At 48.5% G+C, this 288,358-nt stretch overlaps 8 protein-coding genes across 10 annotated transcripts; 5 read left to right on the top strand and 3 right to left on the bottom strand.

The window, feature by feature from the left end:
- Window positions 1–2,099: 2,099 nt before the first annotated feature.
- LOC122924084 (keratin-associated protein 16-1-like) lies at window positions 2,100–4,289 on the bottom strand. The gene is made up of 2 exons (XM_044275004.1): window positions 4,204–4,289; window positions 2,100–3,861 (listed from the first exon to the last, which is right to left on the bottom strand). The coding sequence occupies exons 1-2, from the start codon at window positions 4,287–4,289 to the stop codon at window positions 2,100–2,102; spliced, it is 1,848 nt and encodes a 615-aa protein (XP_044130939.1).
- A 39,489-nt stretch (window positions 4,290–43,778) lies between these two features.
- On the top strand, window positions 43,779–77,643 carry LOC122924085 (F-actin-capping protein subunit beta). 2 transcript variants are annotated; one of them, XM_044275005.1, is made up of 10 exons: window positions 43,779–43,934; window positions 62,733–62,822; window positions 66,820–66,941; window positions 68,375–68,488; window positions 72,672–72,813; window positions 72,902–73,018; window positions 74,141–74,206; window positions 74,566–74,642; window positions 75,510–75,617; window positions 76,953–77,643. In XM_044275005.1, exons 1-9 carry the CDS (start codon window positions 43,932–43,934, stop codon window positions 75,610–75,612), a joined length of 834 nt encoding a protein of 277 aa, XP_044130940.1. In that variant the 5' UTR covers window positions 43,779–43,931; the 3' UTR covers window positions 75,613–75,617; window positions 76,953–77,643. The 2 variants fall into 2 exon arrangements, with proteins under 2 accessions (XP_044130940.1, XP_044130941.1); XM_044275006.1 differs by lacking the exon at window positions 75,510–75,617.
- Window positions 77,644–95,503: 17,860 nt separating this feature from the next.
- LOC122924090 (lysosomal amino acid transporter 1 homolog) lies at window positions 95,504–104,314 on the bottom strand. Its single transcript, XM_044275013.1, has 8 exons — window positions 104,181–104,314; window positions 102,248–102,441; window positions 101,681–101,810; window positions 101,511–101,598; window positions 101,216–101,361; window positions 98,599–98,691; window positions 97,564–97,749; window positions 95,504–96,026 (listed from the first exon to the last, which is right to left on the bottom strand). Exons 2-8 carry the CDS (start codon window positions 102,430–102,432, stop codon window positions 95,922–95,924), a joined length of 933 nt encoding a protein of 310 aa, XP_044130948.1. The 5' UTR covers window positions 102,433–102,441; window positions 104,181–104,314; the 3' UTR covers window positions 95,504–95,921.
- Window positions 104,315–121,320: 17,006 nt separating this feature from the next.
- Window positions 121,321–133,236, top strand: LOC122924086 (aflatoxin B1 aldehyde reductase member 2-like). Its single transcript, XM_044275007.1, has 7 exons — window positions 121,321–121,667; window positions 129,823–130,010; window positions 130,360–130,464; window positions 131,877–131,973; window positions 132,229–132,328; window positions 132,427–132,556; window positions 132,915–133,236. The coding sequence occupies exons 1-7, from the start codon at window positions 121,373–121,375 to the stop codon at window positions 133,074–133,076; spliced, it is 1,077 nt and encodes a 358-aa protein (XP_044130942.1). The 5' UTR covers window positions 121,321–121,372; the 3' UTR covers window positions 133,077–133,236.
- Window positions 133,237–138,968: 5,732 nt separating this feature from the next.
- LOC122924089 (aflatoxin B1 aldehyde reductase member 4-like) lies at window positions 138,969–148,925 on the top strand. Its single transcript, XM_044275012.1, has 7 exons — window positions 138,969–139,238; window positions 145,136–145,326; window positions 145,720–145,824; window positions 146,202–146,298; window positions 146,443–146,542; window positions 146,668–146,797; window positions 148,639–148,925. The coding sequence occupies exons 1-7, from the start codon at window positions 138,971–138,973 to the stop codon at window positions 148,798–148,800; spliced, it is 1,053 nt and encodes a 350-aa protein (XP_044130947.1). The 5' UTR covers window positions 138,969–138,970; the 3' UTR covers window positions 148,801–148,925.
- A 12,475-nt stretch (window positions 148,926–161,400) lies between these two features.
- LOC122924087 (mRNA turnover protein 4 homolog) lies at window positions 161,401–171,590 on the bottom strand. Its single transcript, XM_044275008.1, has 8 exons — window positions 171,341–171,590; window positions 171,181–171,239; window positions 167,863–167,966; window positions 165,569–165,650; window positions 165,415–165,482; window positions 164,418–164,569; window positions 162,440–162,516; window positions 161,401–162,359 (listed from the first exon to the last, which is right to left on the bottom strand). The coding sequence occupies exons 1-8, from the start codon at window positions 171,366–171,368 to the stop codon at window positions 162,240–162,242; spliced, it is 690 nt and encodes a 229-aa protein (XP_044130943.1). The 5' UTR covers window positions 171,369–171,590; the 3' UTR covers window positions 161,401–162,239.
- Window positions 171,591–171,713: 123 nt separating this feature from the next.
- Window positions 171,714–210,380, top strand: LOC122924088 (ER membrane protein complex subunit 1-like). 2 transcript variants are annotated; one of them, XM_044275011.1, is made up of 23 exons: window positions 171,714–171,863; window positions 174,070–174,194; window positions 174,403–174,468; window positions 174,934–175,024; window positions 175,208–175,336; window positions 180,280–180,406; window positions 180,485–180,634; window positions 180,874–181,044; window positions 181,550–181,621; window positions 183,555–183,599; window positions 183,681–183,803; window positions 183,904–184,000; window positions 185,073–185,189; window positions 187,734–187,933; window positions 189,778–189,927; window positions 193,039–193,200; window positions 193,680–193,799; window positions 193,880–194,017; window positions 194,114–194,287; window positions 194,376–194,586; window positions 197,159–197,243; window positions 207,591–207,720; window positions 207,811–210,380. In XM_044275011.1, the coding sequence occupies exons 1-23, from the start codon at window positions 171,769–171,771 to the stop codon at window positions 207,988–207,990; spliced, it is 2,958 nt and encodes a 985-aa protein (XP_044130946.1). In that variant the 5' UTR covers window positions 171,714–171,768; the 3' UTR covers window positions 207,991–210,380. The 2 variants fall into 2 exon arrangements, with proteins under 2 accessions (XP_044130946.1, XP_044130945.1); XM_044275010.1 differs by having other exon boundaries at window positions 183,552–183,599.
- An 8,280-nt stretch (window positions 210,381–218,660) lies between these two features.
- Window positions 218,661–288,337, top strand: LOC122924091 (E3 ubiquitin-protein ligase UBR4-like; the record flags this gene model as incomplete). The annotated part of the gene is made up of 53 exons (XM_044275014.1): window positions 218,661–218,802; window positions 229,941–230,038; window positions 230,160–230,263; window positions 230,648–230,777; window positions 237,673–237,806; window positions 237,935–238,031; window positions 238,132–238,273; window positions 238,776–238,900; window positions 238,982–239,106; window positions 239,183–239,242; window positions 240,969–241,156; window positions 243,958–244,057; window positions 246,790–246,930; window positions 247,096–247,213; window positions 247,388–247,572; window positions 247,697–247,856; window positions 247,941–248,026; window positions 248,218–248,387; window positions 250,103–250,385; window positions 250,525–250,651; window positions 251,583–251,662; window positions 251,748–251,876; window positions 251,958–252,140; window positions 252,227–252,349; window positions 252,448–252,787; window positions 253,749–253,846; window positions 253,957–254,114; window positions 254,206–254,418; window positions 254,777–254,878; window positions 254,972–255,072; window positions 255,578–255,776; window positions 255,863–256,051; window positions 258,037–258,100; window positions 258,199–258,390; window positions 259,122–259,192; window positions 259,589–259,736; window positions 260,776–261,000; window positions 261,113–261,283; window positions 261,373–261,555; window positions 262,993–263,151; window positions 263,242–263,394; window positions 269,395–269,622; window positions 269,717–269,874; window positions 270,524–270,695; window positions 277,905–278,106; window positions 278,193–278,356; window positions 278,447–278,663; window positions 279,560–279,776; window positions 280,361–280,393; window positions 280,934–280,997; window positions 281,077–281,211; window positions 282,139–282,313; window positions 288,197–288,337. Coding segments are annotated over exons 1-53 (7,885 nt in total), but the record flags the coding sequence as incomplete, so codon positions are not given.
- Window positions 288,338–288,358: the final 21 nt, after the last annotated feature.

Below are 288,358 nucleotides of genomic sequence, written 5' to 3'. Positions count from 1 at the left end.
CCTAGGTGTAACGGTAACGCCCCCGTTGCTCTTAGTGATTAATTTGCATATGTTAAAACATCATTTTCTCAGCAATGCGGGCACATATGAACATGGGACCAACACAGATGCCTTCAGCTGCCAAGCGCACATGTAACAGGTCAGCCAGTGTCATAGGTACAAATATGCTGACAGATGCCAATTAATGGCACAACCCCTTTTATACAGAACCAGGAAGATCTGCCATTCAGAAGCCTGGGAAAGCTGGGTGGCAGCTTCTCTTACAGAAAATAATTTTTAAGAACCTGATGGAGGAGGGCGACTCAAGACGGGGCGGATGTTTGGGACCGTTCCAGCACTGGATTAAGCCTTGGCGCCTCCACTCCGGGACACCAGAGATCGCCTTGATTTTCGTGGTCAGAGGAGCACCCCACAGCCGGGGCGTGGAGCGAGGCAGGGAATGTGGATGTATCAGGCCCGGATTAACACCTCACTATCAGTGAATACAGCCTGCCAGGAAAAGGCCTGGGCGAGGCGAGGAAGGATTTATCCGATTTTATTTCTCATTATCAGGAAAATATTTTCTTGGAAATCCTCCACGGATCTCTCTGCCCGGACATGATCGTTAAGAGAGTTATGATAAACGCTGGGGGGGGGGGGGGGGGACGACATGTCCAATCACTCGTACTGCAGCGTCCTGACAATCATCCCCAAGGAACTGCCTGGATATTGAGGAAAATTAGCTTTGTAGCCCATAAGAAAAAAAGGTGCAGAACTCATGCAGATATATCTTGATAGGTATTGTGTCACGGCTGAGGATGGGGAAAACCCTCAGCCAGGCGATGACAGAAGATGGATGGTCGCTGCTAGGCCAGGACAGGAATCAGGTCACCTCCTATCACATCCCTAATTCTAACCCTGACTCCTAGCTGTATGAGCCAACCCTGATGGTAGGAGGGCTCATACTCCGGAACCTAGGGTCCCTACTAGCCCTCAGGGTAGCCCTGGACTAGGAGCAGAGTAAGACGACCTGTTCCTCCTAGACACGGACGAACAGGAGTCTCACTGGCCAAGGAGCAAGGAAAGGGGAACATATACAGCATATGGCAATGGCAGGTAAGTGAAACAAGTACCACACCTACCTGCCAAACAGCCTGGAACCCATGTACAAGTGCTGCTGTCCACAACAACACAAACAGACACAGCACACAGTACACCATACATCACACAGGAAACCATAGCTGCAATAAACACAAAGAGACCATAGAAACATCTTCATAATCATCATACATAAACTTATGACCACAAGGGTGGCCCTCACTGGATAGATGGTATATGACCAGGAGGATGACTCCAGCATAACACATGGCTGGAGTACCCCTCAGATACAGGCATCCAGCGGAAGCTAAATAGCCCAAGTAGCCACACACAGACACACCCAGTGCTCACACACTAGGAAGGAAGATAACCCTTCCAACACCAGGCAAGAGTAGAAAGCCACTTAAAGGGGAAGTGTACAAACAACATCACACTGCACCTGTTAGCGCCGGCAACCATGTCCTGGGAGCCAGCCAGAAGGCCGAGACACTGCCACCACATGTACCACACGTTGCCACGGGCAAGCACAAGTGAAGAAAAGTGTCACAATGCACACCATAGGCCGTGACATATTGCAGCGATGTTTTTCTGATACAGAGAGCCCAACTAGCTGCTGACAGCGATAGTTAGGTGATAACATTCTGGCTACCTGCAGCCACCACTAGGGGGAGCTCAATGCATGGATTTACTTAGAGTTTCAAAGAGAGCTGGATGAATCTGTGTGCAGTGAGCTCCCCCTGGTGGCGAGCGCCTGGGTGAACTGGAGCAGAAAAATGGAGGAAAGATATATTCTGAAATTATGAAGCCGTCATAATACACAGAGGCTGAAACCCATGAAGCTGGGTGCGCAGGACTAGGTCAGGACAGGTTTTAACTTCCTGCACATTTCCATTCACTGACATCAGGGCCTGGTCGAGCCCTTAGTCCTGCAAGCAGCCATCCTTTAGTCATATATGAATTGCACTACTTCTCCGCACTCACTAAGATTATACAGGTGAAACCCAAATATGAGAAACTCTGCTTTATGTGACTGATCCAGAGTCGCCACCTGTCCTCCGGTCACATCCAGACACCGTCCTCCGGTCACATCCAAAGTCGCCACCCGTCCTCCGGTCACATCCAGAGTCGCACACCGTCCCCCGGTCACATCCAGAGTCGCACACCGTCCCCCGGTCACATCCAGAGTCGCCACCCGTCCCCCGGTCACATCCAGAGTCGCACACCGTCCCCCGGTCACATCCAGAGTCGCACACCGTCCCCCGGTCACATCCAGAGTCGCCACCCGTCCCCCGGTCACATCCAGAGTCGCACACCGTCCCCCGGTCACATGCAGAGTCGCACACCGTCCCCCGGTCACATGCAGAGTCGCACACCGTCCCCCGGTCACATGCAGAGTCGCACACCGTCCCCCGGTCACATGCAGAGTCGCACACCGTCCCCCGGTCACATGCAGAGTCGCACACCGTCCCCCGGTCACATGCAGAGTCGCACACCGTCCCCCGGTCACATGCAGAGTCGCACACCGTCCCCCGGTCACATGCAGAGTCGCACACCGTCCCCCGGTCACATCCAGAGTCGCACACCGTCCCCCGGTCACATCCAGAGTCGCACAGCGTCCCCCGGTCACATCCAGAGTCGCACAGCGTCCCCCGGTCACATCCAGAGTCGCACAGCGTCCCCCGGTCACATCCAGAGTCGCACAGCGTCCCCCGGTCACATCCAGAGTCGCACAGCGTCCCCCGGTCACATCCAGAGTCGCACAGCGTCCCCCGGTCACATCCAGAGTCGCACAGCGTCCCCCGGTCACATCCAGAGTCGCACAGCGTCCCCCGGTCACATCCAGAGTCGCACAGCGTCCCCCGGTCACATCCAGAGTCGCACAGCGTCCCCCGGTCACATCCAGAGTCGCACAGCGTCCCCCGGTCACATCCAGAGTCGCACAGCGTCCCCCGGTCACATCCAGAGTCGCACAGCGTCCCCCGGTCACATCCAGAGTCGCACAGCGTCCCCCGGTCACATCCAGAGTCGCACAGCGTCCCCCGGTCACATCCAGAGTCGCACAGCGTCCCCCGGTCACATCCAGAGTCGCACAGCGTCCCCCGGTCACATCCAGAGTCGCACAGCGTCCCCCGGTCACATCCAGAGTCGCACAGCGTCCCCCGGTCACATCCAGAGTCGCACAGCGTCCCCCGGTCACATCCAGAGTCGCACAGCGTCCCCCGGTCACATCCAGAGTCGCACAGCGTCCCCCGGTCACATCCAGAGTCGCACAGCGTCCCCCGGTCACATCCAGAGTCGCACAGCGTCCCCCGGTCACATCCAGAGTCGCACACCGTCCCCCGGTCACATCCAGAGTCGCACACCGTCCCCCGGTCACATCCAGAGTCGCACACCGTCCCCCGGTCACATCCAGAGTCGCACACCGTCCCCCGGTCACATCCAGAGTCGCACACCGTCCCCCGGTCACATCCAGAGCCGCACAGCGTCCCCCGGTCACATCCAGAGTCGCACAGGGTCCGCCGGTCACATCCAGAGTCGCACAGGGTCCCCCGGTCACATCCAGAGTCGCACACCGTCCCCCGGTCACATCCAGAGTCGCACAGCGTCCCCCGGTCACATCCAGAGTCCCACACCGTCCCCCGGTCACATCCAGAGTCGCACAGCGTCCCCCGGTCACATCCAGAGTCGCACACCGTCCCCCGGTCACATCCAGAGTCGCACACAGGCCCCCGGTCACATCCAGTGTCGCACACCGTCCCCCGGTCATATCCAGAGTCACAACCGCTAAAAAGAGTTTGCTGTAAACACTACATCTCCCACAATGCAATGCAGCACAGCTACTCTGCACAGACTGCAAACCAGTAGAGGGAAGCAACGAGTTGTGAGGTATTTGTGAATGCAGCTCTGGAGGTGAGTGGAGTATAAGGTTTGATTTAATAAGATCCGTTCTTAAACCAAGGCATTCAGTCTGGCACAATGGAAATGGGGGGGGGAAGAAATGTCCAAAGTGGGTGATTTCGGGACGGTGGTCTGCAAGGTAGCATGCATCTGCACTTTGAGTGGGTAGATAATCAAAATACCTTCAGGATTTTAGCTTTTCACACCCACCAGAGCCTGAAATCGCACCCCCCTCCTTGGCAGATGCTGAGCTTGGCAGAACGGGGGCAAGGAGAGGGGGTCCGCTGAGCTGCTGTCCGCTCGTTGCGAGCCATTTAATAGGGCAAGAATAAAAAGCGAAATAAAATGGCTTTTAGTGTTCTAGGAAATGGAAAAAATCTGGTTGCGCCTCACAGTACAATACTCCAGCACATTGGCATGCAGGCACAAAACTGCCCGCTCGGTGCCAAGCTCTATTTTTCCATTTAATAAGTTTCATCTCACCTCCGAGTGCTTCCTGTGGAAGGGAAGTGTGCCGGGCCGGCTGGCGGGGCTCTGTTAACTGTTTTGCAGCGCACCAGAGAGGAACGTTCTCCATTTGGCGAAGGGGGGAGTTTGGGTATGTGTGTGGGCGCCACCACCTATGTAGTACCTGGTAATGGAGCAGGAGGTGGGGGGCAGTTCACTGCAGGTTTCAGGGTGCCTGTCTTTTTTTTATGTAAAAAAATGCCATTAAAAAAGCACTTCTTTTTAACAAGTGATTTTTTTCAGGGTGGCGTTCTTTAGTTATGCAAGGTTTTTTTCAGACATTATTTCCTATAGAAAAGTCTATGGGAAAACGCCTGCAAATAAAAAAACTGATGTACCCAGAGCTGGAAAAAAAAAAAAAATAGAACAAAAAAAACTAAAAAAACTTAGGAAACCATCTTAAAGGGCGCCTGTCAGCAGTTTGGGACCTATGACACTGGCTGACCTGTTACATGTGCACTTGGCAGCTGAAGGCATCTGTGTTGGTTCCATGTTCAGATGTGCCCGCATTGCTCAGAAAAAGGATGTTTTACTATATGCAAATGAGCCTCTAGGAGCAACGGGGGCGTTAGGCTGGTTTCACGCGGGCGTTGCGGATTGGGGCCGGATGCGTTCAGAGTGCGTTCAGTGAAACTCGCACTATTTTGCAAGCAAGTTCAGTCAGTTTTGTCTGCGATTGCGTTCAGTTGTTCAGCAATGCATTTTGATGCGTTTTTCACGCACGTGATAAAAAACTGAATGTTTACAAACAACATCTCTTAGCAACCATCAGTGAAAAATGCATCGGCACCCGCACTTGCTTGCGGATGCAATGCGTTTTTCACGCAGCCCCATTCACTTCTATGGGGCCAGGGCTGCACGAAAAACGCAGAATATAGAACATGCTGCGATTTTCACGCAACGTAGAACTGATGCGTGAAAAACAACGCTCATGTACACAGACCTATTGAAATGAATGTGTCAGGATTCAGTGCGGGTGCTATGCGTTCACGTCACGCATTTCACCTGCGCGGAAAACTCGCTCGTGTGAAAGGGACCTTACCGTTACACCTAGAGATGCTGTTCTCCATGGAGCTGCTGCACGCTCTCTTCTTTGATTGACTTTAGGAGAATGATAACTCTTCAATGTGCAGAGGGCTTAGCGTTTGCAGAGAGAGCAGAGCCTCTAGGTGTAATGGCAACGCCCCGGTTGCTCCTAGAGCCTCATTTGCATATATAAAAACATCATTCTTCTCAGCAATGCGGGCAGATAGGAACATGGGACCAACACAGATGCCTTCAGCTGCCAAGCGCACATGTAACAGGTCAGCCAGTGTCATAGGTACAAAACTGCTGACAGATGCCCTTTAAGATAGTGTATAGTCTTGCCATTTTATAAATTCCTATTCAGAAGAATATAACCTCTTGGATAAAAGAAAAAAATATAAAAATTACCACCTTTATTCCTTCTTTACAAACCACTATTACAGTTGCAAGAAAAAGTATGTGAACCCCTTGGCATGATATGGATTTCTGCACAAATTGGTCATAAAATGTGATCTGATCTTCATCTAAGTCACAACATTAGACAATCACAGTCTGCTTAACCTAATAACACACAAAGAATTAAATGTTACCATGTTTCTATTGAACACACCATGTAAACATTCACAGTGCAGGTGGGAAAAGTATGTGAACCCTTGGATTCAATAACTGGTTGAACCTCCTTTGGCAGCAATAACTTCAACCAAACGTTTCCTGTAGTTGCAGATCAGACGTGCACAACAGTCAGGAGTAATTCTTGACCTTTCCTCTTTACAGAACTGTTTCAGTTCAGCAATACTCTTGGGATGTCTGGTGTGAATCGCTTTCTTGAGGTCATGCCACAGCATCTATCGGGTTCAGGACAGGACTCTGACTGGGCCACTCCAGAAGGCGTATTTTCTTCTGTTTAAGCCATTCTGTTCATGATTTACTTCTATGCTTTGGGTCGTTGTCCTGTTGCAACACCCATCTTCTGTTGAGCTTCAGCTGGTGGACAGATGGCCTTAAGTTCTCCTGCAAAATGTATTTATAAACTTGGGAATTCATTTTTCCTTCGATGATAGCAATCCGTCCAGGCCCTGACGCAGCAAAGCAGCCCCAAACCATGATGCCCGCACCACCACACTTCACAGTTGGGATGAGGTTTTGATGTTGGTGTGCTGTGCCTCTTTTTCTCCACACATAGTGTTCTGTGTTTCTTCCAAACAACTCAACTTTGGTTTCATCTGTCCACAGAATATTTTGCCAGTACTGCTGTGGAACATCCAGGTGCTCTTGTGCAAACTGTAAACGTGCAGCAATGTTTTTTTGGACAGCAGTGGCTTCCTCTGTAGTATGCTCCCATGAAATCCATTCTTGTTTAGTGTTTTAATTATCGTAAATTCGCTAACAGGGATGCTAGTATATGCCAGAGACTTTTGTAAGTCTTTAGCTGACACTCTAGGATTCTTCTTCACCTCATTGAGCAGTCTGCGCTGTGCTCTTGCAGTCATCTTTACAGGACGGCCACTCCTAGGGAGAGTAGCAGCAGTGCTGAACTTTCTCCATTTATAGACAATTTGTCTTACCGTGGACTGATGAACAGCAAGGCTTTTGGAGATACTTTTATAACCCTTTCCAGGTTTATGCAAGTCAACAATTCTTAATCGTAGGTCTTCTGAGAGCTCTTTTGTGCGAGGCATCATTCACATCAGGCAATGCTTCTTGTGAAAAGCAAACCCAGAACTGGTGTGTTTTCTATAGGGCAGGGCAGCTGTAACCAACACCTCCAATCTCATCTCATTGATTGGACTCCAGTTGGCTGACACCTCACTCCAATTAGCTCTTGGAGACGTCATTAGTCTAGGGGTTCACATACTTTTTCCACCTGCACTGTGAATGTTTACATGGTGTGTTCAATACAAACATGGTAACATTTAATTCTTTGTGTGTTATTAGTTAAGCAGACTGTGATTGTCTATTGTTGTGATTTAGATGAAGATCAGATCACATTTTATGACCAATTTGTGCAGAAATCAATATCATTCCAAAAGGGTTCACATACTTGTTCTTGCAACTGTATATACATCAAAATATCATTCATTGGACATTAGCGATAGGCTTGAGCGAATCGAACTTTAGATCAGAGATCCGAAGTTGATTCGTTCGAACAGTTCGGTTTTAGTGCTGTCGCCGTACAGCCTTAAAGTGTATTGGCTTAGTGTAGGCAAGACACGTTTCGGAGTCTTTAAAAACATTTGAAAATTAAGAATCCGAAGTCGGGTTTGGTGACGAGCTGAATGCAGAAATGAATACCGAATTCATTCACCTTAGGCCTCATGCACACGACAGTTTTTTTTCACGGTCCGCAAAAACGGGGTCCGTGATCCGTGACCGTTTTTTCGTCCGTGGGTCTTCCTTGATTTTTGGAGGATCCACGGACATGAAAAAAAAGTCGTTTTGGTGTCCGCCTGGCCGTGCGGAGCCAAACGGATCCGTCCTGAATTACAATGCAAGTCAATGGGGACGGATCCGTTTGATGTTGACACAATATGGTGCCATTTCAAACGGATCCGTCCCCATTGACTTTCAATGTAAAGTCTGGAGTTCTTTTATACCATCGGATTGGAGTTTTCTCCAATCCGATGGTATATTTTAACTTGAAGCGTCCCCATCACCATGGGAACGCCTCTATGTTAGAATATACTGTCGGATATGAGCTACTTCGTGAACCTCAGATCCGACAGTATATTCTAACACAGAGGCGTTCCCATGGTGATGGGGACGCTTCTAGTTAGAATACACTACAAACTTTGTACAAGACTGCCCCCTGCTGCCTGGCAGCACCCGATCTCTTACAGGGGGATATGATAGCACAATTAACCCCTTCAGGTGCGGCACCTAAAGGGGTTAATTGTACTATCATATTCCCCTGTAAGAGATCAGGGCTGCCAGGCAGCAGGGGGCAGCCCCCCCCCCTCCTCAGTTTGAATATCGTTGGTGGCACAGTGTGCGCCCACCATCACCCCCCCTCCCTCTATTGTAATAAATCGTTGGTGGCACAGTGTGCGCCCACCATCGCCCCCCCCCTCCCTCCCTCTATTGTATTAAATCGTTGGTGGCACAGTGTGCCAACCACCATCGCCCCCCCCCCTCTATAGCAGTAACATTGGTGGCAGTGTGCGGTCTCCCATTCCCCCCCCCCCCATCATTGGTGGCAGCGGAGTTCCGATCGGAGTCCCAGTTTAATCGCTGGGGCTCCGATCGGTAACCATGGCAACCAGGACGCTACTGCAGCCCTGGTTGCCATGGTTACTTAGCAATAGTACAACAGTAGAAGATTCATACTTACCTGCTTGCTGCTGCGATGTCTGTGTCCGGCCGGGAGCTCCACCTACTGGTAAGTGACAGTTCTGTGCGGCGCATTGCTAAAGAACTGTCACTTACCAGTAGGAGGAGCTCCCGGCCGGTCACAGACATCGCAGCAGCAAGCAGGTAAGTATGAATCTTCTACTGTTGTACTATTGCTAAGTAACCATGGCAACCAGGGCTGCAGTAGCTTCCTGGTTGCCATGGTTACCGATCGGAGCCCCAGTGATTAAACTGGGACTCCGATCGGAACTCCGCTGCCACCAATGATGGGAGGGAGGGGGGGGGGGCGATGGTGGGGGCACACTGTGCCACCAACGATTTAATACAATAGAGAGAGGGAGGGGGGGCGATGGTGGGGGCACACTGTGCCACCAACGATTTATTACAATAGAGGGAGGGAGGGGGGGGGCGATGGTGGGCGCACACTGTGCCACCAACGATATTCAAACTGGGGAGGGGGGGGGGGGGTCTGCCCCCTGCTGCCTGGCAGCCCTGATCTCTTACAGGGGAATGATAGTACAATTAACCCCTTTAGGTGCCGCACCTGAAGGGGTTAATTGTGCTATCATATCCCCCTGTAAGAGATCGGGTGCTGCCAGGCAGCAGGGGGCAGTCTTGTACAAAGTTTGCAGTGTATTCTAACTAGAAGCGTCCCCATCACCATGGGAACGCTTCTGTGTTAGAATATACTGTCGGAAATGAGTTTTCACGAAGTGAAAACTTAGATCAGAAAAAGCTTTTATGCAGACGGATCTTCGGATCCGTCTGTATGAAAGCAACCTACGGCCACGGATCACGGACACGGATGCCAATCTTGTGTGCATCAGTGTTCTTTCACGGACCCATTGACTTGAATGGGTCCGTGAACCGTTGTCCGTCAAAAAAATAGGACAGGTCATATTTTTTTGACGGACAGGATACACGGATCACGGCCTCGGCTGCAAAACGGTGCATTTTCCGATTTTTCCACGGACCCATTGAAAGTCAATGGGTCAGCGAAAAAAAACGGAAAACGGCACAACGGCCACGGATGCACACAACGGTCGTGTGCATGAGGCCTTAGTCTCACGCGACTTCGGGTGGAACAAAGTTTTTAGCTTCACGGAGACAATACATTTTAATGCTGTACGGAGAAAGCATTAAAATCAAAGTATTTGACCGAATCGATGATCTGAAGCTCGAATCACTCAACACTAAACTACGGTTCAGCCTGGCGGTGTCTGTGGAATAGGAATGGCACACGGACCAAACACAGATCGAACCGCTGACCATCTCGTCCAGAACGTGTGAATGAGGCCGCCGCCCCCCCCCCCCCCAAACAAGAGGAGCTCATGGTCCCGCCAATAAATGCGCCCCCATAGAAGTTAAAGTAGATTGCTGACTTGCCTGAAACGCGTTGACCCCCAGCTTAAATTACTGACTCCTGCCAGGAGTATACTTTATTCCATCACATGATCATCTTTTTGGGGATAGGGCCGGCGGAGAACGTACTGGGGTAACGCCGGTGCACGGGCTAAATCTCATTACAATACCCTGGGGTCACAGATGCAGCAATGAATCCCCCGGGGTTGACCCATCACATCCAGAAAAGTATGTACAAACTGGGGCACAGCGGGACGCGAAAATTACACGCGTACCAGCGAACCACAGGCCATAAAACTGGAAGATTGAGGGGGAAATAATTCCGACTCACGAGAAACAATAAACGCAATGGAAGCAATAGATGACAGTAAACAAGGACGGCTCCATGTGGTTTGTGGGATCCGCTGACCTGCAAACACAATCATAATTAAGTTGTTTATGGTGGGGGGGAGGGGAGACAGCCCGGAGCCATGTGAACTGCATGTTGTGCTGCCCCCTACAGAGGATTACTGAGCGGTGCCATCTCCAGCATAATGCAGTGTCCAATCAGTGGCTTTTAAAGAGCCAAGAACCTGATAAAAGGGACTGATGTTCATTTTTTCCCCAAAGCACTGCGATCTCCTGTGACGTCTTATCAGTTCCTGAGAAAGCTGGATATTATAGTCCATCTGTCAGCCGTTTTGTATCTATGAACCTGGCCTGTTACATGGGCGCCTGGCAGCTGAGGTCATCTGTGTTGGTCCCATGTTCATATGTGCCCACATTTCTGAGAAAAACGATGCTTTAATATATGCAAATGAGCCTCTAGGAGCAACGGGGGCGTTACCATTACACCTAGAGGCTCTGCTCTCTCTGCAACTGCTGCACCCTCTCCAGGGCCAGGCAGTGAAAATTTCATCCTGTCAATCAAAGTACAGAAGGAGCGGTAGTTGCAGAGAGAGCAGAGCCTGTAGGTGTAATGGTAACGCCCCCGTTGCTCCTAGAGGCTCATTTGCATATATTAAAACATCATTTTTCTCAGCAATGCGGGCACATAGGAACATGGGACCAACACAGATGTCTTTAGCTGCCAAGTGCACATGGAACAGGTCAGCCAGGTGCAAATCTGCGGCCAGATGCCCTTTAACCAATATGGCCGCCATCAGTGCGCACACACAAGGGTACTGTGATACCATCTATACTGCGGCATATAATTTCCATGTCAAAAAGAGACCTGTCCCCGTCTTCATGGGGTTTCTGTGCACACCCTGGCGAAAACCATGAGACTGCTCACCTAAACAAAAGGGGACAAAGCCACAGGCGCGCGAGCCAAATTCAAAAAGGCGGATGCTGCAGACTGAAAAACCGCTGCGTGTGGGTCGGATTCCTGAAATTGTATTCACTTTGCTACAGATTTTCCGCTGAGAATCCGCATTATTTACGCCACGTGCAGACGCACCTCTATGGCGACCGTACTGTCAAATACAGTGGAAGGGCAGGAGAAACAAATTTAGTAACCGGACGATAGGAAAAAAACAAGTGCGGTCAATGTGCCAGGAAGCTCATTTATTTCGTTTTATAAGGTGTCAGGAGCGGAGACCTTTGAAAGCCTCCACAAGCTCCGGGTACACAGGTTGAAAAGTTTTCTCAGCTATTAAACTGCCAATTCTGTCAAATTCCATGCAGCTGTTTTTCCGGAATCAACGCACAAAGAAAGGTCTTAATTCTGGCAAAACTCTCCGAGCTTCATGACCATTTATTTCCAAAAATAGTGAAGCAGATTTAATGAAACTTTGGAAAATAAATTAGACCTGGAAACACTACAAAGTCTCCTGGTCTTATCCGGATCTGAGCTCTTCCCTGTAAAGTTACAAGACACCGAGAAAAAAGAAAGAAAGAAAACACTGAACTGCGCTGAGCCGATCGCTTCCAGGAATCCGAAATAAGACAAAGGCAATAAACTGAGGAAGAGCAGAGGTAGATCACCTGCACGGAGGGGTCTGCCCAATAGTGAGAGAAGAGAACCAGAAGTAATCATCCGAAAGCACATGAAAAACAGACATATCATTTTGCACAAATGTGCAAGTGTTTAACTACTACAATACTGCCTCCTATGTACAGGAATATTACTACTATAATACTGCTCCTATGTACATGAATATAACTACTATAATACTGCTCCTATGTACAGGAATATAACTACTATAATACTGTTCCTATGTACAAGAATATAACTACTATAATACTGCTCCTATGTACAGGAATATAACTACTATAATACTGCTCCTATGTACAGGAATATAACTACTATAATACTGCCTCCTATGTACAAGAATATAACTACTATAATACTGCCTCCTATGTACAAGAATATAACTACTATAATACTGCCTCCTATGTACAAGAATATAACTACTATAATACTGCTCCTAAGTACAAGAATATCACTACTATAATACTGCTCCTATGTACAAGAATATAACTACTATAATACTGCTCCTATGTACAGGAATATAACTACTATAATACTGCTCCTATGTACAAGAATATAACTACTATAATACTGCTCCTATGTACAGGAATATAACTACTATAATACTGCTCCTATGTACAAGAATATAACTACTATAATACTGCTCCTATGTACAGGAATATAACTACTATAATACTGCCCCTATGTACAAGAATATAACTACTATAATACTGCCTCCTATGTACAAGAATATAACTACTAGAATACTGCTCCTAAGTACAAGAATATAACTGCTATAATACTGCTCCTATGTACAAGAATATAACTACTATAATACTGCTCCTATGTACAGGAATATAACTACTATAATACTGCTCCTATGTACAAGAATATAACTACTATAATACTGCTCCTATGTACAGGAATATAACTACTATAATACTGCTCCTATGTACAGGAATATAACTACTATAATACTGCTCCTATGTACAAGAATATAACTACTATAATACTGCTCCTATGTACAGGAATATAACTACTATAATACTGCCCCTATGTACAAGAATATAACTACTATAATACTGCCTCCTATGTACAAGAATATAACTACTAGAATACTGCTCCTAAGTACAAGAATATAACTGCTATAATACTGCTCCTATGTACAAGAATATAACTACTATAATACTGCTCCTATGTACAGGAATATAACTACTATAATACTGCTCCTATGTACAAGAATATAACTACTATAATACTGCTCCTATGTACAGGAATATAACTACTACAATACTGCCCCTATGTACAAGAATATAACTACTATAATACTGCCTCCTATGTACAAGAATATAAACTACTAGAATACTGCTCCTATGTACAAGAATATAACTACTATTATACTGCCTCCTATGTACAAGAATATAACTACTATAATACTGCTCCTATGTACAAGAATATAAACTACTAGAATACTGCCACCTGTTCAAGTATTATATGCAATTTTGATACCAAAATCAGAAGTGGAATAAAAAAAAAAGAGACATGTGGCAGAACCCTGACCATTTGAGGGTCCTGGAAGATGAGCTGCAGATACGCGGGGTTGATGGCCTTTATCCCAGCCGGCGTGGTTAGAGCCTTTATAGACCGCTCCTCACATCCCTGCCAGCAGAGGTAACGGGACACACAAGGTGGCTTCAATCCCTTCCCAAAACTAAATCATCTCAGGGAAGGAATCTCAATCCTTCCGGAGCAATAAAGAAGATACCTTGGCTGCGGTGCCAGAGTCCTCCCATCTGGGATGAAGAGGAGAGCGGCGCTCGAGGTTATATCACTGTCAGCCTGGAGGAAATTACAGCAAAAGTCTCCCCAGTAAATCCATTCGTGTAATTTACCAAAATCCCCGGCAGTATCCGGTGGCAGCGTCTTCTGCCGCAGACCAGTAGTAAGGATCTTATTTATGCTGAGAACGATGCAGATAGTCTGCAATAGTCTTTAAGACGACCCGCCGAGGTGCAAGAGTTCAGCTGGAAGTGCAGAGTGGGTCGCATCGCTACATCTGGTAGACGGGGGGCGCCGTATTGAATCGATATATCCGTAGTATGCATGAACTCGAGTCATCTGACCTGCTGGTGTACAGACGCCATGAATACAGAGCAGGTGAAAATGAGGTTGTTTTAGGCCTCTTAGTCAAAAAATATGGATGACGTCCGTGTGCATTACGTTGTTTGCGGCACAGCTGGCCCCTGATAGAACAGTACTGTCCTTGTCCATTATGCAGACAATAATCTTTTAACGGAACGAAATACGGAAACGGAAGGCATACGGAGTACCTTCTGTTTTGCGGATCCATTAAAATGAATGGTTCCGTAAAAAGAAATGCAAACGGGAAAAAAAAAAAACGTATACACCTATACACTGACGAGCAAAAGGGTAACAAAGTTTGGAACTTTTGGCTTTCAGGCTCCATATCTCACCATCCACTACAGCTTCCAACATGATTTTATAGACCAGGGGTAGGCAACCTGCGGCACTCTAGCTATTGTGAAACTACAACTCCCAGCATGCATAATTGCTCTGCTCTTCTCAGAACTCCCATGCAAATGAATGGAGCTGGTGTGTCGCAGGCTGCTGACCCCTGTGATAGACCATCTTCTTGGCTACCTCATACATACAGTCATGTGAAAAAATTAGGACACCCTTTGAAAGCATGTGGTTTTTTGTAACATTTTTAATAAAAGGTTATTTCCTCTCCGTTTCAACAATACAGAGAGATTAAAGTAATCCGACTAAACAAAGAAAACTGAAGAAAAGTCTTTTCAAGATCTTCTGTAAATGTCATTCTACAAAAATGCCTATTCTAACTGAGGAAAAAGATAGGACACCCTCACATGTATTCCCTCTTAAATTGGCTCAGATCTCACACAGGTATATCACACCAGGTGCACATAATTAGTAGATCGTTACTCTGCATGTTGAATGAGGCTTGCCCTATTTAAACCTCAGACATTTAGTTTGGTGTGCTCCTGACTGTTGAAGTGAGAGTGAGCACCATGGTGAGAGCAAAAGAGCCGTCAGAGGACTTCAGAAAAAAGATTGTAGCAGCCTATGAGTCTGGGAAGGGATTTAAAAAGATCTCAAAAGATTTTGAAATCAGCCATTCCACTGTCCGGAAGATAGTCTACAAGTGGAGGGCTTTCAAAACAACTGCCAACATGCCCAGGACTGGTCGCCCCAGCAAGTTCACCCCAAGAGCAGACCGCAAGATGCTAAAAGAGGTCTCCAAAAACCCTAAAGTGTCATCTCGAGAACTACAGCAGGCTCTGGCTACTGTTGATGTAGAAGTACATGCCTCTACAATCAGAAAGAGACTGTACAAGTTTAACTTGCATGGGAGGTGTGCAAGGAGGAAACCTTTGCTTTCCAAGAGAAACATCGAGGCCAGACTGACATTTGCCCGAGATAAAGTTGACAAAGACCAGGACTTCTGGAATAATGTTCTTTGGACAGATGAGTCCAAAATTGAATTATTTGGACACAACAGCAGAGGACATGTTTGGCGTAAACCAAACACAGCATTCCAAGAAAAGAACCTCATACCAACTGTGAAGCATGGAGGTGGAAGTGTCATGGTTTGGGGCTGCTTTGCTGCAGCAGGACCTGGTCAGCTCACCATCATAGAATCCACGATGAATTCTACTGTGTATCAGAAGGTGCTTGAAGAACATGTGAGACCATCAGTTAGAAAATTAAAGCTGAAGCGGAACTGGACCATGCAACATGACAATGACCCAAAACATACTAGTAAATCAACCAAAGATTGGCTGAAAAAGAAGAAATGGAGAGTCCTGGAATGGCCAAGTCAAAGTCCAGATTTGAATCCCATTGAGATGCTGTGGGGTGACTTGAAAAGGGCTGTACGTGCAAGAAACCCCTCAAACATCTCACAGCTGAAAAAGTTCTGCATTGAGGAGTGGGGTAAAATTTCCTCAGACCGATGTCGAAGACTGGTAGATGGCTACAAGAACCGTCTCACTGCAGTTATTTCAGCCAAAGGAGGAAACACTCGCTATTAGGGGCAAGGGTGTCCTATCTTTTTCCTCAGTTAGAATAGGCATTTTTGTAGAATGACATTTACAGAAGATCTTGAAAAGACTTTTCTTCAGTTTTCTTTGTTTAGTCGGATTACTTTAATCTCTCTGTATTGTTGAAACGGAGATGAAATAACCTTTTATTAAAAATGTTACAAAAAACCACATGCTTTCAAAGGGTGTCCTAATTTTTTCACATGACTGTACATTGGACTTGCAGCTGTTTGGCGTATGATTAGTTCTGCAGACTCTTCGCAGGTAACTGCATTGTTACTGTTACTCTTTTTTCTTCTTGTATTATACGAATTACAACCTGTCCTCACATCCCCTAATAGCTCAGGGTCTTATTAGGTTGATTCCCAAACAAAAGGTCACTGGTTCGAATCCAGGAGCCGCCATGAAGAAGATTTCCCAAGAAAAGAGATCATCATCCAGCTCATCGATAGCGGTATCTCCGACAGGAAAATTGCCAAACTGCATCATGTGATCGCCACGACAGTCAGAAGAATACGGAATGAAGTCCGTCCGTCCGTCCATTCCAAAGCCAAGAGGTGGGCAAAGTATCAGAGTCAACAAGTTGGCTCATCACAAGGTCTATCAGTTCTGGTGCGACAAACACGGCAGAGGAGGCGGCTTCATAATAGTGAGATCACAGACGTCTATGCAAGCACCGTGCAACGCACATTACACAAGTCTGGAATGGTGGCCTGAACAAAGGTGAATATATAGTCATAAGAAGTGTCAGCTCGAGTTTGAAAAAAAGTACAAACAGTAGAAAGTTGGAAACGGCTGATTTGGAGCGATGAGACGAAAGTCAATAGACTGGGCTCTGATGGGTGTAAATGGGTCTGGAAAGGAAAAGGGGGCTAACGGATCGAGAAATTGAAGGAACTGTCAAGTTTGGTGGAGGAAGCCTGATAATATTGGGTAACAGGCAAAGGCATTGGATATGTGACCAGGATCGATGGTGGTCTCAATGCTGAGCTATATGCGAGTATGAGTTACGTCGTAGTCCAGGGCTGTGGAGTCGCTAGATAAATGCTCCGACGCCTCCGTTTTTGGTACTTCCGACTGCTCTGGGCAGAAGCTGCTGTCGTCTCCTTTGTGTGCTGATCTTCTGCTGAAGATAGGGCAGTGGGGGGATCCAGGAAGGGGCATTTATGGTAAAAAATGATTTCCCTAGTAGAATCCCATAGTCATGTTTAAAGTTTAAGCTAACAATCTGAGTTTACAAGTTTTTATAGCCTTAGCTGAATGACAGCAGTTTTTCAAATGGTTTACAGCTTCAGTCTTGAGCTATTGACCATCCATTCCCGTCACTTATACAAGTGCCTCTACTTAATCAGTTATCAGTGAGAGGCTAGGAGGTTAACCATGGGCGTTGCGTTCCCTGTAACAGCGGAACACAACACAATGGAAAGTATAAGTATTGCCGCTCCTTAACTGTGCGTTGCGTGCCATATAGTGAAGCATATGAAAAGCATGCTTCTTCACGGTCAATTAACGTGTTCGTTTTGCGGTAACGTGACGCACTGCATGCATTGGCCTTTATTCTTACAGTAGAGACGAAATTAATTATAACTTTTTGTGAATTGGGACAATTAAACTTTATTTTTTAATTTTTTATTCCAATTTAAATTTAGTAGGAGTCGGAGTCAGTTCAATTTTGCCGACTCCGAGTACCCAAAATTGCCTCCGACTCCGACGCCACAGCCCTGCTTCATACACTGGAGTACTATGGGTATGAACAGGACAACATAGTGTTGCAGGAGGACAACGAGCCGAAGCTTCAGTGACAATGAAGGAGAGGTGCCGGATTGGCCCCACAGTCCCCAGACGTCAACCCAATCGAACACTTGTGGGTAAAGGGAGTCGACCACTAGGCACCAACATTGGGAACGTGTAGAAGACATGCTTGAATCCGATGGAGAGCGCGCCCAGAAGGAGTCAGGCAGTGCTGAAAGCCAAAAGGTGGATTTACAAAATACAAATTTAGAATTTTAGGAGCAAAACAGTAACAATGCAGTCACATGAGAAGAATCTGCATAACTAATCATATGCTAAATAGTTGCAAATCCAAATTATGTACGAGATAGCCACGATTAGGGCTGCAGTAAACGATTATTTTAGAAATCGATTATTCTATCGATTATTTTTTTACGATTAATCGAGTGATTTAATAAGAAAAAACTAATTAATAGAACGTTTTCCTTTATAAAAACTCATCAGACCCTTCGTTCCCCCCTGTGCGATCAGCTCTACTATCCCCCAGTGCCACCAGCTTGGCCCCCACCCAGTGCCACCAGCTTGGCCCCCACCCAGTGCCACCAGCTTGGCCCCCACCCAGTGCCACCATCTCCCTCTTCTAACCATGTCCCCACCGACAGTACTTACCTTTCCTGTAGGGGTGCAGCTCCACCTGACGTCACACTAACGTGCACTATGTCCTGACGATGCGTTAGGGCTGAAAGTGCGGTGCGGGCCGGCGGGTGACCACGGAGCGGTGAGTAATACCAAGCGCTTCACTCCCGCTCTGTGGTCACATGACACAAGAATTTGCATCGAGGATTTGTTTGTGTCGCATTACTCTATTCAATCAAGTAATCGTTTCAGCCCTAGCCAAGATGATGGTCTATAAAAGGACGGGAGTCTCACGTAGCTGTAGTGGACGGTGAGATATGGAGCCTGAAAGTCAAAAGTTCAAAACATTGCTACCCTTTTGCTCGTCAGTGTAGAGCTTCACTCACAGATATAAGCACGCATCTGCAATAAACCGCCCCAGCTAGGCCATACCGAAAAGAATGGGGAAGAGCGGGAGACGTGTACTCAGAACCAAAAACCCAGAAGAATTGTGAATGCAGCTCTGGGTGTCACTGGAGTATATATTTTATCCATTGAAACCTTATAATTTTTCACAGCCAAGACTGCATAGCAAATTCCTGGTTTCTTCGAAAAAAAAAAAGAAAATGGCTCGCCAGGAAGACGTTCCTTCCAAGAAGCGGTGAATCTGATCCATGTGCAACAAAAAGTCATCTGACGTTGGGCCGCTGTGTATTAGACGGGGCCATTAATCAATCAATGTGGAAATTGTGAGGCCTGCGGTGCTCTGGAGTTGCTATGGCCTCTATTTGCACAGCAGTGAGTGGACAGTTGGATGACCTCACTCCCTCCTCCACATTTCGAGGGGCGGTTAACTCTTAGGTATATACCCAAATCATCCGGACATGACTCACTTCATTTATTACAGGGCTGTCTACAGAACTGCACTTTGTACTCTGTCCAGTACCTGCGTTTATCCACCAAACCCCGCTGACATTTATTTTAAAGTTCCTTCCCGCTTTACATCGTTTTCACACCTGAAAAAATACCGGCGGCGACGCTGCATTACACCATGCTTTAGACTGCAGCGCCATCCAGAGCTGCATTCACAATTCTGCTGGCTGCCACTTGGAATCTGTCGACAGTCACACCTAATATACCTTCAGTCTGCGTACACATGCGCGCTCAGTTCAGCCAAGCATGCAAGTGTTTTTAGAGAGAAGAAAGCCCCTGCCAGAAAAAAAGGTTCAGGCATTGAAATGCAACATGCCCAAACCTTCCTTAAAGGGGTCGTCTCACTTCAGTAAGTGGCATTTAAAATGTAGAGAAAGTCAATACAAGGCATTTACTACATATTGCCTCCTTTGTTAGCTTTATTTCATTTTTCCATCACATTGTACGCTCGTTTCTATGGTTACGACCACCCTGCAAGCCATCAGGGGTGGTCACACTTGTACACTATAGGAAAAAGTGCCAGCCTCTCTGGTGGCTGGGACCGTGGCCGCTCACATAGGCTACTGCTTTTTCACTATAGTGTGCAAGCACGACCACAGCTTCTGAAATGCAGGGTGGTCGTAACCATGGAAATGAGCAGTGCATAATGTGATGGAAAGGAAGCAATATGGACAATCACAATACATTAGTAAGTGCCTTGTATTCACTTTCTCTACATAATAAATGCCATTTGCTGAAGTGAGAGGACCCCTTTAACTGGCAGCATTTGTTCAGGGGGGAGTGCAGAGACCCCCATACACATTAGATTATTGTTAAGCCCCACCGAAATCCGCTAATCTAATGTAATGTCTATGGGTCCGTCACCGGAGTGAATATAATCCACCAGATTCTGTAGCACAGCATTCAGGGGGGGAGCTCTGCCCGCGTCGGCCTTCCTTGGGTGCGTCTTATGTGCAGGTACATCCCTTGTAACATACCACAGCAGGTCATCCTTTGCACGGACACTACACTAGCAGGTAAGTTGCTGGTCGGACCTACAGTAGCTTCCTGTAGAAGAACAGACAGGACAGATTAAAATCTCGCCTTCATTTGCGCAGTTTTGATGGAACGCCTTCCAAATCATGAAGTAAGGGCTTGGTTCAAATCTCCGTTCGGAGATCCGGCGGTCTGTTCCAGCTCAGAGCGGCCTGCCGGATCCTCTACCTCACCGATGGATCCCCAGAATGCGGGAACATTTTTGTCCGGTACGGAAATCCTCTGCTGGATCTCAATACCGGAAAACAAACCCAAGTGTGAACGAAGCCTTACAAAGTATGAACGCTTTACCAGACTGCAGGGATGTCTGCCCCGCACCAAGCATGATGTAGAACAATCGCCTGGATCCACAGCAAAACACGGATCTCTGAAGTGTAATAACTCTGCAGTGACTCATCCCCCAGAAATAGCAAACATCTCACTTTAATCAGCAGAGGGAACAGTACAACCTGGCCACTTGGCCAAAATTAATTGAAATTGCCCTTTAATTTCTTTCAACGTTCTGCTGCAGATTATCGTTGGGAACAAAATGAGGGAGGGGGGAGGGGGGATGATTTAGATTAAAAACAAACTTGTGTTGTTTCCCTCAGAATGAATCATCCAAACAAATGCAGAAAATCTAAGTGCAATCCACATCGGTCCAGGGAGGCAGGACCCCGAAATAACACACAGAACATGGCCTGGAAAGTGACGTCAATTCAGAATCAAAACCAGGGATTAGTTCTCTGTAGCACAAAATATAGCAGGTTTAATTTTTCTACCAGGAACGATGTGCTGTACACCCTGTATACCTGACTGGACGCCTCACCAATCACAACTGTACAGCACTAGGCTATCAAGATGCCAAGAATGTAAAGGAATATCTTCCTATAACAATCTGTCAACCTATAATACCGCCTTGCCATGAACAAGAATATAACTGCTATAATACCGCCTCCTATGTACAAGAATATAACTACTATAATACTGCTCCTATGTACAAGAATATAACTGCTATAATACTGCGTCCTGTGTACAAGAATATAACTACTATAATACTGCCTCCTATGTACAAGAATATAACTACTATAATACCGCCTCCTATGTACAAGAATATAACTGCTTTAATACCGCTTCCTATGTACAAGAATATAACTACTATAATACTGCTCCTATGTACAAGAATATAACTACTATAATACTGCTCCTATGTACAAGAATATAACTACTATAATACTGCTCCTATGTACAAGAATATAACTACTATAATACTGCTCCTATGTACAAGAATATAACTGCTATAATACTGCCTCCTATTTACAAGAATATAACTACTATAATACTGCCTCCTATGTACAAGAATATAACTACTATAATACTGCTCCAATGTGCAAGAATATAACTACTATAATACTGACTCCTATGTACAAGAATATAATTACTATAATACTGCTCCTATGTACAGGAATATAACTACCGTACTATAATACTACTCCTATGTACAAGAATATAACTACTATAATACTGCCCCTATGTACAATAATATACCTACTATAATACTGCCTCCTATATACAAGAATATAACTACTATAATACTGCTCCTATGTACAAGAATATAACTACTATAATACTGCCTCCTATGTACAAGAATATAACTACTATAATACTGCTTCTATGTACAAGAATATAACTACTATAATACTGCTCCTATATACAAGAATATAACTACTATAATACTGCTCCTATGTACAAGAATATAACTACTATAATACTGCCTCCTATGTACAATAATATAACTACTATAATACTGCCTCCTATGTACAAGAATATAACTACTATAATACTGCCTCCTATGTACAAGAATATAACTACTATAATACTGCTCCTATGTACAAGAATATAACTACTATAATACTGCTCCTATGTACAAGAATATAACTACTATAATACTGCCCCTATGTACAAGAATATACCTACTATAATACTGCTCCTATTTACAGAATATAACTACTATAATACTGCCTCCTATGTACAAGAATATAACTACTATAATACTGCTCCTATGTACAAGAATATAACTACTATAATACTGCTCCTATCTACAAGAATATAACTACTATACTACTGCTCCTTATAACTACTATACTACTGCTCCTATTACCGTAGATGGGGAGCAGGGGAGCAGAGAAGCAGCTGCCGTCCAGGTGACCAGTCATTCCCAGGTCCGGCAGACATTTGTTATAATGAAGCAGGAATTGTTAGTCACTTGTCGGCACTCTGCAGCTGTTTGGCAGTGTACGGAGGAGCAGTTATATTTGGATTATTCTACACAAAAATAACTGAGGAATGAGAGCGCTCATTTACCCTTACATGGCCTGGCTGAAGGAAACCACACACCAGTAAATCAGCTGTACTGAAGAGACTGCGCCCCAAGGGGTTAACAAACATAAGTTGTGCGGAAAAGAGCAAATCTAAGAGAAGAACTGACCCACGGACACAAACACGCAGCAGTGCAGGCTCCATGGCTGTCACATAAAAGAGGGACTCTGCTTAAATGAAGGAAAGGGAAGAATTTCTTAAAAAGATACATTGATTGCAATGTCGGAGATAAAACACCTGCACATCTGGTGACCTGGAGCAAGGCCTCAGCTCTCCACGCAAAAACTAAAAATGATCAAAAACCAGAAAAAATGAATAAAAAAAAAAAAAAAAGGAATGTCACCTCAACTGTGCCAGATACACGGTGGGGGTCCTACTGCTGCGACCCCCTCCGATTACGAGAACGGGGACCACATACCCCATGGACACTTCCTGAAATGGATGGAGCGGCTGGTTGGATATATACACCCGCAATGATCTGGCAGTGTAATACCGCCGCCGATTACCAGATGAAAGAGCATTCACCAGGCAATCGGAATCTTTCAACAGGCTTTAAAATGATCGCTTGCCGGTGGCAGATCGTGCTGTGTAATCGCGATCTGCTGCCAGCAAGCAGTGATCAGTGTGGGGATGAGGGATGGCATAACGATCGCTCCTCCTCATACTGTGGAGGAGATCGCCGCATGTAATAGCAGCGGTCTCCTCCACTGACGATTGCCAGGAACGAGCGCTTCCCTCCCTACAATCGCCTGGCTGATCGGCTAGTGTAAGGCCCCTTTCACACGAGCAAGTTTTCCATGCGAGTGCGATGCGTGACGTGAACGCATTGCACCCGCACTGAATCCTGACCCATTCATTTCATTCATTTTTTTTTTCACTCATCAGTTCTGCGTTGCGTGAAAATCGCAGCATGTTCTATATTCAGCTTTTTTTACGCAGCCCTGGCCCCATAGAAGAGAATGGGGCTTCAGTGAAAAACGCACTGCATCCGCAAGCAACTGCAGGTGCAATGCGTTTTTCACTGACGGCTGCTAAGAGATGTTGTTCGTAAACCTTCCGTTTTTTTATCATCTGTGGCGGTGACCTCACCGGGCTCAGTACTTACCATGGTGAGGCGGAAATTGGCACCCAATGTCCTGATTTCTACCGCGCTTTACATTCACTATATTTGGCCCCTGCTGACTTCTCGGCGGTGTACGGAGTCCTTGCACTGCAGCAATGGGGCCTGCGGTGTATGGGCAGGAGCACACATCGCTGCGCCCGCCCCGCTCTGCAAACCCCGGCATAGCACATCATTACAGGATAACCATGGGCTATGCCAGAATTTAGCCAAGCTGAGGGCGCACAGGCAGTAGCAGTGATGTGTGCTCCTCCCCGTACACCGCAGGCCCCATTGCTACAGTGCAAGGACTCCGTACACCGCCGAGAAGTCAGCAGTGGGGGAATATAGCGCCAGGACTTTGGGAGTCAATTTCTTTAGTAAAAAGGCAAAATCTGTTAATAAAGCATATTAGACAAATTATTTTAGGGCATTTGGGACATAAAAAAAAAAATATATGGTAAATTAAAGTTTAGTTACTCTTTAAATCAATAAATTTCACATTTTACTGAATCTTCTCCCTTAGGCCTCTTTCACACTACCGTTTTTTTTTTCCGTTTTGCGGTCCGTTTTTTGCGTTCCGTATACGGTCCGTATACGGAACCATTCATTTCAATGGTTCCGCAAAAAAACGGAATGTGTTCCGTATGCATTCCGTATTTCCGTTCGGTTGAAAAGATAGAACATGTCCTATATTTGGCCGCAAATCACGGTCCATGGCTCCATTCAAGTCAATGGGTCCGCAAAAAAAATGGAACACATACAGAAATGCATCCGTATGTCTTCCGTATCCGTTCCGTTTTTTGCGGAACCATCTATTGAAAATGTTATGCCCAGCCCAATTTTTTCTATGTAATTACTGTATACTGTATATGCCATACGGAAAAACGGAACGGAACAACGGAACGGAAACGGAACCACAACGGAAGCAAAAAACGGAACAACGGATCCGTGAAAAACAGAACGCAAAACACTGAATTCAACATACTGTAGTGTGAAAGAGGCCTTAAAGGGGTTTTTCTGGATTTTAATATTGGCGATTTATCCTCAGGACAGTTCATCAATATCAGATGGGTAGGGATCCGCCAATCAGCTGGTTGAGGAGAAGGCGCGCGCCGTGCCAGCACTGCCCTCCCTCGTTGTTTACCTGTGAGGTCACAGTAGTGATCAGGTGTAAATAGAAGGAGTGTAAACTACAGACCTGTCCCATAGGGGGGGTGGGGGGGGGTGCCGGCCGATGCCGAGGATAGGGCATCAATAGTAAAATCCAGGAAAACCCCTTTAAAACTATGATCCAATCTTCCGTGTTTTTGACTTAGGATCGCTGTGGGCCAGGCCTGGGACCTGGATCCTGCCAAATTTACTAACATTTATGCCCGTTTCTACTCGAGGAGTGGTTTTGGTCTCCAGGCTCACACCTCATCATAAAATTAGTCGAATCTAGCGGCAGCGCAGGGGGAATCTAAAAACAGCGTAAAAAGCCTCTCTTAGCAAATGACCCCCCACAGTTTGAAATTTGTGGGAGACCCCCTTTAATAGACTCCGAGGGGTTTCCTGAAATAAAAAAAAATTAACACAGACAACCCTTCTATTGGGGACGACCGACATCAATAAAAAAAAATGAGCGGCTGGATAACAACACCGCTCACCTTTTGAGAGCCCCTACGTTCCGGCGCCCATTCCTTCCGGTCCAGAAGTGATGACGTTCCACATCTAGTCACACGACCCCTTCGAACAACCAGCAGCCTCAGCGGCGCCAGGTGCACGGGCGTCACGTGGACTACGAGCCACTGTGGCCACGTGCTGTTTGTGTCCTGTAGGACCTGAGCCGCCATTTTTTTTCCAAACATCAAGAGGCTACAAACTTGTGCAGCCCTAATACTTCTCACAGCTGAGGGTCTGGCACAGTAGCATCCAGCCTAAAGATTTGTGCAAATGTGGTTTTCTCATGGAGGATGTACTAGATTGGATGCATGGCCTAATACTTCTCACAGCTGAGGGTCTGGCACAGTAGCATCCAGCCTAAAGATTTGTGCAAATGTGGTTCTCTCATGGAGGATGTACTGTATTGGATGCATGGCCTAATACTTCTCACAGCTGAGGGTCTGGCACAGTAGCATCCAGCCTAAAGATTTGTGCAAATGTGGTTCTCTCATGGAGGATCTACTGATCTTCTAGCGTGCAATCTGCAGCATTCAATGCAGACACTGCACATCTGTGGGTGGACTATCTGCCCGGCCCTACGGACATTAGATTGTCATGGGATTCACTGTGAGATTACCAGTGACCAGCGCCACACGTCACATTCAGCACAGAGGCCCCTCGCCGCCGCCGCCTCTTCTCCCGCACGCCGGGCACCCTGCGCCCTCTGGTTACAGGGCTGTGAGTTATCACCTAGTCCTCTCTATTCCAGCAGCGGGGAGTCCGGGAAATACAACGTATGGAAACGATGACGACTTATCTCAATAGGAATGTGCCCAGATCAGAACAGGCATCAGCGCGGAGCAATGTGCTGCAGCAATTACGGCCGGCACGCAACCTCGACAGGGTTTACTGTCCCCGGGGGTTTCGCAACGCTTACTCCATCACCTATAACATACGCTCCCTCTGGTTCCTATTTCAGGACATAATACTTAAAGGGAAAGTACATGATTAAAGACAACATAAGAGCAGCCCTTAGGTCATCCTGTTCCGTCAAGTTCTACACAATCAGTTCATATTCACTGGGAAAGCTCAAGGACTACTCACATGGGCACGGCTACGGCCTTCTAAGGGGTGGTCATCAGGGGCGGATTGGCCATAGACCTCACAGGGAAATTTCCTGGTGGGCCGATGCCCAGGGGGCCTCCCCCAATAAGCTCTCATCTAATTGTAGACGCTGGGGGCAGCCAATACAGCCGGTCCTACCCTCAACAGAGGCGGACAGCCAACTTTTCCAAAATCCGTCTAGTTAAAAAGGTTGTCTCACTTCAGCAAATGGTATTTATCCCAATTACTAATGCATTGTGATTGTCCATATTGCCTCCTTTGCTGGTTTGGTTTGATTCGATTCCTTTTTCCGTCACATTATTCACTGCTTGTATTAAGGGGTTACGACCACCCAGCAATCCAGCAGCGGTGGTCGTGCTTGCACACTATAGGAAAAAGGGCTGATCTATCTGGTGTCCAGGATCCTGGGTGCGCACACAGGCACGGATAACCAGCGGCTCCCGTCCCATGGATACGAGCCATGTATAATGTGATGGAGGCAATATGGATCACAATCACAATACATTAGTAAGAGCCTTGTAGTAACTTTCTCTACATGATAAATGCCTTTTCCGGAAGTGAGACAACCCCTCTAAATAGCAAAGTATGAATGAAATGACTTAAAGGGGTTGTCTCATCTCAGACAATGTGGAGCCCTGCAAAGTGGTGGCTGGAGGACTCCTTAGAAGTGCATGACCGGCCACGGCTCCAATTCACTTCTATGGGCCAGACGGATATAGCACGCCACTCTCAGGATTCCGTTCTTGATATAGGTGCGGGTCCCAGTGGTGGGACCGCACCCATCAGACATTGGGTGCATACATATCCTAGCGATATGCCCTTATTGTCTTAGATGAGACAACCCCTTTAAGAATAAACTAGTTGACAACCCTATGTAAGAGTTATAAATAAAAGAAGTAAAGAAACGTAATATACAGATTCCAGTAGGAGCGCTGGACTTCCTATGCCCAGGACCCGCACAGCAGGACTGCTGGACCGGGCCCTTTTGACGGTCGTCCGCCGGTCATGCCCTTAGACGATGACAATCTTCCCATGGTTAAATGCAAACACATGGAGGATCTGCTCGGCTGCACATAAATAACCGCAGCATCACATTACAGCGATGGAAGAAGTGGCCGACATCACGTGGCCAACAGACAGTGAGAGGTATGGCAGCTCTAGAACATATGGGGGATGCACCCTTAAAGGGGGTCTCTGGGATTGTTTTTCTTTGCAAATCCATGTCCCAGCCTGCAGGTCCCGTGACGATAAACATACCCTCTCCCCGCCACTTGCTCCCAGCGCCCGCATGGTCATGTGCGCCGCTGCAGTCAATGACTGGCCTCACCACTGACATGATGAGTCTCTGGCGACATGTCACCCATGAGGCCAACCACTGGCTGCGTATGTGACCCTAACGGTGCGGATGCTGACAGATGGAAACGGCGGGGAGCAGGTAAGGATGGTTCTCTTTTCCACAACCTTACACTTCAAATTGACACAAAACTGGGCCATTTTGCAAATGATTTACTACTTTTTACTTAAAGGGGCTTTCCAGGAATTTTATACTGGTGACCTATCCCCTAGAAAAGTCATCAGTATCTGATCGGTGGGGGACTGACACCAGGGACCCCCCAGATCAGCTGTTTGAGAAGGCATCGTCGCTCTGGTGAGAGCTGCGGCCTTATCCAGCTTTCCCTAGGCCAGGGTTGGGCAATCTTGCGGCACTCCAGGTTTTGAGAAACTACAATTCCCAGCATGTTCCATTTACTTCTATGAAAGCTATGAGAAGAGCAGAGCAAGTATGCATGCTGGGAGTTGTAGTTTTACAACGGCTGGAGTGCTCCAGGTTGCCCACCCCTACGCCTAGGCCATGTGATGTCATATTTCTTAGTCATGTGGCCTAGAAGCACTCAATTTAAGTACTGTATCTGAGTTATCTGTACTGATACTGAGTTACATCCTGTGTTATACTCCAGAGCTGCACTCACTATTCTGCTGGTGCAGTTACTGTGTACATACATTACATTACTTATCCTGTACTGATCCTGCGTTACATCCTGTATTATACCCCAGAGCTGCACTCACTATTCTGCTGGTGCAGTCACTGTGTACATACATTACATTACTTATCCTGTACTGATCCTGAGTTACATCCTGTATTATATTCCAGAGCTGCACTCACTATTCTGCTGGTGCAGTCACTGTGTACATACATTACTTATCCTGTACTGATCCTGAGTTACATCCTGTATTATACTCCAGAGCTGCACTCACTATTCTGCTGGTGCAGTCACTGTGTACATACATTACTTATCCTGTACTGATCCTGAGTTACATCCTGTATTTTACTCCAGAGCTGCACTCACTATTCTGCTGGTGCAGTTACTATGTACATACATTACTTATCCTGTACTGATCCTGCGTTACATCCTGTATTATACCCCAGAGCTGCACTCACTATTCTGCTGGTGCAGTCTCTGTGTACCTACATTACATTACTTATCCTGTACTGATCCTTAGTTACATCCTGTATTATACTCCGGAGCTGCACTCACTATTCTGCTGGTGCAGTCACTGTGTACATACATTACTTATCCTGTACTGATCCTGAGTTACATCCTGTATTTTACTCCAGAGCTGCACTCACTATTCTGCTGGTGCAGTTACTATGTACATACATTACTTATCCTGTACTGATCCTGGGTTACATCCTGTATTATACTCCAGAGCTGCACTCACTATTCTGCTGGTGCAGTCACTGTGTACATCCATTACTTATCCTGTATCATACCCCAGAGCTGCACTCACTATTCTGCTAGTGGAGTCACTGTGTACATACATTACATTACTTAACCTGTACTGATCATGAGTTACATCCTGTACTATACTCCAGAGCTGCACTCAGTATTCTGCTGGTGGAGTCACTGAGTACTAGGGCTGCAGTAAACAAATATTTTTGTAATCGAGTATTCTATCGATTATATTTCTCGATTCATCGAGTAATCTAATAAGAAAAAGCTACTTAAAATAACGTACGTAATTAGGCATGTATAAAGTTATTGGTTTGAAGGGGTTAATAACTTTATACATGCCTAATGCCAAGGTGCTTCCATTAACCCTCCAAACCCAATGGGCAAGTATAAAGTTATTGGTTTGAAGAGGTTAATGAAAGCACCTTGGAGGTGCCTTCATTAACCCCTCTAAACCAATAACTTTATACATGCCAAGGTGGTGCCTGCTTCCTCCATTAACCACTCTCTCTCCATCTGCCTTTCATTTCAATATCAATTTACAGTGACTCAGTGCCCCAGATTCCCCCCTGGTGTGCCTTAAGTGCTGTTAACTTAAATTACCTAATGGCACTGGCACTAGTGAGGAGGGCGCAGCCACAGACACATGGAGTCCGAGACCGTCTTCATCCCAGCATGCACTGGGACTAGGGGTGGGTGATATGGCCTAAAATCTATATTGCGATATAATTTTAAGCATGTGCGATATGCGATATATATTGCGATATGTTGTTTTCTATATTGGGGGGGGGGGGGTTAAACTTTTTTTTTTTTTTTTTTTTTTACTTTTTATTTATTAACTATTGGCCTCCTTAAGGGCTAGAACTCTTGTCATATTCACCCTAATAGAGCTCTATTAGGGTGAATAGGACTTTACACGCTCCCTGCTGCCCTGTGCTTTGGGCACACAACAGCAGGGAGCTGACCATGGCGCCAGCCTCTCCTGTGCCCTCCCAGCCTCTGATCTGCCTCCCCCCCAGCCTCTGATCTGCCTCCCCCCCCCCCAGCCTCTGATCTGCCTCCCCCCCCCCAGCCTCTGATCTGCCTCCCCCCCCCAGCCTCTGATCTGCCTCCCCCCCCCAGCCTCTGATCTGCCTCCCCCCCCCCCAGCCTCTGATCTGCCTCCCCCCCCCCCAGCCTCTGATCTGCCTCCCCCCCCCCAGCCTCTGATCTGCCTCCCCCCCCCAGCCTCTGATCTGCCTCCCCCCCCAGCCTCTGATCTGCCTCCCCCCCCCAGCCTCTGATCTGCCTCCCCCCCCCCCAGCCTCTGATCTGCCTCCCCCCCCCCCAGCCTCTGATCTGCCTCCCCCCCCCCAGCCTCTGATCTGCCTCCCCCCCCCCAGCCTCTGATCTGCCTCCCCCCCCCAGCCTCTGATCTGCCTACCCCCCCCCAGCCTCTGATCTGCCTACCCCCCCCAGCCTCTGATCTGCCTACCCCCCCCAGCCTCTGATCTGCCTACCCCCCCAGCCTCTGATCTGCCTACCCCCCCAGGTAACGCAAACCCCCCCCAGTATTAATCATTGGTGGCAGTGGCCACAGGGTCCCCCTCCACCCCCCCATCATTGGTGGCAGTTTGCAGTTCCGATCGGAGCCCCAGCAGTGTAATGCTGGGGCTCCGATCGGTTACCATGGCAGCCAGGAGTCACGCTACTGAAGTCCTGGCTGCCATGGTATGTTAGTGAGCAGAGAGCAGCGCATTATACTCACGTGCGCTGTGGCCGCCGGTCGCTCCTTCTCATAGGTCTGTGCGGCGCATTGCTAATGCTGTAAGCTGAGTTACATCCTGTATTATACTCCAGAGCTGCATTCACTATTCTGCTGGTGCAGTCACTGTGTACATACATTACTTATCCTGTACTAATCCTGGGTTACATCCTGCATTATACTCCAGAGCTGCACTCACTATTCTGCTGGTGCAGTCACTGTGTACATACATTACTTATCCTGCACTGATCCTGAGTTACATCCTGTATTATACTCCAGAGCTGCACTCACTATTCTGCTGGTGCAGTCACTGTGTACATACATTACTTATCCTGTACTGATCCTGAGTTACATCCTGTATTATACTCCAGAGCTGCACTCACTATTCTGCTGGTGCAGTCACTATGTACATACATTACTTATCCTGTACTGATCCTGGGTTACATCCTGTATTATACTCCAGAGCTGCACTCACTATTCTGCTGGTGGTGTCACTGTGTACATACATTACTTATCCTGTACTGATCCTGAGTTACATCCTGTATTATACTTCAGAGCTGCACTCACTATTCTGCTGGTGGAGTCACTGTGTACATACATTACATTACTTATCCTGTACTGATCCTGAGTTACATCCTGTATTATACTCCAGAGCTGCACTCACTATTCTGCTGGTGCAGTCACTGTGTACATACATTACTTATCCTGTACTGACCCTGGGTTACATCCTGTATTATACTCCAGAGCTGCACTCACTATTCTGCTGGTGCAGTCACTATGTACATACATTACTTATCCTGTACTGATCCTGAGTTACATCCTGTATTATACTCCAGAGCTGCACTCACTATTCTGCTGGTGCAGTCACTGTGTACATACATTACTTATCCTGTACTGATCCTGAGTTACGTCCTGTATTATACTCCAGAGCTGCACTCACTATTCTGCTGGTGCAGTCACTGTGTACACACATTACTTATCCTGTACTGATCCTGAGTTACGTCCTGTATTATACTCCAGAGCTGCACTCACTATTCTGCTGGTGCAGTCACTGTGTACATACATTACTTATCCTGTACTGATCCTGAGTTACGTCCTGTATTATACTCCAGAGCTGCACTCACTATTCTGCTGGTGCAGTCACTGTGTACACACATTATTTATCCTGTACTGATCCTGAGTTACATCCTGTATTATACTCCAGAGCTGCACTCACTATTCTGCTGGTGCAGTCACTGTGTACATACATTACTTATCCTGTACTGATCCTGAGTTACGTCCTGTATTATACTCCAGAGCTGCACTCACTATTCTGCTGGTGCAGTCACTGTGTACACACATTACTTATCCTGTACTGATCCTGAGTTACATCCTGTATTATACTCCAGAGCTGCACTCACTATTCTGCTGGTGCAGTCACTGTGTACATACATTACTTATCCTGTACTGATCCTGAGTTACGTCCTGTATTATACTCCAGAGCTGCACTCACTATTCTGCTGGTGCAGTCACTGTGTACACACATTATTTATCCTGTACTGATCCTGAGTTACATCCTGTATTATACTCCAGAGCTGCACTCACTATTCTGCTGGTGCAGTCACTGTGTACATACATTACTTATCCTGTACTGATCCTGAGTTACGTCCTGTATTATACTCCAGAGCTGCACTCACTATTCTGCTGGTGCAGTCACTGTGTACACACATTACTTATCCTGTACTGATCCTGAGTTACATCCTGTATTATACTCCAGAGCTGCACTCCCTATTCTGCTGGTGCAGTCACTGTGTACACACATTACTTATCCTGTATTATACCCCAGAGCTGCACTCACTGTTCTGCTGGTGCAGTCACTGTGTACACACTGATCCTGAGTACACTACAGGAGCTAACCCTCCGTGGGTGTCTACCTGCTTGCTGACGGTTTCCCACAGCCACCAGCTCAACTGTGAATGTCATGCATTTACTTCCTGTGTGGAATTATAATAAACCTACGTCACATGTATGTTACTGTGCTCCCTGCACATGTATGACGGCTGCGGCTGCCCCTACACATATGATAGGCTGGTCACTGACTACATGGAGGTGACAGGGACACACAAGGGTCAGCCATGCCGGAGCCGCCTCATGTTTATAACAGTCATGTCCACAGCCTCCTGCTGAACGTTACCGAATTTGACGGCCGCATCCGCCAGACACCGGTCCCACTTTCTTCCGAGCTCAGACTCCGACATCTTGACCTACGGGAGAGTGCAGCGAGGAGTCACAAATCTCGCGAGAACCTGAGACAGTCGCTGTAGTAAACGACGTGAGATCTCGCGAGAATAAACCCAGGACTGGCGCTTCCTCCCGTAGTCAAGGTTACCCGCTGTCAGACTCTCCACGTGGTCTTCTTGACCTTGGAAGTTTGAATAACTTTATTGAAGAACGACAAAGTGTAACACTCTCTATCCAGCAGTCTCACCCTGTGACGGCCATTGTACCTCATAAATGGTCTTATAATAGATTTATTATTTCAAAGTAATACAGTAATACATAAGTAATAAATAAAGCTCTCCATGCATTGTAGGCTGGGTTCACATTGACATTTTGTTCCCATAGTTTACCTCGCTATTTTTCAGCAAAAAAAAAAAAAAAAGAAATTAAAGGGGTTCTCTGAGATTTTGATTAGAGATGAGCTAAGAATTCATAAATGTAATTCGGCTGCTTCGCCCATTTAAAAAAAAAAAAAAATCACTTCATAACGAATAAGGGCTCTTTCACACCTGCGTTCTTTTCTTCCGGCATAGAGTTCCGTCGTCGGGGCTCTATGCCGGAAGAATCCTGATCAGTTTTATCCTAATGCATTCTGAATGGAGTGAAATCCGTTCAGGATGCATCAGGATGTCTTCAGTTCAGGACCGGAACATTTTTTGGCCGGAGAAAATACTGCAGCATGCTGCGCTTTTTGCTCCGGCCAAAAATCCTGAAGACTTGCCGCAAGGCCGGATCCGGAATTAATGCCCATTGAAAGGCATTGATCCGGATCCGGCCTTAAGCTAAGCGTTGTTTCGGCGCATTACCGGATCCGACGTTTAGCTTTTTCTGAATGGTTACCATGGCTGCCGGGACGCTAAAGTCCTGGCAGCCATGGTAAAGTGTAGCGTGGAGCGGGGGAGCAGTATACTTACCGTCCGTGCGGCTCCCGGGGCGCTCCAGAGTGACGTCAGGGCGCCCCACGCGCATGGATCACATGATCGCATGGCACGTCATCCATGCGCATGGGGCACTCTGACGTCACTCTGGAGCGCCCCGGGAGCCGCACGGACTGTAAGTATACTGCTCCCCCGCTCCCCACTACTACTATGGCAACCAGGACTTTATTAGCGTCCTGGCTGCCATAGTAACACTGAACGCATTTTGAAGACTGATCCGTCTTCAAATGCTTTCAGTTCACTTGCGTTTTTCCGGATCTGGCGTGTAATTCCGGCAAATGGAGTACACGACGGATCCGGACAACGCAAGTGTGAAAGAGGCCTTACATCGTCACAAAGCGTATTTCTTTGTAAGTAGTGGGTGCAATGACAGGAAATGGCGATTACGCCCCAGTCATTGTACCCCTCAGATGCCACGTTTATACATGATCGCGTCATCTGATAGCAATAATCGGGTGTAAAATAATTTTTTTTTATCATACTTACCTCATCCATTTGCTCGTGACAAATGGCCGCCGCCCTCTTGATTGAAGATCTAGCTCGAAGTCTCGCACAGCCAGTGATGACATCATCACGTCAGCCGGCATGGGATTTCATGCAATTTCATGTTGATATTTTTTAATTTTTTTTTTACACTATTTCAGGGAAAATCGACCCCCCACCGATCTATCCTGAGGATAGGCCATCAATATGAAAATCCTGAAAAAAATCCTTTTACCTAGGGTGAACATCCATCCTCTTTTTCCAGTACATGTCCTCTTTTTGGGACTTTGTCCAGACAGAATTTTTATTAAAAATGGCTGGGGTTCTTAAAGGGGTTGTTTCACTTCAACAAATGGTATTTATCATGTTGAGAAAGTTAATACAGGGCACTTACTAATGTATTGCGATTGTCCATATTGCCTCCTTTGCTGGCTGGATTCATGTTTCCATTACATTACACACTGCTTGTTTCCATGGTTACAACCACTCTGCAATCCAGCATTGGTGGTCGTGCTTGCACTATATAGGAAAAGGCACCGGTCTCTCTGCTGGCTGGGACCAAGGGAGCTCACAATTCATCACTTTTTCCTATTATGTGCAAACACAACCACCGCTGCTGGATTGCTGGGTGGTCGTAACCATGGAAAGGAGCAGTGTATAAGGTGATGGAAAAATGAATCCAGACAGCAAAGGAGGCAATATGGACAATCACAACACATTAGTAAGTGGCTTGTATTAACTTTCTCTACGTGATTAATGCCATTAAAGGGGCTGTCTCACCTCAGACATCGGGGGCATTTCGTTAGGATATATCTGATAGGGACCCACACTTATCTCTGGGATCAGCACCTATCTTTACAACAGAGTCCGCAAAGTGAAGGAGGGTGCACCACCTCACAGTACCTATGCCCAGATATGTGCCCCCTTACAGTAGTTATGGCCAGATATGTGCCCCCTTACAGTAGTTATGGCCAGATATGTGCCCCCTCACAGTAGTTATGCCCATATATGTTCCCCCTCACAGTAGTTATGCCCAGATATGTTCCCCCTCACAGTAGTTATGCCCAGATATCTTCCCCCCTCACAGTAGTTATGCCCAGATATGTTCCCCCTCACAGTAGTTATGCCCAGATATGTGCTCCCTCACAGTAGTTATGCCCAGATATGTGCCCCCTCACAGTAGTTATGCCCAGATATGTGCCCCCTCACAGTAGTTATGGCCAGATATGTGCCCCCTCACAGTAGTTATGCCCAGATATGTGCCCCCTCACAGTAGTTATGCCCAGATATGTGCCCCCTCACAGTAGTTATGCCCAGATATGTGCCCCCTCACAGTAGTTATGGCCAGATATGTGCCCCCTCACAGTAGTTATGCCCAGATATCTTCCCCCCTCACAGTAGTTATGCCCAGATATGTGCCCCCTCACAGTAGTTATGCCCAGATATGTTCCCCCTCACAGTAGTTATGCCCAGATATGTGCTCCCTCACAGTAGTTATGCCCAGATATGTGCCCCCTCACAGTAGTTATGCCCAGATATGTGCCCCCTCACAGTAGTTATGGCCAGATATGTGCCCCCCTCACAGTAGTTATGCCCAGATATGTGCCCCCTCACAGTAGTTATGCCCAGATTAGTGCCCCCTCACAGTAGTTATGCCCAGATTAGTGCCCCCTCACAGTAGTTATGCCCAGATTAGTGCCCCCTCACAGTAGTTATGCCCAGATATGTGCCCCCTCACAGTAGTTATGCCCAGTAAAGTGCTCCCTGACAGTAATATGCCCAGTAAAGTACCCCCTGACAGCAGGGGAGTAGCTATAGGGGAAGCAGCTGCTTTGGGCCCCAAACTCAGAAGGGAACCACCCAGGCAGAGGACTGAAAGATTTTATTGTCAGGGCCCCCTCCACAGTATTATAAAATGAAACTATATTCAGAGACACTGTAGGAAATGGACAGAGCGGCTGACGGGCCTGGTCTGAGAGAGTGATCTTGACTAGCTACAGGAGTGGGGGTTGCAAATAATTTTCTGGGGTGGGGGGGAGCCCCATTCAAGACTTTGCTGTGGGGCCCAGTCATTTCTAGTTACGCCACTGCCTGATAGTAATTTGCCCAGTAAAGTGCCCCCTGATAGTAATATGCCCAGTAAAGTGCCCCCTTCACAGGCAGTAAAAAAAAGTTAAAAATAAACTCCACATACTCACCTTGTTTCCCAACAACAGCAGCAGGATACATGGCGCTCCCGTCTGGCCCCACCCCTGCCACGCCCCTAGCCCCACCCCCTACTCAGACCTGCAGTGTGTAGGGCCGGCGGGGGGAGGAATGATGAAGCAGAGAGCCGACGGACGTCTCTTGCTTCATCATTACAGGCAGCTGCCTCTGCTTCCTATGAAAGATAGCTGCCAGAGAGCGGGACATACCTCCCCGTACCGGGACCGCGGGACAGCCACTGAAATCCGGGACGGTTGGAAGGTATGATATTGGGTATCCACATGGCCAGAATAACCCGAATGATGCATTTATAAGGGTCCATTCACACGTCCGTGAATGTGTCGGCTCCCGTTCATTCATTCTCCATGGGGTAGGAATGGATGCGGACAGCACACAGTGTGCTGTCCGCATCCGCATTTCCGGAGAGCGACCCCGATCTTACGGTCTGTGTCTCCGGAAAAAAATAGAACATGTCCTAATCTTGTCCGCAATTGCGGACAAGAATAAGCATTTCTATGGCGGTGCCGGCCGAGTGTATTGCGGATCCGCAATACACTACGGACGTGTGAATAGACCCTAACAGTTAATTTAGAGTCCAATATCACTATAAAAAATGTAAAAAATAATGGCAAAACATCTTTTTTCTCTACCAGTGGCACAAAGAAAATAAACGTAATCCCCCCCTGTAAAAAACAGGAATTACAATTTCTCCCACATAAAACACATCCACATCAATTAAATTATAAAAAATAAAAAAATATGGCTGCTGAATCGCTAACGTTTACATTTAGTGGGTCATTAGGGCAGGACGGATCATTAACGGGTAAAGGGGTATTCTGGTTGTAGCAAGTTATCTCTTAGGGCTCATACACACGGCCGTTTCCCCACCGCGCCTGTATTGCGGCGCGCACTTGAATGGGTCTGCAATGCGAAAGATCGGTGCGGAACGGAGGCACGGAACCCTAAGGACGCACCATGGAGCGCTTCAGTGGGGTTTGTCTCCGTGCCTCCGCACCGTAAAAAATTCTATTTTTTTGAAATGCGGACGGATCACGGAACCATTCAAGTTGAATGGGTCTGGATCCGTCGCGGCAGCTGCATGGATGTTGCCCGTGCATTGGGGACCGCAAATTGCGGCCTCCAATGCACGGAACGGCCGTGTGAATGAGCCCTAATCCACAGGACAGGAGATAACTTTTAGGGCTCATGCACACAAACTTATTTTTGGTCCATCATTTTTTGCGGATTGAATACGGACCCATTTCATTTAATGGTGCCCATGGGTGATAGCCCACTGTGTGCTGTCCGCATCCGTATGTCCGTTCTGTGGCCCCACAAAAATATGTCCTATTCTTGTCCGCATTACGGACTGTTCTATTATGGGCCAGCCATTCCATTCCGCAAATTGCGGAACGCATGGGGCCAGTATCCGTGTTTTGCGGACCACAAAAACGCCAAAAGCCGTGTGCATGAGCCCTTAGATTGTCGGGAGTCCTCCACTGATCACCAGAATGAGGAGCGTGTAACCTGCAGGGTTGAGCATGCTCACTGCCGCTCCGTTCTTCTGTATGGGGGCACTGGAAATAGCCGAGCACTGTAACCTGCCATTTCGGAGGCCCCAGAAGGTACAAGGTTTCCCATGATCGGTGGCGGTCTGAGCAGTAGAATCCACGCTGATTCTGTGGATAGGAGATAACTTGATACAACCAAAATATCCCTTTAAGGCCTCAGGCACATGACCGCGTATTTGGTCCTCATCCGATCAGATGTGGACCCATTCATTTCAATGGGGCCACAAAAATCTCAGGCAGCACACCGCGGGCCGTCCGCATCAGTATGTCTGTATCACAAAAAAAGATAGCGCATGTCCTAGTCTTCTCCATTTTGCGGACATGCGGAACGAGAATGTGTGGGATGCACGTCTGGCGTTCGTGCTTTGCAGATCTGCGGTGTCTCTGACCCCTGTAGATCCGCTGCCAACTACACCGGGACTATTCCAGGAGGAGCAAAGTCCATACCCCAGTATTAAAGGTTAGGGCTCACGCACACGACTGTATGTATTTTGCAGTCCGCATAAAACGGATCCGCAAAAAATACGGACATCATCTGTGTGCATTCCGTATTTTGCGGAACGGAGCAGCTGGCCCATAATAGAACAGTCCTATCCTTGTCCATAATGCGGACAATAATAGGACATGTTCTATCTTTTTGCGGAACGGAAATACGGACATACGAAAAAGCAACGCACAAGGAGTAACTTCAATTTTTTTGAGGATCTATTGAAATGAATGGTTCCGCATACAGTCCACAAAAAAAAAAATGGAATGGACACGGAAAGAAAATACGTTCGTGTGCATGAGCCCTTGAAGGGTGAAGACCGGGGGACTGCCGGGATAACGCCCTTAGGTCTAGCCCAAAGTCAAACAGGTTAGTTTACACACCGGGTCCATGCCCACTGCCCGGTACAGCTGGGTGACAATCCATATGACCGCCAATGGGGGCATATAGCTAGGATATGTGTCTCCATTGTCTAAGGCCCCCTGCACACGAACGTGTGTGATCCATGGCTGTATTGCGGCCCGCAAATTGCGGGCTGCAATACACGGCCACAGTTCCGTGTGCATTCCACATCACGGATGCAGACCCATTCACTTCAATGGGTCCGCAAATCCGGAATCGCGGAACGGCCGCACGGGACGGGACCCCTCGGAAGCACTACGGAGTGCTTCCGTGGGGTTACTTCCCGTACCTCTGTTCCGCAAAAAGATAGAACATGTCCTATCTTTTAGCGGAACGGGCGGATTGCGGACCCATTAAAGTGAATGGGTTTGCGATCCGATGCGGCTGACCTACAGCCGGCGATCGTGCTTTGCGGCCCGCAGCACGAGCATGGGTCAAACACGTTCGTGTGAACTTGGCCTAAAAGCCTCACGTTCGTGTGAACTAGGCCTAAGGCTACTTTCACACTAGCGGCACGGACCTCCGTTGGGTGAACAGCCTGTTGGATCCGTCCTGCCGCTAGTGACCGTGTGCTCCCGGACTGCAGCTCCGTCCCCATTGAGGGGGCGGAGTTCCCGGTGAGGCACTGCGAGAGGCTGCCGGAATAAAACTATGACATGTCCAACATTTATTCCGGCAGCCTCTCGCCGTGCGCTGCCGGGAACTCTGCCCCCATTATAGTCAATGGGGACGGAGCGGCAGTCCGGGGGCACGCGGTCACTAGCGGCAGGACGGATCCTGCTGGAGGTCCTTGCCGCTAGTGTGAAAGTAGCCTAATAAGTACCGGTGCCACCGCTGGGAGCCGCACCTATCTCCTAAATGGAGCCTGAAAGTGGTGGAGGGCGAACTGTGCACGCGCACCCGCCCTCCATTCATTTTCTATGGGACCGTCGAAAATAGCCGAGCCGTCACCTAAGGGTACTTTCAAACTTGCGTTATTCTTTTCCGGCACTGAGTTCCGTCACAGGAGCTCAATACCGGAAAAGAACTGATCAGGCATATCCCCCTGCATTCTGAATGGAGAGCAATCCGTTCAGGATGCATCAGGACGTCTTCAGTTCAGTCATTTTTACTGTTCAGGACGGAGATAATACCGCAGCAGGCTACGGTTTTATCTCCGGGCAAAAAAACTGAACACTTGCCTGAATGCCGGACCGGCATTTTTTCCCATAGGAATGTATTAGCGCCGGATCCGGCATTCAGAATACCGGAATGCCGGATCCGTCGTTCCGGCATGCGCATGCGCAGATCGGTAACAATGTGAAAAAATGTGCAAGACGGATCCGTCTCACAAATGCTTTCAGTCAGCGGCAGATCGGCGGATCCGGTGAGCAGTTCTGACGACGGAACTGCCCGCCGGATCACACTGCCGCAAGTGTGAAAGTATTTTCACACAAGCAGCTGAGCACCAGCAATATATCATATGACTGACCTAGGCCTACCCCACCCCGCCCCTCCCCCGGGCAGTACTCTGAGATAAGTGTGAACGCAGTGCGTCATACTTCCTCTTGTCTGCCGCCAGCACTATGACTGAGCACCGCTTACTACAGCGCCGCACTGTCACATCGCTCTATTTACAGGGGCCGCAAATAAAAAATAAAGTTGATTGGCGCTCATTTGCATCAGCCAATGTAAAGCGACTGGGGAGCAATGATCGCTATCACAGTCATTCAGGTACATTGATTAGGCTAGATGCACGCGGCCGGATATGTTTTGAGCTCCGTCAAAAAAAGGATGACGTCCGTATGGCATCCGTTTTTTTTTTTTTTTTTGCGGATCCATTGTAACAATGCCTATCCTTGTCCTCAAAACGGACAAGAATAGGACATGTTCTATTTTTTGGGGCTGGCCTACGGAACGGAGCAACGGATGCGGACACGGAGTGCTGTCTGCATCTTTTGCGGCACCATTGAAGTGAATGGGTCCGCATCCGATCCGCAAAAACTGCGGCTCGGATGCGCAACCAAACCACGTTCGTGTGCATGAGGCCTTATTGGTAGCACATCCCTGATTATACAGACAGATGTGCGGCACGATTATACCGCCAGTTATCAGGAGTGAGCGTCCCTCTGAAGACGTGTTCCCAGTAACTGACCTGAATACCTTGCAGTGTCATAAGTGCGGACTGGGAGCGTGAAGGGATCTGCGAAGCTTACTAGTGGCTTGAGGCTGGGTTCAGACCTGAGCGTTTTACAGCGTGATTGCAAACACCCGTACAATCGCGCATACAGAGCATACGTTCAAGTACGCTCAGGTCTGAACCCAGCGTTATAGGTAAGCAGTTTTTCCTATAAATGCCTCTACCCTGTGCCAGTTACTGCACCAATGCCTCCACCCTGTGCCAGTTACTGCACCAATGCCTCCACCCTGTGCCCGTTACTTCACCAATGCCTCCACCCTGTGCCCGTCACTGCACCAATGCCTCCACCCTGTATCAGTTACTTCCTCCACCCTGTGCCAGTTACTGCACCAATGCCTCCACCCTGTGCCCGTTACTTCACCAATGCCTCCACCCTGTGCCCGTCACTGCACCAATGCCTCCACCCTGTGCCAGTCACTGCACCAATGCCTCCACCCTGTATCAGTTACTTCCTCTACCCTGTGCCAGTTACTTCACCAATGCCTCTACCCTGTGCCAGTTACTTCACCAATGCTTCCACCCTGTGCCAGTCACTGCACCAAGGCTTCTACCCTGTGCCAGTCACTACACCAAAGCTTCTACCCACTGTAGTGCTTCCGGTGTTCCATTCCGTGACTCCGTTACACATCTCCGGAATTGCAGACCCATTCAAGTGAATCCGTGATGCGGGGTGCACGCGGCCATCTTGGATGGAATTTTTTGCGACTGTCTTGTCGCATTTGCAGCATGTCACATATCGCAGTGCGACACCATAGCCTATCATTATAACAATTGTTGAGACTAAATTTTGCGCGACACATGTTGTCATGTAGCCCTATCATTCAAGAGGCAGGGCACTGTGGAGGCCACTGTTAAAGGGACGGGCCCTGTGGAGGCCACAGTTAAAGGGACGAGCACTGTGGAGGCCACTGCTAAAGGGACGAGCACTGTGGAGGTCACTGTTAAAGGGACGGGCACTGTGGAGGTCACTGTTAAAGGGACGGGCACTGTGGAGGTCACTGTTAAAAAGACGGGCACTGTGGAGGTCACTGTCAAAGGGACGGGCACTGTGGAGGTCACTGTTAAAGGGATGGGCACTGTGGAGGTCACTGTTAAAGGGATGGACACTGTGGAGGCCACTGTTAAAGGGATGGACACTGTGGAGGCCACTGTTAAAGGGATGGACACTGTGGAGGCCACTGTTAAAGGGATGGACACTGTGGAGGCCACTGTTAAAGAGGCGTTCACTGTGGATGTTACTGTTAAGGGGGCGGGCCGCTGTGGAGGTCACTGTTAAAGGGGCAACTTCTGTTGAGGTCACTGTTAAGAGGGCCGTGGGCGGGCCCCTGAGGAGAACACTGTCAAGGGATTGGGCTGCTGTGAAACTCACTGTTAAAGGGGCGGGCCGCTATGAAGGTCAAAGTTAATTGGATAGGCTGCTTTCGAGGTCCAATTTTAAAGTGGCGGGCACTGAGGGGGGTCAGTGTTAGAGGGTGGGGTGCTGTAGAGGTCGCTGTTATGGGGGATACTGTCGATATCTTTTAACGACACACAGAAACATGAAAGGAAATAGATGAAATATACCCGTGCGAAGCGGGTCCTTCTGCTAGTTACATTATAATTATAGCCTCATCACTACACTGATCATTACCATGATTATTATTATTCTTTGCTCTTCCGCTCCTGTCAGCACTGATCACTCTCACTATACTATGTTGCTTTTCCGCTCCTGTCAGCACTGATCACTCTCACTATACTATGTTGCTTTTCCGCTCCTGTCAGCACTGATCACTCTCACTACTATACTATGTTGCTTTTCCGCTCCTGTCAGCACTGATCACTCTCACTATACTATGTTGCTTTTTCGCTCCTGTCACTCTCACCCTCTCTCATTACTATTAATATACTTGGCCCCGCCCCTCAGCCGCAGGCCCCGCCTGTCTGTCAGTTACGTCACGTACTCCATACTTGGTGATGACTGGGAGGAGAAGCTCTGATTGGCTGAAGGGGCAGTGCGGCGGGCGTGTCCGGAGCTCGCGAGCAACTGACCCGGATGTTCACTCCTAGGTCCTAAGGAAGTAGAGGCGCCGCCGGGCCTACGGGGCACAGCGATACCGAACCGTAAGAGCACCGGAGAGCCCGGCCCTCACCCACCGCAGCCATGGTAACTACAGGGGACGCCCGCCGGTAGAGGGGGAATGGCGGGGGGACGCCCGCGGGTGATAGGCCGTAATCTGTCAGTTAAACAGCGCCCGTGACGTCATTCTGCTTGCACCATGACGACACAGGGAGTGTAGGGCGGGTTATGGAGGCAATTGAGTCTGCAGACCCCGAAGATAAAATCCGAGTGTAGTAGTGTGGTCATATCCCTGTGCAACGCCCAGCCGGCCCCTATATACAGACCAGCACCTCTGTATAACACCCTGTACACCAGACTGCCCCTATATACAGACCAGCACCTCTGTATAACGCCCTGTACACCAGGCTGCCCCTATATACAGACCAGCACCTCTGTATAACGCCCTGTACACCAGACTGCCCCTATATACAGACCAGCACCTCTGTATAACGCCCTGTACACCAGACTGCCCCTATATACAGACCAGCACCTCTGTATAACGCCCTGTACACCAGACTGCCCCTATATACAGACCAGCACCTCTGTATAACGCCCTGTACACCAGACTGCCCCTATATACAGACCAGCACCTCTGTATAACGCCCTGTACACCAGACTGCCCCTATATACAGACCAGCACCTCTGTATAACGCCCTGTACACCAGACTGCCCCTATATACAGACCAGCACCTCTGTATAACGCCCTGTACACCAGACTGCCCCTATATACAGACCAGCACCTCTGTATAACGCCCTGTACACCAGACTGCCCCTATATACAGACCAGCACCTCTGTATAACGCCCTGTACACCAGACTGCCCCTATATACAGACCAGCACCTCTGTATAACGCCCTGTACACCAGACTGCCCCTATATACAGACCAGCACCTCTGTGTAACGCCCTGTACACCAGACTGCCCCTATATACAGACCAGCACCTCTGTGTAACGCCCTGTACACCAGACTGCCCCTATATACAGACCAGCACCTCTGTGTAACGCCCTGTACACCAGACTGCCCCTATATACAGACCAGCACCTCTGTGTAACGCCCTGTACACCAGACTGCCCCTATATACAGACCAGCACCTCTGTGTAACGCCCTGTACACCAGACTGCCCCTATATACAGACCAGCACCTCTGTGTAACGCCCTGTACACCAGACTGCCCCTATATACAGACCAGCACCTCTGTGTAACGCCCTGTACACCAGACTGCCCCTATATACAGACCAGCACCTCTGTGTAACGCCCTGTACACCAGACTGCCCCTATATACAGACCAGCACCTCTGTGTAACGCCCTGTACACCAGACTGCCCCTATATACAGACCAGCACCTCTGTGTAACGCCCTGTACACCAGACTGCCCCTATATACAGACCAGCACCTCTGTGTAACGCCCTGTACACCAGACTGCCCCAATATACAGACCAGGACCTCTGTGTAACGCCCTGTACACCAGACTGCCCCTATATACAGACCAGCACCTCTGTGTAACGCCCTGTACACCAGGCTGCCCCTATATACAGACCAGCACCTCTGTGTAACGCCCTGTACACCAGGCTGCCCCAATATACAGACCAGGACCTCTGTGTAACGCCCTGTACACCAGGCTGCCCCAATATACAGACCAGGACCTCTGTGTAACGCCCTGTACACCAGGCTGCCCCTATATACAGACCAGCACCTCTGTGTAACCCCCTGTACACCAGGCTGCCCCAATATACAGACCAGGACCTCTGTGTAACGCCCTGTACACCAGACTGCCCCTATATACAGACCAGCACCTCTGTGTAACGCCCTGTACACCAGACTGCCCCTATATACAGACCAGCACCTCTGTGTAACGCCCTGTACACCAGACTGCCCCTATATACAGACCAGCACCTCTGTGTAACGCCCTGTACACCAGGCTGCCCCTATATACAGACCAGCACCTCTGTGTAACGCCCTGTACACCAGGCTGCCCCTATATACAGACCAGCACCTCTGTGTAACGCCCTGTACACCAGGCTGCCCCTATATACAGACCAGCACCTCTGTGTAACGCCCTGTACACCAGGCTGCCCCTATATACAGACCAGCACCTCTGTGTAACGCCCTGTACACCAGGCTGCCCCTATATACAGACCAGCACCTCTGTGTAACGCCCTGTACACCAGGCTGCCCCTATATACAGACCAGCACCTCTGTATAACGCCCTGTACACCAGGCTGCCCCTATATACAGACCAGCACCTCTGTATAACGCCCTGTACACCAGGCTGCCCCTATATACAGACCAGCACCTCTGTATAACGCCCTGTACACCAGGCTGCCCCTATATACAGACCAGCACCTCTGTATAACGCCCTGTACACCAGGCTGCCCCTATATACAGACCAGCACCTCTGTATAACGCCCTGTACACCAGGCTGCCCCTATATACAGACCAGCACCTCTGTATAACGCCCTGTACACCAGGCTGCCCCTATATACAGACCAGCACCTCTGTATAACGCCCTGTACACCAGGCTGCCCCTATATACAGACCAGCACCTCTGTATAACGCCCTGTACACCAGGCTGCCCCTATATACAGACCAGCACCTCTGTATAACGCCCTGTACACCAGGCTGCCCCTATATACAGACCAGCACCTCTGTATAACGCCCTGTACACCAGGCTGCCCCTATATACAGACCAGCACCTCTGTATAACGCCCTGTACACCAGGCTGCCCCTATATACAGACCAGCACCTCTGTATAACGCCCTGTACACCAGGCTGCCCCTATATACAGACCAGCACCTCTGTATAACGCCCTGTACACCAGGCTGCCCCTATATACAGACCAGCACCTCTGTATAACGCCCTGTACACCAGGCTGCCCCTATATACAGACCAGCACCTCTGTATAACGCCCTGTACACCAGGCTGCCCCTATATACAGACCAGCACCTCTGTATAACGCCCTGTACACCAGGCTGCCCCTATATACAGACCAGCACCTCTGTATAACGCCCTGTACACCAGGCTGCCCCTATATACAGACCAGCACCTCTGTATAACGCCCTGTACACCAGGCTGCCCCTATATACAGACCAGCACCTCTGTATAACGCCCTGTACACCAGGCTGCCCCTATATACAGACCAGCACCTCTGTATAACGCCCTGTACACCAGGCTGCCCCTATATACAGACCAGCACCTCTGTATAACGCCCTGTACACCAGGCTGCCCCTATATACAGACCAGCACCTCTGTATAACGCCCTGTACACCAGGCTGCCCCTATATACAGACCAGCACCTCTGTATAACGCCCTGTACACCAGGCTGCCCCTATATACAGACCAGCACCTCTGTATAACGCCCTGTACACCAGGCTGCCCCTATATACAGACCAGCACCTCTGTATAACGCCCTGTACACCAGGCTGCCCCTATATACAGACCAGCACCTCTGTATAACGCCCTGTACACCAGGCTGCCCCTATATACAGACCAGCACCTCTGTATAACGCCCTGTACACCAGGCTGCCCCTATATACAGACCAGCACCTCTGTATAACGCCCTGTACACCAGGCTGCCCCTATATACAGACCAGCACCTCTGTATAACGCCCTGTACACCAGGCTGCCCCTATATACAGACCAGCACCTCTGTATAACGCCCTGTACACCAGGCTGCCCCTATATACAGACCAGCACCTCTGTATAACGCCCTGTACACCAGGCTGCCCCTATATACAGACCAGCACCTCTGTATAACGCCCTGTACACCAGGCTGCCCCTATATACAGACCAGCACCTCTGTATAACGCCCTGTACACCAGGCTGCCCCTATATACAGACCAGCACCTCTGTATAACGCCCTGTACACCAGGCTGCCCCTATATACAGACCAGCACCTCTGTATAACGCCCTGTACACCAGGCTGCCCCTATATACAGACCAGCACCTCTGTATAACGCCCTGTACACCAGGCTGCCCCTATATACAGACCAGCACCTCTGTATAACGCCCTGTACACCAGGCTGCCCCTATATACAGACCAGCACCTCTGTATAACGCCCTGTACACCAGGCTGCCCCTATATACAGACCAGCACCTCTGTATAACGCCCTGTACACCAGGCTGCCCCTATATACAGACCAGCACCTCTGTATAACGCCCTGTACACCAGGCTGCCCCTATATACAGACCAGCACCTCTGTATAACGCCCTGTACACCAGGCTGCCCCTATATACAGACCAGCACCTCTGTATAACGCCCTGTACACCAGGCTGCCCCTATATACAGACCAGCACCTCTGTATAACGCCCTGTACACCAGGCTGCCCCTATATACAGACCAGCACCTCTGTATAACGCCCTGTACACCAGGCTGCCCCTATATACAGACCAGCACCTCTGTATAACGCCCTGTACTATATGTAGGGCAGGGGGTTGTAATATACCTGCTGTGCCTCACGTGTCGCCTGTCACAATGGGCAGGTGAGCTGACGCTCATCTGCTGTGGTGTCTGGCCTTATTGCCTGCGCTCTCCTGCTTGTATTGTCTATAATAGTTATGTTGTCTGCTTTTTGTTACAGTGTATCAGTGCAGGCTTCGCTCTATGCGCTGAGCACAGCAGCACAAATCTGTGTTGTGCTCTGAGCTGATACATTGTCACAAACCCTCAGCTGTTAGAATCACCTGGGGCTTTCAGTCTCTAGCTACATACAACCAATCGGTCTCTTTTGCCCATTGCAACCAATCACAGCGCGGCTTCCGTTTTCAGCGCAGACTATGAGGTGAAAACCGCGCTGCGCTTTTCTTTCTGACTGCTTCTTAAATCTTCTCCAGTGACTGTTCACTGTCAACAAGCAGATGTACTGATAGTGGATTTGAAGAGGAAGAACAAACTTTTAAAGGGGTACTCCCATCTGAGGTGTATCCACAGCGGAGTTTGCGGAGTCTGTGCGCCCTCTACTGTTTCCTCTGCTCCGTGTCCACCATTGATTCGGACCATGCATGTGCTGTTAGGACAGGGGCCCTATCGTTCCTGGGCTCCGTGGGGGCCCCGCTGCAGGGCCCCCCTGTAATGTAAGAGTCTCCACACCTGATAACAGTGCAGATGTCTTCCTGTACTGGATTTGCCGGCATGCTGTTGTCCTATGTTATCAGCCAGTACATTGCAGGCTGTTCCGTAACAGTGTGTCAGGAATTTCTCCATCACTCTGCCACTTCCTCATTTTTGGTCATTCCTGAACGCCGCCGGGCGGTCATTCTGCTTAAAGGGGTGTCGTGGGTTTTGTCCGAGCTTTGAAATGTATCCCCCTCCCTCTATGCCCGGGCCCCTCACACACAATGAACTTGCCCCTGCTCCTCGGCACTCGAGTCGCTTCTGACGGCCGCCGCTGTTTCTTCCCCGTCGCGCAGATGAAAACATCCGGGTTTGGGGGCAGCCAATAGCAGGCAGTGGCGGGGAGCGAGGTAAGTACTTTGTGTGTGGGGGGCATTTCAGGGGTCGGATAACGACCTTATGTGTTTTGCTGTCTGCAAACGTGGATCCGCATACTGGACACGTGCATCCCGCTAACATGAATAGGACATGTTCCCTAAATTGCTGCACGGCCACGCGGATGCAGACAGCACGCGGATGACATCTGCATTTTTTGCGTCCACATGTGATCCGATGTGGATCACAAATACAAGGCCTAACGGTGTGCGCAACCTTTTGTAAAATCCTAATTGACTCCATTTTCCCTCAGTTTCCTTTTTCCATGCTTGCTGTCAATGAATGGAAACATGCTTGTCTATATGCAGATGCTGGAAACTGCTCAGGCCTTGAGAGCCTCTCATGCTGTATCCAGTCTGGACAGCACCTCTCCCTGTCCTGATGGTTTGTTACAGTGTATCCGTCTCCTCAAAACATATGTGCAGACCTAGTGCTTTTTCACAGCTGAGGGTTTGTTACAAGTGCATCTAGTTTAGGCAATCCTTAGCAGCACAAACCTTTTTCCCGTTCTGATTGTACGTTACAGTGTACCAGTGCTTGGAAAAAAAGGCATGTACAGGCCTAGCGCTTTTAGCTGCTGAGGGTTTGTAACAATTGCATCCAGTGTAGTCAACTCCCAGCAGTATAAACCTCTCCCTGTCCTGATTGTTTGCTACAGTGTGTCAGTGACCTGGAAACGTATGTATAGGCCTAGTGCTTCTCACAGCTGAGGGTTTGCTGCAATTGTAACCAGTCTGGGCAACAATCATCAGTGAACTGAACAGTCAGGGGTGGGCAACCGGCGTTACTCCAGCTTAGGGCTGCAGTAAACGATTATTTCAGTAATCGAGTATTCTAATAAGAAAAAATGAATTAATAGACGGTTTTCCTTTATAAAAACTCATCAGACCCCCTTCAATTCCCCCAGTGCCATCCATTGCCATGTCCCCCCCCCCCCCAGTAGTCGCTGCACAGGGGCCACTACCCCGCTGCTCCCCAGTAGTCGCTGCACAGGGGCCACTACCCCGCTGCTCCCCAGTAGTCGCTGCACAGGGGCCACTACCCCGCTGCTCCCCAGTAGTCGCTGCACAGGGGCCACTACCCCGCTGCTCCCCAGTAGTCGCTGCACAGGGGCCACCACCCCGCTGCTCCCCAGTAGTCGCTGCACAGGGGCCACCACCCCGCTGCTCCCCAGTAGTCGCTGCACAGGGGCCACCACCCCGCTGCTCCCCAGTAGTCTCTGCACAGGGGCCACCACCCCGCTGCTCCCCAGTAGTCTCTGCACAGGGGCCACCACCCCGCTGCTCCCCAGTAGTCTCTGCACAGGGGCCACCACCCCGCTGCTCCCCAGTAGTCGCTGCACAGGGGCCACCACCCCGCTGCTCCCCAGTAGTCGCTGCACAGGGGCCACCACCCCGCTGCTCCCCAGTAGTCGCTGCACAGGGGCCACCACCCCGCTGCTCCCCAGTAGTCGCTGCACAGGGGCCACCACCCCGCTGCTCCCCAGTAGTCGCTGCACAGGGGCCACCACCCCGCTGCTCCCCAGTAGTCGCTGCACAGGGGCCACCACCCCGCTGCTCCCCAGTAGTCGCTGCACAGGGGCCACCACCCCGCTGCTCCCCAGTAGTCGCTGCACAGGGCCCCACCCCGCTGCTCCCCAGTAGTCGCTGCACAGGGGCCACCACCCCGCTGCTCCCCAGTAGTCGCTGCACAGGGGCCACCACCCCGCTGCTCCCCAGTAGTCGCTGCATTCCTGCTCCGTGGTCACGTGATGTAAACGAATCCTCGATGCAGGGAAATTGCATCGAAGAATTTTTTGAATCGATTACATTGAGTAATTGTTGCAGCCCTACTCCATCTGTTGTGAAACTATAACTCCCAGCATGCATACTTGCTCTTCTCAGAACTCTCATAGAACTAAATGGAGCATGCTGGGAATTGTAGTTTCACAACAGCTAGAGTGCCACAGGTTGCCCACTGCGCAGAAACATTGTAACAGACCATCAGGGCAGGAGGGAGATTTGGCTGCTGTTTTGTTTAGCTGACAGAGAATTGTCTAGACTGGATACACTTGTAACAAACCCCCAGCTGGGAGAAGTACTAGGTCTGTCCAAATTCTCCGCTCTGGATGTAAACCAAAGTGTTTCTGTTCACTGACAGCCAGCAGGGATTTTGAGACCGGTGAAACTGTAATATCTGCTGATGCAGAGGGGACTGGTTAGTGACTCGGCCCCTCTGATGTATAGACGGTTTTGGAGTCCAGGACTCTTTAGGTTCTGCCCAGGGCTGGTCTCACTGAGAACGCGGGTGCAGTGTATGGTAACTTCCTGCCGAGTAGGATGTGGGCAGCAGCGGGCACAGTGCTTCCTCCTAGAAGAAGCTGGGGGCATGCGTCCTGCTGCATGTCTGGTCCTGTCTGCAGTCCCCGGCTCCATGCGGGACATTCCTGCTTCGTGGCGCTCACTTCCTCCTCCCGGGGTCTGTGCGTGCGATTGCATCGCCTTCACATTGCGACCACTAGAGCTCGTTAACGTATTGCGCCACTTCTTTTTACCCCTAATTTCTAGCCAAGATAGTTTTATTTTATTTTTTTCAAAAAAGTTAAGGCATGGAATACAGTCGCCATATAGCAGTACGTGCACCGTCACATGGCAGGCGAATGTACTGCTGCAGATGGCATGTGTCCTGATCCGTTAAATTCCCCGTCACTGTGTCGGACTGGCAGAAACATACCCCTTTATTACCGGTGTACCCTTATGGTAAGCAAGACAGAGTCGCCAGGGTCACGCGGGCAGCGTAGGGCCGTAGACACAAGCCCATGTTTGTTTAGGAAAACACAAAGTGCAATTCCGCTCTTTGTAAGGAAGCTGATTGCGGAATTGTGTAGGCATCGTACGTTGCGGACGCAGGCGTCGCTTAACCCGACTGTCGTGCAATTCGACATGCACAACTTTCCCTGCGTGTGGTGAGTCGCTCGACCGCCTCGGACCCATTGACGCATTCACTGTCGTTGGAGCGAGAAGGTTTCAAGTTAAGCAAATACTCGGCGCGTTTTGTGTGACACTTGGGCCACGGCTATGGGGGGGGGGATGTGGGGGTCATTAGCTATAACCGCCTTGCTGACAAGATACATGATAGCTTACACATGTAAACCTATGGAGGCTTCATCCTGGTGCCGCTGTGGATAAGGGTGCATTCACACGGCCGTAAGTGTTTTGTGGTCCGCAAAACACGGATACCGGTTTTGCGGACCGCACTTGGCTAGCGCTATATAGAGAATGCCTGTTCTTGGACAAGAATAGGACATGCTCCATATTTTTTTTAAATTAATGGGTCCGCACCCGTTCCGCAAAATTGCGGAACGGATGCGGATCCATTTTTGTGAATGCAAACTTATCTTGAGATAACAGTTCGGTGCCCTTCTAACGGGCAGCGGTGCCATCCTTGCGGCTTCAGGCTCTGCATTCCGTCACATTAGTGCTTTCACATCTGCTGTAACCCTATACCCGCCAGTCTCCGCTCTGCAGCTTCCTGACGCTTTCCATAATGAGCCGCCAAAAATAGAGACTGTGCCCGAATGGCAGCTCGCACGTCGGGAAGGTGGAGAACAGGCGGGCGCAGGGATACTGATTACTATGGCAGGAGGAGAGTGAGGTCTGAGCCCTGCCATGCCTCATTGGCCCTTCTGTGCCAGTTTATCCCGGGGCTGAAGGCTGTTTGCTAAGGAATGTGAACTTTATTGGGAATTAATGTTTCCCTAGCAACCAGACTGTCAGACAGGACCCGGCTGCTTGGCTTAGGCCTCATTCAGCACCATTACAGTCTATAGGGCTGTTCACATGGCCAGTGAGTAATGGATGTCCAAAAATAAGACCTATTCTTTGCCGTTTTGTCGGCCAAACGGATCCCATTGAAATCAGCGGGACCATGTTAAACGGCCGTTTAGACAGAATTGCACCTGTATAATGCCCATTAAAAACAGTTACGCTATATTAAAAAAAAAACAAAAAAAAACACCCTTCCACAGGAACGCCTTTCTCAGCACTGAAGGCAGCAGGACCTGACGTCACATGATCAGGCTGGGAGCATCAGGTCCTGCTGCCTCCAGTGCGGAGCAAGTGTTTCCGGCTGCGCCTGTGGTGGTGGGGGGTGGTGTATTGTTTTTTTATTTTGGATTTGTTAGTACTACAATGGGTGGGGGGCATTTATATATGACATTTGACGTTCATCCGTTTTTAGCGGGTCTTAGAAACAGATGCAAAATGGTTGAGAAACAGACACTAAAAACGGATAGGCGGCCAGGAAATTGATGCAAAAAGGCCACGACAGTGTATCCGTATTTTTTTTTTTTTTTTTTTACGCGGTAGGTATCTGCAGTATAGACTGACGCAAAGCAGATTTCAAAACTGCGGCGTTTAAAAAAATAAATAAATTTCAAGCAGCATGGAGGAGATTTGTAAAACTTCATCCACTTTGTTGCGGCGGATCATCCACCCACAATTCCGTGGTGGCAGATCTGCAGCGTTTCTTCCCATCAGGGTACGTATTCACACGGTGCATTAGTCGCGCAGATTTTCGGGAGGATCTACCAGCAAAGTGTATGAAATAAGACCAATCTCATGTACACTTTGGGGGTCATTTATGATTAGACCTACGCCGCTCACGCCAGTGCCGAAAAAGGGGGTCTCATATATCCTTTTCTACGCTTTTTGGGAGCTGGCGTCGATTTGAGAGTGGTGTACGCCAGCGGATCATGCGCCAAAGTTATGTAGATGCCGACACTTCTATATAACTTCGGCGCATCCACCGCCAGCACTGGGGTACTAAGACTGGCGTCTAAATCTCCAGTCTTAATAAATGACCCCATTTGTTTTTTAACTCCATGTGGACACTGTGCTGCTGTGTGGATTTGGGTATCTGCAGTGTCCGTTTTGTGCGATTTTATTTTTAATTTTGGGATTTCGCCCTTTTCAAAACTGCATCAACTCTGCAAATCCGGAATGCGGGTTTTGAATCCATGTGGAAATTTGTGCAGATTTTCAGTAAGACAGCCCACCCCCATGTGTCTTTTTGATGCGGAGTTTGGTGTATTTTCCACATCAGTACACGCTAAGGATGCGCTCTGCGTTGATTTCGGCAGGAATCCGCGCTCTTACTGCTTACCACGTGTTGTTTTTCATGTGCAAAATTGAAGAAAAAATAATTCTTAAAGCGCCTTCTGCTAGGAAAAGGGGCAGGTTCCATGTGTGGATTTTTCGCCATTGAATGGGGATATTCTGCAGTAGTGCTCGCCGCGGCAGACATGCGAGGGTCTGCTCCGACTTATGCTGCGATTCCGCAGATTTCTGCAATGTAGGAAGATATGAGGCTGTGACGGCGAGGCTCGCAGTATGCCGGATTACAGGGTGACCTCCTGTGCTCAGATTTTGCACCGTTTCTCCTGCTCTAAAGCAGCCTGCAGTACTGGGCGGATTACCAGATGCCGGATTACAGGGTGACCTCCTGTGCTCAGTATCTCCTACTCTAGAGCAGCCTGCAGTACTGGGCCGGATTACCAGATGCCGGATTACAGGGTGACCTCCTGTGCACAGTATCTCCTACTCTAGAGCAGCCTGCAGTACTGGGCCGGATTACCAGATGCCGGATTACAGGGTCACCTCCTGTGCACAGTATCTCCTACTCTAGAGCAGCCTGCAGTACTGGGCGGATTACCAGATGCCGGATTACAGGGTGACCTCCTGTGCACAGTATCTCCTACTCTAGAGCAGCCTGCAGTACTGGGCGGATTACCAGACGCCGGATTACAGGGTGACCTCCTGTGCACAGTATCTCCTACTCTAGAGCAGCCTGCAGTACTGGGCGGATTACCAGATGCCGGATTACAGGGTGACCTCCTGTGCACAGTATCTCCTACTCTAGAGCAGCCTGCAGTACTGGGCGGATTACCAGATGCCGGATTACAGGGTGACCTCCTGTGCACAGTATCTCCTACTCTAGAGCAGCCTGCAGTACTGGGCGGATTACCAGATGCCGGATTACAGGGTGACCTCCTGTGCTCAGATTTTGCACCGTTTCTGCATTTACTGCAGGGCCGTTTCCTCTTCTGCTTTTTCAGTGAATTTGCATCTTTCGTCACTCGGGGGTAACGGGCTCTGGGGAATTTTCCCCGGCAGTTTTCTCAGACACAACTGACACCGCGGCGATGGAGTACTAATGAGGACGCATCAGCTGTGTACTGATCCATTATCTAATCATTTTATTATTTTATCCATATTATACTGGGAGGAGGATCTAGTCACCTCCAAAGCTGCATTCACTATTCTCACAGTTCGAAGTTTCAGGGCTTCACATCTTGAGGCTTATGCAGGGGATTGTGGGAAATGTAAAGACACACAAGGACGTCACCTCTTCTACTCCAGTCACCTCCAAAGCTGCATTCACCATTCTTCTGGTCTCTTATTAGCTCAGAGGTTGCAGGGCTTGACATCTCGAGGCGTTAGTCCTGCAGCGCATCATGATAATTGTAATGACGCTGTTGATTGTTTAAAAAGAAAAAAGTCTTCAGGGACATCACCTCTTCTACTCCAGTCACCTCTAAATCTGTATTTTCTACATTCTTCTACTCTCGTAATAGGTCAGAGGTTGCAAGGGCTTCACGTCTCAAAACTTAGCCCTGCAGCACATTGTGGCAAATGTAACGACGCTGCTTCTTCATCGTCTTCTACTCCAGTCACCTCCAAAGCTGCATTCGTGACTTTTCTGGTTACCTGCTGGCTCCTAGTTTGCAGGGCTTGCCCCTGATGGTTCTGGCTTGTGTCGCAGTACATTATGGCTCGGGGATATCCCTTCCTTGCTGCGTCTGGGTCTGCCACTGTGCATTGTGGGAAGATTTGTCACGCCCAGCACTATACTGTAGTCGGATTTGGAAGGAATATGGCCTCCAATACAATATAAAGCCCCAGATTGCTGCAAAGGGAATAGGTCACCACCATGGTGACTGTGTGACAGCAGAATTTTGGACTGCAGCTCCGGATGTGAATAGAGTAGGAGGCATGTGACTGAGGGTTTTCGGTTAGCGTTCAGTAACGCTGTGTTAGGTTTGACCCGTGTGCAGTCTCCTGGGCGTGTCCGTGTGCAGTCTCCTGGGCGTGTCCGTGTGCAGTCTCCTGGGCGTGTCCGTGTGCAGTCTCCTGGGCGTGTCCGTGTGCAGTCTCCTGGGCGTGTCCGTGTGCAGTCTCCTGGGCGTGTCCGTGTGCAGTCTCCTGGGCGTGTCCGTGTGCAGTCTCCTGGGCGTGTCCGTGTGCAGTCTCCTGGGCGTGTCCGTGTGCAGTCTCCTGGGCGTGTCCGTGTGCAGTCTCCTGGGCGTGTCCGTGTGCAGTCTCCTGGGCGTGTCCGTGTGCAGTCTCCTGGGCGTGTCCGTGTGCAGTCTCCTGGGCGTGTCCGTGTGTCCAGATGGAACAACCCTTTAAGCGAAGAGTACACATTAGACCAGGGATATTGCCTGCTGTGAAACTACAAGTCCCAGCATGCACTCCTTCTTGGCTGTTCTTGTAATTATCACAGAAGTGAAAGGCGGATTCTGGGAGTTGTAGTTTCAGGGCAGCTGGGGTGCCGGAGGTTCTTACATTATACGGTCAGCCGATTTATGCCGTGCTATGGGCTGAGTGGGCGTAGAATGACCCTCGTGAGAAGAGCGGGGTTAATGGGATTACCACCTAAGCCGTCCGCTCTGCTTTTATCATTAGTCGCTGTCCGTTCTGTGTGACCGTGAAATCAGTATCCAGACGGCCTCTTCAGTTAGAATTAGACAGTATGGAGGCACGAGGCACATGGCGCCTCACTGACGCACGGGGAAAAGGAATGGCCGCCTCACTGAGGCATGGAGCAAAGGGATGGCCGCCTCACTGAGGCATGGAGCAAAGGGATGGCCGCCTCACTGAGGCACTGGGCAAATTGTGACCATGGCGGGCACTGTATCTTCTGCCCCCTCAGCCCCGGGGGACAGAGAAGCCACATACCAGGGAGCTGCCACCTCTCAGCTTTCACTGCTGACCAGAGCTGGAGGACAACCTGATACCTGACCGGCTCTGCTATTCTGTGCCTCAGCACATTCCACCATCAGCCATCCCAGGCCGAGTGGGAGGCACCGCGGGGAGCCACGTCTAGTGCCACCCTTAAACACGACTTAAGCCGAAATGTAAAAGGGGTGTGTGTGAGAGTTGCCCCCAGTTCTGCCTGCTGCCTTTGGGGACCCCTTTAATGTGGCTTCACGGTTTATAATGAGATTCCCGATGCATAATGTATGAGCAGAACATCTCGTACGGGCGGACTGCGGCACTTACCCTAGAAAACCCTGGGCCTGAAGCCATGTTACAATGCGGGCTGTCCTATGCAGTCTGGTGTTCTCTGGTATCAGCCATTGTAAACCCAGTAAAGGCTGACCATTGTAACTGGGGACCATTTTAGCCTCCAGTACAGCGTCCTATGCAGAGGTGTCGTCTGTACTGAGGGATGATGGGCGGATTTACTATTCAGGGGCCTGGGAAAGCTGCGAATGATGTGCCCATCATAATGTGTCACCCAGCTTTCCCAGAAACAGATAAAAAATTAAGACCCCACTTTTATACTGAGGTTTATAAAAGTTGCATATAAAGTGCTCTTTAGTTATACTGCACTGATCCGGAGCCATATCATGGTTTATACTCCAGTCACATCCAGAGCTGCATTTACAATTTGATTTCTTTTAACCCATTGAGCAGGGCATTATGCAAGCTGACTGGCAGCGGAGTGGAGCAAATACCACTTTCTGCTTCCATGGGCCTCCCTCAGACATTTGAAAGCGGCTCTGGATGTGACTGGAGAAGAATGAAAGTGCAAAACCCATAGAAGCCTGCATGAAGCGCGGCTGGGGGTTTCTTTACTGCAGCGGGGTTGCAGTTTCTGTGCGTGACAGTCGGGAAAACGGCTGGCGTCACTGCGGTATATGGTTCCCAGCTGCTGACCGCGGAGAGCGCGTCCAGCCAGGATGCAGAAAAGCATCCAAAACGCATATTGCTCGCAGCAAGGCGTCCTGCCCACCCCATCACGGAGGGGATTGGCAGCGGATGAAAGGAAAGTCAAGATTTCCTCGCTGCCTTTAACAAGGGGAGAAAAATGATGTTTTGGAGATATAAACATCCCGTCAGTAAGATAAACACTGGCGGTGCACGTGGAAGATGCAGGGGGCTCCGCTGACCTCCCCCCCCCCCCCCGGTGCTCTGACATAACCTGGGGCTGTCCACAAGCAGCTGTGTCCAGAGCACTGCACCTTGTATCTGCCCCCTGTATACAGCTCTGCTGCTCCGATCCTGGTATCTGCCCCCTGTATACAGCTCTGCTGCTCCGATCCTGGTATCTGGCCCCCGTATACAGCTCTGCTGCTCCGATCCTGGTATCTGCCCCCCGTATACAGCTCTGCTGCTCCGATCCTGGTATCTGCCCCCCGTATACAGCTCTGCTGCTCCGATCCTGGTATCTGCCCCCCGTATACAGCTCTGCTGCTCCGATCCTGGTATCTGCCCCCCGTATACAGCTCTGCTGCTCCGATCCTGGTATCTGCCCCCCGTATACAGCTCTGCTGCTCCGATCCTGGTATCTGCCCCCCGTGAACAGCTCTGCTGCTCCGATCCTGGTATCTGCCCCCCGTATACAGCTCTGCTGCTCCGATCCTGGTATCTGCCCCCCGTATACAGCTCTGCTGCTCCGATCCTGGTATCTGCCCCCCGTATACAGCTCTGCTGCTCCGATCCTGGTATCTGCCCCCCGTATACAGCTCTGCTGCTCCGATCCTGGTATCTGCCCCCCGTATACAGCTCTGCTGCTCCGATCCTGGTATCTGCCCCCCGTATACAGCTCTGCTGCTCCGATCCTGGTATCTGCCCCCCGTATACAGCTCTGCTGCTCCGATCCTGGTATCTGCCCCCCGTATACAGCTCTGCTGCTCCGATCCTGGTATCTGCCCCCCGTATACAGCTCTGTCTATGGGAAATCTCACTCAGAATCCTTGTTAAGTAACGTTAAATGTGAGCGTTCCTGTCCATCACCGCAGTGTATTTACATTCCTGCACTGATACACTGTAACAGCTGCTCTCCCTGATTACTGTACAGATTCAATACTGCTCAGTACACATCTGTCTATAGACTTCTATCCTGTATCCTGGGTATAATCCTCAGTATCTGCTCTTATTCTGTATATATGGACACTGCACAGTACCACTTCTCCTGTCCTGTATACTGGGTGTAATCCTCAGTATCTGCTCTTATCCTGTATATATGGACACTGCACAGTACCACTTCTCCTGTCCTGTATGCTGGGTGTAATCCTCAGTATCTGCCCTTATTCTGTATATATGGACACTGCACAGTACCACTTCTCCTCTCCTGTATACTGGGTGTAATCCTCAGTATCTGCTCTTATTCTGTATATATGGACACTGCACAGTACCGCTTCTCCTGTCCTATATACTGTGTGTAATCCTCAGTATCTGCTCTTATTCTGTATATACAGACACTGCACAGTACCGCTTCTCCTGCCCTGTATACTGGGTGTAATCCTCAGTATCTGCTCTTATTCTGTATATACAGACACTGCACAGTACCGCTTCTCCTGTCCTGTATCCTGGGTGTAATCCTCAGTATCTGCTCTTATCCTGTATATATAGCACTGCACAGAACCACTTCTCCTGTCCTGTATACTGGGTGTAATCCTCAGTATCTGCTCTTATCCTGTGTATATATATACACTGCACAGTACCACTTCTCCTGTCCTGTATACCGGGTGTAATCCTCAGTATCTGCTCTTATTCTGTATATATGGACACTGCGCAGTACCACTTCTCCTGTCCTGTATACTGGGTGTAATCCTCAGTATCTGCTCTTATCCTGTATATATGGACACTGCACAGTACCACTTCTCCTGTCCTGTATACCGGGTGTAATCCTCAGTATCTGCTCTTATTCTGTATATATGGACACTGCCTAGTACCACTTCTCCTGTCCTGTATACCGGGTGTAATCCTCAGTATCTGCTCTTATTCTGTATATATGGACACTGCACAGTACCACTTCTCCTGTCCTGTGTACTGGGTGTAATCCTCAGTATCTGCTCTTATCCTGTATATATGGACACTGCACTGTACCACTTCTCTCCTGTATACCGGGTGTAATCCTCAGTATCTGCTCTTATTCTGTATATATGGACACTGCCTAGTACCACTTCTCCTGTCCTGTATACCGGGTGTAATCCTCAGTATCTGCTCTTATTCTGTATATATGGACACTGCACAGTACCACTTCTCCTGTCCTGTATACTGGGTGTAATCCTCAGTATCTGCTCTTATCCTGTATATATGGACACTGCACAGTACCACTTCTCCTGTCCTGTATACCGGGTGTAATCCTCAGTATCTGCTCTTATTCTGTATATATGGACACTGCACAGTACCACTTCTCCTGTCCTGTATACTGGGTGTAATCCTCAGTATCTGCTCTTATTCTGTATATATGGACACTGCACAGTACCACTTCTCCTGTCCTGTATACTGGGTGTAATCCTCAGTATCTGCTCTTATCCTGTATATATGGACACTGCACAGTACCACTTCTCCTCTCCTGTATACTGGGTGTAATCCTCAGTATCTGCTCTTACTCTGTATATACATACACTGCACAGTACCACTTCTCCTCTCCTGTATACTGGGTGTAATCCTCAGTATCTGCTCTTATCCTGTATATACATACACTGCACAGTACCACTTTTCTTGTCTCTGGGTTTCTTTATTGCCCATGTTCCATTCATTTCTGCTGTGCAGTTCCCCCTTTATTTTTTTTGCAGCTTTGTTATATATTTTCTGAATTTCCTGCTTTCGTTCCTCCCAGTTCGTGACCTTTTGTCCGTTTACTTCCACTTTTGATCGGGTTAAATCTACATGAAATGCTCTCTAACCTGACACGCCTGATTCTCCAGTCACATTCAGAGCGGCAGCCTTTGTTCTGCACTGGCTGTCAGGCTACAGGGCCTCTTATCTCCCAGCATCTGCGCGGTGCATGTTCAGCATCTGCGCGGTGCATGTTCAGCATCTGCGCGGTATTGTAGTGGATTCCTGATGTTGGGTTTAACCTTGGATAGTGTGTGTTATTTGGGTCACTGAATATTGCCAGGATGTGCCTGAAAATGATCCCGACAATGCACGTGAAGGCCAGCAGAATTGCGAATGCAGCTCCGGATGTGACTGCAGAATTAATTTTTTTTTTTTTTTTTTTTTTTTTTTTTTAGGCCTTTGTGCAGAGTACGTGGGAGTGTTACAGTGCTTTGCTGTGTGGGGTGGTATTCCTGGAGTCTCCTTTTTTTTTTTTCTGGCCTCCCCCAGTATTTCAGAGGCTTTCCGGTTTCAGCCATTTCTACCTATGCCCGCCGTCTGGCACTCGCAGGGTACTTTCTGTTTAACTTGTGCCGATGCATAAGTAGCAAAGCAATAGAAGACACATGCACAGTCAGTCACTCTGCCTCCGCAGGGGGTGCACATTTAAAGGATGCACCAGTCTCCCATGCATAGCTTGTGCCATGTGTGAGGTATGGGCACTGGATGGGACTTGGAAATTCCTCAGCACGTGCACAGGGTGCCTGCAGTGCTGTTCTGTGGGGCATAGGCACTGCCCTGCGTGGGCATGCTGACTCTGCATAGGGCATAAATGCTACACTGTATAGGTTGGGATGTGGGCATTGCATTGTGTGGGGGATGGACACAGCACTGTAAGGGGTGGAGGGGAGTGGACATGGCATGGGGCATGGTGAGGTGTCTTGCCAGCTGTGGTTTTAAGTGCTTCCCCAGTCCCTCTGTATAGACCATGACTTTTGACAGCGGAGCAGATCGGCAGCCAAAGATGATCGCTCCATTAGATGAAATAAGGACAGCCGGGCGGCACAGAGTACAGACACTTTGGGGTGTGTTCTTGGCAGGTCAGTGGGTAATCGCTGCCAGGCTCCAGGGTCATCTATACAAATTGCTGATTCCAAACTATCCCAGTTCTTATCTCTGCTGCTTCAATTGGGAGACCAGCGCCACCTGCTGGATAATGCTGCAGTAACCACCCCTTGTCTAAGCTTGTGCTGGAGAGAGGGGTCCTGCAAACACCAAGATCAGAACTTCCTGTGTTAACCAGTGAGGGGAAGGGGCCAGATACTGCTTCCATGATGACCGATGGCCGCCCCTTGTGCATAGAGTGCGCAGGCAGTGACGCTGCTTCTCTTGTTTTGTTGCAGTCAGTGATTTTTGGCTATTTTGTTCTTTACTGGTGCACTTTTCATCATGATGTATTTTATATTTTTTATCTTTCTGTTTCAGAGTGACCAACAGTTGGACTGTGCCTTGGATTTAATGAGGCGTCTCCCTCCCCAACAGATTGAGAAGAACCTCAGTGACCTCATTGACTTGGTAAGAATCATCTTCTTTACCTGAAATGTATAATAAGGCAGCTCTGTTCCACCTGCCCCGGGTCTGGTGGTGGCGGCCTGCCCCGGGTCTGGTGGTGGCGGCCTGCCCCGGGTCTGGTGGTGGCGGCCTGCCCCGGGTCTGGTGGTGGCGGCCTGCCCCGGGTCTGGTGGTGGCGGCCTGCCCCGGGTCTGGTGGTGGCGGCCTGCCCCGGGTCTGGTGGTGGCGGCCTGCCCCGGGTCTGGTGGTGGCGGCCTGCCCCGGGTCTGGTGGTGGCCGCCTGCCCCAATTCTGATTTAAAAGGTAACTTCTAAAAAGAATGAAGTGCTGCTATGAGCGCCTTGCACCTTTTGGCTTTAACTGACTCTTCTTGGCTGTTCGATCGTACAGAGTATGGATCCCAAATACCTCCTGTGTATCTGGACTCCATATGCTTGTACAGTCGAGCAAAGCCAATGAAAGACTAAGTTGCTGGACGTGCAGAGCATAGATTGTCTCTGGAGATTATGCAGTTACCCTTCCATCTCTTTACCGATTCTGCGATCCTGGCTGGGATGATGTGACCGCCTGACTGGCTGTGGGGTCTTCCTCTGATGTCCGAACCAGATGTTCTTCTTTTGCTTCCGGTTCAGCCACTTTATGGCCGGTTGGGGGTGTCAGAGGAAGAGCCCACTGCTAGTCGAGCGGTCATGTGATCCCAGCCAGGATTGTGGCGTCAGCAGAGCAATGGACGGGTGAGTACTGCTCAAAGTGTGTTCTCTCCACAAGTTAGCTGTTTTAGGTACAGGCCCGGTCTCTTCTCCATCTTCCTGGGTCTACTTGAGGCCCCCTGCTGTGTCCGTCCTAGCCTTGGTTAGGGGTTTCTGGCTCACTCTTTCTTTCTAGATTTGGTTGAGGCCTGTGCTCCACTTATCTTGGTAAAACCCTCTACTCATAGGTTTATCAAGCCGTGTAGTGTCATGACTTTGGACAAGGCCCTGGACTTCTGACGCGATACTTTTGTGGTCCTCCATCTTTAGCCGGGCCTCCCTACTTGTTTCAGCTCTTGCAGTCTTATTCACTGTGCTGCTTGGGAGCGTCACCCCAGCTGTAGGCTCCTGCATTATGAGGGTGTGCTCTCTGCTGCCCCCTTCAGGCTGGGCTTTGTAGCTGAAGCATTCAGCAGTAGACAAAAGAACAAGTGGAATCTGGAGCTGCGGCCTCCACGTGGTGTTCCCAGGCGGTTCACCTTCATTAGCGGAGCCTCCTGGGGCGGCCGCCATCACCTTTCCAGTGCTGATAATTAGATCACATTAGCCGTCCTGTCAGTCACACGTCTTGTGAACCACAGGGGCAAGAGCGTGACAGGACCGAGACAGACAGGTTTTCAACCGGAGCGCTTATTCGTGTTTAATGAAGCTGCGGATTGTGGCCTTTATCCCAGGGGAGCAGTCAGGGGGTGCTGTCAAGGCTTTTAGGGTCTCCTAATCATAAACCTTAACAATGGTGATGATATTTAAAGGGATTTTTTGTCTTTTTTTTTTAGGCAAACATCAATGTGCAGCCGTATGCTAGGCCGTCAATGTTATATTATCGGGGAGACGGCCCCTGGAACACCATTTATCTTAAATGGAGGGGTTGAAGCACCCCAGTAAGTGCTATGGCCCCTTCATTGCTTACACAGGCTTATCTGCTCCTGATACTACGGGAGTCATACATTTAGCAGCAGCGCTGGGTGTGCTGAAGTTATGGAAAGGCCAGCGCCTCTGCATAACTCTGGCGGATCCACCGCCAGCGGAGGGGTTTATTAATATCGGCGTCTAAAACGCTGGTTTTAATAAGTGTGCCCCTATGTGTATCCAAGTCTTATCCAAGTAGGGCCATCTCCAGGTGTGTGGGCCCCAATATGCCATACCCAGATCACTGTGTGCCTCCCAGCCCAGGGCTGCCTGCTGCTAATGCCAGCCCTGTATCAGTATGACTATATGTGCTCCATTTAATAACCCAACGTTATCTACTTATACCCACCCGTACCCGGTTAACAGTGGCCATTACTGATCACCTCCTTCACCTGATTATCTTCGGTTGTATATATCCTCTGCCCGTCTACTCAGATACATAGAAGTGTTTACACAATCCCCCATTACCTGGTCATTTCCACCACCTTACCTTGTCATTTTACCCCTTTACTTTGTCATGTCCTCCCACCTTTTAGGCCTCTGTGGTTTTAGCACAAAAGCATGCCCTATTTTTGTCTATGTTTACAGATCCATCACGCCCCTTAGAGTCTATGGGTACGTGAAAAACACAGACACCATCCGTGTTGCATCTATGTTTCATTTTATAGCAGATGCTCTGAAAATTGTCGGCTGTGCAGTCTCTTTGGCACATGGATGACAAACTGAGAGCAGAAAACGGACACACAGACCAAACACGGATTCCTCACAGAACTCTTTATGGATAAATCACTGACCATATTGACCACACTAACATGGACGTTTAAATGGCCCCGGCCGCCCTCCTCCTCGGCCCCGGCCGCCCTCCTCCTCGGCCCCGGCCGCCCTCCTCCTCGGCCCCGGTCCCCTCACTTTACCTATGGCTACCAGCTGTTCCACTGTTGACTGTCCGTTGCTTGCATTTCCTTCTTTTGTCCCCACTCCTAGTAGTCGGGGAGGGGGGTCTTTTGTCCCCAGTCATGTTTCCTTCCGACATCACTACTGTGCTAAATGCTGTAGGAGGAGAGCGATTGTAAGAAACCTCAGGGGCTCCATTGTAAGGAGATCTGTGCAGCCGTGTCTGAGCCTCCTGTCCACTTCCCATCTGTCAGCCATGACCGCTTGGATGCTTTCATTTCCCTCTTGGTCCGTATCCTGGCTCCCCATCTCTGCGGGTATCCGGTTTCTTCCCCGGACAATGGCCGCAGTCTTGTACGGTTTGTTTGCAAGTGGTTAAGTTTAATTAAGTTTTGTTCGGATACCTGGCCGAGTGATGCGGGGAGGGGGCCGCGGCTCCAGGTACGACAAGAGAAATCCTTGTTCCACACTCGGCGATCAGAATCTCATTAACTTCTTTCAATTTGTCTTCTCTTTGTGTTTCACGTCTTTGAATGTCCCCTGAAGACTTTCTGAAGTTTCATTGTTACCCCCCCTCAGCCAAAGATTTCCGTACCCTTTACCACCCATCCTTTCAGCGCTGATAGGCGATCTTTCCACACACAAACTCGTACATGACCCGTACGTGCTCTTTAGCCCACCCAAGTCTGAGACCCCCCTAACCTACAGCCAGGTGCATTACAGGCAGTCCATAGTGAGAGTGGCCATTGTTTTTGGTTTGGCAGTCGCAGTGTACATACCTTACAGTATCCTCATTATACCTGTATTATACTCTAGAGCTGCACTCACTATTCTGCTGGTGCAGTCACTGTGTACATACATTACATTACTTATCCTGTACTGATCCTGAGTTACATCCTGTGTTATACTCCAGAGCTGCACTCACTATTCTGCTGCTGCGGTCACTGTGTACATACATAAATTACTTATCCTTTACTGACTGGTTACATTATTCCTGATATTGGTGGTTATTGAAGGGTTAAGCTCCCTCCCTGTCCCTCCAGGCTGAGCTAATTAGGCATCTGCCAGGGACGGGAGGCAGAACAGAGGAATGTGAGCGGTGGGCTCTGGGCTCACTAATCGCTGAGCATTCCTCTTTTATTGGGAGCTGGAGGAAGCTGGCGGGCAGAGGGCCATCCGCCTTTTGATGTCTCTGCTCACTAAAGTGGAAATAAGACAAGCAGCCGTCACTTTACGGGTGTCCCATGCACCTTTAACAGAGTTTACGCCACCTGGCTCCTCAGGTTTAGTGGTTGTAGCTGTATACATTGCTTAGTCTCACTTTACCGCTTTGCTGCAAATTAGATTCCTTGTGATAATCACAGTTGTTCTAGGTGCGTCCAGATTGTGCTTGTTCTCCTTTTACTGCCTGCTGCAAAGTGTCACTAAGCAGTCTTGTTTTTGCACAGGTACCCAGTCTCTGTGAAGATCTCCTGTCCTCAGTCGACCAGCCCCTGAAGATCGCTCGGGATAAAGTGGTGGGCAAAGACTACCTGCTGTGTGATTACAACAGAGATGGCGACTCCTACAGGCAAGTCTGGATACTGCAGGCCAGTAGGTGTAATGATCTGCTGCATCACCTCACACTCTCCTTAAAGCGGTTGCCTCATCATGGACAATGGGGACATATCACTAGGATATGCCCCCATTGTCTTATAGGTGCTGGTCCCACCGCTGGGACCCGCACCTATATCGAGAACGGAGCCCTGCAAGCTGGTGGTCCGTCCACCACCAAGACAGCTCCCCATAGAAGTGAATGGGAGCTTACCGCCCATGCACGGCCCCCGCTCCCATTCATTTGGGAATGGAGTTGGCTGCGCATGCGCAGTGTGCCCTCCATTTGTTGGGCCCTGTTCTCAATATAGGTGTGGGTCCCTGTGGTGGGACCTGCACCTATAAGACAGTGGGGGCATACCCTAGCAATATGCCCCCATTGTCCATGATGAGACAACCCTTTTAAAGTCCATCAGTCAGCAGATGTGTCCATATGACACTGGCTGACCTGTTAGGCCTCTTTCACACGGGCGTTGCAGGAAAATGTGTGGGTGCGTTGCGGGAACACGCATGATTTTTCTGCGCAAGTGCAAAACATTGTAATGCGTTTTGCACTCGCGTGAGAAAAATCGTGCATGTTTGGTACCCAAACGTGAATTTCTTCACAGAAGTTCGGGCTTGGGATCAGTGTTCTGTAGATTGTATTATTTCCCCTTATAACATGGTTATAAGGGAAAATAATAGCATTCTGAATACAGAATGCATAGTAAATTAGCGCTGGAGGGGTTAAAAAAAATATTATAATAATTTAACTTACCTTAATCCACTTGATCGCGAAGCCGGCATCTCCTTCTGTCTTCATCTTAGCTGTGTGCAGTAACAGGACCTGTGGTGACATCACATGGTCCATCACATGATCTTTTACCATGGTGATGGATCATGTGATGACCGGAGTGACGTCACCACAGGTCCTGTTCCTCCACACAGCACAGAAGATAGGCAGGAGAGATACCGGCTGCGTGATCAAGTGGATTAAGGTGAGTTAAATTATTTTTTATTTTTTTTAACCCCTCCAGCGCTATTGTACTATGCATTCTGTATTCAGAATGCTATTATTTTCCATTATAACCATGTTATAAGGGAAAATAATAATGATTGGGTCTCCATCCCGATTGTCTCCTAGCAACCGTGCGTGAAAATCGCACCGCATCCGCACTTGCTTGCAATTTTCACGCAACCCCATTAATTTCTATGGGGCCTGCGTTACGTGAAAAACGCACAAAATAGAGCATGCTGCGATGTAACGGACTCCCTCCTCTACAATGGTGACGGAGCTGTGTAGTTCACAACGGAGCTACGCCCAAACAGCTGATCGGCGGGGGTGTGGGGTGTCGGACTTCTGGGGATATGCCATCTCTGAGAAAAAACTGGACTTCCCCTTTAACTGCTCCTCCTCTTCCCCACTAACAGGTCACCGTGGAGCAATAAGTACGACCCACCCTTGGAAGATGGAGCCATGCCGTCCGCCCGTCTGCGTAAGCTGGAGGTGGAAGCCAACAACGCCTTTGACCAGTACCGAGACCTGTAGGTTTCTCCCCCCCCTCTTCTCTCTCTGTCGGGGGGTGTGATGGGGAGGGCGGGGGGGGGGGGGTTCTGAGCAGCTGTGGAGCTCGGTGTGTGGGACGATGATTAAATCCAGATTCCTTTGTTTGGGACTCGAGCACCAGGGTAACACAGGAACGATGGGCTCGGACCCAGCGCAGACAGCGTGATGTCATTATGAGGTCATGGCTCTGAACGATGAGGGCGGTCGCCGCATCACACTCCCCCTGAACATCCGACAAGCGTTTCTCCAGCTGCCTGGGCAGAGTGTGAGGCTGAGTGTTGGGCCCCGGGGACAGGGCCGGGGGTTAGGCCACATTTTGGATTCTTCTTCATGTTTCCTGTGGAGATCTAACACAACCTGCAGTCGGGCTCTGGGAATTAATGCAGGGGGATTTGGGGAGCGTGACCTCCCCCCCCCACATGACATATACATGATTCACGCTGCGTCTGCTTTACCTACATGACGCACTTCAGAGCGTGGCTGGAGTCAGCCGTGGGCACTGCTGCACCGTCACCAATTTATATTGCAAAGTTAAGATTTCTGGTAAAAAAATTCTTCTGATGAAAATGTTTTATCTGCTCTCATATTTCTAATGGTTGATACTGGAAACAGTCAGCAAATGTGTGATCTGGCACCCCACCTAACAACTTAGATAGGCTCCATTAGTGCAGGAGGAGAGCAGCTAGCTTTTACATGCCTGACTGACCTCCTCTTGAGGTAAACTGTGTGCAGACGCTGAACAATAAGATTTCAGCTGTGAAACTACAGAATAGTGAGTGCAGCTCTAGAGTATAATACCAGATGTAACTCAGGATCAGTACCGGATAAGTAATGTATGTACAGAGTGACTACACCAGCAGAATAGTGAGTGCAGCTCTGGAGTATAATACAGGAAGTAACTTGCTACAGTTCAGGATAAGTAATGTAATGTACACAGTGACTCCCTGGCAGAATAGTGAGTGCAGCTCTGGAGTATAATACAGGATGTAACTCGGGATCAGTACAGGATAAGTAATGTATGTACACAGTGACTGCACCAGTAGAATAGTGAGTGCAGCTCTGGAGTATAATAGAGGATGTAACTCAGGATCAGTACAGGATAAGTAATGTATGTATGTAGACAGTGACTCCACCAGCAGAATAGTGAGTGCAGCTCTGGAGTATAATACAGGATGTAACTCAGGATCAGTACAGGATAAGTAATGTAATGCATGTACACAGTGACTCCACCAGCAGAATAGTGAGTGCAGCTCTGGAGTATAATACAGGATGTAACTCAGGATCAGTACAGGATAAGTAATGTAATGTATGTACACAGTGACTCCACCAGCAGAATAGTGAGTGCAGCTCTGGAGTATAATACAGGATGTAACTCAGGATCAGTACAGGATAAGTAATGTAATGTATGTACACAGTGACTCCACCAGCAGAATAGTGAGTGCAGCGCTGGAGTATAATACAGGATGTAACTCAGGATCAGTACAGGATAAGTAATGTAATGCATGTACACAGTGACTCCACCAGCAGAATAGTGAGTGCAGCTCCGGAATATAATACAGGATGTAACTCGTGATTGTGCTGTTTGGGGCTAGCTGGATCTCTCCTGCTTTCACAATGCTTCTTATTAGTGTACAGTATAATGACCAGTGGTGTGCACAATAATATAGGTGTGCGTTCACTATATCTTCTGTGGTTGGTTTCATTGGTGGGAGGAGGTCCGGTAGGCTATATCCCTCTTGTGCTGGTGTAGCCTTCGCCTGCACAGTGCTCAGACAGCGGAGGATTCGGCTGGTGTGAGTCGGGGACACGGCATGCTGCTCAGGTTTCAGCCTACCAGTCTTGCTCGGTTGTGCAGATGTTTGCTGGGCTCCAGGCAGCTGGCACGGGCAATGCTCTGACTCCAGGGCCTTGGTGTGTCAGCTGGCGGGTGCCCTGCACCTGTGCAGCATAGATAGAATTTCATTACTAGTACTTGATAGGAGCCCGCTGGCGTCATATTGGGATGCACCAATCATTCCTTGGTTAGTAATAGATGTTCATAGTAGGTGCTGCTAGGAGAGGAAAGACAATAGGTGAGTTATAGCTACGACTTCCAACCAGTTTTGCCACTGTCTCGCTTCTGGGGCGTGTGCTTTTTGGGCATGGGCTGGATAGGACAGGCTGTTGACCACTGGGTAACTGACACTGACACTTGGGGTACAGGATAATGACACTGACACTTGGGGTACAGGATAATGACACTGACACTTGGGGTACAGGATAATGACACTGACACTTGGGGTACAGGATAATGACACTGACACTTGGGGTACAGGATAATGACACTGACACTTGGGGTACAGGATAATGACACTGACACTTGGGGTGCAGGATAATGACGCTGGCACTTGGGGTGCAGGATAATGACGCTGGCACTTGGGGTACAGGATAATGACGCTGGCACTTGGGGTACAGGATAATGATGCTGGCACTTGGGGTACAGGACAATGACACGCTGACACTTGGGGTACAGGACAATGACACGCTGACACTTGGGGTACAGGACAATGACACGCTGGCACTTGGGGTACAGGACAATGACACGCTGGCACTTGGGGTACAGGACAATGACACGCTGGCACTTGGGGTAAAGGACAATGACACGCTGACACTTGGGGTACAGGACAATGACACGCTGACACTTGGGGTACAGGACAATGACACGCTGACACTTGGGGTACAGGACAATGACACGCTGACACTTGGGGTACAGGACAATGACACGCTGGCACTTGGGGTACAGGACAATGACACGCTGGCACTTGGGGTACAGGACAATGACACGCTGGCACTTGGGGTACAGGACAATGACACGCTGGCACTTGGGGTACAGGACAATGACACGCTGGCACTTGGGGTACAGGACAATGACACGCTGGCACTTGGGGTACAGGACAATGACACGCTGGCACTTGGGGTACAGGACAATGACACGCTGGCACTTGGGGTACAGGACAATGACACGCTGGCACTTGGGGTACAGGACAATGACACGCTGGCACTCGGGGTACAGGACAATGACACTGCAGTGGGGCGTACCAGCAGTGAATGGGTTGAGGCTGCGCAGGGTGGGCTCTGCCATGTGGTTGCTGTTAGGTCTGGTCCTGCCTCTCTCCGGGGGCTTTGTGCGGTTTCAAACATCGTTTTAGCACATTCCTCAAATACCCACAAAAGCTGTTATGTAAAAACATCAGCGGCGACCACATCAAACCTGCGCCGCCGTCCCCGCCCCTCCCCCTCACTGCTGCTTTCATGTTGTTCCAAGCGATCAAAAGCTGCTCTTGTAGGTAGGACGAGGTCTGCAGAGGGAGAGGAGGCGCCGCGCCCACACTCCAGGGTTCAGTCATCCCTTTATTACAGCTTTAAAGGTCACTCCACGCAGGGCTGATCTGCAGTAAAGGGGATTCAGGTGCTTAATATAGCAGCTGCGGATACTGGGTGTTATATTCCACCGCAGTCCTGACCATTGGCTGCATCTGCTGCAGGCATGAAGGGTTTGTGCTGTCTATAGGGGCAGTCACCAGGGTTTCACATTAAGGGCATCTGTCAGCAGTTTTGTACTTATGACACTGGCTGACCTATTACATGTGCGCTTGGCAGATGAAGGCATCCGTGTTGGTCCCATGTTCCTATGTGTCCGCATTGCTGAGAAAAATGATGTTTTATTATATGCAAATGAGCCTCTAGGAGCAACGGGGGCGTTACCATTACACCTAGAGGCTCTGCTCTCTGCAACTGCCGTGCCCTCTCCACTTTGACAGGGCCAGGCATAAAGACTTCACTTGCCTGGTCCTCTCAATCAAAGTAGAGAGGGCGCGGCACTTGCAGAGCCTCTAGGTGTAATGGTAACGCCCCCGTTGCTCCTAGAGGCTCATTTGCATAAAATAAAACATCATGTCTCTCAGCAACGCGCGCACATAGGAACATGGGACCAACACAGATGCCTTCAGCTGGCAAGTGCACATGCAACAGGTCAGCCGGTGTCAGAGGTACAAAACTGCTGACAGATGGACTTTAGGTATATACGAAATGAAGACCATACCGTCCTACGTGTCACTCATGTTCTGTATTCTGCTTTTTTTTTTCGTGCGTGTGTTTTGAACCTGTCTGTCGCACCCGCAGGTATTTTGAAGGTGGCGTCTCCTCCGTCTATCTCTGGGATCTGGACCACGGTTTTGCCGGAGTGATCCTTATCAAGAAAGCTGGAGACGGTTCAAAGAAGATCAAAGGATGCTGGGACTCTATCCATGTGGTTGAAGTGCAGGTAACGACCCCCCCTCCCCCCGTGGCCTTGAGGTGACAGTGCAATGTTCCTCGCTGTGTACCCTGATCACCGACGTGTCTTTTTGCAGGAGAAGTCGAGCGGCCGCACTGCTCATTATAAGCTGACCTCTACTGTCATGTTGTGGCTGCAGACGAACAAGAGCGGGTCTGGGACAATGAACCTGGGCGGAAGCCTCACCCGGCAGGTAAGCGGGCGCCGTGATGTGCGGACGGACATGGCCGCATCCAGAAATGACTGCTCCGCCCATCTAACCTGTGGTACACAGCAGTGTGAGGTCTGCAAGTAGCAGCCTTTCTATTAACCCCTTAACGGCCTGTGATGTAACTGCTTATCATTGGTCGCAAGGGGGACCTCAGGAGCTGAACTCGCTCCATACACGGAGTGTGCTAGGTTGGTAAACTGCTGACGCCCATCTACTGTGACCTGGTTTGGAGAGGACTCTGATCCCGGCCTCCCAACTCCTTGAGAAGCTGCGGGCAGACTGAGGGAGGCGTTTCCCTCTATGCCCTTTTTGGACCCCCACAAAACAGTCTTGGGGTGCTGAGCAGTTAGCTGACTAATGCCTTCCCCATTAGTACTTCCAGTACAACCCTGGTAGAGAGTGTTCCAGTCCAGCATAATAATGTTTGTAAGAAAACAAACAAGCAAAAAACCTAAAATGTTAAAAATGGAACCCACTTTTTTTCATTATATATATATATATATATATATATATTTATTATTATTATATTTTTATGTCTAAACTATAAAAAAAATCCAACTTCAGAATTGCTGTTTTTGATCATTTCACTTCCCCAAGAAGAATAGAAAATTATCCAAAAGTCATATGTACCCCAAAAAGGTACACGTAAAAACTACAGCTCTCCTCGCGAGAAAACAAGCTCCGTCAATAGAAAAAATCATTTCTGGGCATCAGAATGTGACTGAGCAATTAGAAAAAAAGTTTTAACATTTTTTATAAGTAGTAAAACGATATGAACTTGGTGTGGCGGTGATCGCACTAACCCGCAGAATGAAGTTATCAGGTCATTCTTATCGCACACTGATCGCTGTGAAAGCAGAACCTAAAAAACAATGGTTTGTGGTGTGTTTTTTTTTTTTTTTTCTTTCTCTTTCTCCATTCTGTCCCCCAAAAAATTACTTTTACAGTTTCTCAGTATATTACAGGGAAAGGGTAGTTTTAGGAATAACTCGTCCTCCACAGGGCTATGGCGACTGAAAAATGGCAAAGTTATAGTTCTCGGAAGGCGCGGAAAGTTATACACATTTTTTGTTTCCCTTTTTCACTGAGATCTGTCTCTTTCAGATGGAGAAGGACGAGACTGTGAGCGACTCCTCTCCGCACATAGCAAATATTGGGCGGCTGGTAGAGGTAAGTGCCCAGAAATGGCCGACTGATTTCTAACCGATGAGGGGGCTCTCCACCATTATCTTTTATGAAGGAGGCACTAGATATGCATTATCTGTTTGAGCCTGTCCTGTCACAGACAACAAGCGTGTTCCCAGTAATTCACAGCAGCCAGAGGAATGCAGAAATACCCTTTTATATCTGTGCAGTCCCCCCGGCCATACTGCTTGTGGCCCCTGTAGTAAGTAATCTACTGAGCCCAGGTCCCTCTGTTACAGCGTCTGGTTTGTTTTGGTGACTCTTGCCCTATCAGACTTCTCGCGGGTTTGGGCTCTGTCTCTCCTCCTTCAGCAATACAGTAATCTTTGTTTTATTCACTTCAGGACATGGAGAACAAAATCAGGAGCACACTCAATGAAATTTACTTCGGGAAAACCAAGGACATAGTCAACGGGCTCAGGTAAGAGATTGTGCTGCTCATGGTCCAGTTGCTCCCCAGCCGCAGGTCAATCTTCATACTTCATCCCTGTACACATTGTCCCTTTCTTCTGCCGCTCGCCGCTCCCCCCCTCGTGCCGCTCGCCGCTCCCCCCCTCGTGCCGCTCGCCGCTCCCCCCCTCGTGCCGCTCGCCGCTCCCCCCCTCGTGCCGCTCGCCGCTCCCCCCCCTCGTGCCGCTCGCCGCTCCCCCCCTCGTGCCGCTCGCCGCTCCCCCCCTCGTGCCGCTCGCCGCTCCCCCCCTTCGTGCCGCTCGCCGTCCCCCCCCCTCGCCGCTCGTCGCCCCCCCCCCTCGTGCCGCTCGCCGCTCCCCCCCCCCTCGTGCCGCTCGCCGCTCCCCCCCCCTCGTGCCGCTCGCCGCTCCCCCCCCCCTCGTGCCGCTCGCCGCTCCCCCCCCCTCGTGCCGCTCGCCGCTCCCCCCCCATCGTGCCGCTCGCCGCTCCCCCCCCCCCTCGTGCCGCTCGCCGCTCCCCCCCCCTCGTGCCGCTCGCCGCTCCCCCCCCCTCGTGCCGCTCGCCGCTCCCCCCCCCCTCGTGCCGCTCGCCGCTCCCCCCCCCTCGTGCCGCTCGCCGCTCCCCCCCCCTCGTGCCGCTCGCCGCTCCCCCCCCCCTCGTGCCGCTCGCCGCTCCCCCCCCCTCGTGCCGCTCGCCGCTCCCCCCCCCCTCGTGCCGCTCGCCGCTCCCCCCCCCCTCGTGCCGCTCGCCGCTCCCCCCCCCCTCGTGCCGCTCGCCGCTCCCCCCCCCCTCGTGCACCTTGTCCTCTTCTCCTCCATGTTTTTCCACAGTCTCATTCCAGCTTCTCGCTTCTTTCTCCTCCTGCTATATTCTGTAGATCAATAGATGCAATACCCGACAACGTTAAATTTAGGCAACTCCAGAGGGAGCTGTCTCAGGTGCTGACACAACGCCAGATCTACCTGCAGCCAGATAACTAGTTCAGGTACCCACTGTCCGTCCTCCGCCATCACTGCTGAAACAGGCCGGTGGTGTCCGCATGGTGTGCCAGGGGAGAATGCCCTCATGAAAGCGCTGCGTACTGCATGGCAGTGGGCAGCTCTTTCAGCACAGACGAGTTGTGCATGTCATGAGATCATACAGCGTGGAGCCGCCGCCACCACCTGACTTCGTGAAGGGATAGCATTAGTTTGCAGCTTCCTGTGCCCGCAACGCTGGCTTCCTGGCAGGCGATGGGCACTGACTGCCCGTTGACAAACGCTACTGCATGGTGTGACTAATCCTGTTGTGGAGTTACTGAGATGCATGTAATCTAACAACCTTAAGTGTGTGGGGTGAGAGCTGCACATGGGGGCAGACATCAACGGGGAAAGGGATAATAGGTCCTGGTTACTGTAGTGAATGATCTCCCAGCGTGATGCTTTATATCGGACACATCAAATAAATTAGGGCGTACAAAGGGTGTTCTAACGTTACATGGAGTCAGCCTTGTATAATGGTAAGTTTCAGCAATTTTCTGTGAACCTTAAACCCACCTGTAAAGAAACCCTTCCATGAATATCTTTGGCCAAGCTCTTGTCTTAGAGCCGCCATAACGGGCGATGGAATGGACCGTGTGCTGCCCTGGTGACACACTGCCCTCTGCTGGCCACCATTATACAGCACAGTCCTGGCACCTGGAGTACAACGGGTAGGGATCATTATCCTCACGCTCACCACCATTTCATAGGCTTCTGGTTTACTGCCCCCTTACTAAACCAGTAACAACGTGACGGCAGCCAGGTGCAGAGACCAATATATACCTGACAGCGCCCCCCAGAGGCTGCAGAGAGTCCCAGAGGATTGTGCGAGAGACCGCTGTAAACCCTCAACAACCAAATATTTTACAGAACGAGATGGTTTCATGTGGTCTCTACCCTGCGGTCATAATGAATGGCACAACGTCAGTCAGCTGCATGTAAAGTCGGCAGAATAACGCCAGGACCGCTGATTATTTTGCGCTTAGTAGAAGCAAAATGACACACATGCTTTGGGTTAACAAGGATTAATAATTTCACATTACCCCTGTTTCTTTCCCACCTACCATGTGACAGGAGGAGCGTTGGCCCTAAATGCCGTAGGGCTAATGATGCCCAGTCATGCCGCTTGGCACAGGGGCACAGTTGCCCTGGGTGGAGGCCTCTCCAGAAAAATAAATCAATGGACATTTCAGGCACCTGCCGTAATCTCTCCACTTGGCCCAAGACTCCCATCATCTGTGGTAGAGCCGATGAGGCTGGTTTTATGGTGTCTCATTCTCTCCCTCTCTCGCCCCCTACAGGTCTGTCCAGACATTTGCAGACAAATCGAAACAGGAGGCTTTGAAGAACGACTTAGTGGAGGCTCTGAAGAGAAAGCAGCAAAGTTAAATGTTATCCCGTCCCCCTCCCTTTTCATTTCTAATAATGTCTCCCCCGGTCCCCATCAGTCAGGAACCCCACCCAAATTCTGTTTTCTTTCTTTTTTGCCCCCTCCCCGTCTGTTTGTCGCCCCGTCTCTGTCTGCATCACTTACATAGCCATTCAGCACAGTCTGCTCCTGTCAAATAAAGCTGTATGAACCCGTCACCGTCTGGGGCTCGTTACTCCAGCCTTCCCTGCCCTCTCCCCCAATTCTGTGCTAACTGCCCAGCCCCCGTGTCACCCGGTTATATACTGCACATCCCGCTGCGCCCTCCGCAGCGCCAGCAATGGTTACCTCCTATCGGAGAATAGATGGATCTGTTCCGGAGGGTGGAAGAAGAGACTTGATGTTTTTTTCATCACGGGATCCCTCGCCCCCTCCCCCCTGACTTCTGCCCCCGATTCTCATTTTTCCTGGTGACTGTCTGGGGAATGCATAGGGTATGTTATTTTTTCTTTTTTTTTCCTTTCTTTTTTTGTTTTGTTATATACGGTATATATTTTTTGTAAAGCTTTAAGTCTTCTATATGAGCCTTCCTGTACTAACAATAAAATGATTCTAAATATCTGGCCCCGTCTGTTGGCTCCGTGTGTGTGTGTGCGCTCTCAGGGGCCCAGAGTCTCATTCAGCTATTAAAACTTTTGGTCGGCAACTTGCAGGCTAAATCTACAGATTCCTCCACTCTAGTCACATCTAGAGCTGCGTTCACAAGTTTGCACGTTTCTTTTTAGCTCTCGGGATGGGGGGGGGGGGGGTGTAATATCTCACTGCTGCCACCTGCTGGTTTTGTGGATGTATGGAGATTGTTTCCCACAATGGCATGGCAATCTGCTGTATGAAGCCTGGTGTTGGTACTACTACTCCCATAATGTAAAGCGTGCAGTGCATTACAGCATCTCAGCTGTTAAGGCTGATGGGGGGCAGACGTTGGGAGGGAAGCGTTCCCCTCTTGGCAATCGCTTGCTAACTAGCGGAGGAGATGGCTGCTATTACATACAGCAATTTCCTCCACAGCATGAGGAGGAGCAATTACTATGCCATCCCTCATCCCCATACTGTCTAGTAGTGTTCCGGCGGCAGATCACTATTAGACAGCACGATCTGCCGCCGGCAAGCACCGATTTTTAAGCATGAGTTTTCTCGCGCGGCGAGCACACTGTGCGCCCCCCTCCCTGCGCGGCGAGCACACTGTGCGCCCCCCTCCCTGCGCGGCGAGCACACTGTGCGCCCCCCTCCCTGCGCGGCGAGCACACTGTGCGCCCCCCTCCCTGCGCGGCGAGCACAGCAGAACTTTTATCCTGGATATTATCTACACTGGTAAGTTTGTAGTTCTGTAGCAGAAAATTGTAGCTCCGATTCCCTATACGGATATTTGATTAAGGGTGGGCTCCCATTATGCAATACAGAAAACAAAGTTCTGTCGACAGGACTTCTTTCTCCGTTCTGCATAACGGGAACGGGACGGATCCGTTATGCTTCCCCATAGACTTTTTATAGGTTTCCATTTTGCATTCCGTCATAATACAAGTCTATAGGCAGCAAAACGGATCCGTCCCGTTTTCGTTATGCAGGACTGGACTCCTGCATAATGGAAAGCAGGACGGATCCGTTCTGCTGCCCATAGACTTGTATTATGGAGGATCAAAACGGAGTGCCTCTTAAAGGCTTCCGTTTTAAATTCCGTCTTATGGATTCCGTTATTTTCAGTTTTATAACGGAATCCAGAACGCAGACGTGAACCCACCCTAAGCCAGAGGACACGCCCCCTGTAGACAATCCGATTAATGTGCGACAGTGTTGCTGCTGCACTGATGTAGAGAGGGGCGGACTGGGAATTTAAAGGGGCCCCCACGTTGTACGCGGGTCCAAATTGACAGAATAAAGGCCAACACAAGTAGGCAATACCATATTGCAGCACAAAATGCTGTCCGAGAAGCTGTCCCTCTGGGATGACAACATTCTGTCCTCTGCCAGTAGTCTCTAACTTCTATATGGAGCAGGGAGCTTGCGGGGTGAGATGTGGGCCACGGCACCAAGCCTGCCTTACCTTCAGCACGGCGCCAGGACTGCCCCTCGTAATGACCCCTATAGTGCCCATTAATATGTTCCAATTCTCTGTATGCAGGGCAGGCCTGGGACACCGGTGTCCTTGCGCCAATTTTAGACTATATAATCGGATGAAACATCAGAAGTCGATTCGCATGAAACGTTGTTTCAATACCAGAAGCCGAAGTTATTACTTTACGAAGTCTCGCAGGACTTTGGGTAATAAATGAATTTCTACAGTAAAAAAAACTTTTACCGAACTTTGGTTCGTTTCCAAGTGGTACCACATCCTCGGTCCTAATGTGTGAGGGAATGTATGGAGCAAGTCCACTCCATACACGGCGGGCGTTGGCGGTATCAAACAACCTGCACCCGCCAGCACTGACAGGCAGCGGCAATTGCGCCGCACCTGTTATTTAACCCCTCGGTGAATGAAGGCAGAGGAATGTGGCTCCCTCTTCCTTCAGATCGGGGCCCCCTGCTGAAGCGATCCAGGCCTGCCATGGCAATCTCCATGATAAGCTATGCACGAGCCACAGCTCAGACTGTAAGAATCCTATTCACCCTAAGGGCTCATGCACACGACCGTATGTATTTTGCAGTCAACAAAAAATACGGATGACGTCCGTGTGTATTCCGTATTTTGTGGAACGGAACAGCCGGACCCTAATAGAACAGTCCTATCCTTGTCCGTAATGCGGACAATAATAGGACATGTTCTATTTTTCTGCGGAACGGACATACGGAAACTGAATGCACACGGAGTACCTTCCGTTTTTTTGCAGACCCATTGAAATGTATGGTTCCGTATACGGTCCACAAAAAAAACCCCGGAATGGACAAAAATAAGTTTGTATGCATGAGCCCTAATAGAGAGGGGATCAAAAGATCTCATGTACTACCACCCTATGGGTGCTAATAGTGGAAAAAAAATTAAAATAAAAGCAATATATTAAAAGTTTAAATCACCCCCTTTCCCACATAAAAAATATATAAACAATGAAAAAAATAAACCTATTGGGTATCATCGCGTGCAAAAATGTCTGAACTATTAAAGTATAAAAAATAATTTCTGTACAGTGAATGCCGTAACTGAAAGGAAAAAAAATGAAATACAAGCAATTCGCCTTTTTTTCCCATCTTATTCCCCCCCCCCCCCAAAAAATTTAATCAATGATCAAAAATACGTACATACCACAAAAATTGTACTAATAAAAAATATTTTTTACGCAAAAAAACAAGCCCTCATACAGCTCTGTAAACCAAAATATAAAAAAGTTATGGATGTCAGAATATGGCAATGCAAAGAAAATAGATTTCTTTATTTCAAATGTTTTAATTTTTTTTAAAGTAGTAAAAAAAATAAAAAAAATAGAAGTTTGGTATCACCGCATTCGCATTGAGCTGCAGAATAAGGACGTGGGGTCATTTTTAGCGCGCAGTGAACGCTGAGATGTCAGAACCCCCAAAATCTTGGCGGAATTCTGTTTTGTTTTTTTTTTATCAATTTTGCCACGCAAATTTTTTTTTTTACCGTTTTCCAATACACGATATGGTAAATTAAATGGTGGCATAAAAAAAAAAAATGCATAGTGTCCTGCAAAATATAAGCCCTCGTATATAGCTATGTGAACGGAAAAATAAAATAAATAAATTATGGTTATTGGAACGTGGGAAGGAAAAATCCAAAATGAAAATAGGCCTCGACCTTAAGGCCCCCTGCACACGAACGTGTGCGCCCCGTGGTTGTGCTGCGGGCCCCAACGCACGAACACAGTCCGTGGGGCAGCCGCAGCGGATCGCACACCCATTCACTTTAATGGGTCGGTGATCCGGGCGTTCCACAAAAAGATAGGACATATTCTATCTTTTTGCAGAACGGAAGTTCACCCTACCCCTTATTTTATCTATGTTCCCATAGTGAAGAATAGGAGCCAGTCAGATACCTACTGTAGGGGTCTCACAGAATCTCCTCTGCCCCCTTGTGGTCAGCTTGAGGAAAAGCAAGTAAAAAAAATGCCAACACCGGAGGAACCAGCTTCTTGCTTACATTTTCTATTACATCTACATAACAGCATAAAATCCATGTAATCCAGCATCACTGGCGCTTCATGGGTGCCAAATTCTTGATGGTCACACAGTCCTACAAAAGTATAGAAAACTATTATAATCTCATAGTAATACGAACTACAACCGTCTTTAATCTGGAATCTCCACTTTGGTTCGCTCTGCTCCTGGCCTTGTGAATGTCTACATCAGGCTTGCTAAACCTGTGGCCCTCCAGCTGTTGTAAAACTACACCTCCCGCCATGTCCTGCTGTAAGCTGCTGGGAGTTGTAGTTTTGCAACAGCTGAAGGACCGCAGGTTGGGCATCCCTGGTCTGCATTATACTGCAGATGCCAAATTAAAAGAATTTCACCGTAAAGCCCTATACTCAGCCCCTTCAGTCTGAGTATTGACATACGGAACCCTATCGGTATCACCAATGGCACGCGCTGAGGTTGCCCTCTTTCGCCGTTGTTATTTGTATTGTGCATGGAGCCATTGGCGGTCCCCCTTAGGGGCAGGTTCAGAGCTAACCGTGAACACACTATCTCCTTATACGCAGATGATGTGATATTGACCCTGTCTGATCCCGAATGTACACTAGCTAATGCCTCTTGCACACGAACGTATTTTCTTTCCACGTCTGTTCTGTGTTTTTTTTTGCGGACTGTATACGGAACCGATCACTTCAATGGGAATTTACTCCGTGTGCATTCCGTTTCTGTATGTGCGTATTTCCGTTCCGCAAAAAAAATAGAACATGTCCTGTTATTGTCTGCATTACGGACAAGGATAGGACTGGTCTATGAAAGGCCAGCTGTTCCGTTACGCAAAATACAGAATGCACACCATCTGTTGGTTTTTTTTTGGCGGACCGCGGTTGTGTGCAAAAGGCCTTAGGCATTGGAATGGATCCGACAATTCGGGCAAATATCTTTATACAAGCTCGACACATCTAAATCACAGGCCATGCCGGCATCCCTCACCTCCTACTCCAAAGATTACTTTTAAAAAAAACGCACTTCCCATTAGACTGGCATACAAAGATAAAGTTGGATACCTTGGCACTAAGATTTCCCCTACATTTGGCCAACTATACAGACATAACTACCTCCCCATGTGATCAGCCATACGAGAAGAAACATCCCGACTATCTAAATTTGAAATATCATGGATCGGTAGAATTGCAGCCTTTAAAATGTTATTACTGCCCAAATTATTAGACTTATTTCGTACGGGTTCCAACCAGATTCTTTGCAGATATCCAACGCTGTATTTCACAATTTATCTGGGCAGGTCGTGAACCAAGAGCAGCATACCGACTACTAACTAAGCATAAACTGTTCGGAGGTATTAGAGTAACGGCATACTACATGGCGATACTAATTGAGATAATATCTAAATGGAAAAGGGGGGATGTTACAAATTGGACTCCTATAGAAAATTGCCTAGTCTTTCCGGCATCTCTCCGGGCTCTCGTCTTTGAACGTACAAAGAAGCCGCCCCAGGTAGGGAATGCTTCTCCATTGACACAAGCCACATTACAGTGTTGGAGAGATTTCAATTTGAAAACCCCAGGGGAGTCCCCTGGAAAACAGTACCCTAGTATCGAGTATCCATATCCAGGATCTAGACATCTTGAGATGCGTTGAGAAAGGCATTACACAGATCTCTCAGTTATAGGGCTCATTCACATGAACGTGTGCCGCCCGTTGCCGCATTTGCGGATCCGCAATACACGGGCATCGGTCCGTGTGCATTCTGCATCACTGATGCGGACTCATTCACTTCAATGGGTCTGCAAATCCGGAACGGAAGCAGTATGGAGTTCTTTCTGGGGTTCCGTTCCTCCGCACCGGAAAAAGATGGAACGTGCTCTATCTTTTTGCAAAACGGATGGTCTGCGATCCCCATGCGGCTGCACCACGGACGGTGCCCGTGCATTGTGGCCCCCAATTTGTGGTCCACGGCACGGGCTTCACACGGTCGTGTGAACAAGCCCATATACTGATGGATCGCTACTTACCTTTGAACAACTGAAAAAAACATACTCCATACCCAACACAGATTTTTTTTTAAATACTTGCGAATAGGGTACTTTTCTCAACAATGAGCACCAGGGAATTAGTGCAGGACACCCAGAAATATTGCCAATCCTCCGAAACCAGATTAAGATTATGAGACGTGTGTATGGCCTAATAGAATCCCACACTTCCGTTTGTAAATCTCGACCATACGTGCGGTGGGAAAGGGAGTTGGGACCTACTATGGAAACTAACAGTGGATGTCTGCGCGACGTGGCCTGTAAATGTAGCGGCAATGAAAACGCTTCTACGGTGGTATAGACGCCACAGGATATATCCTACGACCCCTCCAATGTGCTGGAGACAATGTGGCCAGATAGGAACGCCGATGCATATCCAATGGTCCTGTCCTAAACTGGGGACAGACTGGATTGAAATTTTCCGTATTCTATCCTGGGATTTACATTGCACAAACAGCATTATTATTTGTAGAATTAGACAAAATCCCAAAGAGGGGCATGGCGTTATGTTGCAGGATCTTAGCAATAGCCAAGTTGGTAATTACTAGACACAGCCCGTCAGTAGAAGAGGTACTATCTACCGTCACGACTACACGCCAATATGAAAGAGCACTAACCCCCTCCATTATGTCATTTAACTCTCTACACCAGGCATCCTCAAACTGCGGCCCTCCAGCTGTTGCAAAACTACAACTCCCAGCATGCCCGAACAGCCTACAGCAGGGCATTGTGGGAGTTGTAGTTGTACAACAGCTGGAGAGTACATACGGATCTACGCGAGAGCCCGCTTTCACACAACTGTCCTGGACTTGTTATACTTACTGCTCTATATATCGCTAACACTCACCGTTTAGGTATAAAACATACACAAATCTGGCTTTTTATACCCCGTTTTGTTGTTTTACAGATGTACGCACCATGTGCAGGAATACTTTGTTACAGTGGCGTTGCTAGGGCTGGTGTCACCCGGTGCGGTAGAAAATGGTGTCACCCCCCCTGGGTGACACCTGACAGTGTAGGCTATATGTGTATAACAAACATATTTCATATGAAAACTTACAATTACTTGGCTTGGCCCTTGGGGGTCTCGGACGCCACTTCCACACTTTGGCCGGGGGCTCGGCGGAGCTGATGTGTTTTATCCTAATGAGAAAGATTTCATAATAAGGATTTGGAGAAGGGGCAGAGGGATAGCAGAGCAGGGAGATGCTGGTGCTGCTACTAGGGGGTCATACCATGGGGGAGTAATAACGCCCACCATAATGCCCCCCCAGTAGAAATAATTCTCCTTATAATGTGACAATGCAAAAAATACCCCCCTGTAATGTCCCCAGTTGAGCTAATGTCCCCATAGTGCCTCCATAATGTGCCAGTATAAAATACCCCTATATAGTGACCCCAGTAAATGCCCCCATAGTGCTCCTCTCCCCCCTAGTGCCCCCATAATGTACCAGTATAAAATGCCCGATATATAGTGCACCAGTAGATGCCCTCAGTGTCCCCCATAATTTGTAAGCATAAAATACCCCTTCTCAGTGCCCCGTAGTAGTCCTCTCCCCCCTTCCCCATAGTACCCAACACAATGTGTCCCAGTATAAAATGCCCCTATACAGAGCCCCCATATAAAATAACCGTACTTTGTGGCCTCAGTAGATGCCCCTATAGTGCCACCAATAATGTGCCAGTAAGAAGGGTCCCCCATAGATGTCCCCCAATAATGTGCCAGTGAAATGTGCCCTCATAGATGCCCCTTAATCATGTGCCAGTAGCCTAAGCCCCCCATCAACATGTGCCAGTAGCCATAGGCGCCCCCCATCATGTGCCAGTAGCCATAGGGCCCCTCTATCATGTGCCAGTAGCCATAGGGCCCCCCTATCATGTGCCAGTAGCCATAGGGCCCCCCCTATCATGTGCCAGTAGCCATAGGGCCCCCTATCATGTGCCAGTAGCCATAGGGCCCCCCTATCATGTGCCAGTAGCCATAGGCCCACCTATCATGTGCCAGTAGCCATAGGCGGCCCCCCCTATCATGTGCCACTAGCCATAGGGCCCCCCTATCATGTGCCAGTAGCCATAGGCCCACCTATCATGTGCCAGTAGCCATAGGCGGCCCCCCCTATCATGTGCCACTAGCCATAGGGCCTCTCCTATCATGTGCCACTAGCCATCAGTATTGTACAGAAAAAAAAAAAAAAAAAGGAAAAAAACACTTACCTCCTTGGCAGCGATGCGATGCAGGCCTCTTCTGGCCTGTGTCCCGCGCTGTGTACGGCTCAGGGCTTAGGCGGCGCGATGACGTCATCGCGCCGCCTGCGCCGGCCTCTGATAGCAGGGCTCCAGACTAAAAAAAATACCTAGTAGCCATTGGCTCCTGAACTGAAAAATTTAGGAGCCAAATTACATTTTTAGTCGCCAAATCAAAACCGAATGAAAATTTTGGTATCGTGACAACGCTACGCCGATCAGATCGGCGTAGGGTTGTTTCAATACCAAAATTTTGATTCGCTTTCATCACCATAAAAAAGTATTGCGATACTCGATACCAAGCAAAAAAGCCACGTGCATTTCGCATTTTATGAAACGTTCGGCCCATAATTGAACAGTCCTATCCTATTTTTTGGGGTGACAAGGTGACTAAAAAATGGCGAATGCTCACGGCATAGGAGATATTTTTTAATAATTTAATAGTTTGGACTTTTCGGACGCAGCGCTATGTAATATGTTTATTGTATATATTTTTTATATGTAAAATTGGGAAAGGGGGGATTTAAACTTAATATTTTAGAGTACTTTCACACTTGCGTTTTTCTTTTTCGGCATAGAGTTCCGTCACAGGGGCTCAATACCAGAAAAGAACTGATCAGGCAGATCCCCATGCATTCTGAATGTAGAGTAATCCGTTCAGTTTGCATCAGGATGTCTTCAGTTCAGTCATTTTGACTGATCAGGCAAAAGATAAAACCGCAGCATGCTACGGTTTTATCTCCGGCGAAAAAAACTGAAGACTTGCCTGAATGCCGGATCTGGCATTTTTCCCCATAGGAATGTATTAGTGCCAGATCCGGCATTCAAAATACCGCAATGCCGGATCCGTCCTTCCGGTCTGCGCATGCCGGTAAAAAAGACGGATCCGTCTGTCCGCATCACAAGCGGAGTCATGGATTCATTCTTGCAATGCATTTGTGAGATGGATCCGCATCCGGATGCATCTCATAAATGCTTTCAGTCACATCAAGATCGGCGGATCTGGCAGGAGGTTCCGACGACGGAGCTGCTTGCCGGATCACACTGCCGCAAGTGTGAAAGTAGCCTTAGTGTTTGTCTTTTATTTTCACTTACTATTAGCCCCCTTAGGGGCTGGAACCCTTGTCCTATTCACCCTTAGGCCCCTTTCACATGGGTGAGATTTCTGCGCGGGTGCAATGTGTGAGGTGAACGCATTGCACCCGCACTGAATCCGGACCCATTCACTTCTATGGGGCTGTGCAGATGAGCGGTGATTTTCACGCATCACTTGTGCGCTGCGTGAAAATCGCAACATGCTTTATGTTGTGCGTTTTCATGCAACGCAGGCCCCATAGAAGTTAATGGGGCTGCGTGAAAATCGCATTGTATCCGCAAGCAAGTGCGGATGCGGTGCGATTTTCACGCTTGGTTGCTAAGATGAAAGTCTATTCACTGTGTTATTTTCCCTTATAACATGGTTACAAGGGAAAATAATAGCATTCTTTAATACAGAATGCTAAGTAGAAGGTCAATATAATAAACATTATATACACCCCAGTATAATAAACATTGAGTGCGCCCCCCCAGTATAATAAACATTGAGAGCGCCCCCCCAGTATAATAAACATTGAGAGCGCCCCCCCCAGTATAATAAACATTGAGTGCGCCCCCCCAGTATAATAAACATTGAGAGCGCCCCCCAGTATAATAAACATTGAGAGCGCCCCCCCAGTATAATAAACATTGAGTGCGCCCCCCAGTATAATAAACATTGAGAGCACCCCCCAGTATAATAAACATTGAGAGCGCCCCCCCAGTATAATAAACATTGAGTGCGCCCCCCCAGTATAATAAACATTGAGTGCGCCCCCCCAGTATAATAAACATTGAGTGCGCCCCCCCAGTATAATAAACATTGAGAGCGCCCCCCCCAGTATAATAAACATTGAGAGCGCCCCCCCCAGTATAATAAACATTGAGTGCACCCCCCCAGTATAATAAACATTGAGTGCGCCCCCCCAGTATAATAAACATTGAGTGCGCCCCCCCAGTATAATAAACATTGAGAGCGCCCCCCAGTATAATAAACATTGAGAGCGCCCCCCAGTATAATAAACATTGAGAGCGCCCCCAGTATAATAAACATTGAGAGCGCCCCCCCAGTATAATAAACATTGAGAGCGCCCCCCAGTATAATAAACATTGAGAGCGCCCCCAGTATAATAAACATTGAGAGCGCCCCCCCAGTATAATAAACATTGAGAGCGCCCCCCCAGTATAATAAACATTGAGAGCGCCCCCCAGTATAATAAACATTGAGAGCGCCCCCCAGTATAATAAACATTGAGAGCGCCCCCAGTATAATAAACATTGAGAGCGCCCCCCCAGTATAATAAACATTGAGAGCGCCCCCCCAGTATAATAAACATTGAGTGCGCCCCCCCAGTATAATAAACATTGAGAGCGCCCCCCCAGTATAATAAACATTGAGAGTGCCCCCCAGTATAATAAACATTGAGAGCGCCCCCCAGTATAATAAACATTGAGAGCGCCCCCCCAGTATAATAAACATTGAGAGCGCCCCCCCCCAGTATATCAAACATTGAGAGCGCCCCCCCAGTATAATATACATTGAGAGCGCCCCAGTATATCAAACATTGAGAGCGCCCCCCCCCAGTATAATATACATTGAGAGCGCCCCCCCCCCAGTATAATAAACATTGAGTGCGGCCACCCCCCCAGTATAATATACATTGAGAGCGCCCCCCCCAGTATATCAAACATTGAGAGCGCCCCCCCAGTATAATATACATTGAGAGCGCCCCCCCAGTATAATATACATTGAGAGCGCCCCCCCCCAGTATAATATACATTAAGAGCGCCCCCCCCCAGTATAATAAACATTGAGTGCGGCCACCCCCCCAGTATAATATACATTGAGAGCGCCCCCCCCCCCAGTATAATAAACATTGAGTGCGGCCACCCCCCCAGTATAATATACATTGAGAGCGCCCCCCCCCCCAGTATAATAAACATTGAGTGCGGCCACCCCCCCCCCCAGTATAATATACATTGAGAGCGCCCCCCCCCAGTATAATAAACATTGAGTGCGGCCACCCCCCCCCCCCAGTATAATATACATTGAGTGCGGCCCCCTCCCAGTATAATAAACATTGGTGGTGCAGTGGGAAGTGCCAATGAGGGTTAAAAATATAGGATTACACTTACCGGTAATCATTTTTCCTTGAGCCTATGACAGCACCCGCCTAATTCCCTCCCCTACAAAAAAAAATAAAAAAATAAAAAATATATATAAAAAAAAAAAAAGAGATTTTTAGAGTATATAGAGAGATATATGCGTGTGTCTGCACGCAGAGAGGAGCTTTTTTGTTCTGTTATGATTTTGTGGTGTAGTGTTTTTGTCTCTTTAGTTCTTGGAATAGGACTGGCATGATGGGGGTTGTACCTCCCTTTTTGAAGAGGCTGTGCTTCCTGTTTCCTGTCCTGAGGAAGGGGGCGGATGCTATCCATGGGTGCTGTCATAGGCTCAAGGAAAAATGATTACCGGTAAGTGTAATCCTATATTTCCCCCCTCGCCTATGACAGCACCCATGGATATCTAGGCGAGATCAACCTAGGGTGGGACAACTGCTTGGAGAACTTTACGCCCAAATCCCAAACCCTCCTGTGAAGGAAGTTGCAGCCTATAGTGCTTAAAGAAGGTATGGGCAGAACTCCAAGTAGCTGCTCTGCAAATCTGGTCGATAGAAGCGGAAGCTCTTTCTGCCCAGGATGTAGACACTGCTCTTGTTGAGTGTGCTCCAAACCCGGCAGGAGGAGGAACCCCCTCAGAGGAATAAGCCAGATAGATGGCTTGTTTTATATACCTGGCTATGGACTGAGAGGAAGCAGGGGAGCCCTTCTTCTGTCCCTGAAAGGAAACTACCAGCTTAGAGGACAACCTCCAGCCCTGAGTGGCCAAAAGGTACTGGATTAGACACCTTCTAACATCGAGGCAATGAAATTCCCTTTCCTTCTGATTCTTGGGTGAGGAACAGAAGGAAGGTAAAACTATATCCTGAGACCGATGAAAGGATGATGAGACCTTAGGAAGGAAGGCAGGGTCAGGAGATAAAATAACCCTATCTTCTAAGATATTGAGATATGGTTTTTCGATAGAGAGGGCCGAGATCTCACTCACTCTTCTAGCAGAAGTAATGGCTAGCAAGAAAACTAATTTAAAGGTTAAGATTTTAATAGAGATGTCCTCAATAGGCTCAAAAGGATCTCTGGTTAAAGCAGACAGGACTAGGTTCAAATCCCAGGGGGGAACTCTGGATTTCTGGACGGGAGCGAGTCTAGAAATTGCAACTACAAATCTCTTAATCCAGGGGTGGTCTGCTAACCTATATTCAAAGAGAGCACTTAAGGCAGAGATATGGACCTTTAAAGTACTGGGCCTCAGCTTTTTATTCCAGCCTTCCTGGAGGAAGCTCAGGACTAGAGGTAACTCCGGGGGATCCAAGACATTAACGGGCCTGTTTGCAAATCGAAGGAAGGCCCTCCAAACCTTCAAATAAATCTTTGAGGTAACAGGTTTTCTGCTGGCTAAAAGGGTGTCTATCACCTCCCCGGAAAGACCCTTCATCTCTAGGATCTGCCTCTCAACAGCCAGGCTGTCAAGTGCAGGCTCTCCAACTGTGGATGAAGTAATGGTCCCTGAACTAGTAGTCCCGGGAAGACGGGAAGTACCCAGGGGTCTGCTACCGACATCCTCCTTAGCCAGGAAAACCAGACCCTCCTGGGCCAAAAGGGGGCTATAGTAATTACTAGGGCCTTCTCCTCCCGAATCTTCTTCAGGACTCTCGGGAGTAGCTTTATAGGAGGGAAGGCGTACAGGAGGCCCACTCTCCATGACTGCGCCAAAGCATCCACCGCCGTGGGCCGTTCTAGTGGGGATAGAGAGTAGAACCTCTTCACTCTTCTGTTTCCCCTTGTGGCAAAGAGATCCACCACCGGGAGACCCCAGAGAGCCACGATGTCGTTGAAGACTTGTTGATCTAGGGACCATTCCCCCTGCCGAACACAATGCCTGCTTAGAAAGTCTGCCTTCACATTCTCCTTTCCTTTTAAGTGTACCGCCCTGATCGATGGAAGGAAATCCTCTGCTATCTCGAAAATCTCCCTGGTGAGGGACATTAGATCTAGCGATCTCGTCCCCCCCTGACGATTGATATAGGCTACTGCCGTCATGTTGTCGGAGTAGATTAAGACGTTTCTGCCTTTTAAAAGGTGGAGGCACTTCCTCAAGGCCATGAGGATCGCCAGGAGTTCCTTGAAGTTGTGAGATTTGGGAACTATCTCCTGATCCCACTGTCCCTGCAGAAGTAGAGATTCTGTGTGAGCTCCCCACCCCCAAGGACTTGCGTCTGTAGTCAGAGAGAGAGGATCCTGCCTTGACCAAGGGACCCCTCTCTGAAGGTTGGAAGGCTCTGTCCACCACTCTAAATCTTTTATTGTACGAGTTGACAGGTAGAAGAGGGAATCCAAGGATAGGGGATCTTTGTCCCAAGCTCCCAGGATCTGCAGCTGAAGAGACCTCGAGTGAAAGTGGGCCCATTCCACCCCCGGAATTGCGGCCGTCATTAGGCCCAGAACTGACATGGCGTCTCTTAGAGAGATAGAACGGCGAGTCACAATGTCCTGAACTCTGGAGACTAACAGAGAAACCTTCCGCGTCGGGAGAAAACACCTCTGCTTCTGGGAGTCCAGGAGCAGCCCCAGAAAGGTGCATATCTGACTTGGTACGAGATTGGATTTCTGGAGATTTAACTCCCAACCCAACTTTACCAGCACCTCCCTGACCCAGGCAATCCCCTCGGATAATTGTCCCGGTGTCTGAGAGAGAAGGAGGAAATCGTCTAGATAGGGGATGACAATCAGATCCTTCTCCCTCAGATGAGCCATCATCTCTGCTACAATCTTTGTAAAAAGTCTGGGTGCCTGAGATAACCCAAACGGCAGGGCCCGAAACTGAACGTGCAGGAGTCTGTCCGGGAACTGAACTGCTACTCTCAGATACTTCTGGTGACTGGGATGGATTGGGACGTGGTAATAAGCGTCCCTGAGGTCCAGGGTCGCCATGTAGCAGCCTAGGAATAAATTTGGAATTATGGAACTGATAGTCTCCATACGAAACCTCTCGTACACCAGGTATTTGTTGAGCAGCTTCAGATTTATTATGGTTCGGAAGGTGCCATTCGGTTTCTTTACCAGAAAAAGTGTTGAATAATAGCCCCTCTCCCTCTCTTGAGCTGGAACCTCCTGCAGGACCCTTTTCTCTAGTAAATCTGCCACTTCCAGACGCAATGCTTCTAGCTTCTCTGGGCTGGAGCGATAGTCCGTCAAAACGAACCTTTCTGGAGGAGTTCTCAGGAAGTTCAGGCAATAGCCCTGTGAAATGATTGAGAGGATCCAGGGGCTGTTTGAGATCTTCCGCCACTGATCTGCGAAGAGGGAGAGACGACCTCCAACCGGGCATCTGGCGTCATTGCGGAGGCTTCTTAGAGGCCTCTCCACCTGAAAAAAGAAACCCTTTGCCCCTTCTGGGCGCATTACTAGACTGCCTGGGAGTTTCTCTTCTCTTAAAGTTAAATCTGGCCGACTGAGAACGAAAGGGCTTCTTAGGAGGCTGCTGATGAATAGAAGGGAAACCTTTCTTTCTGTCAGAGGCCTTTTCCAGTAGATCATCCAACGTGGGCCCGAAGAGAAATTCACCCTGACAGGGGATAGCACACAATTTTGCCTTCGACCCCGCATCTCCCTTCCAGTCTTTTAGCCAAATCGCCCGACGGGCGGAATTTGAAAGAGCTGCGGCTCTTGCTGACAGCTTCAGGGAGTCCACTGAGGCATCCGCCAGGAAGTCAATTGCACTGTACAGAGTTGGAAATGACGAGAGGAGCTGTTCCGTGGGCGCCCCTTTCTTCATCTGCTCCTCCATCTCCTTCATCCAGACCTTTAAGGACCTGGCCACAGAAGTGGCGGCTATAGCGGGTCTAAAAGAACCAGCCGTCGCCTCCCAGTTCTTTTTTAAATAGACCTCTGCTCTTCTGTCCATAGCATCTTTAAGAGTTCCGGCATCTTCAAACGGGAGGGCTGCCCTCTTAGAGATCTTTGCTACCGGAGCATCCAACTTTGGGGCTCTATCCCAATCAGCAGAGGCTTTGTCCTCAAAGGGATACTTCCTCTTTAAGGCAGAAGGCACAAAAAATTTTCTGTCCGGCCTGCTCCATTCATTCTTAATAACCGAAGTTACATTCTCGTGTACATCAAAACATTTTAATCTTCTGGGACCTAGGCCTTCGAACATGGAATCCCTCATAGACTGGGGTTCTGCTTGATCATCAAGCCCCATAGTAGCCCTGACAATCCCGACTAGAGCATTAATGTTCTCTGGGAGGAACAAGGGTTTCCCCGCCAGCTGCTCGTCCTGTGAATGATCCGAGGATGGAAGTTCTCCCTCCTCCTCTAACCCGGATAACAGCTCCTGATCGCTTGAAGCGGGAATAGAGACCGCGGCGGAAGTACTAGGGCGATCTTCAAGCAGATTACTCAAGGATTCTTTAACTGTTTCTCTGACTTCATCCTTGATAATCCTCTTTAGGCTTGATAAGAGAGAGGGGGCCTCATCCTCCAATAATTTGCCAACGCAGGCCTGACATGCAGGTTTGCCCCAACCGGACGGTAGCTTCCTCTTGCAAATAGCACAGCCCCGCTCCTTGGATCTTGACCCCCTTTTCTCTTTAGAAGTCTAAACACATAAAGCAAAGACAACCATCAGGTACTGAGATAAATGGAAAATGCAGGGCATTCGCCCCTCTTACCCCCACCGGTACCGAGGATTCGTTGGTGGTTTCAGTGGGTTCTGCGCGCTGTGTGGGCTCCATTTTCTGCCACTGGCTCTCATCTATGGAGTTCACTGCAGGCCAAAACACCAGCCTGCAGTGAGAGCTGGCTGGTTTTTGAACTTGCCGGGCGCGCGCCGGCACCCTCCCCTTCCGGTCCAAGGCCCGCCTCCTCCCACTGCCAAAAACCGGAAGCCCAGATCCGGCGCCCATCGATGACGTCAGCGCCGGGCCGACCTACCCGGAAATAATCGCGTCGCGCGTGCGCGCGAACGCCAGCGGCAGCCGAACATACAGCACGGCCGCAGAGGTTCGCCAGGCCGGGGACACCGAAGCAGCCCCGACGGGGGAGTGACCGGACGAGAGGGAGTTCAAAGAGGCCAGACTTCAGCAGCGGCTTCCGAGGAAGACTTACGCCGCTCGGGTAGGCCCTCCTCCTACGGGTATCAACCAAGGGGCTCCCGCAGCTCTGCTCTTCACTGCTGTGCATCCACCCTGTCCCTTAGGACAGGAAACAGAACTGGCATGATGGGGGTTGTACCTCCCTTTTTGAAGAGGCTGTGCTTCCTGTTTCCTGTCCTGAGGAAGGGGGCGGATGCTATCCATGGGTGCTGTCATAGGCGAGGGGGGAAAAATAAATAAAAATTAACTCACCTCCTCCAGGACCTGTCAAAGGACCTGTGGTGACATCACTGTGGTCATCACATGGTACATCATATGATCCATCACCATGGTAATGGACCATGTGATTAGCTCAGTGATGTCACCACAGGTCCTGAAGATAGAATAGGAGACCGGCAGCTACGCGATCAACTGGAGGAGGTGAGTTCATTTTTATTTATTTTTTTAACCCTCATTGGCACTTCCCACTGCGCCACCAATGTTTATTATACTGGGGGGGGGGTGCACAAAATGTTTATTATACTGGGGGGGGGGGGGGGGGGGGGGGGCGCACTCAATGTTAATACAAATACAGGAGGCGGGTGCCGGAATGAAATAGCCGGCACCCGACCTCTATGATAGGGGGCTGCGATCAGTGGCAGTTAACCCCTCAGGTGCCGCTCCCTGTCATAGAGGTCGGGTGCCGGCTATTTGATTCCGGCACCCGCCTCCTGTATTTGTATTACAGGTCAGTTTTCTTCATTGGTGGCGCAGTGGCCACAGCCCCTCCCCTCCTCCTCCCATCCCTCTTCTCATTGGCGGAGGCAGCGGCAGCAGCAGCACAGGGGGAGGGAGAGAGCCCCCCCCCCCTGCCTCTATGGAAGCGCCGGCCCTGCCTAAAGTTAGTTAGTCAAGGAGAACTCCGGCGGCCGGCGGGTGACACCCCATCAGACTGGTGTCACCCGGTGCGGCCCGCACCCCCCTCGCAACGCCACTGCTTTGTTATGTATGTCCTTTTGTGTGTTATGAGACATGTCTGATAATAGACATGGCTGACTACGTTATGTATAACTGGAAAAAAAACTGGTAAAAATCATTGAAACTAAAACACATTGCGTCCAGAAGCAAGTGCGGGATGCAGTGCGTTTTTCACTGATGGTTGCTAGGAGAAGAAAAAAAATAAAGAAGAATTTCACCGTAAATGTCCATTTTTAATAGCATTACTCTTACAATGTATCATGCACAGCTCCGCGGAGAGAACCTAATGGCACTTTTTATTAAGATTGAATCCCTTTAAATGAACCTTTATTTAACGTCCTGGTTTGGAGCAGCAGCGATTGAAGGTCCTGGAAATCTCACGTCACATAAAGTCGTCACTTTCCCTTCAAAAAGTAGGTCGGCAGTAAAGCAGATGCCGCCCCTGTACCCTGTAAAATCACATTTAGGCTACTTTCACACTGGCGTTTTGGCTTTCCGTTTCTGAGATCCGTTCAGGGCTCTCACAAGCGGTCCAAAACGGATCAGTTTTGCCCTTAACGCATTCTGAATGAAAAAGGATCCGCTCCGAATGCGTCAGTTTGCCTCCGATCAGTCTCCGTTCTGCTCTGGAGGCTGCCTGCAGCGTTTTGTTGTCCATCTGATGAAACTGAGCCAAACGGATCCGTCCTAGCACACAATGTAAGTCAATGGGGACGGATCCGTTTTCTATGACACAATCTGGCACAATAGAAGACGGATCCGTCCCCCATTGACTTTCAATGGTGTTCAAGATGGATCTGAGTTGGCCATGTTAAAGATAATACAAACGGATCCGTTCTGAACGGATGCAGACGGTTGTATTATCTGAACGGATCCGCACCAAACGCGAGTGTGAAAGTAGCCTGAAACGCAATATTCCCTTGTGTGACCTCAAAGGTCAATATCCCAACATAATACAAAAAGTAGTTATAACTAAATTTGTTATTAAATGTCCATTATAAAATAAAAAATAAATCAATAATTAACTACAATGTCACACTGGAGGCTCATCCAACAGTGAAATGGTTAAATAAAAAGAGGTAATGGGGGTCATTTACACCGGTCTTTGATTCCCTCTTGCGCAGCGTTAGTAAGTGACCCCCCCAAATGTTTTCTAGAAGATCAGCTGCATGAACTGTGAGGAAGATGGGGGGCTGGAAACATGGAGAATGCCCGATCCTGTCAAGGGTTGGCGTTCCTCTTGTCTGAACGCAGCAGCGGTTCCCTTTCTCCCACCATGGAGTCTCTAGCACCTTTCCCCCTGAACACGAAGGACTGGAAAATTATCTGCTTAGGAGTCAAGAAAATAATTGTGAAAAATTCTTAAATGTGAACTTTTTGGCCTTTTCTTAATTTTGTATTACTAAATAATTTCTGTTGCTGCCACTAGAGGGCGATCTATATGCTCCTCCTATATAGATCAACAGACTATACCAGGGGTAGGCAACCTCTGGCGCTCCAGCTGTTGTGAAACTACAACTCCCAGCAAGCATACGTGCTCCGCTCTTCTCAGAACTTCAAAAGAAATGAATGGAACATGCTGGGAATTGTAGTTTCACAACAGCAGGCGTGCCGAAGGTTGCTGATCCCTGGGATATACAGTATATATATATATCTCTATTTTGTGCACAAGATAATATGCACTTGTCACCAGAATCTAGCTCGATCCGTGTAGAAATCAGCCTTTTTAACATATGCAAATTAGCCTCTTGGTGCAAATGTTTGCACTGGCATTGCACCCGAGACGCCGCTCCTTGCGATTCCCTGCCACGCCCCCACCACTTCAATTGTCCGCACACGCAGTACAGTCCAGAAGCTCAAGTGAAACTTCGGGGGCCAGGTGCGATTGTGCCTTCCCTGCCCGGCCCTATCTGTGGGGGTGCGACAGGGAATGAAAAGGAATGGAGCCTCAGGTGCAACGGCAATGGCTTTGTTGCACCAAGAAGCTAATTTACAAATATAAAAAAAAAGAATGATTTCTACAAACTGGGGGCACGAATCGCCCCACGACCAACACCATTAGGTTCTGGTGACAAGCGCACATCTCGCGTGTATAATGGATAGACATCATGTTACGTGGTGAGAGATTACAATAACCAGTCAGGTTACCGCAATACAACTGAACGGAATCCTCTAGTAGCGGCCATGTTTCCAGCGCAGCGCCGACACACAGGTCAGGGGACCTTATTCTTATTAAGCTATAGGACATCAGTGCTTACGGTATTACTAGCTACATGTATGTTTTGTTCCTAGCACATGTGCAGCTGGTAATATAAACTGGCCAACCCCTTTAAGACAAACATCATGTAATAGTTGGGGGGGGGGGGGGCTCTTAGTTGGTCATTTTCTGTAATGCCATACGGTATTGTGTAATGCCATAAGAGTCTGCTAAGTGGCCTCCAGACTTACATAACCCTAGTGGCGTTGCCTTCTCCCACTCCCGATGCCCATGGGTAGCAGTGTAAAAAGCTGCTGGCGTCCATAGATTCTCCAAGCTGGCGCCTCTTCCTCCTGCGCAAGTGCAGGTACAGGATATCCAGGGAAGAAATTAACATCCTGCATTTGCACCTGCGCTGACAGCTTTAAGCACTTGCGCAGTAGAAGACAGAGGTGTAAGACTTTCAGTAGGGAGTATGGTATTACTGAAAGTTAGGTACAAGGCAGCCAACCCCTTTAAGTTACCCCTCTAGGGCTTTGTACTGAAGAAACGCTGCACAGGTAAAGGCCACAAGTCTTCACTGCCACTACAAGATGGAGGCATCTAGGTTGGCACTTGTGGTCAGGACCTCGGGGAGCTGCCCAGAGCCCACACAGTGAAGGATACAATCATGTCCAGGCTCATGACGCCCAGGCTCCCGATCAGCCACGGAAGGTGATGCTCAATGTAGTTGACTTCAGACTGGCCCTGGTCTGGGTTCTTCAGGAGGATGCTGAGGCCGTAGGTCAGGTTGCCCAGTATGACCATGACAAAGAGGACCACCGCCAGTCCTTCAGTAGATCTTCTCCGGAACTGCAAAGACCAGAAAGGCAAGTGACAGGGTTCTGCTTATGAATTAATTATTACAGTAAAACTCCCACAAAAATGTTTATTTTCTGACCTGTTAAAAAGATACATGATGTAAACTATAGTAAAGGTAATCTTCTTACCAGTGACTGTATTTGTGAGTTATCCCCTCCCTTCTGATCCTCAGCTGTCTCATGTGACCAGCACTCTGACTTTCCAAATAACACAGCATCTTATGTGTGGACAGGAAGCCAGTCTCTCTGTGTATTCCTATGGGAGCCTTAATGTCAGTCTCATAGGAATGAATAGAGAAGTAACTTCCTGTCCTGTGTCAGTTGGAGATCAGAGTGCTGGTCACATGACACAGCTGAGGAGCAGAAGGGAGGTTATAACTCACAAATACAGTCACTGCTAAGAAGATTACCTTCCCTTCAGATTACATCATGTACCTTTCTAACAGGTCAGTTAAAAAAATAAAATATTTTGTGGGAGTTGTACTATAATGTCTAAGGAAAATTTCTGGAACTTTACAATATACTTTGTTTCAATTTCTCATCATTTTCAAGATCTCCGTTTCCTGTCTGCAAATAGAAAGACTCCTGTTTCTAGTTAGAGACTGAAAACCCTGTACAGATCTAATACAGCGCAAGTCTGATTCCGTTATATCCAGGGTCAACAATCTTCTATGACCCAACGCCAGCAAGCGGAGATCTTAATAAGCGGAAGACTCGTTCATTATCCAAAGGATTATTCTTTATGTTAATCCATGTGATGGTGAGATTCTCCCAGAATGCACCTGTAGCCAACCCTCTGCCTTCAGACATGCGCCCCCCTATGGAAGGGCAGAGTGCTTACATTAGTGATGATCTGAGGGACCCGAGAGCAGAGGTAGAACAGGGATGAGATGGACCCGATCACACATCCGACGATCTCCTGGGTGCTGAAAGGCTGAAATATACAAATATGGACACATTCATTTTTCAAAGGAGCTTTTTACACCAATTTTGATGAATCTCAGCGATTGCTGCAGCCATTAAACTGTACACAGGAATCCACAAGAGCTTTATATCGACTGTGCTCAGCCTTATGCTAAATCATTCTTAGCAATGTCCCACAATCTCTGCTTGGTGTCAGTGAACAGGAAACAAGTGTGTATTCGTTCACTGACAGCAAGCAAGGATCCTAAACACATCGAGGAACGGAGACACTAGAGAGCTGCAGAACTTTATAGAAAGACTAAGCCCTTTACACGACGTACATGTAAGATCCCAGCAGTTTAACCCCTTAGAGTCGACCGCAGCATCTGAGTGGTTGGAAAGAGGGGTCCCCCCCTATGAGGATGTCGGGCTCCCAGGCCTGACATCTTATGGATTCCAGATGCAAAGTGTAGTAATAGGATAAGGCAGTGCAATAAAGAAGTTTTCATGTGTACTGTACAATCACAGTGCCCAAGAGGGAGTAAAAAAGAAATATCTAAATTAAATGGTGCCATTAAGGGCTCATGCACACAAACGTGCGTGCCCCGTGACTGTATAGCCGCCCGCAAACAGCGACTCCGCAATATAAGGGCACCGGCCGTGTGCGCACTGTATCACGGATCGGACCCATTCACTTGAATGGGTCTGCAATCCGCAAGATATGGATCGGTGGGGACCAGAGGCACAGAGGGAGGCCCACAGAAGGACTACGAAGCGCTTCTGTGAGATTTCGGTCCGTGCCTCCGCAATTGTTGTATTTTTTTTTTTAAATATACAATAAAAAACCCACATATGGCGGACGGAGACGTAGATAAATATGGAAGCAATGAAAATGTCACTGCCAAAATGAGATTGGTCATTAAAGGGCATCTGTCAGCAGTTTTGTACCTATGACACCGGCTGATCTGTTACATGTGCGCTTGGCAGCTGAAGGCATCTGTGCTGGTCCCATGGTCCATTTGTATTGGTACCCATACTTATTAATGGCCTGTCTTAAAGGGGTATTCCCATCATAGACTAGGATATGCCCCCATTGCCTGATAGGTCGCTGGGACCCGCACCTATACCAAGAACGGAGAGGGGAGCGCTGTGGCTGGAGGACCCCAGATTTCCCGGGGTCCGTCCACCACCAAGCGCTAATCCCCGCCTCTCCCATAGAAGTGAATGGGAGCGCACCGTGCATGCGCGGCCCATGCTCTCATTAATTTCTATGAGGCCGACGGAAATAGCCGAGCCAGGGCGGCCGCGCATGCGCAGTGCGCCCTCCTTCCCATTCGGGGCTTCGTTCTCGATATAGGTGCGGGTCCCAGCGGTGGGACATGCACCTATCAGACAATGGGGGCATATACTAACGATATGCCCCCATTGTCTGAGATGGGAAAACACCTTTAAAGGGATTCTGTCACCTCCCCTCAGCCAAAAAACGATTTAAAAGCAGCCATGCAGCACAGCTTACCTGGATTAGGCTGTGCTCTTTTATCTTGAAATCCGTCCAGCAGTTACTTCAAAAAACGACTTTGATCAATAAGGAAATGCGTCCTGAAGGTGCCCAGAGGGGCGTTTTTTTCTTCTTAGTGAGCCCAGTACCGCCCCTCTTTCAGTGCCCAGCCCGCCTTCCTTGTACTTTCTAACCGCCGCCCCCAGCCTGCCACAGCCTCCCCTCCCTCACGCCGAACGAAGTCTCGCACAGGCGCAGTACCCACTGAGGGCTGCGCCTGTGCGATCATCAGGAGACTGAGGGCGGCAGCTTCATCTTCGTCACTGGGCATGCGCCGAGCCCAGTGACGTCCGATGCTCGCTCTTCCCTCAGTCAGCAGGGAAGAGCGAGCATCGGACGTCACTGGGCTCGGCGCATGCCCAGTGACGAAGATGAAGCTGCCGCCCTCAGTCTCCTGATGATCGCACAGGCGCAGCCCTCAGTGGGTACTGCGCCTGTGCGAGACTTCGTTCGGCGTGAGGGAGGGGGAGGAGAGGGAGGGGAGGCTGTGGCAGGCTGGGGGCGGTTAGACAGTACAAGGAAGGCGGGCTGGGCACTGAAAGAGGGGCGGTACTGGGCTCACTAAGAAGAAAAAAACGCCCCTCTGGGCACCTTCAGGACGCATTTCCTTATTGATCAAAGTCGTTTTTTGAAGTAACTGCTGGACGGATTTCAAGATAAAAGAGCACAGCCTAATCCAGGTAAGCTGTGCTGCATGGCTGCTTTTAAATCGTTTTTTGGCTGAGGGGAGGTGACAGAATCCCTTTAAGGATAGGCCATCAATATGAGATCGGTGGGGGTCAGACTCTGGGAGAACCCCTTTAAGGTCTATTAACTTACAGATGGCTAGACACCAGCCCTTTAAGCGAGTATCTAGCTCAGGGGTCAGCATGCTCCATTCACGTCTATGGGAGTTCCAAGAACAGCCAAGCAAGTGTGCATTCTGGGAGTTGTAGTTTCACCACAGCTGAAGTGCCGAAGATTGCTCATCCCCAATCTAGTTTTAACAAGCACTCACCTCGCTGTCCGAGTCATCTGTGGCGAGCAGACGTCTGGTGCCCACTATGGTGGCGTCGTCTGCCGCAGCCGGACCACCCATCAAAGGCAGCAAAGCAGCAGAACCGAACAGAGCGAATCCACAGACTGCGTTTATCCTGACAGCCGCTGTGAATGGAGGAAGGAGGGCGAGTCATTATATCACAGGACGCAGCGGTATCACCAGGTGACGCCAACTGAGGGCAATTCAGGTGAAACTTGCCCTCTGGCCCCCTGTGTATAGCCCGAGAGCCGCCCCCTCCTCCGTGTCCACTTACTGCTCAGGTCCTGGTTCCGGTACTTGTAGTACACATACAGAGAACACATGAAGAGGTCAACCAACACGTAATAAACCGCCGTGTACGTCTGCAAAAGAGAAGGGGACATGGTGACGTTGCGGACAGGTCACACGGTCATGTGGTTATATCGAAGAATAGAGGGCACTCACCTGTATGGGCAGCTGATGGGACAGGAACGCCCCCACAAAGTTACAGGAGTCCCCGGCCAGCCACCCCAAGAGGAACCAGACGGACAGCGCCCGGTCCATGTTCCCCGTCTTACAGGATTTGTACACTTGTCTGAGAAAAAGAAGACACAGAATCATGAGCGACAACCGCCATCACAGTGCCTATAGGGACGGGGGGTCACCCAGCTTTCCAAAGACCCGGAGTGACATGGATTGATGTATGACGCCACTATGGGTGACACACGGGCAGGTGGGAACAGCAGCGGAAGCTTTAGCACAATGCTTTCCTATTACACCGTGTGTCAGTCTTCACCGTAGTACTGGTATAGTGTTCATGAAGCAGGAGGCTCAGGCTGAGCAGCTGCTTCAGTGCAGGGAGACTTCTGGAAAGAATGTGTAAGAGGTTACAGTGTGCACGGGACGTCTGTGGTCGGGGAATCGTCACATCAGCACCTGAGTCAGCCACGTCCTCGGCACGAACCCAACATCCTGTATCTGCTCCCCGCATGAGGGAAGTCCTGACTCTGCGACCACTAAACGTCTACTCACGGGAAGGTGGAAGCTACGAAACACAAGATGGAGACGAGGCCCAGGCAGACGCTGGCGAGATCCCGGCCGTCCGCCGCGCACTCATTGAACACGTTCCACACCCAGGCCGTACCATTGAGGCAGTCGGAAAAGTTCTTTGGTGGAGAAGGAGCGTCCAGGCTCCAGGAGTAGTGCTGTGCCCACATGCTGAAGGCCTGAAAAGAAAAAATCTTATATATAATCACTGCAAACCTACTCCAGTCACACCCAGAGCTGCAATCACAATTCTGCTGGTATCCTGTTAGTTCACAGTCTGCAGGACCTTCCAAGTCACTGCTGCTCCCTGCAGCAAGCAGGACTGTGGTTCTGCAGATTACGCAAGAGCAGAATTATGAATGCAGCTTTAGTTGTGACTGGAGTAACAGTATACACGTGAGGTGTGCCGTCATACATGAAACATGTTACGACATCCATTATACATTCCAAAGTGATGGCAGGAATGTGCGGGAGCTCGTCCGGCCTGTTCACAGTCATCAGTACCTGCTCCAGTATATGAAGATGATCAGGGGCCCCTGTGTTATAATGTATCTGTATATCATCAGTCAGGGGCCCCTGTGTTATAATGTATCTGTATATCATCAGTCAGGGGCCCCTATGTTATAATGTATCTGTATATCATCAGTCAGGGGCTCCTGTGTTATAATGTATCTGTATATCATCAGTCAGGGGCTCCTGTGTTATAATGTATCTGTATATCATCAGTCAGGGGCCCCTGTGTTATAATGTATCTGTATATCATCAGTCAGGGGCCCCTGTGTTATAATGTATCTGTATATCATCAGTCAGGGGCCCCTGTGTTATAATGGATCTGTTTATCATCAGTCAGGGGCCCCTGTGTTATAATGTATCTGTATATTATCAGTCAGGGGCCCCTGTGTTATAATGTATCTGTATATCATCAGTCAGGGGCCCCTGTGTTATAATGTATCTGTATATCATCAGTCAGGGGCCCCTGTGTTATAATGTATCTGAATATCATCAGTCAGGGGCCCCTGTGTTATAATGTATCTGTATATCATCAGTCAGGGGGCCCCTGTGTTATAATGTATCTGTATATCATCAGTCAGGGGGCCCCTGTGTTATAATGTATCTGTATATCATCAGTCAGGGGGCCCCTGTGTTATAATGTATCAGTATATTATCAGTCAGGGGCCCCTGTGTTCTAATGTATCTGTATATCATCAGTCAGGGGCCCCTGTGTTATAATGTATCTGTATATCATCAGTCAGGGGGCCCCTGTGTTATAATGTATCTGTATATCATCAGTCAGGGGGCCCCTGTGTTATAATGTATCTGTATATCATCAGTCAGGGGGCCCCTGTGTTATAATGTATCTGTATATCATCAGTCAGGGGCCCCTGTGTTATAATGGATCTGTATATCATCAGTCAGGGGCCCCTGTGTTATAATGGATCTGTATATCATCAGTCGGGGGCCCCTGTGTTATAATGGATCTGTATTCTGTATATCATCAGTCAGGGGCCCCTGTGTTATAATGGATCTGTATATCATCAGTCAGGGGCCCCTGTGTTATAATAGATCTGTATATCATCAGTCAGGGGCCCCTGTGTTATAATGTATCTGTATATCATCAGTCAGGGGCCCCTGTGTTATAATAGATCTGTATATCATCAGTCAGGGGCCCCTGTGTTATAATAGATCTGTATACCATCAGTCAGGGGCCCCTGTGTTATTATGGATCTGTATATCATCAGTCAGGGGCCCCTGTGTTATAAATAATGTATCTGTATATCATCAGTCAGGGGCCCCTGTGTTATAATGTATCTGTATATCATCAGTCAGGGGGCCCCTGTGTTATAATGGATCTGTATATCATCAGTCAGGGGCCCCTGTGTTATCTGTGTACTGTCGGGGCCCCCTCCCCTGTACTCACCGCTCTCTCCAGCCTCCTCACACCGCCTGCCGTTGTTTTCTCCACTACCCAATTCCTGTCAGGATCTCTACAGCATCACATGACCCGCGGCAGTCACGTGACTCCTCACCTCTCCTGCCCCTGTGACTGAGCCGCCGTGTGTACGGAGACCTAAAGCCGGGGGGAAGTATAAAACCCGCAGTGCGTTTCCTCGGGGCAGCACCACTTCTGCAGGTCCTGGGGCCCTGTATAATCTACAGCAGGGGGTGGGGGGTGGGTATGAGACAGGTTAAAGGGGAGAAAAAAATAAAAGGCATGAAAATATTATTATAATAGCATTATTATTATAGAACTGATAAGGGGCGGCGGTATACTGCGCAATACTAGTGCACTGCGGAGAGTCAAAAAACGTATCGATAGATTGCTGCGTCCAAGAATAAATCTAACACACACGACCGTATGTATTTTGTGGTCCGCAAAACACGGATCAGAAATAAATACGGATGACGTCCATGTTTCATCCGTTTTTATGCAAATCCACTGTAACAGTGCCTGTCCTTAACCACAAAACGGACCAGAATAAAACATGCTCAATTTTTTATTTATTTTTTGCGGAACGCAATGCACACAGAGTCATTTCCGTTTTTTTGGCGGACCCGTTGAATTGAATGGTTCCACATACGGGCTGCAAAAAAAAAAACCGGAATGGACACAGAAAAACAGTTGGTGTGCATGAGCGCTTAGAAATCCAGAAATCAGCGTTTCAGCTCCTCCGCGCCCTCGTTCAGACCATCCGGCGCCAGTGTGCGGAATCCGTGCGTCCGGTGAGCCTCAGGACTGACCCATCTGCTGAAACGGTTTCTGGAGGAATCTGTTGATCCGTTTTTTTTCATGCTGGGCAGTATACCACCATGGACGCAGTTTTGTAGCCTCCGGTGGCCTTTTATGTTTTTTTATCTTTGACCTGTCTTGTAAATATTTCTCCACCTTTTGCTGTCCCTTCTGTATTATGGTTATACTCTGGCTCCCCGGATGAAGCGGCGGGTCGTCCGTGAAACGCGTTGTGGACTCTGTCCTCCTCACTGATGCAGTGACCCTGTACTGATGTCCGCGCCCAGCCCCCGCCTCTACACAGTGTATTCAGAAAGTCTCCAGATCCTTTCAGTTTTTCAGATTTCGTTATGTTTCTCCTTGTGCGGAAAACAAACAAAAAACTCCCTTTTTTTCCATCTTTCTGCGCTCAGTCCTCCATACAGAAAGTGAGAACAGAGTCTTTGCTAATTTATTGAAAAGGAAAAACTATAACCTTGCACTGACAGAAGTATTCACACCCTTTAGGGTGGATTCACACGTCCGCGGAACACGGACCGTGAGATACCGGACTGGCATTGCAGGAACGCACGGCGTCATTGGTTGCTATGACGCCATGAGCTTCGTGCCGCCGCTGCTGTACAGTAATACACTTGTATGATGTATACCAGTGTATTACTGTAGTGCAGCGGCGGCACGAAGCTCATGGCGTCATAGCAACCAATGACGCCGTGCGCTCCTGCAATGCCAGTCCGGTACCTCACGGTCCGTGTTCCATGGATGTGTGAATCCACCCTTACCCAGGACTCAGTTGAAGCCCTTTTGGCAGTGATTTCAGCCTCCAGTCTTCATGGGGATGATGCCACAAGGTCTGCACCCCTGGATTTGGGGGTTTTCTGCCATTCTTCTCTGTAGACCCTCTCAAGCTCTGTCAGGTTGGATGAGGACTGTCGGTGGACAGCCATTTTCAGGTGTCTCCAGAGATGATCGATTGATTGGGTTCAAGTCAAGGCTCTGGCTGGGTGACTCAAGGACATTCACAGAGTTGTCCCTAAGCCGCTCCTGTGTTGTCTTGGTCGTTTTCTTAGGGTCATTTTCTCTTTGGAAGGGGAAACTTCAGCCCAGTCTGAGGTGTTATGGACTATAGATACAAAATGGATACTTGCTTGTTGAGCCAAGATGGCGGCCAGGCATTCAGCCTACACCTATAAACTAGAATCTTACTTTGTGTTTTTATCATGTGTTTCTTTGTGGTTTCCGTTCAGCTCAAGCAAGCAGTTACAAAGAAAGTAGTAACGGTTTCACCCAGGAACAAGGGGGGGGGGGAGTGAGGAGGAATTTCCTCTGGCCGTCAAGGTTACAGAAAAGTAGAGCGTTCATAGCCAATAGAAAATATATACTTTATCTTTCACCCCCCCTCACTCCCTCCTCTCGTGAAAACTATGTATTGTCTGTTTTTTTAGAAATAAACCAGAGATACTGATTAACTCCATGTAGTGAGTTGTCTGTCTGATCTCTCCGTGCACGTATCTTAATTTGGAGCAGTACATCAAATCGAACTGGCAGCTTTGTCAGAACCAGAACAATTTTGGCACCCAACGTGGGGCTCGAGGATTGGACCCTCTGTTCCCGTACCCCCAGAGACCAGACGAGGAGAGGCGCACTAACGGACACCGGGATCGCAACCCGTGATATGAGGTAGGAAAATTGAGTCATCTTGCCTATAAAGTGTCCCCTGGTGTAGCCTCTTGGTGTTCGTCTGAGGGAGGGGTGCGGAAGCAGTCTGGGACATCCTCGAGGGCATGAAAGTAAGAACCCCATATGTTTTTTTAAAGTCTTGATGTACTGTGTTGTGCCTATAAGTTGTGAAGACCCTGTTGACAAGTATCATTGACTGAGACACGGAGTTCTCCTGTGTTCCTGTATCGGAGTTCAGCCCGGTGTCTGACTCGAATCTCCATAAAGGGGACGATCACAGATGGGTGGAGAGCGGTTCGCGGTAGCCCAGAGTGTGCTGACCGGGACTCAAAGGTCTTCACGTCCAGTGATTACTCTATGCAGAGGTCTTTAGGCGGCTTCAGTAGGTACGAGAGATAATGGGAAATGAGGAAAGTGTCCCGAAGGGTTACTGTTCACCTGAACAGTACGTGGCGGACAGGAGAGGCAAACGTTTCATAAAAGGATTAAGTAAGTTGGAGAAGAGTTAAAGGTGTCTGTAAAGGAGGCATCCTCATAAAAGGATTAAGTAAGTTGGAGAAGAGTTAAAGGTGTCTGTAAAGGAGGCATCCTATGTATTGCTACCTGGCAAGTGTTGTTAAACGAGAAGAGAGGGAAGTTAGAAGATGATAAATTGACAGACATGGTCCGTGTGTGGTTGGACTGTAGTAAAGAATTTGAACAGACCGGGGGGGAACTAAATTTTGATGAGAAAAGACAGATATTTCTGTAAGCCTGGTGTTGCATTGATACATGAATTGCCACCACCCTATAATGGCGCCGGGAAGAAAGCAGGTGGGTGGACCTGCAAAACATGTGGTCAACAGAATCCCTCCTCCCGTGATACGTGCCTTCCCTGTGGGGTTCCCCACCCACAAAACCACACCTTGGTAACTACTCCCCGGCACGTCCCATCACTTCCCGTGTTAGCTACAGCGCCATTTTGTCCCCAGGCAACGCCCATGAACGGACCTTTAATATCATTCGGTCCGGACCCCCCCGTCACTCCTATGTCACCCTTGCCCCTTCCTACTACCTTGTACCCGATGATAAACCCGGACGGTACATTCATGCTACCCCACTCACCTGCCACCCTTACTCCTATAATGGTAGGGGGGCAACCTGATGAAGCAGAACAGGGGGATGCAGACGGTGCTGCAGAATCCACAATGGGCATACAAAATGCACCGGGTAATATGCAGACTCCTTCGCGGGGTACCCCGACAGACTATGGGGATCCGCCAACTTTACCCCTGGCACCACAGTGGACTGTACCCATGACCGTGCGCCCATCACGACGTTCACAAGATCAAATACTGCAGGGTCAGATTACAGAGTTACAAAAGAACTTACAGAAAATTGAGCAGGGAAACCTTGAGACACTGAAAGAAGCCCTAGCACTTAACCGGCCACAGGGACCACCAAAATATGTGTCTTTCACCCCACAACAGTTATTCACCATAGTGAATTTACTGCCTGACCCTGAGACCCATCCCATGCCCTTTTTCAGGAAACTGTCCCAAGTGCATCAAACCTATGGGTGCACATGGTCGGACCTGCAAAGTATAGTGGAAAACAAGACAGGTGAATACTCCACACTGATAATGGATCAAATACACATCCCTGAACTTAAAGATGCTAACTTTGACCCCCGGGATCATGAGTCTGGAGAATTCTTTATAGAACAACTACAGAAATGGACAAAAGCTAAAATAGCAGATCATTCCACATTGCAGGACAGCTGCGGGGGATCAGTTGACCCCCACCTTTTTTCTTTTCACAGAAATGTTAGTTTCTGCTGTGTTAGTCTGATAAGAAACTGTCTCGCTTCTTGGTCTTTGTGGTTTTCACTCAAATTATGTGACACCCACGGCTGCCGGATGTCTGACAATAAAATTCTGCACTGATTTATATGAGCAAGGGGATTCGCTGCAAACCATTTTGCACCTCATCCCCAATACTCTCTGGGCCAGAGGACCCCAGGATATTGGATACCTCAATGTCCCACCAGTCACTGTGACCCTGAAGGACCCCAAAGTCCTACCATACAAAGAGACTGGACCCAGTAGCCAGAGAAGCCCCTTCCTGTGTCAGAGCTATCCATGCTGCCAACTCTCTTCTAAACGTCACATCTGACGTTGTGCTGGGTCATCCCCTCACTATTCTGGCTCCCCATGACATTTCTGCCATCCTCCAGCAGACTCAACCTAAACACCTCACTGCACAGCGCCACCTCCGGTTTCCGTGTAGTTTGCTTCTGCCAGATAATGTCACCATTCAGAGGTGCCACATCCTCCATCCTGCTGCACTCCTTCCTCTTCCAAGGGGGGAGTATACTGGAGAATCTGAAGATTTTATTGATCTACAGGCACACTCGAGCTGACACCTCTGAAGCCAGAGGAAAAGCCCTAGCTGACCAAGCTGCGAAGGAAGCAGCAGTGAAAGAGGAAAGAGTCCAGTCAGACCAGATTATAACACAGGAAGACCTGGAACAAGAAGAAATCACATGGGACCTCCTGAAACAAATACAGAAGCAGGCCACGCCACAAGAAAAATTGGATTGGCTAAAAGAGTCAGCCCAAGAAGAGAAAGAATCTGGACTGTGGACCCAAGGAAAGAGAGTATCTCTGCCCAAAGCTCTCTATCCTCTGATAGCTTCAATAGCTCATGGGCCCACCCATCAATCTAAGACCATCATGAAAGAACTAATAGACAATGGCCCCAGGTATAACCCCTGTCCTGGTGAGGCATACTCAGTCTTGCCTCATCTGTGCGCAGTGCAACCCGGGAAGACCTGAGCCTACACCAGCCAAACGTCTCCCCAAAGCCTAGTACCCGTTCCAACGGATTCAAATTGACCACATCCAGATGCCAATGTGCCAAGGGTTTCAATATGTGCTAGTAGTGATAGACTTGTTCTCTGGGTGGCCAGAAGCCTACCCCGTCCGAAACCAGACAGCAACCACTACTGCAAAAAAACTGATGCAGGAGCTTGTCTGTAGGTTCGGAGTACCTGAGGTCATTGAGAGTGATCAGGGCCCAGCATTCACTGCTAGATTAACCCAAGAAGTCTGGAAGATGGTAGGGTCACACTTAACCTATCACACACCCTACAGACCCCAAAGCAGCGACAAAGTCAAACGACTGAACGGGGTACTGAAGTCCAAGATGCTGAAAATGACTGGGGAGACAGGGCTCAGTTGGGTACAATGCCTGCCAATAGCACTATTTTCAGTTAGACACACCCCTAGGCCTCCACACCAAATTTTGTTTAGGACACGGCCTAGGATGGGACAGTACTTCCCACAGCAATTGCAAATGCATTATGAATCTGTTGCTAAATATGTGATTGCCCATAGTAAACAATTGTCTAACATACGTGCACAAGTTTTCTCTTCCATTCCAGATCCTGACTCCCTAGAGGGAATACACACTCTCAAACCTGGAGAGTGGGTGGTGGACAAGAAACACGTCAGAAACACCCTCGAACCACGATACAAGGGGCCTTACCAGGTGTTGCTGACTACCCCGACCTCTGTGAAACTCGATGGAGGCTTACCTGGATCCACGCCTCACATTGTAAAAGAGTAAAGGCTGTCCCGACGACCCTGGAACAATAAGCCATGAGGATTCACATACTGATCATGACTTTGACTGTAGGCATATCAGCAGTGTTCACATCACTGGGTGATGAATGGGACAATTCACTGACACGGCACCATCAAATTCTAGTCCAGGGGTTGAGACACTCAGAGATTGTTGGATCTGTACCCACAGTCCCGTGAGTTCAACCAGTATGCCTTATGTTGCAATTCCCTTGGAACTTTCTGAACTGATTGACCTGTCTAATTCTACCATCTTTCTCACTAGCATACACCAAGTTAAATCCAGTACAAACAAGGACAGGGAAGTAGCCTTACCTGTTGCAGGGTGGGCAGATGCCCCATGGCTCATGATAAACAGATCAGGACCCTCGGTAGATTATAGCTCTACTCCTTGGCAAGAGGGACACTGGGCTAATGTCACATGTTTTCCTAGCTGGACACACTGTTATTGTCTCCATGTACAAACCAAAGGTATGACATGTAGTCCACACATACACTCAGGTTGCAATGATTCAAAAACAGACAGCCATGTACAGTGTATTGGTGTAGATGCTGAGAACGGAAAGGATCTGCCCTGTAACAACCGTACTGTACAGGATCTCCGGACAGGTATATTAGCTAACGACACCGAAAGTCAGTCAAAAGGATATGAGTTGGTGAAAGGGACACAATTAGCCAAACTAATTACCCGATTATTCAATGGCACAGCAGTGGCAGTTCCAGACGACATATACTTAGTTTGTGGACACAAAGCATACAAATGGTTATCCCAGAATGTCACAGGACTGTGCACCATCGCCAGGCTTACTCCTGCCACCTTTATAGTACCACACTCTGAAATTGACATAAATGCAGTACCTAAACACACCTTGTATCGTAGGGCCAAAGATAACACACCCAGACCAAATGGCAAGCCACATGTAGTAGAGATGAGCATTTCCAACAAACTGTTAGTTCCATCTTCATATATCCCATGATAGCGCAGATGTGGGATCATCTGGTAGTAGCAACAGACTACCTGGATGACCAAATATGGGAAGTGATGAGACTTATGAATACCTCAAACATTGTGCAAAACCAGTTAATCATTGTCACCAACCAAGACACATTAGTTCTAGATTATGTTACAGCTAAAGATGGAGGTATGTGCCAGGTTGTGGGACCCTCTTGTTGCCATTACATAGACCCGCAGGGTAATTTGCAAGTTAAGGTGGGTATAGAGAAAATGGCGGATTTAAGAGATAAATGGCTGGATGCACATAAAGCTGATAAAGATACATGGTGGTCTGATACCTTCTCTTCCCTTAACCCCAATAACTGGTTCAAAGGTATTGGGGGTTGGCTAATGGGAATTGTCCAGGTAATATTGCAGGTAGCCCTAATAATATTGGTGATATATGTAGTGATTAAGCTCGTTCTTATTTGTGTGACCCGCTTTTCAAAAAGAATGAAGAAAACTGATGAACGACCTATTATGCTCCTCTACGATGAGGAAGGACAGAAGGAAACATCATTCAACACAGCTCCCCCTCCTCACAATGATGCCTGGCTGAGATAGGGTGAGATGAATCCCAGGGTATTACCACAAGTCCGAGCAACCGGGAGCCTACCTATAAGGGGTAGGTTGTCGCCACTGCGGGTGAAGAGGATACGAATGGTATGCCCAGGGGATTCGCTAGGCGAAGGGAAAGTCTACAATCAAGTCTCCAAGGGGGGACTGTTATGGACTATAGATACAAAATGGATACTTGCTTGTTGAGCCAAGATGGCGGCCAGGCATTCAGCCTACACCTATAAACTAGAATCTTACTTTGTGTTTTTATCATGTGTTTCTTTGTGGTTTCCGTTCAGCTCAAGCAAGCAGTTACAAAGAAAGTAGTAACGGTTTCACCCAGGAACAAGGGGGGGGGGGAGTGAGGAGGAATTTCCTTTGGCCGTCAAGGTTACAGAAAAGTAGAGCGTTCATAGCCAATAGAAAATATATACTTTATCTTTCACCCCCCCTCACTCCCTCCTCTCGTGAAAACTATGTATTGTCTGTTTTTTTAGAAATAAACCAGAGATACTGATTAACTCCATGTAGTGAGTTGTCTGTCTGATCTCTCCGTGCACGTATCTTAATTTGGAGCAGTACATCAAATCGAACTGGCAGCTTTGTCAGAACCAGAACAGAGGTCCAGAGCTCTGGGTCAGGTTCATTAGGAATATCTCTGTACTTTGCTCCATTCAGCTTTCCCTCAGCTCTGACCAGTCTCTGTGTCCCCCCAGTATGATGCTGCCACCACCACGCTATACTGTAGGGTTGGTACTGGGCAGGTGATGAGCAGGGCCTGGTTTCCTCAGGTCCAAAAAGGTCAGTCTTGGTTTCATTAGTCCAAAGAATCTTGTTCCTCACGGTCTGAGGGTCCTTTAGGTGCTTTTCTGTAAACTCCAGGTGGCTTTCATGTGTCTTCTACTGAGGATAGGTTTTTGTCTGGCCATAAAACACAGATTGGTGGAAGCTGCAGTGATTTGACCTTCTGGAAGTTTCTCCCATCTGCACACAGGATCTTTGGAGCTCTGTCAGAGAGACCATTGGGTTCTTGGTCACCTCTCTTACCAAGGCCCTTCTCACCCGATTACTTAGTTTGGTGGGGCAGCCAGCTGTAGGAAGAGTTCTGGTTGTTCCGATCTTCTTCCATGTAAGAAATATGGAGACCACTGTGACCTTGGGATCTTTCAGTGCAGCAGAAATGTTTTTGTCCCCTTCTCCAGATCTGTGCCTCCACACAATCCCGTCTCTGAGCTCTACAGGCAGTTCTTTCCTCCTCATGGCTTGGTTTTTGCTCTGATATGCCTTGTCAGCTCCTCACCTCTGTAATTTAGGGGGCTCCCTGTCTGTATAATGAAGGGGGATCACCGCCTGTATAATGGAGGGGGATCACCGCCTGTATAACAGAGGGGGATCACCGCCTGTATAACGGAGTGGGATCACCGCCTGTATAACGGAGAGGGATCACCGCCTGAATAACGGAGGGGGATCACCGCCTGTATAACGGAGGGGGATTACCGCCTGTATAACGGAGGGGAATTACCGCCTGTATAACGGAGGGGGATCACCGCCTGTATAACGGAGGGAGATCACCGCCTGTATAACGGAGGGGGATTACCGCCTGTATAACGAAGGGGGATTACCGCCTGTATAACGGAGGGGGATCACCGCCTGTATAACGGAGGGGGATCACCGCCTGTATAACGGAGGGAGATCACCGCCTGTATAACGGAGGGGGATTACCGCCTGTATAACACCTCTGTAATTTAGGGGGCTCCCTGTCTGTATAATGAAGGGGGTTCACCGCCTGTATAACGGAGGGGGATCACCGCCTGTATAACGGAGGGGGATCACCGCCTGTATAACGGAGGGGGTTCATCGCCTGTATAACGGAGGGGGTTCATCGCCTGTATAACGGAGGGGGATCACCGCCGGTATAACGGAGGGAGATCACCGCCTGTATAACGGAGGGGGTTCATCGCCTGTATAACGGAGTGGGATCACCGCCTGTATAACGGAGGGGAATCACCGCCTGTATAACGGAGGGGGATCACCGCCTGTATAACGGAGGGGGATCACCGCCTGTATAACGAAGGGGGATCACCGCCTGTATAACGGAGGGGGATCACCGCCTGTATAACGGAGGGGGATCACCGCCTGTATAACGGAGGGGGATCACCGCCTGAATAACGAAGGGGGATCACCGCCTGTATAACGGAGGGGGATCACCGCCTGTATAACGGAGGGGGATCACCGCCTGTATAACGGAGGGAGATCACCGCCTGTATAACGGAGGGAGAGCACCGCTTGTATAACGGAGCGGGATCACCGCCTGTATAACGGAGGGGGATCACCGCCTGTATAACGGAGGGGGATCACCGCCTGTATAACGGAGGGGGATCACCGCCTGAATAACGGAGGGGGATCACCGCCTGAATAACGGAGGGAGATCACCGCCTGTATAACGGAGGGGGATCACCGCCTGTATAACGGAGGGGGGTCACCGCCTGTATAACGGAGGGGGATCACCGCCTGTATAACGGAGGGGGATCACCGCCTGTATAACGGAGGGGGCCCCCCACCTTCCATCCCTTGTAAACCCTGTATGGATTAGCACTCCCCTCCCGTGGGTTAGATCCCCTTCTCATGTGCTGGTCTCCCCCAGAGCTCTGGACTAGGTGCTGTCACTACCAGAGCTTTGAGACGTTCTCACAGCTCTGTGTCTCCACCCCTGTGATGATGTCACTTAGGGTTGGAGGTGTTCTCACTGTTCTGTTTCTCTGCCCCTGTGATGAGGTCTTTACTCCCAGCTGTCTCTCCTGCGTTTGATTTCCCTGCCTTTAAATCACCCCTCCTCCTATCGCAGGGCGTGGATTATATTTCTCTTTTCAGTTGTAGCTCTGCCTTGAGGATCTTCACTTCTTTAGCTACTAGTTCTCTGGACCTGTGTGCTGCTGCTGCAAGCACTCCGGATATTGCCAGCGGTCCTTGGATCCGTCTTCTCTGCGGCTGCAGATCCATCAGCTAAGTGTGCAGACATTGTTGTGTACCTGGTGATTTTCTGACTGGATCTGAGGTGGCCACGGTTCCCTCCATATTCTGAGCAGGGCATCGGTGGCCGTGCCCCTTCCACTATTGTAGGGGTTACAGGGCTCATCAGTCTAAGGTACGCGGGCATGCCTCGTTCCACCATTTGGATCCGGGCATGTGCTTTAGCAGCATAGGGAGAGTGTTGAGGGTCTGACGGGGGTCACCCTTTCTCTTCCCTAGTTTGGGTCCGGTCAGTAGCTCTTTTTACTGTGTATGCTCTTGTTACCCTTAAACAGCCGTGACATTATAATCCACCAAAACCGTCCTTGTTGACATGGATCCGCTTTCTGGCTTGGTTGACCGCATGCAGGGTCTTTCTTTGGAAGTAGCGGATCTCCGTCAATCTCTGACTCAGCTACAAGCATTGGGCTCTGCTCCGGCTCATGGAGTCTGTTGCGAGCCAAAGGTCTCACTTCCGGAAACGTTCTCCGGGGGCAGTGAGAATTTTGTTCGCTTCAGAGAGGCATGCAAACTCCATTTTTGTTTGTGTCCCCACTCCTCTGCTAATGAGGAACAGAGGGTGAGGATTGTCATCTCCCTGCTCAGGGGTAATGCTCAGACTTGGGCTTTTTCGCTGCCATCAGGGGATCCTTCCCTGCGATCCGTGGAAAGGTTTTTTGTGGCCCTGGGGCAGATATATGATGACCCGGATCGTGTTGCTCTGGCAGAATCGAACTTACGGGTTTTATGCCAGAACAAACTGTCTGCGGAGCTTTATTGTTCTGAATTTCGGAGATGGGCAGCTGATTCAGGCTGGAATGATGCTGCACTCCGAAGTCAGTTCTGTCATGGTCTCTCAGAGGATTCGAAAGATTCCTTTGCTTTCCATGAGAGACCAACGTCCTTAGAGTCTGCCATGTCATTGGCGGTACGCCTTGACAGGCGTCTAAGGGAAAGAAACAAGACCTCTCCGTCCAGCCATTGTCAGTCTAGGGGCAATGGTGCGGACTCATTCAGTATGCAGGGGCCTCATCCTGTCTCGCTCCCCTCTGAGGAGGAGCCCATGCAGCTAGGTCGACTTGCCCCTGATAAAAGAGGATTTAGTCCTCAGAATATGGTGTGTTTTTGTTGTGGGGGCATAGGTCATTTGGCAAATGTTTGTCCGTCTAGGAGATTCCTGAACTGTACTAAGAGCGATAATAAGAGAAAAACCTCAAGAGGTAGATCATCAAGTTCTGCTTCATCTGCTACTTTGGGCAAAGTTGATGTGGGAATTGATGCTTTTCCTCTGACCTGCAGTTCCCGTTTTCTCCTGTCTGCCAGGGTGGCGCTAGAGAGCAAAGTCATTCCTTGTGAGATTTTTGTCGATAGTGGAGCGGCCGTCAATCTTATTGACACTCAATTTGTAGCCTTGCATGGTTTTCAGGTTTGTACATTAGAAAAGGATATACCTGTTTTTGCTATCGACTCTGCCCCACTCTCGCAGAGATCTCTGAAAGGCATTGTTCACAATATCCGGCTAGCTGTAGGTGACACTCATGTGGAGGAGATATCTTGTTTTGTCCTTAACGGATTGCCTTCTCCTCTAGTTTTGGGGCTACCCTGGCTCACTAGACATAACCCCACTATTGATTGGCAAGGAAGGCAAATAATTGAGTGGAGTGACTTTTGTAGAGAGAATTGTCTCACAGCCACTCTTGCAGAGGTGTCTACTAAAACTGTGCCATCATTTCTCTCTGATTTCTCGGATGTGTTTTCCGAGAGCGGTGTTCAGGATGTTCAGGAGCTACCTCCTCACCGGGAGTTTGACTGTCCCATTAACCTCATTCCCGGCGCCAAGCTGCCAAAAGCACGCCTCTACAATCTCTCACAACCGGAGAGACTCGCAATGCGAACCTATATCTCTGAGAGTCTCGAGAAGGGGCATATTCGTCCCTCAAAGTCACCTGTTGCCGCGGGTTTTTTTTTTGTTAAAAAAAAAGATGGCTCTCTGAGACCTTGCTTAGATTTTAGGGAGCTGAACCGTATCACGATTTGCGATCCCTATCCCCTTCCTCTGATCCCGGACCTCTTCAACCAAATTGTTGGGGCCAAGATGTTTTCCAAATTGGATCTGAGAGGCGCGTACAACCTGGTCAGGGTCAGAGAGGGGGATGAATGGAAAACGGCCTTTAATACCCCTAACGGGCATTTTGAGAATCTCGTTATGCCTTTCGGCCTGATGAATGCTCCGGCCGTCTTTCAGCATTTTGTTAATAGTATTTTCTATCATTTAATGGGGAAATTTGTATTGGTGTATCTTGATGATATTTTGATTTTTTCCCCTGATGTTCAGACCCATCAGGATCATCTTTTTCAGGTCCTGCAGATACTGCGGGAGAATAAACTGTATGCCAAGCTAGAGAAATGTCTTTTTATGGTATCGGAGATTAAATTTCTGGGTTTTCTCCTCTCTGCTTCTGGTTTTCGCATGGATCCGGAGAAGGTCCGTGCTGTGCTGGAGTGGGAGCTTCCTGAAAATCAGAAGGCATTGATGCGCTTTCTGGGTTTTGCTAACTACTACAGAAAGTTCATTTTGAATTATTCCTCTATTGTCAAACCCCTCACTGACATGACAAAAAAGGGGACGGATTTTTCCTCTTGGTCGGAGGAGGCGCTTGCAGCCTTTTCTAAGATTAAAGAGAGTTTTGCATCTGCTCCCATCTTGGTGCATCCCGATGTTTCCTTACCTTTTATTGTTGAGGTGGATGCTTCCGAGGTGGGTGTGGGTGCAGTTTTGTCCCAGGGCCCCTCTCCTGCCAAATGGCGACCTTGTGCCTTTTTCTCTAGAAAACTCTCCCCGGCAGAGAGAAACTAAGATGTGGGAGATAGGGAGTTGTTGGCCATCAAGTTGGCTTTCGAGGAATGGCGCCATTGGTTGGAGGGGGCCAGGCACCCTATCACCGTTTTTACCGACCATAAGAATCTGGCGTACTTGGAGTCGGCCAGGCGTATGAATCCGAGACAGGCCAGATGGTCTCTGTTCTTCTCCAGATTCAATTTTGTTGTTACTTTCCGCCCTGGGATCAAGAATGTGAAGGCTGATGCTCTCTCGCTGTTTTCCGGGAGGAGGAAACTCCGAGGACCCGGGTCCCATTTTGGCGGAGGGGGTAGTTGTTTCTGCTCTATATTCCGATTTGGAGGCTGAGGTCCAGGCTGCCCAGTCTGAGGCACCTGCCCGTTGTCCCTCCGGGAAGTTGTTCGTGCCTCCTGAGCTACGTCACAAACTCTTTAAGGAACATCATGATACAGTTCTTGCTGGTCACCCCGGGAGTAGAGCCACGGTAGATCTCATTGCTCGGAGATTTTGGTGGCCGGCTCTTCGTAAGTCTGTGGAGGGTTTTGTGGCGGCTTGTGAGACGTGTGCTCGCGCTAAGGTCCCTCGTTCACGACCTTCAGGTTCCCTTCTGCCGTTACCCATACCTTCCCGTCCTTGGACACACCTGTCCATGGACTTTATCACGGATCTTCCTCGTTCCTCGGGGAAGTCGGTGATCCTGGTGGTCGTGGACCGTTTTAGCAAGATGGCTCATTTCGTTCCTTTCCCTGGTTTACCCAATGCTAAAACGTTGGCGCAAGCTTTTGTCGATCATATTGTTAAATTGCACGGCATTCCCTCTGAGATTGTTTCCGAAAGAGGCACGCAGTTTGTGTCCAGGTTCTGGAAGGCTTTCTGTTCTCGCCTGGGGGTTCGGCTGTCCTTCTCTTCTGCTTTTCACCCGCAGTCGAATGGTCAGACTGGGCGCCTCAATCAGAATCTGGAGACATATTTGCGCTGTTTTGTGGCAGAGAACCAGGAGGATTGGTGTTCATTTCTCCCTCTTGCTGAGTTTGCTTTGAACAACCGTCGTCAGGAATCTTCTGATAAGTCACCATTTTTTGGTGCATATGGGTTCCATCCGCAGTTTGGGACATTCTCGGGAGGGGCTCTTTCTGGTTTACCTGAGGAGGAGAGATTTTCCTCGTCTTTGTCTACCATTTGGCAAAAGATTCAGAGTAATCTCAGAAAGATGAGTGAGAAGTATAAGCGTGTGGCTGATAAGAGATGTGTGCCTGGTCCGGACCTGAATGTGGGTGATCTGGTGTGGTTGTCTACAAGAAATATTAAACTGAAGGTTCCCTCCTGGAAATTGGGTCCCAAGTTTATTGGGCCTTATAAAATTTTGTCAGTCATCAATCCTGTTGCCTTCCGCCTTGATCTTCCACGGGTTTGGAAGATACATAATGTTTTTCACAGATCTCTCTTAAAACCATATGTCCAGCCCACGGTACCCTCCTCTTTGCCTCCTCCTCCGATTTTGGTTGATGGCAATCTGGAGTTTGAGGTTTCCAGAATTGTGGACTCTCGCATTGTCCGCGGTTCTCTTCAGTACCTCGTTCATTGGAAGGGTTATGGTCCTGAGGAGAGGATGTGGGTTCCGATGTCGGACATTAAAGCCACTCGCCTTATCAGGGCATTTCATAGGGCTCATCCTGGGAAGGTGGGTCCTGGGTGTCCGGAGTCCACCCGTAGAAGGGGGGGGGGGGGGGGTACTGTCACTACCAGAGCTTTGAGACGTTCTCACAGCTCTGTGTCTCCACCCCTGTGATGATGTCACTTAGGGTTGGAGGTGTTCTCACTGTTCTGTTTCTCCGCCCCTGTGATGAGGTTCTGCTGCTGCAAGCACTCCGGATATTGCCAGCGGTCCTTGGATCCGTCTTCTCTGCGGCTGCAGCTCCATCAGCTAAGTGTGCAGACTTTGTTGTGTACCTGGTGATTTCCTGACTGGATCTGAGGTGGCCCTGGTTTCCCTCCATATTCTGAGCAGGGCATCGGTGGCCGTGCCCCTTCCACTATTGTAGGGGTTACAGGGCTCATCAGTCTAAGGTACGCGGGCATGCCTCGTTCCACCATTTGGATCCGGGCATGTGCTTTAGCAGCATAGGGAGAGTGTTGAGGGTCTGACAGGGGTCACCCTTTCTCTTCCCTAGTTTGGGGTCCGGTCAGTAGCTCTTTTTACTGTGTATGCTCTTGTTACCCTTAAACAGCCGTGACAGGTGCCCCTCCAGAAAAGGAGCCCATGGGGCAGCAGGTGGGCCGAGGGTCCTGAACCGTAATAAGACCCCAGTAATCACCACCCATGCTCCTGCCTCTTGAGGGCGCTCCTCTTCTTTTTCTAATAATAAGCTCTTTGGGTGCAGAAAATTCCATCTGCACCATATAGTTCAGTGATATAGCATAGAGACAGCTGCTATGGGGGCCCTAGCAGGAGAGAGCCCAGCATTGGCCCTTGCTGTGTGGCTGTCATAGCAGTTACCTGCTCCCTCCACTAGGGGGAGCTCACTGCATACAGATTTATACAGCCTCCTGTGTAAATCCACATGCAGTAAGCTCCCCCTAGTGGTGGCTGCAGGAAGAAGCATTTTATCAGTCAGGGCCCCCTTTATAGAACTACAGTATTATGACTCCGCACACAATTTTGGACCTAAAATGTTTCACTCAATTTTCAAGATCTCAGCTTGCCAACAATGAATAAGACCAATCAGCGTCAGACTGAAGTCCCTTGGGCCTACTAGAGGAAATTATTCTTTGGGCCCACACTCTGTGTATATCAGACCTTGAGGGCCCTGTCTTATCAGGGGTCCATTATTGTCTGAGGATGCCTTGGGGGGCCAGTGTGACCTTGAGACCAATCTTATCTACAATTATAGGATGATAACCCAAGATGACCTATTACTTCTTACAGCTGAGAGTTTGTTACATTGCATCGGTGCATGGGAGAGACTTGTGCTGCTAATGAGTTTAGCTTGCACAGAATTACCTACTCTGATACATTGTAACAGACCTTCAGCTGTGAAATTAAAGGGCAGAATGTCAGGCTCTGGATGTTTTTATTTACTGACAGCAAGCAGATCTTTTAGCGCTATTTCCATAAGACCGGACGAGCCATTTATTCATCATTCTGTCAGGATGGCGGCCATTGCTCCTGGAACGTTTCGGACACACTCTGGAGGTGAGAACGCTGACAGCCATGTCCACTCTTCACTGCAGTCATGTGACTCCGCGTAAGCCAATAAACTGGAGCTCCAGCACAGCAGAACTCGGGTGGAGCCGCCCAGTCTGGACCCGATTTACTTATTTTCAGGTCTTCTGCTCCAGTCACATTCAAAGCTGCAACCACAATTTGATTTGTTTCCTTCCAGAAGTGCATTGTGGGAGATTCCACGACAGGTACACGGAAAGAAATGCCACGTGTGTGGGTGCAGCTAAGTGTAGCCTGTTTCCAAGGGCAACCAGCAGAATTCTGTATGCAGCTTTGGATGTGACTAGAGTAGGTGCAGGATGAACCCTATATGATAAATCAATCAACACAACTATATTTCAGCTATAATATAAAAAGAGAAATAGTAGAAATGTAAACTTTATTAATTGCTAATTTGCATAACAATTAATAAGAAGTCAGACACTGGTCACATGACTGCCTGCCTGGAGGCTACTGCGCATGCGCATAACTGCCATGCTGTCAGTCTCCCTGAGGTCGGTTCGGCAGCTGGTATCGGTCGGTGTGTTCCGCTCTGCTATGTCTCGGTCTCCCCCCACCGCGCCTCCTCCCCCGCCGGCGCTCCCCCGCTCCGTGCTGGGGACCATGGAGTTCGGGCGCCGCATGGACGCAGAGGCCAGCGGGGCGGCGGTGCAGGAGTTCCTGAGGCGCGGCTACAACGAGCTGGACACCGCCTTCATGTACGCAGACGGGGAGACCGAGCGGGTGCTGGGAGTGCTCGACCTAGGTGCTGGAGGTATGTGGAGACACTTCCGGGATTGCTGCGGCGCAAGCCTCGATCTGGAGTGGCTGGCAGCCAATCAGTAAACGGCTATTGGGCGGGGCTTGATGTCAGAGCGAGACTTGAGGCACTGATTGACAGCTAAGTAGTCACGTGACCCTGCTGACAGCGAGAGTCCTCTGTAAACTCCACATTACACTGTCCAAAATCCATGAATCGTGTTAATTATTGTAGAAGAGGAGTTCATGGTCCACGCATTGCATAGCCTCTCACTGGGGGAGGGGGCAAAGCGGCTGCCAGTCCCTTCTGGACGCCTCTTATCTCCTTTAGGAACGAAGGATGGGGCAAGTTTGCAAGATATTGGGCAGGGTGACAGCCATGAGGGTCCCATACACGTCAGCTGGCGGTTAAGGCCTCATGCACGCAACCGTATGTATTTTGCGGTCTGAAAAATGCAGATCCACGATGCATCAGGGTTTTTATTTGCGGACCCTTTTAATTTAATGGCTCAGCGGTCCGCATTTTGTGGCCAAGTATAGGACATACGAATGCCGAAAGCTTGCGGACCACGGACCCATTGACCTCAAAGGGTGTGCAAAAACAGATGCAACACGGACGTCATCTGTGTTTTGCAGACCATAAATTCCGGTGGCATGCATTAGTGATGGATATGGCAGCATGGTATGGATGTGGCCATCAGTGGTCACCTTCACATACGAATGCTGCTCCTCGTCACTCATTAATCGGTCTTGTTGGCGGCAGTGGTCTACGATCGGCGGTGAAGGTGCCAGGACGCCGCCAATCATTACCTGGTGATAAGTGCGATCCGTAAAAAAAAGTGACTGCGAGTATCAAAGTGTCCTTCAGCCATCCGAAAACAAAGCTTAAAGGGGTCCCACCACCTATCTGTAGAACAGAGCGTGCCGCGCATGCACGACCGCCCTCCATTCATAGCAGAGCGCACTTACTCAACTCTTTTCGGAACTCCCATAGCAGTGCGCAGTGCGCTCCCGTTCACTTTGGGTGAGAATTATTTCCAGCGGCTGGAGCATCGGAGGTTACTGAACCTGATCCGATCTACTGTGTCCTGCAGCCCCATAGAGAATGAATGGAGAGGCGTCGAGCGCGCTTGACCTGGCGTTTCATCAGGACGGGAGGCCCAGTCTGCAATGATTGTGATGTTGGTTCTCGGCAACCACTTACTTTTATCTTATAAATGATAGACCGCTGAAATCCACTCACCTGTCTCTACTTTATGCCGCTGTTAGTATGGGGAGCACAAAGCTGATGACGGGTTCCCTTTACATTTCACAATGTTTTATTAAGATTCGGATCCTTCCTGATTACGCCTAAAGGCTGAAAACCCAACCTGATCTGTTTCTGCCCACACAGCGGAGGGTTTGTGATAATGTGTCAGGGTAGACAGTCCTCCAGTGCTGAACACAGCAGCAGCTCAGTGTTTTTTTTAGACAAGTCGAATGGGGGCCAAAGGGGGTAATACTGGGGGCCAGTAATAGGGGGTAAAGGGGAGAATACTGGGAGACACTAATGGGGGCATTCATAATACTGGGGGACGGACACTAATGGGGGCATTTGTAATACATGGGGCTACTAATGAGGGCATTAATATATCTGAGGCCACAAATGGGGGCATTTATAAAACTGGGGGCAATTAAGGGGGGCATTCATAATACTGGGGTACACTAATGGGGGCATTTATAATACTGGGGTACACTAATGGGGAAAAAAATGCAAAAAAGGGGGGAAGGGTTGTCCCTTCAAGGGAGAATGGTGCTTCCGCACCTCTCACCTGGATACTGCTGAAAAACGTTTTATTTGAAAATTAAAGGGGCAGTAACATTCTAAAATATTCAAGTTTTAATGGTACAACTAAAAGACACATGAAACCCCTTACAAACAGAAACAGACAAACACGCGTGGGACCCCACTAACACATGAGCCGCCGAAATAGGCGGATTGCGGCAGATGAGGCCCCTCGGGCTGACCCTTATTGACGTAGAGTGAGCCCCAAGGGTCAAGGGGACACTTGGTGGTGAGAATAAACAAATGTCCTGAGTTCCGGGATAGGGACACCAAGACAATGCCTAATAATGGTAAGAAGACAATGGGTGGATCTTACCGGAGCCAGGTTGATAGGCGCGTTTATTCGGCAAGTTCAGGAGGTCACCGGAAATGATGGTCCTTTCTCAGCGCCTAAAAGTGATGTCCTTTGGGATAGGGTTGTCTTGGACAGGGTCATGTGTTTGTGGAGTACTGCAGGGAGTAGATCTATCCCTGTTGCACCCTACTTGGCCTAATATGACCCTGACAACCTAACACGGGATCCGTACCCCGCAAGGGGTGGTCCCGTCCGGAACCTCGCCCTGGTCTAAGGTCCCTGTAAGACCCTGCCGGGGTGATGAGGAGGACACCTAGTAAAGTGAAAAGGAGAAACGTGGGTACCAAGAGTAGGGTATGTTCACCTGTCCCTACGCGTTTCTTCGGTGGAACATACTGTAAGGTAATTATAATAAACCCCTCAAATCATCAGGGGACGGGGGTTTAGTACAAGTGGTAGTTGTCCTTGGTAGCACGGTGGCAAGGTTATTGCTGGGCGCGCTAGAAAGGGCAAACTAAATTAAACCACTCGTGGTACAAGGTGTATTAACACTAGGGTTAGCCTCAACTGCATCTAGTATGAGGATAATAAGCAGTTGCGGTGAAAAGAGCGCAGACTTGCTCTAACCACTAGTTGATGTGCGGTGAGGTAACTATATACCCAGAATGCGTGTGGCAAAGAGGGGTCCAGGTATACCTGTAACACACAAACACAAACAAGGGAGCGCCCGCTAGACACGTCTCTGATGATGAAGAAGCATGCCGATCCCCTAACACAGGTAAGGACCGGCAGGCAAAACACTAATATGCATCTAAGTATACAAATGGCAGAGAGTGTCATTACTTACATGCAGCCTGGGGTGCGTATGGCAAACTTCCGGCTGGGCCCGCATCAAACAGTTAGTGTGAGGTCGGGTCTGTGGCGTCTGGCAGCGCTATGTGAGGCGCTGATGCTGTTTTGAAGTGAAGGGGGGCGGAGATTTAATCCGCGCATGCGCGCACGGGACGCGGTCGCATTGTGATGACGAGGTATCACGTGTTGCGTCGCGCGTCACGTGAGTGCGCGTCATTGATTGTTTGAGCGCTGAGGCTGACCCATTCAGTGCCTGATGTGGGCGGACACGCTGGAGAGCCGTGGGCGGACACATCGGGTGGGCACGTGATGGGCAGATGCAGCAATTCGCTCAAAGGATAGGTGGGTGGAGCGAGGCAGAGATACACTGTCCGGCTACTACAGACCACTTTAATATAGGATGTGTGTGGAGGGTCATGATCACAGATCCTACAATAAGGACAACACAGTGGACATTAAAGGGCAGGGAAAAACCATGGTAACCGAGAATGGGACACCAGTGAGAGTAGGATGAGTAGCGTTACATTCTCCCAGACCTCGTTTGAAGAGACTGATGGAGGGAATATTGTAACATAGGGCAAATACAAGGCTGAGGGCCTATCAGAGAAAACATCCAAACTGTAATTGGTCGTTGAGGCCATGGGGATTGGTGGTTTTAAGTTTAAAAATCCACCAGCACTCACGTTGCAATATGCGTTTGTCCCAGTCGCCCCCACGTAGAGGTTTCTGGACGTGTTCGATGCCCATAAAGGTCACGGCTGAGGTACGTCCGCCGTGGTCAGTGTGGACATGTCTGGCCACCGGCGTATCTCTGTCGTTGCGGATATCTCCGATATGCTCCCCCATCCGCTTACGCAGTTCCCTACTGGTCTTACCTACATACCTCTTGCCGCATTCACAGGTGAGAAGATAGATAACACCCGTGGTGCGGCAATTGATGAAATCACGTATGTGGTAAGACTGACCCGTGGGGTCCGGCGCAAAGGATTTACCCTGGGTGAGATAGGAGCAGAAGCTACAATGTCCGCATTTATGACAGCCCTTGACCGGGCTATCTAGCCATGTGCGTTGTTTCTCTGGTGGGCTATAGTGACTATTGACCAACCTATCTCTTAGGTTGGTTCCTCTCCTGAAAGTAACTGAGGGTTGGGGGCTCAGGACTGCAGCTAAATCTGGGTCCATGAGGAGAGTGCCCCAGTTCCGACTTAAGATTTCCCTTATTCTTGTAGCTGCTGAGTCGAAGGTCCCCACAACCCGTATCAACTTTTGAGGGACTGTGCTGGAGTTTTTAGTGGGGTGTAAAAGGGTAGTACGCGTCTCGGCACATGCTCTTTGATAGGCCTTTTTAAGTGCCCTATCGGGGTAACCCCGTTCCTGAAAACGTCTTCTCAGGTCGTTCGCCTGATGCTTAAATTCACCTTTTTCCGAACAGTTACGTTTGAGCCGCAAGTATTGCCCAACTGGTATACCGAGCTTCAAAGGGGTGGGATGGTAGCTATCCCACCTAAGGAGAGAATTCGTGGATGTGGACTTACGATAAATGGTGGTCTGTAGGCCGCCATTGTCGCCCCTGGATATGGAAATATCCAAAAACGGGAGGTGGTCCCGCACGATGGTGGAAGTAAATCTAAGGTTAAGACTGTTGTGGTTGAGGTTATTAACAAATTCCGTGAAGGCGTCCTCTGGCCCGCTCCACAAGATGAAAATATCATCTATGTAGCGGGACCAGAGGGCGACGTGCTCCGAGTGCCGTCTTGGTGTGTCACCAAAGACCACAGTCTCCTCCCACCAGCCCAGGAGCAAATTCGCGTAGGATGGCGCGCATGAACTGCCCATCGCGGTGCCCCTGAGCTGGTGGTAGGTACGGCCGTCGAAGAGGAAGAAATTACTACGGAGAACGTAGTTAAGTAGATTCAAAACCAGGTTATTATGTGCAATAAACTGTAAGCCCCTTGCTCTCAGATAATGTGCCGCAGCCTCGAGCCCTTTGTCATGCGGGATGGACGAATATAGGGCCTCAACATCGATTGATGCCATGAGCCAGTGTGGTTCAATCACTATATTCTCCAGTCTCGTGAGGAGATCTCCTGTGTCCTTCACATATGAGGGCAGTGATTGTACAAAGGGGCAGAGGATGTGATCTACATAAATGCCTACGTTCTGTGACAGGTTCCCCACCCCTGAGACGATAGGACGCCCTTTGATAGGAAGAGTCTCCTTATGGACTTTAGGCAAGCAATAGAACGTTGCTATTACTGGGTGGAGGGGATAGAGGAACTCAAATTCATCAGCACTAATGAGCTTGTCAATTTTTGCCTTCTGCTCCTATCTCACCCAGGGTAAATCCTTTGCGCCGGACCCCACGGGTCAGTCTTACCACATACGTGATTTCATCAATTGCCGCACCACGGGTGTTATCTATCTTCTCACCTGTGAATGCGGCAAGAGGTATGTAGGTAAGACCAGTAGGGAACTGCGTAAGCGGATGGGGGAGCATATCGGAGATATCCGCAACGACAGAGATACGCCGGTGGCCAGACATGTCCACACTGACCACGGCGGACGTACCTCAGCCGTGACCTTTATGGGCATCGAACACGTCCAGAAACCTCTACGTGGGGGCGACTGGGACAAACGCATATTGCAACGTGAGTGCTGGTGGATTTTTAAACTTAAAACCACCAATCCCCATGGCCTCAACGACCAATTACAGTTTGGATGTTTTCTCTGATAGGCCCTCAGCCTTGTATTTGCCCTATGTTACAATATTCCCTCCATCAGTCTCTTCAAACGAGGTCTGGGAGAATGTAACGCTACTCATCCTACTCTCACTGGTGTCCCATTCTCGGTTACCATGGTTTTTCCCTGCCCTTTAATGTCCACTGTGTTGTCCTTATTGTAGGATCTGTGATCATGACCCTCCACACACATCCTATATTAAAGTGGTCTGTAGTAGCCGGACAGTGTATCTCTGCCTCGCTCCACCCACCTATCCTTTGAGCGAATTGCTGCATCTGCCCATCACGTGCCCACCCGATGTGTCCGCCCACGGCTCTCCAGCATGTCCGCCCACATCAGGCACTGAATGGGTCAGCCTCAGCGCTCAAACAATCAATGACGCGCACTCACGTGACGCGCGACGCAACACGTGATACCTCGTCATCACAATGCGACCGCGTCCCGTGCGCGCATGCGCGGATTAAATCTCCGCCCCCCCTTCACTTCAAAACAGCATCAGCGCCTCACATAGCGCTGCCAGACGCCACAGACCCGACCTCACACTAACTGTTTGATGCGGGCCCAGCCGGAAGTTTGCCATACGCACCCCAGGCTGCATGTAAGTAATGACACTCTCTGCCATTTGTATACTTAGATGCATATTAGTGTTTTGCCTGCCGGTCCTTACCTGTGTTAGGGGATCGGCATGCTTCTTCATCATCAGAGACGTGTCTAGCGGGCGCTCCCTTGTTTGTGTTTGTGTGTTACAGGTATACCTGGACCCCTCTTTGCCACACGCATTCTGGGTATATAGTTACCTCACCGCACATCAACTAGTGGTTAGAGCAAGTCTGCGCTCTTTTCACCGCAACTGCTTATTATTATCCTCATACTAGATGCAGTTGAGGCTAACCCTAGTGTTAATACACCTTGTACCACGAGTGGTTTAATTTAGTTTGCCCTTTCTAGCGCGCCCAGCAATAACCTTGCCACCGTGCTACCAAGGACAACTACCACTTGTACTAAACCCCCGTCCCCTGATGATTTGAGGGGTTTATTATAATTACCTTACAGTATGTTCCACCGAAGAAACGCGTAGGGACAGGTGAACATACCCTACTCTTGGTACCCACGTTTCTCCTTTTCACTTTACTAGGTGTCCTCCTCATCACCCCGGCAGGGTCTTACAGGGACCTTAGACCAGGGCGAGGTTCCGGACGGGACCACCCCTTGCGGGGTACGGATCCCGTGTTAGGTTGTCAGGGTCATATTAGGCCAAGTAGGGTGCAACAGGGATAGATCTACTCCCTGCAGTACTCCACAAACACATGACCCTGTCCAAGACAACCCTATCCCAAAGGACATCACTTTTAGGCGCTGAGAAAGGACCATCATTTCCGGTGACCTCCTGAACTTGCCGAATAAACGCGCCTATCAACCTGGCTCCGGTAAGATCCACCCATTGTCTTCTTACCATTATTAGGCATTGTCTTGGTGTCCCTATCCCGGAACTCAGGACATTTGTTTATTCTCACCACCAAGTGTCCCCTTGACCCTTGGGGCTCACTCTACGTCAATAAGGGTCAGCCCGAGGGGCCTCATCTGCCGCAATCCGCCTATTTCGGCGGCTCATGTGTTAGTGGGGTCCCACGCGTGTTTGTCTGTTTCTGTTTGTAAGGGGTTTCATGTGTCTTTTAGTTGTACCATTAAAACTTGAATATTTTAGTACACTAATGGGGGCATTCATAATACTGGGGGACACTAATGGGGGCATTCATAATACTGGGGGACACTAATGGGGGCATTTATAATACCGGGGGACACTAATGGGGGCATTCATAATACTGGGGGACACTAATGGGGGCATTTATAATACTGGGGGACACTAATGGGGGCATTTATAATACTGGGGGACACTAATGGGGGCATTTATAATACTGGGGGACACTAATGGGGGCATTTATAATACTGGGGGACACTAATGGGGGCATTTATAATACTAGGGGACACTAATGGGGGCATTAATATATCTGGGGACACTAATGGGGGTATTCATAATACTGGGGGCAATTAAGGGGGGAAGCATTCATAATACTGGGGGACACTAATGGGGGCATTCATAATACTGGGGGCCACTAAGGGGGTATTAGTCATACTGGTTGCACTGTGGTGGGAGGAGATTTGATGTCCAGGGGGTACTATGGGGGAAATTGGGTATAACTTTAAAAAAAAAATGGGCGACTCAAACTTATCCATCTAATGGGCATTAAAAGTGGATGCTAAACAGACAGAAAATGGCTGCAAAAATGGTTAAAAATGTCCATGAAAAACGAACAGTGTCTGTTTTTCACTGTTGTGTGAATGCAGCCTTGCGGACCCGCGGCGGTGGGAAGCAGTAGGTCTGTAAGGGTTTTCTGCCTCTGATGTGGAGGTTTCCCAGCGGCTGAATCCACGTTTTCTCCTTCTTCCATGTTCTGCCAGTGAAGATGGCGACTAAAGCCAACCCATGGGAGGGGAAGACGCTGAGACCGGAGAGCGTGCGCCAGCAGCTAGAGACCTCGCTCCAGCGGCTGAACAGGTCCAGCGTGCAGCTCTTCTACCTCCATGCCCCGGACCACCAGACCCCTGTGGAGGAGACGCTGGCTGCCTGCCAGGAGCTCTACCAGGAGGTAATGCACTCATAAGAAAGCTCTGTAAGTCCTTGGGCTGAGAATATAAAGACAGATATGCCAACCTAGGGGTACTGCAGGGAAATCCACCTCCTGTCTCATCAAGACAGGCTGCTGCCTTCTTCCCAGTGCTTTACACTGCAGCATGTAGTCAGTTCTCTGTTAGCCAAACACAGCATTCACACAGTTATGTATGTGGTCCTGACTGGATGTAGCTATATGCGTGAAGGAGTAGTTCAGATATAACCAAATTGTTTCCATTCACTGACAGCAAGCAGACAATATAAAAGTTGCATTAAGTTGCACAGCTCTCTATTTAATCCATTGCTAAATTGTCTTTTTTATGCAGGGCAAGTTCAAAGAACTGGGTCTGTCCAACTACACGTCCTGGGAGGTGATGGAGATTTACTGCATCTGTAAACAGAGGAACTGGGTGCTGCCGACCGTATACCAGGTGCTCTAGGGGTTAAAATAAAGATCTGCATTACTATAAGTGTGGGTAGATTTCTGGGGGTCTGCACGTCCATGATAATCTGGCTGCAGGTGATACAGTGTAGCCAGCAGGAAATTAAAATAAACAACAGTTTCCCTCAGGATCAGTACAATGTATTGCAGAGCTGAACTCGCTGTTCAGCAGGGACTCTCTGATAGTTCAAAGTCTGCACAGCTCTTGTTCACAACAACAGAATATCGAGTGCAGCTCTGGAGTATAATACAGGATGTATCTCAGGATCAGTACAGGATAAGTAATGTATGTACACAGTGACTGCACCAGCAGAATAGTGAGTGCAGCTCTGGAGTATAATACAGGATGTATCTCAGGATCAGTACAGGATAAGTAATATATGTATGTACACAGTGACTGCACCAGCAGAATAGTGAGTGCAGCTCTGGAGTATAATACAGGATGTAACTCAGGATCAGTACAGGATAAGTAATGTAATGTATGTACACAGTGACTCCACCAGCAGAATAGTGAGTGCAGCTGTGGAGTATAATACAGGATGTATCTCAGGATCAGTACAGGATAAGTAATGTAATGTATGTACACAGTGACTCCACCAGCAGAATAGTGAGTGCAGCTCTGGAGTATAATACAGGATCTAACTCAGGATCAGTACAGGATAAGTAATGTATGTACGCAGTGACTGCACCAGCAGAATAGTGAGTGCAGCTCTGGAGAATAATACAGGATGTAACTCAGGATCAGTGCAGGATAAGTAATGTAATGTATGTACACAGTGACTGCACCAGCAGAATAGTGAGTGCAGCTCTGGAGTATAATACAGGATGTAACTCAGGATTACTACAGGATAAGTAATGTAATGTATGTACACAGTGACTGCACCAGCAGAATAGTGAGTGCAGCTCCGGAGTATAATATAGGATGTAACTCAGGATCAGTGCAGGATAAGTAATGTAATGTATGTACACAGTGACTGCACCAGCAGAATAGTGAGTGCAGCTCTGGAGTATAATACAGGATGTAACTCAGGATTACTACAGGATAAGTAATGTAATGTATGTACACAGTGACTGCACCAGCAGAATAGTGAGTGCAGCTCTGGAGTATAATACAGGATGTAACTCAGGATCAGTACAGGATAAGTAATGTATGTACACAGTGACTCCACCAGCAGAATAGTGAGTGCAGCTCTGGAGTATAATACAGGATGTAGCTCAGGATCAGTACAGGATAATTAATGTATGTACACAGTGACTGCACCAGCAGAATAGTGAGTGCAGCTCTGGAGTATAATACAGGATGTAACTCAGGATCAGTAATGTATGTACAAAATGACCAAAGGTTCATATAAGCCAGTTGTATTTCCTGGTGACAGGATAATATAACCCTTTCCTCTCCAGGGCATGTACAACGCCACTACAAGACAAGTAGAGACGGAGCTGCTCCCCTGCCTGCGTCAACTTGGAATCCGGTTCTACGCCTACAATCCTCTGGCCGGTGAGTGCACCACATTATAGTTCAGAACTGCTACAAGAAATAAAACGCCATCATTTCCCACAATAAATCAGTCCCTGTTCAGCCTCTGCATGCACCAGGACGGGTGTGTATTAGAAGGGGCCTCCCTGTCCCGAATCCTCCCTCTGCGGTATTGGCGTTTAACGGCTTTCATTTTAATAGAAGCCATTTTGTCTGACTCTGTATTATTGATAAGACCTGTGAATCCTGTAGCTTTGGTCGTGCTCTGTCTTGCAGGGGGGCTTCTGACCGGCAAATACAAATATGAGTACAAGGATACGGAACAGACGCCCTCCAGGTTTTTTGGGAACAGTTGGGCCGAGACGTACAGGAACAGGTCAGTGTATCCACGATGCAGGTTAATACTCACCGGTACTGTGGGGGATGGGGCAGGGTATTGGACGCTAACGCAGTCTCCCGGCTGACATTGTACAGGTACTGGAAGAAGCATCACTTCCAAGCGATTGACCTGGTGCAGAGGGCGCTGCAGGAGGCGTACGGCGAGGACAGGCCCACCCTGACATCCGCCGCTCTCCGCTGGATGTACCACCATTCTAAGCTACAGGTATGTGCCCTGATCTCTAGCTGAGGTAAGGGAAGAAATCTGGGAAAAAAGTATCTTCTGCTGCCAGGGAGCCCACAGCAGCACAGAGTGTTTTAATGGCACACGTTGGACACGGTCAGGGTGGGAGAAGGGGAATAGATGCAAGCAGGTCATAAACTAAACATTTCTTAGAGGGAGGAGCAGTGATCCCAGCAGCACAGAGCATTTCAGGAGAGGAGTGTGCTCATATTGTGGGATGTGGCAGCACAGAGTATTTCAGGAGAGAGGTGTCCTTATATTGTGGGAGGTGGCAGCACAGAGTATTTCAGTGGTTGTTTCTGGCAGGTCCAGGTATATCACTTTTTTTTTATGTTCCCAGGGAGGACAGGGTGACGCTGTGATCCTGGGGATGTCCAGTATGGAGCAACTCTTACAGAACCTGGACGGGGCCGAAAGCGGGCCCCTGCTTCCACCTGTGGTCTCCGCTTTTGATGATGCCTGGAACCTGGTCGCCCACGACTGTCCAAATTATTTTCGTTAGAACATTATACAGAACAAGCCTCATCTGAATAGTGATTTATACAGTGATTTCTACCCGATTGTCCTCACTCCAGCTGCGCGCCGGCTCCGAGACCAGAGCGAAACGAGGCGCGCTGCAACTATTTATAGATGATTTCATAAATAAATAAAAAATAATGGCCGTTCTCTGACTCTTCACTGCTGGGTGTCATAGTCTGCTCCCCTGTTCTTACCTGGGCCGGGGTCCTGCTCTCCTTTCCCGCTGCCTGGGTTGGTGTGCTTGCTCCCGACTTTCCTCCTTGGAGCGCTGCTCTCTACTGCTGCCCTCCGGCTGGGACCCCGTGTGCCTTGTCTAGCCTGCTGGCACTGCCTCCTGACACTTAAAGGGCCGCTGCCCAATGCACTTCTGCATCCCCCTATGCCATGGCTCCCCAGGATTCTTAAAGGGGTTGTCCTGGTTCAGAGCTGAACCCACACATATCCCTATTTTCACCCAGGCAGCCCCCCTGATATGAGCATCGGAGTATTTCATACTTCGATGCTTGGCTTTACCCAGCCCTGAATCACACAGGCCAAGGCATACCGGGGGGGTGGGGGCGTTGGAGTGAAAATGGGGATATGTCCGGGTTCAACTTTGAACCCGGACAACCCCTTTAAAGGACCCTCCACTCTTGACCTAAGCATCAAAGTGCCATAGGTTCTAGTGCTTTATATATTACCACATCAAACAGTTATTCATACTGGATTGTACTGTTAAAAAGTAAGAATACACCAGTTAAAAAAAAACTAAAAAAAATTCCAACTTGCTCAATAAATTGGGTTGTTCCTGGCCAGTTCTGTTTGTTGTCCATGTTCCTGGAAACTGTATACTACTTTTCCGCCTAGCCCCTTGGATGCTACTCCTGATAGTCACGGTGCGGTTCCCTGTGACAGTTGTGACCGTGTAGGCTGGCTGCATGCCATCTCTCGTACTGGCTGCAGGCTGACACCTGTGTATGCTGGTTGCTTGGGGCTGCGTGCTGGCTGCGGTGGTGTGTGTGAACTGTGGCCTGTGTTTGTGGATTCCCGTTTCTGCATCTCTGTGGATCCTGTCTCTGTTGCCGTGCAGGCTGGCTGCATGAGCCTTGTGTACTGGCTGTGGGTGTTTCCATGCATGCTGGTTCTGCAATGCATGCTGGCTGCGGCCTTGAGTGTGAACTGGGACTGAGTTTGGAATAACTTGTGATTGTATGTTCTGTGCTTTTTGTTAATCCTGGTTCTGATGGGGTTAACTTCCCCGGTCTGCTCCTGCTCCGTACAGTATAAGAACGAAGTTTTATGCGAATCGACTTCGGATGTTTCATCCGAACTCTATTCGCTCATCCCTAGTTGTTATCCTTGTCCATGCCTTGCCTGTTCTTCTGTACCTGTTCTCTGTCTGATCCTCTCTGTTCCATGTCCAGCCTAGCAGTGCTCTAACAGCGTCTGTGCCTGGTGGTGCTAAACTGCTTCTGATCCTGTTCCTTGTCTGTGCCTGGCAGTGCTAAACTGCTTCTGATCCTGTTCCTTGTCTGTGCCTGGCAGTGCTAAACTGCTTCTGATCCTGTTCCTTGTCTGTGCCTGGCAGTGCTAAACTGCTTCTGATCCTGTTCCTTGTCTGTGCCTGGCAGTGCTAAACTGCTTCTGATCCTGTTCCTTGTCTGTGCCTGGCAGTGCTAAAAAAAACTGTTGCAAAGGGTTTTTACAGTCGGAAAGTGTACAATAAGCGCATTTTCTAACATCACTGGCAGCGCATATGTTTGTCACAGAAGGTGTCCAATTGCAAATTTTATAAAAAAAAAAATGTTAAATTCTATTTAGTACAGACTAGTGTATATAACCTGATGTTTTGCTCGGAGTCACAGTTGCTGCATGGTGGTGGAGGCTCTGCGTGGTAATGTTTTTCCACAGCGCCCTTATAAACTTTAGGCTTTGATATACAGAAGGATTAGCAAGGTCAGGCAGCGCGCGCTGGAGGCAGGGGCTAAGAACAATGATGCCCTATGACCAGCAATTATTTGGGGTAGTTGCAGATTTTATTTTTATAGTACGGTAAAATAAATTCATATAGACACTCTAGGTGTCAGATTATGGGCATATATAGATTTACGACCTACTGTTAAAGGGGTTCTCCGGGCTTTTAATATTGATGACCGGCACCTATGTCAATCAGCTGTATGAAGAGAAGACATGATCCGTGTGCGTGCCCTCTCCCGTCTGTCATAGACAGCAGTGGCACTCGGGTACGGTGCTCGCCTTCTCTTAATACAGCTGATCGGCTGGGGTGCCGGTCATCAATATTAAAAACCCAGAGAACCCCTTTAAATCCCATTGACGGGTTGGTCTGTGACCCGTACGTGGTTGTGGATGGTTAGAGAACATATGCTGTTTGCTATGAGTCTCTGGTTGCACCAGTTGGATTATTTGTGTGTTTGAATGGGAAGAGGGTTATAGGGACCATGCGCGACAGGTAAGTCACCCACACTGGTAAGGTCAATTCCACCTCAGTGTTATAAATGGTTAATAGGATGAAACCGGATATCAGAAACAAGGGACATGGGAGGATCTGACCTTCCCCACAGTTAGGTTCTGAGACATCGTCTCTGAAGGATCCCAAGCCTGTCCCAGCGATGTTCCTGTGTGCGGAACAAAGCGAGTTTCCCTCAGGCTTCAAAGTTAAATCATTGCAGTCTATGGGTGAAGCGATCCAATGACTTTAAAAAGTTTTCAAAAAAAAGTTTAAAAAAATAAATATCTAAAAATTCTAATCACCTCCTTTCCCTTATTAAAAATGAACAATAAAACAAAATTCCATAGGGACAAAGAGGAGCGGGGTCTGATGGTAAGAGGTAAGACGTGTTCCAGTTCATGGAGAACCTCGCACTAATTAGTTTCATCGCTGGGTTCAAGGAATCGGCCCGGGAGAGCGGCCTCCTCTGTGGAAGGAGGTAGACGGAACCCCACAATGTCTTCAGACGCTCGGACCACCCTACTCAATGGTGAAAAGGAGAGGGGATAGTGGGAATAATGGAGAGGGGGTAGCAGAGAGGTGATAGTGGGAATAGTGGAGAGGGGAGAGAGGAGAGAGGGGATAGTGGGAATAGTGGAGAGAGGGGATAGTGGGAATAGTGGAGAGAGGGGATAGTGGGAATAGTGGAGAGAGGGGATAGTGGGAATAGTGGAGAGGGGATAGTGGAGAGAGGGGAGAGCGGAGAGGGGATAGTGGGAATAGTGGAGAGAGGGGATAGCGGGAATAGTGGAGAGAGGGGATAGCAGAGAGGTGATAGTGGGAATAATGGAGAGGGGATAGCAGAGAGGTGATAGTGGGAATAATGGAGAGGGGATAGCAGAGAGGTGATAGTGGAAATAATGGAGAGGGGATAGCAGAGAGGTGATAGTGGAGAGTAGATGGCAGAGAGGTGATAGTGGAGAGTAGATGGCAGAGAGGTGATAGTGGAGAGTAGATGGCAGAGAGGTGATAGTGGGAATAATGGAGAGGGGATAGTGGAGAAGGGACAATGAAGACGGAATAGTGGGGATAGCTGAGAGAGGATAGCAGAGCTAGTGGAGCAGGAATAGCGGAAATAGTGGAGAAAGGATAGAGCGATATTGGGACTAGTTAGATGGTTTCCCCTCTCCAGCTCACAAGTGTTGGGTCGCACACCATTTGTCCTGATTCTCACCCTAGGCTGGGTGTACAGTGCTGAGCTTCTGTATATACATAGCAGTTGAGGCTGATGCCAGCACAGGGAAGGAACACTATGCCGGCACTGACCTGCCGCGTCCTCGCGCATGCGTGAGATTACGACGCTCTAACTTTGTGACGTCGGGGAGCAGGGAGGTGATTCGGAGGATGCGGGCGGTGCTGGGCTCCAGAAACGTTAGTAACAGCCCCTTGGGCTCCATACTTGCCTCATTTACATATATATAACATTGTTTTTTTTGCCTAAATAAAAGCACACAGAGCTATGGGGACTGGGTATTGCGGATGTGCTAGCGGCGATCTAGCAGCCCATGTCCGCAGCTCTATAGGCAAAATCCCGGTGACGGGTTCCCTTTAATTGCAGGATATCCATATATGTGTAACTTCTGCCACATGTATGTTTGTGCATGTTGCTGTGACTGTCCGCCACCGCCATCATACTTCATCTTTAATATTCCTGTTATCACTGTAAGCGCTCATGAACACGACCATTAGATGTTTTGCAGTCCGCAAATTGCCGATCCGTAAAACATGGATACCGGGTGTGTGCATTCCACATTATGTGGAACAGAACAGCCGCCCCTGATAGAACCGTCCTATCCTGTCTGAAATGTGGACAATAATAGGACTCGTTCTATCATTTTGCAGAACGGCCATGCGGACATACAGACACGGAATGCACATGGAGTCTTTTTTTTTTGCAGCCCTATTGAAGTAAATAGAACGGTACAGACATGGAAAAAAAAAATAAGTTAGTGTGCAGGACCCCGCAAGGTGGGCCCCCAGAATCAGTTACACTGGTGGGAACTAAGTACCCCAGTCCGACACTGGTTACGACCACCCTGCAATCTAGAATTGGTGGTCGTGCTTACACACTATAGAATAAGGCACCAGCCTCTCTGGTGGCCGGGAATGAGGGAGCACACATAGACATCCCGGCCACCTTATATCTGCTCTGCAGCGGTGGTCGTAACTATGGAAACGGGCAGTGTATAACATGATGGAAAAATGAATCCGGACAGCAAAGGAAGCAATATGGACAATCACAATACATTAGTAAGTGCCTTGTATTCACTTCCTCTACATCAGAGGTTGGCAACCTCCGGCACTCCAGCTGTTGTGAAACTACAACTCCCAGCATGCAAAATTCCTCTGCTCTTCTCAGAACTCTCACAGAAATAAATGGAGCATGCTGGGAATTGTAGTTTCACAACAGCTGGAGTGCCGGAGGTTGCTGATCCCTGCTCTAAATGATAACTGCCATTTGCTGATGTGCGACAACCCCTTTAAGGATAGGCCATCACTATCTGATCGGTGGGGGTCCGTCACACCACGCATATTTGCCAACTGTCCCGAATTTGCAAATTCTCAATCTCCCAGGGCGAAAATGGACAGAGATAATTTAAACCCTGCTTATAAATCCAGGACGTTTCCAGGGCGGGGCTTATATGCCCCAATTTCACCCACAGAAGCGTTGGTAAGTATGTCCACAGCCCCACTGATCAGCAGTTTCAGAGTAGCTCCTGAGCCTGAACTCCACAGCTCCATCTATCGTGTAGTGGACAGGACTGGTAACTGCAGCGCTGCATGCTGAATAAAACATTACCTTTCTTTTGTTTGTATGTTAAACAGCTGCAGAGAAATCTGTGTTTTTATTTATTTATATACAAATGAACACATTGGAGCACCAGGGGGGGTTCTGAATCCTTGGAGCACTACTTTAGTAACACCCCTGTCCTCTGCACACACACCCCTCCGCCTGATTGACAGGGCTAGATATCGGTGATTGGGGTGAGAGGCTCAGGGTGTAGCTCAGTGATTGGGGTGAGGGGCTCAAGGTGTAGCTCAGTGATTCGGGTGAGAGGCTCAGGGTGTAGCTCAGTGATTAGGGTGAGGGGCTCAGGGTGTAGCTCAGTGATTGGGGTGAGGCGCTCAGGGTGTCGCTTAGTAATTTGGGTGAGGGGCTCAGGGTGTAGCTCAGTGATTGGGGTGAGGGGCTCAGGGTGTCGCTATGTGATTGGGGTGAAGGGCTCAGTGATTGGGGTGAGAGGATCAGGATGTTGGTCAGTGATTGGGGTAAAGGGCCACCGGGTGTCATTCAGGTTCTGCATGGCTGCTTATCTCTGCTCATTTCACATATCATTTTTTGGCCGGCTGCCATGTTAAGTTAATATGTGACAGGTTCACTTGACTTTATGTTGGCCAGTGCTGTGGGTGGCTTGTCTGCTTGTCGGCCGTTTTCCTTCATTCTCACCTCTCTTTCTACTCCCACCATGCTGCGACAGGGGCTCCCCCGCACCGTGCTGGGTGCAATGGAATTCGGGAATCGCATGGATGCCAAAACAAGTGACCAGGTGATGCAGGAGTTCCTAAGGCGCGGATACGACGAGGTGGACACCGCGCACTTTTACGCTGGCGGAGAAAGTGAGCGGATACTGGGGGAGATGGGGCTCAGTGCCAGAGGTAAGCAGAGTCAATTTCTGGAGCTGTAAGTGTGTGAACAAGGCTTGAGACGCCAGGGTTTCCAGTTCTCAGCACTGGATATATGAGACATAAAGTAGTCATCATGGGGATCAGGGAGGTTTCCAGTTTCCAACCTCTTGCGACTCATTCTGTTGAAGATTACTACAGCCGGCCTCTCCATAGCCTGAAATGACTGATAAGAGTAATAGGCTGAATTTACCTGTCCTACAGTCATCCTTTCCCCGGCTGAAATGGTCGAGCGAGTGAAAAGCTAGTACTAGATAGCAATCACCTGTACACGGACCGATGATTGGGACCAAATGTTTGGCTGATCATTGACTTGCCTAAACACCGCAGCGATTAGCCAACAATTAATGTGCTGTGGACAATATGCAAACTGCACAGGGGATGAATAATCATATTAACGATTATTCCTCCCCCTATAAGGTGTATTCAGCGCTGATTATTAATCACCATTCCTTCTGAGCTTATCCTGTGTGAAGCGTTAATTTTAACGTAAATTTGTTTTCCCTTAGTCCTAACAGCAGCACAAGTGGGGGGGGAGGAGTTCTCCCCTGTGAAACTGGTAGGACAGGTGAAATTTTTATTGATAACATTTTTACTACCAAGCTAATTAAACAGTTAACCCACCCCCTATAAAGGGACGCCCGCCCCTCTACCAGTGCTTTATCAGCAAGTACACAAAACAAAAATAGGGTGGGAAATTTGTGTGCTGCTGTTAGGACTAAGGGAAAATAAATTTACGTTAAAATGAACGCTTCCCTTATGTCCTAACCAGCAGCACAAGTGGGGACCTAGCAAGGAGCAACAGAAAAATTGGGAGGGTTCCCTGTTCTTTTTTTATTTTTTATGAGAGGGCGGCACTGAGAATGGTACGTCCAAATGCCACACCCTCAGAGCGCCTAGAATCTAGGCGGTAATGCTTCATAAAGGTGCTGTGGGAGCTCCAAGAGGCTGCAGCACAGATTTGTTCTAGTGGAACCAAACTTTTCTCTGTGTACGAAGTAGATACTGCCCTTGTAGAGTGGGCAGTGACAAAGGATGGAGGAGCCAACCCCTGAGCTAGAAAAGCTTCATGGATTGCCTCTTTTACCCATCTACTCAAAGAGGGTTTAGAGGCCTTTGTTTTTCCCCGACAAGGACAGCAGGAGGTGTTCGGATCATCTGAAGTCCGCAGTTCTGTTCAGGTAGATTCTGAGATTTCTTGAAATGTCCAAGGAATGGAGGGCTTCTTCCTCCGGAGATGAGGGAGAGGGACATAAAACCGGTAAGGTGATGGTCTGATTAGTATTTCTAAATGATGGTACCTTGGGGACAAAGGTCGGCAGAAACCTCAACAGAACTCTGTCCTGGAGGAAGAGGGTATAAGGCTCAGCGGCCTGAAGTTCTCCAATCCTTTTGGCCGAAGTTATGGCCAGTAGAAATGTGAAATCTAAGGTCCACATTTTCTAAGGGTTCAAAGGGGGGAGAGGATAGCCCCTTTAGAACCACAGATAACTCCCATTCATGGATAGGTCTCAGGATTCAATTTTTTAATCTTTCGGCTCATTTGAGGAACCTCCTGAGTAGGGGGTCTTGTGCTAAAGGTCTGCCTAAAAAGGCAGAAAGCGCACTGGTATAAACTCTGAGGGTTGACGGGCTTAGACCCTTGTCCAGGCCGTCCTGCAGAAACTGTAGAATAGCTGAAAGAGGAGGATCTGAGGGTACAACATCTTTATCAGCACACCACTGAAGGATAATCTTGTATATCCTTGAGTAAGCTTTGTTTATAGACTCCGCCCTGGAGTGTACTGTGAAATGGTTCTTAAGACCTCCACAGAAAGCCCTCTAGCTTCTAGTAGGGACCTGTCAATCTCCAGGCTGTCAGATTTAGTTTCCTCAGATCTAGGCAGGGACCTGTGTCCTGATACACAAGGTCCTGCATTATGGGAAGTCTCCAATATGTGCCCTGACTCATCTTCATGAGCTGGGTGAACCAAGACCTCTTCGGCCAGAATTGTATTATCGCAATGACCGGGGTCTGGTCTTGCTTGATTTTCGTCAATACCCTTGGTATCATGGAAATTGGAGGGAATACGTAAGCCAGCCTGAACTTCCATGTTATGGACAGAACGTCTATCGCCAGAGGATTGTCCACCTTGGCGTTCAAGCGGGTCACCATCAAGTCGATCTCTGGAGTACCCCACCGGAGAGTGATCTGGGTGAAAACGTCTCTGTTCAATGACCATTTGCCTGGAACTGGCAGACTCCGACTCAGCCGATCTGCAACTATGTTGAGATTCCCTCTGATGTGAACAGCCGAAAGGTGGGATAGACTGGTTTCTGCCCAAGCAAAAATCAGACCAACTTCCTGAAGGAGAGGTTGAGATCTTGTGCCTCCCTGTCTGTTGATGTAAGCGACTACTGTTGTATTGTCCGAGCGGACTCTTACCGCCTTTCCGCGGATAAGAGGAGCAAAGTGGTAGAGAGCGAGACGAACTGCTCTCAATTCTCTCAGATTGGATGAGAGAAGTCTATCCTGCGGACTCCAGGTACCTTGTACTAAATTCTCCTCCAGATGGGCTCCCCAACCTAGAAGGGAGGCGTCTGTGGTCAACGTGATCCAACGAGGTTGAATCAAGGACCTCCCATCTGATAGGTTCCTCCACCACCTGAGGGAGGAACGGACTTCGGTAGACAGGGAGTGCGTCTTGTCCAACCCCCTGGGGTTGCGATTCCAGAATGCTAATACTTCTTTCTGAAGTGGACGTAGGTGCCATAGGGCCCAAGCAACTGCTTCCACAGATGCTAATATGTGGCTTAACATCTTCATGAGAGTTCTGATGGACACCTGCAGAGGTGTCATGAGAAACTGTGCGGCTCTTATCACTCGATCCTTCCTCTCTGGAGAGAGGGAAAGGGTCATCAGTTCGGAGTCCACAATAAAACCCAGGAACATCCTGGAAGTAGATGGAACGATCTCCGATTTTTCCCAATTTATGAGCCAGCCCAAGCGCTGGAGAGACTGAAGAGCCAGCTGAAGATGAGATAAAAGAACGTCTAGAGTAGCGGCTTTTAGAAGCCAGTCGTCTAGGTATGGCACGATCTCTAGCCCTTGAAGCCTGAGTTGGGCGACAACCGGAGCCACAACTTTTCTGAAAGTGTGGGGAGTGGAAGAAATGCCAAAAGGCAGCACAGCAAATTAGTAATGTTTTACCATCCCTCTTATGGAGACCACAACTCTTAAAAACCTCCTGTGAGCTTGGTAAATGGGGATGTGAAGGTAAGCATCCTTCAGATCTAAGGTGATCATTAGATCGCCAGGGTTTAGGATGCTGATAAGTGATCGAATGGTCTCCATTCTGAAGCGCTTTGGACTTATAAACCGATTTAGGTAACGCAGGTCTATGATCATGCGCCAATCGCCCGACGGCTTTGGGACTAGAAAAACAGGGGAGTATACTCCCAGCCCCTGTTCGTGAGGAGGGACTTCCTCTAGGGCCCTTTTTTGTACATAAAGGCTGACCAAATCCTCTAAGATATACTGTTTGGTCTGGTTTAGAGTTTTTGTTAGAACAAACTTTTCTCGGGGAGGGGACAGAAAATCGATTTTGTACCGAAACATAATTATTTCTAGGACCCGCTGTTCCGGAATGTTCTGCAGCCAGGCCTACTGAAACAAACTTAGGCGACCTCCAACCGGAGGGGAACTGAAATTTTGAGTATCACACAGACGATCTGGAGGGGATAAGGGAGAATAAGCGGGAGAGTCATAGATCCGCTTTGCGTTTTTTTCCACGACCGCGACCCCGTCCACGTCTGGATGACTCTTGACGTCTCTGAGACCTGGAGGGGCCCTGGGTTCTTGAACTTCTGGCCCTACTCCGGCCCCGAAAGGATTGTTGGGGGAGGGACTTCGCCTTTTTCACCTTTTTTTTTTTTTCACCTGTTCCTAGGAGCAAGGTTTTGAATTGATCTAGTACGTCTGTTCTGGAGACCCCAGATTCCAGGTCCGACTGGATTCTGAGAATGTGGGACCGAACAAACTCTGCGACCTCTGACGAAGCAACTGCAACTGAAGCAGAGGCTGCAGCTGAGGAATAGCTGCGCCTCAGAGTACATTCAGGCCTGAGATCTAATGGATCCTGAAGGTTGCTACCGTCATCAGAAGGAAGTAAGGTCCTTTTAGACAACTTGGAGATCGCCATATTGACCTTCGGAGGCGGTACCCAAAGTTCTGACTCCGACTCCTGGAGGGGAAACATCAGCTTAAATCTGTTAGTGAGAACCGGACCTTTTTCAGGATGTTTCCATTCTGTTAGCATTAGTTTCCTTAAATTTCCATCCACTTTAAAGGCCCTTGGCCCCCTAGAGGTGGACGGTGGAGCTTCCCCTTGCTCAACATCATGATCCCTTGATCAGATGGAACGTAGAAGTCTTTGCGTCTTCTCGGCAGGAAAAAGGTAAGTGGCATCATCTTCATCCGAAGAGGAGGAACGGTCTTCCATCGAAATGACGTCTTCCGCCTTTGGTACAGGACCTGGCGATGAAACTCTGGCCCTTTTAGAAGAAAGGGCATTTTTGATCTCCATAATGGAATTCCCCATAAATTCTTTCATGTCACCCATAGTGGGTTGCGTCGGGAGGGAAAAAACGGCATAAAGGACACCTATTATATTCATAGGAGTCCGGCATCGGCATCTCACAGCTGGCACAAGTTAGGTGCTTCTGTTTATGGGAGGATTTCCCATGCTGGTCGCCATTCGGAGACGCAATCTGCAAAACAACTTGAAGGGAAATACTTTAGTCTGGACTCACTGCAGGCAGAGAGGGAGAGTCTGGCATCTGCTGTGCTTATATATCTGACAGACCCCCCCCTAGAGTAGCTTGGTCCTTTGCCGGAAGTGACCTGCGGTCACTACTTTATATTTTTTATAAAATTTAAAAGGAGGGCTCGTTAATAGCATTAACCCTGGTGGGTAAAACCCTGCAAAATAACAAGGGGGCCGAAGTGCAGCTACAAACAAGCCGATGACTCGCGCCGTTTATGGCGCGCATGCGCGCGAACGCCGAACAAACTCAGCGCGAGTGTGGCAGCCGGTACCGCGGCCGTGCCCAAAAGAGTGGGATCTCGCCAGGGAATAGTGGGAGCCGTGCTCCATCCAACTGAGGAGGCAGAGGCCGCATCCCGGCCGAAAATATTAAAAATGGGCCAAAAAGGGCCAAGTCTTGGCAGCAACCGAAAATCAATAAGGTAACAGGCAGGCTGTCTGAACCTGTCCTAAGTCCACAGGACAGAGAAAAAAGCACTGGTTGAAGGAGGGGCGTCCCTTTATAGGGGTGGGTTAATTGTTTAATTAGCTTGTAGTAATTTTTATCAATAAAAATTCCACCTGTCCTACCAGTTTCACAGGGGAGAACTCCCCCCACTTGTGCTGCTGTTAGGACGTAAGGGAAAGGACACTTATAGGTCAGGTTCTCTGTAGCCAGGGAGTATTGGCTTGTTTTCAGCCATTCAGTCTCCGTTTCATAGAGATAAAATGGATTATTGTGGTTTTGTTTGCTCACCGGGGGAGATGAGGTGAATAACCGATAAAACCTCAGAAAGCGTCCGCTTCCTCAAGAAGAAAGGTGGCCATTCACTTTAGAGGTATATCATTAAAAGTATATTAAATTTGCTGGGATCAGCCGACCATCTAAACTAAGACTAGAGGCGCCTAGTAGCGGCTTTCTCCCCATTCACAACACATGCATGCTCAGCCTAGGGGCGGGGGATCTGATGGTTTGCCCACAGATAGTCTTATTGTCGGGAAGCAGCAGCTACTGAGCAGGACGGTGCAGGTGTTGATGGTCCAAAGTGGACAACCCTTGACTTAGATTTTGTAATTTTCTGCCAGTGAAGATAGCGACTAAAGCCAATCCACTGGAAGGAAATAAAAACCTAAAACCGGAGAGCGTGCGTCAGCAGCTAGAAGCTTCACTGAAGAGACTGAAGACCTCCAGTGTCCACCTGTTCTACCTGCACATCCCCGACCACAAGACCCCACTGGAGGAGACACTGGCAGCCTGCCAGGACCTGTACCTGGAGGTAATTCACTTAAGTATTCCCATCTTAGACATTTAATTGTGGGGCCCACATCTGGGACTCGCCACTGTCTCCAGAATGCGGTCCATGCTAGCCACCACCTCCAGGTGGAGTATGAATGGAGAAGTGGGCTCTCTCCATTCACTTCTATGGGAGTTAGCTGAGCACCTTTCTCCATGAGTCCCATTGAGGTGACCAGTGATACATGAACATGTGTGGCCACCTCTCCATTCATACTGGTGGTGGTGGCTACCAGCTGCTTCACCCTCCACCCCAGTTCTGGAGATAGGTGCAGGTGACAACTAGTATAGCGCCATTTCAACTCCTGAATATTGAGGGTTTGCAGCCGAGTAGATGAGGATTGACCAGGTTTTTAATGGAAATGTTCTTTTCTAGGGAAAGTTCAAGGAGCTGGGTCTGTCCAACTACACGTCCTGGGAGGTGATGAAGATTTACTGCATCTGTAAAGAGAGGAACTGGGTGCTGCCAACCGTATACCAGGTGCCTGCTCTATGGGGGAGGGGGAGGGGGAGGTGTGGGTGCCCTCACCAATTTGTTAAATGTATGTCAGGTGCAGCAACATCATGGAGACCATGGAGATCATTTGCATCAATATCTATGTCCTGTGAGGTGCAGGATAGAGATATGGATCCACACAAGGTCTCCATGACAGCATTGCACCTGACGGATCCGAATGCCTCAGTAGTGCAGCTTCAGGCTTTGGGCCTGGAATTAGACCCCATTATGGAAGATTGTTTCCCACATTTTGTGTGCGTGTGCAGAACATGTCAGGTCCTCCAGAGCAATGGAAGGTCCTGAAAGGGCTTAAAGGGATGTTTGTCTAGTCATGGTAATGTAACAGAACTGTTCCCCTCCAGGGTATGTACAACGGCATGACAAGACAGGTAGAGACGGAGCTGCTCCCCTGCCTGCGCCAACTTGGAATCCGCTTCTACGCCTACAATCCGCTGGCCGGTGCGTACTCCACTGTATACTCCAGTACTGCTGTGTGCTTTCACTTGTCACAGGAGGCGGCCATTTTGTCGTAGTCTATATTGATGACATTTTGTCAGTAATGTCTTTGCTCTGTGGATTCTCATAATTGGCTGTTCCGTACAGGGGGTCTGCTGACCGGCAGATACAAATATGAGGACAAGGATGGCGAGCAGGCGCCCAGCAGATTTTTTGGCACCGCCTGGGCTGAATTGTACAGGACGAGGTCAGTCTACAGGACGCTGCTGCACTATCGTCCACTTCATGAGATATAGAGCGTCTGGTAATACAGAATTTGAGGGGTGGTCAGTGATGGGGCCTCCTGGCTTGTTGTGTCTTCACCTTGTACAGGTACTGGAAGAAGCATCACTTCCAAGCGATTGACCTGGTGCAGAGGGCGCTGCAGGAGGCGTACGGCGAGGACAGGCCCACCCTGACGTCCGCCGCTCTCCGCTGGATGTACCACCATTCTAAGCTACAGGTATGTGCCCTGATCTCTACCTCCAGCCGAGGGGGAAGGGGGGGGGGGGGAAGGAATATGACAAATGATCTTCTGGTAAGAGGTCACAGCAGCACAGAGTGTTTTAGTAGAGAGGACTCTAGAAGCTTCTTGTGACATAGGTGAATGAAGAGGGCCCAGTAAGATGATATAGTGCAGGAATCAGCAACCTTCGGCACTCCAGCTGCTGTGAAACTACAACTCCCAGCATGCAAACATGCTTCACTGTTCTTCTAACTCCTATAGATGTCAATGAAGCATTCTGGGATTTGTAGTGGCAGGAGTGATCTTTTTTTTTTTTTTTTTTTTTGCTGTGTTTAAGCATGTGCATATTTTTCTTGGCCTTTTTTTTTGTCAAAGTATATACCCCCTCTGATATCACCTCTTCTGTAGATCAATGTGCGGGGGAATGTCAGAAAAGGGGGGAAAAGACGCAGATCGCGCCACAAATAACTTTTGTGCTGCAATCTGCGACAGATATACGCCAAAATGTGTCGTAAATCTGTTTGTAAATGGCCCCCATGGTTTAAAAGAACCAACACACAATAGCAAAAAGACAATAGATGTCTATGGGAGAAAAAAAAGCCAGACCATGCTGCAAATAAAAAAAGAAAAAAACTAAAAACGAAATCTGCCTTAAAAACGCAAAAAATGCCATCCCCCCACATGTTTGCACTGTGTTTCATAATTTCTATACATGTACAGTCAACATCTGGAGGTGGTAATTTTTGCCTAAAATACTGCAAAAAACGCTAGAAAAAAACCCCCAAAACACACCAAAAACTGCAAGTTCACAAAAATGCTAAAATGTATCAATCTTGTACTGTATATCATTTTTCTGGAGTACAGACGGTTGCAGATTTTGGTAAAAGTACCGTTAATTGTGCCAAACGGTACTTCCATAATTTTTTTTCTTTACAATGTAGTCAGGTCACCCAAGGTTTACCAGTATATGTGCCAGAGAACTGGTGCACAATACACCTGAACTTTATGCCAGTTGCCTTTCTGGCATAGATTTATTAATAGGGTTTTCCCATCTCAGACAATGTCGGCATATCGCTAGGATATGCCCCCATTGTGTGATAGGTGCGGGTCCCACCTCTGGCACCCGCACCTACAATGAGAACGGAGCGGGGAAATGAACGGAGGGTGCACTGCGCATGTGCAGCCACCCTCTATTATTTCTATGGGGCAGCCGAAAATAGCTGAGCGCTAGCTCGGCTATTGCCGTCTGCCCCCATAGAAATGAATGGGAGCATGGGCCATGCACGCGCGGTACGCTCCCATTAACTTCTATGGGAGCAGCGCTTGGTGGTGGACGGACCCCGTGAAATCTGGGGCGCTCCAGACACAGCGCTCCCCGTCTCGTTCTCGTTGTAGGTGTGGGTCCCAGCAGTGGGTCCCGCACCTATCAGACAATGGGGGCATATCCTAGCGATATGCCCCCATTGTCTGAGATGGGAATACCCCTTTAAGGCCTCATGCACACAAACGTATTTTGTTTCTGTGTCCGTTCCATTTTTATTGTGGATAGGATGTGGATCCATTCATTTCAATGGGTCTGCAAAAAATGCGGACAGCACACCGAGTGTTGTCCGCATCAGTCTGTCCGTTCCGTAGCCCCGCAAAAAAGATAGGACATGTCCTATTCTTGTCTGTTTTGCGGACAAGGATAGCCATTGTTACAATGGATCAAAAAAAAAACAGATACAACATGGACGTCAACTGTATTTTTGTAGCCTTAAGGTGCTCGGCCCGCACACCAGAATTCTGGCTCAGTTTTGATTAGTAAATCTGCTGCAGAACATCTTCTGTATTTCTAGGGGAGTCAGGGTGACGCTGTGATCCTGGGGATGTCCAGTTTGCAGCAGTTTGTACAGAACCTGGACGGAGCCGAGGAGGGTCCCCTGCTTCCACCGGTGGTCACTGCCTTTGATGAAGCCTGGAACCTGGTCGCCCATGACTGTCCAAACTACTTCCGCTAGAACATCGGACGGGGCGAGCTTTATCCGAATTGTGATTTCCACCTAGTGTGCCTCCTCCCACTGGTGAACCTGCTTCTTTATATATGATTTGTAGTGGATTTCATACATTAAACTGATTACAGGTCTCTGGCTGAGCGTTACTGATGTGCTGCGGACATTGGGTTGACTTCTCTGCAGAGCACTTTGCCTCCTATGGTGACCTCAGAGGATGTTGCCTGGACACAGCGCCAAGAACCAGTCGTCCCTGTCCAGGCGCACATCACAATAAGTGACTAAACCATTTAACAACCACCGCTGTCTTCGGACGTTGGGCAGCGCAGGTCTGCAGCAACTTCTTTTGGCTTCTCTGCTCCAAAGCTCCGTACTTCTGCAACCGAGCAGAGGCAAGTCTGTGAGAAGATAAACCTGTTTATACCTACTCCTGCCTTGCCTTTGGCAGACATAGTGTGCTGCTATGTAGTAGGTTAAGGGCTCATGCACACAAACGTTTTTTGCGTTCCGCATACGGGCCGTATTTTGATTCTGTATACAGTTCATATACAGAACCATTCATTTCAATGGGTCTGTGTGCTGTCTACATCCGTTGCTCTGTTCCGCGGCCCCGCAAAAATTATGAGGTATGTCCTATTCTTGTCCGTTTTGCGGACAAAAATAGGCATTTCTATAATGGGCCTTCTGTCCTGTTCCGCAAATTGCGGAAGGCACACGGGCAGCATCCGTTTTTTACAGATCCGCAATTTGCGGACCTCAAAAAACAGCACAGTCTGGTACATGAGCCCTAAGGCAGTGGCAACGCCTTTGCCAATACTACACCTAACCATCATGTAATTGCCGGGCACCCCCTGGTATACCAGAGTTCAGCAGATTACCTCTGCTGAGGTCACCCACAGGAAAATTTTAGGTAGTGTATTTCCCCATACGTTGCAAAGGAGGATATTCACAGCGTAAAATGGCGTAAATTTTAAATCCACAGTAGAGGACAATGGCTACTTTCAAACATGCGGCGGCGGCAGCAGGGTCCGGCAGGGGAACAGCCTGCCCGATCCATGCTAATGCTAGCCGCATGTCCACTCGGGCCCCATTCACTATAATGGGGACGGGCCGGAGGTCTGGTCGCAGAAAAGCAAACAAGTCGAGAGGAGGCCGGACAAAAAACGCAGCATGCTGTAGTTTTTGTCAGGCCGCCTCTCGGCATGTTTGCCGTGCTGCAGCCGAACCTCCGGCCCGCCCCCATTATAGTGAATGGGGCCGCAGTGGACTTCTGGCGGCACAATGGGCTAGCGTTAGCATGGATCCGGCAGGCTGTGCCCCCGCCAGAACAGCCTGCTGGAAAAGGTTACCGCAAGTGTAAAAGCAGCCTTAATCTGCTATTTTATTATTAATTTTTTTTTTTTATGCATGTGGATGAGAGGTTTTAAAATCCCTTCCGCTTGGCTAGCAGTGTAAATTGCTGCGGATTTGCCACAAGTAAATCTGGAACATATCCCATACAATGGAAAACTGCAATGTTAAAAAAAATAAGTAATGTTGTGTAAATGAACCTCAGATCTTTTATAATAATCGGCGTATATTATCTAACAGCAATACACACAAGGGTAAGTAAAAAGGGAAAGAAAACCAAAAACACGAGAAAACAAAGCATTCTCACAGCCGCACCTGAGATTATACATATAATGCGTCAAGACAACAGAGAAAAAAAAAGGAAACCTCATAATAATGATACACCACGTTCCAAATTATTATGTAAATAGGATTTAAGTGTCCAAGATATCATTTTTTGTTTTTCAGTTAAACTCATGGATGGTATTGTGTCTCAGGGCTCTTTGGATCACTGAAATCAATCTCAAACACCTGTGACAGGCTACTTTCACACCTGCGCTTTTCCCTTTCCACTATTGAGATCCGTCATAGGATCTCAATATCGGAAGAAAACAATTCCATTTTGTCCCCATTCATTGTCAATGGGGACAAAAGTAAACAAAACAGATTTCACCAGAATGCATTCCGTTCCGTTCCATTGCCTTCCCATGATGGACAGAAAACCTCTGCAAGCAGCGTTTTTGAGTGCGTCCTGGGAGGCGGGTCCGTCGTGGCTCACAATGTAAGTCAATGGAGACAGATCGGTTTTCTATGACGCAAAAGAAAACGGATCGGGCACCCATTGACTTACGATGGTGTTAGAGACGGATACGTCATGGCTATTTTAGAGAGAATACAACCGGTTTCCGTTCATAACGGATGCAGACGGTTTTGTTATCATGATGGAAGCGTTTTTGCTGATCCATGAATGGATCCAGCAAAACCGCTGGTGTGACAGTAGCCTTAATTGGTTTGCCGGGTGAGCCCAATTAAAGGAAAAATACTTAAGAAGGATGTTCCACATTATTAAGCAGGTCTCAGGTTTTAAGCAGTATGGGAAAGAAAAAGGATCTCTCTGCTGTCGAAAAGCATCAAATAGTGCAATGCCTTGGACAAGGTGAGAAGACATTAGATATTTCACGAAAACTTAAGTGCGGATCTTCGTACTGTGAAGAGATTTGTGGCCGATTCAGAGCACAGACCGGTTTGTGCAGATAAAGGCATAATGAGGAAGGTTTCTGCCAGACGAATTCATCAGATTAAGGGCTCATTCACACAACCATATGAATGAGTCTGCATCCGTTCAGCCATTTTGCGGACTCATTCATTTCATCGGGGCTGCAAAAGATGCGGACAGTGTGCTTTCTGCATCTGTTGTTCTGTTCCACAGCCATGCAAAAAGGATAGAACACGTCCTATTCTTGTCCACAATTGTGGACAAGAATAGGCATTTCTATCACAGTGCCGGCCATGTGCGGTCCGCAAACTGCGGAATGCACACGGGCCGGTAATCGTATTTTGCGGATCCGCAAAACGGTACGATCATGTTAATGTATTCTTAGGCCTTATGCACACGTCCATAGGCTACCCGTGTCTGTAATGCGGCCCGCAAACAGCAGGTCCGCAATATACAGGGCATTGGCCGTGTGCACATCGTATCACGGTGCGGACCCATTTTCTTAAATGGGTCTGCAATTGGGAGGTACAGTGCGGAACGGATCGGTTGCAGTAGGCCCTCACAGACATGAAGACTTTCAAACAGTCTTGTTTACTGATGAGGGCCGTGCAACCCTGGATGGTCCAGATGGAAGTAGTTGTGGATGGCCACCATGTCCCAACAAGGCTGCAACGTCAGCAAGGAAGTGGCGGAGTCATGTTTTGGGCCAGAATCATGGGGAGGGAGCTGGTAGGCCCCTTTAGGGTCCCTGAAGGTGTGAAAATGACCTCAGCAAAGTACACAGAGTTTCTGACTGACCACTTTCTTCCATGGTACAAAAAGAAGAACCGTTCCTTCAACAGCAAATTCATCTTCATGCTGACAATGCATCATCTCATGCTGCAGAGAAGACCTCCGAGCCATTGGCTTCTATGGGCAAAAAAGGAGAGAAACTCATGGTGTGGCCACCATCCTCCCCTGACCTCAACCCTATGGAGAACCTTTGGAGTATCCTCAAGCAAGAGACGTATGAGGGTGGGAGGCAGTTCGCATCAAAGCAGCAGCTCTGGGAGGCGATTCTGACCTCCTGCAACGAGATTCAAGCAGAAACTCTCTAAAAACTCACAGTTCAATGGATGCAAGAATTGTGAAGGTGAAATCAAAGAAGGGGTCCTATGTTAACATGTAATTGGGCCTGTTAAGATGTTTTTGAAGAAAAATCTTTTGATTTCGTTAATGCTGCAAATTCAACAAATGACCATTTTCAGTTCTTTACAACCTATAAAATGTTTGGAAACTCTGTTTGAAACGGTGCATTTTTTAAAATTGTGGAAAAATACTGCTGCCGTCATTGGGAGGTTTGTTCAATAAAATCTGATTTACACTCTAACAGTTGGTCACCTGAAAAATTATACTGTCATTTGCATCGACCATTTAGGAAAATCAGAGAAAAATATAACTAAGAATTTGGAACGCGGTTTACTTTCAACTTACAAATTTAATCAATAGAGCCCTATGTGTTACCCCCCCACAAAAAGAAATTATATATTGGTAGCCCAGCAAATAGGACCATCAACCACCTTGGTCATTTACGAATCTTTTTTTTTTATTATAATATATTTTTATTTTTCAGATCATAACAGAAATACATAAACCAATATCAGTCACATCGGTGTACCTGGTATGTCAATCATAAACAAATTCTACACATCACCCTAAGTTCACCACTGCGATAAAAGGAAAACTAACTGTATCAGCACCCCCCCCCCCCCCCCCCTTGGCTGTCGTCCACTCCATTCATTCAAATACAAAAAAAAATATCAATATTAAATATAATAAATATACAGACGTGGACAAAATTGTTGGTACCCTTTGGTCAATGAAAGAAAAAGTCACAATGGTCACAGAAATAACTTTAATCTGACAAAAGTAATAATAAATTAAAATTCTATAAATGTTAACCAATGAAAGTCAGACATTGTTTTTCAACCATGCTTCAACAGAATTATGTAAAAAAATAAACTCATGAAACAGGCATGGACAAAAATGATGGTACCCCTAGAAAACACAGAACATAATGTGACCAAAGGGACATGTTAATTCAAGGTGTGTCCACTAATTAGCATCACAGGTGTCTACAACCTTGTAATCAGCCATTGGGCCTATATATATGGCTCCAGGTAATCACTGTGTTGTTTGGTGATATGGTGTGTACCACACTCGACATGGACCAGAGGAAGCAAAGGAAAGAGCTGTCTCAAGAGATCAGAAAGAAAATTATAGACAAGCATGTTAAAGGTAAAGGCTATAAGACCATCTCCAAGCAACTAGATGTTCCTGTGAGTACAGTTGCACATATTATTCATAAGTTTAAGATCCATGGGACTGTAGCCAACCTCCCTGGACGTGGCCGCAGGAGGAAAATTGATGACAAATCTAAGAGACGGATAATCCGAATGGTAACAAAAGAGCCTAGAAAGACTTCTAAAGAGATTCAAGGTGAACTTCATGCTCAAGGAACATCAGTGTCAGATCGCACCATCCGTCGTTGTTTGAGCCAAAGTGGACTACATGGGAGACGACCAAGGAGGACACCATTGTTGAAAACGAATCATAAAAAAGCAAGACTGGAATATGCCAAACTACATGTTGACAAGCCACAAAGCTTCTGGGAGAATGTCCTGTGGACAGATGAGACAAAAATCGAAGTTTTTGCCAAGGCACATCAGCTGTATGTTCACAGACGAAAAAATGAAGCATATCAAGAAAAGAACACTGTCCCTACTGTGAAACATGGAGGAGGCTCTGTTATGTTCTGGGGCTGCTTTGCTGCGTCTGGCACAGGGTGTCTTGAATCTGTGCAGGGTACAATGAAATCTCAAGACTATCAAGGAATTCTAGAGAGAAATGTACTAGCCAGTGTCAGAAAGCTTGGTCTCAGTCGCAGGTCATGGGTCTTGCAACAGGACAATGACCCAAAACACACCGCTAAAAACACCCAAGAATGGCTAAGAGGAAAAAATTGGACTATTCTAAAGTGGCCTTCTATGAGCCCTGACCTCAATCCTATTGAGCATCTTTGGAAGGAGCTGAAACATGCAGTCTGGAAAAGGCACCCTTCAAACCGGACACAACTGGAGCAGTTTGCTCATGAGGAGTGGGCCAAAATACCTGCTGAGAGGTGCAGATGTCTCATTGACAGTTACAGGAAGCGTTTGATTGCAGTGATTGCCTCAAAAGGTTGCGCAACAAAATATTAAGTTAGGGGTACCATCATTTTTGTCCATGCCTGTTTCATGAGTTTATTTTTTTACATAATTCTGTTGAAGCATGGTTGAAAAACAATGTCTGACTTTCATTGGTTAACATTTATAGAATTTTAATTTATTATTACTTTTGTCAGATTAAAGTTATTTCTGTGACCATTGTGACTTTTTCTTTCATTGACCAAAGGGTACCAACAATTTTGTCCACGTCTGTAGCTACGTAGTTCTGCGTGCAACTCTCAGTTTCCTTTCAATATCCTCATATATTCTAATTTGTTGAAGATATGAACCCCACTCCCTTGTCGAGGGCGGGGAGACAGAGCCCCAATACTTTATCAATATAGCTTTAGCCACCATCAATCCCCTTATCCAAATCCGTCTGACCTGAGGCGGGACTTCCACTTCTGACCCATAATCTCCAAAGATCACTATCAAAATCCCCGGGTTATAGTTCATTGAAGACTCCTTTTGTAGGGTAAAGAAGACCTCATCCCAATATTTTCTTATTTTACTGCAGCTCCAAAGCAGATGGACATAGTTTGCATTTACAAATCCGCATTTAGGACAGCAACAATCCCGGTCTTTATTTTGGGGGAATTTTCCTTGGGTTTTGGGCGTGTAATACAATCTATGGAGGATCTTAAATTGGATTAACCTATGCGCACTGGAAACTGTCGCCTTTCTCACGTTCTTATAAATGGTGGACCACTGTAGTGGGGGGCAATTCAGCTCTTGCTCCCACTTCCTTGGGCTTTTAAAAAAAGTGTTACAGATTGCCAGTGCCATCCGGAGTTTAGCGTATAATCTAGATAGCTTCACCTTCTCGTACTTCTGAGCGTCACAAAAATCAAAAAATATATTCTCTCGTGGGAAAATGCAACCCCTGTTCCTAGAGGCTTCAAATATATGTTTCAAACGTGCATACATAAATAAATCTAATGGTGACCTATCAGTAAAACCAAGTTCCAAAAGTGATTTAAAACGACCCAAATAAAAAAGGTGAGACACCCTGTTGATACTGTTACGTAACCAATAACCAAAATCTGAAATTTTGAAGAATTCCTCCAGCCCCCTGTTCTCCCACAAAGGGGTGAAAGCAAACGGACCGGAAACTTTAAGGATCTCCTTCAACCTGTTCCACACCCTCTGCAGAGAGCAAGGGATCAGCAAGGACTTCCTCATTCCCATAAACCCAGTCTCCAAACATGCAAAGATATTCTCTATTGGTTTATCAATAACTTTAGTCAAGTATCGTGAAAGTAAACTCTCTTTCGAATAACAACAACGCTGAATCTGTGCACATAAATAATAACCTTGAAAAAAGGGTAATGACAGCCCACCATCAGCCTCCGACAACCATAGATATCTCTGCTCTTCCTTCCCCAAATTAGATCGTTGATCAAAGTCTCAAGTCTATGAAAGAAGATATCATCGATCCAGATGGGGGAGGCACACATCGGGAACAAGACTATCGGTAAAATAATCATCTTAATCAGTGCTATTCGATCTGTCTGTGCCAGTATCAATTTCCGCCAGGCGCTGACTTTGGCCCTGACTTTATTCAAAGCCGGGGCCAAATTAAGCTCATAAAACCTATTTAAAGGGACCCCAATCTTAACCCCCAAATAATCCAAGGTATCGTTAGGGACCAAAACCCGGACTCGCTTCCCTTCATCTACAGCTTTCCGGTTCAGCGGGAGGAGCGATGACTTTGTCCAGTTGATCCTATAGCCTGATAGTTTACCATAGTCTTCTATTACCTCTATCACATAGGGGAGAATTTTCCATCCCTGATCCAGGAACAGAATCACGTCATCAGCATATAAGCTTATTTTATCGCTCACTCCCGCCACTCCGAAGCCATCTATACGAGTATCTAAGCGAATCCGACAAGCCAGCGGTTCAATAAAAAGAGCGAAGAGGAGAGGAGACAACCCTGTCTCATCCCTCTCCGCATCATAACAGGGGAAGAGCTAATACCGTTGACACTGATACGTGCAACTGGATGTTCATATAACATTTGGGTCATTTCCAGAAGTAGATTCCCAAGGCCAAAATGGGACATCGTAGCCCACAAAAAAGGCCACTCCATCCTGTCAAACGCCTTCGCTGCGTCTAACGACAGAATGGAGTGGTCGATACTGCCCCCAACCGACAGATTCAGATAAACCCTATATAGACTCATCTGTATTTGGCGTCCCGGGATAAAGCCCGTCTGATTGGGGTGTACCAGACACGCTATAACCCTCTTCAAGCGATTAGCCAAGATTTTTGCGAAAATCTTATAGTCCGTATTTAGGAGTGATATAGGTCTATATGACCCCATATCACATGGATCCTTCTTTTTTAGGACCAAGATAATCACTGCCTCTCTAAATGATGGAGGTAAAGAGCCAGATGCGCAGGATTCATTCAGTACTAGAAGCAAGGCCGGCAAGGGTGATTTGGCATGGTACCTATATATTTCAAACGGCAGTCCGTCTGGGCCGGGAGATGAGTTATATTTTAGGGAGGAAAGAGTCGCCTGGAGTTCCTCCAAAAGAATGGGGGAATCCAACATCTCTCTATCTTGATCAGATAACTGGGGGAGCTCTAATTTTTGAAGATATTGATCCATGTCAGTACGACTGAACATAGACTCAGATTTATAAAGGGTAGAATAATATTTCACAAATTCCTCCCTTATCTCCTCTGCAGATCTCACCCCAGTACCCTGTGAGTTCCTAATTTCTCTTATACTGGTGACCTCTCTCTGGTTGGCCACCAAACGAGCCAAAAACCTGCCCGTTTTACCAGATTCGCAAAAACGATTCTGGCCTTGAAATAGGAGCTTATGTTGTGCTTTTTTATAGAGAAGCGTCTTAAGCTGTAAATTAGCCTCCTTTAACTGATTGATATGTTGCTCCGTATGGGAATCAATTAATGCGGCGCGTAAACTCCTTATTAAGTCTGTCAGTTGTTGTTCCCTGCGCTGTGCTTCCATTCTAAACCTATTAATTTTACTGAAATATAAACCCCTTATATGGGCCTTCAAAGCGTCCCACACATAATGAATATGTGTGGAGCCTACAATGAAGCCCCAAAATTCCTGAATATTCTGGTCTAATCGGGATTGCTCCCCTATCACATCAAACCAGTGCGGGTTCAGTTTAAAGGTTCTTCCTGTAGTTGGAGCCTCTGCAAACACAATCAGGACTGGGGAGTGATCCGAAATTCCATGAGGTTCATACTTCATTCTCAGGACGCGACCGCACAGATCCCGACTTGCAAAGGCCAGATCTATACGGGACATTGACCCTTATGACTGGCTGAAACATGAAAAGATTTTCTTATTGCCATAGAGGTGGCGCCAGATGTCAACCAGCGCCAGCTCCTGGCACACAGCCGTCAAAGGGGATCCAGTGAGGCCGCGCCCGGAAAGCGAAGAGAACCGATCCAAATCAGAATCAGGTACTGCGTTAAAGTCACCAGCCACTAATAACGCGCATTGATTTTTTGTGGATATATACTTGGCTAACTGTGAGAGAACCGTTGCTTTAAATGGTGGGGGAATATAAATAAAGGCCAATATCACCTCCTGCCCTTTCCAATATCCATGGAGGAATACATATCCCCCTTCTTTATCAATCAGACTATCTAGCGGTTGATACTCAATCCCGCGATGAATATATACACTGACACCTCTTGCATAAGAGGAGTAGCAAGCGTGGTACTCAAGAGAAGCCCATTTCCTTTTCAATGTATAGATCCTATCTAATGTAGCGTGGGTTTCTAATAGTACCACAATCGCAGGCAGATGACGAACCACAAGATCAAATACAACCGTCCTCTTCACTCTGTCTCCCAGCCCTCTCACATTCCAAAATAGAATGTTACACGGCATATCTTATGAATGAACGTAATTCCAAGTCCCCCATCTTAACAGAGAGGCACGCATAACCACGAAGCAACTGACGGCAGCCATTCCCTCCCTTAAACCCACCCCCAAAGAACCCCCCTGCATGGTTGACAAGGCATTTCACAATACCCATCAACCTCTCTCCTTCCACCAAACCTCCCCCCCGCCACCTCCCCTCATTCACCTCCCTCCTCACCACCTTTCCATACTATTTCATAGGCCCCTTGAATCCAACCATTGGACCGCCTCCGTCTGTGTGGAAAAGAAACGCACAGAATCATTATCCACCATTCTCAATTTAGCGGGATATAACATTGAATAGTTAATCTTGGCTGCAATCAATCTTTTTTTCACATCAAAGAAAGATCTTCTTTTATTTTGGGTCTCTCGCGAGAAATCGGGGAAAATTGATATCAGGTTACCATCAAAATGTATATCTGCTACTTCTCTTTTACGTCTAAGAACCCAGTCCCGATCCTTTGAGCAAACAAATTTTGCCAGGATTGCCCTAGGAGGGGCCCCTGGAGGAGGTTTTTTGAATGGGATTCTATGGGCCCTTTCCACACAGAAGGTAGATATATCATAATCTGGACCTAAACTTTCTACCAACCACTTCTGAATGAAATTCGGCGGGTTGTCCCGTTCTGCCCCCTCTGGGAACCCTATTAACCGCAGGTTATATCTTCGAGACCTATCCTCCAGCTCTACCACTTTCCTTCTTAACCCAAGGCGGTCTTCATCTACCTCTTCTAGTCTGTTCTTTAATACACCATTCTCTATAGTGACAGAGTTAACTGCAGATTCCAATTCCTTCACCTTTAGTCTCAACTTCGTCATTTCGTCTCTTATTATGGGGACGTCCCCTTGTACTACTGCGAGAGAAGAGGCCAACTCTGCCACTGAAGTGCTAGTAGCGTTTACTACTCTCAATATATCCTGCAGTTTTTTTATTAATACTCTCAAAACCTTCACTATGGGAGGAACTGGACTTTGTTAAACCCTGCTCTAACCGGTCCGTATTATCTAATCCTAACTCAGTCTGAGGAACAGATCTCTGTACACCTCCTCTAGTTTTAGGTGGTGGGGACTTCAAGAATTTGTCTAACCGGGCCTGTGGGCTCCCCCCTGTTCCACCCCTTGGAGAGGTCAGTCCTCCTGATTTACGAACCTTTGGCGGCATTTTTACCTGAGTAGTTAAATGGCAACTATAAACACAGTTGAATGCCCCAGCTATGAGCGCAGCTCAGCGCACCAGAAAGCCAATCCCCAATGTTACCTAGTACACATAGGGAAGCAAAGTAAATGTTAGGTAGATATACACATAGAAGAGAGAGGTAAGTACGGGGTAGATGCACAACAAATCACACAAACTAATTGCGGACTAAATAGTTACATCCCCCATATAACAGGCTAAATAAGGTTACGAGTAATTATGTAACAATCATATAGGCCAAAGGCGGAGCAGAGGCACTAACAGGCAGAATAGATTTAGCAGCGGTTTTATCACAAACATGTAAACGAAAGTGGAGCAGAGCCATTAAGTGTCTAAATAAACTGTTGCACTTAGAGTTTAAAGTGTGAGTCCGGTATACTAAGTACAGCAGCAGTAGTGGCGCCTTCTTGCTATCCAGTTGAGGCCCCAAAAATATGACTTTCCAGCCACCCCGATACAGTGTCAGGGACGCCCAGCTAAGTTCCCCATTAACAGCTACAATTATCAGGCGGACAATCCATCCAAGGGGGAAAAAAAGAGAGGGGGTCCCAGCGTTTATCATTGGGAAGGGATCCTTATGGGCCTTATCTCTTCATCTGTACTTTCAACCAAAAGAGGGACCGTTCCACTGAGTTCACAGCATCAGGCTCCAGCGTCCACAGAGAACCACACAGCTAACAGCCCCAGGGCTCCCCAACAGGGACCACAGATGACCTGGAAAAAAGGTACACGCAGGCCTCACATCGCCCCCCGCCAAGAGCACCAAATCGCTGCCGTCTCCCAATAGAGTATTCAGCGGTCAGGGCACCAGTTTCACTCGCAAGGCACCGGACCCAGGACCTTTATTTCACCCACAGGAGCCGCAGCCCAGCATCTCAAAAGGCTTACCAGCTCCAGCGCCCAGTACTTCGCAGGCAACGAACAGCATGCGGCAGGTCACAGGCAGGGCACCGGTGAGGGATAACAGACAACGTGCGGCGGGTCACGGCAAACAACGGGCAGCAGGCAGGACAGACACCATAGAGCGGGCAACAGGCGACGGATCAGGGCAGACACCAAGAAGCGGACAGCAGGCGGCAGGCGGAATCCGGGCAGATCACAGTCCCATCTGGGCTCGACTAGTCAGGGCTGGCCTGGAGTCGGCGTTCCTTCGAGGTCCACATCCAGGAGCGAGGTAGGGAGAGAGAGGAGAGGGCAGCCGGAAGAGGAGCGCGGCACACCTACGTCATGCCGCTTCCTGACCACTCCACTCCATTTACGAATCTAAACACACAACGCGTTCATCCCAAACAATTCGGTTTTATTACCAGACCATGTATTAGAATGGAGTCCGAGCACAATCATGGGGGGGGGGGGGGGGGGGAAGCACTGCACTGTCACTTTATTAGCGGGGATAGAGAAGGAGCTTGATTTAAGGCAACGTCTATTAGGACGCATTGCATGGTTGCATTTAGTTTATTCGTATTTCCTGCCAGTGATGGGTAGTTCGCCAGCGAACACAGGGAAGCTGCCATCTTAACTGACAAGTCCGGCGATGCACAGGTAAGTCCTTACCTGTGCGCGAGCCGGTCTGAAATGAAAGTCTCCGGGTGCAGGCAGTTCCGAGAACAGCCCGATGAAGGCCCCCGGCGGCTGTTCTCGGAACTGCCTGCTCCCGGTGACCGCATTTCATTTCAGACCGGCTTGCGGCACAGGCAAAGGTAAGGACTTACCTGTGCATCGCCGGACTTGTCAGTTAAGATGGCAGCTCGCATGTGTTTGCGGGCGAACTGGCCATCACTGTTTCCTGCCTTATGCAAAGAGGTATCTCCCAAGAAAGACAACCATCTCTTTCAAGACTGGTCTACTTAAAGCATAGCACCGAGCCAGCCAGAATCCTACTCTGTACTGACGAGGGGCGAGCACCCCGAAATGGCTGTCTACGGATGGATATCTGGCTTGGCTATTTTCCCTTGTCAAATTCCAAGGCTTTTCGGAAAGTCGGATCTTGACTCCTAGGGAACCGCTTCCAATAGCTGGTGCTAGCGAGACGGTTCTCTGTCTTGGGAGACACCTCTTTGTATATTATCTGCCAAAATGGGTGCAGGTTCCATCAGAGGAAGGAAAAACATACACGAGAGTAAAAAATGGCCGTATGCTGCGGTGCTAATAGATGTCCAATTGTCATCCAGCCAGATGCTCTGGGCTAGATGAGAGAAGACAAGCAGCCGTTGCCCCACTCTCAGCCTATGAGCACCTAGAAGAGAACTGTATAACATATGCAGCAAGTACCACGTCAAGTGTCCACTGATCACAGATTGATTCTCCGAAACAGCGGCGTAGGTGGAGGGTTTGGGGTGCACACACTGTGTACAGCCCCCCAACTCTGAATAGAGCCTTTGCATATTCGTCAGATGTTCATGTAGTCTGTTAAAACACAGTAAGGCCTCGGTTCCCCTGGAACATTCAGAGTCATAGTACTCAACCGGCTGAGGAGCTGGAGGTAAAATCATCCCTGCCGAAACTGTAACACTCCAGAAATCCAGTGCCGTCTGCAAGGAGTCACCGTTATTCTGAGCCTTCATCCATTTCCTCTCCCTCTAAAAACTGCTGGAATTCTCCGGTTTCTGACACCCACATGGACATTATGGACACCTTAAACTCTGCCATCTGATATCCAAACAGTTTCTGCGAAAACAGAAGGAGACGCAGCGTCAGACAAAGGACGAATGTGCATGCCCTGACCGCAGCGACCGATGTAAACTTACCAGGATCCGTGCCTGCTCTGGGGTCAGCGTGTCGCCCTCCTTACACACCTCATATTCTGACAGAAGGGTCACCACTCCTAAGAGGGAGAGCAACGGAGACAAACATGAAAAAACTGCAACCCAGGTCATCAGACACTGCAAACTGTACATCCATACAGATCAGTCAATGGTAATATTTTTACTTTTCATTCAGAGTCTGAAATTCCACCCAGACCTAGTCCTGCTGGATTAACCTTGGACGGATTTTTATCTGGGCTCATCTAGTCATAATTTCAGTAACACCGATTGCTAGGAAGGTTCTTGCTCAAGTCTACTGGCTTTCCCTTGTTACAATGCATCACTGGAACAAATCTTTACAGTCCTCCACTGTGCTCTTACATTGTGGCAAACCCATCAGCTGTGCAAGCAGAACCTGGTTGTCAAGAGCTAAACAAGAATGTTTCAATTTACCAATAGCAATCAGAGATCTTAAAATTAAAGGGGTATCCAGTCCCCAGGATAGGTCATGAATAGCTGATCGAAACCCCCTGACGATGAGCTGAAGAGTGCGGCGGCCTCCTCACAGCACAGTACATTAGATAGCGGCTGTGCTTGGTATTGTAGCCCAGACCTGTTCACTCCAGTGGGACTGAACCGCAAATAGATCACGTGACCGAACATGGCGTTACTGGCTTCTTCAAACAGCTGATCGGTGGCTTTGCTGGGAGGGATATTGATGACCTATCCTCATCAATATTGTACTCCTGCGTTTTCCAGCCTATAAGGCCTCATGCACATGACCGTATCTGTTATGCGGCATGCAAAACATGGATGACGTCCGTGTTGCATCTCATTCGATTGTGGACCTATTGAATTTAATGAGTCAGTGGAATTTTGTGGCTTAAAGTATAAGACATGTTATATTTTTTTGTGGAACGGACATATGGACGCTCACAGCACATGGATCACCCGTGTACTTTCTGCATCCAGTTGTCCGTTCTACAAAAGACAAAAGGTGTCCTACTCTTGGCTGCAAAAAGCGGATCAAGGGAAAAAAACTGATGGGTCTGCAAAACGGTTACGGTCGTGCTGATGAAGCCTCATTAAAAAACAAAAATGGTAGGAAGCGGTGTATTCAGAAAATAAAAACCCTTATCCATCAAAAAAATAAATAAATAAATAAATTAGTTCCAGTACTGCAGCTCCTGGTGGTGCCCGCCAATCCGTTTTTTGTAACAAGACTGCAGTGGGAGAACAACAGCCTTAAGGGTCATGTGGGCAAAAACACCATATTATTAGCAGTCACTATGACGGAGGGCATTTTGAAAAGTAAGAGTTTGTACTATTTAACGATTTTGGACTTGCGCAGAAGACTGAAGATTCTCTCCCAGCCGGGCAATGTCCTGAACGCGCACGCCGCCGCGCATGCGCCATGGTGACTTATTCCTGGCCTGTATAGTAGAGAGCCGGCGTGCGGGTTCGCGGCTCTGTACTATACCGGCCAGGAAGAAGTCATCATGGCGCATGCGCAGCGGTGTGCGCGTTCAGGACATTGCGTGGCCCGGCCGGGAGAGAATCTTCAGTCTTCGGCGCAAGCGGCGGGATTCGACAGGAGAGGTGGCCGTAACCAGGGGAGACGAAAGACAACAATCAAGTAAGAGGGGACTTATTTTCTCAAAAAGGGTGGGAATTGGGTAATAAAATGTATTTAGAAAAATGATCACTGTCACATCATTAACAGATTTAACAGTGATCATTGTGATGGGAATACCCCTTTAAGCCTGGATGAGGCCAGATAATATTTCTAATGCTTGCTTCGAGGACCAATTGTTTCTGTGATCCACACACATCCTGCTGCAGCCATCGCCGGCGGACAGTGTCTGATTTCAGTGGCTTTTATTTGGGGTAATAGGGGGACCCCAATCACCTCCATACGCCCCTAAAGGCAGCCAACGTGGACAACCCCTTAATATCTAAGTATTGAAAGACCAGGACAGACCTTTCTTCAGTGCAGTGGGCAGGCCCAGCTGTCGTAACTGTGGCTCCATCGAGTGTGTAAACTGTTCCAGGGGCCCCTCATCAAGAACTACACCGTAGGTCGCCTTGTTTCCGGCCCGAGCAAAGTCCGTTTCCTTAAACTGATCAAACCATCTGTAAAAAAGAATCTGGAGGTTATTCTCAGCAGCTCCCTTCATATAATACACCCTCCATGTGCTGCAGAATGTCCCTGCACTTCACTTATTAGAGCAGCAGTTTGTGCTCCAGAGCTGCTGTTCTTAGTATCACGGGAAAATGAAGTCAATGTTGCCTATTTTGAAGAGCAGTGTTTAGTCAAGCACTTGTATGCAAGCGTATGCACAGTCCTCATTCTATGTCAGGGTCTCCCACAGATGCAATGCCTGCTGCATCTACGTCTGAACATCCACATGACTGCCCACGTATTTCCCACTAAACTCCATCACTCAGACACTTTTCTTCTGGAAATGTAATTTTCTGCAGCAGTTGTGATCCAACTTTTCTGAATGGCCAACCCAAAGGATAGGTCATAACCCCAGCGGATCACATCATTGGGGGTCTCCAATTCCCCTTTGCAAGTCTGCGATGTTGGGAATGTGTGATAGTAGCTTCCCAGAGGTGAGACCCGCACCCATGTCTAGAACGGTGCCTCCAAAGTGCTAGAGAGGAACTCACACGTGTGGCGTGCTCTCATCTCACTTCTATGGGAGTTCCGAAAATAGCCATGCGAGCGCACTCAGCTATTTTCGGAACTCCCATAGAAATGAATAGAGGGCAGCTGTGCAGAAACGGGACCCACACCTATTTGACATTCATGGCATATCCTAGTGATATGCCACCAATGACTGAGGTGAGACAACCCCTTTAAATCCCCTCAAGAGTGTCCACGGCAAGAGGGGAGATAACAGGCTCGGCACAGAATCCCCACTGCAAGAAATAAAGGAAAGAAAGCAGAGAAGAGACATCAGACACTGTCTTACTCTTTAACTTCTTTCTCTTCGCGATTGGTGAACAAGATCCCGACTTCTCCTTTAAGACTCTTGCTCAACTGCAGGAAAAGAGAAAACCGTTATGTTTTTTGATACTTTCCCGGTTAGTGCACACTGTAAGGAGCGACGGTGCAAAGAATCTTACTTTGTGCAGGTTATCCTTGTACTCGTCGCACGGATCCTTCCCCAGAGCCACACTCATCACTTTGTTCTTTCCAAAGAATAATCTGGAAGGTAAAAATAGAGCGAAGATATCAGTATCGGAGACATCATTGCTCTGCAGGGCCGGGAACATCTACACCTACCTGATGCCCAACAGCTCCCGTCATTTTATTAGACAGGTGCCCTTTAAGTGGGACAGTCAACTGATACTCTTGGGGTATGTTCACACAAAGAATTTTAGGCGCAGATTTCAGCATTGATTCGGTGCCCAAAATCGGACTGAATCTGTGCTGATAACTCCTACCATTCGAATTTTCAATGCAGCCGACGGTTTTTGCCATCCGGATTTCAAGACCATACCAACAATGTACAGGTCCTTGCGGACCCCTCCTAAAGCCACCTGCTCGCGGTTTAGCTCCATTCAATGCAGCTCAAACTAGAGCGAGTCTGCAGCATAGCACCTGCAGCATAGCGCAGCGGCTTCTGCCGTGGGATATAGAGGGTTAAAAGGGTTTTCCCAGAATCAAAACTATTAACAGGATAGGGGGTAAGTGTCTGATCGCTGGAGGAGTCCGAGTACTGGTAACCCCACCGATCATATGATCAAGAGTCCTGTGTCGTCTGCCTCCAATACCATAGCAGGTGGTCGCAGCAATCAGACACTTATTGCCTATTCTGCTGACAGGTCCACGAGCTATTATTCTGGGAGACCCCTTTTAGGTTATGTTTATACGGGACAGATACGGTGCAAAAATGTGTATTATATACAGATGTACTAACTGAAAATCCACATCACGGAAATGTAAACTGATGTGCAGTGCAGATTTTGTAAATTTTCACTGCAGATTTCAATCCTTTCATAGGCTGCAAAACCTACATGCGACATATATGGATTCTACTGCAGACTGGTGACAAAATCTGTCAGTGGATCCGCAGTGGAAATATATTCGGGTACGTGCACATGGGGCAGATATTTCTGCTGCAAATCTACAGCAAGAATCTACATGAATTATAGGTGGATTTTGTGATGTACTTGCGGCAGATTTCACCCCTTAAGAATCCCACAGATAATTGCTCGTTAGGGATTATCTGGCAGTGTAAGGGATAATCTGCTGCGTGAAAGAGAGCCAAGCCCCGTTCCGGACAGCAGAGACACGGAGCATTTTGTAGTAAAAAGATCACAGAGCGGCACGGAGCATTATCAGTCATGTTACTGCTCCGTGTCTCTGCTGTCCGGAGTGGGGCTCGGCACTCTTTCACGCAGTGGATTCCACGCACGGGATCCGCTCGTGTGAAAGAGCCCTAAAATGTACCGCTGATTACCCTATGAATGAGTAAAAAGATATAAATCATTTGTGTGGACACAAAAATTTTTGTTTGCCCGCAGCAGATCGTGATGTGTAAACAGCACCTGCTTGCTGGGAAACAACTAAGTCAGTATGAGGACGAGCGATCGTATTAGCGATCACTGCTCTCCATACTGTGGAGGAGATCCCTGCATGTAAACGCAACAGTCTCCTCCACCAGCGAGCAGCAGAATGCGGGAAAGGAACGGTTGCTTCCCGACAATGTATTATCCTGTGTATAGGGACCTTTACACGGAAAGGAGTGAAAATTGCAGTAATAGGAATTACAGTATCTGCAGAGCAGATGAGATATTTTTTTTACATTCATAGAAAATCTGACATGCCGTGCGGATTTCAAATCTGCGGCAAGTCAATAAATACTGCAGAGTTCATCCTGTACATTGCAAGCCTTAGCAATTCAGCAACAAAATGTGACGAAGCTGCACGCAACTTATGTGGAGCTGGCAGCAGATAATTTGCAGATGCTGCCACGGAAATGCGGCAAAATCCATAGTGGAAATTTTGCTGCAGAGAATCCACTCTATGTAGCCATTGTCTTAAAATGAGTGGAGTGCTTCTTTAACAAAGGGGCCGTCGAAGGATGACAAAATCACAGGATACAGAATTAGTCAGGGTCCCTTTAAATAAATTAAAGGGGTGCGTCTCTGGTTTCAGCAGGAAGCCTACAATGCAGAATTGACCAATACTTACCTAGTAGATCCAGCGCCGCTGCTCCAATTTTCCTGGGATGTAGTGCAGACGTCACAGTGACAACACGTGAACACTGCAGCCAAATCACTGGTCTCAATGATGCATAAAAATGGCCCGCGATTGGCTGCAGTGGTCACGTGTTGTCGACGTGACTGCTGCAGTGGGGAGAACCTGTCACCATGCCCCTTTAACCCACTGGGCAGTGCACTATAAGCAATACCTGCTGTGTTTCCAGGCGTTCCGCACATCCTTCAGCTTGTTGTTCCTCATGTTCTCCACGGACAGGACAAACACGTACTTGTAGGTGTCCACACATTTCCGCAGCTGTAGAAGAAAAATGAAAAAATAAAAAAAATGTGATTATACAGAACGATCCTCAAAGGGGCAGTCCAATCTTATAGAAATAAAACTTTAAAGGAGTTCGCCGGGATTATAAAAACACGGCTGCTTCATTTAAAATGCAGCCCCGCACATGTCCATGGGTTGTGCCTGGCATTGTAACTCAGCTCCATTGAAGTTAATGGGGCTAAGCTGTAATACCACACACAACCTGTGGACAGATGTGGTGCTGTTTGTGGAGGAAAGAAGCCATCTCTTTCCAGTCCTGGAGAACCTCTTTAACATTCCATAATAAAACGCTGTGTAACTTCCACGCATACTTAGTAGATCACCACTTCAGCATCACTGCTTGCTGTCAGGGAAAGGTACATTATTGTGAAAAGGGTTTATCACTAATACACAGAATAGGTGATAATAGGAGAGACCAGCGCAGGGGAACGTTGAGGCTACGGCTACACAAGGAATTTATGGCAGCCAAAATGAATGAATTAATGGGGTCGCAACGCAACTCACATCTTCTGCGACCACAACCCCAGAATTACAAAAAATTTTGTGCTGGTTTCTTTGCAATTTGGGTGTTGAGGTCGCAGCAAACGTGCAGTTCGCACTGTGACTACATTCATTCCTATGGCCGCCCTCTACACTGAGATACTTAAAGGGGTATTCCCATCTTAGACAATAGGGGCATATCGCTAGGATGTGCCCCCATTGTCTGATAGGTGCGGGTCCCACCGCTGGGACCCACACCTATATTGAGAACAGAGCGGGGAGCGCTGTGGCTCGAGGACCCCAGATTTACCGGGGTCTGTCCACCACCAAACGCTAATGCCTGCCTCTCCCTTAGCAGTGAATGAGAGTGTGCTGCGCATGCACGGCCCATGCTCCCATTCATTTCTATGGGGCAGACAGCAATTTTCGGCGGCCCCATAGAAATAAATAAAAGACGGCTGCGCATGCGCAGTGCGCCTTCCTTCACTTTCGGGGCTCCGTTTTCAATATAGATGTGGGTCCCAGCGGTGGGACCCGCACCTATAAGACAATGGGGGCATATCCTAGCGATATGCCCCATTGTCTGAGATGAGAAAATGTGACACGTCGAGCCCAAAATCTCCGTGTAGCTGTACCCTAAAGTGTCGAAACGGGGGCATCATGGAATCGGTGGAGATGAGTCAGATTTTTTTTATTTCACACCATGGGAAGACTCTTTTTTAAATTTAGACAACTGGATAACACCTTTAACATGAAAGGCTGTACTTAATTAATACTTTTCACAGCTGAGAGTTCGTTACAATTGCAAACCACAGACCCGATTGAGACTAACACATTTACCAGCGGTGATATTTTAGGAAAGTATCAGCGCAGGGGAGATATTTGTGCAGGTCATGTAATTACCCATCAGAAAATGGTCTTCATTGGACGCAACTGTGACAAACCCCCAGCTGTGAGAAATATTAACACCTTTCTTTCTTGCGCTGACACTCTTTGCCCAGCTGCAGCAGTGATGTTCCATATACTGCTGCAGCCAATCACTGGACAACGCCATTAAGATTCATGTTTACACCGAATCCAGCAATTTAGATAAAACTGGCTGCCCATCTAGCGTGTATGGGAGTGTCCCCCTAAAAGATGACGTGGAGGGTCAGAAAAGGATTGGGCAGCTGACTTTCGATGCTCGATCCTTTTGTTCTCAGGGGAGATAAGCTGCTGCCAGAGATGTCTGCCATTGCCTTTATCCCCTTTCCCCATTGAGAACACATGCACACTCGGCTGAGTGTGCATGTGTATAGGGGGGTTGTTAAGAATAGCAGGTTTTCCCTTATACCAGTTTTGATAGATCATCCCCAAAGTCTATTAGAGAATGGCAGAACTTTCCATGAGGCACTGACTCTCAGGGTCATCATAAGGTTTGTATAACCGTGCACACCAGCATCATTGAAAGTGGGGACAAAACGGGCATCTGTCAGCAGTTTTGTACCCATGACACTGGCTGACCTGTTACATGTGCACTTGGCAGCTGAAGGCATCTGTGTTGGTCCCATGTTCATATATGCCTGCATTGCTGAGAAAAATTAGGTTTTAAAGGGAGTCTTTCACCTAAAATGACCATTATACACCACAAACATCATGATATCCATTACATTCCCCATATTATAATCTTACCTTTCATATTGCTGTCCGTCGCCTATTCTCTCTTAAAAACGCTTTTAATCCATATGCTAATTAGGTTCTGAAGGTGCCCAGGGGCGGCGTTTATGCGGCCGGTGCCCAGGCTCCACGGCGCTGTTCAAATCAAACCCCTCCCCTTTCACCCCTCTGGCCCGCCCTCGGTTCTTGAGATACCATCCTCCAGTCAATGACAGATCCGGCGCCTGCGCCTGCGCACTCCATTACCCACTAGGGCAGAGGCAGCAGAGCGTTTAATCCGCATGCGCCGGCCCGATCTAGCCGGCGGAAGTAAACTGCCAAAATATCGGGATGTACGGGCCGGCGCATGCGCATTAAACGCTCTGCTGCCTCTGCCCTAGTGGGTAATGGAGTGCGCAGGCGCCGGATCTGTCATTGACTGGAGGATGGTATCTCAAGAACCGAGGGCGGGCCAGAGGGGTGAAAGGGGAGGGGTTTGATTTGAACAGCGCCGTGGAGCCTGGGCACCTTCAGAACCTAATTAGCATATGGATTAAAAGCGTTTTTAAGAGAGAATAGGCGACGGACAGCAATATGAAAGGTAAGATTATAATATGGGGAATGTAATGGATATCATGATGTTTGTGGTGTATAATGGTCATTTTAGGTGAAAGACTCTCTTTAATATATGCAAATAACCTCTAGGAGCAATGGGGGCGTGGCCATTACACCTAGAGGCTCTGCTCTCTCTGCAACTGCTGCACGCTCTCTACTAGACAGGGTCAGGGGTGATCACATTTTCCCTGTCTGGCCCTGTCAAATTGCAGAGGGCTCAGCAGTTGCAGAGACTCTCGGTGTAATGGTAACACCCCCGTTGCTCCTACAGGCTCATTTGCATATAATAAAGCATAATTTTTCTCAGCAATGCGGACACATAGGAATATGGGACCAACACAGATGCCTTCAGCTGCCAAGCGCACATGTACCAGGTCAGCCGGTGTCATAGGTACAAAACTGCTGACAGATGCCCTTTAATAAGGCCCCCAGAGGGGAAGATGTGGCCCCAGGTTCTTACCTCCTCGATAAGGTTCTGCTTCACCTGGAGGCCCTTCTTGGCTGTCTTGGTCAGAGATACTGTGGAGAAGGAGATCACGTCACATCTACAGTCAGCTCACACTCACTGTAACCTGCCAATCACACAGCCATTGTCTGGGGCCCTCAGGGGCCCCTCTTACCTTTCTTGTCGCGTTTAGATTTAGGCATCTCTGCTCTCTCTCAATCACGTGTAGCTCAGGCAGAACGTGTGTGAGGACCCGAGGCTGCGAACAGCATTATGGGAGAGCGGGGCTGTCCATCTCATTGCCTGCAGGGGTCACCAACCTGTCACCGTCTTCTTTTGTTACCCTATTGGGAAGTACAGCCTCTACAATTCGTAATATGGCCCACATGATGGTATTCAAAGGGCTATGGTCTTCAGAGCATTCTCTGTGGTAGACAGGCGTTCAGGCAGCGCGGTGTCTCTATGGTGCAACGTACGCTCTATCCACGGCTTCTCTCTGCTGTCTAGGAGTTTCCTACTCGTCTCTATGGTGCAGAGGGGGACGCTCTAGCCACTGCCTGGATCTTAGTGGTGAGGCGGAGGACTGTCCGGCCTTGCGCTGTCATGGCGGCGGCGGTGGTGAGGTTCGCTGCGCTTCTGCTGCTGTCTGTGTCCCTCAGCGCCGCCGTGTACGAAGACCAAGTGGGGAAGTTTGACTGGTGAGAGCGGGGTAGAGGAGGAGGGCGGCTGGGCTGGGATGTAGCTGTCACCCGGCGTCTTCCCAGAGTCAGGTCTTATTCATTAGAGTTCTCCCCCATCCCCCACTGACATATGTAATGCATGTAACATACATGTCAGCTGTTATACATGTGTCATGCCATGTCATGTTACATGGAAACAGTGGGCAGACTGACAGCTGGTGGCAGGGTGCCCCCCCAGGGGTGCCGTGCTGTAGGCGGAGGGTGCCCCCCCCCCCCAGGGGTGCCGTGCCGTAAGCGGAGGGTGCCCCCCCAGGGGTGCCGTGCCGTAGGGGCACCCTCCGCCTACGGCACGGCACCCCTATAGGCAAAGAGATCGTCCCATAGGTGCTGTGCCAACGATTAGCACCCGCCGGAGGTCTGTAGCTCTCTAAAGGAGACTACCCTGTTGTGGTGGTGTTGGAGCACCCTCCTGGCCCCAGTGGTCATACATATGTACAGTCGTGGCCAAAAGTTTTGAGAATTACATAAATATTGGAAATTGGAAAAGTTGCTGCTTAAGTTTTTCTAATAGCAATTTGCACATACTCCAGAATGTTATGAAGAGTGATCAGATGAATTGAATAGTCCTTCTTTGCCATGAAAATTAACTTAATCCCAAAAAAACCTTTCCACTGCATTTCATTGCTGTCATTAAAGGACCTGCTGAGATCATTTCAGTAATCGTCTTGTTACCTCAGGTGAGAATGTTGACGAGCACAAGGCTGGAGATCATTATGTCAGGCTGATTGGGTTAAAATGGCAGACTTGACCTGTTCAAAGGAAGGTGATTCTTGAAATCATTGTTCTTCCATTGTTAACCATGGTGACCTGCAAAGAAACGTGTGCAGCCATCATTGCGTTGCATAAAAATGGCTTCACAGGCAAGGATATTGTAGCTACTAAGATGGCACCTTAATCAACAATTTATAGGATCATCAAGAACTTCAAGGAAAGAGGTTCAATTCTTGTTAAGAAGGCTTCAGGGCGTCCAAGAAAGTCCAGCAAGCGCCAGGATCGTCTCCTATAGAGGATTCAGCTGCGGGATCGGAGTTCCACCAGTGCAGAGCTTGCTCAGGAATGGCAGCAGGCAGGTGTGAGCGCATCTGCATGCACAGTGAGGCGAAGACTTTTGGAAGATGGCCTGGTGTCAAGAAGGGCAGCAAAGAAGCCACTTCTCTCCAAAAAAAACATCAGGGACAGATTGATCTTCTGCAGAAAATATGGTGAATGGACTGCTGAGGACTGGGGCAGTGTCATATTCTCTATGAAGCCTCTTTCCGATTGTTTGGGGCATCAGGAAAAAGGCTTGTCCGGAGAAGAAAAGGTGAGCGCTACCATCAGTCCTGTGTCATGCCAACAGTAAAGCATCCTGAGACCATTCATGTGTGGGGTTGCTTCTCATCCAAGGGAGTGGGCTCACTCACAATGTTGCCCAAAAACACAGCCACGAATAAAGAATGGCACCAAAACACCCTCCAACAGCAACTCCTTCCAACAATCCAACAACAGTTTGGTGAAGAACAATGCATTTTCCAGCACGATGGAGCACCGTGCCATAAGGCAAAAGTGATAACTAAGTGGCTCGGGGACCAAAACGTTGACATTTTGGGTCCATGGCCTGGAAACTCCCCAGATCTTAATCCCATTGAGAACTTGTGGTCAAACCTCTAGAGGCGGATGGACAAACAAAAACCCACTAATTCTGACAAACTCCAAGAAGTGATTATGAAAGAATGGGTTGCCATCAGTCAGGAATTGGCCCAGAAGTTGATTGAGAGCATGCCCAGTCGGATTGCAGAGGTCCTGAAAAAGAAGGGCCAACACTGCAAATACTGACTCTTTGCATAAATGTCATGTAATTGTCGATAAAAGCCTTTGAAATGTATGAAGTGCGTGTAATTATATTTCACTACATCACAGAAACAACTGGAACAAAGATCTAAAAGCAGTTTAGCAGCAAACTTTGTGAAAACTAATATTTGTGTCATTCTCAAAACTTTTGGCCACGACTGTATAGTCCGGGTACCCTTTCATTCCCCAGGTGGACGGCTCTCCTTGGGGTTTAGGCAGGACCTCCCCATCTTTAGCTCAGCCTTTAATCCTTTGATGATCTCATAGTGACTGGGGCGGTGCAGGCAGATTGTGCTGATGGCTGATAAGTTAACCTTCACCTCTGTGCTTGCAGGAGGCAGCAGTATGTGGGACGGCTGAAGTTTGCTGCTCTGGAGTCTGGACACGGAGCGAAGAAACTGATCGCTGCCACAGAGAAGAATGTAGTCTTAGCCTTGAACTCGCGCACGGGCGACATCTGTGAGTGCATGTTCACTAACTAATGAGAGGAGTAAGAGGTGGCTGCCGCCGGCCGGTGCGTGGCACCTCTGCTGCAGTCGGCCGGTGCGTGATGTCCGTGGAGGTTACAGTATGCAGGATACACATGGTGCACGGGTATTCTTTCTTCCTGCTGTGGGTTATAGTCGGGCCGTTATCTTGTATGACTGATTGCCGCTCTCTTTTACAGTGTGGCGTCACATCGATAAGGACACCACAGAGGGCTCCATAGATGCTCTGCTTATTTATGGGCAAGGTAAGTACTTGCTGATTGTGACGGTTTCATCTAACTAATACTATTTTGGAATTGCATCTGAAAACTGCAATGTTAACTGCAACTTTACTTACCTGATTTATTGTGCTTTGGGTTTCCTTGATAATAACATCTGCCAAGCTGTGTCGCAGTACCACCTTTCACCACTTGTCATTAAATTTTTCTAATAGACATAAATGCAACAGCGCCCCCCACCACTGAGCTCCAACCTATAATCCAGAATTGCAAATCCCCTAATTTAATCAAAGATAATGATTCTTCAAGATTATATTTTTATAGAAAATTTTTAGATTCCATAAAGACATTTTAAAACATCATAATGTAACCCCAACCCCCCCTCCCACCAGGAGCAAAGCCTGTTGTACACCGTTCTAGCGTTGCCTTATGATGTACTTTTCAGGTTAATTTATTTGTATGTTTGTTGATTTTCACGCTTTTCTTTTTCAGATGCGATCACTATTTCTGGTGGTCGCGTGTTACGTTCCTGGGAGGTTAATATTGGGGGACTGAATTGGGAAGCCCTTTTAGAGCCCGGCAGGTAAGGAATTATGATCAAGAGCAGAAATCACTGTAGTTATTTAGTTCTTATTAAATATATACGTATCCATTAATCATAATGGTAGATTTGTGCTCACTCAGTGAATTGGTTGGCAGACCTCAGCTCCTCCGCTGCTGCACCTTGTGGTTTTCTGTTTGTGCTGACCATACTGTATCTCTGCAGCTTTCAGGCAGCCGGTTTTGCTGGAAACCAGGACACAGCAAGGTACATTGCGGTACTGAAGAGCTCGGCGCTGTCGCTTCACTATCTGTCCAATGGGCACCAGAAGTGGTCCGAACCTCTGCCAGACAGGTACGAGCCATGGGTTTCCATTTAATGATCTATCACTGTAGTTTGTCCTGTAATATGTGCATGTATATGTATAATAAATAGGACAGTCGCTGAAATTTCTGCCTTGGCTGTGTTCTCCCTAATTCTGAAGCTTTATGTTCTCTGCTAGGAAACTTTTTCAGTGCTTTATTTATTGCAGTCTGTAGGTTTAGGTGTCTGGATCCACTTTGGTTTATGGCAGGGTGGATTTGATTTAAATAAAACTGATTTAAATCACTAGTCAGTAAGGCTTGATTTAAATCATAGTTTTCTACATAAAGACTAATTCTTGCTGGTATAACTTATAATATGCAAGTAGATGAAGATTTTTATATTTAGTTTGATTAGGTTGATTCTGTATTCAAAGGTTTGTAGAAGTTAGGATTAAGGTCTTTTTCTCAACTCTGTTCATGTTATAACATTTTTGCTGTGAAGAAGAGGCATGTGATCTCTGCTGAGTCAAATTCAGTTTTGAGAACTGCAAAAGTAAACCAAGCATCTGTGATAATATCTTGTAGGCAGAGAAACTGCCCAATAATCTTACAAAAACCTCTGGAAGAGCATGACATTGTAAATGGATTAATGGAATTTATTTACAAAAAAAAATAAACATATACAGCCTTATTCTACATAATTAAAAAAAACTAATCTTTATTTAATGATGGAATAACCTTTGGATGGTAATATATGTTCCTCAAAAAGCATTTTATATAAAATAAAAAAAAAAAAAAAAAATCCGAATATTTTTTTTTTTTTTTATCCACCCTGGTTTATGGCAATTTAATAGGATTCTCTCTTTTTCACAAGTTGCAGACCGCCTGTTGACTATATACGAGCGCTGTGTATGCAGGTCAGGCAGTGGCAATACCTGCCTCAGCACTAGCGATCATGGGTTACCTGGGGGCCAGGTAATTGAACGATCTGCTTGGTCTTGGCAGACACAGATCAGCTCTGCAATGAGACTCAACAGCCTTGTACGCCCTCTTTGGGGGCTTTATTCTCAGTAACCGAAGAGACCAGTTATAGGAATAATAAGCAATAAAAAAAGTTAGGTTAAACATCCCCCAAAGGTCTTGTATGACCCTATGGGAGGCACAAAGTGTAAACAAAAAATATAAGATAAGAGAGAAAATAAAAATCTAAATGAAAAGAAGAATTAACAAATAACGGAACGATTGCGGAAGATATAGGAGAGAAATGCGTAGCTTGGATCCACAGGACTGCTAAGGAGTGATGCCCATGGATCAAAACCCCAAGGAGAAAAAAACACTGGAAGGAGACTAACTGAAAATGGCGTCTGGATATCAAGGGCCAAAGAACTGCAGATGTGACAAAACTTGCCCCCCATGGGGGAAGAAGTAGGCATGCCCGAAGGCAAAGGCCCCACACACCATACCGGACTGCCAGAAGAGAAGAACACTCCAGCGGGACCATGACGAAGAAGTCAGGGCTAAAGAACCTGGAAGTTAGGCATGAGAATAGCCCACAAGAAAAAATTCTATAGGCAATGAAGAAACCCAAAGGGAACATGGCAGTGCAACCGACCCAAAACTGCCAAAAAAAATAAAAATTGGGGAGTAACCGGACAGGGAAAGAGTGTCCTCCGGGATCAAAAACATCCCCTTCAGACCTACGGCCAAGGGGGTTTCTTCGTAAGAATGTTCCCCCAGGAAAACGCCAATGTGGTAAGCAGAGGCATGTAGAGGAGGACCTTAAATTCCAGAACAAGAGTGGAGAGAAGCCGTCTGATACTCCCATGGAAGGCTGCCTGAAGTGGCAGACCTAATAGGAAGCTGCAGACAGGAGCCAGAGATAGGAAAAATACTGCGCCAGGAAGGGACTGTGGACCCCGAGCGCCACAAAGCCCCAGAAAAAAACTGGTAACAGAACCAGCACCACCCACGCAGGCACCCCACAGCAGAAAGCGGGCAAACGAAAACCCAATGGCTATGAACAGTGGCCGATCAGGCAGCAACAGTATGTGAGGGAGCGCAACTACCCGCCCTGTGGAGGGGGAGAAGTAGAAGCAGCCGATGCGGCTTAGTATAAAACCAGCACTTAGGGGTGACAACAAGGGCAGTACGACCGCTCGACCCAGTGAGGGAAGCCATGTAAACAACACATATGCAAACTGAATAAGTGCATACCCAAACTCCACACGGAGGGAACGCTGATACTGTCACCGTAGTAGATTGTAGAGGCGTTACATGTAAAGGGAACAAGGCGCTAAGCCAGCGCTATAGAAATCGGTAGGTTAATACCAGGTACAGAAAACGTACTAACGCCCAGCAGAAGTGAGCAAACCCCTCAGCGTGTCATGACAGAACATAAGCAAAATGCCCCCTGTGGAAGAAGGAAATGTAGACATGATCACAACTAGCGAGGAGGAATGCTGTGTAGATACCGCTGGAATGCCAGGGCCGATACTCCACATGGAGGAAGGGGATGTGGAGAAAACCATAATATGTAGTGTCTCCTTTTTTTTATATACAGCTCAATTCTAAATAACATAACAAAAACAGGTGCACTATGCGGTCTTACTAACCCTCGTACTGGTGTAAAATTGAGAATTAGCCAACATATCCTGCTTGGAGGACATGTCTGAGCCCGAGCACCGCGCCAAGGTTTCTCAAGTAGCTCGGGAACTTAACGCTAAACCTACCTGGGCCGTATAAGCAATACCAGGAGCCAGTGGGCGAATTACAGGTGCGCAAGGTCCGACTCAAAGCAATCTCCAGAAACCTCCAGCATGTGACCATGCAAACAATGGGAGGAGGCAGAGAGGTCTGAGCCTCACCCAAGACTGGCTGATATAGCCCGGGCCTCACATGTGCACCAGAATGCTGCCTGTGGATGGAAATAAAGGCACATTCAGACTAGGAGTTTCTACACCTTTAAAAAGCTCAATTCTAACAAAACAGAGCTAGGGGAACTGAACCCACATCCGTCTGTACTAATGACCAGCACTGTAAGCCTCAGCAGAGAGCCCAGTAAGCACTTTCCTCAGCACAGTAGTACTGAGGCAAGGAAGAGGTTAAGCAAAAGGCAGGGGCGGAGCTTATAGGGCAGCTGGTGGGCCGAAAGCATGGGTGCGAATTTTCGCACTCTGCAAATACAGATCCCGCCCCCAAAACACGCTGGGAGATGCAGCCTAGTAGGCCGCAGAGTCGGGGCCTCAAGTACAGGCGGGGCCGACCAAAAAAACTTCCGGTTGGGGCGGCGATGGAGGGAGCGGAGTAAACTGGGAAACAAGGAGGCTGGAAGCGGGCGTACCGATGCCCCGAGTAGAAAAGCCTTGGCTGCCCAAGGAGACATGTGACCGCCGGGACTGGCTCGCAGGGGCGTGGATGGGGCTGGGGACCGGAGGGGGTCATCAGATACAGAGGCCAAGGTCTAGGAGAAACAACATATATTCCTGTGTTCTCTTAGAGAACACAGGAGAAGGGGGGGTCAGGCACAGGGGGTGGCCAGCAGAGGAGGTAGGTAATATACTTACCGAGACGGTTTCTGCCCACCCTGATTCCAGCAGTGTCATTTTTCTCAGTGTGCTCCTGCTTGGGGAGGGCAGCTACACTGGTAACAGGGGGGGATTTCCAGAAGTAGTAGCCAAGGTGACACTGTAATTGGCGGGTAACAGGATTTGAGATCCCCTGTTCCTCCTTGTCTTCCAGAGGTGGGAAACGAGCAGCAGGCTTGAGGACCCGCTGGTCTCCCACATAGTGTGGGAAAAACAGGTGGTGAGAGCCCACCTACAGTCCGAACCTGAAAACAAAAAAAAACTTTGGCAGACCTGCAGGAAAAATGTCTGCCTCCTACCGACACTAAGCTAAAACGGATTAGCTCAGGGTCTGCAGGAGGGGTATAGCTGAGAGAAGGAGCTGACCCTTTTTTTTGCCTAGTGTCGCCTCCCAGTGGCAGCAGCTATACCCATGATCTTCTGTGTCCCCTAATGATACGAGCGAGAAATGTAAATCACCCACCTTCCCCGGAATTAAAAAATTACATAAAGAATAAAAAAAATTATAAACCTCATGGCATCCCCGCATCCAAAAATGCCTGTACTACATATAAAATAAATATAAAAATATTTCTCCCATACTACGAATGGCGTAATGGAAAGAAAAAATAAAAATGGCTAATTTTTTTCATTCCTTCACTTACCCGAAAACATTGACTCAAATGTGATCATAACGCACACCCCAAAATGGTATCAATAAAAACTACAGACCGCCCTGCAAAAAATGAGCCCCACACAGCTCAGTAGACATAACTAAAAAAAATAAAAAAGTTATGGGGGCCAGAATAGTTTTTATTATTTTGAAGTATAAAAACACAAAAAAATCTACACGTATGTGGTATCGTAATCCTACTGACCCAGAGAATAAAGGGCACAGGTCAGTTTTGCCGCATAGGGAACACCGTAAGTAGAAAACCAGTAAAACTGTGGTGGAATAGTGTTTTTACATTGTATGCCATATTAAATGGTGGCATTAGAAAGTACAAAGTTTCCTGCAACAAACAAGCCCTCATACGGCTATGTAAACGGAAAAATGAAAAGGTTATGGCTCCAGGAAGGTGGAAGAAAAAATAAATGAAAAAAAAAAACTAAAAAAACATCCGGCATCCAAGGGGTTAAATATTCCAGGGTATAAGGAATGAAAACATAAAAAATTACCAAAGTAAAAGGACATGGAAGTGAAGTCCCATATATCACAGAGAAACCCCCCCCCCCAAAAAAAAACTGCAACATAATTAAAATAACTGAATGTACAAACAGTTACGGCTGCGTACTAGAGGAAAATGAAAGTGTCTGGTTTGGAAGGCGGTTAGCTGAACTGGTTAATTTTAGAGACTTCTAGGACTTCTTTTTCGGAGACATCGAGACGGTTGTAATGTATTTTTTTTTATTTTTTTTTTCTGCGCAGTGGCACCGTACAGTACCAGCTGCTGCATTCCTCCTACAAGGGGGTGGTACATGTGGTTGGAATTGTCCCTGACGATCACATCCGGGTCCTGACGTTTAGCGTTGAAGATGGATCCATCAGGCAGCAGGTTAGCTGGAGACCGTCAGCAGTCGCCAGCCATGCCGGAGGTCGTATTGTGTCCTGATCGCTGACTGTCTCGTTATAGGTTCAGGTGCCCACTCGCTGGCTTCACACGCTGCATGGGAGTTGCGGGATAGTGACTGAGAGTGTCCTGGTGTGTGCAGACACGGTCACCGCCTCCATCCATACCTTGTCTCTGCTGTCCGGAGAGGAGATGACCCAGCATCACCTGCAGGTCAGTTACATGCCGTTCACCACCACTTTACGGCACAGTTGGGATTGAGATTGTGTCACTTTTTTTTTTTTTTTTTTTTCCTGCCATGGCCAATAACGGAGATCACGTAACTGTACACGCATGGCTAAGTATGATTGCTTGCAGCATCTATCCATATAGTGGTAATTTGGGATCACCTATATAATGGTGTATTTTTTAGTTACATGCTGGTAGTTACCGCTCTGTACCTCTTATTTTAGTCTCTTGGCGTGGAAGCGATTGATGATATCACGGAGCTCGGCGTTGTGACAGCCCCACGTACCACAACAGGACCAACCCTGCCACAGTTCTTCCTCCAGATCTCTCCACGACGCTTCTTATTAATGCAGCTTCGAGATGGCATCCTAACCCCGCTGCGAGACTTCTCTCAGGTGAGCGTCCTCCCTAACCCCAGGTAATCGCTTTTCATCCATTCACGTTTTAGCACATTCTGTTCTTTTCCTTGTACCTGTTATTCCTGTTACTTGCAGTACCACTGTTTGCCAGCAGTGTATAAGCTGATTTAAGAGGAGGCGGCGCTCCATGCAAGTGCTGCTTCCTCCTGATTACACTGCCCTCTGCGGAGCAGTGTAATCACAAGTACCGGGTCCATTCACTTGAATGGAACGAATACTTGTAATTACACTATGCTGCCGCTGCAAGGGAGTCGACGCGCAGTGTAATGAAGAGTAAGTAGCACTCGCATGGAGCGCCGCCTCCTCTTCAAACAGCTGATCGGCGGGGGCGCCCAGTGTTCTGACCACTGCCGATCAGATATCGATGTCCTATCCTGAGGATAGGTCATCACTCTATACTGCCTGCACAACCCCTTTAAAGGCTCATCTGGTAGAAATGTGGAGGTGGCAGGTAACGAGCGCGTAACATTTCTATTTCTAGGCATATCTGGTTACTTTTGCTTCTACGGGTGACAAGTCCGTGGCTGCAGTTCTGCAGTGCAAGACCGACGCGGTGAGTGCCACGTGCAGTGATATATTACACTGACAAATGTTTTAATACCATAGGACACACTCAAATTTCATCATTGGTCCTATAGGACGCACTCTGATATAGACAACAGGTATAGAAAATAAGAAAAAAATGTATAGCAATCAAACCTTCCCAGATAAAAAAAAGTGGATGTTTTAATGTCACTAAGTTTGGGGGTCTAGGGTGGTGCTTACTAATTTGTTTTTTAGTTTTTACTTAATTATCTGGCGTATCTACCATAGAGGCACACTATACAACTGCTGTGCAGGCTGGTTGGAGAGGATCTGCCCCACGCTGATTGGCTTCTCCTCTACCTGACATTTTCACTGCAGTTCTGGCAGCAGCCGCTGGGGGGAGGGGTGCATAGAGATTCTACAGCTTTCACTGACTGTAATGGTCCTAACAATATATATTTCTATGCACTGAGCTCCCCCTAGTGGTGGCTGCTGGCAGCCAGTTTTATAGTATGCTGTGTGATGGGAAGCAGGAGATTTATCTGTGTATTTACACCTGTTGTCTGGCGTAAAGATACAGAGAAATATGATGTTCAGAGGGAGACACATATTTATGAAGCACCTTTGAGGCAGAAAGTGACTTTTTTATTATAACATATATTTTTTTTTCCTTTTAATTTTTTTTTTCAAAATTGTAAATTTATCATAAATTTAGGGAGTCACACTCTGCATTACGCGTTGCCTGAGAGTGTTTGACCAACGCATACAGGTGCAGGTGGGCCCATAGGAAGTTTTGCTATGGGGCCTTATGAGATCTGTGTACTCCCCAGGGTCTAACTAATACTAATAGCAGGTTTCCCCAATGTCTGGTACATGACCAGTAACCTTAGCAGCAGCCCCTGTAGACCACACAGGCTATACCTCTTTAGACGACACTGCTACTTTAGGGAGAACTTATTCATCCTCCCTGTTCCTCGTCCATGCAGCTTCCTTACATCCTTCAGTGCACACCTGTAATGATCACCTCCTCTTCTCGCTCATATCATTGGGGGACACAGAAGACCATGGGAGGCGACACTAAGCAAAAAAGTGTTGGCTCCTCTTCTCAGCTATACCCCTCCTGCAGACACTGAGCTGATCGGTTTTTAGCTTGGTGTCCTTAGGAGGCAGACATTGTTTTTTCTGCAGGTCTGCCAAAGATCTTTTGTGTACTCAGTATCCTCCAGGAGCATGAAAGGTCAGGTTGTAATCATTACATTACATTCGTTACACAATTTGCGGACCCATTCACTTTCAATGGGGCTGGAACGGATGCGAATCTGCATTTTCGGGATCCGCATCCGTTTTTTGGGTTCCGCAATTCCGTTCCTGAAAAAAATAGAACATGTCCTATTCTTGTCCGCAATTGCGGACCAGAAAAGCCATTTTCTATTAGGGTCTGTGATGTGTGGTCCGCAAATTGCGGATCGCACATTGCAGGTGTCCGTGTTTTGCGGATCCGCAAAACACTTACGGACGTGTAAATGGACCGTTGTTGCCCCCCAGTAGCAAGTATGGTCCTGATGATCAGTCTGAGCGCTTTATCAGTGCATTGCCCAATTTTAAGGATGTGGTCAGGGGTCTGCTTTCTGTAATCCAATTGGAAAATTCAAGGGTAAAAACCAGTAACGCTCAGCTTAGGTGGTTGTTATTTTTCTATCCATATTGTCCGTCCTTCATGGGGCTAAAAACCTCAGCAGCTCAAATTTCTCCCCTGTGCCGATAGTTTCATACTGTGTTATCACTGACACTAAAATGCAAAAATAACCTATGAGGTGTATAGGGGTTTTCAGCCTCTGGATGTATATGTTTAGGTTCATTGACTGCGAGCGGAGATCTTGAAAATTGGCAGGAATTTAATCCAGTTATCCACCTAAATTTTTATATCCGTATTTTTTTTTTCTCTTATTCTTACAAAGCAGAAAACCCCAGAAGTGGAGATTCCGGCCGGGCTGAGCTGCTCTCAGGTAACTGGCTCCTTACGATACGCAGCAGGTTGTACCTCAGGGGTTCATTCCACCCTGTAATGTTGTATCTGATTTCTGCAGGATGCCTGGTCATGTCCCGGACAGACCTTCACCCTCAGCCTGTACATGGCGGACAGTGGTCGGAGGCTCCTGGACACCACCATGACCTTCACCCTGGAGCAGAGCTGTGTGACACCTGATGCTGTGAGTGCCGCCATTAACCCCACCACCACCACATCCTAGCACTGTTACAGCCGACTTTTTTTCTTTTTCTCTTATCCCATCTTTCTTTGTGGTTTTCTAGTTGTACCTGCAGCTGTTCTTGAAGAAGGACGACTCGGTGGGTTATCGAACTCTGGTACAGACTGAGGACAACCAGCTCTTGTTCCTGCACCAACCAGGTGACCCTCTGGGGCTTGAAATATGGCAGAAAATCAATTAAATTATGTTCTTTAACATATAAAATATCTATAAAATCAAATCTTTGCATTTTATCCACACAATTGAGCTTCGGATTTTGAACCCACTGCATGCCAGTTTAGGCATTGTCCACATTTCCGTGTCAGTGTCACGTCCATGAAAAAAAAGCGTCCGTGTATCATCTTTGATGGGTCTGTGTGTCCGTATTTACCCTCCGTGTGTCATCTGTAATTCACGGTTGACGTTAAACACGACACTCACAAGTGAAAAGAAACATTCTTTTATTCCAGTCAATATAAATTCAACACGGAGCCATTGGCCAACGTTTCGGTCTATCCTAGACCGTGATCACGGCAGTACAAGCGGCTGCCTGAGGTGCATAGTGCACGGCCGTGATCAAGGTCTAGGATAGACCGAAACGTTGGCCAATGGCTCCGTGTTGAATTTATATTGACTGGAATAAAAGAATGTTTCTTTTCACTTCTGAGTGCCGTGGTTTAACTTCAACTTTGTTGCTACATTTGTACCACTGAACACCACCCACGACCATAGGAGTGCCGACCATCTTGTCTATCTGTAATTCACGGATGTCGCTCAGCTGAATATTCATTTCAAGAGCATTTTCTTTCGATGCCATCCGTTTTGTGTCCGTGATTTTCACAGACCTATAGACTTCAGTGGCCGTGTTTGGTCCGCATCACGGACCAAAGTAGTGCATGCCCCCATGATTTTTTTTTTTTTTACTGACGTGTGAACAGAGATTTAGATCAATGGGTACACATGTTGTCCGTGGAAGATGTGAACAGCACACGTCCGTTAAAAAACGGAAATGTGAACGAGGCCTTACGCTGTGGATTTTACCCTTTGCAATGCACAGGGTGAAATCTGTGGCAAAATCTGCATGTGACGCATTCTGCTGTTGCCACAGATTTTTTCTCCACAACTTGCGTCCTATGTGGACATACCCTGAAGAGTGTTGGGAATGGAGTTTATTGTATACAGTGGATTGTTAGTGTTCAATTATTGAATTGTATTTTTTTATGTTGTTGGCAGGGAAGACCTTATGGCTACGAGAGGAGTCTCTTGCTGACGTTGTCACCATGGAAATGGTTGATTTGCCACTCACAGGGGCCCAGGCTGAGCTAGAAGGAGAATTTGGGAAAAAAGCAGGTACAGGGGTGAGCGGGTGTATCGGCGGAGTTGTGGGGTGCTTGGAAGTTCCTCTGTGGGTATCTAATGCTCTCTGATCTTGCTTGTAGTTTTCATGTTAAGGCCTTTCCTTTTCTTTTTATTTTTTCTTTAATGCTTTCCTGGATCCAGCTATACAAGGTAATGTCGAGCAGATACGTCAGATGTATTGGTGAAATTAATTTTTATTGTATATTTTTACTATACTATAAAATTCCAGTAATCCAGCATACATGTCAGATTATTAAAATGAAAAAAAGTTTTAGAAATTCACTGTACACCCCTGTCCTCTTTGTTCAGAGTGGCATCCACACCACTGTCCATTACTAGATCCATTCGGACTACTGGAACTACTTTTGTTCCATGCTGGTTTAGCAGGATTTCCTGGGTGCTGGATTATTGGATTTTTACTACAGCGTTATTAGCCTGATGAACAATTATCTGCACGTTTTCTCCTGTTACAAAGAGTCCTCTTATCTACACTCAAAGTGAGAGTTTATGCAGTGATAAACTATATAAAAACCGATGCACATGAAAAGCGGAGTTGTTGCCGCTGGCAACCAGTCATATTCTAGTTTTAATTTTTCAGAGGCTCTTTGGGAAATTGGATGTAATCTCATTGGTTGCTTTGGGCGACTACCCCACTTTTTGTGTGCACCAGTGAGTTTTGCAGATTTTAAGGGGTTGTCATCATTTATACCAGTTCATCAAGGGGGTGTCTGCTCAGCAACATATCATGCTATGTTGTTGATTTGCCGGCAGAAAATCTGCAGCTTACCGTATTTTTCGCCTTATAAGACAGGGAGGAAAATAAGAAAAAAAAATTTTTTTCAACAAAAGGTGTGCTTTTGGTGGGTTTGGAACTAATGGTGGTCTGTGGATTGCACTATTACTGGGGATCTGTGAAGGACACTGTTATGGGGGATCTGTGGATGACACACTGTTATGGGGGGGATCTGTGGATGACGCACTGTTATATATGTGCCATCCACAGACCCCCCCCACCCCATAAGGCTACTTTCACACCTGCGTTCGATCGGATCTGTTCTGAACGGATCCGCTCATATTAATGCAGACGGTGGCTCCGTTCAGAACGGATCCGTCTGCATTAGAACTTAGAAAATTTTTCTAAGTGTGAAAGTAGCCTGAGCGGATCCGTTCAGACTTTACATTGAAAGTCAATGGGGGACGGATCCGCTTGAAGATTGAGCCATATGGTGTCATCTTCAAGCGGATCCGTCCCCATTGACTTCCATTATAAGTCGGAACGGATCCGCTCGCCTCCGCACGGCCAGGCGGACACCCGAACGCTGCTTGCAGCGTTCAGGTGTCTGCTCACTGAGTGGAGCGGAGGCTGAGCGCTGGTAGACGGATGCATTCTCAGTGGATCTGCCTCCACTGAGAATGCATTAGGGCCAGACGGCTGCGTTCAGGGCCGCTCGTGAGCTCCTTCAAACGGAGCTCACGAGCGGACACCTGAACGCAGGTGTGAAAGGAGCCTAACAGTGCCATCCACAGCCCTCCACCCCTTAACAGTGCCATCCACAGATGTTCCCCATAAAACTGTCATCCACAGATTCCCCCTCCCCCGCCGCTCCAGTGCCGCACTATACAAATATAAAATGTCTCATTCAATTAAAAGTGATTAAACATGCCCCCCCCCCACTCCTAATATTACCGTACAACCCAGGCAGGCCGGACGGCCGGCGCGTCACTCACTGACGTCACTTGCCTGCGCCGCCTGCTTCATTCATAAAGTAGGCGGCGCAGGCACGTGACATCAGGGAGTTACGCTTCTGCCCGCCCGGCCTGACTGCCTGCATTCTACAGAAGCTGTTAGGATGTACGGTAATATTAGGAGTGGGGGGGCATGTGTAATCACTTTTAATTGAATGAGACATTTAATATTTGTATAGTGCAGCACTGGAGCGGCGGGGCCGGACTACAGTGACTGCACCTGCCGGCGCCCAACTCCTCCTCCTAGTCCCTCCCCGCTCGCTCATACATCACAGCCTGCGATGTAAAAATGTCAGCATTCGCCTCATAAGATTGGGGGGAAAAAGTGCGTCTTATGGGGCGAAAAATACGGTATTACAGTATCAATATAAGGGGATACATTTTAACATATCTCATCCACACGTTGCAGGATTTTATGCGGTGTGGATTTTAGCATGTCAGTTTATGGTGCAGATTTTCACTGGGGTTTTCACCCTTTGCAAATGCATAGGTTGAAAAACCTGACAAAATCTGCATGGAGAACCATAAGGATTTTGCAGCAAATTTTTCCCGTTCAATATGTATCCTGTGTAGATGTAGCCTTGGAGTGAAGCATGACCCTTGGCTCAGTGAGCGCCCCTATAAATTTAGATGCCAGCCGTCCTCCAGTGCAGCTTTTTGCTCTTGCTTATAGAGATAGGGGGGAGATTAGTGTAGTGATTGCTCCCCACTTGCAGCCTTTACATCCGGTGCACCTTCTGTTGAACAACTGTTATTGTAATAAACTTGTCCCTGTTTCCGACCCATCAGATGGTCTCCTGGGAATGGTGTTTAAACGCTTGTCCTCCCAGCTGATTTTGCTGCAGTCCTGGAGCGCTCACTTATGGAAGATGTTCTGTGACGCTCGGAAGCCACGCAGCCAGATCCGCAACGAGATCAATATCGACACGCTGGCACGAGATGAGTTCAACCTGCAGAAGATGATGGTCATGGTGACCTCTTCTGGAAAGGTGAGCGCTATGGGAACTGGAAGGGCGCAATGCTCCACTTGGGAGCATTGATTATACCAAGGATGCTCAACCTGGGGCTCTCCAGATGGCAGTTCCAGTCTAGACTAGTTTTACTCAGTATGCAGCCATGAAGTAGCTGCCTGCTGGAGGGAGGCCTCCTGCCTCTCTCCTCGCCCCCTGTTGGCTCCACAGTCCAGGGTTAAAAGCCCCGAGATTCCACCCAGATGCAAAAGTACAACTTTCAGCATGGCATGCTAGGAGTTGTAGTTTTGCAATAGCTGGGGGGCCGCGGGTTTGGCATCCCTGGATTATACATTGTGGCTGATGACAGTTTGCGTATAAATGGATAGATCCGTCATCCTGATGATGTAAGAGCTCATCCCATTTTATGTACTCAAAGGGGTTCTCTGGTCTGTTCATATTGATGACCTATCCTCAGGATAGGTCATCAGTATCAGGTCGGCATAGATCGCCATAGACATAGCAGCAGCGAGCAGGAAGAGAGAAAAGAGACGGCATGTGTTCGCCTTACCTTCATACAGCTGATCGGCTGGGGTGCTGGGTGTCGGACCCTTGCTGATCTGATATTGATGACATATCCTGAGGATAGGTTATCAATATTAAAAGCCTGGAGAACCCCTTTAATCATTGTGGGATAAACATGTCTTCATTTTTGTCATATAAAGTGTGAACTGGCTAAAGTTCTGTGTCCGTTTTCTGGCAAAGAAAAGTAGCAAAAATCTTTTTGTGCCAAAATTTGCTAATTTTCTCTTTTTTTTTTTTTTTTTTTTTTTTGCTGTGCTCATCAGCTAACTAATAGGTGGGTGGGGGTAGGCTGTGGGCAGACTTCCATGCTTGACACATTTACCAGTATGTGAGCTAGAAAACTGGCACACGTTAGGCTATTTTCACACTCGTGTTTTGGGCGGATCCGTCATTGATCTGCAAAAACGGATGAGTTACAATAATACAACCGCATGCATCCGTCATGAACGGATCCGTTTGTATTATCTGTAACATAGCCAAGACGTATCCATCATGAACTTCATTGAAAGTCAGTGGGAGACGGATCCGTTTTCTATTGTGTCGGAGAAAACTTACATTGTGTGCCAGGACGGATCCGTTTGGCTCAGTTTCGTCAGACGGACACCAAAACGCTGCAGGCAATGTTTTGGTGTCCGCCTCCAGAGCGCTATGGAGACGGAACGGGGGCAAACTGATGCATTCTGAGCGGATCCTTATCCATTCAGAATGCATTAGGGAAAAACTGATTTGGACGGCTTGTGAGAGCCCTGAACGGATCTCACAAACGGAAAGCCAAAACGCTAGTGTGAAAGTAGCCTTACTCCCACGAATGTTCCACAATTATTAAGAACATCTTAAAAATGTGGATTTATGGTTCTCCAACATATTTGCTTATTAAGACTGCCATAACGAACACCATTTTTAATAGATTCCCCCCTTTGTGTTTTAATTACTTAAATTTTTAATATCTCTCCTTGCAGTCAGTGTATGAAAACATTCTCCTTTGCTTCCAAAGACTGAAGCTTATTCTGATCATGTCAGCTGACAAAGGGCATGTTACATTTCTTACAAAAAGCCTTGTACCTTTGTAAGTAGTACATGACCAGGTCAGGTTTTCAGCCTCTGACTATCAAGAGGAAGGTTCCCATTTCGTGACTGAAAGCAGAGATATTGAAAATTGTCTATTTATTGAAACTAAACATTTACAGAGCTTATCTTCATACAATGATATAGAACTGCTATGGTGTGGGATACAGTTCATTACCTAGAACTGTAATCCATTTCTGATGTATCGAAGACCTTCTGCTCTTTACCTGCAGCTCTTTGGGATTGAGAGCAGCTCTGGGAGTATCCTGTGGAAGTTTTACCTACCAGGAGTGAAGCCTGGAGCGTCCTTCAAGCTTGTTGTACAACGAACAACGGCCCACTTCCCTCATCCTCCTCAGTGTACCCTGCTGGTGAAGAACAAGGCAAGACTTTTTTTTTATATTTTTTTTTACCTGTTATCTGCAGATATAACAGTGCTGTGATTATTGAGATGATTGGGTTTGCCATACAACATAACTTACAAGCTCATTTTCTGCTACATATTTATTTTAGGTAAATCTGGACCTGCAATAGGCCAGAATCACGCATGTAGTTTTAGTTCAGTTCTGTGAATCCACTTGTGGCAAACTGCTTGTGTGATTGCAGCCTAATAGTAACAGCAAGGGTTGTTTCTGTCATCTTTTTCTAATCCGTATCATTGGGGGACACGGGCATTGACCATGGGTATATCTGCTGCCACTAGGAGGCGGACACGAAGCACAAAATATACCCTTCCTACAGGGACTAAGCTAAAACCATTTTTTTCTTATGTTTTTTCGTATGTTTGTTTTTCCCTTTTTATCTTGTTAGCTGTGCTGCAGGAAGCCTTTAGCTCCCTGTGTTCCCACCCAGGACACGGGAGATCAGAGGGTCTTCAAACCCGCTGCTCGTTCCCGGGCTCCAGAAGAAAAAAGAGGACTAGAGATTCCTAAATCCTCTGTATCCCGCCAGTTTTTGGGTCACCGTGGTCGCTCTGCGGTAAGCCCCCTACCCCCTGTTCCGGTGTTGCGGTCCTCTCCAAGGGGCAGCACACTGATAATGGTGACCCGGCTGGAGCTGGGGAGGGGCAGAAGTCACCAGACAGGTATGTATGTTCTCCTGTCACCACTCCACCCCCCCTCTCCCTATCCCGCCCTAAACCCCATAATTACCACCTCCCTCCCGCCTGCACTGCTCCCCTGTCGGGGATCGCGGTGGTGGAGTGAGGGGGTTTCTCTGTTTTTGCCTCTACGTGGGTTAGCAAGGCTATGAACGAGTGGGCAACCAAACTACATCAGGGCCTTACATTTGTGAAGCCTCTCTGGACTCGGCCAGGCTTATGGCCTGCTCTTCAGCCCTTTTGGTTGCTATTCGCCCTACCCTTTGGCTCTCTTGCTTGGCGGCAGATAATGTTTCGAAACGGGTCTTAACGGCACTCCCCTTTACTAGTAGCAGACTGGATGAGATTATCTCCGATGCTACAGGTGGTAAAAGCACCCATTTGCCGCAGAGCAGGGCGCGCTTCAACAGGTCGAAAAAGCACATACCTCTTTTTCGCCCCTTTCGGAGTTCTTCCAGCCCCAAGCGGCCAGCCGACAAGTCTGCACCAGGTCAGAAGCGAAAGCCTTCTTTCAAGCTTCAAACAGAGAAGTATTGGAAAATCTCTCCGTTCAGGGCACATGGACGCGCGAGGGACGCTCCCTTTCAATCAATATTCTGGAATTGAGGGTGGTTCGTCTCTCTCTCTGCTTCATTGGACGGAACACCTCCGGGGACGCCCAGTTCAGGTTCAGTCCAACAATTTCACGGTGGTTGCTTACCTCAACCATCAGGGCAGCACCCAAAGCCCGGCAGCCATGTCGGAAGCAGCGTTCATTCTCTCCTGGGCGGAGAACCATCTCCCAGCAGTTCACAATCCCGGCGTCGACAACTGGATCGCTGACTTTCTCAGCCGGGAGCGTCTCGATTCAGGCAAATGGGCTCTTCACCCGCAAGTTTTTCTAGCGATCTGCGAGCGGTGGGGTCGGCCACACGTGGATCTCATGGCCACTCACTTCAACCACAAGGTCGAGAACTTTGTTGCACGGTCCAAGGATCCCCTGGCGTACGACGCTTTTGTGATTCCGTGGAGTTCGTTCACGTTTCCCTACATGTTCCCTCCTCTTCCCCTCATTCCGCGTCTTTTCCTGAAAATCAGGTCCGAAGGTCTGCCCGTCATTCTCGTGGCCCTGAATTGGCCACGCCGAGTGTGGCACGCATCCCTAGTCTCCCTCCTCGCCGACAAACCCTGGCATCTTCCCCTTCAGGAGGACCTCTTGTCGCAGGGTCTGATCTTCCACTCAAATTTAAGGTCTCTACATTTAACGGCATGGCTGTTGAAGCTGCTGTACTAAAGGCTCGGGGCTTCTTGGATGCGGTGGTCCAGACCATGATTTGTGCAAGAAAACCATCATCCTCCCGGATCGATCATCGGACTTGAAAGTCCTACTTTAGTTGGTGCGAACGCCACCACCTGTCTCCCGTTCGTTTCTCGTTGCCGCTACTCTTGTCCTTCCTACAGTTGGGCATGAACTTCGAGCTGGCTCTCAGTTCTCTCAAAGGGCAAGTCTCTGATTCCATTCTATTTCAGAGGAACTTGGCTTCACTTTCTGCAGTTAGTACCTTTCTGCCGGGGATTGCACACGCTGCGCCCCCTTACCGTACTCCGTTGAATTCTTGGGATCTTAATCTGGTGCTCAGCACTCTCCAGTTTTCACCGTTTGAGCCTTTACAGCTGGTGTCCCTTCGCATCTATCTGTCTCGGACGTCATCTTTCCAAGGACGGATTCGCTTTTCGCCGTTTCAGAGGGGCCGAGATGAGGGCTAGCTGCGTCCAAAACGTCCATTTACCAATGGATTTGTTTGGCCATTGTGGAAGCGTACCACATCAGTGACCGGGCCCCACCCTTCCGGGTTACTGCTCATTCTGCTCGAGCAGTAGGGGCCTCTTGGGCAGTACATCACCTTTACGTCTTCTCACGCCTCTCTGGGGCGTAGAGTTTTGCAGACGGAGGTTCTCTGATTGGCGGGAGAGTTTCTTCGTTTATGACCCACCCTTGGGACTGCTCTGTAACGTTCCATGGTCAAGCCTGTGTCCCTCAATGATACGGATGAGAAAACTATATATTTTTTTTGTACTTGCCATAAAATCTGTTTCTCTTCTGTTCATTGGGGGACACAGCTCCCACCATTCTCTTGTTTATGGGCTGTTTCTGGCCTGTGTGGTTCGGGGTTGTACATAGTTTGGTTTTCTTTTTGTCTTGCTTTTGCACTAACTGATTTAGCTTAGTCCCTGTAGGAAGGGTATAGCTGAAGGGAGGAGCTCACACCTTTTGTGCTTAGTGTCCACCTCTTAGTGGTAGCAGCTATACCCATGGTCAAGCCTGTGTCCCCCAATAAACGGAAGAGAACCAGATTTTACGGTAAGTCCATAAATCTAGTTTTTCCTATGTAAAATATTCTTGTTTCTTTTCCAGGAGACGGCCATAACCTCCATTTATGTCTTTAACCCTATCTTCGGAAAGCTGAGTCAGATGACTCCTCCTCCTCTGCAGCGACCCATCCTTCAATCCCTATTGCTCCCTATAATGGATCATGACTATGCCAAAGTACTGCTCCTGCTGGACGATCAGCATAAGGTGAGACTGGGACTCCCTGGAATGTAAGGGGTGGTATGACCAGTTGTCCTCTCCTCTCAAGGAGGTTTTAGATTTTCAGGAAAAAGTTGGTGACCAATATGGACACCATTACCGTATACATTTATTTTTATTTCACTCACTTCTATAGCGCCGCTGGCATATTCTGCAGTGATTTACAGACACTATCATCACTTGCTGTCCCCCAGTGGAGTCCACAATCCAAATTCCTGATCAGTATGCCTTTGGAGTGTAGGAGGAAATGCACTCAAACACGGGGAGAACATACAAACGCCATGAAGATATTGTCCTTGTTCAGATTTGAACCCAGGACCCCAGTGCTAACCCTGGAGTTAGCTGCAGCTATATAAGAGAATTTATTATTGGGCAGAAACGCCACTAAAAACTCTAGGAAAGCTGAGTGCCAAGAAGTATGGCCATCAGCCTCAGATTATCCAGCATTGTTTTCTCCAATCTTTCAGGTCATCCCCTTCCCATCCACAAAATATGTCCTGCAGCAACTACAGGAATTTTGTTCCACCGTCTTCTTCTATCTGGTGGACTCGGAGAGGGGGAAACTCACTGGACTTCGCCTGCATAAGGTAACCTGTTTTAGGTAAACCCCCGTCTGCCTTTCTGTTTCTTCTGATGTTTCTACTCACTTGAGACTTTTATCTTCCAGGATCTTTCAACGGAGGAGATCTGGGAAATCCTGCTCCCACCAGAGCTCCAGAGGATTACACTGGTGAAGGGAAAGCGTTCCAATGAGCATGTTCACTCCCAGGGGCGAGTTATGGGTGACCGCAGTGTCCTCTACAAGGTGAGGAGAGAGGCTATTTCTACAGCATCCAATCCATACTTTGACAGATCTTCATTAGGGATTTCACCCCCTTTTCTGGATGTTATCATTTTGCAGTACTTGAATCCCAACTTGTTGGCGTTGATTACGGAGAGCACAGACACCCATCCGGACCGCTGCTTCATAGGAATCTACCTCATTGATGGTGTGACTGGACGCATTATACACTCATCCGTGCAAAGGAAAGCTAAAGGTCCTGTCCACCTCGTTCACTCTGAAAACTGGGTGTTGGTAAGATCCGGCTTCTAATAATCCCCCTACTAGTTATCCAGTATACGTCTACCCAGTATAATGTGCGTCTCCATTCCTTCCCATTCAGTACCAGTATTGGAACAGCAAGGCTCGACGCAATGAGCTCTCCATCCTGGAGCTGTATGAGGGGACAGAGCAGTATAACAGCACCAGCTTCAGCTCTCTGGACAGACCTCACCTCCCACATGTCCTTCAACAATCCTACATCTTCCCCTCGTCCATCCGCGCCATGCAGGCCACAATCACTGAACGTGGCATCACCAGCCGACACGTCCTCAGTGAGTCTAATTATAATGTATTGGCTCCTATGTAAGGAACGGGGCTAGAGGCATCGGGCACAGCCATTTTCCGGATCAGTGGGGTTCTAGTTGTCAGACCCTCATGAGTCTCGGAATAAGATATTCAGATAGATAATGATATTTTGTTCCCCTGGGGAAAACCAGAATCGTTACAAAATTACAAGTTCTGCAACTTTCTTTTAATTCCTTACTGTCACTGAATAGAAACCCTCTTTCCAGTTTTTGAGTTAAAGGCTGAGTGCTTTTTACCTACGCTGATTTATGACAATCCATGTAGCGGACTAGGTTAGGGCTGGTGTTCAGCTTTTGGATGTACCTATGGTGTTAAGTGCGCTAAAAATGATGGCGTTTTTAGCCAAATATCTTGCCATAAAGAATGAAACACGTCAGAAAAATGTTTCGAAAGTCAACGTAGACGGGGCAACCAACTTGCCATATATTATGCCTCATTTATCAAATTAAGTGCAGCTTAAAAGACTCAAAATGTTAAGGTAGATTAAGCTTGCTTCTGTGGTAATGTAACTTGTTAAAAAGGTGCACGGCAGACCAGATAGATGTGACGTTTATTCAAAAAGTCTCAATTTTAGCGATTTAATATCGCTTATCAGCCTTAAAGGGGTATTCCGATTGGTTGAAGTTATCCCCTGGTCATAGGATAGGGGATAACTTTTAGATTGGTGGGGGTCCTACTGCTGTACTCCGGAACCCCCATAGAAATGAATGGAGCAGCCACGAGCACGTGTGAACTACTGCTCCGTTCTTTTCAGTTGATCTGCAGGGGGTATGGGGCCCCCGTTATCGTGATCGGTGGGGGGCCCAATCTAATAGTTATTCCCTATCCTATGGATAGGATATCATTTAAACCAACCAGAATACTCCAAACCAGTTGAGCACAGATGCATTGTTGCAAATACAACTAGAAAAGCTACAATTTCTGGGGAAATTGTGTGAAGTGTTCTTGCCTCCACCAGTAGTCCACAACTGGAGTGGGCGGAGTAACTGGGTGGAGTGGCTTGAGTAACTGGCGTGTGGTTGGAGTGCCTGGAGTAACCATGGAAAGGTTGGACTGGGCAGAGTAACTTTATGGAGTGGGCAGAGTAACTGTGTGGAGTGTTTGGAGTGAGTAAAGATAGTAAACATTACACTAACCAATTGATCAAGCTTCATAGAGTGAGAAATGCATTTCAACCTTTTATTTATTTATATAGCACATTTAATTGCAATGTTGTTGCCCAAAGTGCTGCACAGCTACATTAAAACATGCATTTATAAAAACATTAGCAGCCGATTTGTGTAGGTGGGCTTGAAAATGAGGGAGTGGTGGCAGTTTAGAAACCATGTCCTGATTTTTCAGCTCACACTCTAGCTTTTGTCACTCTGCTGGCTGCTCACACACCTGGGTTCCTATGGCAACTCACACTACAGCAAGGGCAGAGAAGAGCGGTTAAAAACAAACTTGCTCACTTTACTGGCGGTTGCCATCTTCAAACGTTTGTAGTTATTATTATCAATCCTACAGCGAAAAGCTTTATATTGTTAGAATCACCAGACCTACATTTTGATGCATAGGATGTGTCTGAAATATAAAAAATTAAGGCACAGTCGCAGTTTAGAAATTGCCCTTTAAATTTGAGGTGGCTAGAGTCGAGATTCAATGAATGTCAACGGGCGGCGTGAGTTGCAAACAAATGGTCATATTGTGAAAACTATCAGGACTATGGCTTAGCCATTTTTAGTGGCAGCAGGGATGGCTGAACGTTTTGATATAAGATTTGTGTAGGTGGGCTTGAAAATGAGGGAGTGGTGGCAGTTTAGAAATCATCCTGATTTTTCAGCTCCCACTCTAGTTTTGAACATTCCGCCATTCATTCCTAGGGGACCAATTTTGCCACAAAAACGCAGATATTTCGTGAACCATTTGGTGAAACGTTCCACAAAGTAATAGCACACCAATCGGGTACAATCTGCACGTTTCGGCATATTACTGTCTATGTAGTGTAAAAACTGTGGGAGGAGTTAGGGTGGTAAATTTGGGCTATAATAATAAGAATATATATGTGAGATAACAGTAAGTGGTCTTGCCATGCAAAAACACTTAATAAATTGTCTTATTTTAAGACTGTCTTTAAAAAAATGTCGCATTTTTTGTAAAATGATGGATTATTAGCCTGCAATTATAAGACACATTATAAAAATAGCATGCGCCTTTTGATAAATGAGGTGAAACAAATCACCACTTTTGATTTGTGATGTAAAGATTTTTCTGGCGCCAAATATGCCAGTATTGATAAATGTCCCCCAGTGTTTCTATTCATTGGCAGCAAGCAGAGAAAAAAATAGATTTACTACAAAGTTTCGGAATTTTCAGTTCTGCAATGATTAAGCTTCATAGGACGGGACCCCAGCCCTTTAATCTGCAGAGTGTGTGACAGATGGCACTCTTCAGTGTTTTTGATACAGTGCCACAAAGCCGTAGTTGGGGTAATAATCGCGCGTTGATGATGGGTTTGTAGTGAGTGGCACTAGTCACTTAATTCATTTATCTCTGCAGTTGGACTTCCGTCAGGCGCAATTCTATCCCTTCCTAAGGCTTTACTGGACCCTCGCCGGCCTGAGGTGCCAACAGAGTATACCAGGTAAGGTGGAGCTTTCCAGATTCTCTCACTCATGTCATTGGGGAATATTGTCTCCTATGCAAGGAATGGGGTTAGAGGCATCGGGCACAGCTATCCTCAGGATCAGTGGGGTTCTAGTTGTCAGACCCTAACGAGCCTCGCAATAGGATGTCCCGTTTTCCCTCTTCCTGTTGAGGGTATGATCACATGTATCAGATGCACTTAAAGGGGTCCTCTCACTTTAGCAAATGGCATTTACCATATAGACAAAGTGAGTACTAGGCACTTACTAATGTATTGTGATTGTCCATATTGCCTCCTTTGTTGGCTTGATTCATTTTTCCATCACATTATACACATGCTCATTTACTGGGGTTACGGCCATCTCTGTAGTGCAGAATCAAGGTGGACAGGATGGGAGCTGCTGCACATGTGTGCCTATGCACGCACACACGGTCCCGGCCACCAAAGAAGCCGATGCTTTTTCCTATAGTGTGCAAGCACGACCACCACTGCTGGACTGCAGGGTGGTCGTAACCATGGAGACAATATGGACAATCTCAATACATAAGTAAATGCCTGGTATTAAAGGGTTTGTCTCATCACAGACTATGGGGTCATATCGCTAGGATACGCCCCCATTGTCTGATAGGTGTGGGTCCCCGTGAACGGAGCCCCGAAAATGGTGGAGAGCGCACTGCTCATGTGCAGCCGCCCTCCATTCATTTTCTATGGGGCTGCCAAATATAGCCGAGCGCTGGCTCAGCTATTTCCATTGGGCCCATGGAAGTGAATGGGAGCTTTGGCCGGTCATGCGCTGTGTGCTCCCATTCACTTCTATGGGGAGAGCGCTTGGTGGTGGCCGGAACCTGCACCTATAAGACAATGGGGGCATATTCTAGCGATATGCCCTTATTGTCTGAGATGAGACAACCCCTTTAACTTTATTTACTGAAGTGAGACAACCTCTTTAAAATCTGCAGCGTATTGCAGTGAGATTTTTAAGTCTCATTGTGACGACCACCCGCCAATCCCGTCGTACTATGCCACAGTTGCCATACAGGTCTCCACTAGAGACTTCTGGAGGCGAATCCACTGTGAGCACAGAAGACGTTTAAGATTGGTTGGTGGGCCCAGACAGGATGCAATCACGATTGTATGTACAATCGGTAAAAATAAAATGACTGATTTCACGCTGGAAATCAAATTAATTTGCTGCCACCACTCTTCGTATTGAATCGGGGCGAAGAGACCCCGGCTAGCTAATCCTAAAGGGACGAAACGGTTATTTGCAACCTAGCTAGTACATTAACAATTTATAAAAATAACACAATTTGGTAGTATGTCTTCTGAGGACAGAGTTCTTAGCATAGATCAGGTCATCAAGTAACAAGGGCAAAACTGGAACGATGAAATCGTTAGTTTTTATTCTAAAACTACACACAAAAATATATATATTAAAGCTGACAGATAAATATACCGGCCAGGTGAACAGATTGGTTTGGATAGAAATAGTTAGAGGTGGAAGGGAATAGAATGTCTGTAAGTTCAGAATTACCGTGGTAGTGTCCAGTAATAGGCAAAGTCTTTGAAATAATAATCCAAGATGGTGGGGTGCCCGTGTCCCTGCGGGCGGTCGAGATGTTAGACGACGTCAGATGGTAGATGAAGGACGCAGGACCTCAGTGTGTCACTGTTTTTACCTACTCTGAAGCGGGGAGTGGTTATGACACGTTCAGGTCCAGCCTTGGGTAATTGGAACAGGGGCAGTCCTTTGCCCCATAGGGAGAAAACCTGGCAGCATCTTTGCTTTGCCCATTTCTCCATATCCCGTAAGTCCAATCAAGAAATATAGTAGATATTGATAATCAGTACAATTTTACGCATCATCTGATAACAAATACGACTAGAAGATAATACAGGGTGCCCGAGAACCTTTATATCTCAGAGCGGGAATCTCTTATTTGTCCGCGGGTTTCCTAGAAGGTGGGTTAGGAGAACCAAAACCATCTCTGAAAAGATGGTTCCTTTCCCATTTCCATAACCCATAAAATATTAGGAAAATATGGGAAGAATATGAAGTTTATGGATTGGAGGTGACTTTCAGGTCATCTTTCCTCCTGTACCAACCAGCTGTGTGATAAGGATCTGTCCTTTTCTTCTGAAGCTCGCTGCCCAGGCTAAAGGTGTGAGACCCCTGCTGGTATTGGAGACACTATGGCTGCAGAGAGACCAGGTTTATGAGGTTCTGTCAAGAGAATACCAGATTGATGGGTACTTAAACCTGGCATGGGGCAGGAAGATTCTTTAGCAAGAAGGTGCTAATTGTACCTCTGATCTGTGAGTTACTCCTTTAGTGAAAGAGAAGATTCTTAGTGAAGGCTCTTTTGTCTTTGTGATTGAGAAATATGGCGCATTTGTGATTTCCTAGTATCGCTGTGGATCGCAAAGCGTCACACCTCCCCCCTTTGGAAGATTGGGGAAGGAGTGGTCAGCAAGACTGGGACTGAAGCAATCCCAACTCCCTATTTGAGCTAGTTACAGCGGGAAAGTCCGTCAGCATTCTGATGGCGACTTCCCGGTTTGTGCTGAATCGTGAAATCGTACTGTTGGAGCGCTAAGCTCCAGCGGAGAAGTTTTCCGTTGGTACCAGAAGTACGTTTCAGCCAGCTGAGAGGGTTGTGATCTGTGATGACCATGAAGGATCGTCCGTATAGGTACGATTGTAGTTTCTGTAGGGCCCATACGATCGCTAGGCACTCTTTCTCAGTGGTGCAGTATGCGGTTTCCCGCGGGAGTAGTTTTCGGCTCAGGTAGAGGACAGGGTGCTCATTCCCGGTTGCGTCCACCTGACTAAGGACGGCTCCCAGACCGTGGTCTGAGGCGTCAGTTTGTACTAGGAACTGACGGGAGAAGTCGGGAGCTTGAAGGACAGGAGCGCTAGCTAGCGCTTCCTTCAGGGCCTGAAATGCCTGTTCTAGTTCCGAGTTCCATGTGACCGTGTTGGGTTGTTTTTTGCCCGTTGCATCGGTCAGCGGTTTAGCCAGAGTACTATAGGATGGAACAAACTTCCTATAGTACCCTGCCGTTCCCAGAAATGCCTGTATTTGTTTTTTGGTGTTAGGCCGTGGCCATGCTACAATGGCATCGACCTTCCCTATCTGAGGTTTCAGGGTCTGGCTGCCTACTCTGTGTCCTAAGTACTGAACCTCTGTCATGGCAATCTGACATTTGTTGGGCTTAATGGTCAGATTGGCAGCGGACAGTCTTCCCAATACCTGTGACAGATGATCAAGGTGATCTTCCCAGGTTGGACTATATATGGCTATATCGTCCAGATAGGCTAGGGCATAACCTTGCATTCCTTCCAACAGTTCATTCATGGCCCGCTGAAAGGTGGCGGGCGCATTCTTCATCCCAAAGGGCATACGAGTAAACTCATAGAGGCCAAAAGGGGTGATGAATGCGGATTTCGCTCTCGCCTCTGGCGCAAGCGGAATCTGCCAGTATCCACGGCTCAAGTCCATGATTGTTAGATAGCTGGCGGACGCCAGCTGATCCAGCAATTCATCAATTCGAGGCATGGGATACGCATCGGTTATGGTGATGTCATTCAGTCTCCGATAGTCGACACAGAACCGGGTTGTCTTGTCCTTTTTGGGGACTAAAACAACCGGGGCGGCCCATGGACTAGAGGATTTCTGGATGACCATTAACTGTAGCATCTCATCAATCTCTCGTTTGATTTCAGCCTGCACTTCGGGTGAGGTGCGATAGGGGCCCTGCCGTAAGGGCTTGTGGGTCCCTGTATCAACTCGGTGAGCTGCTAGGTTGGTTTGGCCAGGGATGCCTGAGAATGTGGCGCTGTGCGCACTCAGGAGAGTGGTGAGCTGAAGCTTCTGTGGGTACGAGAGGTGGGGGTTGATGTTCCAATCATCTGCCACGTCTCGTAGCTCTGCTAGCAAGTCTATCAGTGGATCTGGCTCTTCGGGTTCTAGCTGGCTACACACTGCTAATACATACTGCTCCCTTTCCTCGTGTGCTTTTAACATGTTCACGTGGAACAGTTTCTGTCGCTTACCCCCGAGACTCACTAGGTAAGTGACTGGGTTCACCTGTTTCAGAATGGTGTATGGCCCGTCCCAGGCAGCCTGCAATTTGTTCTGCCTGACAGGGAGTAGGGCGTATACCTTCTGACCTGCTGCGTATGACCGCTCTCTGGCATGCTGATCATACCAAGCCTTCTGTTTGGCCTGTGCCTTTGCAAGGTTTCCCGTCACTATGGTCATGAGGGACTCCATCTTGTCCCGAAATTTTAGGACATATTCAACCACAGAGACTTCTGAGGGGTCACCTTTTCCCTCCCAGGTCTCCCGAATCAGTTTTAAGGGCCCTCGAACGTCTCGTCCATATAGGAGTTCAAAGGGCGAGAACCCAGTGGACTCCTGTGGCACTTCTCTGTAAGCGAACAGCAAATGAGGCAGGTGCCGCTCCCAGTCCTTCCCCTGCGATTCCACGAACGTGGCCAGCATTTGCTTTAACGTTCCGTTGAAACGTTCGCAAAGGCCGTTGGTTTGCGGGTGATACGCACTGGAAGTGGTGTGCTTGATTTGCATCCTCTCACAGAGGGCTTCCATTAGCTCCGACATGAAGCAGGAGCCCTGATCAGAGATCATCTCGGCGGGGAAACCTACACGCGAGAAAATCCCGATCAAGGCGTCTGCCACCGTGGCCGACCTAAGGGAAGACAGTGCTACCGCCTCTGGGTAACGGGTGGCATAGTCCACGACCGTTAAGATGTAGCGCTTGCCAGAACTGCTAGGAATGGGAAGGGGACCAATTATATCCACTGCCACTCTCTGGAAGGGCTCTGTGATCACGGGCAGTGGCTGCAAAGGAGCTTTGCGGGGTCCTCCAGCCTTCTTAACCCTCTGGCAAGTGGTACACGATCGGCAGTACTTCGTTATGTCCGTTCCCATCGTGGGCCAGTAAAAATGGTTCTGAACACGTTTGTGGGTCTTTCTGATACCCAAATGTCCTGCAAGTGGAATGTCGTGGGCTGCTTTGAGCACCTGTGCCCGAAATTCCCTAGGGAGTACCAGCTGTCTCGTGTTCTCACCTGCGCCACCTTTTGTAGGCTGTACAGCTTCACAGTACAGTCGGTCGTTCTCCCAATAGATTTTATATGGAGTGCCCTCACCTGGGGGCTGGCCGGCTCGGGCCCTAAGTGCCCCCAGACTAGGGTCACCCTTTAAGGCCTGCACGAATGCAGCGCCACCGGTCTCCTCCAGCTGACCAGTGACGTATGAGGTCAGCTGTGGAGAGTTACCTTCAATGCTGGGGTCAGAGGTGGGTGGAGGGACGGCTGGTTCTGTCCCCGCAGCCCCATCTGAGCCCAGGTTACTGGCGACACTGGAAGCGTCTACCAGCGCAGTGACACAATCATCATCATCATCACATGAAAAGGTCTTTCTCGCATTGTTATCCACCTGAGGGTCAGAATCGCCCGAGGGGGTCCCTTCGGTCGGTTCTGAGTTCAGGCGGCTGGCCATAGAACGTGTAATGGCCAGAACAGGTACAGCATCATTTATATCACCATTGCTAACACTAACACACGCATTCGGATCAGCAATGACAGGTGCAGAAGTAGGCAAATGACATTCGGTTGCTTGTACATTTAAATCTGATACCTCCCTAGGTGCGTTAGGGACAGTAGAAATAGCAGGCAAGGTGTCCCCGTCTCCCTGTTTCCCCAAAGGGCTGTACAGTACCTGGTTTTGGTCAGGGAGTCCTGCTTGGGCCTCCTGCGTGCTTGCAGGGTATTCGTAATGGGAAACAAGGGTGCCCAAATCAGTGCCAAGCACTGTGGCAACAGGAATATCATCCAGGACCCCAACAACCCGCTTTTGCCGTCCCATTCCCCAATCAATGGTGACTTGGGCTTGGGCCACATGAGTGCGAGTGCCCCCAACTCCGGTCAGAGCGAGGTACTTTCCTGGAAGGATATCCTTCTCCGTAACAAGATGTGAACGGACCAAGGTTACATCTGCACCGGTATCACGGAATCCGATGACAGTCTGGCCGTTCACAGTGACAGGCTGGTGATTCTGGGATCCGCGGTGCACCTCGGGTCCTCCGACCAGCAATACAGCAGATGAGGTAGGTGAGGAAGCGTTGGCCCCCTTAGGGCTTGGCGTCGTCGCGATGCTAGGAGGTTGGGCCGGCTTCCCTGCGTAACAGGTTTGCTTGGTGTGACCGGGCCTGCGACACAGCTCACACCAGGGCCTGGTTGTCTCACGGTTCACAGGGCCAGTGGGCCTGCCTTCTCTCCAGTTCTGGGACATGGCTCTGTCCTGGTTGGGTACTGGAGTTTTGCGGCTGTCAGGTACCAGGGGTTTGCGGATGTCTGATACCACCGGCCTGCGGATGTCCGTCATCACAGGTTTGCGAATGTCCGGTACCCGGGTTGCGACAAACATGTCTGCCAGCTCAGCAGCTTCTTTCACAGACTGGGGCTTGCGCTCCAGCACAAACTGTCTCACATCTGTAGGGCATATTGCAAGGAGTTGGTCATGGATCATCAAATCCTCAAGGGTAGCATAAGTCTTTTCTTTAAGAATTCTAGTCCATTGGCGGAATGTGGTGCATAAGCGGCTAGCCACATCCGCGTAAGAGTCTGTGGATCCTTTCAGGATGGCACGGAACTTTCTCCGGTAAACCTCAGGGGTTAACTGGAACTTAGCAATTATGGCATCCTTGATAGTCTGATAATCGCAATCTTGGTCTGTGGGTAGTTCCGCAAAAGCATCCAGCGCTTTACCAGTCAGCTGAGGCGTCAGGTGTAGAGCCCACTGATCCTCAGGGATGCAGAACTGGCGGCACGCTCTCTCAAACGAGCGTAAATATAAATCAATGTCCCCGTTTTTCTCCATAACTGGAAACCTTGCTTTGGGGACCCCGGGTAGAGGAATGCCTCCTGCAGCAGGAGTGTTAGGAGAGGCAGACCGCTCGGCCTGTCTCACTTGGGCCAGTTCTAGTGCACGCTGGTGCTGCAGCGCTTCTCTCTGAAGCTGGAACTGCTGCTGTCGCTCCTCTATTTCGAGCTGCATCTCCAGGTAAAAACGTAAATCCGCGCCAGTCAGGCCTGGTAACAACTGCTGGCTCATAGGGCCCAAGGCAGTGAAGTTCAGTCCAGAGCTGCTTGTTCCTTGCTGAGGGTTAGCAGGGGCTGTGGACATGCTGTTATCCAGGGTACCGGCATCACCCGGAGCTGAAGTAGCAACATCAGCACTCCCATAGCTGGCGGTGCTGGGTGACGTTGAACGAAGGGGCAGCGAAGCCTCCCGCACGGGATTGGAATCCTCCATCGCTTGGCCGTCCCTCTCCGTCAAAGCTTTGATCAGCTGTGATCGATTTTTGTTCAGAATGGCAATGCCTTGCGACTCACACACGGCTTGTAAGTCGGCGACAGACCAACTTTGGTAATTTGGAACTGAATCAGACATTCAGAAAAGAAGAGGAAAAGAATAGGATATAGCAAGGAAAAGGTGGGAAAATGTAAACCAATCTATTCCTATCAATGTGCACCGTTTTGCGCCCGGAACACAAGTTCCGCAGGACAGGATACTAAGTAACCACTGTCCTATTGTTATGATTGCGCAAAAAGCTGCACTTGTCAGTTCTTTGTGCTCTGATCTCCCAAAGCTGACGTCTGCCTGGTTTTGGGTTCTGCTATCCCACTAGCTGCCACCAATGTGACGACCACCCGCCAATCCCGTCGTACTAAGCCACAGTTGCCATACAGGTCTCCACTAGAGACTTCTGGAGGCGAATCCACTGTGAGCACAGAAGACGTTTAAGATTGGTTGGTGGGCCCAGACAGGATGCAATCACGATTGTATGTACAATCGGTAAAAATAAAATGACTGATTTCACGCTGGAAATCAAATTAATTTGCTGCCACCACTCTTCGTATTGAATCGGGGCGAAGAGACCCCGGCTAGCTAATCCTAAAGGGACGAAACGGTTATTTGCAACCTAGCTAGTACATTAACAATTTATAAAAATAACACAATTTGGTAGTATGTCTTCTGAGGACAGAGTTCTTAGCATAGATCAGGTCATCAAGTAACAAGGGCAAAACTGGAACGATGAAATCGTTAGTTTTTATTCTAAAACTACACACAAAAATATATATATTAAAGCTGACAGATAAATATACCGGCCAGGTGAACAGATTGGTTTGGATAGAAATAGGTAAGAGGTGGAAGGGAATAGAATGTCTGTAAGTTCAGAATTACCGTGGTAGTGTCCAGTAATAGGCAAAGTCTTTGAAATAATAATCCAAGATGGTGGGGTGCCCGTGTCCCTGCGGGCGGTCGAGATGTTAGACGACGTCAGATGGTAGATGAAGGACGCAGGACCTCAGTGTGTCACTGTTTTTACCTCCTCTGAAGCGGGGAGTGGTTATGACACGTTCAGGTCCAGCCTTGGGTAATTGGAACAGGGGCAGTCCTTTGCCCCATAGGGAGAAAACCTGGCAGCATCTTTGCTTTGCCCATTTCTCCATATCCCGTAAGTCCAATCAAGAAATATAGTAGATATTGATAATCAGTACAATTTTACGCATCATCTGATAACAAATACGACTAGAAGATAATACAGGGTGCCCGAGAACCTTTATATCTCAGAGCGGGAATCTCTGATTTGTCCGCGGGTTTCCTAGAAGGTGGGTTAGGAGAACCAAAACCATCTCTGAAAAGATGGTTCCTTTCCCATTTCCATAACCCATAAAATATTAGGAAAATATGGGAAGAATATGAAGTTTATGGATTGGAGGTGACTTTCAGGTCATCTTTCCTCCTGTACCAACCAGCTGTGTGATAAGGATCTGTCCTTTTCTTCTGAAGCTCGCTGCCCAGGCTAAAGGTGTGAGACCCCTGCTGGTATTGGAGACACTATGGCTGCAGAGAGACCAGGTTTATGAGGTTCTGTCAAGAGAATACCAGATTGATGGGTACTTAAACCTGGCATGGGGCAGGAAGATTCTTTAGCAAGAAGGTGCTAATTGTACCTCTGATCTGTGAGTTACTCCTTTAGTGAAAGAGAAGATTCTTAGTGAAGGCTCTTTTGTCTTTGTGATTGAGAAATATGGCGCATTTGTGATTTCCTAGTATCGCTGTGGATCGCAAAGCGTCACACTCATCCACACTCTGCAGATAAATTCGACATAGAAGATTGCATGTCTTATTATGGATTTTAAATCCACAGCATGTGGATATTTACTGTGAATTTGAACACACAAGGTAAAATCTGCATCCCATCTGTGTCAAAGTCTGCGTGTATCTGCAACAAATTTTTTCCCCACCCAGTTTACCAGTGTAGTCTGAAGTAGCGGAAATGTTGACTGAAAATCCGTACACCTAAGGCTACGTTCACACTGGCGTTTCTGGGTCCGCTTGTGAGATCCGTTTCAGGGCTCTCACAAGCGGCCCAAAACGGATCAGTTTAGCCTCAATGCATTCTGAATGGTTAAGGATCCGTTCAGAATGCATCAGTTTGGCTGCGTTTGGCCTCCGTTGCGTTTTTAGACGGTCACTAAAACGCAGCCTGCAGCATTTTTGTGACCGTCTGACTATGCGAAGCCTAACGGATCCGTCTAGACTTACAATGTAAGTCAATGGGGACGGATCCGTTTTTCACTGACACAATATGGTGAAATTGAAAACTGATCCGTCCCCCATTGACTTTCAATGTAAGTCAAGATGGATCCTTAGACTTTTTTTTGAATGAATAATGCAAACTGATCAGTTATTAACGGATACAAGCATTTGCTTTATTCGTGCGGATCCGTCGGTGCAGATACAAGATGGATCCGCACAAAGCGCGAGTGTAAAAGTAGCCTTACTTATGCGCGACCGCTTGTATTTAACTTTCACACTCGCATTTTGATAAAACAACCGTCTGCATCCGTTCTGAACGGATCTGTTTGTATTATCTTTAACATTGCCGTTTTCTGTTGTGCCAGATTGTCAGTAAAAACGGATCTGTCCCTATTGACTTAGGGACGGATCCGTTTGGCTCCGTTTCATCAGATGGACACCAAGCGTTTTGGTGTCCGCCTCCAAAGCGGAATGGAGACTGAACTGATGCATTCTGAGCGGATCCTTATCCATTCAGAATGCATTAGAATACAAACTGATCCGTTTTGGACCGCTTGTGAGAGCCCTGAACGGATCTCCGAAACGGAAAACTAAAACGCCAGTGTGAAAGTAGCCTTACTTGGAGATTTCACTTGAAGTGACAACACTTATGGTCACCTACGACCCTTTCAGACCTGAACCTGTGCAATTTCTTTTCGTTCTGCAGGGAAGAGAACCTGATTCCCTACACGCCTGACATTCAGATTCACGCTGAACGCTTTATAAACTACAACCAGTCCATATCCAGAATGAGGGGGATTTACACGGCCCCGTCCGGCCTGGAGTCCACCTGTCTTGTAAGTATTTGGGAGATGGTGGTCGGGCTGCTGATGTTTTGTCCTGGAGGGCTGTGTGGTGTTTTGACCTCCCTTCCTTTCCCGTTGCAGGTTGTAGCCTATGGTCTGGACATCTACCAGACTCGCGTCTACCCCTCCAAGCAGTTTGACGTGTTGAAGGATGACTATGATTACATCCTGATCAGCAGCGTGCTCATCGGCCTGGTCTTCGCCACAATGATCACCAAGAGACTGGCACAAGTTAAGCTCCTGAATCGGGCGTGGCGCTAAGCCAGGAGAACAAAGGAGCCTTCAGACACCAGAGACTTAAAGACTCTCTCTCCATCTCTGATGGCTGAAGAGAGGAGGCTGTCCATGGGCTCTGGGTGCATGGAAACGACTGCTGTAACTTGAATCTGTGACGCGCCAGCCTGCCATCACGTCACTGCCACCCCACTGCTGGTGGACAGGCCTGCACTGGAGTAAATAGGGAGGAAATCTCTGCTGGTTGAATGGATGAGTGAAAGTAATTTTTCTCAGATTTCTGGTTTTATGTGCAATCGTTACATGATGAAAAGTTCTGTGACTTTATAATATATTTTGTGTTGCAATTTCTCACTGTTTTCTGGATCGCTGCTTGCTGTCAGTGAATGGGGACACTCATTGTTTATATCAAGAGGATAGAAATCCGACAGATCTAATACTTGTCACAGCTGAGGGCTTCTTACATTTGTATCTAATCTGGACAATACTCTCTAAGGGGAATTTCTTAGGCTAGTCCCCGGCAGACAGGTCTGGCAGGAGGAGAACAACGCTGGCCTGGCCCTGTCAATCAAGAGTAGAAGGCGGGCGGGCGAGGTGGGCGAACTGAGACTCTAGTAACAGGTGCAACGCCCTACCCCGCACCCCCCGGACTTGTGTTTTAAGTTCTGCGTCCAAAGTTCGGGTTATCGAAGAATCCCGTTATGGATTCCGCTACCACGGACCATAACTGAATTTGGAATCCATAACTGGATTCTTCGATAACCCGAACTTTAGACGCAGAACTTTAAAACACAAGTTCGCTCAACACTAGACAGAAACCCTTTAATACATTCCGCCCTCTGACCTAAGCGGAGCTCCAGACTGATACATTGTACCAAACTATCAGAATTGGATGCAATTGTAGAAGACGAAAAAACATTTATGTGAGGACGGGTTATTTTTAGCCTCTGAAGGTAAACGGGAATGTTTCGATTCACTGACGGGTACCAGAGTTCTTGAAAATGATGAAGAATTGATCCAGAAAGTATATTAGAAAATAACAGAAATTATACAATAAAAAAAAAAAAATTGTTTAAATGGTACATGACTTGTTTGCAGGGCCCCTACAACCCCTTGTTCTACTGCTGGGACCCCCTACCCCTCATGGCAGAGGAAAGAGTATTGCATGGGGCCATAGCTTAGAATGCTACCCATAAGGCATTTGAAAAGGAAACCTCTTTGATTAACCGCTATATGGTCTCATGCACACGACCATGTGTATTTTGCAAAACGTGGATCCGCAAAATACGGATGGCGTCCGTGTTACTTTCATGTTGCATCCGTCTTTTACAGACGCATTGACTTTAGTGGTTCTGTGGTCTGCATTTTGTGGCCAAGTATAGGACGTGTTCTATCTTTTTGCGAAACAGACATACGGATGCGGAAAGCACATCTGTCTGCTTTCCGCATGTCCCATTCTTGGCTGCAAAATGCAGACCGTGGACCCAAGTCAATGAGTTTGAAATGGACGCAACACGGCAGTCATTCTTATTTTGCGGATTCTCGTTTGGGAAATCCAAAATATGATCGCGTACATGAAGCCTTTAAAAGGGGTTTTTCGAGACTTTTTTTATACGGATGATCTATCCTCTGGATAGGTCATCACTATCTGATCGGTGGGGTCTGACACGAGGACTCCTGCAGATCAGCTGTTTCAGAAGGCAGCGATGCTCATAGTAGCGCCTAGACCTTGTGATGTCACATTCATTAGTCATATGATCTAGGCGCAGCTCAGTCCCATTGAAGTGAATGGGGCTGAGCTGCGATACCAAGCATGGCCGCTATACAATGTACGGCGCTGTGCTTGGTGAGCAGAGAGAAGAATGCGTCGCTACTGCGTGTGCCAGTGCCTTCTCCAACATCTGATCGGCGGGGGTTCTGGGTGTCAGACCCCGAGCATCAGTTAAAAAACCTCTTGGAAAAACATTTTAATATGGTCTCTTAATATATTCATGGCCAGTCAGTTTGAAGAGTTGCCAGATGGTTACGTAAGACTCCATATTGATAATTTAATTGAATACCCCAAGCCTTCCGTCCCTGGCCCATCCGGAAATAAATGGAAGATCTGCATCGCTACCATAGAAGAATATGGAGGAGGACGATGACCATTCTGGACCACTGGATGCTGAATAAAAGATATAATCTGTATGCTTGTCATATACATCTTATATATTGCCCTAAACAAGTTATGTCCCTTTTTTCGTCTGTTTGCATGGGAGGTGCATATGTGGTATTAGAAAATCTGAGATTATGGAGGTCCTTAATTTATATAATTATTGTTTTATTTCACCCCAGGACTTGATGATTTATCTGTAGGAACGTTTTAAGCAAAATTTCCAATGTTCAGTGGATATATTCTATTCACAAATAAAACCTGATAACTCTTAAAGCTTCTGCTGTTTCTGAATGATGTGACGACACAGTGATATGGGAGGGATGCATAATTGTGTAACCAACAGACTGGCCATACAGGGCTCTGGAAAAGCTCGGTGCAGCACGAACGTGTGCCGGCCGGGCCCGTATTGCAGCCCGCAATATACAAGCTCCGGACGTTTGAGCACCGCATCACCGATGTGGACCCATTCACTTGAATCCGAAAGCACTATTGAGTAGGGATCGACCGATTATCGGATTTACCAATATTGTCTGCCGACATTCAGGATTTTCAAAGTTATCGGCATCTAACCTTGCCGATATGCTGATAATGCGTCCAGCGCTGCTGGCTTATGAGAAAGCTTGGCGCGCGCCGCCATGTTCATTGGCCAGAGTCAGTGGAGAAGGACTGAGGGAATCCCTCCCTCCTATGACGCGGCCGCCGCAGAGCCCAATAAAATGAGCGGGCTCTGAAGCTGCCCGCACCACTGCCACCAATGAATGTCTGGCTAATATTAAAGCAGGAGGAGGGTTTACCGCTGCCGCCATCTTATCTAGTGTGCTCGGCGAACGGCAGCAGCCTCCTCCTCCTGAGTGTCCTCCCCAGAGTCAAGCAGCCAGCATACCAGCTGTACCCTCCTCCTGTATCTGTATTCAAGATTATCATTGGTGGCACAGTGCGCTCCCCCCAAGTATTAAAGTGATTGGTGGCAGTGGCCACAGGGTCGTCGTCCCCCCTAACCTAAGTAATTTCATTGCTGGTGCAGTGGCAGTTCTGATCGGAGCCCCAGCAGTGTAATCCTGGGGCTCCGATCAGTTACCATGGCAGCCAGGACGCTACTGAAGCCCTGGCTGCCATGGGAACATCCCTGCTGCAACTTAATAGAACTCTATCAGGGTGAATAGGGAATATCGGTATAAGTTATTGGCTATCAGCCTGAAAGTTTACAGGTTATCGGTATCTGCTCTAAAAAATCAATATCGGTATGAATCATGAGGGGCAGAATGTGAAATGATGGGGGGGGGGGGCAAGAAATGGACATGAATCATGAGGGGCAGAAATGTGAAATGATGGGGAGGGGGCGCCAAAATGTAGATTCGCTTGTGTTAAAAAAAAATCCTTGCACCGGCCCTGGGTGGACATTACAAGGTCTGACAAATCCATTGCGGTAAAAGTGCCACCTACCGCCTTGTTGAATTTCCCTGTGGTTGCCTTCAAAGTAGTCCCTGTGGGAAGCTGTTCACCAGCGCCTCGTCCACACTTCGAAGCTTTCTTGTGACTGAATACAGAGACGCGCACGGACGCTGCTAATCGCCATTCAGAATGAGATTGTTCTGGGCCTACAAAAGCACAGCTGTAAAAAACTGATATGAGGTTATGAAACCGTATAGCGCTGCCCCTACAAGCTCACGGTGGGGGGCCCTCATCAGGCGTCGTCGTGGTTGTTACCCAATTTTTCTCCAAAGCAAAGAGTGAGAATTAGAATTTTAGATTTTAGTTATAAATGCTGATTAATATAAGGCTACTTTCACACTGGCGTTTTGGTTTCCGTTTCTGAGATCCGTTCAGGGCTCTCACAAGCGGTCCAAAACGGATCAGTTTTTCCCTAATGCATTCTGAATGGAAAAGGATCCGCTCAGTTTGCCTCCGTTCAGTCTCCATTCTGCTCTGGAGGCTGCCTGCAGCGTTTTGGTGTCTGACGATGCAGAGGCAAACGGATCCATCCTGGCACACAATGTAAGTCAATAGGGAAGGATCCGTTTTCACTGACACAATTTTTGGCTATGTTAAAGATAATACAAACTGATCCGTTCTGAACGGATGCATGCGGTTTTATTATTGGTGCGGATCCATCTGTGCAGATCCATAACCAAACGCGAGTGTGAAAGTAGCCTAAGGCCTGTTTCACTCAAGCAACGTGGATTGTGTCAGGATCTGTTCATCGAAAAACAGACAGTTTTGCATGCAAATTCAATCAGTTTTGTCTGCGATTTGCGTTCAGTGTGTGCTTTTATCAGTCCGGGTTGTATTTGAAATGCGTATAATTTTAACGTAAATTTGTTTTCCCTTAGTCCTAACAGCAACACAAGTGGGGAGTTCTCCCCTGTAATACTGGTAGGACTTTTTATTGGTTAGAATTACTACCAAGCTAATTACACAATTAACCCACCCCCTATAAAGGGACGCCCGCCCCTCTACCAGTGCTTTATCAGCAAGTACACAAACAAAAATAGGGTGGGAAATTTGTGTGCTGCTGTTAGGACTAAGGGAAAACAAATTTATGTTAAAATTAACGCTTCCCTTACGTCCTAACCAGCAGCACAAGTGGGGACCTAGCAAGGAGCAACTGACAAATTGGGAGGGCCCCCGTTCTCTTTTTTTATTTTTATTGGAGGGCGGCACTGAGAATGGTACGTCCAAATGCCACACCCTCAGAGTGCCTAGAATCTAGGCGGTAATGCTTCATAAAGGTGCTGTAGGAGCTCCAAGAGGCTGCAGCACAGATTTGTTCTAGTGGAACCAAACTTTTCTCTGCGTACGAAGTAGATACTGCCCTTGTAGAGTGGGCAGTGACAAAGAATGGAGGAGCCAATCCCTGAGCTAGAAAAGCTTAACGGATTGCCTCTTTTACCCATCTACTCAAAGAGGGTTTAGAGGCCTTTAGGTTTTAATCTTTCGGCTCCTTTGAGGTACCGCCTGAGTAGGGGGTCTTGAGCTAAAGTTCTGCCTAAAAAGGCAGAAAGCGCACTGGTATGAACTCTGAGCGTTGACGGGCTGAGGGTCCATTCACACGTCCGCAAAATGGATCCGCATCCGTTCCGCAATTTTGCGGAACGGGTGCAGACCCATTCATTTTCAATGGGGCCGGAATGTGCTGTCCGCATCCACATTTGCGGATCCGCACTTCCGCATCCGTGCTTCCGTTTCCGCAAAAAAATAGAACATGTCCTATTCTTGTCCGCAATTGCGGACAAGAACAAGCATATTCTATTAGTGCCGGCAATGTGCAGTCCGCAAAATGCGGAACGCACATTGCCGCTTTCCGTGTTTTGCGGATCCGTGGCTCCGTGTATCCGCAAAACACATTGCGGATGTGTGAATGGAGCCTTAGACCCTTGTCCAGGCCGTCCTGCAGAAACTGTAGAATCGCTGAAGGAGGAGGATCTGCGGGTACAACCTCTTTATCAGCACACCACTGAAGGAAGATCTTGTATATCCTAGAAAATGACACAACAAATAAGGAGTGCATGACACACCAATGTAGAGAAATGCAAATCAATTTTATTAATGTATCAATAAAAATGTACATGATGCATAATACATATAAGTAAATGGGCAGGGACAACCACAGTCCTACATCACCCTACTATCAGCCCAGTCACACAAATCGTGATGGTAATACCTCAATTGTACAATACAGAGAATGTAAAAAATATCCGAATGGATGTGATGCAACAGCGAACATGAGCTATATTAGAACTGCGTACGTGCCCCAAAATACTGAACGGCAACACTACCTAGGTCCAGAACAAGCATGTCTAACTGCCAGGCGGTGCACAAAGTAATGAGGCTACATACCAACAAAGCTGGGACTGACACCAGGGCAATGGCGCTCCTCGACGCGCGTTTCGTGTGTTGTTCGCTTCCTCAGGAGGAGTTCAGCTTTGTTTGTAGACTCCGCCCTGGAGTGTGAAATGGTTCTTAAGACCTCCGCAGAAAGCCCTCTAGCTTCTAGTAGGGACCTGTCAATCTCAAGGCTGTCAGATTGAGTTTCCTCAGATGTAGGCAGGGACCTGTGTCCTGATACACAAGGTCCTGTACTAGGGGAAGTCTCCAATATGTGCCCTGACTCATCTTCATGAGCTGGGTGAACCAAGACTTCTTCGGCCAGAATGGTATTATCGCAATGACCGGGGTCTGGTCTTGTTTGATTTTCGTCAATACCCTTGGTATCATGGAAATTGGAGGGAATACGTAAGCCAGCCTGAACCTCCATGTTATGGACAGAGCCTAACGCCAGAGGATTGTCCTCCTTGTAGAGGGAGCAGAATCTGTCCACCTTGGTGTTCAAGCGGGTCGCCATCAAGTCGAACTCTGGAGCACCCCACCGGAGAGTGATCTGGGTGAAAACATCTCTGTTCAACGACCATTCGCCTGGAACTGGCAGACCCCGACTCAGCTGATCTGCAACTACGTTGAGATTTCCTCTGATGTGAAAAGCCGAAAGGTGGGATAGACTAGTTTCTGCCCAAGCAAGAATTAGACCAACTTTCTGGAGGAGAGGTGGAGATCTTGTGCCTCCCTGTTTGTTAATGTAAGCGACTACGGTCGTATTGTCCAAGCGGACTCTTACCGCCTTTCCGAGGATAAGAGGAGCAAAGTGGTAGAGAGCGAGACAAACTGCTCTCAATTCTCTCAGATTGGATAAGAGAAGCCTCTCCTGAGGACTCCAGGTACCTTGTACTGGATTCTCCTCCAGATGGGCTCCCCAACCTAGAACGGAGGCGTCTGTGGTCAACGCGATCCAACGAGGTTGAATCAAGGACCTTCCATCTGATAGGTTCCTCCACCACCTGAGGGAGGAACGGACTTCGGTAGACAGGGAGTGCGTCTTGTCCAACCCCTTGGGGTTGCGATTCCAAAATGCTAACACTTCATCCTGAAGTGGACGTAGGTGACGTAGGGCCCAAGGAACTGCTTCCGCAGATGCTCACATGTGGCCTAACATCTTCATGAGAGTTCTGATGGACACCCGCCGAGGTGCCATGAGGAACTACGCGGCTCTTATCACTCGATCCTTCCTCTCTGGAGAAAGGGAAAGAGTCATCAGTTCGGAGTCCACAATAAAACCCAGGAACATCCTGGAGGTAGACGGAAGGATCTCCGATTTTTCCAAATTTATGAGCCAGCCCAAGCGCTGGAGAGACTGAAGAGCCAGCTGAAGATGAGATAAAAGAACGTCTAGAGTAGCAACTTTTAGAAAGTGTGGGGAGTGGAAGAAATGCCAAAAGGCAGCACAGCAAACTGGTAATGTTTTACCATCCCTCTTTTGGAGACCGCAACTCTTAAAAACCTCCTGTGAGCTGGGTGAATGGGGATGTGAAGGTAAGCATCCTTCAGATCTAAGGTGATCATTAGATGGCCAGGGTTTAGGATGCTGATAAGTGATCGAATGGTCTCCATTCTGAATCGCTTTGGTCTTATAAACCAATTTAGGTAACGCAGGTCTATGATCATGCGCCAATCGCCCGACGGCTTCGGGACTAGAAAAGGTTTCTGCAGGACGGCCTGGACAAGGGTCTAAGCCCGTCAACAATCAGAGTTCATACCAGTGCTCTTTTTGCCTTTTTAGGCAGACCTTTAGCTCAAGACCCCCTACTCAGGAGGTACCTCAAAGGAGCCGAAAGATTAAAACCTAGAATCCTGAGACCTATCCCTGAATGGGATTTATCTGTTGTTCGGAAGGGGCTATCCTCTCCCCCCTTTGAACCCTTGGAAAGTGTGGACCTTAGATTTTTATCTTTAAAGGTCACATTTCTACTGCCCATAACTTCGGCCAAGAGGATTGGAGAACTTCAGGCCTTGGCAGCCGCTGAGCCTTATACCCTCTTCCTCCAGGACAGAGTTCTGTTGAGGTTTCTACCAACCTTTGTCCCCAAGGTACCATCATTTAGAAATACTAACCCGACCATCACCTTACCGGTTTTATGTCTCTCTCCCTTATCTCCGAAGGAGGAAGCCCTCCATTCCTTTGACATTTCAAGAAATCTCAGAATCTACCTGAACAGAATTGCGGACTTCAGAAGATCCGAACACCTCCTGCTGTCCTTGTCGGGGAAAAACAAAGGTCTAAAGGACTCTAAACTCTCTTTGAGTAGATGGGTAAAAGAGGCAATCCATGAAGCTTTTCTAGCTCAGGGATTGGCTCCTCCATCCTTTGTCACTGCCCACTCTACAAGGGCAGTATCTACTTTGTACGCAGAGAAAAGTTTGGTTCCACTAGAACAAATCTGTGCTGCAGCCTCTTGGAGCTCCCACAGCACCTTTATGAAGCATTACCGCCTAGATTCTAGGCACTCTGAGGGAGTGGCATTTGGACGTACCATTCTTAGTGCCGCCCTCTCATCTAGGCGCTCTGAGGGTGTGGCATTTGGACGTACCAATCTTAGTGCCGCCCTCTCATAAAAAAAAAAAAAGTTAAAGAGAACGGGGGGTCCTCCCAATTTGTCAGTTGCTCCTTGCTAGGTCCCCACTTGTGCTGCTGGTTAGGACGTAAGGGAAGCGTTAATTTTAACGTAAATGTACTTCCCTTAGTCCTAACAGCAGCACACAAATTTCCCACCCTACTTTTGTTTTCTGTTCTTGCTGACAAAGCACTGGTAGAGGGGCGGGCGTCCCTTTTTAGGGGGTGGGTTAATTGTTTAATTAGCTTGGTAGTAAAATTTTCATCAATATAAATTCCACCTGTCCTACCAGTTTCACAGGGGAGAACTCCCCCCCGTTCCCCACTTGTGCTGCTGTTAGGACTAAGGGAAAACAAATTTACGTTAAAATTAACGCTTTACTTCTATGGGGCCAAAGATGCACAATATAGAACGTGCTGCGATTTTTCCTGACCGCAAAGGTGATGGGTGGAAAAAAACGTGTGCACAGACATATTGAATTGAATGGGTCAGCCTTCAATCGCCGGATGCTGTGCGTTCACTACACGGATCACATCCGGACTGAAAACTAGCTTGTGTGAAACAGAGCTAAGGCCTGAAAATGTAATCTGTGATGATGGGATGGATGCTGGGTATGATGAGGTTCTGCAGCGGCCTGCGTATGTATGGTAAGGTCTGCAGCAGCCTGTGTGTGTATGGTGAGGTTCTGCAGCAGCCTGTGTGTGTATGGTGAGGTTCTGCAGCAGCCTGTGTGTGTATGGTGAGGTTCTGCAGCAGCCTGTGTGTGTATGGTGAGGTTCTGCAGCAGCCTGCGTATGTATGGTGAGGTTCTGTAGCAGCCTGTGTGTGTATGGTGAGGTTCTGCAGCAGCCTGCATGTGTATGGTGAGGTTCTGCAACAGCCTGCGTGTGTATGGTGAGGTTCTGCAGCAGCCTGTGTGTGTATGGTGAGGTTCTGCAGCAGCCTGCGTGTGTATGGTGAGGTTCTGCAGCAGCCTGTGTGTGTATGGTGAGGTTCTGCAGCAGCCTGCGTATGTATGGTGAGGTTCTGCAGCAGCCTGTGTGTGTATGGTGAGGTTCTGCAGCAGCCTGTGTGTGTATGGTGAGGTTCTGCAGCAGCCTGTGTGTGTATGGTGAGGTTCTGCAGCAGCCTGTGTGTGTATGGTGAGGTTCTGCAGCAGCCTGTGTGTGTATGGTGAGGTTCTGCAGCAGCCTGTGTGTGTATGGTGAGGTTCTGCAGCAGCCTGTGTGTGTATGGTGAGGTTCTGCAGCGGCCTGTGTGTGTATGGTGAGGTTCTGCAGCAGCCTGTGTGTGTATGGTGAGGTTTTGCAGCAGCCTGTGTGTGTATGGTGAGGTTCTGCAGCAGCCTGTGTGTGTATGGTGAGGTTCTGCAGCGGCCTACCTGTGTATGGTAAGGTTCTGCAGCGGCCTGCCTGTGTATGGTGAGGTTCTGCAGCAGCCGGGGTTTGAGCAGTGGGTAAGTCATCACCCATTGGTCCCTGAACCCGGTAATTTCACAAGAGCTCCGCAGGGATTTTCAGGGAGGGGGCAGCAGGTTGTTCCCCCCATCTGAGCGCTGTGAATTGGAATAAGAGAGATACAACAGGTTTTCTATGAAATATGGCGATGTAAAAAATGTTTTTCTTTTTTCCAAGTTTTCATCTATTTTTACAGAAGTTAGACATATAAAATCTATACATATATGGAATCGTTGTAATCATGCTGACCCAGCACAGGTCAGTTTTTTGCCGCAAAGGGAATGCATAGTTTTTTTTTCTCCAATTCCACCCCATTTGGAATTTTTTTCCTGCATTCCACTACATTGTATGCCATATTAAATGGTGGCATTAGAAAAGAAAACTTGTCCCGCAAAAAACAAGCTCTCGTACAGCTACGTGAATGGAAAAATAAAAAAAATTATGGCTCAAGGAAGATAGGGAAGAAAAATGAAAACGTAAAAATGAAAATAAATAAATAATAAAACTATCCAAAGGGTTAATGTTCCCATACCAACGTAGTAGGATATTGGCTGCCACACACAATATGGTGGTCAGAGCCCGGATGTCACGTGTCCTCTCCTCTCTAGTAAGGGAAAACGTCACTTCCGGTAGCTGCTCAGTCACTGTCTGGAAGGAAGATGGCGTCGAGCGGCGGCTGCTCGGGCCCCGGCTGGGAAGTGGCGGTACGCCCGCTCCTCTCAGCCTCCTACTCGGCCTTTGACATGAAGGAGCTTCCGCAATTGCTGGCATCGGTGATAGAGAGGTGAGGAGAGGCGGCGGCGGGCCCGGGGACCCGGGGGAGGAGAGAGCTGTGTCACTGCGGCCATGACAGGTGCGGGAGCGGCCCTGACAACCGACACCCGAGGGGCCCGACAACCCCTTACACTCTGGGGGCACTGTCACAGCATGACGTCATCATTTATTCTGCCCCCCCAACCCCCACAATGACAATTACAACTAATGACAGACTGCAGTGTCACCCCTAACATCCCGGAACACTGGTCCCCTGTGCCCCTCAGAGCAGTGACAACCCTGATGATGCCTGCCTGTAATATTACCCCTGACACCCCCTGATGGTGCCTGCCTGTAATATTACCCCTGACACCCCCTGATGGTGCCTGCCTGTAATATTACCCCTGACACCCCCTGATGGTGCCTGCCTGTAATATTACCCCTGACACCCCCTGATGGTGCCTGCCTGTAATATTACCCCTGACACCCCCTGATGGTGCCTGCCTGTAATATTACCCCTGACACCCCCTGATGGTGCCTGCCTGTAATATTACCCCTGACACCCCCCTGATGGTGCCTGCCTGTAATATTACCCCTGACACCCCCCTGATGGTGCCTGCCTGTAATATTACCCCTGACACCCCCCTGATGGTGCCTGCCTGTAATATTACCCCTGACACCCCCCTGATGGTGCCTGCCTGTAATATTACCCCTGACACCCCCCTGATGGTGCCTGCCTGTAATATTACCCCTGACACCCCCCTGATGGTGCCTGCCTGTAATATTACCCCTGACACCCCCCTGATGGTGCCTGCCTGTAATATTACCCCTGACACCCCCCTGATGGTGCCTGCCTGTAATATTACCCCTGACACCCCCCTGATGGTGCCTGCCTGTAATATTACCCCTGACACCCCCCTGATGGTGCCTGCCTGTAATATTACCCCTGACACCCCCTGATGGTGCCTGCCTGTAATATTACCCCTGACACCCCCTGATGGTGCCTGCCTGTAATATTACCCCTGACACCCCCTGATGGTGCCTGCCTGTAATATTACCCCTGACACCCCCTGATGGTGCCTGCCTGTAATATTACCCCTGACACCCCCTGATGGTGCCTGCCTGTAATATTACCCCTGACACCCCCTGATGGTGCCTGCCTGTAATATTACCCCTGACACCCCCTGATGGTGCCTGCCTGTAATATTACCCCTGACACCCCCTGATGGTGCCTGCCTGTAATATTACCCCTGACACCCCCTGATGGTGCCTGCCTGTAATATTACCCCTGACACCCCCTGATGGTGCCTGCCTGTAATATTACCCCTGACACCCCCCTGATGGTGCCTGCCTGTAATATTACCCCTGACACCCCCTGATGGTGCCTGCCTGTAATATTACCCCTGACACCCCCCTGATGGTGCCTGCCTGTAATATTACCCCTGACACCCCCTGATGGTGCCTGCCTGTAATATTACCCCTGACACCCCCTGATGGTGCCTGCCTGTAATATTACCCCTGACACCCCCTGATGGTGCCTGCCTGTAATATTACCCCTGACACCCCCTGATGGTGCCTGCCTGTAATATTACCCCTGACACCCCCTGATGGTGCCTGCCTGTAATATTACCCCTGACACCCCCTGATGGTGCCTGCCTGTAATATTACCCCTGACACCCCTGATGGTGCCTGCCTGTAATATTACCCCTGACACCCCCTGATGGTGCCTGCCTGTAATATTACCCCTGACACCCCCTGATGGTGCCTGCCTGTAATATTACCCCTGACACCCCCTGATGGTGCCTGCCTGTAATATTACCCCTGACACCCCCTGATGGTGCCTGCCTGTAATATTACCCCTGACACCCCCTGATGGTGCCTGCCTGTAATATTACCCCTGACACCCCCTGATGGTGCCTGCCTGTAATATTACCCCTGACACCCCCTGATGGTGCCTGCCTGTAATATTACCCCTGACACCCCCTGATGGTCCCTGACTGTGATATTACCTCTGACACCCCAAATCTGGGTCACACCTGACACCCCCTGATAGTGCCTGACTGTGATATTACCTCTGACACCCCAAATCTGCCTGGCTGTAATATCGCGGCAGATGATCCTGCCACCCCAAATCTGGATCATAGCCCTCACCCCTGACATCCTCTAACAGTGCCCCCTGAAAACCTGGATCATTGAGACCCCCAGTCACTGACAGTCATGAAGATGAGTAACTCCTGCCCAGGTCATACTACAACCCCTGACATCCCCAGGTTACACCACCATTGACATTCCCTATGCTCACACCACTTTTACCGCCTTCCAATCTGACCTGACTCCTCCTGACAACCCCCGTTTCTGGCCCGCCGCAGGATCAGTTTAGTCAGCCCCTTGACGCCTGTCATCTCCTGTCTAACATCAGACCGAGGGCTATGGTTGACGCATGTGACCTAATGCGACCCAGACTGGAAAAAAAAAAAAGATAAGGAATTTTTGGTTGCATGACACGACTGTCACAGAATGCGATGTATGGCACGTTGGACGGCGGCTCACTTGTGACCTTCAACTTTAAAGGGGATTTGTCCCACTAAAAAATATAGTTTTCCAACCAGCCCCTGGATCGGAATACTTTTGTAACTGCATGTAATTAAAAATGTAGCAGAGCCTCTGAGCTGTTCAATAAAATGTATCAGTACATGATGTCTGATATTCATTTTTTACATTAATCATGGGAGAAATCCTTTAAAATAGTCTAGCCCTCACCTAAAGGTTTCCTGGGAAGGAAACAGGAGGTGACATTGTATACAGCAGGGCTCCGAGCCGGGCTGACTTGTGCTGTGGACTCCTCCAGACTGATACATTTTATCTGCACCCACAAGCAAATATAAAACAATATATACAAGATATATATAAAGCAAAAAGAGTCAATCCTGAGTCCCAACTTGGACAAATACTTGCGCTGCTGGTCCCAATATGGTGTGGTAGGTAGTTCACACTAAATGATCAAAGAATAAGGGTGTTTAGAACCGCGCTGCTCGGGGCTATGTGCCCTGCCATATCCACTGGCGAAACGGACCACATAGCCCCGAGCAGCGCGGTTCTAAACACCCTTATTCTTTGATCATTTAGTGTGAACTACCTACCACACCATATTGGGACCAGCAGCGCAAGTATTTGTCCAAGTTGGGACTCAGGATTGACTCTTTTTGCTTTATATATATCTTGTATATATTGTTTTATATTTGCTTGTGTCTGTAGGTGCGTCGAATCCTGTTACTAACATGGACATTTTTGAATTTAGAGCGAATTTTAAATGTGATTTTGACGTTTTCTGTGATACTCCTGTTGAAAATGAGAAAGGGAGTGATGATATGCGGACATTGTTTGCGAAATTAGAAAAGGAATTTATTAGAGAAATAAGAACCAGCTGGGATATTGCCTCCCTGGAGCGACTCCTAATGGAGGGCAAGATCCCAGAGGGTTTAAGATGGCAACTCCCTTTGGTAACAGAGGAGGGGGAGGATCTAGTTGGATGGGAAAAGGTATTGAATGAATGTTCATGGAAAGTGATGCAATATATCATTTCTGTTCGGAAAAATAAGCTAAAAAAGATTAACCAAGTGATTGATGGATTACAAGAAGCGATTAATCCGGAAAAAAATAACAATAGGGAAATTTATGAAAAATGTAGCAAACAATGTCAAGAAGCAGTGCTTAAATCCGAAAAAGAAATAAGGAATAAAAAGCAGAAAAAGTATGTTAAAATTAATAATGATTATAAAAATGATATAGTGTATAAATGGAAAAACAAACAAAAAAATATAGAGGAGACTATGTTGGATGTGGAGCAGGTGGATGAACCCAGTGGTGGTAATCCTAAACCGGGATACCACACTGAAGGTTTTAGGAGAACAGAAAGCGGGGGTGGAAAACAAAAGGTCTTTAATAATAGGAATAATTACACTCCGAATTACCAAACGAATGGGTACATACCGCAATATAAACAAGGGAATTACAATAGGTATTATGAATATACATATCAACCTAATAGAGAAAATGAGAATGGATACGAGTCAAATTTTGGCAGAGGGAATGAACATATATACCGTCAAAATCAGACCTACCAGCATTATCATACAGGCCAGCAGAGCAGAAATTATGGTCACAATAATGGATATAGTGGATATCAATACAGACAATCGTATAGACCACCCTATCAAGGGGGAGGATATAAGGGAAAGAAAAATTGGAGAGCGCAGGATGACTATGGTACGAGTCAATATGGAAGAGGGATGTACTATGAAGGAAATGGCCGTGGAGAGAATCAGATTAAAGAAAATCAGGACGTAGACAGAACAGGTTTAAAACAGCAGGGTGAGCAGAATTTTCCCCATCAGAGCATAAAGGGAGTGCAGAGGGAAGGGGGAATAAGAGAACAGGGAGTGAGGACACCATTAAAAAGAAGTCTTGCAGAGGAAGAAGGGGAAAAGGGAAGAATAAGCCCAAAAACCAAAAAGAGCAAGGAAATATGAGAGGGATTTTCAACTTGAGCAGTCATATTTTAACAGAAGGAGAAAAAAGTGTCCTAGGGAAAGGCTTAAAGTATGCACCAAGCCAGAAAGTTAATAAATTCGAGGCATTCCTGGATATTCACAAGTACATTAGGAAAATCAATATGGCCAAATACTGGATTAACAATCCAGCACCGCAGAATAAACATGTAGAGGAGGAAAAGGATTTTGTCCACACAAAATTGAAAGAGAAATCTAAATTCTTCCCCAAAAATCAGAACAACGAATGTGTGGAGGCATTTAAGACAGGTCTATTGAAAGAGCTGGAAAGCATGGATATTAGTAAGGTGACATATAATCTCAACTATAACGAAAGAAAAGCCCTGAAAGATCTGGAGCGGAATCCGGATATTATTGTTAAGCCGGCTGACAAAGGGGGGGGGGTGGTGATAATGAATAAGGAGAATTACGAATTAGAAATGGCGAGATTGGTTTCTGATGAAACCACATATAAGAAGTTAAAAAAGAATCCCACCTCTGAATATAAACAGATCCTGGATGGAATATTAAAAGAGGGTTTTAGGAAAGGAGTACTTAATAAACATGAATATGAGTACCTCACCGTTCCTTTCCCAATAGTGCCGGTGATATATCATTTACCAAAAATACATAAAAGCATGACCGACCCCCCAGGGAGGCCAATAATTTCTGGCCTCAATTCACTAACCTGTAGAATTACAGAATACATCGATTTTTTTCTACAGGGATATGTGATGGAAAATCCCTCGCATCTAAAGGATACAGGGGCAGTGATACACCTTATTAAGAATTTAACTCCCCCCACTACGAATACATGGATGGCCACAATTGACGTGGCATCCCTGTATACCGTTATCCCAAAGAGGTTAGGTATAGAAGCGGTGGAAAGTAGGATCAGGAATGACCCCAAAATAGGAGATGTGCAGGGGCATTTTATCCTGAAATGTCTCGAATATTGTTTGGATTATAACTACTTCTGGTTTAGGGACTCCCACTATGTTCAGTGCATCGGGACGGCGATGGGGGCGAAATTCGCCCCCAGCTTCGCCAATATTTTTATGGGGGCATGGGAGGAGAGGACTATCCTTCCCACACTAGGAGCAGACATCCCAGGGGGCAAACTTACCCTCTGGAGGAGATATATTGATGACTGTCTCCTAGTGTGGGAGGGAGAGAGGGAGGGGCTTGAGACCTTCATCCAGGGACTAAATATGAATGACTGGAACCTGCGTTTTGTGGGGGAGGTCAGCAATACATCTGTTAACTTTCTGGACTTGTGCATACAGATAGAGGAGGGGCGATTTAAAACCAGCTCGTACTTCAAAGAAACTGATGTGAACTCATATATCGATACTAAAAGTTGCCATTACGGGCCATGGCTCAAAAATATACCTATAGGGCAGTTTAAAAGGATGGCCCGTAATTGCACAGTAGTAGAAGATTATAGGACACAGTGTAAGGTGCTAAAAGATAGGTTTATTGAAAGGGGTTATGACGAAGTCGTCCTGGATACATGTATTAAAAAGGTAGAGGAGGAAGAGAAGAAAGAGAATGAATGTAAGCAAGACAGGGAGGACATAAAAAAGAAAAAGAATATACAAGACTACAGATTCTCTTTTGTAACAAAATACTGTTCGATGGCCGATAAGATCAAAAAAGCGGTGAAAAAGAACTGGCGCGTCCTAAAGAATGACCCAGTGTTAGGTAAGGTCATTCCCGACAATCCCTCTTTTATTTTTAAGAAAGCTGCGAGTATTAAAATGAAGCTTGTTCATAGCGCTATCCCCCCAATAATTGCAAAACCGAAGAAGGATGGAGGAAAATTCACATGGTGCGGCTTCTGCACTGGATGCAGAAACCGGGATAGCAAGGGACGTCTAAAAAACATTAACTGTATGATATCTAAGAAAAATGGTGAAGAGTTCCGCATAAAAGGGACCTGTTCTTGCGAAAATGAGGGGATCATATACGTGCTGGAGTGTCCCTGTGAGCTCCAGTACGTTGGCAGGACAGTGAGAAAATTAAAAATAAGGATTCAGGAACATATACGGAATATTAAGAAGGGGCTGATGACTCACAGTGTGTCGGCTCACTTCAAGCTTATGCATGGGAAAGATCCGCGGGGCTTGAAGTTTGCCGGAGTGGAAGTTGTCAAGCCGCACTGGCGAGGGGGGGACTCGCTGGCACGGATTAATAGAAAAGAAGTAGAATGGATCTACCAGCTGGGGACCCTGCAGCCTGGGGGACTTAATATTGAATTCGATCTAAAGCCGTGCATAATATGAACGATCCGTTTTCCCATGATGTCACTCGGTGAGTTCTCTTCCATCCTTCTTGAGGACCTTTGAGGCACGTCAAGAGGCGTGATCACCTGATGTAGGTGACGTGGATATTGTGAGGGAGGAGGGTTGAGAACACCTGAATGACGTGGGTGTGGGAAGGTGGGATCACATGTAACGGCAAGTATAATGATGCAATGGGAAACGTAATGATAAATGTGCATGTAATAGTAAATGTATAGAGAGTGACCCTAGAAGACAAGTATTTTTGACTAAGTAAACTGGAACGAAAAAGAGCTTTTTTAGGTATATGTAAAATGCGGGTATGTAACAAGACAAATGATTCTTTGTATAACAACTGTAAAGAAAAGAGTGTATTTTAAAATGAAATGGTATAATTTGTATATATAGGATGTTTTATCATTTATTGAGTTTGCTTGACTTGCAAAAGTGATCATGAAATTGTAATTTGGGCTGATTCCGGCACCTGTGAGATAAGAGGCCAGACTATTTAAAGGGCCTGACTGCAGACATGCGCAGTTGTCGCCCCTGAGGAAGCTAGTGAGCGAAACCCGGGTCGGGCAGGAACGATACGGTTCTTTTGTGTTTTATGCCTGTTTTCTGTGAACTCTTGTGAGTATAATAAAACCTTTTAAAACCAACATAACGGAGGGTACTTCACTATTGTGCGAAATCTTCTTGACCTTGTAGAGGAGGCGGTCTGTGAAGGATTGGATCCCCTTTAGGTGAAGAGGAGAGACGCGGGTGCCCTGCCATATCCACTGGCGAAACGGACCACATAGCCCCGAGCAGCGCGGTTCTAAACACCCTTATTATTTTATCTGCACCGATACATTGTAACAACAATCAGAGCTTTGTGATTGCAATTCTGACATTTCTTTTAAATTTTTATTTTTTAAATAATTACAGCATTCTCTGTGCGGTAAAAATGACATAACCTTACTCTGTGGGTTAGTACGATTAGGGCGATAGTCTTTTTTTTTTTTTTTTTTTTTTACTACTGAAATTTTATTTTTTTTCCAAATCACCATATTCTGACAGCTATAACTTTTTGATATTTCCATCTATGGAGCTGTGTGAGGGCTTGTTTTTTTGATCACTTTTTAGTTAAATATTTAGAGAGAGGTGAGATGACCCAAAAACCTTTGTCTATCATATATATATATATATATATATATATATATATATATATATATATATATATATATAGAAAAGGAAAGTCCGCAGCACTCCTTTAAGTAAAAAAGTAAGTGAAATTTATTCACACATGTCAGACAACGTTTCGGTCCTCTCACAGGACCTTTTTCAAGTCAGACTTGACTTGAAAAAGGTACTGTGAGAGGACCGAAACGTTGTCTGACATGTGTGAATAAATTTCACTTACTTTTTTACTTAAAGGAGTGCTGCGGACTTTCCTTTTCTACTGAATTTGTCCCATATCGAGGGACCACCGCGGGCACCTGCACTATTATATCTGCACTGAAGGGAGTGCTGCCTGAATCTTTTATGGATATAGATAGATAGATATATAGAGATATATATATATATATATATATATATATATATATCTCTATCTTCTCCCAGCAACCATCTGCAAAAAAAAAAACTGATCTTGACTTCAATAGGTCTGCAAAATGTTTATTGCGGACAAGAATAGGACATGCAATACTTTTTTTGTCGGCAGGAAACGCGGACAAGAAATGGATGAGTCCACCGCATTTTTAACGGATCCATAGAAATGAATGGGAAGCCATCCGATCCACAAAAATGTGGGGATTTGGGAGGCTGCAAGGGCTGTTTACTATAGCAGGCCTAGGAGTCTTCCCAAGGCTTCTGGTTGCACTTGCGATTTCGCTGCAGGGACTCCGAACTGAGGTCAACGGCATTCTTATGTCGCGTCTGCCGGCAGCTCGGGGGGGGGGGGGGTGTCCCGTCTGCCGGCAGCTCGGGGGGGGGGGGGGGGTGTCCCGTCTGCCGGCAGCTCGGGGGGGGGGGGGGGGGTGTCCCGTCTGCCGGCAGCTCGGGGGGGGGGGGGGGGTGTCCCGTCTGCCGGCAGCTCGGGGGGGGGGGGGGGGTGTCCCGTCTGCCGGCAGACGGCAGCTCGGGGGGGGGGGGGGGGGTGTCCCGTCTGCCGGCAGCTCGGGGGGGGGGGGGGTGTCCCGTCTGCCGGCAGCTCGGGGGGGGGGGGTGTCCCGTCTGCCGGCAGCTCGGGGGGGGGGTGTCCCGTCTGCCGGCAGCTCGGGGGGGGGGGGGTGTCCCGTCTGCCGGCAGCTCGGGGGGGGGGGGGGGGTGTCCCGTCTGCCGGCAGCTCGGGGGGGGGGTGTCCCGTCTGCCGGCAGCTCGGGGGGGGGGTGTCCCGTCTGCCGGCAGCTCGGGGGGGGGGGGGTGTCCGTCTGCCGGCAGCTCGGGGGGTTGGGGGGGGGGGTTTGTGTCCCGTCTGCCGGCAGCTCGGGGGGGGGGGGGGTTTGTGTCCCGTCTGCCGGCAGCTCGGGGGGGGGAGGGGTTTGTGTCCCGTCTGCCGGCAGCTCGGGGGGGGGGGTTTGTGTCCCGTCTGCCGGGAGAACCCCTCTAACAATACAGACGGACTAAACTGTGCCGGCTTCATTAGTTTAATTAGAGCCCTCGGTACTTCAACGTAAAGCGGCCACACGACCGCACCATGTGGTCGTAGCCTTACATATTTGGAACCCTCCGGATATGGGGTGGTCTCAGCTTGCGAGCCTGTTCCAGGCACCACTGATTTACATGGCGCAGTCCGGGAAGCATTAATACTCTTGGATCTTGATGCCAGGGGCGGGTATGGCTGGCTAATCTAGTTCATACCCGGGGTACGCGGTGCTGCTGTATTCGGATGGGGGCTGTTTGCTCGTTTCTTCTTGCAGGGTGTCTCAGTAGATCTTATCTGATGAGGACGTGCCGGGATCAGGTCGCCTTCTGCTTCCTCGTGGTCCTTGTATAAGTTCAGATTACATATTGTGGTCGGGCTCTGCCAGGGTGCACTTGCCGAAAGGAGCAGAGGACGTTGTACTCTGACTGCAGTGCGTTGCAATGAGAATTTGGATATTGAAGGCCGGGGTCGTATTGCGTGTATAAAGCGTGCGCTGGTGCTTTTCATGTTTGCCTGCTTGTCACAGTTCCCAGGCAGCGGGGGCCCGACCAGTCAGTCACCAGGGATCCACTACTCTCCCATTTAAAATGTAACATCGCCAAATAAATGTCTTCTGTGAACGCAACCCTGGTTTGTTTTTTTCCTGCTGTGGCTTTGTGAGAGCGAGGCCTAAATATAGAAGAATAGAGGGAGCGATGTTACACCACCGCAGCTTGGCATCGAGATCTGGCATTGTTGCCGCCTGTATGTGCCCAGTGTGCTTGTTCTCAGGGAAGATAAGCCAGTGCCAGCGGTGCCGACTTCCTCTTCTCTTTCCTGTTAGAACACACGCATGCTCGGCATTTTTCATCAGCGCCATAGACTTTGAATGCAGCGACTGGGATCACGCCTTCTAGCCACGGTCATGCGTCTGGTGGGACTAGTGATCATGGGTTCACAGGGCTCCGAGCCTCCACTTATCTAGGATTTATCACGTATCCAGTGCCCAGGAGAGGAATCCTGAGGCATCTTATGAAAGCTTAAAGGGGATGTCCAGTCTGCAGATATTAATGAGCTATCCGCAGGATCAGATCAGTGGGGGTCCGACACCGAGCATCCCCACCTGTCAGCTGTTTTGGATCTTAGTTTCAGTACACTAGCGCCAAGAACTGACAGTACATGGAGTGGAAGCAGAAGGCTCCATAGCTTCCGATGCCGACATACTGGAATTCAGCTCCCATTCACATGAATGGCAGCTGAGCTACAGTCCCCCGGCCCGGCCACTACCTGTTGTTTGGAGCCGTCTGCCTCCAACAGCATACACTGTATAGTTCCGATGCCACGGCCGCCCAATACAGCTGATTGGTAGGGTGTCGAGTGTCAGACCCCACCGATCTGGTATTGATGACCTATCCGCAGGTCTTGGCACCCCAATAATCAGCTGTTTGCAGGGGCTGTAACTCTGGGATCACAGTGCCACAAAAACGTTCTTTTAATTAATTTTTTGTTATTAGAGTACTCCATTAATCGTTGGATGAGGATAGGTTATCAATATTTAAGTCCTGGACGGTAATGTCCTAGCCCTGCACACACAGCTGATGGGTTGGTTACAGAGTATTTGGGTAGGGAATCCTCTGTGAGCTATGACATCAGCCACACCCGTCCTGTTCTGTGAGCCGGAGGCGTTTTGCAGACACTCGTGTCATCTTTGTTTTGTCTCATTTTGTCTTTAAAGCGAATCTGAAATCCTTCACCACGACAAACAGTATGAACCTTTCTACTCGTCATTCGTGGCGCTGTCCACCCATTACATCACAACTGTCTGCAACCAGAGTAAGTATCCCTGACCTTAGTTACTGTCATCAGTCATGCTGGTGCTTGTAGTTCTACGCGTGTGTGATGTGGTGTAGGTCCTGTTCTCCTCAGCTGTTTCATCCTCTCTTTCTTCCTCCAGTTCCCAGGAACCAGTTGCAGTCTGTAGCTGCTGCTTGCAAAGTCTTGCTTGAATTTTCCTTACTTCGGCTGGAGAGTCCCGATGAGGCGTGCGCAGTGTCTCAGGTGGGTCCTAGGCTGTCCCTGAAATTGCATATTGATGCAATATGAGGGTCCCTGGCTTGTTACCTTCCTTTTTAACCAGTACTGAGAATTACTCAACTCTGGCCAATTTGTGCATAAACTGGATGCCCATCCAATTCAGAATGCTTCATTTCCAGCGCCATGCTGCATCCCTACATCAGAATCCTTCAAATGGCCTGATTTTCAGGGAAAGTGGCCGCTGGACAAGTATCCAGACGTCCTGTATTAAATGATTCTATTATACTTTGCTCCCCTGATACACACTGTAAATATGAAATGTGTGGTTTTGCTGTTAGCTGCATCGTTCCAGTGTAGAATAAGGAACATTGCGTATTACTGAGAATAAATTTTATTTGTAACCTGCAGAAGCACCTAATTCTACTGATCAAGGGTCTGTGCACCGGCACCAGCCGCCTGGATCGGACCGAGATAATCACTTTCACTGCAATGATGAAATCCTCTAAATTGCCACAGACTGTACAGACTCTCTCTGATGGTGAGTGGGAAGACTTGCTGTCTGAGATTTTACATATGAATCTAATTCTATGATGCTGGATTTATTAGCAAATCTAGGGGTTGTGGTTGTGGCAGCGTGCTGTCATGCAGCGACCCCATTCCGTTCAGCAGCTGCACTGATTGGTTGTGTGATGGAGGTCGTAGCCAAGATCAACATGTAGCCCCAACCTTTTAAATAGAATGAGCCTACAGAAAGTTCTGTATTTTTGTACATATATTCCATGTATTATACCCCAGAGCTGCACTCACTATTCTGCTGGTGCAGTCACTGTGTACATATGCAGTGTCCCAGGGGGTCAGTTGTGTATGCTGGGCTTTGCAGTGCAGTTTGACCACTAACCTGGGATCCACTGTCGTCTTCAAATCGGGGCGAATGCTGGAACAGGCAGGTAGTTCAAGAGTTCATGACGCCAGTGTCAATTAAACGGTGACACGCCGTGTAAAGTATGGTGGACAAATGAAGCAAGCACAGGATAGCCAACAAAAACTGGAACTTTACTGAATATCAGCGATAATAATACATGGACACGGATAGTGCGCGGTTCCATACAAGACGGTTGGTTTTGGAAGAATACAGATGGTTCTTGACAGTACAGAAAGGCCGGTCTTAGCGATGAATTATACAGAGTGTTAATTACAGGAGATGCAGTACAGGCGGCTTGCACACTATTCCTGTCTGGTCCCGCTATATGTGAATTTCTCCAAAGTCTAATGCCCTTTATCTGGCGTACCCTTGAAGCTGTCCTTATCTAGTACCTCCTCTGTTATCTTGAGTACCTCTCGCTTTATCTGATCGGCCTCTGTGGTAATCTGTGTCTTGGCTTGTGGCTCACTTATGCTGCTTCAGCTGAACGGATGGTGACTCAGGAGGGGAACCTTTTCCTTGGATCCGGAACCCGGTTACAGGGCCTTTACTACCCTCTCCTAGCCGGCAGGCTTCAGGCCTGCTATGCTCTCACAGGCCCATAGCCTTGCTTTCTCTCAGACACAGGATCATTTCTGACCTCTGCTTCCCACTGTCTGTCTCCTCAGCCAACTCCTATTACTTCCTGACTGGGCCTTAAATAACCTAGGGTTCTCTAGCTCCCTCTAGTGACTAAGAGCTGGAACTACACCCTAGCCGGCCTGCAATGCACGTTTCACAGTAACAGGAAATACATAGCATGACATTATAGATATTCCATACCAACTTCCCCTTAAATACAGGGGGAACGACAATACCCAAGTGACCCTTCAGTAGTGACGGGCATCTCGCTCCTGTACACTACACATACATTACATTACTTATCCTGTACTGATCCTGAGTTACATCCTGTATTATAATTGGTTGTATGAGACGCACAGGAGTGGATGAGACCACAGAGGGAGGTGCTCACAGTAAAGAGGATTCGCCCCTCTAACAAATATGAATAATGAGATAAAAATACTGGGCACTCTCTGTATAAGTAGGACCATGCAAAAGACGTATTCAAATAGGTAATTAATACTTAATTTATTTGACATATGTAAATTACCATTGGATTTATTAACTTATAAAAATATAAAAAATATTAGCTTAAAATATGCAATAGCCTATTTAATACATATGATAGTGCAGGGATGGCCAACCTGAGGCTCTCCAGCTGTTGCAAAACTACAACTCCCAGCATGCCCAGACTACCTACAGTTATCAGCCTACAGCAAAGCATGGTGGGAGTTGTAGTTTTACAACAGCTGGAGAGCCTCAGGTTGGCCAGCCCTGTGATAGTGGAACAACCTAAAAATTGATAGTTCAAGACAAAGTATAAAAGACCATGAATAATTATACGTCAGTGCAACAATGTAGTGCTATCCATACATATGATAGTGAAACAACCTAAGAATTGATAATTCAAGGCAAAGTAGAAATGACCATGAAAAATTAAACGTCAGTGCTATCGATTCTGCAACTTGTGGCAGTTAGATCTCAATTGCAACTAGAATATTAAGAGAGCCGTTGGGGACGTTCTTGGGGGTCTAACTGTATCCCCTGTATTCACTTCAAAAGTGTGTCCAAATCTCCTGTTAGAGGCAAAGTTCCTGGATCTTTAAACAGACAATTCACGGTGAGTATTTAGAGCGGCGTCCCGCTATTACTCACTGCTCGATGCTTGCTGTTGTCTGCTGAAGCTCCGGTCCACTGTAATTGTAGAACTTTACTCCAAGGTTGCTTCTGCCGCCGGTCTAAGTTTCTCTGGGCACCGCTCCGTTGCGCTAAAGAGCCCGTGTCCTCCGAGAACTTAGTTACCTGCTCCCACGCTGGATTCGGTCTGCAGTCGCGGTGTGTGGTGACCTCGTGCTGCGATCTTAATTACTCAGCGTGCCAGGTCCCCGTTGTTTGCAGGATATTCCGGTCTTTATTGCGATCAACCTGGGATAATTACAGCGTATAATCAGCAAAAGTTCATATAAGTCAAATAGGGGTCCCCAACGGCTCTCTTAATATTCTAGTTGCAATTGAGATCTAACTGCCACAAGTTGCAGAATCGATAGCACTACATTGTTGCACTGACGTTTAATTTTTCATGGTCATTTATACTTTGCCTTGAATTATCAATTCTTAGGTTGTTTCACTATCATATACAGGTCCTTCTAAAAAAAATTGCATATTGTGATAAAGTTCATTATTTTCTGTAATGTACTGATAAACATTAGACTTTCATATATTTTAGATTCATTACACACCAACTGAAGTAGTTCAAGCCTTTTATTGTTTTAATATTGATGATTTTGGCATACAGCTCATGAAAACCCAAAATTCCTATCTAAAAAAATTAGCATATTTCATCCGACCAATAAAAGAAAAGTGTTTTTAATACAAAAACAGTCAACCTTCAAATAATTATGTTCAGTTCTGCACTCAATACTTGGTCGGGAATCCTTTTGCAGAAATGACTGCATCAATGCGGCGTGGCATGGAGGCAATCAGCCTGTGGCACTGCTGAGGTGTTATGGAGGCCCAGGATGCTTCGATAGCGGCCTTAAGCTCATCCAGAGTGTTGGGTCTTGCGTCTCTCAACTTTCTCTTCCCAATATCCCACAGATTCTCTATGGGGTTCAGGTCAGGAGAGTTGGCAGGCCAATTGAGCACAGTAATACCATGGTCAGTAACCCATTTACCAGTGGTTTTGGCGCTGTGAGCAGGTGCCAGGTCGTGCCGAAAAATGAAATCTTCATCTCCATAAAGCTTTTCAGCAGATGGAAGCATGAAGTGCTCCAAAATCTCCTGATAGCTAGCTGCATTGACCCTGCCCTTGATAAAACACAGTGGACCAACACCAGCAGCTGACATGGCACCCCAGACCATCACTGACTGTGGGTACTTGATACTGGACTTCAGGCATTTTGGCATTTCCCTCTCCCCAGTCTTCCTCCAGACTCTGGCACCTTGATTTCCGAATGACATGCAAAATTTGCTTTCATCCGAAAAAAGTACTTTGGACCACGGAGCAACAGTCCAGTGCTGCTTCTCTGTAGCCCAGGTCAGGCGCTTCTGCCGCTGTTTCTGGGGAATGCGGCACCTGTAGCCCATTTCCTGCACACGCCTGTACACGGTGGCTCTGGATGTTTCTACTCCAGACTCAGTCCACTGCTTCCGCAGGTCCCCCAAGGTCTGGAATCGGTCCTTCTCCACAATCTTCCTCAGGGTCCGGTCACCTCTACTCGTTGTGCAGCGGTTTCTGCCACACTTTTTCCTTCGCACAGACTTCCCACTGAGGTGCCTTGATACAGCGCTCTGGGAACAGCCTATTCCTTCAGAAATGTCTTTCTGTGTCTTAGGCCTCATGCACACGACCGTTTTTTTTCACGGTCCGCAAAAACGGGGTCCGTGGGTCCGTGATCCGTGACCGTTTTTTCGTCCGTGGGTCTTCCTTGATTTTTGGAGGATCCACGGACATGAAAAAAAAGTCGTTTTGGCGTCCGCCTGGCCGTGCGGAGCCAAACGGATCCGTCCTGAATTACAATGCAAGTCAATAGGGACGGATCCGTTTGAAGTTGACACAATATGGTGCCATTTCAAACGGATCCGTCCCCATTGACTTTCAATGTAAAGTCTGGAGTTCTTTTATACCATCGGATTGGAGTTTTCTCCAACCCGATGGTATATTTTAACTTGAAGCGTCCCCATCACCATGGGAACGCCTCTATGTTAGAATATACTGTCGGATATGAGCTACATCGTGAAAATCAGATCCGACAGTATATTCTAACACAGAGGCGTTCCCATGGTGATGGGGACGCTTCAGGTTAGAATATACTGAAAAACTGTGTACATGACTGCCCCCTGCTGCCTGGCAGGTGCTGCCAGGCAGCAGGGGGCAGACCCCCCCCCCCCCCCCCCCCTGTTTTTAACTCATTGGTGGCCAGTGCGGCCGCCCCCCCTCCCTCCCCTGTAGTTAACTCATTGGGGGCCAGTGCGGCCGCCCCCCCCCCCCCTCCCTCCCCTGTAGTAAACTCGTTGGTGGCCAGTGGGCCCCCCCTCCGTCCGCTATAGATAACTCATTGGTGTCCAGTGGGCCCCCCCTCCGTCCGCTGTAGATAACTCGTTGGTGGCCAGTGGGCCCTCTCCCCTCCTAATTAAAATCGCCCCCCTATCATTGGTGGCAGTGGTGAGTACCGATCGGAGTCCCAGTGTAATCGCTGGGTCTCCGATCGGTAACCATGGCAACCGGGACGCTACTGCAGTCCCGGTTGCCATGGTAGCTTAGCAATTTGTAGAAGCTTCATACTTACCTGAAGAGCTGCGATGTCTGTGACCGGCCGGGAGCTCCTCCTACTGGTAAGTGAAAGGTCTGTGCGGCGCATTGCTTATAGCACAGACCTGTCACTTACCAGTAGGAGGAGCTCCCGGCCGGTCACAGACATCGCTGCTCTTCAGGTAAGTATAAAGCTTCTACAAATTGCTAAGCTACCATGGCAACCGGGACTGCAGTAGCGTCCCGGTTGCCATGGTTACCGATCGGAGCCCCAGCGATTACACAGGGACTCCGATCGGTACACACCACAGCCACCAATGATAGGGGGGCGATTTTAATTAGGAGGGGGTGGGAGGGGAGAGGGCCCACTGGCCACCAATGAGTTATCTATAGCGGACGGAGGGGGGGCCCACTGGCCACCAATGAGTTATCTATAGCGGACCGAGGGGGGGCCCACTGGACACCAATTAGTTAACTACAGGGGAGGGAGGGGGGGGGGGGCGGCCGCACTGGCCACAAATGAGTTAAAAACAGGGGGGGGGGGGTCTGCCCCCTGCTGCCTGGCAGCACCTGCCAGGCAGCAGGGGGCAGTCATGTACACAGTTTTTCAGTATATTCTAACCTGAAGCGTCCCCATCACCATGGGAACGCTTCTGTGTTAGAATATACTGTCGGAAATGAGTTTTCACGAAGTGAAAACTTAGATCAGAAAAAGCTTTTATGCAGACGGATCTTCGGATCCGTCTGTATGAAAGCAACCTACGGCCACGGATCACGGACACGGATGCCAATCTTGTGTGCATCCGTGTTCTTTCACGGACCCATTGACTTGAATGGGCCCGTGAACCGTTGGCCGTGAAAAAAATAGGACAGGTTATATTTTTTTCACGGCCTCGAAACACGGGTCACGGGCGCGGTGTAAAAACGGTGCACAAGCCGAGTTTTCTACGGCCCCATTGAAAGTCAATGGAGCCGCAGAAAAAAACGGAAAACGGCACAACGGCCACGGGTGCACACAACGGTCGTGTGCATGAGGCCTTACCCTCTTGCTTGAGGTGTCAATGATGGCCTTCTGGACAGCAGTCAGGTCGGCAGTCTTACCCATGATTGCGGTTTGGAGTAATGAACCAGGCTGGGAGTTTTTAAAAGCCTCAGGAATCTTTTGCAGGTGTTTAGAGTTAATTAGTTGATTCAGATGATTAGGTTAATAGCTCGTTTAGAGAACCTTCTCATGATATGCTAATTTTTTTAGATAGGAATTTTGGGTTTTCATGAGCTGTATGCCAAAATCATCAATATTAAAACAATAAAAGGCTTGAACTACTTCAGTTGGTGTGTAATGAATCTAAAATATATGAAAGTCTAATGTTTATCAGTACATTACAGAAAATAATGAACTTTATCACAATATGCTAATTTTTTTAGAAGGACCTGTATGTATGGACAGCACTACATTGTTGCACTGACGTATAATTATTCATGGTCTTTTATACTTTGTCTTGAACTATCAATTTTTAGGTTGTTCCACTATCATATATGTATTAAATAGGCTATTGCATATTTTAAGCTAATATTTTTATAAGTTAATAAATCCAATGGTAATTTACATATGTCAAATAAATTAAGTATTAATTACCTATTTGCATACGTCTTTTGCATGGTCCTACTTAGAGAGAGAGTGCCCAGTATTTTTCTCATTATTCACATCCTGTGTTATACTTCAGAGCTGCACTCACTATTTTACTGGCTGTTATTGGAGGCAGTAAGCTCGTGGCCAGAAACCCCCAGCTGAGCTCCTATAATGCCTGTGGCCAGTCAGTTGTTTGCTACATCAGATGACTGTATGGTGCTTAGTGCAAACACAACACTTCTCAGAATGCGACTTGCCAGGAGCAAGCAGAGATTGCTGGGAGGTTTCAGCTCTGAAGTTTGTAGCTTTGCAATATAATTCAGGTTGCAACTACAGATCAGGACAAGATAAGAAATGTCATGTGTTTATAAAGTGACTAAACTCATTATGTAGATTAATTCTATAAGTTACGGTGGTCAGGCTCTCGGGTGTATCCAGCAGGCACACATTATACGGTGAAGAAAAGTTGTCCGTGTTTAGTTTTTTGTTTTTTAAATATGATGAATTCTCATCCCCCACCTTTTCTTTAGTGGAGGATCAGAAAGACACAGCCGTACTGCTGAGTCCTGAGCTGCGCCAGAAAGAAGTGAGAATGAACTTTCTTAACCAATTGACGTCGGTGTTTAACCCCAGAGGCTCCACGTCGTCGTCCTCACACACACAGGTCAGTATATTCCTGCTTTACATGCTGGTAACTATGTTCTGTGAGAGAGAGTTAGACCTTTCCTGTGTTTGAAGAGAGATCTCCAGTGTCATTATTATGTTAACTTTTCATAAAATTATTGTTACTAGGTGGAAGCTGAGGTGGACGAGACATCGGATCTGACATCTGCAGCAAAGACCAAGAGCATCTTCATAGCCCAGAATGTGGGCAGCCTTCAGGAACTGGGTAAGATCCACAATTTGCAGGTTGATTGATAAGTGGAGGATAGCTGTGCGTATGCTTTCATGCCATGAAGATAATTGCTGTTATATTTCCTGTGCTGCAGGTGGATCAGAGAAGCTGCTGAGAGTCTGCTTGAATCTGCCCTACTTTTTGAGATATATTAACCGCTACCAAGACGCTGTGTCCGCCAATTCCTTCTTCATCATGCCAGCGACGGTTGGAGATGCCACAGCTGTTCGCAATGGGTAGGAAGGCTGCTATGGAGTGTTGCATAAAATAACTGTCTTCCCTGGATCGACTTGGTATGGAGGGTTGATCCTTAGGGCTCATGCACACGAACATGTGTCACCCATTCCGTGCATTGGGGACCACAAATTGCGATCCTCAATGCACGGGCACTGTCTGTGTGCCTGGCGCAGATGGATGCAGACCCATTGAACTTGAATGGATCAGTGATCCGTCCGCACTGCAAAAAAAAAAATAGAACAAGAAGTTCTATATATTTTTTTATTTTTGCTGTGTGGAGGTACAGGCCTAAATGCCACAGTGCTTCCGTGGCCTTCCGCACCATATCTTTCAGTATGCAGACCCAAACAAGTGAATGGATCCACATCCGTCATATGGTGCCACAGCGGCCATGTCTCTGAGCCATTATATAGCGATGGATGTGCACATGTCCCTTGCACCAGTATCAGGAATCATGATTTATGCAGAAAAGATTTAACGCTCTATCCTGACACTTTTCAGATTTCACTCACTTGTGATTGATGTGACCATGGCACTAGACACACTCTCTCTGCCTGTCATGGAGCCTTTGACCCCTCCTCGACTTAAAGATGTCACATTGCTGGCCCTGAGCTGCTTGTATGCAGGTAAGTGTCACTTCTGTTCACATAGTTTCTCTTCCTCCATGGCCCTTACACATCCATGACCTCTTCTCTTCCACTGTGAAGGTGTCAGCGTGGCCACATGCATGGCAATTCTTCATGTTGGGAGTACCCAGCAGGTGCGGACTGGATCTACGAGCTGCAAAGAGGAAGATTATGAAAACGATGCTGCCGCCATTGTGCAGAAATGTGTAAGTTTGTGGATCCACGTGCATTAGTTCCATAATTGCATGAATACTTATTAATATTGCTTTTCCTGTGTTTTAGCTGGAAATCTATGAGATGATCGGACAAGCGATAAACAGTTCCAGAAGAGCAGGTGGAGAGGTAGGAAGAATGTATAAAGCTAAAAAAAAAATTACCTTAATTTGCTTCAAATGCAAGGCTTCTACAACAGTTTTTTTTTTTGCTTAGAAAATTCTTACATTTTTGCTCAAGCCTCCTGCTGCAAAAATAAATAAATAAATAAATAGAAAATTGTGCCCCTTTCTGGTTTTTAAGAAGTTGAGCTGATGTGGTGTGGCCTGTGCCGCCTGGCAGACTTAACGTTATTGACGCCAACGAGCTGGTGTAAATGACCCCGGAAATCACCTAGTTGTCATAGATTTCTGGCACACAGACATCCCAAGATGTCTTAATCAATTTGTTGCATGTTATGCCGGAACAGCATCTGATTAGCATGAAGTACGCCAGCCTTAATCTTACTAAATCGGCCACTATGTGTTTTAGAAACTTTTTGTGCATCGCGTGGTTTATAAAGATTAGGGCCCTGACTTGAGATGCACCAAAATTTTGGTGCACAGTAAGCCTACATGCACACGAACGTGGTTTGGTTCCGCGTCCGAGCCGCATTTTTTGCGGCTTGGGTGCAGACCCATTCACTTCAATGGGGCCACCAAAAGATGCGGACAGCCCACCATGTGCTGTCCGCATCAGTATGTCAGTTCCGTAGACCCGCAAAAATAATAGAACATGTCCTATTCTTGTCCGTTTTGCAGACAAGGATAGGCATTGTTACTATGGATCCACAAAAAAAATTATGGACGTCATCCGTTTTTTTTTTTGCGGACTACAAAACACATACGGTTGTGTGCATGTAACCTAAGCCAACCAAGTGTCATAGAGGAAGACAAATTTGTCCAAAGATGCGCCAAATTTATAATCCAGCCCGGGCTAGTTTGATGGTTTAAAATGCATAGAAATGATTATACTGTTACTAGGAGTGGTGGTGAGCTCAGACTCCACTCCTTACACAGCCGCCGATAATCCAGCCACGTTCTTTCTTGTCTCATGCAATACTTTTATAAAACTGTACAACTTCGAGTACTTTCACACTAGCGTTTTTGTTTTCCGGTATTGAGTTTCGTCACAGGAGCTCAATATCGGAAAAAAAATTATCAGTTTTATCCTAATGCATTCTGAATGGAGAGCGATCCGTTCAGGATGCATCCATCCAGTCCCTTTTATGTTTTTGGGACAGAGAAAATACCGCAGCATGCTACAGTTCGCTCTCCGGCCAAAAATACTGATCACTTGCCGGAATGCCGGTTCCGGCATTAATTTACCTTGAAGCGTATTAGTGCCGGATCCGTCATTAAGTTTTCCGGCAAAACTGATCCGGCTTTTCGGTCTGCGCATGCGCAGACCTTTAAAAATGCTAAAAAGATTTTTTTTTTTATACCGGATCCATTTTTCCGGATGACACCGGAGAGACTGATACAGTATTTCAATGCATTTGTCAGACTGATCCGTATCCGGATCTGTCTGACAAATGCCATTAGTTTGCGTCCGGATTGCCGGATCCGGCGACAGAACTGCCTACCGGAATCCTCTGCCGCAAGTGTAAAAGTACCCTTCTCCCAATTTATACACTATGGCCTTTCTGTGACATATTCTGTCTCTCATTTCTGTAATTATGCAGTTGTTCTTCAACGTTCTTATGTATGAAAGACGCAAATCTAACTCCTTTTACAGTTCTTAAATACTTTGCATGTTTTTAAATTGCTATTGTTCTGTATAGTTTTGAATTAAGTGTCTAAGTTTTATTTTTTAGAATTATCAGAATTTCCAGCTACTGGGAGCCTGGTGTTTGGTGAACAGTCTGTACCTGATCCTTAACCTGAGCCCCACAGCCCTGGCAGATAAAGGGAAAGAGAAAGATCCGCTGGCAGCGCTCAGAGTCAAGGACATTGCCCGGTCAAAGGAAGGTGTGGGCTCCCCAAAACTGGGCCCTGGTAAAGGGTATGTTGGCAAATAGTGGATGCACAGTCACTACTTATAATCGATTTTTTGATATACCGTACTTTACATACATTTCAGTTTTGGAATTTTTCTACTGCTTGGAGATCTTGCAATTGCGAGTGCCATTATTTCACCTTATCCCCTCCACTAGAGAATACTGTGGTGGAGTAGTTTCTCGCTCTTATCATTGGGGGACACAAAAGACCATGGGTATGGCCACTAGGAGGCGACAATAAGCAAAAAAGTGTTAGCTCCTCCCCTCAGCTATACCCCTCCTGCAGACACTGAGCTAATCAGTTATAGCTTGGTGTCCGTAGGAGGCAGACATGTTTTTCCTGCAGTTCTGCCAAAGATCTTTCTGGATACTGTGCCTACTCTCACACTATCCCCTTCCTCAGGTAGTCATTGTATAGATTGGTGTCGGGCGCCTACGTGGCAGCATCTGTCTTCCCACGGTGTTGTCCCACGACCTTGAGTCCCTGTGCGAAGCATTCTAATTTTTTTGATTGTCATTGGCACGCTCGGCATTCACACTCCTTCAATAGGCGGAACGTCTGTACTGGTTGCCAGTTTTCTTCCTTTTCAGGTGGAGTATTGCGCTAGCACCCGTTCATGGTGGCTACTGCTGTTTGACCTTATTTTCTGGTGGTCTCTCCTCTGGCCCTAGAGGCCATGGTTGCTGGTATGGCCTCCCCTTTGAGGCAGTCTTTGCGCTGACCATACATATTATGGCTACTCCTGTTCCGTGACTACTACTATGTGACCCCTTCCCAGGGGGAGTGTTTGCGTTCATCCTTCAAATGGTGACAGTTACTGCGTTCTGGCTTACATGACGCATTGGCAGTGGGCCCTGCACCTGTGGTTTGTACCACGTTCCCGTCCTCCATGTGGACTATCGGCCCTAGCATTTCGTGTGGTATATACAAACAGTTCTCCCTCTAGGGGTGGAACCTTCTCACTGATTGTAGTGTGCTTGTGTCTACATTTCCTTCTCCCACAGGTGGCACTGTCAAGTTCTGTCATCACTGGATGCATTATGTATATGGTGTATTTGATGCGGTGACATATTCCTTATAGCCGGGTCAACTGCCCATTCCTTGGAATGCCGCAGGTGATGGGTTTGCTCACTTCTGGTGTGCATTAGTACGGTTTTCGGTACCTAGTATAACCTACCGACTTCTATGTCACTGGCTTGGCACCTTGTTCCCTTCACATGTAGTGCATCGGCTCTATCATCTGTTACGGTGACAGCATCAGCTTTGTCTCCTTGGGGAGTTGGGTATGCACTTATCCAGTTGCATGTGTGGAGTTGTCTACATTGCTCCCCTCACCGGGTAGAGCGGTCGTACTTTCCTTGTTGTCACCACTAACACTGGTCCTCTACATCAGCCTCTTCTACTTCTCCCCTCCCGCACAGCGAGTAGTTCCACTCCCCTCAGATACTGTTTTTGCCTGCTCGGATGCCTCTTTTCTGCTGTGGAGTGCCTGCGCTAAGGCTATTGGTTTGGTTACCAGTTTCTTTCTGGGACTTGTGGCGCTCGACGTCCACACTCCTTTCCTGGCGCAGTATTTATACCATCTCTGGTTCCTCTCTGGCCGTTTTGTGCATTCCTCTGTTCCGCAGTGGCGGTCGATAGTGTCTGATGGCTTTCCACAACCTTCATGTTTCCAGGACGGGACGTCCAGGTTCTCTAGCCCTGACTTGTTCGTCATGGTCCTGCTGGATTGTTCTTCTTTTCTCACAGCCTGGTATGGCGTTGGGGTTTGTCACATCTGCAAACCTCTGGCCCTTGATATCCAGACACCATTTTTGGTTCGTCTTCTTCTTCCAACCAGTGTTCCACTGAGTGGTTTCTTTTTGCACCGCTCCTTCGCATGCTGCCTGTTTCCAGCCTTTGTAGACTTCCCCTTTTTTCTTATCATGCCATGTCATGACTGTTGGTCACTCTAGGGTAGTTTCTTCCTGGGGTGCTGATCTTTGGGTATCGCCTTCCTTAGAATTTTCTGGGCCCAGGCTATGTTTGCGCTCTCCTGTATTTTCTGCAGTCGCTCTGTTTTATTTCTAGTGACTGACTTGTCTTCATTCTTCTTCATCTGGTGGATATTCTGTGTGCTCTCCACTTCTCCAAAGTCTCCTAAGCCTTGGCTTAGTTCCCTGGGTGTTTTTTTTCTTCTGCCCAGCCGGAGACTCTGCATATTCAGCCGCTCTCTGGCTGGCCTTCCTGCACTTTTCTGGGTTTTTGGGGTGTCCTTCCCCCACATTCCTGTAACAGGGCCTTATGACCGGCTTTAGATTCGTTCTGGTTCCCTCCCCATGGTACTGCTCTTTAACGTCCCATGGTCTTCTGTGTCCCCAATGATACAAGTGAGAAAATAGTATTTTTTTGTGCTAACCTGTAAAATCCTTTTCTCGCTGAGTTCATTGGGGGACACAGCTCCCACCCTGCACGTAGATTGCTGGCTCTCCTTGATGGGTCCCTCGGGTTCTTAATTTGGACCCGTCTCCGTTTTTCTTCCTTTTTATTGTTTTCTGTTGGCTTCTCCTGGCTGCTCCTACTGCTTTCGTACAAACTGATTAGCTCAGTGTCTGCAGGAGGGGTATAGCTGAGAGGAGGAGCTAACACGCTTAGTGTCGCCTCCTAGTGGCAGCAGCTATACCCATGGTCTTCTGTGTCCCCCAATGAACTTAGCGAGAAAAGGATTTTACAGGTAAGCACAAATAATCCTATTTTTGTGTGCAAATACAGGAAAGCGCTAACCTGATCTATGCTTTTTTTATTTTTTTTTTCCTTTTTGTTTAGACACCAAGGTTTCGGAGTCCTGTCAGTTGTGCTAGCAAACCATGCTATCAAGCTGCTCACTTCTCTCTTCCAAGATCTGCAAGTGGAGACTTTGCACAAGGTAGTATATTTCTGCTGACTATATAACTGTAAAAATCATAAAAGGGTTGTCCAGGATAGAAACATGGCTATTTTGTCTAGAAACGGCACCATCCTGTCATGGGCTGTGTATGTATTGCAGCTTTGGTCTAATAGAAGTGAATGGGGATGGCTGCAATGCTACACACCACCTGTGGACATGTGTGGTGCGGTCTTTGAAAGGAATTTTGGAAAAACCCTTTAAAATGGGTTTTGTTTTACTCAAACCAGGGACCATAGCTAATACAAACAGCCGATGGGTGGGTGAGCCGTTAGTTATACCCCCACCAATGTGATATTGATGACCTATCCTAAGGATACATCCTCAGTAAGTAAACCTGGAAAACCTCCTATAATCTGCATAAGGCCTCATGCACACGACCGTTTTTTTTCACGGTCCGCAAAAACGGGGTCCGTGGGTCCGTGATCCGTGACCGTTTTTTCGTCCGTGGGTCTTCCTTGATTTTTGGAGGATCCACGGACATGAAAAAAAAGTCGTTTTGGTGTCCGCCTGGCCGTGCGGAGCCAAACGGATCCGTCCTGAATTACAATGCAAGTCAATGGGGACGGATCCGTTTGATGTTGACACAATATGGTGCCATTTCAAACGGATCCGTCCCCATTGACTTTCAATGTAAAGTCTGGAGTTCTTTTATACCATCGGATTGGAGTTTTCTCCAATCCGATGGTATATTTTAACTTGAAGCGTCCCCATCACCATGGGAACGCCTCTATGTTAGAATATACTGTCGGATATGAGCTACTTCGTGAACCTCAGATCCAACAGTATATTCTAATACAGAGGCGTTCCCATGGTGATGGGGACGCTTCAGGTTAGAATACACTACAAACTTTGTACAAGACTGCCCCCTGCTGCCTGGCAGCACCCGATCTCTTACAGGGGGATATGATAGCACAATTAACCCCTTCAGGTGCGGCACCTAAAGGGGTTAATTGTACTATCATATTCCCCTGTAAGAGATCAGGGCTGCCAGGCAGCAGGGGGCAGCCCCCCCCCCCCTCCCCAGTTTGAATATCGTTGGTGGCACAGTGTGCGCCCCCCATCGGGGCCCCCCCCTCCCTCCCTCTATTGTAATAAATCGTTGGTGGCACAGTGTGCCCCCACCATCGCCCCCCCTCCCTCCCTCCCTCTATTGTATTAAATCGTTGGTGGCACAGTGTGCCAACCACCATCGGCCCCCCTCCCTCCCTCTATTGTATTAAATCGTTGGTGGCACAGTGTGCCAACCACCATCGCCCCCCCCCCCCTCCCTCTATAGCAGTAACATTGGTGGCAGTGTGCGGTCTCCCATTCCCCCCCCCCCCCCCCCATCATTGGTGGCAGCGGAGTACAACAGTAGAAGACTCATAGTTACCTGCTTGCTGCTGCGATGTGTCTGTGTCCGGCCGGGAGCTCCTCCTACTGGTAAGTGAAAGGTCTGTGCGGCGCATTGCTAAAGAACTGTCACTTACCAGTCGGAGGTGCTCCCGGCCGTTCAGACATCGCAGCAGCAAGCAGGTAAGTATGAATCTTCTACTGTTGTACTATTGCTAAGTAACCATGGCAACCAGGGCTGCAGTAGCTTCCTGGTTGCCATGGTTACCGATCGGAGCCCCAGCTATTAAACTGGGACTCCGATCGGAACTCCGCTGCCACCAATGATGAGGGGGGGGGGGGGGGGGGGAATGGGAGACCGCACACTGCCACCAATGTTACTGCTATAGAGGGAGGGGGGGGGGGGGCGATGGTGGTTGGCACACTGTGCCACCAACGATTTAATACAATAGAGGGAGGGAGGGGGGCCGATGGTGGTTGGCACACTGTGCCACCAACGATTTAATACAATAGAGGGAGGGAGGGGGGGGGCGATGGTGGGGGCACACTGCCACCGACGATATTCAAACTGGGGAGGGGGGGGGGTCTGCCCCCTGCTGCCTGGCAGCCCTGATCTCTTACAGGGGAATATGATAGTACAATTAACCCCTTTAGGTGCCGCACCTGAAGGGGTTAATTGTGCTATCATATCCCCCTGTAAGAGATCGGGTGCTGCCAGGCAGCAGGGGGCAGTCTTGTACAAAGTTTGCAGTGTATTCTAACTAGAAGCGTCCCCATCACCATGGGAACGCTTCTGTGTTAGAATATACTGTCGGAAATGAGTTTTCACGAAGTGAAAACTTAGATCAGAAAAAGCTTTTATGCAGACGGATCTTCGGATCCGTCTGTATAAAAGCAACCTACAGCCACGGATCACGGACACGGATGCCAATCTTGTGTGCATCCGTGTTCTTTCACGAACCCATTGACTTGAATGGGTCCGTGAACCGTTGTCCGTCAAAAAAATAGGACAGGTCATATTTTTTTGACGGACAGGATACACGGATCACGGCCTCGGCTGCAAAACGGTGCATTTTCCGATTTTTCCACGGACCCATTGAAAGTCAATGGGTCCGCAAAAAAAAACGGAAAACGGCACAACGGCCACGGATGCACACAACGGTCGTGTGCATGAGGCCTAAGAGAGAAACATCTTCCGGACAGATTTTCAGTCTAAGCTTTCATTAACTGTCAGCAAGCAGAGACTTAAAAATGGCGGTATATTTTATTTTACATTAGCCAAGATTTGTCTACATAAAAGAAAATCCTGCTTAAACCTATACTGTGCATTCATTTTATGCTACTTCTTAATTCTTAAGTGTTTATTTCTTTATAAACAGCAAGCCTGGGATACAGATGGACCCCTGGCCGAGTTGAGCATCACAGCGCAGAGCACATCCATCCAGAGAATACAGAGACTCATCGATTCCATTCCTCTGACAAATCTGCTCTTTACTGTTCTGTCCACGTCCTACCGCAAGGTGAGCTGCTTTTTTTTTTTTTTTTTTTTTTTTTTTTTTTTTTTTTAACTCCATGAAAAAACATTTTGATGATATTGTAAGTTCATTGAGGAAATTTTTAGCCTGAAACCAGGGAGGCTCATTATATGAAGACCTGAGTGCATTCTTCCCCTTGTACTCAAACAGGCCTGTGTCTTGCAACGACAGAGGAAAGGATCTATGAGTAGTGATGCCAGTGCGTCCACAGATTCCAACACTTACTATGAAGATGACTTCAGCAGCACAGAGGAAGACAGCAGCCAAGGTAATGTTTTAATATTTTCTCAGTTCACCCCCAAAGTGCTGCTGTCAGCTTTGGAAGCAGATATTGTTTTAGCTCCAACTTTTTGTCAGTCAGGAGACCCTAAAAGCTGAGCTCTTTAAAGATGAAATTTTCCTTTTAAAGGCATTAATCCTGATGCTTCCCGTGTTCATACAGATGATGACAGTGAACCTATCCTTGGACAATGGTTTGAAGAGACAATCTCTCCAAGTAAAGAGAAGGTGCCGCCACCACCTCCACCACCACCGCCTCTCGAGAGCTCTCCCAGAGCTAAAAGTCCAAGCAAACAGAACCCTGCAGGAAATGGCAATATCCTGGCCAGTCGCAAGGATCCAGAACTGGTATGGATAGTGATCATTGCTAATTATTGCGTGCTTATTGCACTCCCCTTCCTATCATGCCACCGCTTTTAGCCTTTGCTCATTATTTCTTCAGGTTGGTAAGCTAACCTCTGCTTTCCTTCAGTTCCTCAGCCTCGCCTCCAATACTCTGAACTTTATCACCAGCTGCATGTTGAATTCCCGCAGTAATTTCATCCGCAATTACCTGAGTGTGTCACTGACTGAGCAGCATATGTCCACCCTGGCCTGTATCATCAAAGATGTGGACAAGGATGGACTAAAAGGTACAGAGTCTTAAGATAAGAGTCTTATTACCCTTCTGTTGGGAGGAACTGGTTTCTCATGCACTTCTATGCTTTTTCTTTTAGGGTCATCCGATGAGGATTTTGCTGTTGCTTTGTATCAGTTTAATCATTGTTTGGTGACATCTGATCTTCAGTCTCCCATGCTACAGGTAGCTTACCACACCACTGGATAATCAGTGCTGCATTTTTTAAAATTTTGAGCTGAATTTCTGCAAGAGACCTATATCTCTTCCAATAATTGTTTTCATGCTGTATATTCTTAATATTTTTGCTTTCTTTTATTATAATTTTAAATTTTTTCTCTCATTCTAAGTTTTGCATCCTTTTTTTTGTTTGGCAGAATGCTCTTCTACAGCACCTGGGAATAGCCCCGCTAAGTGAGGGCCCTTGGCCTCTGTACATTCATCCTCAGAGTCTTTCTGTACTGTCACGTCTCCTGCTGCTGTGGCAGCACAAGGCTAGCATTCAAGGAGAGCCAGACGTACCCGAATGTCTCCGTGTGTGGGACAGGTAAGTGCATATTAGTCAGACAGTTTAAGAAGATTTTGGATGACGCTTATCAAGACCAGCCTTTTATATGCTGGTCTTAAAGAGGACCTGTCATCCAAAAACGCAATGCAATTTGGCAGCATCATGTTATAGAGCAGGAGAAGCTGAGCAGATTGATGTGTATTTTTGTATCTTTGCTTTTTTTAACCACCTGTGAATACCTATTGGTACAGTGATTGATAGCATTGTGTATATAAGAGAGAGCTGTCCATCACTGATAACAGCTCCTCCCTGTACCGATAGCTCTTACAAAAAGCAAAGATATAAATGTAAAAATTACAAGTAAAAAAAAAAATCCATCTGTTCAGCTCCTTTCGCTCTATAACGTGCTGCCTGCAGATTGCATTGCATTTTGTGGGGACATGTTCTCAATAATCTTTCCCCCGCCGGCCTGTCGCCTCTCCTGTCATGTCTGTTTTAGTGACTACTTGCACTCTCCATGTAATAATTCTGGAACATCTATTTTTTATGACTTTTTATGAAGTATCATTCCTTTATGATTCCTGCTAGAAGTTACAAATGAATTGTCAGCAGATTGCAGTAAAGATGGGTGTTATCAGTCGAGGGGGGTGGCCCTGCACAGTCTGACACTAGCAGCACTGATTGGACAGAAGCACCAGCTACTGGTAACCCCTAGCAGTACCGGCAATTTATTTGTAAACTTCTAGCAGGAATAATACAGGAATGGCACCGCACAGAATCGGAAGAAGAGATGCTCCAGAATTTTTACATGGTGAATTTATGTAGTTACTAAAACAGACATATCTGGAGAGGTGATAGGTCCTCTTTAAGAGGCGCACACCTCTTTATATTTGTGGCGCATCTATGTAGGTCTATGTGCTTAAGTGGAGATCTATACCAGCAAGACAGCTGGTGTAGATTCCCGCTGTAATCTATGCCAGTGTCCTGGTGCAGATTATATTAAGGCCTTAACGTATTTTGTTTCCGTTTCCGTGTCCATTATTTTTTTTTTTTTTTATTTTTTACGGATAGGATGCGGACCTATTAATTACAATGGGTCTGCAGAAAATGTGGACAGCACACCGTGTGCTATCCACATCCGTATGTCCGTTCCGTAGCCCCGCAAAAAAAAATTAAAAATTTAATATGTCCTATTCTTGTCCGTTTTTCGGATGTCATCAGTTTTTTTTTTTTTTTTGCGGACTGCAAAACACATACGGTCGGGTGCATGTAGCCTAAATGTGATGGGCTTCCTAGGCCAGCCCCACACGACTCACTACTTTGAAAAGTTGGAAGTGGTGTCCCCCAAAAAGTCGTTACATTTTTGTGCAAGTCTAGCACCAGTTTTCTGGTGCAGAGGGATCATGAATTTTCCCCTTTATCCTTTAGTTTCTTAATTTCCTCATATACATTAGTGTACTGTTCGCTGAACCTGCTGACAGTCTACTCTGTATGGATTACTCCCAACTCTCACCTGACAGATGACGTCAAGAAAGAGAAGGATTTGGCAAAATGAATATATTTGCCCAATCCTTTTGTTTTCTCAATAAATAAATCTTTATTAGAAGTGTCTGGCAGCAGCTCTCCTCTTCCTGTTGAATACACATAAATCCACCGAAACTAAACATATATGGGAGTTGGGGGGAATAGTCAGTTTGTTTATGCTGTCTACATTTTAGGCAGTATTAATATGGCTTATACTCTTTTTCACGCAGGTTTGTTGGGACCCTGAAGCAGAATGCCCTCCAGGGAGTAGTTCCAGGAGACACAGATGATGTCAATGTGGATCATCTTCAACTGCTGCTTCTAATTTTTCACAATTTATCAGAGAGGGGGCGCCAGAGTATTCTATTGCTCTGCATACAGACACTGCAGGACTTGGCTAGTAACCTGGAACCCCAGCTGCCAGCTGTCCCCCTCCTCCTCGCAAGGTTACTCCTTGTGTTTGACTACCTCTTGCACCAGTACTCCAAGCCACCACTCTACCTCTTTGAGCAGGTAAGATTTTGGATGAATCCTGTTTACTTCTGTGTATAGACATTTGGCTTTTGTGCTGCGTTGCTGTAATACCAGGGTTTGCGTATGCGCATATATTGCCTTATGTGGGATGTTTGCAGTATTTTGTTTTGTATCGTAGGTGCAGTACAATCTGCTTACACCTCCTCTTACCTCTGGGGTGTCTCATGATGGAAGTGGTCGCACTTCAGCTTTATATTATGGATTCAAAGAGGTGGAAGAAAATTGGACAAAACACTGCACAACAGGTGAGATAGCGGGATGGTAATGTGTGCATCAGTGGTTATGGAAACTAGTATTCGTGTCTGTTATGTTACTACAGTACCCATAGCGTGTCTTAAGGTGAGCATGTGTTTCAACAAGCCCTTTAAATATGTTAAGGCTACTTTCGCACCAGTGGCACGGACCTCCAGCAGAGTGTTGCGTCGGGTGAACAGCCTGTCAGATCCGTCCTGCCGCTAGTGACCATGTGCCTCCGGACTGCCGCTCCGTCCCCATTGACTATAATGGGGGCGGCGTTCCGGCGAGGCAGGGAATAAAACTACGACATGCCCGACATTTATTCTGGCAGCTTTTCGCCGGAACTCCGCCCCCATTATAGTCAATGGGGACGGAGCAGCAGTCCAGAGGCACACGGTCACCAGCGGCAGGACAGATCCGACAGGCTGTTCACCCGACGGAACAGCCTGTCGGAGGTCCGTGCCGCTAGTGTGAAAGTAGCCTAATTTGCTAAACAGGTGAGTTACATAGGAACGTTGGGTTATTATACCTTTAGGGTAGATTCACACACAGTTTTTAGTGGTGTTTTTCTGCACTTTTGTGTCTTACGCATGTCTTTTTTTGCACCTGCATCTTTATTTGGTGCGTTATTTTGCAGAACAAATCATCAGCTTCAGATGGTGGCAGAAATTCTTTGGAAATTTGGATAGGATTGTGTCTAAGGCAGGTTTATGGATTTCTGCAAGGTCCATTCATATACAGAAATTTCTGCAGCAAATATGGTGCTTGTGAATGTACCCTAAGAAATTGATGACCATTTTAGAGTTATACATTGTGTGGGGTGGGGGGTGGGGGGGGGGGGTGTCAATAACTAGGGCAAATAGTATCTCCCGTATATACTGATCCTCAGTAGGGGATGTGGTGCAAGGTTTGATTACAAGTAATGTTTTTCCATCACAGATGGTGCTCCGCAGCCCCGATTCTACAGTGTCCTCTCCCAGGAGGCCTCTGAAGATGACTTGCATCGTCTTGATGCTGATGTAAGGACTTGTCTTCTGTGTCACAGAGGATCCTCATGAGGCATGTGGTATGTGACACACATTTATTTTTGTTATTTTTCTGCAGGTGTGTGAAGTCCTCTTCTCTCGAGCACTGAAGTATGACGACTTATACACTGCCCTCATTTCTTTACTGGCAGCTGGATCCCAGCTCGACACAGTCCGGAGGAATGAGAACAAAAGCATCACAGCCCTGGTGAGTGCCCTGTCAGCACTGGTCAGAGAGCAGAGGTTTCTCCATCTCATGAGCTTATAACGTGCCTTTCTTTCTTATCAGGAGGCTTGTTCCCTTCAGTATCACTTCCTTATACTGTGGAGGATTCTGGGAATTTTACCACCCTCCAAGCACTACATGAAGCAGCTGTCACAGAATGTGTCTGGACGTAGTGAATGTGAGATTCTTCACACCTTGCGTTGGGCATCTCGACTCCGAGTCCCATCATACCAGCTCTGGATAAAGGTGAGCAGCAAAGATGCTCTCCACAACTTGGCCGTAGATGTAAAAGTCATCTTTTTATATGATTCTCTTCTGCTGTTTTTATTTAGGATCATCTTATGAATCAAGGGATAAAACCAGATCAAGCGGTATCATTGACAGAGCAAACTTCAGCCAAATGCAACACTATTAAATATGATGTAGAAGTGGCTGAAGAGTACATCGCCCGGCAGGTGAGTTCCATTATTTGTGTTTTTACTGCCATGAGACTTCTAGGTTAATGCAATTGATGATAAACTATTGTTGATTTCTTAATAATTCTTTGTTGTAGATCTCGACTTTTTGCAGCTCTAATGGATATACCTTTGAACAGCTCCGTAAAGGGCCTAATCTGCAGTGCATTTACACATTAGATGCAATGATCTGCAAGGTGCAGGTGTCTCTGGATGAACATTTCTCTAAGCTGTCGGCGGAGACTGACCCTCAAAAGTCCTCACAAGTTGCTAAAAACCTCCTGCCAGCTGCCTTACAGCTCCTAGACATGTATGCCTCTCTTACCCGCTGTTACTTGCTCCGAAGCCTACCTGAGGAAGGTATAGAGGAGAAGAAGCTGCAGGGCTACGCAGCAGTGCTTGCAATTGGTTCTTCCCGTTGCAAAGCGAACACCCTAGGTAAGGAAATCAGAGGTCTTAAAGGGATTGTGCAAGAGTGTGGGGATTGGCAAACTCCTCTTGACTTGGCCGGACCTGTAAAGGGAAGCTTACTTACCTGCTTGTTGTCGCTGGCTCCCCACACCTCCTCCCGGGCTGCAATGCTCCGCTGGGCTCCCTTGCTGAAATTTCCTTTACAGATCCAGCTACATGGGGGGAGGGTGGGGTTTTGAAAAAAAACTATCACTATCCTTTCAATCTGGAACATTACAGCTTGGATCATTGAGTATGGTCCACGGATCTGTCAACAGAAGCTAGTTGTTTCTTCTAGGTAGCAAAAAAAAAAAAAAAAAAAGGGGGAAACTAAAAACGTGTAAATGTTAACAAAAACACGAGGGTACAAAATATAACACCTCCAAAATCCATTTCAGGGTAAGTATGCTGCTTATGTATTTAAGTAGCCTGAAATGTAATTATACCTTTCTTGTGAAAATCAGTTTTTCTAATCCTGAGAAATGTTTCTTTTTGCAAATAAGATTTTGGATGCACCTTCGCTCTGCCAGTACTGCCTCCCAGCGCCTCCCCTTTTGTTTGATTGACAGTCCCTGACATGATGCCGCAGAAGCCAGGTGCACTAAATGGAGCAGTCCTTACCATGGTGCACCGAAAATCTTCTTTGTATAAAAATAATCATGTTCTCAGGATGAGAGCAAATTTTTGCAAGAAAGGTGTGTTATTTTTCAGGGCAACTACCTCACATCGTAGTATGCCTACTGATTTTTGGAGGTGATAGACTACCTTTAAAATGCTACGTGTTACATCTGCTGAATATATAGCTAATCGTAATCAAAGGCGAAGCTTCAGTTTTACTCTTCCATGTTCCGCAGACCTGTTTCTCCAGCTGAAAATCACCCACTGTGTACACTTCTAGCAAATAACTGACCCTCCTTCCTTTGAATACTAATGAATAATCTCTCCTCAGGTCCTGTCTTGATCCAGAATCTCCCTACTGCTGTGCAGACCTTGTGTGAGTCATGGAACAACATTCACACCAATGAATTCCCCAGTATTGGTTCATGGGTGAGTGGGTATTGATAAGAATATGGTTATGTAATACAGACAGTAGAATCTGTGATCATTGCAGATTTTGATTGTACAATGCAGTAACACGATACTGTTTAACTTTTTAGCGCAATGCCTTTGCCAATGATACTATTCCTTCCGAAAGCTACATTGGAGCTGTTCAGGCTGCCCACCTCGGCACTTTGTGTAGCCCCAGTTTGTCTCTCGCAGCTTCCCTCAAGCATGTTCTTCTGTCCCTGGTGCGACTGACAGGAGACCTCATAGTGTAAGTTCTTCTGCAGTTCACAAAGTAAAGTGTTTATTTATTTTTTATCCATTTGGTAGATGATATTATAAATTATTATTTATTAATACAGATGGTGCCCAGAAAATCTGAATTCTCACCAGTTAATCCAGTCGCTGCTTCCTCTTCTTCTGGAGAGCAGCACTGAGAGTGTGGCTGAACTATGCAGTACATCGCTGGAGAGAGTGCTTGGGCCGGCAGAGTCGGATGAGTTCTTGTCTCAGATGTATGAGAAGCTGATCACTGGCTGTTACAATATCCTTGCTTACCATTCTGACCCAAGCTGGTAGGTACCTACATGACGATACTCTCTTTGAAGAGTAAATGCACTTTGTGAACGTTTTTGATATGTCATGTTGACTTATCAAAAGTTTTGATTGGTAGGGCTTTCAATTGCTGAGACACCCCTTGATCGCCGAGACTCTTTGCTGCTGCTGTAGACAGACAGAAAGTGGCCTCATACTTTCTGCTGAATTTAGCACAGGGAGAGACAGTGTTTAGCTGAGTGCTTCTAAATCCTCATTATAGCAGTGAGCAGGGGGCTCAGCACTCATCCCCTATCACTAGAACACATCAAAAGATTTTACAAAGTGCAGTTACTCTTTAAATAAGCCCTGATACATTTTCCATGCTGTCTTCTTTAGTGGTCTGGATGAGTCCATCCTTGAGGAATGTCTGCAGTTTCTAGAGAAACAACTTGAGAGTAGCTTGGCTCGAAAAGCGATGGAGGAGTTCTTTACTGAGAGGTAAGAGTCATGATAGCGTGATGGTATTAAAAGTTTAGATTAGGGGATAAACAACTTGTGTTTTTTTTTTATTTATTTTTTATTTTTCTATAGAGGAGAGCTAGTGCAGATAATGATGGCAACTGCAAACGAGGCTCTCTCCGCCAAGTTCTGTAACAGAGTCCTAAAGTTGTTCACTAAACTTTTCCAGCTCGGTGAGTAGTGCTCTTAGTTGTATAGATTTCATATTGAGTTCAGATGGTCCCAGATGTGCTCTATATAATACATGGGCGATCATCTTCTTTTGGAGAATGACAATAGTTTTCTGCATGGACTAATACAGTAGGGATTCCAAACAGCTTCTTGGGTTATGTTCTCTAGAAGGACATTTCCAAAGGTACTGTGTATTGAGTTTGCAGGTTTGAGACTCCTCTCTAAATGTGGAGGAGAAGGTGTACAAGATGGTTGTAGTTGTCAGACCTAATGGTAATGAAAGAAGGCGATAAGCCATTGCTAGAGGTATTTGGCAGCTGCTTTTTGCCCTCTCCCCTTTCACTGACCATGCACACTCTGTTGGGGAGGGGGGATCAGAAGGAATAGCGGTCGAGGTGTTACATGCAGAAGTATGTGTTTAAAGATTTGGCCCTTGAGCAATATAAATGAGCAGGTATTTTCCGATCTTCATCAGCCTGTAACATTTTTCCTCTTTACACTTAACAGCTGAGAAAAATCCAAGTCCCAGTCTCTTGCATCTCTGTGGCACACTGGCACAGCTTGCCTGTGTGGAGCCGACACAGCTACAGTCTTGGCTGGTCCGTATGACAACTCCACCTCCCAAAGATTCCGACCAGACTGAAATTGTCCAGGAAAACCGACAGCTACTCCAGCTACTTACTGCATATATTGTACGAGAGAACAGGTGAGTCTCACATTCTCCATTGCTTCATCTTCTGTATCTTCCAACTGATCTTTTATTGATTGATATTTTTTGTTTGTGTCTTGCAGCCAAGTTGGGGAAGGTGTGTGTACAGTGCTTCTAAGCACTCTTATCCCAATGGCCACAGAGCTTTTGGCTAATGGGGATGGGTCTGGCTTTCCAGAACTCATGGTGGTAATGGCCACTTTAGCAAGCTCAGGACAGGGTGCTGGACATTTACAGCTGCACTGTGCAGCAATGGATTGGCTGGCAAGATGGTGAGTCTAATCTATTTTCTATATTCTTAAAGAGGACCTTTCACCGCTCCTGATATATCTGCTATCATAGCTTCATGCATTCCCCGTGTAATAACAATTCTGGAGCCTCTATTCCTATGTCTATATGTTGTCCCATTCTTCTGTTATTTCTACTAGAAGTTATTAATAAATTGCTAGCAGTTGCAGTAAGGGTACAGAGGGGTGGTAACCTGTTGGGGGCGTGTACCTGCACAGACTGACTCTATCCAATCATTGCTGCCATTTTCAGACTGCAGATACACCCCCTCAACTGGTTACCTCCCCTCTGTACCCTTACTGAAGGCTAATAGCAATTATTCATACATTCTAGTGGAAATAGAGGAACGGCACAACACAGAGCCATAAGAGTAGATGTTCCAGAATTGCTGTTGCATGGGGAATGCATGAAGCCATTAAAACAGCTGTGTTAGGAGTGGTGAAAGGTCCTCTTTAAAGCAATTATCCGGGATAGGATTGACCCAGGATATGCTATCAGTATCTGATTGGCAGAGGCACAGGGTGTCAGACCTATGCCAATCAGCTGTCTCAGAGTATTTCTGACTCCTGAAGTCAGTGCTGCAGTGTTGCTACTAGGGATCGACCGATTATGGGAAGTAACGATATTATCGGCCGATATTCAGGATTTTGTACATTATCTGTATCTAACCTTGCTGATAATGCGTATAAAGCGGATACTAGTGAGCCCTTCCATTATGAAAGCGCGCACTAGTATGCATCGGGTGCCGGGAGCGGGGAAGAAGCGCAGCAAGCACTTCCAATACTCGCCCTCCCTAGTCTTCTTTGATGGGGCCTGTGCCGCACTGTCCTGACCCCGTACAGCGTCAGGACGTAGTGCCCGCACTATGACCTGACGCTGCAAGCTGTCAGGTGACAGTGCAGCGTGGGCCGGTGAACACAGGGGAGCGAGACGCCGGACCCGGAGATGAAGAGGTGCCGCGGCGCAGGAGAGGTGGGGAGTTTATTTTATTAATCTGAGGTCTGATATAGGGGTTAATAAAGGTCTAATCTGAGGTCTGATAGGGGTTAATAAAGTCAGTGAGGAGGGGGGAAGGTGTGGAAATTGGCATTTGGCACTAGTATATTATTAATTGACTACAAACTAAGGGCTTTATTAATTTATATTTTACATTTATAATATACTAGTGTCAAATCTACATTTCCACCACCTTAGTGACTACCAACTAATATAATATATATTATGAGATATAAAATATCGGTATAAATCATCGGCTATCGGCCTGAAAGCTCACAGATTATCGGTATCTGCTCTAAAAAATCTATATCAGTCGATCCCTAGTTGCTCCTATTTACTTCAGAGCAGTGCTGCAGTGACCAGTTCCATCACTGCACAATAACCAGAGCTGTGCAGTTCCTCTGCCAGAACCACTTTCAAACAGCTGATTGGTGAGGGAGCCATCCATGGCAAAGGAAAGAAAACACCTTTAAACAAAATTGGTGGTCAGAACATGTGCACAGAAGCTTCCAAGAAGGCGCCAACCCATAAGCAGAGTAGGCTACCGCGTAGAGCGCACTCTGGAGTCCGATTTTTTTTTTTATTTTTATTTTTTTTAATACCGGACTCTTACTTTACTTTTTAAAAGGGTGTGGTCAAGGGGGCGGCAAAATTAGCTTTTGCCTAGGGTGGCAAAAATCCTTGCACCAGCCCTGCTTCCAGCTGTGGACTGGAGGTGGGATGTCCAATCTGTAGTCATGTTCACCACTGCAGCCATTAACTGGCCTCAAAAGTGATGTGTTCCCAAGCAGCACATAACCAATGAAGCCAGTCAATGACTTCAGCGGTGCATGCGATGACATACAGGACGTCACATTTCTGGTCCACAGTCAATCAGCGCTGGAACGGAGCTGCTTAGAAGAGGTGGATGAACAATCCCTTTAAGATTCTATCATGAATACCATGCAACATGTGAACAATCTGTCTTTTCCAGCAAGAAATATCTGTCCCAGAAAAATGTTGTGGAAAAACTGAACAACAATGTGATGCAAGGAAAGGTGAGAATTGCTTGTGTTACTGTGGATTAATAAATGTCATATTGAAGAGACATATTTATAATTCCCCCCCCCCCCCCCCCTGTTTCCTTTTGATTTAGCATGTTACTATTCTGGAGTGCACATGTCATATAGTGTCATACTTAGCGGATGTTACTAATGCATTGAGTCACGGCGCTGGGCAAGGTCACTACCACCTACCTGTGGATGGAGAAGAGCGAGCAATCGAGGTAGACTCCGACTGGGTGGAAGAGCTGGCTGTCGAAGAGGATGATTCTCAGGCTGAAGATTCTGTAAGTGTAATGAATTTAACTACTGTGGTTGGTATGGTATTAAAGCGTTTTTGTAACGTGATTACTAGAGAGGGATAAAATGGATTGACTGAACTCATGATTCTTCATCCTGGCATTTGACCTTGGGATTGAGTGACGGAATTATAGTACCGTATATTTCGCTTTAAGACACACCTGATGATAAGACGCAAACCTGGTTTAAGAGGAGGAAAATAAGAAAAAAATTTTTTTCATCAGATCTCATATAAAATCCTCAGATCAGACCCCCATAACTATCTGGACATCAGATCAGGCCCCCATAACAGGACATCAGCCCTTCATGTCAGACCTCAGATTAGTCCACCTTGTCAGACCCTTCATGTCAGACCTCAGATCAGCCCACCTTGGCAGCCCACCTTGGCAGCCCACCTTGGCAGCCCACCTTGGCAGCCCTCAGATCAGCCCACCTTGGCAGACCTCAGATCAGCCCACAAATCAGATTAAAATAAAAAACTCCCCTCACCTATCCTGCTCTGCGGCTCCTCTCCACCTCCGGCAGAAGTCACGCTTCCCGACCTGCGCTGCTCTGTCACCTGACAAACTCTTGCGGCGCTTCGCTCCCAGCACCTAATGGATACTATTCACTTTATAAGACGCACGGCCATTTTCCCTTCTGGACTAAATATATATATATGCTCTGGACTAAAGTGAGCATATAAAATATTGACTTCTGGATGTATATTTTAACCTAGGATGAAGATTCGCTTTGTAACAAGCTCTGTACATTCACAATCACTCAGAAAGAATTCATGAATCAGCACTGGTGAGTCTGATATTCCCTATGATGTATTATTGACATGAACATATAAATGTTTCTGCATGTCATTATGTCTCCCAGTAGATCTTAAAGGAGTACTCCTAACTTGGAAATTTCTGGCATATATATAAATATAGGGTATGCCATAAATGTTTGACAGGTGCAGGTAGAGATTCGACCTACATCTGTGTGGAAAATATAAACCCTCCAACCTGCTTCTTTTGACGGCTGCATCCAGGTGGAGAATGAATGAAGCGGTGGCTGCCTGTGTGTGCGCCTCTCTCCATTCTCTGCTCTGGGAGTTATGGAAACAGTCAAGCAAGCGTGGGGTGTTTCCATTTCTTAGCAGGAGATTAGTCATGTAGTGAGCAGCTGTGCTAATGCAAAGTTTATATTTCTCAGGTATCACTGTCACACCTGTAAGATGGTGGATGGGGTCGGTGTATGCACAGTCTGTGCCAAGGTCTGCCATAAGGACCATGAAATTTCTTACGCAAAGTATGGCTCTTTTTTCTGTGATTGTGGAGCTAAGGAAGATGGCAGCTGTATGGTGAGTCCGTGTCTCCACTATTCACTGTGTTACCAGTGTCTGTATATCTGATACTTCATGTTAATTTCTTTTTCTTTCTATAAATTTAAATTTTTTATAGTATGTCCACTTTCTGGGGGTAGATTTATCAAAACTGGTGCAAAGTATACTGACTTAGTTGCCCCTAGCAACCAACAAAATTAAAAGGTTATTCCCATCTCAGACTTTGAGGGCATATTGCTAGGATATGCACCAAATGTCTGATAGCTGCGGGTCCCACCCATGAATTTCTATGGGACTGCTGAAAATAGCCGACCGCTGCCTCGGCTATTTCCGTAAGCCCCATAGAAGTAAATGAAGGGGGGCTGTGCATGTGCAGTGTGCCCTCCTGCACTTTGCGGGCTCTGTTCTAAGGATAGATTCAGGTCCACACCTATCAGACATTGGGGGCATATCCAAGCCATAAGCTCCCAATTTCCAAGATGAGAATGCCCCTTTGAACCGTTAATTTTCCAAAGGAGCTCTGAAAAAGAAAGGTGGGGTCTGTTTTGTTGCGGTGGGCAATTAAAGGGGATTTCCCATCACAGACAATGGGGGCCTATCGCTAGGACTTCTGGGACCCACACCTACGCCGAGAAAGGAGCTGGGAAAGGTGGTGGAGGGCGCACTGCACATGCGCAGCTGTACTCCATTTGTTTCTATGGGGCAGCCGGCTATTTCCGTTGGCACAATAGAAATTAATGGGAGCAGTGGCTGCGCAATTGCGGTGCGCTCCCATTCACTTGTATGTGGAAAGCGCCTAGGGTCCTCCAGCCACCACTCTCCCAGTTCCGTTCTCGGCGTAGGTGCAGCACCCGCACCGATCAGACAATGGGGGCATATCCTAGCGATATTCCCACATTGTCTGTGATGGGAATACCCCTTTAAGTCAGTTTACTTTGCAACAGTTTTGATAAATCTCCCTCAATATGCTGCAAATACTCCTTTAGCCAAATGTCTTGATGAAATGCAGTTACAGTTGCAGTTACAATTTGCATACTCTTAACCCTACTCCTTTTAGGCCTTGGTTAAAAGAACCCCAAGCAGTGGCATAGGATCCACTATGAAAGAATCGGCCTTCCAGAGTGAACCTCGTCTGCCAGAAAGTGCTATCAGACACCCTGGCTCTTCCCTCACAGACAAGGGGAAAGTGACAATCAGTGACGGAAAAGGGGACGATGAGAAACCAAAAAGGAGCAGCTTGTGCCGTAACATTGAGGGCTGCCGAGAAGAGCTGGTGTGTCAGGTAAGTGGAATTTCACACAACTTGTCACATATCCCTAGCGGTGTCGAGGCCAGCGTATGGAATTAAAACGTCCATCACAGTTCTGTCCTATATGAACATCTGTCTTTTGCAGGCCAATGTTTCGTTTGCACCATTGATTCTGGATATGTTAAACTTCTTAATGAGCTCCATACGGAATAACTTCCAGCAGGCCTCTGCGGTGGGGAGCAGTAGTCGAGCTCAGCAGGCCCTGGACCAGCTGCACTCTCTGGAGAAAAGTGTGGAAATGACCGACCAGCTCATGGTAAGCAAAATAGTCGTTCATATTGACAGAGTGACCGAGATGTAGTGAGATCCACAAGTCCATTGTATGCTGGTTTTTGTTTACCGCAGGTCCCTACTTTGGGCTCGCAGGAAGGAGCATTTGAGAATGTGAGAATGAATTATAGCGGCGATCAGGGCCAAACCATCCGACAGCTGATCAGCGCTCACGTGTTGCGTAGAGTTGCCATGTGCGTGCTATCCTCTCCTCACGGCAGGAGGCAACATTTGGCCGTCAGCCATGAAAAGGGAAAGGTGAGCCCCAGTATTTATTTTACATGAGTGAACTTAGGGCTCTTTCACACTTGCGTTCTTGTCTTCCGGCATAGAGTTCCGTCGTCGGGGCTCTATGCCGGAAGAATACTGATCAGGATTATCCTAATGCATTCTGAATGGACAGTCCGTCCTTCAGGATGCATCAGGATGTCTTCCGTTCCGGTACGGAACGTTTTTTGGCCGCAGCAAATAGCGCAGCATGCTGCGCTTTTTGCTCCGGCCAAAAATCCGGAACACTTGCCGCAAGGCCGGATCCGGAATGAATGCCCATTGAAAGGCATTCATCCGGATCCGGCCTTAAGCTAAACGTCGTTTCGGCGCATTGCCGGATGCGACGTTTAGCTTTTTCTCAATGGTTACCATGGCTGCCGGGACGCTAAAGTCCTGGCAGCCATGGTAAAGTGTAGTGGGGAGCGGGGAGCAGCATACTTACCATCCGTGCGGCTCCCGGGGCGCTCCAGAGTGACGTCAGGGCGCCCCAAGCGCATGGATCATGTGATCGCATGGATCACATGATCCATGCGCATGGGGCGCTCTGACGTCATTCTGGAGCGCCCCGGGAGCCGCACGGACTGTAAGTATACCGCTCCCCCACTCCCCGCTCCTACTATGGCAACCAGGACTTTAATAGCGTCCTGGGTGCCATAGTAACACTGAAAGCATTTTGAAGACGGATCAGTCTTCAAATGCTTTCAGTACACTTGCGTTATTCCGGATCCGGCGTGTAAATCCGGCAAGTGGAGTACACGCCGTATCCGGACAACGCAAGTGTGAAAGAGGCCTGAGGGCAGTAGCTGGAGATGTTGGCAATGTAAAGGGTATCGCTGTGTCAGAAAGTGAACTACAACTAGATGTAGGTGAAAGGGCTTACTTTCAATTACATCGTTTAGCACTTCTAATATACTTTTGTGTTTCAATCCTTCAACGTTTCTGCCCTCCTGTAAAGAGAAAGTCACAGATGCCACACGTTCCACAGCTAAGAGGTCCTATGCCTTTACATTGATACACTATAACAAACCCTCAGGATAGGAGAGATTATTGCTGCTTTGTGTTAGGGCTCAGAGAGTATTGTCTACACCAGGCATCCTCAAACTGCGGCCCTCCATCTGTTGCAAAACTACAACTCCCAGCATGCTCGAACAGCCTACAGCAGGGCATTGTGGGAGTTGTAGTTTTAGAACAGCTGGAGGGCCGCAGTTTGAGGATGCCTGATCTACACTGATTACTTGTAGCAAACTCTCAGCTGTGAGTATAGGTCTGTTCAGGTTGCTGTGGATTTCTCCCAGGCCTACCTTCTTGTAGATGTCCTCTTGTTCCAGTAGGGCTGTAAACAATCCAGCAGATACTTCATAATAATTTCCTCAATGTATTTATTTCTGTAAAGTCTCATGGATATATTACTCTTTCTTACTGCAGATCACAGTGTTACAACTCTCAGCCCTACTGAAACAGGCAGATTCCAGCAAGAGGAAGCTCACCTTGACACGTCTGGCCTCCGCACCAGTCCCATTCACTGTTCTCAGCCTCACTGGAAACCCATGCAAAGAGGATTATCTGGCTGTGTGTGGACTGAAGGTTAGTTTTCTCGACCACATGGATAGTATTACAATCATTGACGCAATAATGTGTTCGTTACCATTTCCTCTGCCTCTTATTACCTCCTAGGACTGTCATGTCTTGACATTCAGCAGCTCAGGATCGGTTTCTGATCACTTAGTCCTTCATCCCCAACTCGCCACCGGCAACTTCATCATCAAAGCGGTCTGGCTACCCGGCTCCCAGACTGAGCTGGCCATTGTTACTGCTGATTTTGTCAAGGTTAGTAAAACCGGGGGGGTCGTGGTAGTGGACCTTGTTGTGCCGAGGATTTGGTTGTTGAAGTTGTGATTTCTCGCCCAATTCCTTGGGGGACACAGGAACTCTTGGGTATAGCTTATCTCCATAGGAGGCGTGACACTAAGTAAAAGACTGTTAAGCCCCTCCTCCAGCAGCTATACCCTCAGCCTGGAGAGAGAGACTTCCAGTTTTTTGCTTAGTGTCAAGGAGGCAAGACACTCTCTGCACTGCAGAGTTGTCTTGTGAAGACTTAGAGTTTTTAATTTTTTTATTTTTACTTTTTTTCACTTGGATTTTTCCACAGGGACAACAGAGTCGCAGTAGACTTCTCTGTTTTCCCGGGGTTGAGCTGCACCAGGGCCGGTTATCCGCCCTGCTGCCTCCCCCACAGAAGAAAAGGAGGACCAGGGCAGCTCATGCTCCCCTGTATCCCGCCAGCACTGGGTCGCCCACCTGCAAGCCCCTCTCCAGCTACTGTCACTCTGTGCCAGTGGCTGAAGGGGCGTCCCAGCTGGATGGACTAGAGGGTGAAGACGTCGCAGGTGAGGTGGCTAGTGCAGCCGTTCCGCTCCCCTCCCCCTCCCCCCCTCCCTCTCTCCCCTCTCCGGAGGGTTTGGTGCTCCTCTCTGACTCCCCTTTACTGATGGCCTTGTTGCAGGCGCGATTCGGCGGCCGGGCGCCCTGCTTTGTCTGGAGCGGCGCGGCGGCGATGATTCATGGGGGAGACTTGTTTGAGGGCGGCCGGGTATGCGACCGCTGTGCCGTTGCATGGCAGGACGCCGACTCCCGGCCCTCCTCCTTGGGCTCCTACCTTGCTTCCGCTCGGCGGGGGCCATTCGGGGGTCCTGTGATGGTGGAGCGCGGGTTTTGAATCGCGCGCGCGATAATTTTTTCGGCGGGGGGCGGAGTTTCTGACCGGCCAGCGCTGGCTTGATCTTCATTCAGAGGCCGCACGACTTTCTTCCCGCGCCTCTTTAGTCCCGCCCACTCTCGTGCCGGCGTGCTTCTGGGAGCTCACTGCAGGACGGACCGTTGCTCTGATTGCACACCGCCGCTCTTCTGCTGCTGCAGCTTCCTTCTGTGACCTGGTAGGACTGTTGACCCTTCCTCACTGTAGCCCCCTGGCCTGGACTCGGGTTTTTTTCTTTGCTTCTACCAACATGTCTGACCCCTTAGTGCCAGTGGGACCTTGGTACCATACCTGCACCGCATGTAAGGTGCCCTTTCCTCAAGGGCAGTCTGCAAAGCGAGCAATGCGGATCAAAGACCCATCGCAGGGTCCGCCATCTGTTGTGTCACCCCCTGGCCTCTTGGATCCCCCTGACTGGGCTAGATCCCTCTCCCAGGCTGTGGTTAGTCTCACTAGCGTTGTGGGCCGACTTGCAGATGCGTTGCCCTTGTCGCAGCCGGATGATTCCCCTGCTGGGCCCTCCGGGTCCGCTGTCCTGGCCGACCCGTCTGAGTCTCTCTCTGCAGGCGATTCCTCTAGAGCCCGCCAATCCCAGAAGCGGCCTAGGGTGGATCACCGGTCATCCTCGGATGCCTCGGTATCCCCCCCAAGGGTGCGTTCTCAGTCGGGCCCTTCCTCCTTGCAGGATTTGCCCTCTGAGGGGGAGCTGGTTGATTCCGATTGGGATATGGATTCGGCGCTGCCTTCAAAGCTGGCTTCTGCTGTGGGCCACCTTATAAACAGTATCCGTGATACCTTTAAAATTCGCGATGATCCTCCTGATCCTGAGAAAACCAGTGTTTCCTTCTTTCGCCAGAAACAGGCTTCGGCGGTTTTTCCCCTCCATGCTGACTTTTCGTCAGTGGTTTCTAAGGCCTGGGCCCGTCCTGATGCACGGTTTACCCCGCCAAAAAAGTTGGATGTTTGTTATCCGTTTCCGGCGGATTGCATCACAAACTGGGCGTCTCCTCCCAAGGTCGACCCCCCTGTGGCCCGTTTGTCCAAGAGCACGGCTATTCCCGTCGCAGATGGTTCTTCATTACAATCCACTGAAGACCGCCGTGTAGAGACCCTTACAAAGGGTATCTTTTCGGCCTCCGGATCCGCACTTCGGCCAGTCTTTGCTTCCGCTTGGGCGGGTAAAGCGGTTTCAGAATGGGCATCTCAGCTGGATCTGGAGCTTGAATCTGACGTCCCTATTCAAGACCTCCGTGCCCTGACTCAACTTATAGTTCAGGCTGGAAAATTTGTATGCGAAGCATCCCTGGATGCAGGAGCTCTTATTGCCCGTTCATCTGCTCTGGCCGTGTCGGCTAGGAGAGAGCTTTGGTTAAAGGTTTGGTCGGCGGACGCCGCGTCTAAGCGGTCTCTTACTAGCCTTCCTTTCTCTGGTGCTCGTTTGTTCGGAACCCGTTTGGATGAAATCATTTCGGAAGCCACGGGGGGGAAGAGTACTCATCTTCCCCAATCCAAAGCTAGGAGCTCCACTCGTGGTCGTCCCTCGTTCCCCCGTTTCAGGTCTTCTCGTAGGGCTTCCGCTCCTCGCTCCGCTTCTGGTCCGTCCACTAATCCTGTCCAGGACAGGCGTAAGAAACCCTTTTTTCGGACCCAGCCCTCCTGGCGCAAATCTCAACCTGCTCGCGCTCCCGCGACCAAGCAGCCCCCCGCCTGAAGGTGCGCCCCCACCCACCCGGGTGGGGGGACGTCTCCTCCTGTTCAGGGACTTCTGGCAGGCGCACGTCTCCGACGCCTGGGCTCTCGAGGTTGTGTCTTCCGGATACAAACTCGAGCTTGCGTCCCTTCCCCCAGTTCGGTTCTTTCGCTCTCGGGTTCCCCGGGATTCCCGAGGGGCGGCCGATTTCTTTGCTGCCGTTCAGATTCTTCTAGACAAAGGGGTCATCATCCCGGTTCCCATGGGAGACAGGTTCAAGGGGTTCTATTCGAACCTTTTTGTGGTCCCCAAGAAGGAGGGTTCGGTGCGACCCATTCTGGATCTGAAACGACTGAACCGCTTCCTTCGTCTTCAGCGGTTCCGGATGGAGTCGCTCAGGTCGGTGGTGGCCTCTCTGGAACAGGGGGAGTTCCTGGCCTCCATCGACATCCAGGACGCCTACCTTCACATTCCAATCGCACGGTGTCATCAGTGCTTTCTGCGTTTTGCAGTGGGGTCCGAACACTACCAGTTCGTTGCCCTTCCCTTCGGGCTGGCGACGGCCCCTCGTGTTTTCACGAAGATCCTGGCCCCGGTCCTCGCCTTACTTCGTTCCAGGGGAGTTTTTCTGCTTCCATATCTGGACGATCTCCTGATCAAGGCGCCTTCTCTGTCACTGACTTCAGCCAGCGTGGATCTCTCGCTGCAGACCTTGCGCCAGTTTGGTTGGGTTATCAACCTACCCAAATCCTCTCTGGTTCCCTCCCGGCAATTGGTCTTTCTGGGGATGCTGCTGGATACCGATTCAGCGGTGGTTCGTCTTCCGTTGGAGAAGCGCCTGCTCCTCCATCGGTCGGTTCGGAGCCTTCTGTCCCACCGCCGTCCTTCTTTCCGGTTCAGCATGCGGGTCCTGGGTCAGATGGTGTCCTGCTTCGAGGCGATTCCTTACGCGCAGTACCACTCCCGCACCTTTCAGACGGCCATTCTGTCCGCTTGGGACAAGTCCCAGGAGAGTCTGGATCGGCATTTTCCCCTTTCCCCCCAGGTTCGTTCCTCTCTCCTCTGGTGGCTGCGGACCCCTCTTCAGGGGAAGTCCTTCCTGCCAATGACTTGGCTGGTGATTACCACCGATGCCAGTCTGCGGGGGTGGGGGGGAGTGTTTCCTCCCCGGTCCGTCCAGGGCACTTGGTCTCCGTCGGAGTCCAGACTGCCGATCAATGTTCTGGAGCTGAGAGCCATTCTTTTCTCGCTCCGACACTGGACTTCGTTGCTGCAGGGTCGCCCTGTTCGGGTCCAGTCGGACAATGCCACGGCTGTGGCGTACATAAATCACCAGGGGGGCACTCGCAGCGCGGCGGCGATGAGGGAAGTGTCTCTGATCCTTCGCTGGGCGGAGGTTCATGTTCCGGCCCTTTCGGCCGTATACATTCCGGGGGTGGACAATTGGGCGGCGGATTTCCTCAGTCGGACGACGATCGACCCGGGGGAGTGGTCTCTGCACCCCGACGTCTTCGAGTCTCTTTGTCTCCGTTGGGGTCGTCCGGACGTGGATCTCATGGCCTCCAGATTCAACTACAAACTTCCCATCTACGTGGCCAGGGCCAAAGATCCGGACGCTTACGGCGCGGACGCGCTCGTCCTCCCCTGGACGGAGTTTTCGCTCCTCTACGTGTTTCCGCCCCTGCCTCTTCTTCCGCGGGTCCTTCGGAAGATTGCGGCGGAGGGCACGCCAGCTATCCTGATCGCCCCGGACTGGCCGCGTCGTCCGTGGTACGCCGACCTTATGTTGCTTCTGGCAGACGCTCCCTTGCCTCTGCCTCTCAGAGAGGACCTCCTCTCTCAGGGGCCGATCTTCCACCAGCATTTAGGGTCGCTACGTTTGACGGCGTGGCTATTGAAACCGCGGTCCTGACGCGGCGGGGGTTTTCGGCTGACGTGGTCCGTACCATGATTCGTGCACGAAAACCGGCCTCGGCCAGGATTTATTATCGTACCTGGCGGGCCTATTTGGTTTTCTGTGAGGCCTTGGGGACTCCCCCTCTGAGGTTTTCCCTTCCTACGGTTTTATCCTTTTTGCAGTCTGGTCTGGCTCTGGGCTTGGGTCTCAGTACCCTGAAGGGTCAGATTTCGGCTCTTTCGGTCCTTTTTCAGCGTCCGCTGGCTCCGCTCGGTCCGGTTAAGACCTTTCTTCAGGGGGTTGCTCACTGTGCTCCCCCCTATCGCCCTCCTGTTCCTGCTTGGGATCTCAACATTGTGTTGGCGGCTCTCCAATCTTCCCCTTTCGAGCCTCTGCGCAAGGTTTCCCCTCGCTTGTTGTCTTGCAAGGTTTTCTTTCTCGTCGCTATCACGTCCCTTCGGCGTGTGTCTGAGTTGGCGGCTCTTTCTTGCGTGGAGCCCTTCTTGGTTTTTCACCAGGACAAGGTGGTTCTCCGTCCTGTTCCGGAATTTCTTCCGAAGGTGGTGTCCGCCTTTCACCTGAATGAGGATATTGTCCTTCCTTCTCTGTGTCCGGCCCCGTCGCATCCCCGGGAGCGGGAGCTTCACCGTCTGGATGTTGTTCGGGCTCTCAGGATCTACCTGGATGTGACCAGACCCTTTCGGCGTACGGATTCTCTGTTTGTGGTTCCGGAGGGTCCGCGCAGGGGACTGGCGGCGTCTAAGGTGGTTGTTGCCCGCTTTCTCAAGATGGCTATCATTGAGGCTTACCGTGCTCGGGGCAGGGATCCGCCCTTTGGTGTTACCGCTCATTCTACCAGAGCGGTCGGGGCTTCCTGGGCTCAGCGTAATCGTGCCTCGGCTGAACAGCTGTGCAAGGCGGCCACCTGGTCTTCTTTGCACACGTTCACCAAGTTTTACAGGGTGAACACTTATGCCTCGGCGGATGCTGCTTTGGGCCGCTTGGTCTTGCAGGCGGCGGTGCCTTGATGTTTACGGTGCCTGGTTCGCGTTTGATTGTGGTCCCTCCCTGTTTGTGGACTGCTTTTGAACGTCCCAAGAGTTCCTGTGTCCCCCAAGGAATTGGGCGAGAAAACGAGATTTTTGTATAACTTACCAGTAAAATCTCTTTCTCGCTCTTCCTTGGGGGACACAGCGCCCGCCCATTGTTTTTTTGTTGGCCTTCGGGTGTTTTTTTCTGGCTTGTTGGTATTGGTTTTGGTTACTCCTTGCCTTTGTCTTGCACTACTTGGGCACATAACTGGAAGTCTCTCTCTCCAGGCTGAGGGTATAGCTGCTGGAGGAGGGGCTTAACAGTCTTTTACTTAGTGTCACGCCTCCTATGGAGATAAGCTATACCCAAGAGTTCCTGTGTCCCCCAAGGAAGAGCGAGAAAGAGATTTTACTGGTAAGTTATACAAAAATCTCGTTTTTATCTTTTCTCCAGGTTTATGATCTGTCAACAGATGCCCTCAGCCCCACCTTCTACTTCTTACTGCCCAGCTCGAAGATTAGAGATGTCACATTCCTGTTTAATGAAGAAGGGAAGAACATTATAGTGATCATGTCATCTGCCGGCTACGTGTACACTCAGCTGATGGAGGAGTCCAGTAGTGCTATGCATGGTCCGTTTTATGTTACCAATGTTCTGGAAGTCTCTCATGAAGACTTAAAGGTTTGTGAATTGTGTGGTGTGTGATGAATCTCTCATAAAGCACAATACATTGGTATTATCTCACATTTGCTTTCTGCTGCCGTTTCTCTTACAGGACAGTAATGGGCAGGTCGCGGGCGGAGGTGTATCTGTTTATTACTCGCACGTGCTCCAGATGCTTTTCTTCAGTTATTGCCAAGGCAAATCCTTTGCTGCCACCATTAACCGATCTTTACTGGAGATAATCCTGCTTTTCCCTATCAACATTAAGAGGTGAGATGAAACTACAGATGGCCTGTATTTCTTCCCTATCAGTCAGGCCGGTAATTGGGAGGCTCCCACAAAGTTTATGCTTCATTCTCACACTGCTTCTCCAAAATCACATATGGCTGATTCTGAGATCCGGGAATAAAATAGGCTTGACAAAGGTTAAGTGCATAAAAAGTTTGATAACATACATAAAAGATATATACAAAAGATAACCTAACATACAGAGTAAAGTAACTGTCACCTAGACCTGGAGCGAATGAGCGCGCTCCCCATTGTCCGGTTACCCAACATGGCGTCTGGCCAACACCCATGTGATACAAAGAGAAATAGTAGTCACAAGACACATCCTACCCTGATGATGTCCTCAGTGGAGCTAACCTATCTGTTATATGCCTAGATGTTTTCTAGCTCCTCCTAAAGGTCGTCAGTGTTCAGTATGCATGTACAGTTAGTTCAGACCCTTGGAACGTGCCCTGGAACCGCTAACCCAACTACATTACAAGGAATATCACTACACTAAAAGGATAGGGAAAGAAGCACCAAAAGTAAATCTTCCCACACACTGGTGCAACATTTGTCTATGCAAAGCTGTAACTCTGGAGCATAATAGTTTTTATTCTCATTAAATTCCATCCTCCATTATATTAAACAGTTCCAACGGAGGAAGCAAGACCTCGCCAGCACTTTGTCAGTGGTCTGAAGTCATGAACCATCCCGGATTAGTATGCTGTGTCCAGCAGACTACAGGAGTTCCTCTAGTGGTCATGATCAAACCAGACAGCTTCCTCATCCAGGAGATTAAGACGCTGCCAGCAAAAGCGAAAGTAAGTGTTAATCAAAAGTCCGCAACCTGCAGGAGGTGAGACCGTTACGATGCACAGTATGCATGTCCAGCATTGGTAAATGTTAAGCATCTCATACTTTACCCTGGCAGCTTGTTCAATGGCCCCCGGATGTCCATCTATGGTCTTTGTCAATATCGTACACCTGTGGTTATCCTGTCCGTAGGAAGGAGGATACCCACGTGAACGCTTTCTGCATTCTCATCTGCTCATGCTCTGAATAGTTACTTACTTCATCCAGAGCATGCCTCGATACAGACAGCAGGACCTCCTGTAACTCTGCATGTGCTGGACACATTCAGTTCCTGTTGTGCCTGCGTAGAGGTGAACAATTGAGAAAGCAGTCAAATGGGTAAATGAGTAGAGTGCTGCCATCTTGTTTCCTATGGACATGTAACAGCAACGCTGTTGAAGTAGCCCGTACATTGGCATCCAGGGGCATTTTAATGCACCTCTGCAGTAACGTTTGAGGAGCATTACAGTTTATTGAGCCACAACTAACCGTTCAGGTTGCACCTCCCCCTCCCAGAAGTAGCAAGGGCTAAAAATATGGCTACCAGCCCAAAACGTCATGCATTGTCCATACTGTAAAGTAGGGATCGACCGATTATCGGATTTACCGATATTATCGGCCGATATTCAGGATTTCTCGCCCAATTCCTTGGGGGACACAGGAACTCTTGGGTATAGCTTATCTCCATAGGAGGCGTGACACTAAGTAAAAGACTGTTAAGCCCCTCCTCCAGCAGCTATACCCTCAGCCTGGAGAGAGAGACTTCCAGTTTTTTGCTTAGTGTCAAGGAGGCAAGACACTCTCTGCACTGCAGAGTTGTCTTGTGAAGACTTAGAGTTTTTAATTTTTTTATTTTTACTTTTTTTCACTTGGATTTTTCCACAGGGACAACAGAGTCGCAGTAGACTTCTCTGTTTTCCCGGGGTTGAGCTGCACCAGGGCCGGTTATCCGCCCTGCTGCCTCCCCCACAGAAGAAAAGGAGGATCAGGGCAGCTCATGCTCCCCTGTATCCCGCCAGCTCTGGGTCGCCCACCTGCAAGCCCCTCTCCAGCTACTGTCACTCTGTGCCAGTGGCTGAAGGGGCGTCCCAGCTGGATGGACTAGAGGGTGAAGACGTCGCAGGTGAGGTGGCTAGTGCAGCCGTTCCGCTCCCCTCCCCCTCCCCCCCCTCCCTCTCTCCCCTCTCCGGAGGGTTCGGTGCTCCTCTCTGACTCCCCTTTACTGATGGCCTTGTTGCAGGCGCGATTCGGCGGCCGGGCGCCCTGCTTTGTCTGGAGCGGCGCGGCGGCAATGATTCATGGGGGAGACTTGTTTAAGGGCGGCCGGGTATGCGACCGCTGTGCCGTTGCATGGCAGGACGCCGGCTCCCGGCCCTCCTCCTTGGGCTCCTACCTTGCTTCCGCTCGGCGGGGGCCATTCGGGGGTCCTGTGATGGTGGAGCGCGGGTTTTGAATCGCGCGCGCGCGCGCGATAATTTTTTCGGCGGGGGGCGGAGTTTCGGATCTTCATTCAGAGGCCGCACGACTTTCTTCCCGCGCCTCTTTAGTCCCGCCCACTCTCGTGCCGGCGTGCTTCTGGGAGCTCACTGCAGGACGGACCGTTGCTCTGATTGCACACCGCCGCTCTTCTGCTGCTGCAGCTTCCTTCTGTGACCTGGTAGGACTGTTGACCCTTCCTCACTGTAGCCCCCTGGCCTGGACTCGGGTTTTTTTCTTTGCTTCTACCAACATGTCTGACCCCTTAGTGCCAGTGGGACCTTGGTACCATACCTGCACCGCATGTAAGGCGCCCTTTCCTCAAGGGCAGTCTGATCCGCATTGCTCGCTTTGCAAAGACCCATCGCAGGGTCCGCCATCTGTTGTGTCACCCCCTGGCCTCTTGGATCCCCCTGACTGGGCTAGATCCCTCTCCCAGGCTGTGGTTAGTCTCACTAGCGTTGTGGGCCGACTTGCAGATGCGTTGCCCTTGTCGCAGCCGGATGATTCCCCTGCTGGGCCCTCCGGGTCCGCTGTCCTGGCCGACCCGTCTGAGTCTCTCTCTGCAGGCGATTCCTCTAGAGCCCGCCAATCCCAGAAGCGGCCTAGGGTGGATCACCGGTCATCCTCGGATGCCTCGGTATCCCCCCCAAGGGTGCGTTCTCAGTCGGGCCCTTCCTCCTTGCAGGATTTGCCCTCTGAGGGGGAGCTGGTTGATTCCGATTGGGATATGGATTCGGCGCTGCCTTCGAAGCTGGCTTCTGCTGTGGGCCACCTTATAAACAGTATCCGTGATACCTTTAAAATTCGCGATGATCCTCCTGATCCTGAGAAAACCAGTGTTTCCTTCTTTCGCCAGAAACAGGCTTCGGCGGTTTTTCCCCTCCATGCTGACTTTTCGTCAGTGGTTTCTAAGGCCTGGGCCCGTCCTGATGCACGGTTTACCCCGCCAAAAAAGTTGGATGTTTGTTATCCGTTTCCGGCGGATTGCATCACAAACTGGGCGTCTCCTCCCAAGGTCGACCCCCCTGTGGCCCGTTTGTCCAAGAGCACGGCTATTCCCGTCGCAGATGGTTCTTCATTACAATCCACTGAAGACCGCCGTGTAGAGACCCTTACAAAGGGTATCTTTTCGGCCTCCGGATCCGCACTTCGGCCAGTCTTTGCTTCCGCTTGGGCGGGTAAAGCGGTTTCAGAATGGGCATCTCAGCTGGATCTGGAGCTTGAATCTGACGTCCCTATTCAAGACCTCCGTGCCCTGACTCAACTTATAGTTCAGGCTGGAAAATTTGTATGCGAAGCATCCCTGGATGCAGGAGCTCTTATTGCCCGTTCATCTGCTCTGGCCGTGTCGGCTAGGAGAGAGCTTTGGTTAAAGGTTTGGTCGGCGGACGCCGCGTCTAAGCGGTCTCTTACTAGCCTTCCTTTCTCTGGTGCTCGTTTGTTCGGAACCCGTTTGGATGAAATCATTTCGGAAGCCACGGGGGGGAAGAGTACTCATCTTCCCCAATCCAAAGCTAGGAGCTCCACTCGTGGTCGTCCCTCGTTCCCCCGTTTCAGGTCTTCTCGTAGGGCTTCCGCTCCTCGCTCCGCTTCTGGTCCGTCCACTAATCCTGTCCAGGACAGGCGTAAGAAACCCTTTTTTCGGACCCAGCCCTCCTGGCGCAAATCTCAACCTGCTCGCGCTCCCGCGACCAAGCAGCCCCCCGCCTGAAGGTGCGCCCCCACCCACCCGGGTGGGGGGACGTCTCCTCCTGTTCAGGGACTTCTGGCAGGCGCACGTCTCCGACGCCTGGGCTCTCGAGGTTGTGTCTTCCGGATACAAACTCGAGCTTGCGTCCCTTCCCCCAGTTCGGTTCTTTCGCTCTCGGGTTCCCCGGGATTCCCGAGGGGCGGCCGATTTCTTTGCTGCCGTTCAGATTCTTCTAGACAAAGGGGTCATCATCCCGGTTCCCATGGGAGACAGGTTCAAGGGGTTCTATTCGAACCTTTTTGTGGTCCCCAAGAAGGAGGGTTCGGTGCGACCCATTCTGGATCTGAAACGACTGAACCGCTTCCTTCGTCTTCAGCGGTTCCGGATGGAGTCGCTCAGGTCGGTGGTGGCCTCTCTGGAACAGGGGGAGTTCCTGGCCTCCATCGACATCCAGGACGCCTACCTTCACATTCCAATCGCACGGTGTCATCAGTGCTTTCTGCGTTTTGCAGTGGGGTCCGAACACTACCAGTTCGTTGCCCTTCCCTTCGGGCTGGCGACGGCCCCTCGTGTTTTCACGAAGATCCTGGCCCCGGTCCTCGCCTTACTTCGTTCCAGGGGAGTTTTTCTGCTTCCATATCTGGACGATCTCCTGATCAAGGCGCCTTCTCTGTCACTGACTTCAGCCAGCGTGGATCTCTCGCTGCAGACCTTGCGCCAGTTTGGTTGGGTTATCAACCTACCCAAATCCTCTCTGGTTCCCTCCCAGCAATTGGTCTTTCTGGGGATGCTGCTGGATACCGATTCAGCGGTGGTTCGTCTTCCGTTGGAGAAGCGCCTGCTCCTCCATCGGTCGGTTCGGAGCCTTCTGTCCCACCGCCGTCCTTCTTTCCGGTTCAGCATGCGGGTCCTGGGTCAGATGGTGTCCTGCTTCGAGGCGATTCCTTACGCGCAGTACCACTCCCGCACCTTTCAGACGGCCATTCTGTCCGCTTGGGACAAGTCCCAGGAGAGTCTGGATCGGCATTTTCCCCTTTCCCCCCAGGTTCGTTCCTCTCTCCTCTGGTGGCTGCGGACCCCTCTTCAGGGGAAGTCCTTCCTGCCAATGACTTGGCTGGTGATTACCACCGATGCCAGTCTGCGGGGGTGGGGGGGAGTGTTTCCTCCCCGGTCCGTCCAGGGCACTTGGTCTCCGTCGGAGTCCAGACTGCCGATCAATGTTCTGGAGCTGAGAGCCATTCTTTTCTCGCTCCGACACTGGACTTCGTTGCTGCAGGGTCGCCCTGTTCGAGTCCAGTCGGACAATGCCACGGCTGTGGCGTACATAAATCACCAGGGGGGCACTCGCAGCGCGGCGGCGATGAGGGAAGTGTCTCTGATCCTTCGCTGGGCGGAGGTTCATGTTCCGGCCCTTTCGGCCGTATACATTCCGGGGGTGGACAATTGGGCGGCGGATTTCCTCAGTCGGACGACGATCGACCCGGGGGAGTGGTCTCTGCACCCCGACGTCTTCGAGTCTCTTTGTCTCCGTTGGGGTCGTCCGGACGTGGATCTCATGGCCTCCAGATTCAACTACAAACTTCCCATCTACGTGGCCAGGGCCAAAGATCCGGACGCTTACGGCGCGGACGCGCTCGTCCTCCCCTGGACGGAGTTTTCGCTCCTCTACGTGTTTCCGCCCCTGCCTCTTCTTCCGCGGGTCCTTCGGAAGATTGCGGCGGAGGGCACGCCAGCTATCCTGATCGCCCCGGACTGGCCGCGTCGTCCGTGGTACGCCGACCTTATGTTGCTTCTGGCAGACGCTCCCTTGCCTCTGCCTCTCAGAGAGGACCTCCTCTCTCAGGGGCCGATCTTCCACCAGCATTTAGGGTCGCTACGTTTGACGGCGTGGCTATTGAAACCGCGGTCCTGACGCGGCGGGGGTTTTCGGCTGACGTGGTCCGTACCATGATTCGTGCACGAAAACCGGCCTCGGCCAGGATTTATTATCGTACCTGGCGGGCCTATTTGGTTTTCTGTGGGGCCTTGGGGACTCCCCCTCTGAGGTTTTCCCTTCCTACGGTTTTATCCTTTTTGCAGTCTGGTCTGGCTCTGGGCTTGGGTCTCAGTACCCTGAAGGGTCAGATTTCGGCTCTTTCGGTCCTTTTTCAGCGTCCGCTGGCTCCGCTCGGTCCGGTTAAGACCTTTCTTCAGGGGGTTGCTCACTGTGCTCCCCCCTATCGCCCTCCTGTTCCTGCTTGGGATCTCAACATTGTGTTGGCGGCTCTCCAATCTTCCCCTTTCGAGCCTCTGCGCAAGGTTTCCCCTCGCTTGTTGTCTTGCAAGGTTTTCTTTCTCGTCGCTATCACGTCCCTTCGGCGTGTGTCTGAGTTGGCGGCTCTTTCTTGCGTGGAGCCCTTCTTGGTTTTTCACCAGGACAAGGTGGTTCTCCGTCCTGTTCCGGAATTTCTTCCGAAGGTGGTGTCCGCCTTTCACCTGAATGAGGATATTGTCCTTCCTTCTCTGTGTCCGGCCCCGTCGCATCCCCGGGAGCGGGAGCTTCACCGTCTGGATGTTGTTCGGGCTCTCAGGATCTACCTGGATGTGACCGGACCCTTTCGGCGTACGGATTCTCTGTTTGTGGTTCCGGAGGGTCCGCGCAGGGGACTGGCGGCGTCTAAGGTGGTTGTTGCCCGCTTTCTCAAGATGGCTATCATTGAGGCTTACCGTGCTCGGGGCAGGGATCCGCCCCTTGGTGTTACCGCTCATTCTACCAGAGCGGTCGGGGCTTCCTGGGCTCAGCGTAATCGTGCCTCGGCTGAGCAGCTGTGCAAGGCGGCCACCTGGTCTTCTTTGCACACGTTCACCAAGTTTTACAGGGTGAACACTTATGCCTCGGCGGATGCTGCTTTGGGCCGCTTGGTCTTGCAGGCGGCGGTGCCTTGATGTTTACGGTGCCTGGTTCGCGTTTGATTGTGGTCCCTCCCTGTTTGTGGACTGCTTTTGAACGTCCCAAGAGTTCCTGTGTCCCCCAAGGAATTGGGCGAGAAAACGAGATTTTTGTATAACTTACCAGTAAAATCTCTTTCTCGCTCTTCCTTGGGGGACACAGCGCCCGCCCATTGTTTTTTTGTTGGCCTTCGGGTGTTTTTTTCTGGCTTGTTGGTATTGGTTTTGGTTACTCCTTGCCTTTGTCTTGCACTACTTGGGCACATAACTGGAAGTCTCTCTCTCCAGGCTGAGGGTATAGCTGCTGGAGGAGGGGCTTAACAGTCTTTTACTTAGTGTCACGCCTCCTATGGAGATAAGCTATACCCAAGAGTTCCTGTGTCCCCCAAGGAAGAGCGAGAAAGAGATTTTACTGGTAAGTTATACAAAAATCTCGTTTTTGAACACTATCGGCATCTATTTTGCCGATATTCCGATAGTGTATGGGGAACACAGATCGCGCTGCTGACAGCGCTCTCCGTGTTCCCCTTAGCAGCACAGGGGAGAAGGAGCAGTGTCTCCTCCCCCTGTGCTGCTGCTGCCGCTTCCGCCAATGGGAGGACAGGGGACAGGAGGAGGGGAGGAGCTATGGCCACTGCTCCACCAATGAAGCTTAATCTATCATTTATTCATATACAGGAGGCGGGAGCTGCAGGATCACATAGCCGGCTCCCGGCCTCTATGAGCTGTAGCTGCGATCTGCGGTAGTTAACTCCTCAGGGGCCGCGGATCGCAGCTACAGCTCATAGAGGTCGGGAGCCGGCTATGTGATCCTGCAGCTCCCGCCTCCTGTATATGAATGAATTAGAGATTAAGCTTCATTGGTGGCGCAGTGCGCCCCCCCAAGCCCCCCAGTATCAGACATTGGTGGCGCAGATTTGTGGGAATTTTTTATTTTTTTCCAAAAATGAAAATTCCCAGAATATCGGTATAAATTATCGGCTATCGGCCTGAAAGTTCACAAATTATCGGTATCGGCCCTAAAAAATCTATATCGGTCGATCCCTACTGTAAAGTCTTACCTTACTCCCCTTGTTTTCAGATTCAGGATATGGTAGCTATACGGCACACAGCTAGCAATGATCAGCAGAGGACAACCATGATTCTTCTGTGTGAAGACGGGAGCCTGCGTATTTACATGGCCAATGTGGAGAACACGTCATACTGGCTCCAGCCATCTTTGCAGCCCAGCAGCAGTATCAGCATCATGAAACCTGTTCGCAAGCGCAAGCCTGCAGCTGTCAGTGAGTAGCTTTTATCATCTCTTCTGATATGCAGTGCGTGTAGCATCTCTTTTATGATAATGCAGTGTTTTCTCTTCTTTCTGAAGTGACACGGGCATCAAGTCAAGTGACCTTTCCCATTGATTTCTTCGAGCACAACCAGCAGCTTACAGACGTAGAATTTGGCGGCAATGACCTGCTGCAATTGTATAATGCCCAGCAAATCAAGCATCGCCTTAATTCTACAGGGATGTACGTGGCAAACACTAAGGTATGCAGAATAAGATGCTGGATCAAGTTTACGGTCTGCAGGCCCTGCTCTGTCCACAGATCTAATGATTTGTAATTCTCTTCCTATCAGCCTGGGGGATTTACTGTGGAAGTCACCAATAACAACAGCACTATGGTGATGACAGGAATGCGGCTTCAGATTGGCACTCAGGCCATTGAGAGAGCACCTTCTTACATTGAGATGTTTGGTCGCACAATGCAGCTTAATCTCAGCCGATCACGATGGTTTGACTTTCCGTTTACACGAGAAGAAGCGTTACAAGCTGATAAGAAGCTCACCATATTCAGTAAGTAAGGGAGAATTACAAACACAAGGGAAGCATAACCAGGCTTTATAGTGTTGTCCCTGGAGATCAGCACTGTATGCCCTATAAGCATACAGCGGGTTACATCGCCTCCCTTTCTTTTGTGTAGTGTACTTTTTTTTTATTTTAACTGGATTTGTATAGAGTAGTGAAGCTGACTATGGTATTCTGTACAGCCAAAAAGATATGCTGACATCTCCTGGCCTATGTCAGATGAATGGGTGCCTGTGTATATGTTAGACTTGCACAGTAAACGTACACTACAAGTGCAGTGTGATTGCACCCTAATACAGACATTATGATTCCTCCTGAGCAAGAGGCACTGTTAGTAGCCACAAGGGGTTATCTTGGAAAAGATGATGACCTATCCTCAGGATAGGTCATCGTTATCACATCAGCAGGGGTCAGAGTCCCGGTGTCGATCAGCAGTTTCAGGGAGCCGCTACTCCCAGCAGCTTTCCAGGCAGCGCACCATGCATCGTCTAGTGGCTGTGCCTGGTATTGCAGCTTAGTTCCATTGACTAATGGGGCTGAGCTGCAACTAGGCCACCTGACCAATGTACGGTGACATCACAGGCCTGGGAACAGGCTGCAGTGCTCACGGAGTGCCCAGCCTCTTCTAACAGCTGATCGGCGGGACAGGTCATCAGTGAAGTACCTCCTCCCCTCATTGTTTTGTAACTCAAAACATCCCTTTAAGGAGAAGTTCATGGAACAGTTGCTTTGCAATGCTATTTGTATATTAACAAGTTGGGCAGTATTGTGCAGCCTTGCAACCCTTTTGCTCTAGGTCTACAAGGTACTGGTTTGATGGCACCCCCATCCCCCCACAATTACATCTGCAGGTCTTTGACTTTGTACTGTTTTGCTTATTTCAGTTGGTGCCTCGGTAGATCCAGCTGGAGTCACTATGACAGACGCCATAAAAATATATGGAAAGACAAAGGAACAGTTTGGCTGGCCAGATGAACCCCCAGAAGAGTTCCCCTCTGCCTCTGTGAGCAGCGTCTGCCCGCCAAACCTGAATCAAGGCAATGGATCCACAGATGGCGAGACTGCAACACCACCCTCAAGTAATGGCACGGCCATTGAAAGGTAAGCGCCAGGGCCGATGTCGCATCAGATGTGTAACAGTGAGCCAGTGATGGGAGCAGGATTAGCACTGGCCACTTAAAGAAGTTATCCGACCCCTGAAATGCCCCCCATGTGCCTGGGCTCCTCACACACAATGTACTTACCTGGCTCCTCGGCACCCGCGTCGCTCCTGGGCCCAGCATGGCCACTGCTGCTTCTCCCCGTGTGCAGATGAAAACATACGGTGTCGGCGGGGGCTGCAGCTAATGGCACGTGGTGACGGGGACGAGCCTCCCTAGCATAGTGGATGACGCTGGGGAGGCTCATCCCAGTCACCGCCTGCCATTGGCTGCATACAACGCCACCCCCAAAACGTATGTTTTCATCCTCAAACTCGGAGAAGCTGCTGAGGCTGTACGGGTAGCCAGGTAAGTGCATTATGTGTGAGGGGCTCGGGCATATGGGGGGAGCATTCCAGGGGTCGGATAACCCCCTTTAAAATGACTTGTTTACATTCTGGGGTTCACCCTCCTCTCGAGCCCCATTAGTTCTCGTGGCTTCACATGTTTTTATTTTTGTTGTTGTTTTTCTTCGCTCTTCAAAAGTTCTGACCCAGAACCTTTAACCATCTTGGACCGGTTAGTAAGTCTTCCTTACTCTGCACGAGTGAGTGTGCGCACAATCCCCGCTGGTGTACCTCTTGCGCTTGTTTGAGTCTTTGGCCCTAAGTGCATGGCGGTGTCTCGGGAACCTAGTGGTTTTAGGCTAGTTCAACCAGCCATTCTTCCTAAGTGGCTGGTGGATAATGACTGGTGAGCTTTGGGCATGAGTCTGTCAGCAAATTAATTGATCAGTTTAGGATCAGGAAGGCATACTGTTTAGGTATGATAAATGATGAAAACAAGTTAAAAGTCCTATGAACCCCTGGAATAGCAGGGAACACCACCAACATGCAATACGATGTTGGCACAGGCCTGTGGCTTTTGAGTGGTTTGGCTTGTGCCCAGGCACTTTCTCGCATTAACCCCTCACCTTTGTGACCTTTTTACCTGATATGCCTTAACACAATAAAGCCATACTCCTTGTCTCAGGCTGTAAACACGAGGCTATGCTTTAAATCCGGCATAGCTGAGTTTCTCCGGAAGTCTGTTACATGGAGTGTTTTCTTCTCTGTACAGGCTGGTGGGAAGCTCTCTCGAAGCTCTGGAAAGCTGTTTTGCCTTTGGACCAGTGCCTGAGAAGGTAGGGGATTAGTTTTAGATTATACAGAGATGCCTTCGGTCATCAGCCCGCTAATGGACAACTTGTTTATTTGGCTTAGGAGAAAAGCAAAGCTTCAGCTCTGGAACTGGCAACAGTCCTGCTCTCCATGCCAACACCATCGAGCGTCCAGCTCCAGACAAAGAGTCTCCTGGCCAGTCTGCACACAAGCCGGTCTGCATACCATAACCACAAGGTAAAAACCTGCAGGGGAGGATGTATCATGTTATGCTATGCCAGTTTTCTGCCATAAACAGTTTGGTGCTTGTTTTGTGCCTAAATTTGTGCAGTTTTGTCACTTTACACCGCCCTCACCACTTGGTATGTAAAGTAGTTTCATGCCAGATTTAGCATTGCAACTTTTTGAAGAAAAAAAAAAAGTTGGTAAAAACAGTCCCAAAAATACTTAATTAGCAGGGTGGTGTAGGAAATGTGGAGTCGCGTTTCTAGATGGTTTAACAGGCATCTGTCAGCAGCTTTGTACCTATGACACCGGCTGACCTGTTACATGTGCGCTTGGCAGCTGAAGGCATCTGTGTTGGTCCCATGTTCATATGTGCCCGCATTGCTGAGAGAAATATTTTAATATATGCAAATGAGCCTCTAGGAGCAATAGGGGCGTTGCTGTTACTCCTAGAGGCTCTGCTCTCTCTGCAACTGCTGAGCCCTCTGCACTTTGATAGGGCCAGGCAGTGTAATCATCATCATCACGCCTGGCCCTGTCAATCAAAGTGCAGAGAGAGCTGAGCCTCTTGGCGTAACGACCAAACCCCCGTTTTTCCTAGAGGCTAATTTACATATACAAATTTTTCTCAAAAATGTGGGCACATAATGTTTGTAAATTGAAAACATGTTAATAAAAATGATCTGATTAAAAAAATAAAAAAATAAATGCGGGCACATATGAACATGGGACCAACACAGATGCCAAGCGCACATGTAAAAGGTCAGCCGGCGTCATAAGGACAAATCTGCTGACAGATAGCCTTTGCAACAAATATCGCACGCCCTTTGATAAATTTGACAGAGCAAAAGTGACTTTAAAAATTGCTAAAAAGTGTTTGGTTATTTATAACCAAAACACTGGTCTTGAAGGATTTAAATTCTGGTAATCTCTATGTAGGATCAAGCACTGCTGAGCAATGCCGTACAAAGTTTGAATTCTTGCGCTCCTGATGGAAAGGACTTGGATCCAGAAGTATTCCAGAGACTGGTGATTACCGCCCGGTCCATCGCCATCATGCGGCCCAACAACCTTGTTCACTACACAGACTCTAAATTGCTGTCAGGAGAGACTGGTGAGTGTGCTGGCCATCCCCGTAGTTCACATAACAATCACTTTAAAGATTAGAGATGCATAAAAATCTTGTTTCTCGCCCAGTTTCCTTGGGGGACACAGAAGACCTTGGGTATAGCTCATCTCCATAGGAGGCGTGACACTAAGTGAAAACTGTTAAGCCCCTCCTCCACAGCTATACCCTCAGCCTGGAGAGAGAGACTGCCAGTTTTTGCTTAGTGTCCAAGGAGGCAAGACACTCCCTGCTCTGCAGGGCTCTTTTCTCCTTTGTTGTTTTTAAAATTTTTGATTTTTACTTTTTCTTTTCTTTTTGTTCCAGAATACGGGACAACAGAGACGCACTAGACCTCTCTGTTTCTCCCGGGGTTGAGCTGCGCCAGTGCCGGTCATCCGCACTGCTGCCTCCCCCACAGAAGGCAAGGTGGACCAGGGCAGCCCAGCTCCCCTGCATCCCGCCAGCGCAAGGGTCGCCCGCACGCCAAGCCCCTCTTCCAGCGTCCTGCCACTACGGTGCCAGTAGCTGAAGGGGCGACCCTGCTGGAACGGACCGAGGGCGAAGACATCTGTGGTGAGAGAGTGGCTTCTCCAGCCCTACGTCCCCTCCCTCCCCGGTCTCCTGCGTGACTGACCCCCCATACTGGTAGCCTATCCGAGAGCGGAGAGGTGCAAGGTTTAGGCATTACCCATTGCTTTACCTAAGACAGTTTTCATATGTTTGTCTCTTATAGCAGAGTGGCTATAGGGTGGCCCTGCTGGACCTAGGGTGGTCCCTGGGGTGCCGCAAGGCGGCAATCTGCTCCCTCTCTCTCCCGCCATAGATCATACCGAAGAGGGGGCGCTTACCGGTGCGCTGCTCAGGACCTGCTGCCGCTCCTGACGGCATGGGTAATCCTGGGCGCAGCCAAAATTTAGTCCAGGCTTCGCGGCCTGCTGGCCCGCACCATCCGGTGCTCTTTCCTCGGGCCCCTGACTTTTCCGGGCCGCGGGGTGAGCACCCGCGGTCTGCATTGCATGTGCGCACTATGCTATAACTGGGCCGGCCGACCATCCGTCCGGTTGGCCGGACGCCGCAACTTTGGGCCCAGACATCGCGGCCTACTGGGCCGCACCTCACGCTCCTCTCGGGTCCCTGATTCTCCCGGCTGCCGGGTGGGCTCCCGCAGCCGGCATTGGATAGCGCTGTGTTCCAACGGGTCCCGGCCGGCCGTCGGTGCATTCTCTCATCCATGGCGGCGCGGCCGGCCGGGGCGCTGCATAGTTTGTTTAGCGGCCTGCTGCGCACTTCCGGCGCTCGGGTTGGGCACCCGCGACCGGTACGGGTGCTCCCGCGGCCGGCTTAGGCCCGGCCGATACTTTAAATACTTGCGGCCCCGGTCAGCCGGGCGACGCAAAAATTTAGGCCCCGGCTTCACGGCCTGCTAGGCCGCAACATTCTGGCCTCTGGGGGGGGGGGGGGCGGGAACTCTCCAGGCGCGGATTCTTCCCGCCTGGAGGTTCCCCCACCCCCAGGGGTTCGCTGCGCCGCCCCCAGGCCAGATGCCGGTTAACCCTTGGGGTACTGGCCGGCTCCTGAGGGCCTGTACGACCTGTGCCCCTGTATGGTGGCCCCCTTTCTGCCTCAGGGAGGCTGTAATATTAATAAATAAATGATAATAATAATAAAAAAAAAAAAAAAAAAAATACTATTATTTTGTTTTAAATAACTGGACTTGTGGGCTGCGCAGGATGCGGGAGCCTCATCATTCAGTACTGCTGTCTGTATGCATGCCCCCCTCTCTTAGGCGGTGTGTCGTGTTCCCCGGCCGCGGCGCCTCCCAGGCGGTTTTTTCTTGCCCTCGCCCGGGATTCGGCGCTGGCCAAGTGCATGCAGATTTTTTTCTGACCAGACTTCGTCACCCACTCCAGTTCTGGTGGCTGCAGGTGCATGACCCTCCTTCCTAGGCGGAATACTGCACTCTCCCTGGCTGCGGCCTGGCCTCATGCATGATCCCCCTTTTCTAGGCGGACTGCTGCACTCTCGCCGGATGCTGTGTTGGCCATATGCACGACCCCCTTCCACAGGCGGGACGCTGCACTCACTGGATTCGCTGCCGGCTTTGTGCATGAACCCTTCCATAAGTGGAATATTGCACTCTTACCGGATACGGTGCTGGCCATGTGCATGAACCCCTTCCATGAGAGGTCTACTGCACTCTCCCCGGATAAGGAGGTGTACTGCACTTTCCCCGGTTACGGTGCCGGCCTTGTGCACGTTCCCCTTCCATGGGCGGAACACTGGATTCGCTGCCGGCCATGTGCATGAAACCTTCCATAGGCGGAATACTGCACTTTCACCGGATACGGTGCCGGCCGTGTGCGTGAACCCCTTTCATAGGTACACTGCACTCTCACTGGATCCGTTGCAGGCCATCTGCATGACCACCCCCCCTTCCGTAGGTGGTGTGCCGCACTCTCACTGGATTCGCTGCCGGCCATGGACATGTCTCCTTTCCTCAGGCGACATACGTGCACTCTCATCCATGGCGGCGCTCTCACTGGATGCGTGGCTGGCCATGTGCATGACCCCCTTTTCTGGGCGGAATACTGCACTCACTGGATGCGTTGCCGGTCAGGAGCCTGCCCTCTAACTTGGGTGGAATGCTGGCACTTCCATTGGATACGGTGCTGGTCTTGTGCTTAACCCCCCATTATTCCATGGGCGGCATTTTGCACGCTCACACGATCCACGGCTGTCCTTGTTTATGCTGTGCTGGACTGGTACACGTCCCCCGTCATTGGAGGAGTGGTGCACTCTCACGACATTCGGTGTTGGGTGGATTTTTTTTGCACAATCACTTAATGATAGAATAACCTGTGCATGCCCCCTTTCACTAAAGTGGACCTTCCTGCGTTCTGCTGGATATGTGCGGCCATGGGCATGGCCCCCTTCTGGGCGGAGTATGGTATGTCCTACCTTTCCGGAGTAGGTTCTGGCCTTGGCATCCCCCCCTTTTTTTGGGCAGGCCTCTGCAGTGGTTGCCAGGTACATTTTCCCCCTTTTCTGGGCGGACTGTTTGCGTTCCATCGCATGCCGTGCTAGTCTTGTGCATGACTACCTTTCGGGTTGCACTTTGCACTTCCATTGCTACGGTTGGACTCTGGCTGATTCTTCGCTGAGTGACTATTTTTGCAGTGGGCGGACTTTCTTGTGCGCTCTATCCGTTGTTTGGGCCGTGTATGCCTTCTCCTCCCATTGGTGGGTTGGCCTTCTCACTGCTTACGGGGCTGCTCGTCCGTATGCCCCCCTTTATCCTGAGATGTACTTTTTTCTCTTGGGATATGGTGCTTCCAGCAAGCCTTGCACTATTCTCTAAAGAGCTCATTCGGTCCAACTGTGTGGGCCTGAGGTGGTGTCCAACAAACAGCAGATGAATGCCCAATGTATTCAAGGTACCTACCTTTTTTATCAGTAGACGGGCTCTACTTGTTCGCTACTGCACCTGGCTGGGTGGTACTCATTCCTTTCGTGGCCCTTCCGCCCGGGGTGTGTTCGTGGTCCCTAGATGCGTACCCATTCGTTCTCCCGCGGCATTGTTCCCCTGCGCTAGTGGTCACATGCTCGAGAGTGCTGTTGTCTGCAGCGCCTCTCGAATTCTTCGTTGGCTCGTACAGGACTGCGATTCCCTTGCCTGCTGCAATTTCCTCCTCTTCGGATGCAGTGTGGTATGAGTCCTTCGTCTTGGCGCCTCTGCGCTTCTGTCTGATCTGCTGCCAGGTTCGGGCTGCTATTCTCTGGAAGGTCACCCAACTTCTCTTGGGTGCTCGATTACCCAGGTCCGGAGGACCTCCGCCTTGGGTTCGCCAAGGTATTCGCCTTCTGCGAGGCGGTGGACCGGGCGTCTCTCAGTGTAGCGGGTTCTGCTTTTCAGCTGGCCTATGGCTTCCCTGTTGCCCTCCCCTCCTCCTTTCGGTTGGAGGGTGTTATGCCGGCCTCTGTCTCCGCTGCCTTATCTCGCCGGCTTTGTTTGGCTCCCGCTCGGTACGGATCACTCCGATGTGGCTTCCCGCCGGACTTCAGAGGCTGTTCTTTCACTGTCCTCCCCTCTGGGGAGAGCATGGTTGTTCATGTGGATGGTTCCGGTGTTCCTTTTGGCCTCGTGCTGTCTCCCTGGTTCACACTGGCTGTATTAGCTGTGTGCCTATTTACTGAGTCTACCGCGTGCTGTCCTCCCGCTGAGTGCAGATTGCATGGTCCTGCTGTAGACTTGCCTTCTTGATAACTTGGGGGGACTACCTTTTTCGATCCAGATTGTCCTTTGATCTCCCACACCGGGGCTGTACAACGTGGTTACATCAGCATGGACTTTTGCCTGTCTTCTCCTGGTATCTGGCGGATCCTTTGGGTTTTTTCCATCTGTCCTCTGCTCCCCCACTCGGGTGGATACGGGACAACGTTGTTCGAGGGCCGACGGGGCTAGTTTTGTCGACCCTTCTGCCCGTGTTACTGGTCTGCGCCTGATCACATTGGGTTTTCGCCCGCTTTCCAGGCGACTCCAGCGGGTTCGCTACTGTCCACTCCTGGCTGTGTTTCGTCCAGGATCTGTCGTAAGGCTTGGGGTTTTTTTGTATGGGGTTCTGTGGGGAGCTGTGCATTCCCCACTCTGAATTTCTCTCCCCATGGTTCTGTCGTTTACTTGGGGTGTCTTGTGTCGGCGCTGTTCTTCCTCTTCCAGCGTTCCCGGCCCTCTGGGCCTGCCAAGACCTCCTTCCTCGGAGTGGCTCTTTGGTTCCTCTGTACTGTCCTTCGGTACCGCCCTGGGACTATATACTGAGCTCTCGGCGCTCCAATCTTGTCCTTGGGGCCGTTACAGAGGTTCTCTCTACCCCCTCTGTCCGGTACGGTTGTGTTCTGTATCAGTCGTTTCTCTGACGGGTGCCGGAATGGCCCTTCTTTTGTTACGAGCCTTCTGTCTTTTCCAGGACAGGGCTGTTCTACATCCCGTTTTTCTTCGTTCGTTCGTTCCTTCCTTCCTTCCTTCTGAAGGTGGTGTTTGCCTTTCGCTTCAACACCTCACCTATTTGGACGTTGTTTGGGCCTTGCCGTTTTTTTCCTTGGAGTTCTCCGACTCTTGTAGATGTTCGGCCTCTTGGGTTTCCAGGAGGTCTGTGCATAGGGTTGACGGACTCCAGGGTGGTTGTCCTCCGCTTGCTCAGATTGGCTATTGCTGAGGTTCCCGCACCTAGGGCAGGGTTCTGTCTTGGTGTCACCGTTCATTTCACCTGAGCGGTCGGTGCCTCCTGGGCCGGAGGCATTGGGCTTCGGCCATGCATTTGGGCAAGGCGGCCACAGGTCTACCTTGCACGCCTTGACAAGTTCTACAGGGTGCATACTCTGACTTTGGCAGATGCTGCCTGCCCCGCCTGGGTTTGCGGGCGGCGGTTCATTGATGCCTTTCGGGTGCTTCACCTTGGTGCTGTGGTCCCTCCCCCTTTTGGACTGCTTTTGAACGTCCCAAGGTCTTCTGTGTCCCCCAAGGAAACTGGGCGAGAAAACGAGATTTTTGTATAACTTACCAGTAAAATCTCTTTCTCGCTCTTTCCTTGGGGGACACAGCACCCACCCATTCATTGTTTTTCTCTGTACTGTTTCCAAGTTTTTGTTACCCGTTGGGTAGTTGGCTTGTTGGTTCCTTGTTGGACTTTGCCTTTTCTCACTGCTTGGACACGCAACTGGCAGTCTCTCTCTCCAGGCTGAGGGTATAGCTGTGGAGGAGGGGCTTAACAGTTTTCACTTAGTGTCACGCCTCCTATGGAGATGAGCTATACCCAAGGTCTTCTGTGTCCCCCAAGGAAAGAGCGAGAAAGAGATTTTACTGGTAAGTTATACAAAAATCTCGTTTTTCAGATATTGATGAAGGCAAAGACGTTGTGAAGACCGGTGAAGGAGAAGAAGTGTACGCCTTCATTACACAGCTCGTCAACCAGTTTTGGAAACTACATGCATCTAAACCCAAGAATGCTTTTCTGGCTCCTGCTTGTCTGCCCGGTAAATGGCTCACAGGTTTTT

Source organism: Bufo gargarizans, unplaced genomic scaffold (genome assembly GCF_014858855.1).
Source record: "Bufo gargarizans isolate SCDJY-AF-19 unplaced genomic scaffold, ASM1485885v1 original_scaffold_2222_pilon, whole genome shotgun sequence".
Classification (NCBI taxonomy): Eukaryota; Metazoa; Chordata; class Amphibia; order Anura; family Bufonidae; genus Bufo; species Bufo gargarizans.
The sequence above is the reverse complement of the archived record's forward strand: the minus strand, read 5'-3'. Positions and strand labels throughout refer to the sequence as shown.

Coding starts and splice junctions, on each gene's coding strand:
- LOC122924084 (XM_044275004.1), bottom strand. CDS start 4,289: ATGGCTCGCAACGAGCGGACAGCAGCTCAGCGGACCCCCTCTCCTTGC. Junction 3,862..4,203: donor AGCATCTGCCAAGGAGGGGG/GTGCGATTTCAG, acceptor AACTCTTTTTAG/CGGTTGTGACTCTGGATATG.
- LOC122924085 (XM_044275005.1), top strand. Junction 72,814..72,901: donor TCCATGTGGTTGAAGTGCAG/GTAACGACCCCC, acceptor GTCTTTTTGCAG/GAGAAGTCGAGCGGCCGCAC. Junction 74,207..74,565: donor ATATTGGGCGGCTGGTAGAG/GTAAGTGCCCAG, acceptor TATTCACTTCAG/GACATGGAGAACAAAATCAG.
- LOC122924090 (XM_044275013.1), bottom strand. CDS start 102,432: ATGTGGGCACAGCACTACTCCTGGAGCCTGGACGCTCCTTCTCCACCA. Junction 101,811..102,247: donor TTCGTAGCTTCCACCTTCCC/GTGAGTAGACGT, acceptor TCTTTTTCTCAG/ACAAGTGTACAAATCCTGTA. Junction 101,599..101,680: donor CCCATCAGCTGCCCATACAG/GTGAGTGCCCTC, acceptor TCTCTTTTGCAG/ACGTACACGGCGGTTTATTA.
- LOC122924086 (XM_044275007.1), top strand. CDS start 121,373: ATGCGCATAACTGCCATGCTGTCAGTCTCCCTGAGGTCGGTTCGGCAG. Junction 132,329..132,426: donor GCCGAGACGTACAGGAACAG/GTCAGTGTATCC, acceptor GACATTGTACAG/GTACTGGAAGAAGCATCACT. Junction 132,557..132,914: donor ACCACCATTCTAAGCTACAG/GTATGTGCCCTG, acceptor TTATGTTCCCAG/GGAGGACAGGGTGACGCTGT.
- LOC122924089 (XM_044275012.1), top strand. CDS start 138,971: ATGTTGGCCAGTGCTGTGGGTGGCTTGTCTGCTTGTCGGCCGTTTTCC. Junction 145,327..145,719: donor GCCAGGACCTGTACCTGGAG/GTAATTCACTTA, acceptor GTTCTTTTCTAG/GGAAAGTTCAAGGAGCTGGG. Junction 145,825..146,201: donor TGCTGCCAACCGTATACCAG/GTGCCTGCTCTA, acceptor GTTCCCCTCCAG/GGTATGTACAACGGCATGAC.
- LOC122924087 (XM_044275008.1), bottom strand. CDS start 171,368: ATGCCTAAATCTAAACGCGACAAGAAAG. Junction 171,240..171,340: donor ATCTAAACGCGACAAGAAAG/GTAAGAGGGGCC, acceptor CCTTCTCCACAG/TATCTCTGACCAAGACAGCC. Junction 165,651..167,862: donor AACGCCTGGAAACACAGCAG/GTATTGCTTATA, acceptor TTTACCTTCCAG/ATTATTCTTTGGAAAGAACA.
- LOC122924088 (XM_044275010.1), top strand. CDS start 171,769: ATGGCGGCGGCGGTGGTGAGGTTCGCTGCGCTTCTGCTGCTGTCTGTG. Junction 171,864..174,069: donor CAAGTGGGGAAGTTTGACTG/GTGAGAGCGGGG, acceptor CTGTGCTTGCAG/GAGGCAGCAGTATGTGGGAC. Junction 185,190..187,733: donor AGAATTTGGGAAAAAAGCAG/GTACAGGGGTGA, acceptor CCGACCCATCAG/ATGGTCTCCTGGGAATGGTG.